The sequence below is a fragment of the Rhinichthys klamathensis genome, unplaced genomic scaffold, assembly GCF_029890125.1.
Source record: "Rhinichthys klamathensis goyatoka isolate OS25496 unplaced genomic scaffold, OSU_Roscu_1.1 h1tg000104l_1, whole genome shotgun sequence".
NCBI lineage: Eukaryota > Metazoa > Chordata > Actinopteri > Cypriniformes > Leuciscidae > Rhinichthys > Rhinichthys klamathensis.
Window position 1 is genome coordinate 3,181,111 of NW_026606643.1, and position 263,154 is coordinate 3,444,264.

At 39.9% G+C, this 263,154-nt stretch overlaps 9 protein-coding genes across 9 annotated transcripts; 5 read left to right on the plus strand and 4 right to left on the minus strand.

The window, feature by feature from the left end:
- Positions 1 to 24,336: 24,336 nt before the first annotated feature.
- Positions 24,337 to 85,202, plus strand: itga1 (integrin, alpha 1). The gene is made up of 50 exons (XM_056253246.1): positions 24,337 to 24,597; positions 39,734 to 39,854; positions 42,037 to 42,149; positions 46,801 to 46,892; positions 48,012 to 48,126; positions 50,031 to 50,152; positions 50,613 to 50,761; positions 51,140 to 51,290; positions 51,425 to 51,599; positions 52,060 to 52,133; positions 52,882 to 53,026; positions 55,181 to 55,323; positions 59,278 to 59,421; positions 60,073 to 60,333; positions 60,533 to 60,663; positions 61,318 to 61,481; positions 61,563 to 61,699; positions 63,311 to 63,421; positions 65,621 to 65,697; positions 66,065 to 66,191; positions 66,362 to 66,442; positions 66,521 to 66,597; positions 66,724 to 66,813; positions 67,014 to 67,122; positions 69,100 to 69,213; positions 69,295 to 69,399; positions 69,482 to 69,592; positions 69,697 to 69,792; positions 70,793 to 70,906; positions 71,013 to 71,069; positions 75,037 to 75,277; positions 77,624 to 77,750; positions 78,110 to 78,216; positions 78,733 to 78,824; positions 78,937 to 79,051; positions 79,153 to 79,280; positions 79,366 to 79,514; positions 79,743 to 79,893; positions 80,603 to 80,756; positions 80,876 to 80,949; positions 81,035 to 81,173; positions 81,762 to 81,907; positions 81,990 to 82,133; positions 82,230 to 82,433; positions 83,139 to 83,269; positions 83,352 to 83,515; positions 83,603 to 83,751; positions 83,879 to 83,989; positions 84,083 to 84,165; positions 85,016 to 85,202. Exons 1-50 carry the CDS (start codon positions 24,555 to 24,557, stop codon positions 85,185 to 85,187), a joined length of 6,330 nt encoding a protein of 2,109 aa, XP_056109221.1. The 5' UTR covers positions 24,337 to 24,554; the 3' UTR covers positions 85,188 to 85,202.
- LOC130087141 (integrin alpha-2-like) lies at positions 85,191 to 91,957 on the plus strand (the record flags this gene model as incomplete). The annotated part of the gene is made up of 10 exons (XM_056253367.1): positions 85,191 to 85,337; positions 85,478 to 85,554; positions 85,642 to 85,725; positions 85,885 to 85,987; positions 86,097 to 86,207; positions 86,342 to 86,449; positions 89,228 to 89,341; positions 89,428 to 89,517; positions 90,126 to 90,242; positions 91,250 to 91,957. Coding segments are annotated over 10 exons (1,041 nt in total), but the record flags the coding sequence as incomplete, so codon positions are not given.
- A 613-nt stretch (positions 91,958 to 92,570) lies between these two features.
- On the plus strand, positions 92,571 to 141,433 carry itga2.2 (integrin, alpha 2 (CD49B, alpha 2 subunit of VLA-2 receptor), tandem duplicate 2). The gene is made up of 29 exons (XM_056253366.1): positions 92,571 to 93,025; positions 112,251 to 112,374; positions 118,511 to 118,620; positions 118,786 to 118,880; positions 125,477 to 125,591; positions 125,698 to 125,825; positions 125,917 to 126,065; positions 127,090 to 127,240; positions 127,355 to 127,520; positions 127,659 to 127,738; positions 127,825 to 127,963; positions 128,123 to 128,268; positions 128,351 to 128,494; positions 130,806 to 131,003; positions 131,087 to 131,217; positions 131,582 to 131,745; positions 131,843 to 132,102; positions 132,432 to 132,514; positions 132,745 to 132,886; positions 133,670 to 133,762; positions 133,839 to 133,915; positions 134,023 to 134,106; positions 135,155 to 135,257; positions 135,353 to 135,463; positions 135,578 to 135,688; positions 135,960 to 136,073; positions 140,069 to 140,158; positions 140,251 to 140,367; positions 140,458 to 141,433. Exons 1-29 carry the CDS (start codon positions 92,965 to 92,967, stop codon positions 140,551 to 140,553), a joined length of 3,582 nt encoding a protein of 1,193 aa, XP_056109341.1. The 5' UTR covers positions 92,571 to 92,964; the 3' UTR covers positions 140,554 to 141,433.
- Positions 141,434 to 142,348: 915 nt separating this feature from the next.
- LOC130087142 (molybdopterin synthase catalytic subunit) lies at positions 142,349 to 145,692 on the minus strand. The gene is made up of 4 exons (XM_056253368.1): positions 145,578 to 145,692; positions 145,214 to 145,367; positions 144,996 to 145,119; positions 142,349 to 142,806 (listed from the first exon to the last, which is right to left on the minus strand). The coding sequence occupies exons 1-4, from the start codon at positions 145,690 to 145,692 to the stop codon at positions 142,720 to 142,722; spliced, it is 480 nt and encodes a 159-aa protein (XP_056109343.1). The 3' UTR covers positions 142,349 to 142,719.
- Positions 145,693 to 145,812: 120 nt separating this feature from the next.
- On the minus strand, positions 145,813 to 148,917 carry LOC130087143 (molybdopterin synthase sulfur carrier subunit). The gene is made up of 3 exons (XM_056253369.1): positions 148,735 to 148,917; positions 148,421 to 148,542; positions 145,813 to 145,952 (listed from the first exon to the last, which is right to left on the minus strand). The coding sequence occupies exons 1-3, from the start codon at positions 148,900 to 148,902 to the stop codon at positions 145,826 to 145,828; spliced, it is 417 nt and encodes a 138-aa protein (XP_056109344.1). The 5' UTR covers positions 148,903 to 148,917; the 3' UTR covers positions 145,813 to 145,825.
- A 2,981-nt stretch (positions 148,918 to 151,898) lies between these two features.
- Positions 151,899 to 158,349, plus strand: fstb (follistatin b). The gene is made up of 6 exons (XM_056253370.1): positions 151,899 to 152,095; positions 152,863 to 153,054; positions 153,261 to 153,479; positions 154,358 to 154,582; positions 154,856 to 155,089; positions 157,486 to 158,349. The coding sequence occupies exons 1-6, from the start codon at positions 152,011 to 152,013 to the stop codon at positions 157,566 to 157,568; spliced, it is 1,038 nt and encodes a 345-aa protein (XP_056109345.1). The 5' UTR covers positions 151,899 to 152,010; the 3' UTR covers positions 157,569 to 158,349.
- A 9,324-nt stretch (positions 158,350 to 167,673) lies between these two features.
- arl15b (ADP-ribosylation factor-like 15b) lies at positions 167,674 to 221,492 on the minus strand. The gene is made up of 5 exons (XM_056253372.1): positions 221,075 to 221,492; positions 193,449 to 193,593; positions 193,153 to 193,212; positions 186,723 to 186,931; positions 167,674 to 169,332 (listed from the first exon to the last, which is right to left on the minus strand). Exons 1-5 carry the CDS (start codon positions 221,180 to 221,182, stop codon positions 169,180 to 169,182), a joined length of 675 nt encoding a protein of 224 aa, XP_056109347.1. The 5' UTR covers positions 221,183 to 221,492; the 3' UTR covers positions 167,674 to 169,179.
- A 1,359-nt stretch (positions 221,493 to 222,851) lies between these two features.
- snx18b (sorting nexin 18b) lies at positions 222,852 to 227,026 on the plus strand. The gene is made up of 2 exons (XM_056253371.1): positions 222,852 to 224,554; positions 226,275 to 227,026. The coding sequence occupies exons 1-2, from the start codon at positions 223,111 to 223,113 to the stop codon at positions 226,520 to 226,522; spliced, it is 1,692 nt and encodes a 563-aa protein (XP_056109346.1). The 5' UTR covers positions 222,852 to 223,110; the 3' UTR covers positions 226,523 to 227,026.
- Positions 227,027 to 230,996: 3,970 nt separating this feature from the next.
- LOC130087148 (chondroitin sulfate proteoglycan 4) lies at positions 230,997 to 244,237 on the minus strand. Its single transcript, XM_056253373.1, has 10 exons — positions 244,007 to 244,237; positions 242,287 to 242,450; positions 236,539 to 240,057; positions 235,977 to 236,450; positions 235,616 to 235,792; positions 234,889 to 235,087; positions 234,656 to 234,787; positions 234,372 to 234,547; positions 233,331 to 233,508; positions 230,997 to 233,232 (listed from the first exon to the last, which is right to left on the minus strand). The coding sequence occupies exons 1-10, from the start codon at positions 244,089 to 244,091 to the stop codon at positions 231,140 to 231,142; spliced, it is 7,197 nt and encodes a 2,398-aa protein (XP_056109348.1). The 5' UTR covers positions 244,092 to 244,237; the 3' UTR covers positions 230,997 to 231,139.
- Between the last annotated feature and the right edge of the window lie 18,917 nt (positions 244,238 to 263,154).

Here is a 263,154-nt window from a genome sequence, read left to right on the forward strand (position 1 = left end):
TCATAAGGACGATGGGGAGGGAGAGAAGTGGCCCGGGAACGACTGAAAACGTACTCGGTTACTAACGTAACCTCGGTTCTCTCTAGAGAGGGAACGAGTACTGCATAATATCTTACGCTATGGGGAAAACCTCTTTTCCACGAGATATTGAAGCCAAAAATTATCCTTAATTTTTTATTAATGTAAAACGCTTTGCAGCAGCAAGCAGACATAGGCGAAACAGCTCGCACGCCTATTGGCTGCCCTGCGGCAAAAGCAGCAGCCTATCGAGAGAGGCTCTGCGTGACGTAATGACCAATGGGGGCACTTCGCGCCCATATCGTCACGTCCCGCCAGAAAGGGCGTGGTCTCGCCCTATAAATAAGCTCGATAGGCTGGTACAAGCTGGTTTTCATCGCCGAAGCGAACCAGAGCGTATTCCAAGCACGGCAAGATACGCAGTACTCGTTCCCTCTCTAGAGAGAACCGAGGTTACGTTAGTAACAGAGTATGTTCTCTTACGAGAGTATCTCTTGTACTGCGTAATATCTTACGGTATGGGGAACACAGTGTAACACGCCGTGCGTACAGGGATCCAACACCAAAGTCCCAGGGGCCGAAGCCCAGGGAGCATATAGTGCATAATCACCATAAACTCACAGAGAGTGGAGGAAGAGAGGCTAAAAGCGTCATTCCCTATAAAATAGCATCCAGAGGAGCTATCATATGACAATTAAACCACACAGCCAGGGTGAAAACTTCCAGCCTAAAATGGGTGGCCATACATGTGTCAACACTCATGGAGCTGCTGTATCGGTCAGTGAGCGATACGCAGGTCAAACTCAGTGTCCGGGCCGCACAGCGGGGCAGATAGCACTGAATTTCTAGACCGCCAAAAGCTTAGCTTTTAAGGCGGGTACCTCCAGGTTATAGTATTTTATAAATGTAGACGGCGAGGCCCAGCCCGCGGCCGTACAGATATCTTGCAGGGTAACCCCGCTAGACCATGCCCACGAGGAGGCCACGCCTCTCGTGGAGTGCGCTCTGACACCCAAGGGGCACTGCAGGCCCTTAGAAGTGTAAGCCAGCGCTATGGCATCGACTATCCATCTGGATAGGCTCTGTTTTGAAGCGGCAAGTCCCTTGGAACGCCCGCCAAACAAAACGAAAAGCTGCTCAGTCTGTCTGAAACCAGACGAGCGGGACACATAAGCTCTTAGTGCCCTGACGGGGCAAAGGAGGCTCGCGTCCTTCTCCTCATTGAGAACTGGAAGGGCAGACAGGGAAATTACCTGGGCCCTAAACGGTGTATTGAGGGATTTCGGCACGTACCCGTGCTTAGGTTTGAGAATGACTTTCGCGTCATTAGGCCCAAAATCCATACATGACGCGCTTACTGAAAGCGCCTGCAAGTCCCCTATGCGCTTCACTGAAGCGAGAGCCGTGAGAAACACTGTTTTGAAAGACAGGTGTTTCATGTCCGACAACTGGATTGGCTCGAACGGGGCGCCTTTCATGGCCTCCAAGACCGTGGAAAGGTCCCACGTCGGGACTGAAGGGGGCCTGGGGGGGTTTAGCCTCCGAGCTCCCCTAAGGAAACGCACGACTAAGTCGTTCTACCCCAGCGACTGGCCAGACACCGGTTTTGCAAACGTTGCTATGGCCGCCACATATACTTTGAGCGTGGATGGGGTCCTGCCCTTATCCAGCAGATTTTGAAGGAAAGAAAGCACTTCCGAAACCCCGCAGTCTACGGGTGAAAAGCTCTGGGCTTGACACTACGCAGAGAACACAGACCATTTCGAGGAGTAGAGCCGTCTAGTAGACTGAGCTCTAGCCTGCGCGATCGTGTTTAACACTCCCTCTGGGAGGCTAGCGGGTACCCGTTGATGGCCCATGCGTGCAGGGACCACAGTTCTGGGCGAGGATGCCAAATCGAGCCCTCTGCCTGAGTGAAGAGGTTTCTCCTCAACGGTAAAGGCCATGGGGCAGTGCTGGTCAGCTGCATCAGGGCAGGGAACCACGTCTGGTTTGTCCAGAGCGGAGCCACGAGCAGCACTGGGCATCCGTTTTCCCTGATTCGTTCCAACACTTGAGGCAGGAGCGAGACAGGGGGAAAAGCATATAGGGGACAACAGGGCCAAACATGGGCCAGCGCGTCTTTGCTTTTCGAGAAAAACTTCGGGCAATGAGCGTTTTCGTGGGACGCGAATAGGTCCACTTGCGCTCTGCCGAACGTTTCCCACAGCAGCTGGACCGCCTGCGGATGCAGCGACCATTCCCCTGCTGGGACATTGTTTCTGGACAGTCTGTCTGGTCCCACATTTAGGTGACCAGGCACATGCGCTGCTCTCAGCGAGAGCAGGTTGTGCTGACCCCAGACCAGGAGGCGTTCCGTCAGCCTGTAAAGGTTTCGGGACCTTATGCCGCCCTGGCGATTTATGTATGCCACCACTGACATGTTGTCCGACCGGACCAAGACGTGGTGGCCTCTTATCTGGGGACAGAAGTGCCGTAGCGCTTTGTCGACTGCTATCATCTCCAAGCAGTTTATGTGAAGGAGATTTTCCCGTTCTGACCACAGGCCAGCTAGCGGTCTGCCCCTGAGCAGTGCTCCCCAGCCCGAGGTGGAGGCGTCCGTAGACACCACCTTACAAAGTTTGGTGTCAAAATAGCATTTTACATCACAAAACTGCATTGAAATCAATGGGAATTTCATGTTTTGTTCCATTATAGCGCCACCAAGAGGCGAAATCCCACAAATTTTTTTATGTGTCCTCGGAGTGAGCCCATACATATGTGTGTCGGTTTTGGTGAAAATATCTCAATTCACTTCGGAGTTATAGACATTTTTGTGAAAAAACACGTCAAAAATGACTGACACGTGACTTTGATTGAATTTTATGACCCCTTACTATCAATATTTGGGCATTTGGGCATTTGTTTAATATATAGACCTATGTTTCCAAACTTCTGACGGTGGTTTCGTCTCGATTGGACTAGCGGTTTCGAAGATATCGGCAACTGTTTTTTAAGTGCTAAATCACAACGCTACACAAACTAAGTCGAAACCTAGCATGTTTGGTATCTGTGGACTCGGCAAGGATTCAGGACCTCAACGAGATGACTCCCGTGAAAATAAGTCAACCGCAGCCAGAGTTATAACTCATTAGGTGGCGCTGTTTCGAAACTTCTCAGGCTCCTTCAGGGCATCGTACTGATGACCCATACCGAGTTTCGTAACAATTCGTTCATGCGTTCCAAAAATACAGCATTTTAGCACGTATTTCAAAATGGCCGACAGTCAAAATGGCCGATCTGGGAAAATTGGATATCAGCCGACTCGGCATGACGCCCTGAATCTAACGAGACCACATTCATGATTTTTGGACAAACTGTTCAGAAGTTATGAGCAAAAATAGCAATTTTTCATATCTCAAGACCAGTAGGTGGCGCTGCGCCGAAACGCAGGATGTAGCCTCAGGTTATGCTTGTGATGACATAGGAGTTAGAAACACCAAAATTGGTGTATTTGATGTTGGGTCTGTCCTCTATCAGAATGTCAAACCAAAACAACTTTCCCGGACACGGTTCTATGGGCTGCCATAGACACCTGGTTGGAATAATAATAATAATAATAATAAGAAGAAGAACCGGAACAGATACAATAGGTGCCGCCGCACCTTCGGTGCTTGGCCCCTAATAAGAACCGGAACAGATAGAATAGGTGCCTCTGCACCTTCAGTGCTTGGCCCCTAATAATAAAATATTAATCATATTTTAGTAAGTATTGTGAGTATAAAAAGCCTACATGGGCTACGTTCTTTCTTTTAGATATAAACCCGCGGCGTCTATGATTATGTTTACACCATGGCATACGCATGTCACATGTGGCCTAGACACGTTCGCTTCGTTTCATTCACTGTCAGTGGTTCGCGCTTGGTAATGATGGCTGACAGACATCACGACGATCATCTAAGCTAATACAGTGAGTGAGGTTACAGCACAACAGACTTTGCGTGTACAAATGCATGTGTTACAGCATGTTTGTGTGTTTTTCAGAGTTCCTCAGCCAGTCCAGCCTCCTCTTCCAACAAGTCATGACCCCATCCTGCCAAGGGGAAATTACGACAAGGTTCAGCGAGCTAACTACGCCCGCTGCGCTGTGCCTTCCAGTTTGCCCATCTAAGCTAAAACAGTGAGTGATGTTACACAGCACAACAGACTTTGTGTGTACAAAATGCATGTGTTACAGCATGTTTGTGTGTTTTTCAGAGTTCCTCAGCCTCCACGTCTCATGACCTGACTGCATCATCTAGGCCTCAAGATAGCAAAAAATGACTGCACATACAATATGAATCACTTCAAATTACAGATTTGACTTTACATACAGCAAAAGACACTGCATCTATTTGAGTCTAGTTGGTTAATCCAGGATGGACCTAAAAAAATAAACCTTTCTCTCAAAATATTTAACCTTACAGTTAATTCCACATTGTTCACACAGCTATGAAGATATTTTCCTTCAGATCTTCACACTGTATAGCCAGAAGGACTATCACAAAAGTATTTGGGAAATGAAAGTTTCCCACAGTATCTCTGTTTAAAGCTGTTCTGTATTGTTGTGTATTTTAAAAAGCTCTATAAATGTCCATGTAAATGTTCATTTTGCTTGTAGTTCTGTGTTAATAAAAATATAATGCATTACATCTCGTAATTCAGTTGAAATCATTTAGTATTGTATTGTGTAATTTAATCAGATTTTATTATAATAGCCTGTAAGTTTTGGATCACCAATTTCATTGCATTGCATGCTATTGTATTGTTTGATGTACTGTTTTAAGAAATAATTATGACAAATCATATGAATTATGCATGTAATAATAAAAAAAAGTATTATGCCTTATTGTTTAATAACAAAGAACTTAACGTTGCAAAACATACCTGAAAATGCTATTACTTTCATTAATCAGGATAAAAAATAAAAATATGATATGAATTAAGTTTGAAAATGATTACATTACAATTTGTGATTCCGTCATTTTTATTACACTGTCCTGTAATCAAGGTTAGACAAACAATTCATATTAACAACATATCGCACTGATTATTAAGACAAAAACAATGACAAAAGGCAGTATAAGCTGCGGTAAATCTCAGCTAGCACGAATCATCGGATAAATGCTATGCTACTATTTAAGCTAACTAAAAAACACTAAGAACGAGAAATGTTTAAATTTACAATCTACAGCTTCGGTTATATACTAGTATATGAAACATATAAGTTAAAATACATTAATGACTCGTTATAACGTACTTCAAACGTCTCTTATAATAAAGTGATTTTCTCTAATTTGTAAGCAGGCACTAGTGTGTGACAGTTGAAGTTATTGACTGTTTTCGTAGCAGTGCTTTTCGGGGTTTGCACTTTGAAGAGGGTCCCTTAGTTCGGATCGGTCTCTCGGCCGCCTGCGCATTTAGATCAATGTATTTTATCCACTTCGAAGGAAAGCTCGTTTCGCGGAAAAATAGGTTGTAGCTGCTTGTCTACGTTACTACGATTAAAAAGATGTGGCATTTGTGTATTAACGAGTTAGATGAGGATAACGCTGGGGAGTGCAGTGGCATAGCCATAGACTGTGCAGTCGATATCCTCGGAGTTCATGGGAGAGAATGTCGCTACCGCCACCTGCTGGTGTGGCTAATTAACTGCTCTCACACACACGGCTTACAAATCTCTTTTTTGCAGATCGCAGCGGGACAAAGTGGACAAAAATCCACAAATGTGTAAAAGGGAGTTGCAAATGTCACGTGACCTGCAAATTGCCAGGAAGCAATTTGCAAATGTGTAAAAACAGTTTTGTGTGTAGAAATGGATCCACAAATGCGTAAATCACAATTAGTATGTGAAATAAAAAGATATTTGTACAGATTGAATTGTGTGTATTTGCAAATCGTGAGATATTTGTGTATATGTTTATTTACAGATCTGCGCAGTACACACTGGACAAAATTCCACAAATGTGTAAAAAAAACTTACAAATGTAACGTGACCCACAAATTCACAGGAACTGATCTGCAAATGCGTAAAAAATGTTTTGTGTTGTACACATCACCCTCTATTTTTGTGGATATGATTTTACACATCACAAATGTAAAAATACACATTTGCAGATAGAGAAATATTTGCGCATCATTGTACACATTTGTAGATTGTCTTCTGTGGGTTACAAATATTAAAGTCCATTTAATTCTTCCATAGGCATCCCCCCTTCAATCGACACAGTTTCGTTCCCTGTTCTCAGGGAAAAGAGGTTACAGTCGTAACCTAGGTTTCAGTCGCTTTTCAGGTTTCATCATGAATGTTTGTCCAATAAATCGCAATAAGCTTTGTGCTTTGTTACTTTTGATATGAAACAAAGTCTAAGCTTTCAAGTTCTGTCCATTTTATCACAAAATTCAAACAATAAATACAATTGAATGTGGTTCAAGATATCACTGTGATTTGAGTGAACGTGATCATCTCTTTCTCTTTACTATGTTACAGAACGAAATAAACTTGAATGAACATCAGAAAATATGTTGAAAGGTACAGTCCAACTTATCGCAATCTGTATCATGCCTCTCATGTAATCGCTCGATCAGTGTTTCAACCTCTGAAAGACATCAATAAAACAGCTTGTAACACAAGTAACGTTAGCCTAACTCAGAAAAGCCATTCGCTGGCCATTAAAGTCCCCGTGAACCGGAAGTTGCAAACGACTTTTCTCCAGTGTTGTGACGTATTTCCGAGAGAAACGGAATACTAAATGAGGCAAAATAGTGGGCGTGGCTTTTTTTTCAACTAGCACCTGATTGGATCTAGAAAAGTAGGTGTTTTCATTCAGCCTGTCTACTGTCAGTTGGAGGGGCGTGGTTATGGATGTTAAGCAGACACCCAAACCGTAAAGCCTACGTCATCGGGCAAGATCCTCCAATGCAGAGGGGAGGGGCATTTTCAAAATTTGATTAAAGATTATGAAGCCAAAAAATTTTTTTGTGTGGATTGACTTGCATGGATGAATTGTTCACCACAAAATGATCAATTTAGGCAAACAAAGTAAGTAAGTATGGTCAATTTTGATTTCATGGGGACTTTAACTTGATATTCAGCTAGAGCAAACTCGCCAGTGGAAAGGGGTAAGAATTGCAGTTTACAAGTTAAAATACCCCACCCTCAGTGTAATATCTGTCAGATTTCAATGTCACTGATAAAAAAAAAAGTCAATAACAGAGAATTTTCGGTTAAAGCGACCTCTGTTTGTGACTCGTAAACTATATGCTACTCCCAACGCGTCAACGTAACTGGAGAATCATATCCAGAAAAGTTTCTCCAGTTACTTTGACGCGTTGGGAGTAGCATATAGTTGACATGCACGGCATGATCTGCCCGTTCTAATCTATGGTTCTAATATAATCACGTAGGCTTACCACGTACAGTGAATCAGTATAAGACAAAACATGTTTTGTAACAAATTTTTAAAAATTTGTTAATTTTTTTTTACAAAAAAAGTTACATAGTAGCCTACCCTCAAGTTGGCCTATATGTTTTTGAGCTATTAAAACAACATCTGAGACCCCAGCCAGAACACGAGGTTCAGGCCAGTATATTTTATGTTATAAAATAAACAAAGAAAACATACTGTGCCAACAAATGTAGACTGTTAACATTAGTTTAAGCTGCTTGTCCTTGTCCTGTGGTTAAGCAGCTGGATTTGCTCGAAATGAAGCAGACATTAAACCAATATTATCTGCCTGCAGTGTAGAAACATTAGCGGCCACTAGATGGCAGACTAAACACTTGCTATTTTAAAACTGAACTCCACAGATAGAACACGCCTGTTGCATCACATACAACTTTGCTGCTGAATAAAATAATAAAATAAAATAAATGTTACCCTAATGTAATTAGCTGTTCTCCCAGCTCGATTTAGTTGTTTTAGAGGGCCACCAGCTAAACTGTAGCTTGGCCAGAATGGGACAACAGCACAACCAACTTAAACTAGACCAGCAGAATCAGTCTGTTTTTTTTTTTTTTTTTTTTTTTTTTTTTACTCAGAATTGAAGAAAAAAAAAGAGACAGGAAGAGGAAGGACAAATAAGAAGCAATGCACATCTCACACATGTGTTCCCACAGTGGGCAGAAAGCTCGGCCTTTGCCCCTCGTGGCTGACAGTGTAACTGATATCTACAGCAGTTGTGTGAGAACTACAGATATTTATACTATTAAACTATTCCACTTCCAGCTGCACTCATTATTGATGATGATAGTTTTGATGATTGCCGACTGTTCAGAGGAAGGACGGGCCTTTCAGGGACGTTTGTTCTGCAGTAATGGGACAGCATGATTCCTGTGCGCTGCAGACTGCTCTGATGAGGGGTTTTACAGCCTAATCTGATTTGGCCAAAGTCTGTAAGCGAGAGACAGAAACTGAGAGGAAAGGAGAGGTTGGATGATCCAGAGGTTGCATCTCTACAATCCCCTTGAGGAACTATCCCCAAAAGGTATTGAAATATGTCCTGTGTAAACTCAGTCTTGAATAAACAGTCACATCCAAATGCCTTGCCTCCCTGACCATTTTGGTAACATATTTGTGTGTTATCCAAGAAGACGAAGCATGAAGACCTTTAAGATGATAATGCTCTATGTTTCCTATATGCTGACTCTGAGCTATCATACTAGACAGATTAACATTAAAAAACTAACATTAGTGCATTAAAACGACATTTAAAAAAAAAATTATAATTTCAAAATCATGTATTTTTCCTTCATTTCAAAATCATTCATGTAAATTGTATTATTTGTCTTATGAAAAATATAAAAATATGAATTATTAATGTATTAAACTTTAATAATCAAACAAAGTAAAATAAATATAACTAATTTCAATATAACAACAGTAATTTCCACCACAAAATACTGTTAATACTGTAAAATATGTTATTTCGCATGTGATGGAAATTACACTGTGGTGGAAATGACTTCTAGGAAAAATGACAGATGCATGTATACACTGTTGGACAGATTAAATAAACTAGTAGAGTGCAAAATGTATTTTAAGGGAGATTAGTCTATCTATAAACGTGCACAAGCCAATGCCAAACAGCTGAAGAAACACCCATATTGACTAGAACATAAACGGATCATCTAAAACATCAGTATTTCATTCACTATGCTCATTACAGAGTAATGAGAGTATCGTAACTGGTGATGAGCCTACGGATACTTGAAACGCAAATGCAGACAAGTAAATCAATGATAATTGCTGTAATAACTCTCAATGAAAAGTTTACGTTTTTGTTTATTTGGTTTCTAGCTCCTGCTGCTCACATCAAAGAAAACACAGATAGTTTCAATAATGGAAGTATAGAAACCAATTAACAGGCCTTAAAAAGAGAAATAAACATTCACTTGCTGGATTTTCACACATCGAACAGCTTGAGCTGTGCTGACGGCAGCTTTAAATCATTCCAGGAAGGTCAGCTGTGAAGACCTCCACTCCAGCCCATGTTGGAGCCATTTCCTGGCTCATGGGTTAGCCATAAAGATCCTCATGTGAGCCTTCAGCCAGCGCCACTCTTTAAGACAACACACCCACATGCTGAGAGATTCTCTTACCCCAAACACTGCTGCCCACTGCATGGCGAGCCGCTTTAGCTCAACCCTTAACTGCATGATGTTTCGCCAATTATTTTCACATATTCAGGTCTTTAGCGACCCGGATCTTTATCTAACACGGATGGATCTTTACCTGACGCAATAATATAAAACTCTCCTGATATTAGAGTAATAGTTACAGAAGAATAAAATAAAGCATATTTTGTTATCTTTTAGAGCTTGGCGGATAGTTTGAGCAGATGTTTTATACCATCATCACAGTCCTCGTCAGAGCTCATTTCCCAGTACATTCAGCATCTGGCTCATATTCGCGATCTCAAACATATTCTCAAAACTATCATTTTCAACATCTTCAAAATATTTCTTCAAAATATTTCAAAATAACTCAAAAATATTTTGATCGCTTACAGCTTATTCACCAGATCCACCATCAAGTTTGCTGATGATATTTCCTATTCTTTTGTTTTCTGCCTGTGGTAACTATAAGTGAAAAGTCACTTCATCATTGTGGAATAAAGGTGAATTGACCTTTTTCAGTCATCAAAGATTCAATTATTGTAGTGCCGAAAAAATATACGTACACTGTTACACGCCTCGGGTCGTTAGCGACCTGTACAATTTTTTACAAAAAAATGTATGGGAAAACAGGCATTCTTTTATAATTTATTTTTCTTGTTATATTGTTTATAATCAATTGATTGAGGAATACTAAGAAGGTTGATGTCTAACTTTAAAAAATGAATGAGGAGGAGGGTAGTGAATGATGTCCCGGGTCACTAAAGACCCGAAGTATGCGTATTAGGGTTCAAATGTTCCCAGGGTACCTCGTTGTAATTTCATTTTTAAATTAGAGAGCTCTACAATTCAGTTCTTACCTTCGGATGAGACGTTAAACCGAGGTCCTGACTCTATGTGGTCAGTAAAAATCCCAGGATGTCCTTTGGAAAAAGAGTAGGGGTGTAACCCCATCTTCCTGGCTAAATTTGCCCATTGGCCTCTGTCCATCATCATGACCCCCTAATCATCCCCATACACTGATTGGCTCGATCACTCTGTCTCCTCTCCACCAGTAAGCTGGTGTGTGGTGAGCGTTCTGGCACAATATGGCTGCCGTCGCATCATCCAGGTGATGCTGCACATTGGTGGTGGGTGAGGAGATTCCCCCTTCCATGTAAAGCACTTTGAGTACCTAGAAAGGCGCTATAAAAATGTAACGAATTATTATTATTATTATTATTATTATTATTATTACTAGTAACCAATACAAGGTCTCTAATTCAATTCTTACTAGTAACAGTTGAATTTGAGAGCTCTTTAATAATAATTGTTGACCTAGACAGCTCTTTAATTCTTACAATTGCAATTATGACGAGTAACACTGGGAATATTTTAAGCTAAAACGGCTTGCCATACACCGCGGCTCATTCCCTGACTGTGCACATCAGATACAACAGCAGCTTAGGTAAGTGTTCAGTGGCCCATAATGGCATGCTATGTCGCTCCATGCTACAAAAACTCTTGTGGATTAGTTATGAGCGGAGGGGACAGCAAATGCAGATGATGGGCAGCTTTTTAAAAAGCTTTTTCCTTGCTCTACATCATAAGTGAGCTGCATGTTACCTAATCTCATTTAGAAGATCTATGAAGAGGTTGAAAGACAACATTACCATCGGTGCAAATATCCTATAACATGTTTAGCAATGGGCCCTTTTTTTGTTTGGTCCAGATCTAATAATTTATTCAGAAATACATTAAAAATGTAATTCAGTCTTACAATTAAATGTAGCGTTAGTTCTATACCAGAAAGACTCGGGAGGCAAAATACCGTAACAAGTATACATTTATTAACAGCCCAGCAAGCAAATATTATGATATAAAGTTCTTTGGCGTAGGCCCGTCCGTAGCTCGCAAGCCGAGGGTCCGGACTCTGCATTTCCTGCCTGAAGACGAAGGGGCGCAGCCGACCCCCTGGGAGGTATGGGAAGGGACCATCCTGGTGGTGGTGGGGAGGATGGAGGTGAATGAAAGCATCAGCATCTGCGGACTCAATAAGTGACGTAACAATTGAGTCTTCCCGGCAGAACTTATGCTAAAGCTTTCATTTTTTGGCAGGTCACGTTAGTCAAGCTCGCATCAGCTGACTCTCAGCTGATCCACGTCTACCTATAGGAATACAAAGCCTATCACTGTGTACATATATAAGCTCCTTCAGTTTTATCAGCAGCTAACGCGTTTCTCAGGAGCCAATCACCCTCCTCCATCCCCAGCTCCTCCTCTCGTCAGTCAGGATTTGGCCTTCTGAGTGCCCTTTGAATCAGAATGAATTCTCAAATTATGTTGTACTTTAAAATATTGAATTAATGATATCTGCAATGCATTCATGTTGGTTCTGTTCTGTTTTCCCTAAGGGGGGTTATTGCTCTTATCCATGCTAGGCTGCATGGATGCGCAGGGAGTTCTCGCCCAGAACAGAACCATATTACCGCCAATCCAAACTGTATGCTAATGGTCAATCGTATTTGATGATAGTGGTCCTAACAGAAATGACTAATATGCTACTCTTATGTGATTAGCATGTTTTTATTTTCTGACTTGAAATCATTTTGACAGTTTTTTGAGGGGCATAAAGTCCAAAGCCCAGAGTGATACAACTATCCTGACATAATAATGAAGAATAATAATTCACTGCTTAAATAATAATAAATAAATAAAAACATTGTTTGCAAAATCAAAGTTATAGACCTATATGGTGCAAACAACATGCAAAATCATGCAGGAAAAAAAAAACTTAAACCACAAATTAACAGTGTTTACAATCACCTTATTATAGAAAGCCAAGGACACATTCCTCGAAGTTCACAAACAAAACCAAGGCTAAATATCTAGCCAATGCCAAGTGCTCCCAAAAGCTCATTATATGTGTAAAATGAGACCAAGCATAGCAGGCTTGCATTTTTTTTAAAGCATTTCATATGTCATCTGTTCAAGTTGAGACAATTAGAGGAAGCTCTGTCTTATTGCTTTAGTTTTCGAAAACATGCGAGAACAATCATCGAGGCTTGATGAAAGAAAAATAGCACTGATGTAATCTGAAGAGCTTGAATCAGTAGTCAGTGTTTGTGAGGACGAGGGAATCAGACAGTGAGTGATATAGCTATTTGCAGTGTGAGGCATTGAAACTTGCAATCTCACTCTCAAGCTTTGACCTCTGCAGTCGCTGTGTCATAACAAATAGCACAAAAGTCGAAATAAATGCTAAGAGAAACATTCATTTTGTGCGTTTGATATTTAATAAGATTGCAATATTGGGCCTTTAGGGATGAAACATTCTACGGAAGTACGCAAACAGAGACGTGAGCGTTTTGTCCGATTGAATATTCTTGCTCTTTGGTCTGGAGGTAACAAGTCTTCCTTACACAAGGAGACGAGAGTTATTCTGATCAGTCATTCAGAAGTCTCTGACATTAAAGTCACCATGAAATCAAAATTGACCATTCATACCTTTAAGGAATATTGCAGTATTACAAATGATTTATTATTCCCCTTCAGTGACATCTCTTGATGACGTGTTTACGGGCGGAACAACCTGTCACTCACATGTGATCGACCAATTGCAAAACACAAACATCCAACCGTCAATTCCCGACCATTCAAGTCCCTTTCTACATTTTATCACAACTTTGAAGTGTGCATGATGGACACCTTACCATTCAATGAGGCCACAGGAGAGAATTTGTGATATAATTGATATACAGTATAGATGGTGCTGGTGTCGGGTGACAATGCCAACATGATGCAGTAGATATAGTAAGTCAGAATACCGTTCAAACTTCACACCTTCTTACTATATATAAGTGTTATTTTAACTGTGGCAAAGCAAGTTTCAATCCAAATGTAGTACCTACTAGTACTAAACAGAAAGCCTATGCGGTTTCAGATGCAGCTCAAGATACACTGCAAACTGATGCTCAGAGAAAACTGACTAGAAGAAGACTTTTATGCCATTTCCATCACACTGTGGAGAAAATTGACCAACCAGTAAGACTCATGCTTATGGTCATAAACATTGTTTTTTAGATAAACATAACAACATTAATAAAAAAATACAAAAAGGGCATATCAGCATCGTGATGAACAAATACACCTGCATTTCTGCTTTTCCATAAGTGCCACCTGCTAGAAAGTTAAACTGCACTTTCATTCTGTCCTTCAGTTGAACGATTTTTCATGCCGAACATTTCAGTTGGTGTTAACAGGTCCCAAAAATAGTTTTATTTTATTATAATTTTTTTCCATTATGATATCAGGACAGCTTTATCACTCTGACATTTCTGATTGCATGTCCTAAATCACAATTGTATATAACCAAAATATACAAATTAAAAACATGCTCATCATAGAAGACATGTGAGTTGCATTTTTAATGTACTTTTGAATAAATAAATGGGGAAATGAATGTCATGTCTTTGGCCTTAATATTGTATGTGTTGAGCACAGTTTAACCAATGCAGTTCCTTTAGCATGGAAATGACACAACTTGCTTGCAGAAATTTCAATGTGCTGATGAAATACGCCCAGATTAATTCCATTGATATGTTCTTGCGAAGGGCTGCCAAACCCCGCAGTAACCTCCCTTTCCTCTTCCCTCCACAGAAGACGTGCAGGAAGTCAATAACAATAGGACCCCCTCTGCTCAAGACTTGCACAGCCTCAGCTTTGAGAAAAGACCCGCAGAGGGGAGACTAACTAACCCAGGTCTCTGTTTACCATTAATCTAGACCAGGTGATGTGCAACCGAGGTCAAGAGAGAGCAGAAGTCATTGCCTGGTGGTCTGGCTCCAACCTGACCCAGTGATAGGTTCTGTCAAGTGAGTAAGTGGGGCCACATGGTCTCCCAGATGTGATGTAACAACATGTTGAATGGTGTGTCAAAGTGGGGGTGAAAGAACATGAGACGCCCCACTGTGACTGATTTTTATCGCAGTTCAGGGCACTGATCAGACGCAATGGGTTCACACATAACAGACCCTCCACAAAGACGCTGTGGTCACGGATGAAGACCAAAGTGAGCATTAGATTACAGCAATAAGGGTGACCCGAGTGTTAGAATCTCAATGAGAATATCGCCATGTCATTCCAGTTTCTCTCTGATGGCTATAGACATTCAACATTTGAACTCAAGTGTCCTGGTGGACTAGGTAGCTGGTTTCTTCTCTCCTCTTGTTACATTACCCCCATTGCCCTCTTTCCTAAATCATACCAGACTCATGGAACTCTCAAACTCCTAAACATGATCATTGAGGGGCCTCTGAACTCTTACGATTGGTGTTGATAGCTTGGCTACCTGCTGAGACCTGTCAAACAAGCCCATCAGAAAAGAAATATTCTGTTTCTGCCAATCAGTGAACATGACAATATAAATTAAAGTTCAGAATCAAATGTAATTAAACTGACATGTTTTTGTATTTGGGCTCATCTCAGACTAACAGATTACGTTTGACTATATAATATAATATCCTATACAATATTTTGTTGAATAAAGAAAATTAAGCTTATTTTTTAGGCATTATTAATTTAACATTATTCATTGTGACATTATTTTACTTAGTAATTCTGTGACGATGTTCGGCTGGATTGCCCTCGAGTGTCTCTAGAGGGCGCTCCACCCCTGCACTGCCTTCCCTGGGACTGATCACGCTAGAGGTCTGCACGGGCTTTAATCTGAAGCCCGAACCCGGCCCGTACCCGCGATCATTTAACCCGACCCGACCCGCCCCGACAATTACATTTACATATTAAGCCCGAACCCGACCCGAACCCGAGGTCCATTCTGTTTCTCACAGCAATACCATGTTTGCAATATGCTATGTTGTATTTAATGATTGCTTGACATATTAAACAAATACATGTAGGCGCAGCGGCCCTATCAGCAGGCAGCACCGCAGTAAGAGAAAAAACTTACCAAGTAATTTTTTGCTTTATCAGACTCATGGTTTGCTTGTTGTCGTCGGCTGTCTGTCTGTATTGTGACTGAAATAGCGCGCGAGAGCGGTAGCACATGCGCAAAACAGTTTTGTGATATAAATGATATGATAAAATAAAACAAATAATTTAAAAATATATATTTATATATCATTATATTTGAGAGAGAGAGAGCCTGTATGCACATATTGCACATCTGCGCACGTAGCCTATACTTTCTCTCTCTCGCGTGCCGGTCACCACAACACAGCAAGCAGGCAAAGCACACGGCACGCAAACTATATATAGCCTATTTAGTTTTTCTTAGTTAAACCCGAACCCGACCCGAACCCGAGGCTGTTCATTAACATTAACCCGAACCCGACCCGAAAACCGCACATTTTTCGGGACCTGTCGGGCTCGGGTCGGGTAGCAGACCTCTAGATCACGCACACACTCTGAACTGATTTCGCACAGAAGACTTAGCCATAACCAGATCCAGCAGCATGTCAGCCTCGTATGCCTCCCAGTCAACTAATGCGGGCCGGAGCGCCGTACACCGGGATCAACTGGACCAACTCACTGTGTCGTTGGAGAGGTTGGCCAAGATGGTTCGCGGCCTTCATGTTTCCCCACCTGGACCATCGCAGATTCAACCCGTCTCCTCAGTTGTTAGCCCAGAACCGATCCCGATATCACGACGAGCTCACACAGCGATTCCGAGCACGGATACGGGAGCTGTGATAATGCAACTTCGTCAGGAGGATCGATCTCTCGAGTGGTATGTGGCGGAGTTCTATGAACTTTCTCAGTACACATCAATGAGCGACGTTTTTCTAACGTTCTTGTTCCGCGGAGGGTTATCTGAACCGCTCCGGTCATTGATGCCCGACCCTGATCATTACGGTACTTTAGAGCAGTATATTGACATTGCCCTGCAACTGAGTGGTTCAGCTTTTACTGTGGGTAAGGTGGACGAGGAGCCCCGCAACTCCACAGTATTCGCCAAACAAGGTCGTCACTTTTGACGAGCTGGAGAATCTTCATGTCACGCCTACCATCAAAGCTGCCATTGGATCAGTCTATTGCTGCCCAGGACTGGTTTCCAGCAAGGCTGATCCTCCACTGATCTCAACGCGGAAGTCCATAAAGGTCGCCGTTCCAGGGTTCCTTTCTGCCAAGCCTGCGCTTCACGTCTGCCCAGCCGGGCCCGCGCTACACGTCAGCCCCAACGAGCCCGCGCTTCACTTCAGCCCTGACGAGCCTGCGCACCACGTGAGCCTCGACGAACCAGCACCTCAGGCCAGTCCTGACAAGCCAGCACTTCTGGTCCTGCCCGCTGCACAAGAGACTATTCGTCGCTCGTCCACCGAACATTAGCAGGCTCCACGAAGAGACCATGAAGGCCGCACCGCCATGGTCTCCTGAAAGGGCTTCTCCGCCATGGCCACCCGAGGAGGCTTCACCACCATGGCTGCCATCACGTCCTGCTCCGCCCTGGCCTTCGCCTCAACCTGCTCCGCCAGCTGAGGCATAACAAAAGGAATAACAAAAAATTATTTTTGTCACTGGTCACTGCATTATAAAACTTCACATTGATTTATCACAGTCTGTGTTGTCTCTTCAGTTTAGGAACTTCGTAAAGAACCTGACATGCTCCCAATCACTCTAAATGCTGGAAATCTCCAGGATTTGTGGCCACAAATTGCAAACAGTGTGACGGCAGGAGGAAGGAAAAAAATATCGGCATACATGGAATTCCATTAAGAAAGTTCACACAGATCCATGCCAAGCCAACACAGTTGCACAAAAACAAGCAGGCGTGACACTGGGGTGAAGGGCACTTTAGATCTTCATTCATGATCACTATATCACTTTGTCCAACAACTACAGAATTATTACTTTGTCAAACAACAACAAGTGCTTGCTTTTTCAAGTGTAATGCAGTGATTCTGTAATTTCCAAATTAACTGTCATTAAATTAAATGGAAAGCCCCTGCTCAGTTTTAAAAGCACATATGATTGTGTTTAAGTATTCATCATACTGTTTACCAAAATGTTGCAAAATGTAGCACCATTTTTAAAGTGCTGCTGATGTTGCCAAATGACTGAGTGTGTGTGTATGTATGGGGTAAACCACAGAGACATACAACACCAGTTCCCACATAATCATTAGTGATCCAAATGGGCAGAAGGTGAAATTACGTTGATTTGAACTATGTGTGCCATGAGGCCACATATCACGCGGAAAGGTGGCCCTCATGTTTGTTCGTTTCCCAGCATTTGTCATGTTCCTCTTGTGAGCAGTCATGGATGTTGACTTTCACAAATATGCTACTGTTGATGAAATACGATGAGTCATGATGAGTGATCTGGAATTGGTTATTTTTTAGTTCAATTACAACTATTTATCCAGAAAAGAATACAGAAAATGGGAGTTAAAAGAACAGAACAGAACATAGGCTTAAAAACAGACATCTGACTGTCCTGGACACGACAAATCCGATTATGTTGTTGTAAGAGGACTCATTGTGCTCCATCAAACATCTTTTCCCCCACATTAAGACGACTTTATTATTTTAAACCAATCTGACAGGCATCTTCTGCAATAATGGCTCTTGTACGGCTGTCTGCTGAAAAGCAAATGGCATCTTGAAAGCTTTCCTGTTGTACCGAGATAACTAATGAAGATCATGCTGTGTCCAGAATAAACAGACTAGCCACAAAAGAAATTATGAAAGTTGTTTGTGTGTGGAAGGAAATTAATCATGTGGTTGCAAAGAAATTAACCCTTTTGTCAATAATGCATGCACAATGACATGCGGGTGTCACGCTCAGTTGCAGGAAGGAACAAGAAGATGATGATCAGGTAAAATGGCTTTAATAATCCACACTCGAAAAACTCACTTGAAATAACAACAGGCAGACAAACTCAACGCAACATTAAAGACTGAACAACTGAGGAGTGAACAGGCAGCAACTTAAGTACAAGGCAAATTAAAGAAATAATAATAAACACCTGTGCAGATCAAATGAATCACTATGACAAGTAAAGAGTGGCAGGAAACTAGTGAAAACAAACCAAAAATCCATGATAATGAAACTAAGAATGAATGTTTGTAACATAACGCCCCCTCGCAGAAGGCGTGACCTTGCGCCGTAATCAAAACAAAAAAACAAACGATGATGAGGGAGGGTGAGGGCTTTGGAGGAGGTCAAGGAGTAGGTGAAGGGCTGGTGAAGAGAAGTAAGCGAAGGGCTGGCAATAACAGGCAGGCAGACAGGCAGAGACCCCACGGAGGAAAAGATGGTGGGAGCATCCATGGGGGCGATGACGGGAGGAGTGGCCAGATGGTACAGACCCAGCCCAGTTAGGACGACAGCCCATGGCACAGTCGATAGGGGTAGGAGCCAAGGTTGATGTGGCCGAAGATATTCGCGGGACGGTCGACGGAGACAAAGCCGATGTCAGGGGATCCCAGGGCGACAACGGAGAGCCGGGAACCTAGCAACACCCCTGGCACTGGAGACCTAGGCGGAGCCGCGGCGACGAGTGTCCAAGGTGGAACTAGAGCGCCCGAGGACCCAGGTGGAGCCGGTGTGACTGAGGACCAAGGCGAAGCCGGGGGAAGGAGGTGTCCGCTGAAGCCGTAGGGGTGGAGAGACAGAACGTAGCGGAAGGCTCACAGGTCTGTGGTGCCGGTAGGGTGACGACTAACTAAGGTGGAGCTGGTGGGACAAGGGAACCCAGGGGAGCCAGTGGGACGAGGGAACCTGGTGGAGCTGTAAGGGTGAGGGTCTCTGGTGGAGCCGAGGGTGGGAGGAGCCATGGTGGAGTCGACAGGTCGACGGGGCGAGGGGGAGCAAGGGGATCAGAGGCCGGAGACGGAGCCCCAGGATCCTCTCACCTAGGCGAGGCTGGTGAGTGCATGACCTGAGGCTTATCCATAGGACGGGACTCTGATGACTTAAGTGGTCTATCACCAGCAGTGACCCACGAGGTGGGACTATGCTTTGAAGTGGAGTCTGTTCGATAACTGGTGTGCTTTCTGAGGGATGCGCACAGAGACCCACAGAGATGCGCTGTCAGGTCAGTGGATTCCTTCCTGCAGGAGAGGTTGGAGGCCTGGCTGTCCACTTCCACCTTGAAAGTGTATGTGGCTGCCATAGCGGAACATCATGACACACTGGAAGGTTGAGTCTTAAGGGAACCATGACCTGATCATCAAGTTCCTCAGAGGAGCCAGGTTGTTAAATATCCTAGGTCATGCCTTATTCTGTGATGGGATCTCTATGTAGTCTTGCTGGGCCTACAGAGAGCTCCTACATACCCAAAGTTCCTTTAGCGAGATGAGGCAGACTAAGCCTTATCGTTGCTGTGTCCAGTACATGCCTTAAGCATTTTCTTGGACTGCACGCAGATCTTTAGAAGCTCTGAGCAGCTCTTTGTCTGTTTTAGGGAGTGTTTGTCTGTCCATAAGGAGTGTTGCATCCTCCTGGGTTTTAGCCAACTCTCTAACAGAATTCTGCAGAGTGGTTGCTGGGCCACAATATCCGGGTTGAGCTAGTTTCGTCTTGTGTTGTCAGGTACGAGCAGGTAAGCTGCGAGCCTCCCTAGGCAATAACGTGTGCTTTTTTTTTTTGTCAATTTGAGTTCCCCAGACTGGCGAATCCTGGACATATCTTACCTTCAGCACCCTGCGGCAGTTGAATTCAGCAGAGGAATTCAGTGGTCTCCGTAGTGTGCAAATTCCACTCGCCAATTCTAATTGGCCTTTTCTGAAGTATCAGAGGTGTTTAGGTCTCCCAAGTACAACCCCTAGTGTCAGTCTTGACACAACATCTCTTTCCCTCCGTTAGAGAGTGGAGGTTACGAGAGTAACCAAGACTATATCACTCTATGCAGACAATGTCCTTATATCTTAAATATCCTGAGACCTCAACTGACATGATTCAAGAAAATATAGAATTTTTTTCTGGAAAAAGATTAATTTGAATAAATGACCTGCCTAACTCAACCCAAGCTGATGAGTCTGAGCCATTTTCAAGAATTGACTGAAGACGCATATTTTTCATCAACACTTGACCTATTAATACTAACACTCACTATTCTATATATCAGTTTTTTTAAACTACACTACGTGTACTGTGCTGGACTAATGGTATCTGTCACAGCATTTGTATATTGTTGCCCTATTGTTGGTTTGATTGCTTCTATTGTTCTCCTCATTTGTAAGTCACTTTGGATAAAAGCCTCAGCTAAATGATGATTAAATGTAAAATGTAAATTTATATCTGTTTGTGCATGGGTTTCCGCCAAGGATGCTTCAATCTCAGCCTATGAACAAAATTTTAAATGTATTTTTCCACAGGATACATTTAGATAAACACCGGTTCACCTTCACAGAATATTCCCCAATACTTCACAATTATGATTCAATTATTATTATTATTGTTATTATTTCTTTTGGGCCATTTTCCCCCCAAGAATTTCAAGCTCTTAATGAGTCTTATTTGGTATTATCTTCAAGTTATATCAGTTGTCTTGAAGTCATGATTTGTATTGAATTTTTAATAATAATAAATAATAATTAGTAATTGCATTTTCTTTACAAATCATTAATTATGTTTTGCTCTGAAATGCCCCATACTAATTATTATCTGACCTTTTGGCAAAATATTTGTCAGTCAAACCCGCCTCATTTCCTTCAGTCAGGGGGATTTGTGTGGAATACTGTACCTATAAGCTGTTTGTGGGATATGTCCATGCGTAGGATGTGTAAGATCTCTTCTGTGACAGGCTGTGTCTGCTCCTTCAGAGGAGGCCTTCCAGACGGGTGTGGTGTAGGAAATTGATTAAAGAAAGACACAGACAAAAAAAATAAAAACGCTAATCAGTGTTTTCCTGAAACGTTACTCTGGGAGACCAGAGGAAGCTGGAATAACGTAAACTGTCCTTTTCTCCAGAGATTCTTGAGATTCAATTTTTGATTAGTTTTTTCATTTTGTATGTGACCGCTTTCCATCTGAAAATGTCATTATTGCAGGAAGATTTCTCCAGAATCTCCTTGGTGCTGCTTTAGTTTTTGATGAAATAAGAAGTGTATATCTTTGGTGTATAACTAATGGTGTATAACTAATGACTAAGATTTCGGTAAATCTTCATTATGAGTACTAATCATTTACAGTGCATGTCCTAACTTCTAATCTCAGATTAGCGAATTCGCTTTCATTGTCTTTCACAAAATCAGGAATCTTTGGCTGGGGGGCAGCATGCAAAGGGCGGTAAGGCACCAAGTATTCTGGTCGCTTCAGTGGCTGGCTCAATGGCTGTAGAGAAGTGCCTGCAAGAGCAGGAATCATGGCAGTAACTGAAGCACTGTGCAGGGTTTGAGGCCCTGACGCTACTGGAGGCATTGTAGTATAGTGAGGAACTGAAAAACTGGATGCAGGTAGAGCCGCGACAGGTTGTCGTGGAGAAGGTGCCACTGTTGTATAGATGTAAGGCACTCTGTTATGCTGGTAGGTTGGCATAGGAGCTACTAGCTGTGGCTGCACCCGAGACTGAAAGGCAGTCCCAGCATTGTTATAGTGTATTAAGCAGTAGTGGCACAGTCTCTGCTCTTGTAGCATGTTGATGTTGGCGCACGGTGGCAGGTAACATACCAGACGAAATTGGAGAGTACAAAGGGAGTGAAGTGATGGGCTGTATTGGTATGAAACCAGGGTTAAAGTGCTCTGCCTCTGCAGTAGGTGTGCTTACATTTATTTGTGTGGCACTCACATGTCCTTGTCCTTTGGTATGTAACTCAATTTCAGTTGACTGATGAATAGGAAGAATGACTTAATGGATGAGGTGAGTTTTTTGGAGGTGATCTCGTCGGTGGTGTGGCAGTCTTTACACTTTGAGCCTCCGCCTCATCCCCTTCTTCCCTCAGGAATGATGTGATATGTTCCATAAGCTCCTGACGCCGAAGCTGTCGTTTTTGAGTTTGCTCTGAAGCGCAGCCATATCAGCAGCCTCATCTCTTTCCTTCTCGGAGATAGACTTCATTAATTCCCTCAGTGAACTCATACTTAATAAGTCTGTGGAGCTTGTGGCTGGATGCTCATCTGGAGGCTGGTCGTGATTGACTAGCAATTACGCTGAGTCCGTACGTGCTGAGAACGCTGCACTACGTTATTTGCGTACAACGCAACTTAAAACGTCACACGCGTAGCCAAATTTTTGGCTTTCGGGCGCACGTACACTTTTAGTAAGGATCCTACGCACAGTTTTATAAACGAGACCCCAGGTTAAACCATGCAGCTAGTGACCAATTTAAACCAGCCAATGACCAGCTTAAACCAACTAATGACTAGTTTAGACTGCCTAATGAATAGTTTAGACCAGCTGTTGACTGACAGCTATCTGAAAATGTTATTATTGAAGGAAGAATTCTCCGGAATCCACTCAGTGAGCAATTGATGTTAAAAAGACATCAAATTGATGTCAAAATCAACGTCAAAAAACAGGTCAAATATGCCAATCAAATTGATGTCAAAACCAATCCATGACTTGATGTAAACTGAATGTCAAACATATTGACCTGCATAATACATAATTTCAGTGTGGGTATTAACTTTCTCTTTTCACCTAATTACCACTGGAAGACATTGCCTTTCAAATGACCTTAAAATGATATGCAGTATCTTGATCAAGTCTTGACTAACTTTTGACGTCAAATTGATATCAAGGTGCCCGCTGGTGCTAGTACTTTAGTCTTTGATGAAGAGCGAGGTAATGTATATGAAGCACACTAGTGTCAGAATAACTAATGACTAGTGAGCTTTAATGGGAAGTGTTTGGTATCTAGCACTAATGGCATTGTAGCAACATAATAACAGCATTTCTGAGTACAGAAATGACTAAGCAAGATTGCGAGAACAAGGAACAGACACAACAACGTTTGTGTTTTTTAGCGTAACGACGTTGTCAACGTTGTCAAAAACATCCTCATTCACATGGATCCGCGGAAAAAACTAAAAACGCTGTCCCCAGTGGTTGGCGATGTCTCTTTGTAAAGAAACACTATAGACTGAACACATAATAAACATGTGCATGACATCACAGTTTTTGTGATTTTTGTGGTTTACACAGAGACAATAACGGTATAATTTTAAAACACATTCACTTTGAAAGACACTTTCAAAACTATGCCTTGTCAGGCCCCCAAGACATAATTGACGTGTAAATGAACGACAAAAAAGTATTATAAGTTGTTTTGGTTTTAGTTGAAAACAGAGTCAACGGCCCCTAAACAGACCAACCAGCTAATAAACTGGCTAATGACCAGCGAATTATCAGGTTGGATCAGCTACTGACCAGCTTAGACCAGCTAATGGCTAGTTCAGGCTGCCTAATGACTAGTTTAGACCAGCTTAAACCAGATAATAACTATTTTAAACCAGCTAATGACCAGTTTAGACCAGTCAAATATACACAGTTGTAACTATAATAATAAGTATAAATCATTGTTTTTATTATTATTTATTGATATTTTTTAATTGTGTATACGTTTGTAAAAATGCACATAGGTTAGCTATATAATATTACTAATGCATAAAACTTTTTTCATTCAGCTTGAATCTGAATAAGGAAGAATCCTCCCCTCGAATGCCCAGCTAACCCCCCCCCCCCCCCCCCCCCCAACCCCCCCCCCCCCCCACCGTCTGTCACCCCTCATGCTCTCAAATACGCATTGTAAACTCAAACAAGAAGTTAAGACATAAGGTGTGACATCTGTAGACTTGCACTGGGACATTAACTTTGCAGCAGAGGAAATGCCCTCTAGCTCAGCCTGAGAGTAACTGAATCGAGACTTTGCCTCCAGAGAGTCGGTCTGCTGCTCAGTTGAGTGTTTGCGCTTCCAAGGGAAGGAGCCTCGTATCCAGGCTCTGACAGGGAACCGGGAAGATGCTTTCTGGAGTCTATCATTTCACACTTGCGGCGCTTCTGGGTAAGTTTTTCTTTTATTGTGTCCTATTTGGTGTGGTTTCTGTTACATGTGTGGTATTATGTAAAAAAAAAAAACCGAGAGCGAAACTGTGCGCATTATTTATTCGGTGCATCATTCCATATTCTGAGGACCATAGGCTACATACATCATCTATTATTGACGATCTGGCTTAAGGCTATATGCACTTTTCCCTAATGCGGTCTGTTAAGATATTCTGAACATAATTCATTGTTATTTATTTTGTAGACGTAGATAACATTACTTAAACGCTTATTTACGCGGCGTTTTTGCGCTTCACACCACGTCCATGCTTGTACAGTGTGTATAAAATGTTTCCCTCACAATGCAATTACAGTCTCACGTTAAGAGCAAGTGGACATTTCTTTTGGTTACTGACATTTTGATACTGCTTTCATATATTATTATCAAGGTGCACTCTGTAATGTTTTGCTAATTGAAAAAATCACACTAAGAACTATCATTTTTGTGAAAAATAACTGAACTAGACAAGGACTCCAGTTACATCAGTCTTCTAGAATAAGCAGTTGTATTCTGTAAAGCGGGTTTATACCAGCTACCCTGTTGGGATTACATGACCTGCTGCCTTGTGCAATTAAATAAGTTATTAATTATTATATTATAACAACAACATAATTATGTTTAATTTATATGGCACTTTCAGCCAGAGTGTAAACAAACTTCATACATCCAAGTCAATAGGTGTCAGTATCAAGTCCATTCAACTATTGGAATGAATTAAAGCCATCTAAACAAAAAATAAAAACGTACTGAGGGGACCTTTAAATATAAATTTGTCCGTGAAGCTGCATATTGACAACTTTTTAATCACCTTTCATGTAAAATTTAATTAATGTTATTAAATGGCAACTTTTTATGAGGAATAGCAATCAATGTACCCTTACTGTTTAACCAAATGAAGAGAGCTCAGATGTGTCCTTGGGTTCAGAGTCGTAGGAATGCATGTGATGCAGGCGCGTGACGTGGGTTAAGGAATTAAGTTGTGGATGCGGCTGCAGATAGAGGTTCACATTGACTCACATTAGGTGCAGGCTCATCACACCGTTGCTTCATTCATACACTTAACTCTAGTCAAGTTCCTATTGGCTAGCACACTTGGTGGTCCCTACCTGTATAAATATCATTGAATAGTCTTATATGGTACTGTGAAGCATTCAGTAATACACCATGACCTTTTGGTGGTTTTATGTTAGTGTAGGTCTTGTCCTTCACCTGCGCTTAGATCCTGCTAGTTTACAGATCCGTACCCTTGTGGACAACAGGGAAAATCCATGTTTGGCTATGAGAGAGAGTCTCCTCCAGAGACCCAAAGACCCAGATGTGGTTATTGCAGTGGCGACATTTAAGCCGTGTGAATTCCTAATGGAGATGAACGTGCAAGTGTGTTTGGTTTGAGACCAGAATATTCATCTGTTTTCAGTCAGCAGTGTATATGGATGTGTGGGACATCACAGACATACATATCACACACATGTCTAAAAGGTGTGGAACATGGTATAAGAAGCTGTATTGTGTATATAGATTGGGTCATTTCCTTATAAATAATTTTTTCAGAATAGCTTTAGGGCTGTTAAATGCCGAGTCAGAGGAGATGTGAATTTTTTATTATAATTTTTATAATTATCTTGCTTTTGTTTTCTAAATTGGATAAGTACGTAAAATTTAATAAACAAAAAAGCGTAAAACCTTAAATTTTAGATCATGACTTTTCTGTATTATTATGTTGATAAACGGTGCCCACAATGACTTAAATCTCCCTTAAAATTCTAAAATAAATGTTTTCTAATATTTATTACAGTAGACTACTGTGTATATACCTATATTTTACAATTGTACTAATGTTTGTATACTTCACTTATATTACTAATATTTACTATATTGTAGACTAATGCATACATTAAAGTTCATTTTGTGAATGTTGAGATTTTTTTCCATGGATTAGCAGTGTGTCCGGTTTATCTCCAGGCTTTGATAGGAATGCATTCCTTCTGCGTGTGCTTTATGTACAAAATGCCTGCACTGTCTAATTTCATTCTTCCGTGTAACACAAAATAAGATATTTTGAAAAATTTGAAACTTTGTTTTGCACCCCTTTGCCCTTTACTGTAAGGACAAGAACATTTATCAAAATATATTATTTTATGTTTCACAGAATAAAGAAATGAGGGTGAGTAAATGATGGCAGAATTGTATAATTTTTGGATCAACTATCCCTTAACACATCTTCAACACAGACTCATAAACCTTGCTTCACTTCGTCGAGTGATTTGTTTTTTTAGCCAGCGCATCTAATATGACTAACTGTAGATTCATTTCAACCCTTTTCGTCTAATTTAATAATGTGCACCAAAAATAGAGTCATTAGGAGATGAATGGTCAAGTGTAGAGTGAGGCGGGCTGAAGTTAGCCATCTACCACTCCTCTCGCTGGCATTAAGAAGATCTCCACAGTTATAAATCTAGAGCACTTACTGGCAAGGGCTTCAAATCTCCCAGAAGACCTTGCTTTGAACTGTCTTCTTCCATACTTGGAAACTTCGAAATGGCATTCCATTACATGCAGACAAGCCCCAGTCCTCTCAAAGGAAACACTCGGACTCATAATTATAGCAGAAGATGGCTGTTGACAGTAGACATGGTTCATGTACTGTACTGCTCCTGAGAGAAATAATCTCCAGAACTGGCAAATTTGGAATTGATGGTACCCAAAGAAGAGTTCATGAGCCGGATGTCCATGGAAAATATCCCAGTGGCATCAATAAAGTTTGGCAAACCACTTAGTTTTTCTGAGAACTGGCACAGAATGGGCAGTTCAGTTTAAATGATAATAATAGATATAATTATTGCTTTGGTGAGCCTCCAACTTAAACAACTATTCAAACAGCTACTGTGAAAACATTCACATTGAACATGATACATGACTATGCGATCTGGAACGTTTCTTATTAATTGTTGTGATAAGACTCGTTTTCCTGCTATTATGACATGATCACAGGAAGTATTCCGAGTTTGTTCCAGGGTATTTTAAACATTTTTGCTTGCTGGGAAAAGTGCTCCTGTCATCTGCTTTGTGCCAGTAGTCTGTCAAGAGCTGGAAAAGTACTGGTTGTTTGGGCGAGTGAACCGGAGGCTGGCACATCTCTCTCTGCTGCTCCATTCCTCTGATCCATCATCAGATATGCCAGTGACTGAAGTTTCTAATGCCATCTGCACATACTTAGCTTCTAGAGCTTCAAAACCATCTCCAAATTTGATCTTCAAGTGACTTTGAAAGGAAAATCATGTCTTTCGTTTCTAGTTGTGCAAAAACAAATGCGCTTATAGAATGACATAAGGTTTATACAGTAGATATCTACAATTAGGGGTAGTTCACCAAAAAATATAAAGTCATGAAACTCTAGATGGCACAGTGGGCTGATAGGTCCTTAACTCAATCTGTTTGCAATCACATCATTCTCTATAGGGCACAGCTGATTGGTTCCTGCTGTATCAGTAGCCAATGAGCTGCTCAACCTTCAAGTACTTGGTCAGCATTTGCTGTAGCAGTTGCAGTGTGCTTTCAGAAACCCCCCACCTTCCCCAGCTCCACCTGTATAGATCTGCTACTGGTAATTCATGTATGCTATTGTTAACAACAGCGTGCCATGTGTGTATTAGCAGTAGCAAGTCCCGTACTTGATCTGCAGCAATAACCAACAGCAGCAGAAGCGTAGCAGATCAAACATATCAATATTGTCATATCCATTACCATGCCAAACACTCTAAGAGTTGTCAAGACAAAAATACAAATTGTGTCATAATTTACTCACCCTTATGTCGTTTCAAACCTGTATGACTTTCTTTCAAAACAAATGTATTTTGAAGAATGTTTTATGTGATTTTGTCCGTACAATGAAAGTCAATGGGGTCCACAACAACATTGGACTCCATTGATGTTAATTGTCTGAACAGTTTTTTTTTTTCAACAGAAGAAAGTCCTAATGGTTTGGAACGACATGACATCCTCACCCTGGTGCACTAGAACTGAACTTTTGTTATGAATATTGCATTTGACTTCAGAGCTTATTTTTACTCAGTTTCTTATCTAACTGTTTCTTGCATGTCTGAAACACACCCCTGTGATCTCATACACTTACTTTAACTTCAAAAAAGATACATAGGAAGTAACACTTCTGAGACCGGAAGACTATTATTGTTAGCGTTTAAAGATCCTTGCACCACTTTGTAAGAACTATGAAGGGAAACTTGCAGAAGATCTCATTTTCCTGTCCTGCGTTCTGCTAGTGCAAAATGTATTCACAGTTTTTTTTTTTCCTCAATTGCTTAGACACATTTTATTGAAACCTATATAGTTTCTCAAAACTGTAACCACAAAATCAAAAGTACAAACTCGAAATGTTTTTGGAAAAAATCAGACAGTTTAAAAGTTAGTTAACTTAATTTAAGTCAGACTCTGCCTTCATAAACATCATAAAAGAACACTCGTTACACGCTGTCAGATTTAATAAAAATAATATGACTATGGCCTCTTGCTACAGCAAATGAGATTTTACAGAGCAGCCTCAAGATATGTTAAGCCTGGCAACATAATACTACCGTAATCTACATAAATTATATTTATGCTAAATAGAAGACTATCAAATTTTAAACAATTCTTTAAAATAGTTTTTAGCTTACATTACTGGGTAAATTAAGCATAATTTAAGGAAAAGTATCTTTGCAACTATCAGTATGTATGTTTGTAACATTTTTTTAAACAAAATACTGTAAATTATATTTCTTAGATATTCAACCATAGTATGAGACAGAGTTTATACGACACATATGCAATTACGTTTATTCTGAATCAGCATATTGTCTCCTGCCAGGAGACAAGAAGTTACTGTTCTGCATCTCTCTTGTTTCTGTCATATACCTTCTAGCTTTCCATAGAAAAGGTCAACTACAGTAGCACAGATCACATCAGACACAAATGTTTGGGTGTTACATACCAGGAGGGAGCCAGGCGGTTAGAGGGCTGGGCGTGAGAAGGAAGAGGGATTTGTGATGTCAGATTTGTGATGCCGTTTCAGAAGCGCTTGTTCTTATCTTTTTAAAGCGGCATTCCTCAAAATGAGTACTGTAGTAATGAAACATTACCCTGTTCTCCCATTAAATGTTCAACATAACCAGCCAGACATTTTGAAGCATCTTAAAAACATAACCCCAGGGACACAACCTGGTGCCCTCTCTCTCAAAGGCCATAAACCTCACAGTCACAGCACAAAAATAATGAGAGGGAACTGATTCTATACAGGTGCTATTTCACCCATGTGTCGCTGTTTATGAGCTGGCTGGGAAACTGTGAACATCATAGTATACGAGTATCAGATTCAGGACAGTCGACAGAACTGTCAAATTCCATGCTGGGTGTTTTTGCTGTCACCACGACTTACATGTTTTTATGCAAATGTAAACTTTTGTTTTTCTGTTATGTTATGGACACCATTATTTAATGATTGATTTTTTTTTGTTTGTTTTTTCAATGTAAATGTAACCAGGGAAACATTATTTAGCTGATATAGTGTGTGGGATTTTTCAGCGTCTCTTTCTGCAGGGTAGTTCGTTATGCCAGTAGGTGGCGACAAGTTACTATAAGTGAGTCATTGAATCATTCATTTAACCGATTCGTTAAAAACTGCTGATTCATTCAGGGAGGAAACAAGTGGTTGGCTGCATCCCAATGCGCATACAATAAAAAACAGTAATTAATAGAATTCATAAAACAGTTTGTGAAAAGTAAATGACCTATTACTTCCGGAGAAATTCTGAAGTGCGTATGATAGACACTTTACTATCCTATGAGGCCACGGGAGAAGAGATGACAGTGACAACATTCATACCTACACACCTTTATACTACATAGAATATATTTTTTTAATGTTCATGAAGGAATGACTTTTATTAATTATATAAAAGAAGTACATACTTCAAAGCAATGTGATTTCAGATGCAGTTTTTAAGAATAATTCATTTATTGAATCATTCATTCAACCAGTTTGTTCAAAACCACTGATTCATTCTGTATTAATTCACTACTGTGTCACGCTTTCGCTAAAGCTGCTGTTTGGATGTTTTTGTTTTTGTTGGCAGGCAAAGTAACTCTTAATATTGTGTCTAAACTATACTTTCCCTAATAATTCACGTGTATTTCCCCTTTAAATAACGTGACAACATTTTTGTTTATACCTTTATATATATATATATATGTATTTATTTGTATATAAAATCTTATAAAGATATGTTACTAAAATAAAATATAGTGGGCTGTATTTATGAGGACAGTGCAAGAGAAAGCTAAACACTGTTCATCTTTATGAGCCTTTTTTATCTGTCATGTGATTGAACTTCACAGGGTGTTTGCGAAGAAAAGGCAAGAATGCCCCTATTATGATCGCATTATCTCCACTTAAGCGCTACAACAAATAGCATATCTCTTCTAGACGCACAAAAGTAAATCTTTCAGCCTATTAATAATGTTGACGTGCTGCACGACAACACAGAGCTCTTGTTTTATCAAGCCTCTAAGGCACACTAAATAGAAACATCATCATTTCTCTTACCATATCAATGTTTTTTTGCTACTGTACCTGTATAATGATATCTGAAATGTGTGCTTATACCATATATTTGCATTTGCTGCCAGTCTATAAAATACTTCCGTTTTTTTCCCATCTCGCCATAATATTTAGCTTGAACTTTGCCCTCTACAGAGACTTCGTCCCCATACTCACATGAATCAAGTACCATCCGGGACAACTAGGCAAGCTTTGAGGTAAACGCCCACTCCAGCTGTGAGACATAAGTCAGTGCATGTACATGATGTAGGACTGCTAATTTCAGCAGCATGTAAAACGGCAGTGTCAGGGAATGTTGGCATTCAGCACAGCTCCAGGAAGTGAACTGGATAATGTCTGCTGCAGTGAATCGAACTCCCCTCCAGCGGGACAGCAGAACAAGCTAACTGTTTCCAGAGCCGCGCTATAGCACATGTGACGGTCTGTGATTAGCCACGGGGGATGTTTCGATTTATTCTCATGCTGCAGATAGACAGACTAACCTTTTCCTTTTGGAAGGAGGGGAGCGCTATTTATTTGACCTGATTTGCAATAATTGCTAAAACTATCTATTTTGTCGCTAATTTTGCTTTCTGATTGGAGGGGATCTCAGAATCTGAATATGTCAATGTCCTGGATAATCAAACACAGAATTTTTTTTTTATGGTCAGAAAATATATTTATATAGCTGTTCAGTCTAGAAAAGAGGGCGCAGGGCAGGCTAATAGGTCCTTTACATGCCATCTGCACGAAATGGACTTCAGAGGCACAAGCTGATTGGCCAGCCTGCAGCCAATGAGATTGCTTCCTCAACATTTAAATTGTCTGGCACATTGTTTGCTGTTAGCTAGCGCTGCAGCGCTCAGAGGTCCTCTGACACCTTCCACCTCCCCCAGCTCCACCTGTCTAGATCTGCTATGGGGTTTACAGTATGTATGTCTATTTATGCAGCAGCAGCATATCTTACATGATCACAGAAGTGTGTCTGTGTATCTATTAGCAGAAGCAAGTCCATATTTGTTTTGCAGCAGCAGCAGTGTAGCAGATATAGGCCACCAAGAGCAAATACATTAACATTGCCATATACAATAAAATGCTAAAACTATTCAGAAAGTTGTCATGATTGAATAAACTAATAAATTAATGCAAATATATTTTTAAATTAGCAATACATTTTATATTTGATACATTTTATGTTAGCAATATATTTGCCCATTATTTGTATATTATATAGGCCTATATATTGTCATATGGGATGTCATAACATCAATAGGTTAGCTTAAATTGTTTCCTGACTGTATGTGATAGTGATTCTCTGGCCATATTTTTTTTTGGTTGATTTGCAGGAAGTGACCCGCTTCGCCCCGTGGTGTGTATTTTTAGTCTCGAAACATTTCTGTGTGATGTTTGAGCAATCCTGGGTTCCTGGCCCATCTGTGCCCCGTGTGGCTGGACTGTGTGGGAACCACAGTTTTCGGGGAGTGTCTGGGTGTGTTTGTGTGTGAGTGTTTGCACAGGGTGGGCGTTTGACAGAGCATGATCAGGGGTCTCTCTCCCTGCTAGTGCGGGGGAAACTGGAATAAAAGCTTCTGTAATCAGCAGGGAGCATTATGTCATTCTGTGGGCGTACTTTTTCATGGCCAATAAAACGCTGGTCCTCCAGAGGACACATCTGAAGGCAGAGTATTCAGGAACAGTATATTGGGCCTGCATGTGTGGTGAATTCACTAAAGAGTTCTGCCACTTTCACATGTGACTTTCAGGCTTATTTACTAATCCCCCGCAATACAACTTAGCAAGGTTCTACATGTGCTTAAATAAAATTATTTTCTTTTTATTAATTAATTGGGTAAAAAAACATTTAATTTTCTGTATTTTATGTTATTCCACCTTTCACCCAATGTTGTCCTTCAAACAATGTGCAAAAAACAAAGATAGTAAATGTATCCATGTAGGCTGATACATTTACAACAGTTTTTTTTTTCCAATCATAGTAACACATTAAAGATGCATTGTGTAATATTTAGGAGGATCTGTTGACAGAAATGCAATATCATATACATAACTATGTTTTCAGTGGTGTTTAAAGGCCTTACTTAATGAACCGTTATGTTTTTATTACCTTAGAATGAGCCATTTCTATCTACATACACCGCGGGTCCGCTTACATTGAAATGCGCAGACAAGTTTCTACAGGAGCCCTAAACGGACAAACGCGTTTCGTCACTATGTTGTTCTTCATGCAAAGAAGTTAGCCAAAGTCAGCGAATAAAACAATGGCAAAATGATAAACAAGTAACAATAATAATCGCAATAACATATCATTTTACTGAATAATTAAGTAAACATAATTTCTTAGTTTATCTTTGTAAAGAAACCTCATTGCTTAACTGGCTACTCTCTGCTGACGACGACATCTTTTCCTGTCAGCCACCGTAACTTCTGTTGGTTGCAATTCGCAACCTCACCACTACATGCCGCTAAAATTACACAGTGCACCTTTAATGTCATATGTTTATCTATTGAATGTACTTTTTTCGACTGTGCTTTAGTTATTGATCTATCAACTATAGCACGAATACCCTCAAACCATCCAGAATACCCTCGAAACCGCATAGCAACACCCTAGCAACTAGCCCGAGTACCACAGAAACCACATAGCAACACCCTATACCACACGAAAAACCCTAGCAACCGCATATGACAATTTGTCTGAGAGACTTAAAACCTTCAAACTTAAAACTACTTCAAATCATTTAAATTTCAAGCTTCTAAAACTGCATCAGCCTGAAAACCTTCAAGCTTTTTAAACTCTCTCTCTCTAAACTATTTCACACTTCAAGCTTTTACAATTAGGCTTTCTCAAGCCAACATCAAAGTTTGTTCACAAACTTTACTCATCTAGTTACTGTTATATTATTACTGTAACTCTATAAAAACGAAGAAATACAAATTACTGTTGTAAATTACAATATTGTCTATTTAAAAAAAAGGATATTCGATAATTTTAGACCTAATAACTATGTTATTTTACACTGAAAGTTACAATGCTAATATTTATGTCTTAAAATTCTTCACCAGGGGTTTACAAACACACGCCTGGGAAACCCTAATTTAAACAAAATATACAATTAATTAATTAATTAATAATTTTGTTTGGACATATTATAATACATACTGCTTATAATATAAATAGTTATTAATGACTTTTTATTATTGTCATTTTAGTGAACTTAATAAACCAAGGAAGTTTATCCTACATTGTGTGCATGTCTATCAGCCCTTTTGGCCAGGAAAGAAAGCGACAGGAGAGCGTGTGCATGAGGACACATTTACTTGATTATCTTGAGATCTGCTTTGTCATGAAGATTATGTGTGAGCCAGACAAGGCCTCGACCCAGGCCTCGTTTCTCAATCACACTGCTCTCCTGCTGCCAGATGGGCTGGTTTAAAAGTCTTATCACAGATCAATCCGACACATTGCCGGCATTGGATGACTAAATCTTACAGCTTTATACAATTAATCACATTTTGGTACTAAACATATGACACATGATCAAACCTGAAAGGAGAAGACAGCGTCATTTAACGTGCTTTGACCTTGTCTGCAATATAAGCTTGGAGCTTTACCACTTTAAAGAGCTTGTAGAGATCAAAAATGTGTTCCCAGTTTTCTTGCCACATCTCCACGGATACCAAGGCATGCGCCATAAACATTTGGGCGTGATGATAATATTGTCATGATGTCACTATGATGTCATTGTGAAGTGTCATCCAGCTATGTTAGTTATAATAGTTTGGCAAAGTTTTCAGAAATGAAAGCATAAAAGGTCAAACTTTGGAAGAATAGAAAGATCAACACATGCCTACGATTCTTTAGTATTGTCTGCATATTGTTTTCGCCCATTTGTGGATGTGTGTAGGCTAAAAAAAAAATGTCATACTTTAGCCCTGCATGTGTTTGCAAAGGATGTCCTGTTAAATAGAAATGAACTTTCAAATGAAACATTTAGCAGATGCTCAATTATGACTTGCAGGAAGTGCTTTTGATCCATGTGTGAGACTTTTGATATTTGATACAGAAGCATAACAGAAGAGTTGCTGTCTGTATTGAATATGAATAATGAAAAGACTGTGTATGGAAAGAATGACAGGAAATGTGTTTCTGTTGAGTTGTCCTTACAAGCTGCATGCAGAAACATTCAATGCAGCCGATTCACAAACAAATGAATATTCTTAGCAAGTTATTTTTTTATGAAATCAAACATATACAGCACAATAAGTGTAGTTTTTGGGGTCTACTAGAATAGGTTTTCATGGTTAAATGTTAAAAAACACATGATTCTTCACATATTTGTCATTGTTGCAGCTCCTCTCTTCTCAGTCTGTCAGTAACGCTCCGTTTAGTTAATGTTTCTATGAAGCCCCTCCTTTTGAAAAGCTCAATGTGCTCTGATTGGTTGGCTGGACCAGTGTGTTATGATTGGTAAACAGCTTTACGTGTTTGGGAAATATCACGCCCCTTACCATAACCGCTAGTTTCAACACACTACTAACTAACTCAATTTTTGCATATATGCCTTGGGCAGGAATTATTCAAATGAGGAATATTGTGTTGTGTTCATTCCTGGAAGAAAACTCAAGACTACAATGGAGGCGTTTCAGGGAGTTCAGAAACAATGCGCACTGACTTTGTGCTTTGTAACTTTACAGACCTTTTTATTGCTAAAACAGCAACATTACACACTATAAAGAAAGTTAAAAATGTAAAAACTGCAATATAGGTCCTCTTTAAGAGTGAGACGGCTGAATCTTGACTGTAAATATTGCTTTTGTAGAGCCGTGATCGATGCGTCTGGGCATCTCTCCTCCATTTGTGATCAATGCAGATGGCCTCTTTGGCTGGTGGCCATCTTGAATCACCTAATTGACTTAGTATTTTCTCTATACTGTAGCGGGTTGAAATCAATCAAGTCCAATTGAGAGAATGGATGAAACTTTTCCATTCACCATTATCATGAATCCAGCAAAAATGACTGAAATCTAATGCAAGAGTGTTTTTAAGGGTGTATTCCCAAGGTTTCAGAGATTTGTGTGTCGTTGTGTTTGCATAAGCGCAGTGTGTGTATGATTTGTAGCGTGTTTGCAAAGCACTAGCTCACTGTGTGCTGCGAGCGCGCCCTGTATTAAACCTCAGCAGGAAGTCTTGCCTTTTTTTCTCTCGTTACACATTACAAACACCCACTTCATTAAGAGCGAAGTCTATATCCTCCTGGTTTAGAGGATGGTGTGTTCGTCTGTGAGGAGATAGACGTAGTCGAGGAGGAAACCAGCTGTCCGGTTGCCTTTGGCTCTCGATGTCTTTGTTTACAGAGTCAGTGGATTGCAGAGGAAACTCATTCTGTTTATCTAACTTGCAAATCCGACCCAAAACAAAACAGCTGCCCCTCAGGATGAGAAAGGCTCATGTGTTGGCACATATCTTCTTATTCTTCTTCCTGTTCTGCTGCTTCTTCAGTGTCGTCTCTGTCTGTCTGTCTTATTCTGTCTCTTTGTCATATTTTCGTTGCTCTTCTTGCTTTTCCAAAACATCCAAAACATGCTTGAGGACTTTTGTTGTTTATCTAACTTGCGAATGTTCTTCATTGTGTTTTTCTTTAGATTGTCCATTGAGGCTTTTGCAGCTTCTTCTTTTTTCATCATCATCAACACCATCATCTTCTTTCAACTTATTATTCTTCTTCATTCAACTTCTTTCTCTTATTATTATTTGTCTTAATGCTCATTGATTTAGAATCATAATCTTCTTTTTCTCCTTATTCATTCAACTTCTTCCTCTTATTATTCTTTATATTCGTCATCTTTTTCATGTTTCATTGTCTTCATCTACTTCAGCTTCCTCTTTACCTTCTTCTTTCTGTTCTTCTTTTCCCAAACGCATTGATTAATGTGCAAAAGAAATTTGTTCTGTTGCACATTTTTAAATTATATTCTTCAGATTCTTCAGTGTTTCTTATGTTCTCCTTCTGTATCTTATTTGTCATTATCTTTACGTTTTCCAGATTCTTCTTGGCCTACTTGAGCTTCAACGGCTTCTTTTAAGACTTCCTTTTCAAATTCTTCTTCGTTCTTTTCATTTTACATCATTTTCATCAGCTTTGTCTTCATATTCAGATTGTTCTTAGTCTTCAGCTTCATCATGTTCATCAGCTCTTTTTCTACACCTTCATATTCTTTAGCATCTTCATGTTTATGTTCAGCTTTTACAAAACACATTAGGTCTAGATTGCGGAGGAAATTCATTCGGCTTATCTAACTTGCAAATCTCACTAAAAACAAAGCAGCTGCCCCTCAGGCCAAGACAGGGTCAGCACGTCTCTGATGGACATGTTTCTTCTTCTACAGCTTATTTTTATTCTGCTTGCTTTTCCAAAACACTCTGGTTTTGTCTTGCTCATCATGCTTGGTCAATATGGTCTTTGGTCTGGTTTTTCAGATGTTCACCCATCATGCACATCCTCCTCAGAAGGCAGACTCAATGGAAACCGGGTTTGGAGGCATAGCTGGAAATCTTAATTCCTGTTGAGTGGACATTGACATGAGGCGTGCCCATGGGCACACACTGCCTCTCTGTTCCCTCACTGAGTCATGACATTAGCAGTGAGCCCAAAGTACCAAAGCCCTACATATTATTCTACATTCATTAGCTCAGAACATGACTGTTATCAACAACAGACATTAGGGAAGACGTACAACTGGCTTTCTGTCTCTCTGTCTCTTCGTGTTCTCACCCAGATTCAGGAACATACTCAACACCACAGTGATTTGTTAATTTTCACAATTCCTTTCCAAATCCAGGAATTGAATAAATCATGACAGGAATTCCATGTCACACAACATGTGAAAAGGCTCTCTGTGGCACTGCACAATGAAGCATTTAAACACTATATTTAGCTCTCCTTTTATATACAGTACTAAAAGACAGATTTTGGTTGTCTTCATGAAGAGGACATTGTCCAAGAGGTCAGGCCGGCTGCTCCACATTGCTCTGTGAAATTCCTCTGCCTACTGTGCGTGTATTGCTCCCTGTAGAATTCGCATGTTTCATTCCCACACAACTGGGCATGCACAACTGGGACCATTTTCTCTCTCTCTCAAAACAAAAAAAGGGAAATGGAAAGTTTTTGTGTTTATTTTATTGATGTAAATTATTAATAATTATTAATATTTAGCAATGAATAAACGGCTGAATAATTGCATTAACTTGCTGTGTTCCATTCGTCTTGTTTTGGCAACAGAACAAATTAGGAATTGGAGTTAGACTTCCAAACAGAGATTGCGTTAGTTATCAAACAAACACTATCATTATTATGGCTTTTATCTGCTCATTGGAAATACTTCTTTAAAGCTCCAGTAGGGAGTTTCTAGAAAACGTTGACTTAGCCTGAAAATTTGAACAAGCACAACTTACAGGTCCCACCCCCTTGCTCTCTGCTGCGCTACAGCCCTCCTTCCACAGCTCGTCCTCCACAGCGGAGCCTGTCGTGAACGCGCAGGCTAGTAAACAGGGCCACCGATAACAGCGGATAAAAAGTTATATGGCACATTCACTAATAGGGACTAAACGTCAATAACATGCTTTACATTGACTATGGCCTGCCCATACTTAGACTACAAACTTGGTCCTCAAATCATTATGTATTTTGCAAAAGCCTACATGTAACTTTATAACGTTGCACTCTTTCTATAAGTTATAAATAGCTAGTAAGATAACGTTAATATAACGGTAACTTACGTTACAGTATGTAAGTAATTATTCTAGCGATATATAATGCTAGATAAGGTGTGCTAGTACATTATTTCAGCAACATGACAAGCCAGTGAATTAGCAGGTTTCAATTGTTGCTTAGCAGAGTGCGTGACATTTTATCTACATGTTATGCGGCTAGAGTTTTGACACCGAGTCAATGGGCTCTGTGTAATTCTTTCTTTTTCGCTTGTTTATCATCATCAGTCTTTTTCCTTTTACCTCTTTGTTTTATGAGCAGGTGTCACTTGAGAATTGGCAGTTTAGGTTGTTTCTCCGTCATAAGCACAGCTGCGGCACACCGGCAATCTTGAGTTTGAACGACGGCTCGCGCTCCGGCGCTCGCGCTGTGCAAGAGAGGGGTGTGATCAGCGCGTACACGAGCGTGATTGACACTGCTAAGACATTCCTCCTGGCTCTGATTGGTTGTTTCTGACCGGGAGCGTGTATTTCTTGCAAATGGCAATAGGACCACTGGGAGGAGCCAGAGGAGCTTGATTTTTACACAGATTATCTGTCTCATATTCTACTGTCAGGACATAATGACAGTTTTAGCAAATATATTTTTTCAAAAGTTACCTACAGCAGCTTTAAATGGACAAACTCGTCTTATGAGATAATATGTAGAAGATAAAGTGAGATACATTAATGTGTTATATGTTGTCTTGTATGTTTATTGTGTCTTTTCTTGATAGTTCTCCTGCCGTGGTTGTCATGTTTCAACGTGGACGAGAAGAACAAGATGTCATTCAGTGGACCAGTGGAGGACTTGTTCGGATACACCATCCAACAATTCGAGAACAGTGAGGGAAAGTGGTAAGCTACATATTTTTTCTATAAAAGCTTACACCGTGTCTACACCGGACGTGACTGTTGATGTGTCGCATTGTGCCGCGCTGCAACAGGTAGAAGCTGTCTACATTTGTCCTTCCTATGAGAAGTATCGCGAGTGCTTGAAATGCATCAATAATAGTACGAAGCATCGGTGTCTGGGATTTGTCATGTCGTTTGACCCGCATCCAATGTCAATATCACTGATTATAATTGGGTCTATTGTCTTTTGTCGCACCGCTCATGTCTGATGTAGAAACATTCTTCGGTTTGCTATTTGTTTTGGAATTTATATAAATGTAATATATTTTTAAGAACCTTTTGATATGAAAGTTTGAAAAACTGCCCTTTATGTAAGTAAGCAGTTAGAATATTCACCATTCAAAATCGAACTGACAGCAATGTCATTGTATGTATTTTATTTACATTCTGAATTATGATTGGTCTTTGATTTCTTGCCACTGTTTACCATTGTGCACACTCAACAAAAGCAATACACAGTGTAGACGCTGGCAAGATGGTTTTGATGCAGAATTTTATTTACATCATATTAAAAATATACTCTGAACAATTCCATAATAGTGCTAGAATTGTCATGGTAAACCTATGAGCTCCACTGATGTAGTCTGCTTTTGTAATGGCTCTTGTTTTATTTCTAATAAAGACATCAAACTAATGCACTGAGGCCTGCTAACTCCATTAAGCATATAAATAAATGGAAAGGATTCCCTATTGTAGGAAAGAGTTCCACTCAGTAAAACCTTAGTGAATTCAGACATCTGTAGCCTCTTAAAAACTGGTCCAGCAGCAGGTTTTAGCTCTGCTTGTAAAGGTTAACCTTCTACCTCCAGAGAAACACCTCAGCTGGTGTGAAAACCCCAAGACAGCTTTACATAAACCTCTCACAGGTGGCCTTGACTGAGGTGGAAACCTTGCCAATAATCTGTTCACGGTCGTTAGATTATTTGACAAGATTGATTTGGATAGATTTTACAGAATACAAGAGGTTTTTTGATTATCAAAATAACAGCAAAGTTACGGAAAAATTTGATTAATGGAAAGCTTGAAAATAAATCCATCCATCCATCCATCCATCCATCCATCCATCCATCCATCCATCCATACATACATACATACATACATACATACATACAGTGACTTTTGTTTGTTTCTCACACAAAGCTGTCATAGGACATCAGAAGACTTGGAATAGTTGTGAGTCCATGGTGCTTTTTTGGTGCCATTTTGGCTTTTTTTTTTACTTTACAGCCTCTGTTGCCATTCACTTTCATTGAATGGAAAAGAGCAGCCAGGATTTACGCAAAATTTCTCCTTTTGTGTTCTACGGACGCAAGCCACCACAGAACTTTTTTTCTCTCTCGCATTAGCAAGCTTCTATTTCACAATTCGGACTTTATAACTTGAAATAGCAAATGTATCTCTTTTTTCAGAATTGTGAGAGAAAATGTTGCAATTACCTTTTTAATTTTTTACTCCATAGCGGCAACAAGCTTCCATAGATTTTGGATATTAAAGGATATTAAAAATGTAAAATATCCCTCAAATATATTGTTGTAAACTATAAGGTGACCGGTGCCTGTTGTAACCAGGGAAGATTGTGTTGTATCCACTGCTGTGTCAAGGCCCATTTGTGCACAGGAATGTTAATGACTTGACTTGTTTACATGCTTACACAAGGATGTCTACTTTTAGCACTGTTGTCAAAAGCCACCATTAGAAATCTGAGGAACACGGCGAATGTTCTTCATTTAGCTAAGTGCACTCAGATGTACCACAGAACATAATGAAACGTAAACAGCCTTACGTTATCTCACGGTAAAGCACATAAATCACAGTGGGGTTCAAGGGTAAACCATCACATATCCGTCAATATAGTAGTCAAACTCTCTCTAACTGTTTTTGTGACGAAAAAAGAAACTCTTTCCTCCCCATCGTACTGACATTTCACATATGTTCCATTTGACTGTAATATTTAAAAATAAGCATGTGCATATTTATGTTATGCTTTTCTTTCCCACTGGAAAACTGGCGAATCAATCAACTGCACTTTGGCTCAGCGGGCTTCCACTTTCTCACAAATCCCAAAGGTTTTTTTGTGGTCAGGGATTAATGACCCCATTCTCTACTTCCTGATTTTTTTCTGAAGGGTTCTGATTGGTTCTCCTCTTAACGGACAGCCGGCTAACCGGTCCGGAGACGTCTACAGGTGCCCCGTGGGACAAAACAAAAGCACTGGATGTGAAAAATTCAGTTTGTCAGGTGAGAGGTGTCCTTCCTGTAAGCGGTAATGCAATCGCGTTTTTCCATGGACTATTTTTGTTCATTACTGTGTACTCTTTGTTTGTATTCACTGTGTTTATACCAGAAAAAACGTTTACAGGAAGGGGTAACAGACATTACCTCAGTTGCTCTGAAATTGTCATAGTTTCTAAATTGGCACTTTGACTGTCTGTCTCAAACATTACTGCATGACTCAAGGGTACTAGTGGATATGCCATGCACCAACATGGCACTTTGGTTCATGAGTTTATAGCAGGGTGTACAAAATCCTCCAGATTTGAAAAACAGGTTGTGAAATCATCTTCCCTTTTCTTCAATTTCCAAAATAACACACTTCCTCAGTGCATTTCCTACAGTCAACATGAAACACTGTTTATTTTCTGAATGCACGTACTTGGTCGTATTCCACATCTTTACATCTTTTTGATCAATCCTTTAAATTTAGTCTATTTTCCTGTCATATTGATTCATTTTTAGTCAGTTTTACTTTTTATTAATCTTTACTTTTTAACAATCCTAAAAAAAAAATGTATTGCAGTTTCCACAAGAATATTAAAGGTTCTCTAAGCGATCCTGGGTGACGTCACTTCTTGTTGACGTTCGAACTATTGTCAAACAAAACGGAGGCTAGCTAGACCCTCCCTCCTCCTCATCCGCACACTAACCCCCCAAACCACACCCCCAAACCCTTCTTGTCGGTCATTGGCTGGAACAGTTTGTTATGTTTTGGGGAGCGGGTCGCTGCAGTTTGTTTTTGGTGCTGTTTGTGAAGCATGGGCTGTCTACAGAGATCGCGTTTCTTTACAGTGTGTTCAGGGGACAGGCAGCCAGCGGATAGTGAGGAGATGTTTGCTGTATGTGACAAAAAATGTTTTGGCCTAAAAAACACATGACATCGCTTAGAGCACCTTTAAGCAGCACAACTTTCTACACTGATAATAAGAAATGTTTCTTGATCATCAAATCATCATATTAGAATGATTTCTGAAGGATCATAATATGACACTGAAGACTGGAGTAATGATGCTGAAAAATCAGCTTTGATCACAGGAATAAATTACAATTAACATTAATATTGTGAAATATTATAATTTAAAATAACTGTTATATATATATATATATATACACTCACCTAAAGGATTATTAGGAACACCTGTTCAATTTCTCATTAATGCAATTATCTAATCAACCAATCACATGGCAGTTGCTTCAATGCATTTAGGGGTGTGGTCCTGGGCCGGGTTTCCCGATAACGATGAATCTTAGCTCTTAAGAGCGCTCTCTACGTGCAATGTTACGAACGCTCGCCGCAATTCCACACGCGTTTCCCAAAAATGCACTTAACATGAACGCGCGAGAACGCGTTCTACGTGCTACTTAAGCGTCGCTGTCCATTCGCGAAGTGCTGAAATATAACCTTATATGGAATCGTATTCTGAACGTTTAACCTAATAATCGTCATTTGTTGTGGATTAGAAATCAAGACAAGTCTATATGGATATAAAACACCCGACAAAATGGCTTAACAAAAAAACAAAAAAACAAGAGAAGAGACCTTTCAAAAAGATAAAATGAATGTCCTTTTAGAGGAGATATAGGGAAACAAAGATTTTATTTTTAACAGATTTAAAGGAAACCATACAAATAAGAAAAAACAAAACATCTGGAAGGACATTGTCACATTGCAAACTATCTGCAACCGTGTTCAAAGATCAGGGAAGGAGGTCCGCAAGAAATGCCCAATACATGGCTGGTTTTCGTGCACGCAAGTCATTGACAGCTTTTTTTGAATTCATCCCTATTTTGCCCCGTCTTTAAAGCGTGCAGATTACTTATTTTATGATTTTTTGTTTTTTTGTTCATTCGTTTAATTTAGATGTGTATTTCTATTTTTTCTTCCCTTTTTAATTATTTCATTTTCATTTAAACAAAACACGAGTACAATAAAGTGTACAATAAAGTAGGCTACAATCAAAACCTTATATAGGCTACTTACAATGCAGTGTAATCTGTTAAATCTAGATAAAAATCTGTTAAATCTGCCGGTTGTCCTGCAGGTGAGCTCATATAACTCTGTCTTCTTACGACGCACTTGGGGATTTACGATTACTCCAGAGCACTCGTAGTTCTACGAAGATTTTCAAGTGCTACTTAAGTTACGATGCTTTTGGAAAACAGACCATAATATTAAGATCAGTCGTACGATCGTTTTTACGATCAACTTAGGCTGACGATGCTTTTGGGAAACGCAGCCCTGGTCAAGACAATCTCCTGAACTCCAAACTGAATGTCAGAATGGGAAAGAAAGGTGATTTAAGCAATTTTGAGCGTGGCATGGTTGTTGGTGCCAGACGGGCCGGTCTGGGTATTTCACAATCTGCTCAGTTACTGGGATTTTCACGCTCAACCATTTCTAGGGTTTACAAAGAATGGTGTGAAAAGGGAAAACATCCAGTATGCAGCAGTCCTGTGGGCGAAAATGCCTTGTTGATGCTAGAGGTCAGAGGAGAATGGGCCGACTGATTCAAGCTGATAGAAGAGCAACTTTGACTGAAATAACCACTCGTTACAACCGAGGTATGCAGCAAAGCATTTGTGAAGCCACAACACGCACAACCTTGAGGCGGATGGGCTACAACAACAGAAGACCCCACCGGGTACCACTCATCTCCACTACAAATAGGAAAAAGAGGCTACAATTTGCAAGAGCTCACCAAAATTGAACAGTTGAAGACTGAAAAAATGTTGCCTGGTCTGATGAGTCTCGATTTCTGTTGAGACATTCAGATGTTAGAGTCAGAATTTGGCGTAAACAGAATGAGAACATGGATCCATCATGCCTTGTTACCACTGTGCAGGCTGGTGGTGGTGGTGTAATGGTGTGGGGGATGTTTTCTTGGCACACTTTAGGCCCCTTAGTGCCAATTAGGCATCGTTTAAATGCCACCGCCTACCTGAGCATTGTTTCTGACCATGTCCATCCCTTTATGGCCACCATGTACCCATCCTCTGATGGCTACTTCCAGCAGGATAATGCACCTGGATAATGTCACAAAGCTCGAATCATTTCAAATTGGTTTCTTGAACATGACAATGAGTTCACTGTACTAAAATGGCCCCCACAGTCACCAGATCTCAACCCAATAGAGCATCTTTGGGATGTGGTGGAACGGGAGCTTCGTGCCCTGGATGTGGATCCCACAAATCTCCATCAACTGCAAGATGCTTTCAGCACCTTGTTGAATCAATGCCACGTAGAATTAAGGCAGTTCTGAAGGCGAAAGGGGGTCAAACACAGTATTAGTATGGTGTTCCTAATAATCCTTTAGGTGAGTGTATTTACTTGCTTTGAGGAAAGCAAAGGAATTAAGTCCCATCGTTCTAATTGATGAACTAGTATGATCATTTCGTTTAGGAAGCCTTGACTTGAGCTCCAATGACTTGACAGTGACACTTAAAACCACGTGATTGTATCCTTTAACAGATGCACTGAGATAACCGCTCAACTGAAACATCTTCAGTTTCCCCTTTCTAGAGGTGTTATTCTGAGAATAGAAGAGGAAAAGAACAGTTCATACTGATGGCCAGAGAGACTTTGACCGGGACTCATGCGTCATTTACATTACATTTACATTTATTACATTTATTTAGCAGATGCTTTTATCTGAAGCTTCTTACAAATGAGGAATGATACATTTCAAGCCATTCACTACAAGTGAGAATAACAAGCTAGTACAAAGGACCTGGACAAATTTTCATTATTGAGTTAGTAAATAATAAAAATGAGTAAATGAGACTCAGTGTGCTCAACCCATTTGCAAAATTCCAAAAAACATGCACCAAATATCAAAAGATAGGTTAAATGTGGTCATTTTTTGGGATTGACAACCGTATTTACCTACACAGGTGTGAGTCTCGAAATGTCCCGTTCACACAGCATCTTACTATAGCGTCTTGAATACCGAATGTGCAATGGGAGTCAAGCACAATTCTCTAAGAGATGCTTATTTTAAGAGAGTATTTTTGCATCACTGCACATTTTGATCGATGATATAATGTGTGTGTTGTTTGTAAGAGTCATTAGCCTGTAGTGTTGCTCTGTTTGTGTGTTTGAATGCTAACCTCTTCCTGAATGTCTGACTCTCAGAAGAGGCCTAGACAGGAAGTGATCCAAAAAAACATTTTAATGTCTAAACTGAACATAATTACACAATCTTTCACCAGATAACTCAATGTTGCATGTCTTCTGGGATCTACCTTAATATGAGACACTTCTAAGAGGAACTCTGATGTCAGAACCGATGGCACTTGAATCCCTCAGTCATTTCACTTTTTAAAAAAAATCTTAAATATGGACAATGATGATTTTATGGGTTGACAGTAAGGTCTTTTTTCTTTTCATGACAGACCCTGTGGCTTACTGTACATTGTTTTCACATGATTTGTTTAAGCAGGAAAGGACAAAAACACTGTAAAAATGTTCTTTCCCCCATTAAGCCCCACGTAAAGGACACCAGCAATGAATTTAGTTTTGTCCGATCTGCCTATGGGAAAATGCAGTGTTTTTGTTTAGATATTCTTTTCATAGGACTTAACACTGAGAGTGCATATTTGTCTATTTTTCTTACAGAAAACACAACTATTCCGAACATAAATGAAGTCAAGGAAAACATGACTATGGGGACGACGCTGGTGGTTAACCCGGACGGCAGTGGGTTTCTGGTAGGGAACATCTACAGATGTGTCTTACACTGTTACTTTAGCCACGGCTAATTAATAGTGCCTGATCACAGACTTCTTCAATCATTACATTAGAAAAAAACTGTATGGAAACACTCTTTTTTTTCAGTTAATGTTTATAATTATAGAACAGCCAATGACACGCGTCTGCGTATGTCTGCGTTTGGTTTTTTTTTTTATGACTGAACAAATTGTCTGACATTGCAGTTCACAACAAAATTCTGCTTTTCTAGTGGTCAAACAATCCTAGAAAAAGGTATAATTTGGACTCAAACCTAATGGGATCAAACCGGAATCCTCCACGAATCAAATGTAATCTGATTAAGTAAACTGACATTCTGAAAAAAAAAAACAATGGAAAAGTAGGAATTTCATTTTATCCTGTAGGATCTTTTTTTAACCCATTAGGATTGGGTTAATTATGATACACATTCCAGGAGCATTCTTTCAGGATTTTTGGATGAAGTATAACTTCAGTAGTTAAGAAATAGACATCAACTTCATGCACATTTTCACCATCAAGATTTTGTATAAGGGAAAGTACGTTTTTAGTACGTTTTTATCGCCTTTTTTTATTTTACTTGTTTATTTAAATGGTCCTGCAGTGTGACAAATTAAGTTTTAAAAGTAAAAATGAAGTGGAGTTCAGCTTGTCACACCAAAACATGTAGTGTTAAGCTTTTTGACACATTGTTTATAACAGTTTCCAAATGCAGTTTCAACCTCCATGTGCTGCAAAGGACTGAAACAGAAATAGTTTCAGATAAACATCACAAGTTAAATAATTAATTCTGCTACGTAAAGCTATCAATTCTCAACAATTAAAACCCGAAATGGAGTCACGCCACAAAACTATATGTGTGTATATATAATATTTATATATGAGAAGAGTTACATGTCATGTCAGCTACTCATGCTCCTCAGTGGTCCAATCTCTCTCTCTCTCTCTCTCTCTCTCTCTCTCTCTCTCTCTCTCTCTCTCTCTCTCTCTCTCTCTCTCTCTCTCTCTCTCTCTCTCTCTCTCTCTCTCTCTCTCTCTCTCTCTCTCTCTCTCTCTCTCTCTCTCTCTCTCTCTCTCTCTCTCTCGTTCCCTCTGGACAGGCCTGTGGTCCTCAGTATGGGTACATGTGTGGAAAGCAGCAGTACATCACTGGGATCTGCGCGAACGTCAGCTCCTCCTTCAAAGTCCTCAACTCCATCGCTCCAACTGTGCAAGGTACGACACACACGTGTTGTGAGTGTACATTAGCGCATTCCAGCCATGTAAACCACAGCCGGTCGCCCTTGCCTCGCATGTCCTTGTTAGGACAGAGTTTAGGAAAGCTGACATCTACCAACGCAACGTGGAGCCAGTGACTCATCATAAACACACACATACATACTGTATGAAGTATCATAGCAACAAGGAACTTCTCGCTCCTCTCCAAGCACGGGAAAGACAGTTGCATCATTTCATTTGAATTATTCTTCATTAAATTCAAATTTGAATTCTCAATTTGATTCTGAGGCAAATAGCTCTGGTTAGCATTCAGGCGTGCAGGCTAAGTCTGTATTTGCATGGTATAGATATATGGGCCTTTCTACAGAATTTGTTGGAAGTTGGAAGCGTCTTGAATTTTTTGTCTTTTCCCACAAATTTTGTATACGCAAATTGTATAATATCCAAGGTACACATTTCTAGTAATTGTGCAGTTTATTATCATATTGTATTTTCAGACAGGAATATTTTTCATCTCCCCAAATTTGTCACTACAGAAACACAATAATACATAATTTAATAAGAAGGCTTATATTGACCTATTAATGTTTTGTTTACATCTACCTTCTAATTATTTTTTTGCTATTTAAAAAAAAAGTTTTCACAGGTAAATCAATAACAATTACAATTTTAACAATATTTCAAGTGTAATTTCAAGATTTGTCGTATTTTGAATCGAATCTTTCTTTGTAAAAGGCATTAAGTTAATCATACTGATTTAAAAGTTAAGGATTCATTAGTTTGAATATACATTGAACTAAAATTGTTTATTTCCCCCAAATAAATGATTGTGTGTTCCTTTTTGTCACTACCAAAACAATGATGACATGTTTCGGTCATGACTGTTTCGGTAGTGACAATTTAAGGTACTTTTGAGCCTAACTCAAAGATGATAACCAGCACATGGTTAACTAGCACAGTTCTGAACAGTTGTACACACAAAAAAAACTCAATTTTGTCGAATAACACTCAAAAAAACATGATGTCACAACCGAAACTTCACCACATGTTTCGGTAGTGACTGTTTCGGTAGTGACATTTTAAGATACTATTGAGCCTAGTTCAAAGATGAAAACCAGCACATGGTTACCTAGCACAGTTCTGAACAGTTGTAAAAACTATTATTTATGGAATAATACCCAAAAAAAGTTTGCCTAATTGCAGAAAAAAAGGTGTTTGGTAGACACAGATTTTCAGACTTTTGAACACATTTCCCACAAAATGATGGTACCTGTCTACAATGAAAGAGAGGCCATGAGAGAGAGGGACATCAAAAGAAAAAGGACATAAAAGAAATCAAAAAGATATTGGAATGGAAAAAATATCAATATCATTTTCACAAGTTGAAATTTAGGGGTTAGGGTTCGGGACAGCCACATCCCAATTGAAAGTAGGCTTACCCAATAAATGATGATTTTATATTTATTAAGCTTAATGATATTTTTCAATAGATAATAGAAGGATATTTGTAAACATCTAAGATTTGAATACTTAAATGCTTTTTTAATGTGTTTTTTGGTTGTTGGACAGCAGTTTGGCCCAATTCTGTAGAATGGCCCATATACAAACTATATTGAGTTTCTGATGAAAGGTCACATAAAGCTGTGGTTAATCACCACTTTCTTATTTCACAACGAGGTCACTGTCACGTCCAATTTCATCAATTTCACGCTCAATGTGTTTTATAAAAAAATTGTATGTACTGTAAGTGTGCTATGTAATGTGTTTCCTATGTAAACCCACCAGTGGCTGTTGGCCTTCAGCCTTTCTGTAATTTAAACGAAAGCAATGTGATATTTATTTCTCTTTCTCACTGGTATAATTATAATAAGGTCCTCATTACGTTGGTTTGCTTGTTTCAGAGTGCAAGCAGGACATGGACATTGTCATAGTGTTGGACGGTTCCAACAGCATCTACCCCTGGCTTCCCATCACTGACTTCCTGAAAAAGTTCCTCCAGAACATTGAAATCGGACCAGCCCGGGTGAGATTTTTTGGATCATAGTGCTTTGTCGAACAACCTTGTACTCTTGCTTTGAAATACCTTAGAAATCACACCAGTTTATTTTTGTCAAAGTTGTGTTCATCTAGTCTCATCTAGTGTCATCATCTTATATTAACATCATTTCAAGAACTATTATATAAAGACTTTCCATGGAGAAGCTACTGGGTGGTTTGATTCTAGGGAAGTAAAGGCTTTCTTGAGCACGCCGCTGGAAAATACGGCCCCAGAACGCTGAGCTGGGGGAAGACCACATATTCCATGGCTAAATAAATGGTCAGAGTTTTTTTTTGAGAGGATGACATCACATTTGAGTCAGCACAGACACAGACATTTAGCAGAGAGTGTCTGGGGGCCACCCAAACTGTCCATGTTTGGTAGCACCACCTGAACTTTATGTGTGTGTGTGTGTGTGTGTGTGTGTGTGTTTTTGCTTCTCCAGGTGGGCATCGTGTCGTACGGGGATGATGTCGGCCATGTCTTCAATCTCAGCCAGTTCAGTAACACAGAAGACCTTGTTACTGAAGCTGGCAGGATACCTCAAAGAACCGGCCACAAAACCATGACAGCTCTCGGCATTGATATAGCAAGGTGCTGCATACCGTTCAGTCCCAAAGTCTGAGGCCACAGTGAAAATATCATTCAAAATCTACTTTAAAGTTGGAATTTAGCTAAAAATTTAAAACCGAAGTTTTTAACTGTGTGCTGAATAACAAAAGGGGAACTAAGAAATAGAAATTCGTTCATTTTTTATACAAGTTACGCTGATAATATAATTTGTAATGAAAACAGTTGTATTACATCATGTTAATTAAAAGTCATTTTCACTGGTTAGTCTCAGACTTTTGGACCCTGATGTATTTTAGAAAAATCATCTAATAATAATAATCATTTTCAAAGCGTCTATTCAGACAAAGGAAGTCGTAAACATTGTGCAGAATCTTGACCTGATGTTGATGTTTTCTAAAGGAAAGAGGCCTTTACAGTGGAGCGAGGAGCAAGACCAGGGGTCAAAAAAGTCATGGTGATCGTCACAGATGGGGAGTCGCATGACCACTACGACTTGAAACGTGTCATAAAGGACTGTGAGAACGATGGTATTGAGAGGTTTGCCATTGCTGTAAGTACATGCATCCATGTGTAATTATAAAAAACAAATAACCAATACTGTGCTGCATGAATTCAGTGGTTTCAGTAGGAAAAAATAGAACCGATAGACTGTTTAATATGGCACATGTCATTTTTCTTTCATAGGTCCTTGGCGACTATAATCGGCAGAATAAAACCACTGAAGAGTTGCAGAAGTTTATTGATGAAATTGAATCCCTTGCTAGCGATCTCAAAAGCGATCATTTCTTCAATGTGTCAGATGAACTTGCTTTAGTGACCATCGTCGATGCCTTGGGAAGCAAGATCTTTGCCTTGGAGGGTAATGTTTCTAATGGATCACGATAATTTTTTTTTTTTTTTAGATCCCTAACCTTAAGTACTGTAACATATGACTGGACATACGATTTTCACATGGCAGATGATGAATCTGGCAAAAAGAAAAAGAGACTGGACTGGACCCGAGTCATATTTAACAGTGGCCGGTTGCATAAACTGCTAAGACTAGTCTTAAAGTTTAGTCATCTCATTTTTTTCTTCAAGACTGGTTAATCTTTTTAAAGTCAGTTTCATAAAAATGATTCTGTTTTGAATCTGAAAAGTAAGAATGATTAGCCCTAACTAACTGCTAGTTTTTTTTTCTCAAAAATAGTAAAATTCTAGTTATATAGTCTAATTATGAATATGAAAATGTTTTTTTTTAATGTCAAATGTTGTAGTAACCACAACTTTCTTCATTAAATCTGTGTAAAAAATTTAAAAATGGTCTTTATATCTAACAGCCACATCGGGGAAGCACACCTCCTCCTTTGAGATGGAAATGTCTCAGTCCGGATTCAGCGCTCACACGTCTAAAGTAAGTGTTCGATCAGTCTGCTCTCGTGAATATGGTGAAATAGATCAGATTACATCAGATGCAGTTCTTTAATTTACCTCATTCTGACATCCTGCTGCTAAGGTCTCGCATGTGTAGCGACAGAGGAAACACGCACACGGCTCAGTGGTTGGCTATGAATCAGAGAAGGAAGAGCTCTCTGAGTGTGTCAGTGTGTCACATCCTTTCTCAGTTTTACTGAGACGACAGTGTTACTTTAGTAACACATTTTAAAATGCATTGCTGGAAAATCTCTAAGCACATTTGGCCTCAGTCATAAAATGTGAACGGAACAAATTTTGTGTAAATTGTTTGTAGAAACATTTTTAGATAAGTTATCTCATCCATTGTTGCATATTGAATAGTAAAGGTTATTTCTTTAAAAATGCAAAAATAGAGGTTGGGGTGAGGCAATTACAATGTGAATGGGGCGAAATGTTTGAAGTTTTAAAAGCAGAAATGTAAAGCTGATCATTTTATAAAAGCACTTAGGCCTAAATGAATTCTTCAGTTTAAACGTCTATATTATTTGAGCTGTAAAGCTGTTTAAATCATAATTTTTACAGTCGGTTTAGGCAGTGCATTGCCATGAAATTTTAATATTTATGAATTGGCTTAATTCACTTCCATTGATGATCAAATACAAATATCGTAAGCTGAAGCTCAAACATGCTTTCTTGACTTACATATTGATCTTGTCATATTCCTGTAATATATGTCTTTCTGACAGGCAGGTGTTATGCTGGGAGCCGTGGGTGCTTTCGACTGGAATGGGACTGTAGTGATGCAAACTGGGAACGAGTTTGTCGTTCCAAAAAAAAACACCTTCCACGACCCTGAGGTGCAGAGGTACGAAGGCATGGCGGGATACGTAGGTAAGAAATCAACATTTAAAGGGATAGTTCACTTTGAAATTAATTTTCGATATGTTTTAGCTTACCTCAAGGGCATCCAAGATGTAGGTGTCTTTGTTTCCGCAGTAGTTTAAATTTTGATATTTTTAGGTCAAACCGTTCTTGTCTGTCAGTCATATAATGCAGGTCTATGGTCACCACCTCAAAGAGCATGCACAGAGAAGTCCAAATTATACATGATTTAATGACTCGTAAATGTAAGTACACATTGATGGCCTAAGATTTGTGTGAGAAAACGAACAGTATTTATATCGTTTTTACCTCTTGTAACGCACAGACCGAAGCGCCCGCGCCCTCAGATCACTTGGACGTGGCTGAGGTTACAAGAGGTAAAAACGATATAAATACTGTTCGTTTTCTCACACAAACCGCTCGTTTCGTGTCTTAGGCCATCAATGTGTACTTACATTTACGAGTCAGTAAATCATGTTTAATTTGGACTTCTCTGTGCATGCTCTTTGAGGTGGTGACCATTGACCTGCATTATATGACTGACAGACAAGAACGGTTTGACCTAAAAATATCAAAATTTAAACTACTGCGGAAACAAAGTCACCTACATCTTGGATGCCCTTGAGGTAAGCTAAAACATATCAAAAATGTATTTCAAAGTGAACTATCCCTTTAACCAATTCTTTTGGGTTTGCCACTCTTATTGATAGTAAGAGTAGAGAGTGGAGAGAAAATGATGCAGGGAGGGAGAATTGTAGCAAATGTCGTCACAATCGTCATATTTTGAACTAATGTCACCCGTATGAGTACCACAGATCAGTGTGTTTGAGATTGTGTCCCATCCCTGGAAATAAGCTTAGACTTGGCTTTGTCACAGCATTGGTAACTAGCTACACCTCTGAACTTCATACCTAGTTAAGGCATGTTAAAGGATTAGTTCACCCAAAAATGAAAATTATGTCATTAATGACTCACCCTCATGTCGTTCCAAGCCCGTAAGACTTCCGTTCATCTTCGGAACACAGTTTAAGATATTTTAGATTTAGTCCGAGAGTTTTCTGTCCCTCCATTGGAAATGTATGTACGGTATACTGTCCTTGTCCAGAAAGGAAACAAAAGACATCATCAAAGTAGTCCATGTGACATCAGTGGGTTAGTTAGAATGTTTTGAAGCATCGAAAATACATTTTGGTCCAAAATAACAAAAACTACGCCTTTTAAACATTGTATTCTCTTCCGGTTCTGCGTTCACGAGTCCGCAGTGACGCTGGTGACGTAAGATCTTTTACTGCGGACAGAACCGGAAGACAATACAATGTTTAATAAAGTCATAGTTTTTGTTATTTTTGGACCAAAATTTATTTTCGAGGCTTCAAAACATTCTAACTAACCCACTGATGTCACATGGACTACTTTGATGATGTCTGTATTTCCTTTCTGGACAAGGACAGAATACCGTACATACATTTTCAATGGAGGGACAGAAAACTCTCGGACTAAATCTAAAATATCTTAAACTGTGTTCCGAAGATGAACGGAGGTCTTACGGGCTTGGAACGACATGAGGGTGAGTCATTAATGACATAATTTTCATTTTTGGGTGAACTAACCCTTTAAGTGTTAGGCCAAGGCCATGAATGATTATACTTCTTGGGTACCAATAGTCAACAATAAAAATGCTGTATGTGCATATCAGAATGTTACATGCTTCATAAAATTTGTCTCAGAGAGGCAGGGAAGCTTATTATAGAAGACAGTATTGTGGTAGTAGTCTAAACACATTGTCACAATCTTCTGCCATCCCATAAACACTCACACGGTAAGTGCAAATGCTCACACTCTCTGCACATCCCCTTTTAAGGATGTCGCTCCAGAGTGAAACAAAGGGAGTGACTTGAAATTACTCTGCCTGATAAACATGTTTGGAGAACGAGCTGCGCAGAAGCGCCGTTTCGCAAATGCTGATTTGAAGAAAAAGATTTACAATCAGTCAAGTTGGTTTATTCTAACATTACTCCCAACGATGTCTGTGTCCTCGATAATGAAACCGTTTATGATTTCAGCCCCAGCTGTTTCATATTAAGCGTGTAGACTACTGTAAATTGTTTTAGAGATTGGGTTAGCTGTGTGGTAGTAAAGATTGCAGTCTGGTTTTGCTTGCAGGTTATGATGTGCAGTCAGCGTACACACCCAATGGAGTGCTGTACATCACAGGAGCACCACGGTTTAACCACAGCGGGCGTGTCATGGTGTACCGCTTCGACGGAGAAAATTTCACCATAATACAGACGTTGAAAGGAGAGCAGGTATATATTTATAATCACAATCTCTGAGCAATTTTTTTGGTGGATCTCTCAAAAATAGATGACATTTCACCCCTAAATAAAAAATAAATAAAAAAATTCAATATTATAAATAAATAAATTCAAAATTAATTGTAAAATCCCAATATCAAAAGAAAATAGACATTTAAAAAGAAGAACTGGGGGATCTGGTGTGTGGCAAGCACAGCGGGGTCAAGAGCAGTGAGAACAGAGCGAGACTGGTGGCGCGAGTGCTAATGAACATCACCTACGAGCCCCACGGAGGAGATCTAGAAGCATAAAAGGAGGAGTGACAACAGTGAAGGATGAGAGAGGACCAGGCCTGGACTTTCTGTTGTTGTGTTTTAGTTTAACGTAGCTGGTTCTCACCTCCTCCTTCCCTTATTAATGAACTTTGTTACATGGTGGTACTTTGGTTAGACCTGGACAACATTTATGGCTCGATGCCCCACAAGCTGGTGCAGGAAACACTAGAGAGGCACCAAGTTTCAACCTCAGTTGAAAGATACCTCATCCTGGATTACTACAGTGACTTCAGCCTGAATCTCTTCAGGATCAACAACATCAGAGTGGCACCGACTGCATGTGGGAATCATCATGCACTGTACCATCTCAGTGATCCTGTTTATTCTGGTGATGAACATGCTGGTGAAATCTTCAGAACTAGAGTGCAGAGGCCCCAAGTCTAAGTCTGGGATCCACCAACCACCAATTTGCATGAATGACTTAACAGTGACCACTGAGTCGAGCCTGGATGCAGCCGGGTCTTGAAGGAGCCAGAGAGGCTAAAGAGATGGGCCAGAATGTCATTTAAAGCCTGAAAAATCACGATCCATCATGTCAAAGAAAGGTAGAGTTGTGAATATGTTTCCTGTTCTCGATCTCAAAAGTACCTGTCACGGGAGAGAAACACAAGATCCTGTTGCGAATGAAAAGGCAGTTTATTAAGTAAACAGAGAAATATCAAGGCAGGATGAACTGATGCAGAGGTGCAGGTCGGAGTTCAGGTCTTGGCAGCAAGGAGACTGCAATGTGCTGAAGTCCGATGATCCCCGTAGAAATCAACCAATCGTGAACAGAGCAGATAGTCCAAAACTAGAGCAGGCAGGTAACATGGGAACTGGAGACAGAGAACCACTGACAGGGCAAGGAGACAAAACGTGAACCTCAGAATGATCTGACAATGAACACGACTGAACACAAGACTACTTATAGGACACATTAACGAGCCGCACCTGCAGCTGATCTGATAGCTCATCAGCGCAGTTGGTATCTAAGCGACGCTGATAGGCAATTAGACCAGGACAGTACATACAAACATAAACAGGCAAACCTGCGAACTGTGACAGTACCATTCTCTACTCTCTCATACCCCTTTTCCACCAGAATGTTTCGCATACCGGAGCCAGAGCCTGTTCTCGCCCAGGCAAACTGTAGCCTATCGCGAACCGGCTGCGTGTTTCCACAGACTTGAAGAACGTTGACTTGACGTAAGGCTACTATGTGTTGTTAACCTGTCTATAACCAGTCTAAAAAAACATTGCACATCCTGGTGTTTGTGCAGGAAGTGTGGCACTTCTGTTTTGCTGTACACAGTTCCGGGAGTGATTCTGCCGGTACTCTCATCTGTCCTTTTCGTAGAAAAACTGAAACGTTGATTCACTCGCTCTCTCGCACACTGGGTTCGAGACCGGTATGTTTTTAGGGCTGGAGTTGAACCGATCCATCTGTCCTGGGAACCCCCTTCTCTGCGGTAGAAATGCTTGGAACTGTTCGAGAATGGACAAAGGCCGGGAAACCGCACCGGAACCGTGTCGTTGCAAAAGGGGTATCAGAGAAGCTTGTAAAAAGTTGGGGGAGATCTTTGACTGTAACATTAAGGATACAGCATCCTTTAAGAACACCTGTGAGGAGGTGGAGGCATAGCTGAAAGAAGGTGATCAGTCAGGTTTCCCCAGAAGATTTAAGACGTGGATTTCCCAACATAGGATTCTACCAAGGATCCCATGTTGGCCAACACCCCATTATGGCCAATGCCTCTCTATGAGTTCCTGATCTCCACCATTTCAGATCTGGAGAGGAGAATTAGTTGCGACTTGAGTGGATGGAACAGTTGCTGAGGAGGAGTGGTCCAGCAGAACAATGGGAATGATACAGCAAGATGCCTGGACTAGTTGGGAACAAGCTTTGGAGAGAAAGATCTCATGGACAGACCTGTAGCGGCCAGAGCCACACCGCATCAGGTTCCTGGGCTAGGCGGTCTATGATGTTCTTCCAAGCCCATCCAACCTGCACCACTGGAGCCTATCAGTCACACCAGCCTGCTCCTTTTGCCAGAGAAAGGGGACACTAGAGCATATCCTCAGCTGCTGCTGCTCAAAGGCCCTGGTGGATGGCCAGTTCCACTGACAGCATGACCAAGTGTTCAAGACCATTGCAGAAAGCCTCAGTAGCACCATCATCAGCTCCCAGAGGCCAAATCTCTCAAAGAAAACCATCAGCTTCATTAGAGCTGGAGAAAATCCAAGGACAACACCTAAAGTAGCTGCAGGGCTTCTTAATACAGCGCAGGGCTGGCAGCTGACAGTGGACTTGGGTCAGAACTCAGGTTCCCTCAGCATGTTGTCAAGACCACCCTTAGACCTGACATCCTTCTGGTGTCAGAAGCAATGAAGAATATTGTCCTGCTGAAGCTTACAGTGCAACATGGAGGATGTGACTGACACACACAAGGATGGGGAGCAAGGTGCTACCTGTGGAGGTAGGGTGCGAGGCTTGGAAGGACAGTCCTTCTTTAGGGCTTATACTGCACACGGCATAACAGGCGAAAGGAAGAGGAGGGTCATCTATAACTGTACAGAGGCCGCAAAATAAAAACCTTCAGGTGGCTCTGGATCAAGAGAGCAGATCCATGGGAGAGTGGGAAGACCTTGGGAAACATCACTGATGATGTGCCCTAGCATAGCATCAGAAGATGTTTCATTACAACTCACCCTAAAATAAAATAAAATAAAAATTAATGAAATACATTTTAAAACAAGCTTAGATCACATTTCAACCCTAAATTAAAAATAAATGATATAAAGAAATTGTATTTTATTTCATTTTATTTTACGAAAAAAAATCAATAGAAAAAAATCTGAAATTAAAATTACTCTTTTGAGTGTTTTGTCATTACCATTGTAGATGGACATTGTACCTCAGTAGATTTTCATTACTGCAATTTAGTAATAGTGTTACAGTAAAAAAAAATCTTTTGATTTTTGTTTAAATTATTTTATATATACAAAGTTCTGTCATGAAACTTTAGATGGGGGAAACTTTAGAACTCTGTCATGAGACTTTAGATATATACAAAGTTCTGTCATGAAACTTTAGATGGGGTCCTGTTCTCTGTTCGGGCCTCTGTACTCTGTACAGATCTCATCGTTGTCTATAGGGCACAGCTGATTGGTTCCTGCTGCATTAGTAGCCAATGAGCTCGCTGCTCAACTTTCAAATAATTGGGTAGCATTTGCCTTAGCAGTGCAGCGTGCTTTCAGAAACCCTCCACCTTCCCCAGCTCCACCTGTACTGATCTGCTACGGGTAATTCATGTACGCTATATTGTACAGCAGCAGCATGTCTTACTTGCTCACATCAGCATGTTGTGTATGTAATGGCAGTAGCAAGTCCCGTATTTGCTCTGCAGCAACAGCAATAACCTACAGCACAGCAGCAATAAAGCAGCAGCAGCAGCGAAGCAGATCTATCCGCCAAGACCAAATATATCAACATGGTCATACCCATTACCATGCCAATGCACTTCGAGAGTTGTCATGACAGAACTATATATATAAAGCATATTTCTGTTTCATATTGTAATTTATCATTTTGTGTTTAAATTGCAGTTTCATTCTCAATGGTATATATTTTTTTTTGTCATGCTTTTCTTAGATCGGCTCGTATTTCGGCAGCGTCCTCCAGACACATGACATTGACCGTGACAATTACACTGACATCCTTCTGGTCGGATCTCCCATGTATATGGGTCCAGAGAGAGACGAACAAGGTCAAGTCTACGTCTACAAACTCAATGAGGTGTGTGTCTTTAATCTGTGTGTGATATGCCTCATTCCACATACTGAAAACACGTGTAGGGGAGTGTAGTACCTTCATTCCAGCCCGGGAGCATGTGGTAGCAGTAAATTTGGATCTGTCTTCAGGGAGTGTGTGTTGCGTTGGTGTTCAGCCTGAGATAAGTGGTCCCAGAGCAAGGGAAGGGTTGGAATGAGAGCTTGGCATCATGGGAGTGGAAATCGAATGAAACTGTAATATCTCCAGCAAAATACCAGCCTCTGTGGAGCACCTGCTCTCAAGAGCTTCCAAATAATGGTGTAAATGGAGCAATTTCTATCGGTTTTGCCTGTTGGTCAGTGTTTCTTTGTGAAGCATTTTAGTACACTTTATAGAGCCTACATATTATTTGTTTTGTTTTGTTTTTTCTCCAAGATTTTCAAATCACTGAATATACAGACTTCTTGTTTATTTGCATATTGAATTGTCATTTGTCTTTTCTTGCCTGTTTAACTCCATCTGTTTAATCATCTTTGCAACAATTTTATATTTTCTTGAAATTTCCATTGGAACCTACATTTCTTTTTACCTATATCTTCAACCACGAGACTGTAGGCCACGCTGAGAGCTGCAGTATCTCAGGCATTTACTCTGTGTCAAAATTGTTACCCTCAGGATGGGCTGTTTGAGCATGAGATGACGCTGAAGCCGGTCAATCAGACCTGTTGTACTGCTAACTCTCAGAGCAACTGTAAAAGCTTCAGTAAGAACGAGCCCTGCGGCTCACGCTTCGGCACTGCAATCGCTGCCGTTCCTGACCTCAACCTGGACGGCTTTAATGACATAGTGATCGGATCGCCTTTGGAGAACGACCACAGAGGGGCGGTGTATATTTACCACGGTTCTCAGAAATCAATAAAGGAGAAGTATGTTCAGGTAAGGAATCTTGACAGCATATCATCAAGTGGTCTTTAACATTGTGGTGGTTAGAAAGACAGACCCCCTGTATAAACATATTGCTTTTTAACATGTGTACAGTAAGATTAATATTTAATGTTTACATTGTATTTGTGATAAACTGCAGAGCTATTCAAATATGAATTATTGATGTACAGAGTCACTTGTTTGTGTTTAGCGAATTGCTGCTGGAGGAGATGGAGAGAGCATGAAGTTCTTTGGCCAATCAATTCACGGCATCATGGATTTGAATGGTGATGGCATCATTGACGTCACTATCGGAGGAATAGGAGGGGCCGCACTTTATTGGTGAGTGTGTTTGACTTAAAGTGTCATTTTTATGTGAGTGAATCTATTCTGTAGTGCAACATTTTAAATTCCCACTACTGTCTGGATCTAAAAAAGCCATGGGTATGAAACATGAACTCGCTACCCTCTGGATGTCTGTCTTCCTGGTTCCCACCCACAGCAGCTGTCTCAAATCTGGACCTGAGCCTAAACATCCCACATTGTAGAGGCTTGTCCGTCAGGGGTTATGTCCCTCCGCTACGACCCATTTCTGCTGGGCTCCGAATCTGTGTGAGAGTGCCTCCAAGCACGAAATAAACTCTTGGCAAGCGTTTCCTTTCTTAGATTCCCCTGTAGAGATCAGAGATTCCAGAGTGGCCACAAAATGACCCCAAATGCTGAGACTCTGCGACTGTAGAGCAAAGCCATGGATTCTAGTGACCTCTGCCATCTTCACTCCCCAAGCTGCAACACCAGCCTTTTAGGAGCTCTCCATTCGCCTCTAATTGACCACATATTACATTTTTTGGAGACCATCTGAAGTGTTTAGTTGGACTGAAATCAGTCTATGATCTACGAACCAGCTGTTGTTGTACGGAATGAAATGACACACCTAGTAATCCTCCAAATGCTGCTCCATTCACACAAACATCTTGTTGAATTCGTTTAATCCAGGTCTCGGGATGTTGCAGAGCTTCGTGCCGATATGACCTTCGACCCAAGCAAGATCAATCTGCAGCAGACCTGTCAGGTCCACGGGAGGACCACAGTATGTGTGAAGACCAAAGTGTGTTTCAAATATCGAATGAAGTCTGACAAAGACACAATCACAGGAACTCGTGAGTCACTGATGCTCTTTCTTTATGTTTTGCCAATCAAGTCTTTAATGTTCTGTGTTTTTAAATGCCGTTTCCCTTCAGTCATCAGGTATAATTTAACGGTGGACTCGCTGAGAGCGATTGCCAGAGGACGGTTTAACGAAACAGAGGACAGGAGATTGCAGAAGATCGAGTTGATCGTCAACGAGCTTTGCAGAGAGCACATCTTCTACACGTCGGCAAGTAAATCAGTTTTTCATATATAGTATAGACCTTAGTTATGTTAGACACCATATTGAATTGAACTCTTACAGTCTTTACAATGCAATGCACTGTATAAGGGTTCTGGATCTGTTCTAAAACTGTTTCATGGAGTTTCACGCACTGTATTCTGTCCCTCACAGCCTCGTTTTCATTCCTGTCAAAACTTAAATATGGCGCTACCCTGACTGAGGTCTGTCAGGGCTGCACAAACTTCTGTCTTGTGATTTTAGCTTTTCTTTGTGTACAGTATATGGTGTTTGTGTGAATGTATTTTTATAAAGAAGCGGCGCTACTAACTTAACTACAATTTTCAGTAGCATGACAGTAGGGCTGCTCGAGTATGTCAAAAACCATTAGGGTAAAATCGAAATCCAAAATCAATTACGATGAATCGCACAGCCCTACATGACAGTAACTTAGTAGTGTAGCTTTTCCAGTAACAAGTTACTTTTTCAAACAAGTAACAATGTAGCGCATAAAAAAGTCAAGCAAATAAGGCGATAATCAAAATAGATGTTTGTAGATGTAAAGATGTTTATAGTTATTAGTTGTTTATTTATTTAAAATGATATTAATGCGTACAATTACTTGAATAGACATATTCTGTGATGAATTTTTGAATTAAAATGAATTTTGATATTTTTCAGGGGTGTGAAGTGAAAAATGTCAGGTTGGTACAACCGTCCTGATGTCATAATGAAGAAAAATACCTCATTATCACAATCTTTAATTATTATTATTATTATTATTATTATTTATTTTTGGCATAATCTTTAATTATTATTTATTTGAAAAGAAAAAGCAATGATTAATTGTTGTTAAAATATTATAAACTTTTTAAAAACGTCGTCCGTCATGCGGTGCTACCAACAGGGAAAAAAAACACAAAACAGGAAATGGTATCATTGGTCAATAAGCCTCTTACAGTACCAGATAATTCGACATTTTCAGAGCATAAGATGTATTAAATATGTTCAAATGTCTTCTTGAATGTAATGTGTTTGGCTTTGAATAAACGTATCTGCCAAATCTATAAATGTAAAGCAGTGGTAGCTTGCGACGCAGACTGTACACTCCCTCCCTGTTTGTGCAGACTGGCTTCTTATAAAACCAGCCCCCGTTCTTCTCTGAAACCATTAACTGTGTATCTGTTTGCCTCTGATCTAGCTCATGTTACGTTTAACGTCTCTCAGTAGATAAAGAGCATAAAACTAAGCGTTTAAAAGTAGACGACTTGAGTTTAATAAAAGCCAGAGTTTCTCTGATCAAAGGCCCGAGGCCGTAAAGTCACTCCCAGCCTCCGTTGAGAGACTACAGCACGTCCCGCTTCAGTGCATGCTTGTCCTCTGAGCTCTAGAGGAAGTAAGCTATCCGAAAAGAACGTGCTGTAAGAGGCGACGCCCCCTTGTGTTAATGATGGACGACTGCAATACTGCATGATCAATATCAGAATATGACCTACAAACCAATAATACAGAGTTGATAATAGGCTGCTATAGCGACAGAATGAATTTGATACCATTTCTGAGTTGTCTGACTGACGTTAAGCTGAAAAAATTTGCAACATCCTTTATTATCCCCCACAGGATAAACTGGATTTCAGAGACCCCATTATGGTCACGCTGGAATTCGGTTTAGTGGATGAAGACAAGGGTCCAGTCCTAGACGGGGAATTACCGACGTCACTCAACAAGACTGTAAGATCTCATTCTCGTTCCTGTTGCCGAATCTGATCTGAGGTTTATACGTGTAGGTCAGAGTGTAACATTCACTGCTCCAGTAACCGCTCCACTTATAACGCTCATTAAAAGAAGGAGTAAATGTGGGTGGCAGCTGTAAGTTAGTCTAATGAAGTCTCTCTAATTTTACAAGCGCTGAGAGATTTTCTCCATGTTTGCTCTCTCACGCGCAGTTATAATGAGATTTTGATTAGCAGAAACTGTAATGGGCTGGCATAGGGAATGCCAAGACTTTTCACAATGGCCAAATTAATTTGTTTATTTTATAACCAATTTTGGATGTGCATATAATAGTGATGGGAGATACTAGGCTTTTCAAAACTTTGAATCAATTGAACCAATTGCTTCGTAAAATGATTCTGTTTCAAAGAGCTCAAAATGCCACACGCTATGTCTTATTTTATTAAAGCTGATTAAAAATGATCCAAAATAAATCTTTGAGCAAGTACATAACCAGCCAGTGTTCAAAACTATCTGCTTGCCTTAGCTCGATTCAAAACGGTAAGCTTGTAATAATGTTTTTAATTCCAGTGGTACTGGTGGATTTCCGCGGGAGATTCGAGCATGTCTTTGCGTCATTACATCACATCTGTACACATAAAGAAGGAGTCCCGGCTTGTATAGCCTTTTCTCACAGCACTTGAGATAATTAAACTTATCAATTTGATGGCGGATCCAGAAAGGTTCAAACGACAATCACCAGTGACAACAGACTCACCCGCTGTAAAATGCAAAAGACTTCGTTCGGACTTCGGAGTGGCTACAGAAAAAAAGAGACTGAAACCGCCCATGCGAAAACAAGGATAATATCGGAGGGGCATTACATGTAGTCACGCAATGCCGACGTTGTTAACATTAACAATTTGAGAACAAAGTATAATTCGCACGGTTTGACGTGATATGACAAGCGATCGTTAGATTTAATCAGCGCGATTTACAGCAATGCCTTTTTTTCCCTTAGTTGGTCAGAACATAAGCTGATGTTACTTACTTGTTCAGATGACATTTTCCGGTGAAAATTCTTATGTTGGTCATACTTCCAAAAAGTAGAATCTGTGATTCCGAATGACAGTATCCACAGCGGCGCGGCGACTGACAGCCGCACACTCTCCTCAAAACATTGTGTTCATCCGCGCTGTGTCGTGTCGAGGCACAACTCACGTAAAGCTGATAATTCCGTGAATAACTGTAATTGCAGATTTCGAACAGAGATGGCGACAAAGAGGAAAAACTACAGACTGCAGCTTTAAATTTCTAGGACTTGTTTTGTTTGTTTTATAGAGAGCTTGGTCAATCTAACCAATAACTAACTCTTCCTTTTTATTATACAAATGTGTCATTAAATGTCAACAAATTTATAAAATTAATCAGAGATCAGGAAAAGGTCATATAGACACTGGCTCACGTGTTCACAGAGATTGCCACTGAAATTCGAACCATTGAAATTTAGAAACTTTTCGAAGCAGTTATGACGTAAAGAAGCCTTGTTTAACGAAATCACATGACTTCGGGTGTGTTTGACTTGAAGCGGCGCTGAGCAGACCGATCGGTGTATGACATCAAAGTACAGCGAGAGCAGACCTATAGCTGCATTTCCACCGCAGGAACTTTCCCCAGGATCTAGGGACTTTGGGAATTTTGGGACTTTGGGAACAGGCAACATTGGTATTATATGCATAGGCCTACAGTATAGTGGGGGATTAAACACGTTGGGTTGTGATAGGCTGGAATGGAACTGGAGGTTTCTTAACTCAATGTTTTATTCCCAAGCAGACAGCTTTGCCAGCTCACGAGATAAGGTTATCAGGAGGAAGAGCCGGTTTTCCTGGAGACATCCCTGAGCAGTGTTTGCCAGTGCTACTCCCTGACGTTCTGTTGTTCTTGTCCTCCCTTCAGAAAAAGCACTCAAACAAGAAAACAATTCCTGACACAAATATTTGCGGGAAACTGTTGGCTTAATGCTTGTAATTAAATGGCATCGTTGGAAAAGGGAGTGAAACGAAATCTGGCAGGAAAATTATTTAGAAATGTTTTGCCAAACATTGTTTAGCAAACTTAAAGGGATGAAGATGTTTTGAAGTGTGTTTTTACAACCATTCAAGCACGTCAGAATAATTCTTCCTTTATTACTTTACTTTGTATTTTCTTTCGCTCTAGATCGCATTAGTAGACTGCGGGAATGATGACAAGTGTGTTGCTAATCTACACCTTAAAGCCACTGCAAACATCTCAAGGTATTAATAGTAACTTTTAAAATGTATTCGGTCTTCATGTTATTTTCCTAAAATGTCTTTCTGATTCTTCTGTCTTTAATATAATTATTGTTGTAGATTGACAAAATTATGACAGGACTATGTCATTGTGGCTGTTTTATTCATATTGTAAATGTTTTCTGGTGTATTCCAATGTATTTAGTCAATTCTTGTCGTCTGCTGCCCCCTTCTGTTGACTTTAGAAAGAATAAATATTCCCTGTTGGGTTGTCCTGTTATTTTCATCAGACTCAGATTTGTCCACAAGGCATGGAACAGGATAACAGAAGCAAACTAGAGCACTGGATGCAAACTGACTTTGTCTATCTCTTATTTCTGTATATTTATAGTCTTCTCATAAAAAGCAACCAAGAGAAGTTTTATGTCAACATCAACGTCCGCAACAGTGGAGACAATGCTTATAATACCAGGGTTACACTGAGCCACACGGAAAATATCAACTATGTGAAAGTTGAGGTAAGTCAACTGTAATGGCATCATGTAAATAACAGTGGGTTTTAGATACTGTAGATCAGTCAGTGCCGGTTGGTCTAACAAATCAGTGAATGTTTAAGTCATTTATTACATCTAAAATTTAAAAAAAAATTGGTGACAAAAACAGTTTCTATTTTATTTTATTTTTGCAGCCTAAAGAGAAGGACTGTGAAACAAATAATACCAGAATACTATGTGCAGTTGGATATCCTTTCCTTAAAACTGATAAAACGGTGAGATTTGCCTCTGCAATCAAATTAGCATTGTTATATTTCATTCTGCTTACACTGTTTATCATTTCAATCCAACAGGAAAGCTTCAAAATCCAATTTGAGCCCAATCCCTCTCATATTCGTAAGGACATTGTGATTAATGTTACTGCAACAACGTAAGAATTACGTTCATGACTACTCCTTTGAAAGTTACCAATGAAATCTTCTTTTTAGTGTTTGACTCACTTGATCAAATAGAGAATAAGGATATTTTGATGTATATAATTAATTTTTCACCACAGTGATAGTGAGGGGTCAGACTCAGCACTGAAAGACTACTTTGTGAGCATCGTCATCCCTGTGAAGCATGAAGCCAACCTGCGATTCATTGCGTAAGTGCCTTAGTTAAACCATCCAATCAGCTTTGCCAAAACCAAAAGAATTGAACTCAACTGAAGTTAACTCTAGATTTAACAAAAGCAGTTTGCACTATTTGTATGGGGTTTTTTTTATGTTAAAAATCATATTTTGTAAAAAAAATTATATAAACCAGAAGTACTGGTCAGATTGTCATTTCATGTTTTTATTGTAGTAACAAGTACATGAAGGAGGACCACATCATATTGAAAGAGAAGGAGACAATACCCAATTTTTTCAACCACACTAGTGTGATCGGAGACGAGGTGAAAATCAGCTACACGGTAAGACTCAAAACCTCAACCTGGAGTTTGAATTACTTCCATCATTTGGTCAAGAGAAAAAAACAAATGAGGAACTGTGAAGGAGAACAATGTCTATGCCATACTGTAGTAGTTCATATAAAACATTGCGTAAACTACAGTATGTCACCATACTGTACATATGAGCGACATACTCTTGGAGTCAAATGGAGTCTGATGCAAATGTGAAATTGACTTGTTTTGGGTGTGGACATGATCCAGATTCATTTAAACTGGTTTAAGTGTGAATGATTTGTTGATCCAGAAATGTAGTTCTGACAAACCGATTTGGCTCAGTGCAACTATGAAATCACAAAGGCTGCGATTATTTTTTTTATGCACGGCTTGTCAGTAAAGCACGGCTCTGTGATTAGTAGTAAACGCTGCTCCAACTGAAACCACTGTGAGTTTGAGTCGCTTATAACCAGTGTTTGGAATAACGCCGTTTAAAAGAATGGCGTTAGGTAACGACGTTATTTTTTCAGTAACGGGGTAATCTAACTAATTACTTTTCCCGTCGTTACAACGCCGTTAACGTTACTGGACGTTAAATGCGATGCGTTACCACGGGCGTCAGTTTGGTTTGAAATGTGCTGGGGACAGATGCATTCGGAAGTGCATTTTCAGAAAAGCTGGGTAGCCTACAAACTGTGCAGTCTCTCTGCTCAACCCGTAAATAAATCATCGATCCACAATTATTGTGTGAGTTCTTGAATGGTCTAGTGGTAGAACTTTCGCCAAGCGTGTCAGAGGTTACTCCTCGCTCCAATAGGTTTTTTTTTTCTCTCATCAAAACTGAATATGTTCATCAGTGGTTACATTCTATATCAAGCAGGGACACGGGACGGTTGAGTGCATTTTATTTTTGTGATTTCACCGGAATGAATAGTCTCCACAACGGCGATAGATTGAAGAGCGCGTCCGAATGAAGACTGCGCGCGCGCCGCCACAAGAGAACAAATGCAGCCGCGGCAACGAGCGCTCAGCTTGAGTTCAAAACCAAAACAATTTAACGCTAGATCTCTTATTTAATAGCGAACTAAATGAATGCTCTGCTAGTTAACTGGAGATGTTTTATTTATTCGTTTCTAAAACTGGTGGGTACAAAATGACTCGTGACAAAATCACGAGTGCGTTTTTGTGCGTTACTATGTATTGATTGAATAAACTGTGTAATCTGAACGCACCCCTGGCTCACACAGCTAGTGAGGAGGTGGGTTAATAAGTGCAGTGAAGTGAAGTGAAGTGAAGTGCAGGATAAACCTCTTGCTGTCTGTCGACATAGCAACTTTTTTTTAACAGTAACGCAAATAGTTACTTTCCCTGGTAACGAGTTACTTTTATTATAGAGTAATTCAGTTACTAACTCAGTTACTTTTTGGAACAAGTAGTGAGTAACTATAACTAATTACTTTTTTAAAGTAACGTTCCCAACACTGCTTATAACGTGCATTTGAAAAAGCAACACGCGTCAAACATCTTTCCAAACATGAGAAGCATTTATGAACCTCTTGTCAAACTAAAGACAACATTTAATACAAAATGTTGTACCGGTACTTAACTCACTTCATTATGACAGTGGAGCATCCTTCTGTGAGATGATGTGGCTCCTTACACAGAATAAGGCACAGAACATATTATTTCATAGTACTCTTTACAATGATAAAGGCTATGTCGATTAGCATTGAAGTATAAATATACTTTATTATCATGAAAGAAGGCTTGTGGAATTACCCGAGAAGGCTTGTGGAACTCCATTTATTGTCGTAGTCGTGTTTATTAGTCATGTTTAATCAAAGCGTTTCAATCTTCTGTTTATTCAGCAACAGCGATAGTATGATGCCCACGGGTATTTCCTGGACGTGCGTTATCGTACTTCTGCGGGGCATATTTGGAGTGTCTGCGCGAGAGCGGCCTCTGGCTTTCAGATTCTGACTGATTTCTGATTGTGTTCAACAGATTGAGAGAGAACCTGAAATGCCGAGTCCTCCACTGCTGCTCACGATAGTGTTCCCGTATCAAACGTCTGCGAAAAACTTGCTGCTGTACCTCACAGATCTCACGCACACAGCGGTAGGTGCTCAGATTCCTCAAGTGGCCCCATTTACATGACTGGCTCAGAAACATCTCAACTGCCTCATTTTGTTCTTATAGAACATCAGCTGCGATGCCAAAAAATGGATGAACCCTTTACTCATCAAGCCTGACAACCCTCATGCAGTGAATCCTAAAAAAGAGTCCTTGAGCGTCTATCTTTTGGTGAGTAAGCATCGCTTTTCTTATGAATATGTGAGTTGGAAATGGGTATCTGATCGCATCTCAATTTTTTTCCGTCTCCCAGAGTTGTAAAGAAGAAAGAAATCCCTGCGTGTCCTTTAGCTGCTCCATCCCTCCTGGAGACTTCAACCAGATCAACAGCACTTTCAGAGTGTGGCGACCCACCTTCATCAAAGTACGCTCTTCCGCTTGAACGTTCACTTTCACGTTCTGCTATGTATGATCTGTCAGTATGCTGTAGTAATATACTTTGCCGTCTGAAAAATGAATCATTTATAGGGAGAATTTGCCAGCATTTACATGGGTGTCGATGCCAAGCTGGAGAACAAGAACACGGACCTGTTTGTGTTAAATGATAACATCAAGGCCAGAGAGGTATGAAAGCAAGCCAGCCCTGGATTCTGCACTGATATCAATATGAGTATAATTTTACATTAAATTCATGACCATTAAGATTACAAATTGCATCAGGCTCAGTCTATATTTAAAAGTGCTGTAAGGGATTTTTTTTTAAACCGCACATAAATTGTTCCTGGTACCAGCCAATTACCTGATCTATATATATGCTTTTTTTTTTAGCAAAAGACATCAAAAACACACATTTTGCCCCAGTTTATGAAACCCTTGGCACTCACTTCTCAGCATGTCTTCTCAGTTCATCATAGGATCATATACTCATGGTGACTGTCAGGCATGTCAGAAAGTGAGTTTGAGTAACTTGTAGATCTGTGCTGACTCGATCCTAAGACTGTTTCGGAGAGTTCAGTACAATTTAGTAGAAGTGGTTTAAAAAAGAACCGGTTCAAAAGAACGATTCATTGGACATCTTTACATTACAACCGATGGATTGAACCAAGTCCAGCCCTACATCGTTTTCTTTTTTGATAATCCATTTCACTCAGATCTACTTCAAAATTTGTAAGATCTATCACTACTTTTGTTTCATCGCTACTTTAAGGGTGTGTTCACACTTGGCATGTTTGGTGCAACCAAACAAGCAGACCGAGACGCTGAAAAGAAGAGTCTCGCTCCGCTTCCAAACAAACTCTGGTGCGGTTCGACTGAAATATGATGTCACAAGATGCGACCCTAAAAAAGGACAGAATGCTCAAGCATACCGTTTTTTTTCTCGTCATGTTGCACATCACAGTTTGGTACAGGCATCAGAACCGTGTCTCCTCACTCTAGATTGTTTGTGTGTGTGACGGAGGGATTCCTGACGCTGTTCCCTGATCTTATAAGCTCTTCATGAGTTCTTAGCTGGTCAAAATACCATCATATGTAGGCTATGCACATATAACGAGAGCATTAGCATTAGCAATTAGTACTCCATGTTAGCTTTTAAAATGTGACCAGTGTTACATCTTTACTGCAGGTGAAGATTCAAGTCACCAAAGACATACGAAGCGGAATCCCACTATGGATTATTATCCTCAGTATTCTTATAGGACTTTTAATACTGGCCCTTGTTATCTTCGCTTTATGGAAGGTAAGCATCACTATTTTGCTTATGTTATCTCAGCTCTGCACATCTTCAGTGCAAACGTGCTATGCCTCAGTTATGTTGAATGTTGACTCTGTTTGTTCTCCTCCAGGCTGGATTCTTCAAGAGAAAATCAGTTAAAGACATGAAGGAAGATATGAAGGACTCTGATTGAAGCCTGCGGTTCTGTAGCCTCCATCCCTCAGGTCAACTCATACTTCACCTCTAGCCAAGAGGTCACATAGCAGGACCATCTCTAGGAACATTCAGAAATATGAAGATCAGAGTCTGGGTTCACCAAAGAGAACCCAGCGCTTTGCTTGACACTTTGATTCATCTTCATGTGTTCACTGCAAAATTCGACTGAATGTGAACTCAAGTGAACCTCTGAGACGCCACAAGATTGGTGGACATTTTGCCAAACCACGAGAGTCAAGCTTTGTACAGCAAAGCATCAAAGGTTCATCTATAGCCTGAACTCAACATCCCACCAGCCACGGACCCTCATCTGTAAGCCCCCTACGGCATTCATCATCAGCATAGCAAGGCTCAGGAACCTGTCCTGGAAACGTCTAGAGTTATCTACAGTCCTGTAATCAGAACCATACACTCTTATTGGCAGCCGGTTTATATATGGAGGTCTATTCCAATAACTCACTTTTAGAGCTTGTTTCGACGAATCACTGTACAGTTTTCAGTTCAAAGCATTTGTTTTGATTAGTGTTATGGGCTATGAATATTGGCACATTCCTTTTTGTTCACGAAGCAACTTTTTGGCACTGATGTTTTTCACGCTTTTTGTCTTCAGGAATGAAGAGGAAAAGGCCTGTACTGTAAATGTAAAGCTTAAAGTGTATATAAAGTTATGTTTGCAATATCGCTTTAATAATGAAATAATGGCTTTATCAAAATAATTGCATCATCTGTATTCAGTCTGATACCTGCCATGTTTTCTGAGGTAGAAAGCGTCTTGATGCCCGCAGTGTTTCTCAGGTATTCCAGATGGTTTGCAGACTCAGTGAATGTCTGGGTCATAAAATTGGACTGCCATCAACTTTTTTTGTTTTTCTTTTGTTTTTGCCATATGTAAATATTAGAAAAACAATTACTTGACTAAATGTTAAAGCTAAAGTGTGTAATTTATGCATCACTAGCACCACCAAACTGAACAATGACTGTTTTCAAACAGGATTTCCAGACGGTCTCCTATTGGACGACAGCCCCGCCTTAAACTCACACCATTGGTTGAGTAAATTTTGCTGTTGTCGGCTGGCTGGGAAGGTCCAGGAAACAGAGCAATGTTTTGAGATCATTGAATTCACTGACTTACAGATGCCTGTTCATATTAAGCCAGACCAGAAGAAATATTTTAACAAAAAAGTGTGTGTGTGTGTGTGTGTGTGTGTGTGTGTGTGTGTGTGTGTGTGTGTGTGTGTGTGTGTGTGTGTGTGTGTGTGTGTGTGTGTGTGTGTGTGTGTGTGTGTGTGTGTGTGTGTGTGTGTGTGTGTGTGTGTGGGCCTGGTAAACCCTACGTTATGGGGACAAAATGTCCCCACAAAGATGGCAATATCCGAAATCCTTGTTCGTGTGGGGACATTTTTTGGTCCCCATGAGGAAATCAGCTTATAAATCATACTAAGTGATGTTGTTTGAAAATGTAAAAATGCAGAATGTTTCCTGTGATGGGTAGGTTTAGGGATAGGGGCAGTGTAAGGGAATAGAATATACAGTCTGTACAGTATAAAAATCATTATGTCTATGGAAAGTCCCCATAAAACATGAAAACACAATGTGTGTGTGTGTGTGTGTGTGTGTGTGTGTGTGTGTGTGTGTGTGTGTGGCGATCCCTAAGAGGAAATAGTTTCTGAGAAACAGCAGAAATAGTTAAACCCATAGTGCACACCACTTGACATATAGTGCAGTTAAATTAGCCTATGCAAAACATGAGACTTAATTACATATTGCAAAGGGTGAAATCAAACATGGTGTAGGCTACATATTATGCAGTGCCTTAATTTGCAATGCACTGACTCTCTGAATGGAAAGAAGAAATCTTTCTTTGCTTTTTTACATTTGTAATAATTTTGCATTAAGCCAATGACTGTTTTAATATATATATATATATATATATGCAATATTATTTTTGCAACAGCTAACCAGAGTCTGCCACAAACTCAAAGTATAAAAACCTCAAAACCAGTTATTTTCTTCCCATTTTCATTTTTCTTTGTAAAAACCATGTGCAACATGTGAAACTTACATTGCAAGCTTTTACTGTACGCATGTTGCCATTGTTTGCCATCAGTGAAAATATATTTTCTTTTCAATATATTTTGTTTTTAATGCTCCCGTTGTTGCCACAAACATGTAAGTGCAGAATGCTAGATGTGGCAGAGATGCTGGAAATTTTGCTCGACCCTCAAGTGTGAATATTTATCACATTCAGCGAGAATGAGCAGTTTTCTCAACTCTGTTTTAGAATATGAGTACTAAATATAATTCAAATATTTTAATTTAATTAAATTTAATTAGTGGTTTGATTGAAAAGTCATTCATTGGTAAATATGGTGTTAAGGAAGTTTCAGAACAAGGGCTTTCTTTAGTATTCCTGTGGTAGCCCTACTGACTTATGATCTGTAGTACAGCTTATCATACAATTGTCATTTCAACACACAATTTTTGTTCTTTTAAGTTGGCATGAAAAGAGTTATTGCTGTGTGGTTCAAAAGGTTGTTCACAGGCTCCATTTCATATTTGCCACTGTAACTTTAACATCAACTGTCATATATTTGTATCATAGTCACGTTTTTTCTTGTACATTGAATGAGATGCCAACCATTATTCTATTGTATATAATATCACAATCTACAGTATTCATGTTTCAAACACATAAAAAGTGTTTAAATATAAGTTGTTTAAAACATGCAGGATAATCGAGCCTCACTCTCAGATGGAGACCATCGGTCTTGGGCACATGTGAGACACTGCTGTGAAGTTTCTATGTAATGCACTGGTTTGTCATATTATTGTACATACTTTTCAGCACGGATTTAAAAAGCCTTGCACATGCTGTCACGAAAATGTGCGGGGGGGGGGGAATAAATTTGTAATTTAGACACTTCAAGAGACATATTTGTGTGTTTTTATTTACCGTAATGACGTAGCAGAAAATGAGCATATGCATAATTACATATGCATCCTTCACGTTCAATAGTTCCAAGTGAAGAAAAGGCAGAATCGCCTCTTCGCAGATAAAGTTGTTGTGTTCTGTTAGTGAACGAATCACTCATAAAAACTGTCACCTGTCGCCGCCAACCGGCGCAAGGATGTAACGATCAATTAAACAAATTTGACGACTGGACCCAATTGTTGTACGAGTCGAGACGAGTATAGCTTAAGTTAATTATTGGTAAGTGTTCCTTGATCATATCAATGTCTAGTGAAGTCAATAACCATTTATCATGTTTATAGATTTTAGATGCATTGATAAGTTTGTAAAAAATTTGCCTTTGAAATAACATCTGAAACCAAGTTTTGCACACATATTTCATAAGCCATATGTCAAGGTTGTGGCTTATGAGTCTTACTTGCTTCAGCGGAATTGCAGAATTCAACAGAAATGTCAGTGGGAAACATTTCCTGTTTGCTTTGAAACTATGCCAGTGAGGTAAACTCCTCAATTACATCCCAGTCTGAGAGATTAAATCCCGTACGGAGACTTGGGTTAATCATTGTTTGTGTGTGTGTGTGTGTGTGTGTGTGAGTCATGGTCTGCAGTGGGATCACTCATGTTGAGCATGACTATTACTATTACAGTGCTGTGCTTCACCTTCCTCAGCCGCTTGACTCCGCCCCTCCGCCCACCTGTCCACGCCCAGCCTAGTCCAGTTCAGCCAATAGGAACGCAGGAAAAGACCGAAGACGAGGCGCACCTGCGCATAATGTCTCAACTTGTTGCAAATCTCTTTTTTATTACATAATTACATGAGTAAATTGTGTTTTTTTGGTCCTTTATTGGTTTCCATAGTCTATCCCTGTTTTTTTTATCTGTCTTTTCTTCACTTTTCCATTTGGATTCTTATAAAGTGTGAAAAAAGGTGTGTTTTTCATATGTACTGTTCTTAAGATAGCTGTGAGTTTCCTTATTTGGTCAGTTGTTTGCATTTTGTCGGCTAATGTCAACATCAAAGGAAGATCCCAATCTGGCCAGAGCTGCACTGATGACATCATATCCTGTCATAGTAATTTTTACCCTGAGCCTGAGTTCAGGTTGTTTCATTATGCTTGGAGGCAACACTATCTGCTCCTTCTCCCTAACAATTTCTCCAGCAATGGACAAAATGAAAAAAGTTGTGATACTACTGATATTACTGCAGAGTGAGTACTTTATGTTTATCAAATTATGTTTACTAGTTATTAATCTCCATAGTTTGTACTTTTTTATACATTTGAGGAGACTGACATTTACATTTGGATTTTCAGATTTTGTGTTAATGATCTGATAATGAAAATGTTCCTACTGAATATCTAAACCTCTTTAAAACAAAAGAAAAAAAGATAAACTTAAATTGTACAAGATAAGACAATAAACTGACAATAAAATGTATCTTGAATTAAGTTTATTTCCCCTTGATGAAACGTTTTACTTGATAATGCATGGAGGAGATCCAGTCACATGATTAAATCAAATGTTATTTCTTAACAGCAGACAATCAAATAATAAACGAAGAGCAAAACTAATTCATCCATAATCCGGATTAATAGTTTAATAAAGAAACATAAAATTAACAGTTAAAAGGACTTATGATATTTCTGAGTAAAATAGTTCCTCTTTTCATAGTATGTCGAAGCAGACACACAAGTCATTACATATCTATAAAACATTTCCACATTTCCTGAGTTGTTAGCCCGTAGCCTAGACTGCAAGGTGTTTAACATCCGTTTACCACTTTATTTTGAGACATTCGAGCATTTGTGGTCTGTCTATCGGACACAAATAGACTCTTGCCGTCATCTAAACACTAAGTGTCCTATTTTACGCAAGTGTCAAGCGCGAAGCGCAAGTAGCTTTGTGGGCGGGTCTTGGGCGCTGTTGCTATTTTACCGGCGGGATAAATGACTCTTGCGCCCGACGCAAGTTTAAAAGGGGTTGGTCTGAAATAGCTTCATTATTCATAGGTGTGGTTTGGGCGTAACATGAAATAAACCAATCAGGGTTGCGTTTCCCAAAGCCAACTATGGTCGCAAGTTCCGTCGTTACCAATGGAGTTCAATGGAAATTGCGATCATAGTTGGATAACGATGCTTTCGGGAAACGCACTCCAGAGCGTCATCCAACATACCCTTTAAGAGCAGGTGCGCATGTTGCATGGCGGACTGTTATTATTATGGCGTATTTACCAGGCGCGCACCAGGAGCGGTTCACAGCCGAGGAGACCGACGTTCTTGTCAGGGCAGTGAAAGACAGAGAAGTGACGTTGTATGGGGATGGTCAGATGTCCTTATATAAATATGTGTCTTGCCACAATTGGGCAAACAGGTCTGATCCGTCATTACTACATTTGGGTATGTGTAAGCTAGATTTAGGCCTACATTTTTTTACATCTTCATGGACACCACAATGATTTCCCTCATGTGTTAATATTTTTCCTTGTTATAATGTATGATTTGCAAAAATAAAAGCGGGCATCTGTGTTGATGAGAGAATCAAAGTGTATGCTCGTTGTTCACCCGCTACATTATGGCCAAGCATGCGCGCTTAAAATAGCATTATGAACAACGCACAACGCGCCACTGACTTTAGACTAGGTTTTTTCTGGTCAGTGGCGCAATTTTTTTCTGGAACAGCAAAATAGCACTAGGGAATGTTTGCGCCGAAACACGCCTCCTTTTTGCGCCGACCCGCCCAGGGAGCGCAAGTTCATTCCCTAGTTTGCCGACGTGCGTCTGTGGAGGGAAAAGCCCGCTTTGCGCGGGTGCAAAATAGGAATGATACATGCGTCAGTGTACAAAGTCATTTGCGCCGGGTGCAAGATAGGGCCCTAAGTCAAACAGCTACATTTGAGGCATAAAGATTAATAAAATAAAAGTATTAAACCTACACTTCAAATGATAATAATGGTAAACACATCAAAATGATAGTAATGAGAAACACATCAACATGATTATAATGATTTCTTAAAATATGATGATGACATTTGATTAAATGGTATTTAAGGTCTAAATGATTAAATGACATAAGCAAACGATAAAAAATAAGCAAGAAATATCATTTTTCTTTTTCTGATTCATCCTTTAATTTAAGAATAAATATTAATAAATGTAAAATAATTGGCAATTGGGAAAGAACATTTTTAGATAAATTGAGATAATTTATTAATTCAAGCAATTTTGCTTTTCAAGTAAATTGAGGCTATTTTAGTTATGTTCTAATATTTTATTTTACTTTTTTATTTCTTTTGATGTCCATCCATGCTCTTGGAAAATAAATATATTTTTGTGCATGATAAATCAGTGTCAGTCCCATATTGTTGTGAGGGTGCAAAGTCTATAAGGGTTGAGTTCTCTCTTTGACTAGTATTGTTTGAAATATGCCGACACACTGCTGGTCAATAGAACGTTTTACCAATGTCAGATGTCCCATATTGATGTGTTTGTAGAACAAGCAAACATGCTCAAATGACATTAGTCTAAATTCACTGAGAATGTGAACTTTTCCTGCAGGTTTCTGTATTACTCGCACTCAGGGTTTTAATGTAGGAACTGCAGGTGCCAAAATCTTCTCATCAGGTTCTGCGGTGGAAGAGTTTGGCTTCACTGTACGACAGTTGAGCAATAATCAAGGAAAATGGTAAGATCTGTCACACACACCGGGTATTTTCTCCACAACATATTTGAAATGTAGAAAAATACACTGAAGTCTATTTGTGGAAGTGTCAGACTAATGCATTGAGACATAGTCACAGATTACAGTGGAAAAAAGGAGACTTTTTTAATGACTAATGCCTGTCAGGAACAGGAATTGTCATCTTTTTTTCTTTTTTTTCTTTTTTTTTGTCTTATTCTTAGAAGGGAGATTTTGTGTCATTGTTTTAGTAGAGGAAAATCTCTGCCAGGTTTAATATCATAATCGCTGGCAAAAGTCTGCATGCACAGTTTGTTTGCATAATCTGTTTGATTGCATAGAGAAAGTGTGTTATTTGTCCTCAGGCTACTGGTAGGTTCTCCCTGGAGCGGATACCCTCAGGATAGAAAAGGAGACCTCTATAAGTGTGACACTGGTGGTCCAACCAGATGCCAGAAACTAAACCTTCAAGGTAAATTTCTCTTTATTTTAAAATAATAATGCACTTACAAATAAGTATTGTGGTATTACCATGGGCTTTGGGCATGGTCGATGATAATACCATGGAGTACCATGCAAATGCATAATGAATATGATAGCCTATCATTCAGCACCATTGTATTGCTATCTGAAACAACAGTTCTTTTTTGTAAAGAAAAGTCGGAATGAAACGGAAGTTGCGATAGTCTTTTCTTCTCTACTGTGAAGTATTGAAACGGCTTTTCAAACAAGAACAAATGTAGGGCTGGACTTGATTTTGTCCATGGGGAAGTGATTGGATGGTTGTGGTTTGCTATTGGTCAATCTCATGTGAGTGACAGGTTGCCCCGCCCTCACGCCAGTAAACATAAGAGAAGAGATGACGCTGCAAGAGGAAGTTGTATAATATTCCATAAAAACATGAATTGTCTATTTTGATTTCCTGCCGACTTTAAAATATAACCAATAGGATTTAGATTTTTCCCAAAACACATGTGTGTCTTCGCAGACTCTGTCAGCATAGATGGTGTGCAGAGCATCAACATCAACATGAGTCTGGGTCTGACTCTCACTCCGACAGCTAAACCTAACGGATTTATGGTATGATGTGATAGCATTGTGTCACCAGAATCTTCTTTAAAAGCATTCATTCAATCCTTGTCATATTGAAGACACTCTGTTATGGATTATAGAATAAATGCTTGTGTTTCAGACCTGTGGTCCTCTGTGGGCTCAGCGCTGTGGCAGTCAGTACTTCTACCCAGGAGTCTGTGCTGAACTGAGCCCTCAGTTTACACTCCAGCCGGCCTTCTCTCCTGCCCTTCAAAGTAGCCCACAGCTTAGTTTTTACTGTCAGAAAGTTACCAAATACATGTTTCTTGGGTAAATTAGTCATTCTTAATCTTCTAAATCTGAATTTCTCATTCAGCTTGTGGAGGGCCAATGGATGTTGCCATTGTTTTGGATGGATCAAACAGCATATATCCGTGGCATGACGTTATACGCTTTCTCTCCCACCTTTTGGAAAATCTGGATATCGGACCAGATAATACTCGAGTAAGAACTGTTATGCAGGTTATCCTGATTCAATTTTGTCTTTGATTTATATGATATGACTTAATTTGGATTTTGTTTTTTTTAGGTCAGTATTATGCAGTATTCAGAGGACTTGTCCTTTCTTTATAATTTTAGTTCTGACCCGAATAAAGAAAAAGTTCTTTCAGCGGCTTTGGCTATTACCCAAAAAACTGGAATAGAAACCAACACTTTTGCGGCACTTGACAATGCCAGGTACCATTTTTTAATTTAATTTAATTTAATTTAATTTAATTTAATTTAATTTAATTTAATTTTATTTTATTTTATTTTATTTTATTTTATTTTATTTTATTTTATTTTATTTTATTTTATTTTATTATTATTTTTATTCTTTTTATTCTTTTTATTCTTTTTGTTTTATTTAGTTATTTATTTTATTTAAAAAAAAAAAAACAACGTTTGTGATGGTTTGTGCTTCAGACAAAAAGCTTTCCTACCAGAAAACGGTGGGCGTCCAGGTGCCACTAAGGTGTTGGTAGTGGTGACGGATGGAGAATCTGCTGATGGTTATAAAGGTCAAGAGGTCATTGAGAGGTTTGACCGAGAAGGCATCATTCGCTTTGGCATTGCTGTAAGTGAGAGATCAGCATGAAAAAAAGCTTTACATTCATAAAACAGAAACTTTATTTGGTAACACTTTATTTTACAGTCTCCTTGTTACATTATGTTACATAATTATACTTACCATAGTAATAATAGTAAATTATGCATGATTACATGCAACTAACCCTCAACCAAATCCTAATCCTACCCTAACCCTGTAAGGACATTGTTAATTAATATTAATATTAAAAGCGTAACCCTTTATTTTAATGTGATGTTGTTACAATGTAATTAATCAGTAATAAGTATATAACTAAATGTACTGGGTTAAGGTTAGGTTTTAGTTAAGGGTTAGTCACTTATGCATAATTTACTGTTATTACTTTAGTTTTACACCTTAAAATAAAGTGTTATCAAACGTTTTTAATGTTGACGATTATATTTTTATCTATGGTACTATATGAAATCTGTTCAAATGAAGAACATTCGGTAAAATGAGTATGAGATTCATTACCAAAAATTAAATCATATTGATGTAAATAAGCTCCAGCATGGTTGCAAATTTCATAATAAAGTGTATCTAATTTTATACAATGCAGTTTTAATTTTTATAATATGTTTTCAATTAAATGTATTTCATATTGTTTTAAGGTTGTTTACATATTTTTTTTACTGGACAACAAAAACAAAATAATGAATGAATTTGGTGTAAAAGTCTCATTAATGAATTCTCACAGATCCTCAAGGAAGGTGCCAATATTCAAAAGTTCATCGAGGAGATTGAATTGATCGCTAGCACCCCAACAGAGAACTACATGTTCAATGTGTCATCAGAGGAAGCTCTAATCAATATCGCGGGAACTCTGGGGGAAAGGATCTTTAACATTGAAGGTAAATCTTGCATTCACAAACTTGAATGCAAGATCCAGTGAAAACAGGTCGCACATTTACCTAAAGTACAGCTTTAAATCAGGATAAGCATATGAATATTTTGTCTTGTTTCATTTAAGGCACCAGTCAAGGTCAAGAATTTCAAATGGAAATGTCCCAAGTTGGATTCAGCGCACATCAGACCAATAAAAAGGTGGCAATAATCGTTCAACACATCATGTATCTGATGGAGCAGTCTAACACATCTCTAATGTACCAGAAAATGTGTTATTCCACAGGATGAGATCATGCTGGGTGCTGTCGGAGCGTATGGATGGACCGGGACCGTCGTCCATCAAACAGCTGGAAAATCAAACGTTTTCCTGAAAAATGCTTTTGAGAAAACCCTGGATGACAGAAACCACAGCTCATTACTCGGTGAGACTCGGAAAGTCAATTGTAATGATTTTTTTCATTACCAAAAGCTAATCTACATGTCATGTTTGTTTATAATCACATCAACGCTATTGGATTATAAAAAAGAAAAAGGAAATGTATACTTTTATTCAGCAAGGACACATTAAATTGATACAAATGGTAAAGATATGTGTAATGCTACAAAAGATTTAAAATAAAAGTTCTTTTGAACTTTCTATTCATTAAAGAATCCTGAAAAAATTTATCACAGTTTCCACATAAAAATATTGCACATCACAACTGTTTTCTACATGTGACACTGAAGACTGGAGTAATGATGCTGTAGATTCAGTTTTGATCACAGGAATAAATTTAATTTTAACATATTACAGTAGAAACAGTTATTTTAAATAGTAATATTATTTCACAATATTACTGTAATTCTACTGTATTTTTGATCAAATAAATGCAGTCTTTGCAGAAGAGACTTCTTTTAAAAATATTTTAAACTACCCCATACAGTAGTGTACTGTACACACCATGTAAAAAATATCGAGTATTTTATAGATTCTTCTCATTTTTTTGTTTATTTCCCCGTCATATATCCAGGCTACTCTGTGAGCTCTGTGACTGACGGCTCCTCTGAGTTTTATGTGGCCGGTGCTCCTCGTGCCGTTCATAGAGGACAGGTTATAGTTTACATCATTGACAGCCAGAGACAACCTGTGGTCATAGATTCACAAAGAGGAGATCAGGTACATTTGACCCTTAATGACCTTGAGTTTCATAAGAAAGTAAAGTCCTGTAATGTGTAATTTTGGTGTGTGTGGTTTGCAGATCGGGTCTTATTTTGGCAGCGTTCTCTGTCCCGTTGATGTGAACGCTGATGGAGTGACTGATCTGCTGCTGGTTGGAGCTCCGATGTACATGAGCGACGAGAAGTTTGAGACAGGACGAGTCTACCTGTTCACCATTACCAAGGTGACAAAGATTTGCCGTCCATGCTCAGATAATCATCATCTTCACTCAAAGCATATCCTAAAAAGACTGTCCATTTCTTGCCTTGTGTATTCTTAGGGCATCTTAAGCAACCAGGGCAGTTTAGAGGGACCCTCCGCATTTGAGAATGCTCGGTTTGGGACGGCCATCACTGTCGTCCCAGATCTGAACCTGGACGGCTTCAGTGACGTGGTGGTTGGTGCCCCATTGGAAGGCAATGGCCATGGTGCCATTTACATCTACTATGGAGACAGAAAGACCATCAGAAAGCAGAGCTCACAGGTAGGACGCACTAATTTTTCTTTTAATATTCCTGCTGAAATTACCAGTATGAATTCAAGGAAGTGCGGCTGGTTAAGTTGTTGACCAGCCATGAAAACCTCATCCTTAAAAGTATCATCGGCACAACAGTGGAAACTAATTCCATGTTTACTTATAAAGTTATCAAGTCGCAGCATATATATTGAAAATAGCAGGGGGCCTAACACAGATCCTTGCAGTACTCCATAGTTTACTGATGAAAACCTCATTAAGTAGTTAATATTCTTTTGTTAGAATTTCTTAGTAAAATAATATTTCAAAATTATAATATAATTGCAACTATATAATAATATTAATAAAATATTATAATTTAATTTAATAATATTTTAAAATCCCACTTTAGTCAATCATTTTATTCCTAAAACTCACCAAAATTACATATTTAAACCTTTTCTTTAGCTTGAATGTAACTCTACACCCTTGCCTCATTTAGTATGTGGTTCAATGAATATGCAAAGTCTAGTGTGCTGTGATTGGTCAGTCACCCAGTCTATTGTGATTGGTCTACTCTGCGCTTATGCAAATACAAAGATGACACTTATAAGAACTATTTACTGTATATAAATATTTAAAGATCCTCTTTTTTCCTTAATTTGTTTTTTATCATGAGCATTTTTATTTGTCATTGACCTTTATACAAAAAAAAAGTCTTCTTATTTTGTGCAGAAAATTCTTGCATCCAAACTGGACCTGGCGCTTCGGTTCTTCGGACGCTCTTTAGATGGCCGTGAAGATATGAACAGTGACTCAATCCCTGATATTTCGGTCGGAGGAGATGGGAATGTAGTGCAGCTCTGGTGAGGGTCTCAGTGTAGTTGTTAAAGATCTAGTAAATCATTTACTGAAATTGTGATGTTTATAGAGTATTTCTGATCTCAGGTCAAGGGGAGTTGCAGTTATCACAACAACAGTCTCCTTCAACCCGGAGAAGATCAGCATTCTGAGTAAAACTTGCATGTTCGGTGGAAGGATAGTGCCGTGTGTTACTGCCAAAGTCTGTTTCAGGTCAACATTCAGACCCACCACATTAGTGGATCAAGTAGGTAAGGTCGTCTCATGTATTTTGTATCACATGTATGTTCATTTCTCTAAAAATCTCCATGAAAGTGAATGAAATCACTGTTCTTTAGATATCAAGTACAACCTGACCCTTGACGCTGACCTGCAGTCATCAAGAGCCACTTCAAGAGCCCAGTTTGACAACTCAGAGCGTGTCCTCCAGAAAGCTGTCAGCGTCTCTGAAACACAAACCTGTGTCGATCATAAAGTCTATGTCCAGGTGAGTTTTTGCCAGTTACCACAGGCCTCATGCTGTTCATAATAACAGTGCTCACTGTACTACAGCTTTGTTTTATTTATAAGTGCTTGAATGATAATTTTACATGGTTGTTTTCATGGTGTAACAGGAGACCCCTGATTTTGCTAGTCCAGTTGCTTTGCGAGTCGACATCAGTCCACAGAATCCAGAAAACGGCCCTGCCATAGATGCATTTCAGCCCAAAGCATGGGATTTTTTTGTAAGATTCCCTCCTGAATTTAATTAAGTACGTCCAACGTCAATTGTTTCAAAGGTTTTAAACTTTGACAAAAATGCATTTCTTTTTGCTCAGGTCCCTTTTGAAAAGGATTGTGGCGCTGATGATAAATGTACTTGTGACCTGAAGCTGACTGTGAAAGCTGTTGATGTACCAAGGTAACCTATAATATATTTTAAAGGGCCAGTGTCTATAAACTGCTAAAAAAGGATAGTTCACCTAAAAACGGAAATTCATTATACAATCACCTTGTCGTAGATGATATAATCATGTCAATGATTCAATCCCTGTTTACATAATATATGGTACAAATATACAAATTCTAATATGGGCCTGTGTTTTTATAATTATTAAAGTAAAACTAATCAAAATTGTTTTTGTTAATTGAATTAAAATAAAAAATGTAATAATAACTGAAAAACTTAAACTTAATAAACTTAAATGAAAATTAGAAATGGCAACTAACTGAAATAAACAAATTTAAGTTGAAGTCCTAAAATTACCACTAAAACTGAAAGCATATTTTAAAATAATAAAAATTATAAAAGCAACTACATTACTAAAACTTAAACTAAAATTCAAAAAAGCTAAATCAAAATATTGATATAATAAATACTAAAATAGTATATAAATAAGAACACCAGACTGAAATTTTGTTCATATTTCATTCAATATATATTCATATTTAATTCATATTTCCACTGGAGTTTGTGAGTTGATAAAAAGCTAATACTTAAGTAATAAAATAAATAATTTAAGAATAAAAACAATCAAAATAAAACTTGTACTATAGATATTTGAAACATATTTTCAGGGGGTACTTCAAGGAAATATTTAAGTTCAAATGGGTTCGGCTGCAAAAATGTTTGGGAATCTCTGCCTTAGAAGATGATAGTTAAAGTGATCTTTCCAGGAGTTAAGTAAAAATAATCAATTTCTATCCCCATGGCTATGTGTAATATGTTATCAAAGAACCTGAATCCTGACAGACTTTGTTGTGTTTTGCAGCTCATCTTCATTTGTTGTCAGCCCTGACAGAAGAAGACTCTCCTTCATTGTGACAGTAATGAACAGGAAGGAAAATGCATACAACACAAGAGTGTCAGCTAACTTCTCCGGCAACCTGTTCTACGCCTCTGTTACACCCCCTGTATGGGCACCATTTTATGATTTGACATAATAAATCGTCTCTGCTTTGTGTACGAGATATCGCATTTGTGAACTTTCCTGCTCGTGTTTGCAGGGTGATAACACTGAGGTGAAATGCACTTCAAAAACTGGCTCACTCGACTGCAGAGTTGGGTACCCATACCTGGCGCCTGACCAGACGGTAGGAGAAATGTGTGTGTGTGTGTGTGTGTGTGTGTGTGTGTGTACTGTATAAAAATCATTATGTCTATGGAAAGTGCCCATATAACATGAAAACATAACATTTTTGTTTTCTTTAATAATTCCATTTTGTCTCATTAGGCAACATACGAGATCAACTTTGATTTCAACCTGAATCAACTAAAGAAAAATGCTGTTGTGAACTTTGAAGTGCAAAGGTAAAGACGCTATTTTAAGACAGTTCTGTTTTAACTTTTGTGCATCTGTTTGTTTGGCCTGTGAATAACCCTGCATAATATTTTCAGTGACAGTACGGAGGAAGTGACATCTGATAACAAGGTCTCTCTATCCATCCCAGTCCAGTATGATGCCGAAATCATCCTCACCAGGTCAGGACTTATGTTATGATGCTTTGACAACCTTAATCAGATCATAATATATATAGCCATGTATATATGTAACCCCTCATGTTTTATACATATATATATAATATATAATCTTTTTTTCTTGTATTTTAATTTTTTTTTTTTTTCAAATGATTTTTCTAGAGACATAAGCTTGGATTATTGCCTCATTGGTGCTGAGGATCAAGTCAAATACACAGTCTCAGATTTCAATGACATCGGCCCAGAATTCCACATAACATTACGAGTGAGTCAAAACAATTAAAAATGAAATATTATACTAATATGTCCCGAGTTCCCCCTAGTGTTTGCCATGTGAAATATGCGATAGCTATTTTTAGCATGTCTTTCTGCAGGTTTCGACTGGAACCTTCCCAATCAATCAGGCTCATCTGACAGTCTCGCTGCCCACCAGCACAAAGGCTGGAAACCATTTACTTTATGTGACTTCAGTCGAAACAGCACCTGTAAGTTTAACACTCGATTCAAAAGTGTAGCTTCTATAGTTTTGCTGAGCACTTCCTATACAACTAAAGTGTTTCATTGCACATTATGCTGAATCAAAATGAAAATGATCATTTAAGCTGTTTCTGATGTGCAGGTTGTAAATGTGCGGTGTGACAGCGCTCTCATTGACCCGTTAAACATCCGAGAGAAACCCTACACTGCCAGCTTCACAAAACTGAGCTTTAGAGGGACAACAGAACTGGTCAGTATGTGTGTGTGTGTGTGTGTGTGTGTGTGTGTGTTAATGTGACATTTACAGAGTGCAACATAGGCCTTCTTGCACAATCAGCACATACAATACAGTTTAAAAGTTTGGTGTCAGCATATCTGACTGATTTCTGAAGGATCATGTGACACTGAACACTGGAGTAATGATGCTGAAAATACAGCTTTGATCACGGGAATAAATTACATTTTAATATATACTCACCTAAAGGATTATTAGGAACACCTGTTCAATTTCTCATTAATGCAATTATCTAATCAACCAATCACATGGCAGTTGCTTCAATGCATTTAGGGGTGTGGTCCTGGTCAAGACAATCTCCTGAACTCCAAACTGAATGTCAGAATGGGAAAGAAAGGCGATTTAAGCAATTTTGAGCGTGGCATGGTTGTTGGTGCCAGACGGGCCGGTCTGAGTATTTCACAATCTGCTCAGTTACTGGGATTTTCACACACAACCATTTCTAGGGTTTACAAAGAATGGTGTGAAAAGGGAAAAACATCCAGTGTGCGGCAGTCCTGTGGGCGAAAATGCCTTGTTGATGCTAGAGGTCAGAGGAGAATGAGCCGACTGATTCAAGCTGAAAGAAGAGCAACTTTGACTGAAATAAACACTCGTTACAACCGAGGTATGCAGCAAAGCATTTGTGAAGCCACAACACGCACAACCTTGAGGCGGATGGGCTACAACAGCAGAAGACCCCACCGGGTACCACTCATCTCCACTACAAATAGGAAAAAGAGGCTACAATTTGCAAGAGCTCACCAAAATTGGACAGTTGAAGACTGGAAAAATGTTGCCTGGTCTGATGAGTCTCGATTTCTGTTGAGACATTCAGATGTTAGAGTCAGAATTTGGCGTAAACAGAATGAGAACATGGATCCATCATGCCTTGTTACCACTGTGCAGGCTGGTGGTGGTGGTGTGATGGTGTGGGGGATGTTTTCTTGGCACACTTTAGGCCCCTTAGTGCCAATTGGGCATCGTTTAAATGCCACGGCCTACCTGAGCATTGTTTCTGACCATGTCCATCCCTTTATGGCCACCATGTACCCATCCTCTGATGGCTACTTCCAGCAGGATAATGCACCATGTCACAAAGCTCGAATCATTTCAAATTGGTTTCTTGAACATGACAATGAGTTCACTGTAGGGTAGACTGGGTACAGTTGAGACATAGGTACAGTTGAGACACCTTAAATAACTTGCGTGCGCAGCCAGCACAAGTTGTGATTTTTGCTGTGCACATGCGTATTAGTGTCCTCTTTGATCGTGGGAAATTTGATCAATGGACGCATCTCCGCTCCGAAGATATCGGCAAAAGTTTTTTTTTTAAGGTAAGACGTTCACTTCACCATGCACACTCCACAATGAATAGCTTATTATCCTTTTGTGACTGTTAAACGTAACTGGTATAATCACAAACGTTATTCTGTGCCCTAAAAACGGGCATATTTCATGGGATTGTTTCAGGCATGGTCATTGCAAAATCTAGAGAAATGCGCGAGGTGGCCATCAGGGTACAGTTGAGACACACTGTCTTAACTGTATCCGCGATAGAGTTCTATTAGGAAACACACTGTTTAGTTGTTCAGTGTTATGATAACAGGTTAAATGTCATAATTAGCCAGCATAAGCTGCAAATGAAATAAAAATTTGGTATTTGTGATAATTAAACTGTGTATTATTAATGAATATATAAAATATATTGTTTCTGTTTTATAAAATTTAACCAGTGCTAATTTAAATAACATTAATGAATTTGAATGGATGAATAAACAAACATGTTGCCCAATTGTTATTTTTTTTATTTGTCTTTATTTATTATATTTTCAATGAACGATTAGTTACCTTTACATCATTAAAAATGGGTGTCTCAACTGTACCATGGTACTGTCTCAACTGTACCACATATGGGTACAGTTGAGACAAAGTTGAGACAAAAAGCACCTTATTTTTATGAGCTAATTGTGGAAAATATAAACTACTTATGAGTAATATTGATTGATAATATCTTAGTCTACAAGCTCATGAAATGTCATGTGGCATATCATGTGGAAATTCACGTCTTTTCAGCATCTATTTTTGTGTGAAAAATCAAAACGCAAAAAGTGTCTCAACTGTACCCAGTCTACCCTACTAAAATGGCCCCCACAGTCACCAGATCTCAACCCAATAGAGCATCTTTGGGATGTGGTGGAATGGGAGCTTTGTGCCCTGGATGTGGATCCCACAAATCTCCATCAACTGCAAGATGCTATCTTCCAAGACGCTATCTGCAAGTGTACCTCCTTGGAATTGTAATTTGATTTGTGTTGATAAGGGGCAGATATTAGAAGTTTATCTTCTTTTTGCTCCTTTTCATTTCTTTTCAAAAGAATGAAATAAAAAATATGAATGAATGAATGAATGAATGAATGAACTGCAAGATGCTATCCTATCAATATGGGCCAACATTTCTAAAGAATGCTTTCAGCACCTTGTTGAATCAATGCCACGTAGAATTAAGGCAGTTCTGAAGGCGAAAGGGGGTCAAACACAGTATTAGTATGGTGTTCCTAATAATCCTTTAGGTGAGTGTATATTCAAATAGAAAACAATTATTTTAAAGTGTCATAAAATTTCACAATATTACTCTTTTTACTGTATTTTTGAATCAAAAGCAACCTCTGTGAGTATAAGAGACTTCTTTCAAAAACGTTGAAATGTCTTACTGAACCCAAACTTGTGTAACATACAGTTGTTCATTTCCAGAATTGTAAGGCGGCAAAATGTGAACCCATGACTTGTGTCCTCGAAGATCTGGAGATGAAAACCAGCTACTTTGTAAACATAACCGCAAGGATCTGGAAGGGCACTTTTGCCTTTGTAAGTGTCTCTTGAACCGTTTGATCATGTCTGATATCCGTCCTGAGCAGATACTTAAGTTCACACTCATGTTTATCTTCTTCTAGGCGGATTTTCAGACTGTTTTAGTGGCTGGAAGCTCTGAAATAGAAACATCTCAGCCTGATCTCATAGTCGTCACACACAAACAACAACAGGTCAGTTCATTACCCTTTCTTTCAGTTGTTTGAGCAATGATCAACACTTCTGAAAAGAGTGTTTGTGGTTGTCTTTAACAAGGCTGGTTTCAGCTGGTATGCATCCTGCTGGTTGACCACCATAGCCACTCTGTTCAACTGCAGAAATAATGGTGAAATTGGTTTACTATATGCTTGTTTTAATCTGCACATTTGTCTTGTTTTTCCATACAAATATCTGAACTTCTTTAAAACATTATACTTCAGAAGCAGAAGTTTTTCAGACATGTTTCAGAGTTTACTTTCACACCCCATTGTGAAATATGTAATGTATGTGTATATGGTTTTTGAGGAAACAGTGATACATTTTTTCAGGATTCTCTGATGAATACAAAGTTAAATAAAAACAGCATTTATTTGAGGCAGAAAAATTATAAATGTCTTTACTGTCCCTTTTTTAGCAATTTAATATACCCTTGCTGAATAAAAGTATTAATTTCTTTAATTAATTACTTTTGAGTGTATATAGTTCCAAGGTTAAAACAACCTTTGCTAGTCTAAACTGTACAGTGGTATTGCGTTATATGTCATTGATATGCTTTATCTAATCTTTCCTGACTCCGCTGCAGATAAAAATTACAGTCAGTAAAGAAGGAGCGATTGGAGATATTCCTATTGGTGTTATCATAGGAAGTGTCATTGGCGGACTCCTCCTGTTTGTCCTAGCCACAGTGATTCTATGGAAGGTATGTGCTCTTTGTTTTAGCATGAACTACAACTACTGTACAACTGCACTGTAATTTTACAAAGTAAAATGCTTTATTCTAAAAATATAATATAATATAATTAGAGCTGTCAAAATTATTTCAGTTTAACTCGTTTATTATTTAATATTTAAAGCAGCATCCTTTGTCAAAATTCCCGTTTTGTCGAGTATTCTCATAAGTCTTAAATTAGTTCAAAAGTGTTAAAGGAACGTAAGGAGTTAAATAGGATGCATGTCAGATCCGGGTCATGTGTGTCAGCTCTTAAAGTGATGGCAGCCTAATAAACCTCCTGCTGTCTGTGTCATTAATGTTAATCAAAGAACAAAAGAAAAAGAGAAAATCACTCACTGCTCTTGACTGAATAACTTTTGTAGCTTTAATAAGGATTAATCTGTATTAAATCTATAATTTATGCAGTGACGACTGTGCAGTGATTGATTATTCAATTTCTGTATATTTACATGTTAGACCTACTGGAAAATCTTAAAGCACTGTTTACAAGGTTATGGGTCAAAAACAATGGAAACAATCACTTTTTTTGTGCATCCTAGCAGGGCAGGTAAAAACCTGAACGACCCCGACTGGGCCAGTAGGAAAAACCTTAGTATTGAGTACTAAGTACTATTGAGTATTTTTGAGTATACATTTTTTAAAGCCTATTAAATGTTAAAATTGATAGCTGTTAATTATACTGTAATGTTGAATAGCTATAATTAAAAGCTAAAATTGAGGGGGAAAATCCATGTAATATAGACATCGGTATTGATATCAGTGATTCATACTAGTGCTTAGTAAAAAAAGATGCCATTAAACAAATATTTAAAATATACTGTTTTTAAGTTGTTTCTACATTATTTTGAAGATATGGCCTATAACAATATAAAAATATAATAAAAACTTTAATGTTAGGTGCGATTAATCACGATTAATTACAGAAAAATGTGTGATTAATTACGTTATATAATATTATCCTGATTTCCCACCAGGTTGGCTTCTTCAAGAGAAAGCGCTTGCCACAGACGGGAAATGAACAGGACCAGGCAGAACAAGAGGGTCTGTGTGAGAATCCAGCATGAACGGGACACATGACAATAATGTCACCTCGAAATGTACAGATAAATAACTGATATTCAGTTAGCTGAAATCCGGGTCCTGCTGGAGGTCTCGGTTATGATAATATTACTGTATTTTAAAGCATCTCACAACTGTTGGACTTAATCGCTCCTTGCTCAGTTGTGCTCCGTTCTAAAGCGTGGACGAATGAGTTTGTACTTGCATGAGAGCTGTGATGTGTCTTCTTAAGGACAGAGGGGGTTGGGTGAGATGCCTCTGTCAGTTCCTGCCTCGTTCTAACTTGCTTCAGTATGTTCATGGTTCTCAGGTAAAGCATATCAGAAACAAGTCTTTACATCGTTTGAAGTTTGTCTATTGTCGCTAACGTCCTATTGTTTTAGTTTCAGACCACTGTTTCTGAGACGTTTAACTCGCTTATGGCACGAACTCACACTACGATGACACGTGTGAAATACTTATTATGAATGACTCTTGCTGTGACTGTTCAAGCCCCAGGGGCAGATTAAATTATGTTCTTGGTTTAATCCTTGTTTTTGTTGGGCATGATCTTCCCTTTTTCTCTTCCTTCTGGCTATTTCGAAATAGTTAGCATATTTTAAAGAGATTGATGCGCATTGTTATGGTTTCTACAGCCTTCCTTCACTTAATAAAACCATAAAGTTGGGGGTTTATTAGTAAACTTTAATTTATGAATGTGAAATTGTGTACCTAATTAAAAAAAGAAAAATATAGCCTATATAAAAAAAAAACATTCGTCTGTGAAATGGGTCGGTTATACAGCCTATAATCACAGCTGTACTTTCTGTTTTTGCACATTTAACAACTTTTTAATTTAAAAACTCCTAGTACCATTTTTACATGGAGCCTTAGGTCAAATTAACTAATATTACTAAATATTTTCTGTGTGGGCCAACAGCTTTCGGAAAAAGCTTACTGATTTTCATCATATTGCCACACACCATGTCGCAATGGATAACCTATTCAGTGTACTTTTACCCTGCTTTTACCATACATGGTTGTGTTTTAATGTGTCGACATGGGTTAAGTTTGTGTGCGTGTAACACATTGTGTGTAATTTTGTGTTGATTGTTAAAAACAAAAAGATAAAGATAAAAAAAAAAGTGCAACAGTGTCTTCTTGACACTCTAGCTCGTGTTATTCGATAGCGTAACATAACAAGTCTTCTTTTTTTTTTCTTTTTTTTTTTGCACTCTTGCAGCTTTGAATAAAACACTTGTTGTCGATGACAGGGAGATCATGCAAGAAGCTCACCCTCACTTGTATGACCTCAAAATAAAATGTAAAATTAAAATGAATAGTGTAACAGAACTTAAGAATGGAATGATTTAATAATGCCAAATGATGTCCAGCTCCAGCTCTCTGGATGTCATGGGTTGAGCTTGACCTATAGTCCAGCTCCACCTCTGTGGATCTAATGGGAGGAGGGATAGAGTTATGGGCGGGGTTAGGGTGTGGTTGAACCCATTATGACCAAATTACATCCAGAGAGGTGGAGCTGGTCTTCACGCTCCACCGGCTCTGCATTGAGCAGCCTCTCATTCCTAGCACTGTTTCACACACACACTCACACTGAACTAGATGCAGATACACTGGAGAGCTCACATTGATGCTGGATATCACTGTGGACTTAAAAATGAACATGCTGCAGGTACTTCTCACTGTTCTGTGTAAGTAGCCAACTTATGCAAACATGCTAGTTTTTTTTTTTATTAATTCGGCCAAAATTGAATGACAACAGTGCTAAATTGTGTTGTAGGTGAAATAAAACTCAGTGTATTTGAGAAAATAGTTTTCTTTTGTTTTCTTGGGTCTGTGAGGAACAGATATTTGTCTATTTTTGATCTGCACAGTATGATGTACATGTAAATATGCAGTTTGGCATTTCATCAAAGATGTTAGTATGACCTTTGAAAAACAAAAGGGTAATTTAGGTGACTTTTCTTTTTCTTATTTTAAAGTTTTTTGTTTTGTTTTTTTCAAAAAAGTGCATTTCTGTATGATTTTAAACATTATATATAAAAAAATGTGTTTTAAGTGGTAATAGCTGAATCATGCCATCTCAGTCTAATGTGTAATTATATTGAGATAGACAGTTTTATAATTATTTTGCTATTAGCCCTGTTCTCCAGGTCTGGAAAGTACTAAATGTTTATTAGAAAGAAAATTAATGCAGTATTGATTATTCAGTTTTTTACTGTACAAAATGAAAAGTTGACTGCTTAAGAAAAAGTAGACATTTAAAGCAACACTATGGAACTTTTCAACCTTCATAGTATATTTCCAAGACCCTTGTGATGGCACATCGACTTACAATAGGTTAAATGACACGTCTGCCATAGCCTGACGTGGTCTGTATCGCTTTTACTCGCACTATGTAACTTCGGGTTTCGGGTAGTAACCCGAGCACAAAAAGAACTACAAAACTCGACTGCTTTACGGCATACGTCACTTCCCCCACCACTTTCTCAAATTGTCTATGGCCATTGCAGACATCCCAACTCTATAGCGTCTCCCTAGTCTCAGCCTCAGACGTCACGCCCACGGAACGTTGGCTAAACGTCTGATGCATATGGTACACTTAACTGGAAACACTTCAGGAATATCGAAGTCGTCATCTGATTGGTTGAATTTTGTCGGATTTACGGGGGGCGCGAGTGTCGCGTTTATTTTCGGTCTGCCGGGAAACAAAGCGCAGACGTGTGATTGCGGAAGAAAAACTGTTGTGTTTACATGAGTGACAATGAGCATTTATCAAGATCAGCTAAACGTAGGATTCTCAAAAGTATGCGAGGTTCACGGGAAAGACTCTTGAAGTTTTCTTCTCCTTCTTTGATTTTCTATGCTATGTCTGTTGTTGTGGGGACATTTCCACGCCCCGAAACGTGACGCTGAACGAAACGATCTGTAATTGGTTGTTTGACATGTCGGTCAAACGGCCTTATGGGCGGGCCTTGGCCAAAGAAAGCTGCTATGAATTCCAGACCTTCAGCCGTCAGTCTGAAGATCTGGCTACGCGAGACTAGCGTCTCCCTGATGCCCGCAAATTAGTTCAAATCTGCCGGAATCTAGAGCGCGCATGCGAGACAGAACATACTGCGCGCATAACATACAGCGCGAGCACGGCAGAGAGGGAGAGAGCGAGAGACCTTGCGAGTGTGCCTCACGAAGGCTAGTCAACCCGCCAAGTACCGTGTCTAATGGGTAAAGCTACAGTAACGTCTTCAGTCAGCTTGAGATCCTTTCCATCTAAACTGGTTTTTCCTCTTAAAGGGATAGTTCACCCAAAAATGAAAACTCAGTCATCATTAACTCATCATCAAGTTGTTCCAAATCTGTACAAGTTTCTTCTGGTGAACAAAATTTTGAAGAATGTTGGTAACCTGAGAGTTGATGGTTGAAATTGACTTTCATAGTAGGAAAAAAAATACTATGGAAGTCAATGGCCACCGTCAACTGGTTACCGACATTCTTCTTTTGTGTTTAACAAAAAAACTCGGTAAACACTTTATGTTGATAGTCCACTTTAGACATTCTACTAAGTAACTTTGGGTTACACTTTATTTCGATAGTCCACTTTAGACATTCTACTAACTATAAGTAACTTTTCAACTACATGTCAACTAACTCTCATTAGAGTATTAGTAGACTGTAGTAGACGTTAGGTGTTAGGGTTCGGGTTAGGAGAATAAGTTGACTTGTAGTTGCCAAGTTACTTCTAGTCAGTAGAATGTCTGTTGGGGGACCAACAAAACAAAGTGTTAGCAAATATTAAGCAAACAGTCTACTAATCCTCTAATGCCAGTTGGTTGACATGTAGCTGCAAAGTTAGGTTACACTTTATTTCGATAGTCCACTTTAGACATTCTACTAACTATAAGTAACTTTTCAACTACATGTCAACTAACGCTCATTAGAGTATTAGTAGACTGTAGTAGACGTTAGGTGTTAGGGTTCGGGTTAGGAGAATAAGTTGACTTGTAGTTGCCAAGTTACTTCTAGTCAGTAGAATCTCTGTTGGGGGACCAACAAAATAAAGTGTTAGCAAATATTAAAACAACACTAAGTAAGATTTTTTACCTTAAAATAATGTTTCCAAAATCGTTTCAGTGGTTCATTAAGTCGTAACAGGGTGAAAGGCACTTCTGGATTCGCTTTGCGGTCCTATATCTGCTAGAACCACGCTATGTAAGATTGCCAGATCGGGTTGCGTTTCTGTAGTTCTAATGAGACATAAGAAAACTACAAATTTGACTTGCATTACGTCAAGCGTTACAATAGTAATTTCTTCGTTTCTGATGTCGCAATACATCATACTTTCATGAAATCATGCAACATACTCTAGCTTGTCTGTGGACATCGTTCATTCCAAAGCCGGTGCTGGATAAACAGCGAGCGTGCGTGCGACAGTAGGCTGCGGTAGGCTAAATTATTTACGACAGCGGTAATGGACAATTCCGCTTCCAACCTGTAGGGCAACCTGTTGTACGTCACACGCATCACACACATTACCAGCGTCGGCCATTAGTGAGCCTACATGTGACGTGCAACACAGAAGCTTTGCGCAGTTACACTACGTGAAATCTCACGGCCCACAGAGAAGGAAATGATAGTTGAATAAAGTCGTTATTTTTGTTTGTTTTTTGCGCACAAAAAGTATTCTCGTCGCTTGATAAACTTAGGATTGAGCCACTTTCACTTGGACTATTTTAACGATGTCTTTAACTTTTATGGGCCGGCCAGTTTCGATCCCTTTAGTATGGAGGAGTGATCCAGCTCTCAGATTTAATAAAAAAATATCTTAATTTCTGAAGATGAACGAAAGTCTTACGGGGTTGGAACAACATGAGGGTGAGTAATTAGGGTGGTAGCTTAATATTTCATTCAATCAGCAATAGCTGTGCCAATGTAAATGCAAGTTAGTTTTAATAGTTTTTTTTGCATTTGCATGCTAAATAACGTCATATTTCATATGCAAACATGCTGTGCTAACTAGTATTAATTTGAACTGAAGCAGGTAATTAATCGGTGCTTCCTACACAGGAGTGGACACTGCTTTAGTCACGATCTCGAATTTACACTAATTATGACATGGCATGATCATACTTACACTCTAAAAAATAAAGGTCCTTTATTGGCATCAGTGGTTCCCTATCGAGTCTTTAACATCCATGGAACCTTTCCATAACACCATTCCACTTACTGGTACAGAGCATTTTTTTAAATGGTTCTTTTTATGGGATCGTTGTAATTATGTTTTTTTTTTAAATCCAGATTATTATTAGTAATCATCCCACATGAACCCACACAATGGTCAAAATATCATGGTTAAAATAGGAACAGGATGCTTGTCGAAGTCATTGTCTGAATGGTGTCAAAGATCAGTGTCTAAACAGGCACTGGACTGGAAACACATTCTCTCTCTCTCTCTCTCTCTCTCTCTCTCTCTCTCTCTCTCTCTCTCTCTCTCTCTCTCTCTCTCTCTCTCTCTCTCTCTCTCTCTCTCTCTCTCTCTCTCTCTCTCTCTCTCTCTCTAACCCCACCGTCTGACCTCTCTGTTTTTGTCTCCGCCCATGTTCATGCTTAATTCATCCTCTGTCTCGTTTCATGTGTCCACACACTGTTTAAAGGCTCTCTTTGTGTGATGACTGTCTCTATAAGTAATGAATGGAGAACTCTGTAAGAGGAGATACTATATGTTCCTTCATTCATGGTGTTATGGATTGTGTCGCTCAGACATATTTTTAGCACTTTATCTCTTTTTACTGAACTGCAGATTAAAATGATAATATAAAGATAAACTGAGATGGCCAGGCTAGATTAAGATGCAGATCAACATAAGTTGAGTCATCAGAGATAAACCCTGCTCAGGCATGTTTCTACATTTCATGAAGCTCTAAATCAACTTGAAGTCAATATCTATCTTTTTCTTTATAGGTTTTTATTCAACACAGTCTCAATTAGGTGCAAAGGAATGAAAATGTCTACATTATCAAAGACGTCTCACAATTTTTCAACAATGGGAACTGCAAATAACACACAATAACAATTGAAATGTCAATTAGAAAAGGAGTAAGGGTCAATGACATGATGCTCTTTTCTTCTTATCTTTAAAATGCAATTCACACATACAAAAACTTCATTTTGGTTAAAATTCATTTTCATATTTTCTTGGACATAGAGTAAAACATTAAGCAAATAAAGCCACATTAAAATAAATTCTTGAAAAGAAAGCTTTATTAAAAAGATTTGATACTCTTATTTCCAATAATAATATAAAAATATCAGATAATTTGAATGTTTTTGTACAAAAACATATGAATGATTAAGTCATCATGTTTATATAAAAAAAAAACTTTTATTTGAAAAAATTGCAACCTAAAAATGATAACATCTAAATTAACTGATTTATTGATTGGTAAGTGACCACACTCATGTTACTGGCCCATAAAGCGCTTGCAAAACACAGAGAGGGTTATCTGTGTTTATGACTAAATATTGTTTACTATCTCTAAGAATCCCTACATCAAAGTTGTCCTGCACAGTCACTCATGGGTTCACATTCATGCTGTGGCATGTCTACTAGGGGTGGAACGGTACACAGAAGTCACGGTTCGGTTCATACCTCGGTTCAGACATCACGGTTCGGTACGATTTCGGTACAATGGAGTGAAAAGCAAAGCAAAAATGCAGAAGGCATTTTTATAAATGTCTTAAGCCTTGTATTTTTTAAAATAAGTTTTATTAATAAAGGCATAGAACCAGTTTATTTGTAGTGCACTGACAGTAGTTTTATATAATTAGTTTATTAATTAAATTATTAAAAAGACGAAAAGACCTTGAGATATGTTTGGTAATTGTACCTGAATGAATTTAAAATTAATTTGCTATTTCAGATCAAGATATTTGTTTTCCTTCATTTTAATTAACTAACTTTATTCTCATCTGAATTATAAATAATTGATTTCCGTATAAAATAATACTACCATAAAAACTTTTGTTAACAGTTGTAGGTTACAGTTTGATGAGAGTTTAGAGTGTGACAAAAGCACAATGTTGTGTTTTATTGCGAGTGTACACAAATATAAGTAAACAATTTGCAGTTTTAATGATGTCCTGTATGAAAAAAATGACGGAGTATGTTTTTACGTTTCCACTGTTCGATCGCCCGTGCCTCTCACACACACACACACACACTGTTCATCGCGCGATTCGCGCCCGCGCCTCTCTCTCTCTCTCGCGCGCGCGCACACACACACACACACACACACTGTTCATCGCGCCCGCGCTTCTCTCTCTCTCGCACGCGCACACACACACACACACACACACACTGTTCGATCGCGCCTCTCTCTCTCGCACACACACACACTGTTCATCGCGCCTCTCTCTCTCTCTCTCTCTCTCTCTCTCTCTCTCTCTCTCTCTCTCTCTCTCTCTCTCTCTCTCTCTCTCTCTCTCGCGCGCACACAGACACACACACACACTCCTGCATTGCAATCTTGATCGCAGCCTGTTCATTGCTGCGTTCACAGTCACACCAAAAGCGAATAGAGCGAAATTTATCGCTATTTAAGAGGGTTTTTTTATTTGTACCGTGTATTCTGCGTGCAAATTCGTGCACCGAACCGTGACGCCCGTACCGTTTCGGTTCAATACGAATACATGTACCGTTCCACCCCTAATGTCTACATATCACTAAAAAAATACAACTCCGTTTCAGAGGATATTTGTCAGGTTTTGGGTAGGTGAAAGGACCGAGGACTCAAGTGCAGGACAATGGATATTTAATGATAATAAAAAATAAAAAACAGACAACAAAAACTACCCCAAGGTGGATGACTTGACTACACAGCAGGGTAACACGTGGTGTACATACGACGAACCAGCACAGGACTGCAAACACAGGGAGACTAAGGCCCTGTTTACACGAAAACGATTCCGGGTGAAAACGTAATAATATTTTATCGGATGTGCCTTTCGTTTACACGGCGACGGCGTTTTTGGGGCTTAAAAACGCAAAAAAGTGAAACCACCCTCCAAAGTGGAAATCTTAAAAACGCTCCACCGTCGCGTTTCCGTCTAAACGGGTAAAAACGCAAATCTGCTCATGGCGGCTCTCGTCGCGTACGCATTTACGTCACAGGCATGCGCCAGTACAGGAAAATAACAACCAACATGTTGGATTATTTCCATACGTCGGACCTTCAAGTTGCCCTAGCAGCTCTGATAAACGTCCAAGAGTCTTTTCAATTTCGCGCTACTAGGGAGAGAAGTAGAAGGAAGGTTGTACGCAGGCGGACGGACTTGTTGTTGTGTGGCAGTGCTTCACATTGCCACCTAGCCGCCTGGAGTGCATACTACATCGCATTTCTAACACTTTTGCGTCTCCATATGCACGCAGATTTCCCCCCCCCCCATAACGCTCGTCTAAAAGCAGAATAAAAAGTGAAAACGAAACGCCACTTTTGCGTTTTCTCTTCAGATCATTTCTGTGTAAACATGGCCTAAATAGGGAGAGCAAACAAAGCAGGTTAAGATTGAGGACAGGTGGGGCAAATGAATCAATAATCAGGTGACAAGATGGGCGGGGTTAGACAATGGACAGGAGAGAACATGGCACAAGGAAACATGCATCACAACACAGTGACAAAGAGGGGAGGGAGGGAAGCCAAGACAGGGCCATCATGACAGTCCAGGAAGTCTTTAGCAGAGACCAGGGAGGCACGGGAGGGTTGAGCCAGGGAGGCTCAGGCAGGGCCAGAGTCCTGGCAGAAGGGCAGGGCGGTGGTGGAGGGACAGACCAGGGAGACTCAGTCGGGTCTGGAGTCTTGGCTGAGGGCCAGGGTGGTGCAGGGAGTTTAGGAAAGGCAGGCAGGGTAAGACACTCGGGCGGCTCTGGCAGGGCCGTATTAAGACAGTGTGGTGCCCCTGGGCACTATTCCTCAAAAGGCCCCCTATATTCAAATATCTCAATTTAAAATGTACATCAATTAATTGACAGCGTCAATTCACGTTTGCCCAAAAAATAATAATAAATCTATCAGGTTTCTTACCTTTACAGGCATGAAAACGGGTCAGGGGTGAAAAAGGTGAGAAGGTTATTACCCCTCTAGGGGGGTCCGGGGGCATGCCCCCCCGTAAGAAAATTTAAAATATTCCATATTTTAAAGCATTAATCTGATGCATTTTGAGATGCATTTTTTGCCAACCTGGGGAGAGTTGGAGAAACTTAACTTCAGCCATGAGTCAAAAATATTATGGCCTCCGTAGCGTTAGCTAATAATTTTCCACCAGAGCTTTAGCTAGCTGGCTAATGTTGCGTTCTCTCCTGCTGTGTTCAACTCAATTCATCAAGCTGTAGCTAACGTTAGCTAAGCCTATGTCAACAGAGCTCCTGGGTAACTTAGATATAGCCTACCAGAAAATATTAGGGATGTCCCGATACCATTTTCTCTGAACCGATCCGATACCAAAAATTCTGAGTATTGACCGATACCATCCGATACCAGCGCAGTTTTTTTTTTAAATCAAGTAGAATTTCTATAACTATGTGTGTTGAACTGATAATCACTATTTTGTGTCTGTAAACACAATCTACTTAATACAGACAACTTCATTATAAAGAAAAACAACAAATCAAAAAAATTATCATATAACCTATGAAAAAAATTAAATTCTATTATAAACTAGATTAGTGGGTAACTCAGCAGTAATATTTAGTCTAGAAAACTCACAAGTGCACAATAATTGTATAAAATCTGAACATTTAGTGAAAAAAAAAAAACATTATTTAGTGGGGAACAAATAAGAGACAATAAGTGTAGCACTAAATCTGGTAAAACGTTTTCATGTATTAAGTTTAGCAGAACTGCTTCTTCCTTGATTTTTGCGCAAGCAAAGGTGTCAACTACATCCCCGAAGTCCATTTCTTTGTTCCAGTCTCCACAGTTCGCTCCGGCTTCGTCAGACTCAGCTGTGCTAGTGATCGCAATTCCTGTGATGTTCTCACAAAAAAAACTTTCGATACCTGGAACATTTTGAATTGTAGCTAAACGTCTAGCGTCCTTGTCTTTCTTTAACTTTCTTTTTGCAAAACCACTCAATTGACGTCAGTCCATTTTTCATTTAGATTCATTTTCTGTAGCCGTTAAAAAAATGACACATTTGCGCATACTTGTTGTGGACCAACTCAACTCTGACAGATTCGGGAGGGGGGAGTGATAATGGTCATGTAATCTTTATTTATTTATAATTTATTATTATTATTATTGTTAAATTAGTGTTCATAAACGAGTTATGTATGGTCTTTCAAGAATTAATAATATAACAATTTACGAAAAATATTTTTAAAGCTTGTGTCATGTGGTGCCCCCCTAGTGGTTGTGAATGGTTGGTGCCCCTGGGCACTGGCCCAAGTGCCCTTATGGATAATCCGGCTCTGGGCTCTGGAACGGTCTCCTTGGCCGTTTCTGTGAGAGGGAAAGACTCTGGAACGACAGCGGACCGCTCTGGGACGACCTCCAGGAGCTTGAGCCGAGCCAGCATGACAGGCAGCATGGGCGGCGCCGGCAGGGCAAGGAGCTTGGGCAGAGTCAGCTTGACAGGCAGCAAGGGTGGCGCTGGCAGGGCAAGGAGCCTGGGAACGGCCTCTGGGCTGACAGCAGGCTTTGGGACACAAACCCTCCTCCGTTTCCGAGAGTGAAGCAGCCTCTTTGGCCACCACTGGGGGTGCGAGAGGGAGAGTGGACGGCTCTGGGACCACCGGGCTTGGGACCACTGAAGTCAGGTCCTCTTGGACTACCGGACAAAGGGAAGCACCAGGAGCCCTCCTCTTCCTGTGCTTGCGAGGGCGAGGCGGTGTGGGAACCGCCTCTGGGGGAGCTGCAGCCTCCTTAGCAGGAGTATTCCTATGGCGAGTGAGGAAATCCACAAAACCCCCCAAAATGTAGGTGATCCAGGCCTCTCATTCTCCACCAGCTGAGGGGCTCATCAGGGGCAGAGTTAAAAAGATCCTTGAGAGCCGCATTGTTTAACCCCGGCCCTCTCCAGCGTCACTGAACACAAGTGAAAACTTCCTCAGATCAGTCCCCCGTTGACGGAGGGAACTCAAGGCCTTGAATTGGAGAATGCATTCATAGAGGGGGCTGGAGAGAGTGGAGGGTGCAAGCACTTCCGCTGAGTCCTCATTATGGCTGGTTCGTTCTGTCAGGGTTTGGATAGGTGAAAGGAGCGAGGACTCAAGTGCAGGAGACTTGACTTGACTTGACTTGACTTGACTCTGGACCTGGACATGAATCAATAATCAGGTAACAAGTCAAGATGAGTGGGGCTAGACAATCAACAGGACAGCACATGGCACAAGGAAACATACATGACAAGCCATGTGCTCACACCAAACATGACAGAAACATGCACAAGTAAAACAAATAAGCCATGTGCTAACCCAAAACAAGACATGAACACCCAGCTAATGAGAACACTCATAAGCCATGTGTTCACACAAAACATGACAACATGAAAGCACATACCAGTCTGTTTACACCTGGCCACTTCATGCGTTTTCTCAGATCGGATAGCTATCTGATTTATCAAAACGATTCCATTTACACCTGGTCACATAAATGTGTTTTTGCAAAAACGGATATAAATCCGATCTTCAATTCCCGCGCTATATGCAGATTTAATGGAGTGCACGTCACCGAAAGCAACAAATATGAGCTGCATTTTATTGATCATCAGCTAATTTCAAAATCAAAGACGGCAATTATAGAAAGCGTCAACAGCACTGGTAAGATCATTTTGTTATTTTCTTTTTTTTATTAAGATGATTGTGTGTTAAGCGTCTGCGACTTACTTTCACTTTGATTTGCGATAGTTTGCACGTTATTGATAAGTATTAACGCATAATGTACATTGCTTACGTTTTTGCCACTAAAATGACTTGCATACAATAGCTTTTTTTTCTGGGGAGTAGCCTAGCAGAAACACTGCATTAATACGTTTTTGTGTTTAATTTTGGAGGGAAATGGGCTGCTCCCATAACATAGAATATATATATACTGTATATGTGTGTGTGTGTGTGTGTGCGCGCGCGTGTGTGTGAATATATGTGTGTGTGTGTACAGTATATGTGTGTGTGTATATGTGTATACACACACACACATATATATATATATATATATATATATATATATATATATATATATATATATTTAATGGCATTGTGCAGGTTTATGTGAATGTCATAACATTAAGATAACACTTAGTGACATTAGTCTTCACTTAGACTGAGTTAAGCAAGAGTCTTGTGACAAATTATAATAGGACATTATAGCCATAAAAAAATCAAAGTACTTGGATACTTAAGTACATTTGAAGGCAAATACTTTTGTACTTTTACTCAAGTGAATGTTTAAAGGCAGCACTTCTACTTTTACTTGAGTAATATTTTACCTTTAGTATCTTTACTTTTACTCAAGTATACATGGTATGTGTACTTCGTTCACCACTGATTGATGAAGAGATGCTCAGATGCGGCCGGTAATTAGGGCCGTTTGAAGGAATTTGGGGGCCCCAAGCAAAATGGACATGGAGGCCCCCCAAGCCCAAGCTTGGGGGGCCTCCATGTCCATTTTGCTTGGGGCCCCCAAATTCCTCTGCCTTTTTCAGGTTAAATAATGTTTATAGATGGGTAAGGTTACAAATTATTTATTAAGTAAAAAGACTGTTTGCTAACAGTTAAATGACAATTAACTAAATATTAAATAACTAACAATTTACCATCTATTAATGATTGTTATTATAAAGTGTTACAGAAAACGTAAAGATATGTTACCATTTCCATATTTTGATTTTAGAAGGGAAGGGATGCTGCTTTCACTACCAATGCTTAAAAACATCCCAAGCTAATGTTTGATGCACGGAATTTATTGTGTGGTTTTCCTAACCCCCATTGGTAAATAGATTACCACGGTGGAATAGTTATGCTATGCCACTTTCATCAAAACCTATTAGCTATAGCAATGTCATGTCATTAAATACGATAAACAGTGATTCTGGAACTCCTTAAACCGTTAAAAAACATATTACAGTATGTAACGTTAACCATATTCCGTCCGTTTGGAATACCGTTCTGTTCGTTAAAAAGCAGCATTTGCCGTCAGGCAGGTAGCTAACATAAACGACCCGGTTACTAACGTAACCTCGGTTCCCTGAGAGGAGGGAACGAGTATTGCGTAATAGCTTTACGCTATGGGAAAACTCCTTTTCTCGAGAAATATTTAAGTCTTTATGTAAAACGCATTGCAGCTGCACAGCATACAGCAATGAGCGAGGCAGCTCGGTCATTGGCTGTGCTGCGGCAACTTGCACCAACCAATGACGGGGCGACTCTGAACCCGCTTCCAATGAGCGTGCTTCGCGCCCACGCGCGTCAGAGCCCGCCAAGATGGGCGTGGCCAAGGGCTATATATTGGGCGCCCCGTCGTCTGAGTTCTTTAGGTTCAATCGACTGAAGCAAACTGACCAAGCACAAGCACGGCAGATTACGCAATACTCGTTCCCTCCTCTCAGGGAACCGAGGTTACGTTAGTAACCGAGTCGTTCCCTTTCGAGAGGTTCCTCCTATTGCGTAATAGCTTTACGCTATGGGAACGCCATGTAAAACGCCGTGCGTGCTGACTTCGCTTCTATTAAGCCGGAGGCCGGAGCCTGAGCCTTTGAGCGAAGTAATTATCCAACGAGCCAGCCGAAGGCGGGTTTTATAAAGGACAACGTGGAACGGCCCGATGGGCGTCCAGAGACACACACAAGCACATTTTCATGTACTGTCATGTATGAAAAATCCTCCACATCAGTTTCAAAGATGTGATTCTATGAGGGAGGAGACAATGCTCAGCATGTACACACCCCAGCCTATGATAGTTAGACCGACAGTATGTTAGAATGCAATGAGGGGACCTGTAGGTTATAAAACCTGATAAATGTGGACGGTGAGGCCCAGCCTGCAGCCGCACAAATATCTTGAATGGGTATCCCACTCGACCACGCCCACGAGGAGGCCATGCCTCTCGTAGAGTGAGCTCTGATGCCCAAGGGGCACTGAAGGCCCTTGGCTTCATAAGCCAGCGCTATAGCATCAACTATCCAGCGCGATATTCTTTGCTTTGACACAGCCAGACCTTTAGTGCGGCCGCCAAAGCATACGAACAACTGCTCTGTCCGTCTGAACAGGGCAGAGCGTTCCAAATATACACTGAGTGCCCTGACCGGGCAGAGTAAATTAGCGTCACTTTCGTCTGCTGGGGACGATAGCGCGGCCAAAGATATCACCTGTGCTCTGAAAGGAGTAGAGAGCACCTTAGGAATATACCCGTGTTTTGGCCTGAGGACAACCCTGCTGTCGTTAGGTCCAAACTCCAGGCAGTTAGCGCTTGATGACAGCGCGTGCAGGTCGCCCACTCTCTTGACCGAGGCGAGAGCCAGCAAGAGAGCAGTTTTGAGCGAGAGCTGTTTAAGGTGCACAGTTCGGAGGGGTTCGAACGGGGCACGCTTAAGTGCGTCCAGGACCGTGGCCAGGTCCCAAATCGGCACCGAGGGGGGGCGTGGGGGATTCATCCTCCTGGCGCCCCTCAGGAAACGAACAACTAGGCAGTTTTTCCCTAGTGTGCGTCCTTCGACCGGTTCATGTGATGCCGCTATGGCAGCCACATATACTTTGAGCGTGGAGGGGGTGCGGCCTGCCTCCAACAGCTCTTGTAAGAAAACGAGCACACTCGGCACTTCGCATGTCTCAGGATTCAGGTTCCTGGATTTACACCAGTCACTGAACACCTTCCATTTCTGGGCATATAAGCGCCTCGTAGAGGGCGCTCGTGCCTCAGTGATGGTTCTCAACACTCCACTGGGGAGGTTCCCGGGAATCCGTTGAGGGGCCACGCATGGAGGGCCCACAGATCGGGGCGGGGATGGAGGATCATCCCGTTGGCCTGCCTGAGGAGATCTAGCCTCAGTGGAATCGGCCATGGGGCAGATTGCGTCATCTGCATCAGTTCTGGAAACCACGTCTGGTTCTTCCAGAGTGGGGCTACCAGGAGCACTGCACATTTTTCCTCCCTGATCCGACTGATGACCTGAGGTAGCATCGCGACCGGAGGGAAGGCATACAGCGGTCGGCTCGGCCAGACTTGGGCGAGCGCGTCTGTGCTCTTTGAAAAGAAGAGAGGGCAGTGCGCATTTTCCTTGGAGGCAAAGAGGTCGACCTCTGCTCTGCCAAAGGTTTGCCATAACCACTGAATCGTCAGGGGGTGGAGAGACCATTCTCCTGGGAGAACTTTGTCTCTGGACAGCATGTCCGCTCCCTGGTTCAGAACACCTGGCACATGCGCCGCTCTCAGCGAGCGCAGGTTGCGCTGGGACCATAGTAGGAGCTCCCTGGCCATCGAGTGCAGGGAGCTCGATCTGAGTCCACCCTGACGATTTATATGCGAGACTACCGTCATGTTGTCCGTTCGGACTAGGACGTGCTCGTCCTTCAGGTACGGGAGCAGGGCTCTGAGAGCCAAAGCGACCGCTTTCAATTCCAGACAGTTTATATGTAGGCGCTTCTCCGGGTTTGACCACAAGCCGGAGACAGGCCTGCCCTCGTAAAGGGCCCCCCAACCTATTTTGGAGGCATCTGTCGTGATCATTTTTCTCCTTGTGTTCACGCCCAAACTCACGCCGGACTGATACCAGTCGACAGCTTTCCAGGGCGTCAGGGCTTTTATGCAGCCGTGATTTGCTCTGATTAAAAAGTGGCCCGAGCGCCATGCGTGAGTGGGGACACGGCTCTTGAGCCAGCGTTGGAGAGGACGCATGTGCAACAATCCTAGCTGGAGTACAGCTGATGCTGAGGCCATGAGACCGAGCATCCTCTGAAATCGCTTGACGGGGGCGCGCGCACCCGCTCTGAACGATGTTGCAAGGCGCCGAATAGTGAGCGCGCGCTCTGATGAGAGGCGTGCTGTCATCTGCACCGAGTCTAGCACTATTCCCAAAAAAGAAAGATTCTGGCTGGGGGATAGCATGCTCTTTGCAAAATTGATTTTTAGACCTAGGCACTCTAGATGACTGATAATTCAAGACCTGTGTGTCACTAACTGGCTCTCAGATTGTGCTAGTATTAGCCAATCGTCGAGATAATTTAGTATTTGCACTCCCCGCTGTCTCAGGGGGGAAAGTGCTGCATCCATACATTTCGTAAATGTACGGGGTGCCAGTGACAGGCCGAATGGTAGTACTGTGTACTGGTATGACTGTCCCTCGAAAGCGAATTTCAGAAATGGCCTGTGATGAGGCGCTATTGGAATGTGAAAGTAAGCGTCTTTCAGATCCACTGACAGAAACCAATCCCCCGGGCGAACTTGCGCGAGGATATGCTTGGTTGTTAACATTCTGAACGAGCGAATCATTAAAGCTTTGTTCAGATGTCTGAGATCTAGGATGGGGCAGAGACCGCCATCCTTTTTCGGGACGAGAAAATAGCGGCTGTAAAAACCTGCCTCGCTCATAGAGGGGGGCACTGTTTCTATAGCGCCTTTCTCTATCAGTTTGAGCATCTCGGTGCGTAGAACATGTGAAACATCTTTTCTCACTTTCGTCTCTACCACTGCTGTGAAGCGGGGCGGTCTGCGAGCGAATTGGAGCGAGTAACCGTGTTTTATTATGTTCAAAACCCATTTCGGCATGTCGGGGATATTTTCCCAAGCTTTCGCTCGCACAGATATGGGCTGAATGCTGGCCGGGGGCGTGTCGCAGTGACGTATGGCCCCCGCCAGCGAATCGTTCTGTGTAAATACCGAGCTCACAGCTGTCAGCGGCGCGGGCGCGCGCTGAGCAGCTTTGTTGAATGACGAGTGCAGGGGTGCGTGTGAGATTACAGGCACGCTCGCTGTAATGCTCACAGAGTGAGATGGGGAAATGTTTAACACTGTGTGTATAGTGCTTATGGGTGGGGGTGCATAGACTGTGGTAGGCACGCGCGCCACTTTCATAAAACTTCCCGCTCGTGGCGGGAGGTTTTTGGCCATATAAACAGTGTTTGTGAGATGAGGTGCGTGCATAACAGCGGGCACACGCGCTACTCTTATACAACTTCCCGCTTTTACTGGGGAAGTGTTTATAACTGTGGGAACAGTGCTTGTGTGTAGTGGTGCATACGTAACAGTTGGCACACAATCTACATTTATGGGGCGTCCAGCCTGAGCTGGGAAAACATTTGGCACTGAGTTTACAGTTTTGATATGTGGGAATGCGCACTTTGGTGTGGACACGTGACCCTTTAATTACACAGGCAGAAAATAGCTCTTTATGTGATTTCTGTGTGTCGCCGTAAAAACGGCGTTTGTTTGCAGGTGGGCGAGCTGTGTGGCTGGCACATTGGCTGCTGTCTAGACATTCCCATCCGCCTGTGAGGGGACTGGGTAATGCTTTAAACGTTTTGGAGAGAACGGTCCGGCTCTTGCGAGACACGCACTCTCCCTTTTCCTCCCTGTAGCTAGGAGGACTTACGAGGCTCTGGGTTCAGCACAATCCTGGGCCGAGGTCCCCGTCGCTCGGGCGGCTGTTTCCTGTTGGCGGAGCGCGAGCGGCGTCGAAAATCCGTTTCAGGTTTGGGCTGAGAAACGGGGGGCGCCGTCTTAGCTCGCTGCTGCTGAGGCGGCCGTTGGCGGCTCTGCGATGAGCTAGATCGCTTGGGCAGGAAGTGACGCATAGCCTGTGAGTCCTTACGGGCTTCGGTGAAGCGCTCGGCGAACTCCTTCACCGCTGGTCCAAACAGGCCGCTTTGGGAGATAGGCGCGTCGAGAAATGACGCCTTATCTGCATCCTTCATTTCTGTTAGCGTCAGCCACAGATGGCGCTCAAGGACAGTCAGGTTAGCCATAGCACGGCCGATGGATTGGGCGGTGGCTTTTGTAGCTCGCAGCGCTATGTCAGTGGCGCTGCGTAGGTCCTTAAATGCCTCAGGATCGGGTCCAGACTCGTCCATACTGCGGAGAAGTTTGGCTTGAAAAACCTGGAGGACAGCCATAGAGTGAAGCGCTGATGCAGCTTGGCCGGCGGCGGCGTATGCGCGACCGGCGAGAGCTGAAGTAGATCGGCAAGGCTTCGAGGGATGAGAAGCTTTAGCTTTCCATCCAGCGTTGGAGGGTGGACACAGATGATTGGCCACAGCTTCCTCGAGGGGCGGAGTCCCCTCATAGCCTCTTTCTTTCGCGCCGTCCACAGAGGAGAGCGACAAAGAAAAAGAAGGCTTCAGGCGAGCGGAGTGCGGGGCTTTCCACGACTTAGTGAGTTCGTCGTGAACTTCCGGGAAGAAGGGGGAGGGTCTTTGTCGAGGGGCCTGTCGGCGCCCCTGCAGGAACCACTCGTCCAGTCGGCTGCGGGCGGGTTCTTCCGGGGAAGACCAATCGAGCCCGAGGTCTTCCACGGCCTTAGAGAGAATGCGGACGATCTCAGAGTCCATGCTGGAGCCCGCGCTCGTGCCCGCTAATGTCGATGGCGCGGGGTCGAAGGACGAGCCCGGCCAATAGTCGGATGCAGCATCACAGGAAAAACTGTCATCCTTATCATCGTCATCCCCTGACGCGCCAAACGAGACGAGCCCCATCGCTCCGCTGGAGGGGTGCTGGTCCGCCTGTGTGAACTGGACTGGCGGCGGGGAGTCTTCGGGTGGTGGTGAAGCACGCGGGGATTGGCCCGGCGTGACATCACTGCAAACCGCGTGCTCCGGCGGCCTCTGTGAGCGGCGTTTTTTCTTTCGCGGCTCGACTAGAGGAGATGGCAGCACGGAAGAGGTGGGCTCTTTCGCGGTGAAAACGGCGAAGCGAGCGCGCAGCTCGGTGAGGCCCAGGGCGTCACACTCGCGACATCCGCCTCGAGTAAGGGCAGCCTCTGCGTGGTCCGGTCCCAAGCAGCGGGCGCAGATGATGTGACGATCCCCGTCCTGAAGAGGGCCTCGACACGAGGCGCAGGAAGGCATTTGAAACAACGCCTTGGAAATTTGACTCTTTTAGAAAAAGTGTCGCTGGGGGCGAACACTGATAGCTTTGTAAAAGGATATAGATGGTGCGCGCCGGATGGCTTAGCAGAAGGGTGATCGAAGGCGGCTGAAGGCGCCGGCGTCCTCGAAGCAGTCCTGCTGTAGGCTTGTCGACGGCGGCGGCGAAAAGACTCCAACAAATCCGGAGGATCCAGCGAAGAGAAGGTTCTTTGCTGAAGGAGATTAAATCTAAAGAACTCAGACGACGGGGCGCCCAATATATAGCCCTTGGCCACGCCCATCTTGGCGGGCTCTGACGCGCGTGGGCGCGAAGCACGCTCATTGGAAGCGGGTTCAGAGTCGCCCCGTCATTGGTTCGTGCAAGTTGCCGCAGCACAGCCAATGACCGAGCTGCCTCGCTCATTGCTGTATGCTGTGCAGCTGCAATGCGTTTTACATAAAGACTTCAATATTTCTCGAGAAAAGGAGTTTTCCCATAGCGTAAAGCTATTACGCAATAGGAGGAACCTCTCGAAAGGGAACATATTTTTGCTAGCCTAATGTTACCTGCTGCAAAATTACACCATTTGTACAAGACAAGTAGAGCTATTTTTATGCAGTGTAATTTATTACTTTACCACTATCTGGTAATTTTCTTAACCTTCTCTTCCTTTCTCTTCTTTCTTTTCTGGCTTCCTGAAGCATAATTCCGCTTCATGATAACTCCCGAGGAGGTTTGTATTATGCCGGCAGCAGAGATCGCGTGGTTGGCTGGCTGTTGTCAGCGACTACTGAGGGGGCCCCCTTGAGGGGGATTCCGATAACAGTATCATTGCACTTTACTGCATTGACTATCAAAGGGGCGCTCACAGTTTGTCGTTGCATTTTATTCTTAAACAGTCGTTGTCTTGGGGCCCCAGTCCAGCTCGGGGCCCCAAGCAATTGCTTGGTTTGCTTGTCCTGTTCCGACGGGCCTACCGGTAATGCGTGTTGCAGTAGCGTCGTCATATCTGACTGCAACATGACATATAGCCTATATAACACGCTCTCACACGTTCATTTTTTAGCATTTTTGGGAGGAGTAAAATTTACATATGTGGTTTCAACAACCAGATGCATTTACACTTGTCCAGTTTCATCTGGAATGCGGCCCAGATCACCTCCTGTTGTGGTGTGAGCGATCGGATTCAAATCCGTCTCGAGTGCGTTTCGGAGGGCATTTACACCTGGTCTTTTCACGATCGGATAGCTATCCGATCACAGAAAACGCATGAAGTGGCAGGTGTAAACAGCCCAAACTGTGTAGCAGTACAAGTATTTTTTTGTCTTACTGCTACACAGTCAGTAGCCTACACAACAAAAAATGACATGAAGGCACATGAAACAAGGCACACAGACAAGACAAAACAGGATGTTAATGCTAAAGTAGAAGTTTTCTTGATAATCTTATCATGTTTACTGTGCCTAGATAGCAACTTCATTTTTGGGTTTATATGATAAACAGGTTTGAAAGTGCAAAATACCCTATGTTTTCCCCTTTTTTCAAAATGGGCACCCTTAGCATCATTTTTCTCAAAAACTGCAAGGTTGTGTGCGGAGAACTTTTTTCTAAGAAATCTCTATATATTTCTGATGTTAAATATAAAAAAATTGGGTAGTGCCCCACATGGTGGAACGAAACCCTATTTCTAGGCCTCTTTTAGGCTACCGACAGCGGCCTATGTCAGGGCTCTGTCACGAAACCAAGAAATAGACTAGACAGAAGTGACAGAACCCTGACAATATTATGCAGTATTATGCATATCAGACCAGATATGTGTATGTTAGTGCACTTGTTAAGACAAAAGACTGATTTGTGCATGTCTCAACAGGTTTCAGCATCGACAACTCTCATGGTTTTAATGTGGGGACTTCTGGAGCTAAGATCTTCTCAGGGTCGGCAGAAGAACAGTTTGGTTACTCTGTACAACAGTTCAGCAACGGTCAAGGAAAATGGTAAGATTTGTAAAATATAATGGGAATTGCATGCTATTTGTTTTATTTAATTATCGTGAGAATTGTGTTTGTCCCTATGGTGGATTTAGTTGTATTTGAGAATCGAGCTCTTTATTTTCCAAACACATACTCTAAGGAACGTTTTACTACTAACATGAAAAACTATATCCCATTTCTCAAGTTTTCTTGGATTTTAAGGGGAGTCACATGACCGCAACAGGCCTGTGACATGCTTAGGGCCCTATGAAATCCGTTTAATCTTTTCTCAAATCCCCCTTTTATTTATTTATTTTCCAAATTCCATTTTTCTTCTTCTTCTGGAATCAGGTTTTTTTTTTTTTTTACTTAAATGGAATTTTTGTAATCAAAAAGCATGTTTAATTAATTTATATCGTGAAACTTAAACAATTCATCAACATTTTCACAAAAAAATCTAAATATTCAGTTCTATTTTTTTATTATTATTATTTATTTCTGGATTCAGTTTTTTTCTGGACTTCAATTTTAGTAATAAAAAAACCGTGTAATTAATTTAAATATTGAAACCTTTTTTCAACAATTTATGGATTTGGGGGGGGGGGTTCCATTAAAAATTTTCTGGATTAAATTTTTATTGGTTTAATTACATTTTAATAATCAAAATTCATGTCTAATCAATTGAATTCTTAAAAATGTAACAATAAAATAACTTATTGAACTTTTACAATAATAGAGCCCTGAAATGTTTTATTTTTTCAGAAATTCTTGTGTTGTGTGTTTGAAATCTGGATTCAGGATTTAATTATCAACTGTGGTAATTAAATGAAGGCATAACGCATTAACAATTTAAATAATCTTTTAAAATATAATCAAATGAAAAATAAACAATTCCTTTGGCAAGCACAGGAGAGGTTTACTTCAAAAGCCCTACTTTTGAATTTATTCATCCAAAAGTTTCATCCAAATAGATTCCGCATTTTTCACATTGCGGAAAACACAGGGCCATTTCTGCTGCACTGATGTATGTATACTTGCACACACACACTCTGATAGCTGATGGCTCTTTTCCCCTGCAGTTTCACTCCACTCAATATACAGCACACACACACACTTCCTGTGCTCATTAAATTTGCCTGCATCCGGGAGATCGCAATAATACTTTAGAATCGGCAGGGAAATGAAGGGTTTCCTCATTCCCAGATAATAGCTACTAACACATGATCTAAAACAACGGCAATAAGTCACACAATTGTTGGTACTATACACAACTTTTCATCTAAAACACAAAGAAAAGTTTCATCCAAACTGTGCACAACCTCCCTAACACTATATTGACTGCTGGGTCACTGTATAATTTGTTGTGGCCATGTTATAGTTCGCTTATGGTCACCTTCACCGTCTAGACAAGCTTTATGAGAGTATTTCTTAACGCTCCCCGTGTTGTGCAACAGGTCAGATGAGGCACTTCCTGCTCAAGTGTGGGCTGCAGCTGCATTGGGAGGTTTTGGTGACATCATGTTTGTTAGATGGTTCATGCTTTTGTGAATGCTGCTGATGTCATCATTCTCACTGTGAGTCCAGCATTAGCTCCGTCTGACTGATCTGGGTTGGCCTCCCAAACACATTAGAGACCCCTAAAAGACATTTCCATAGACAATGAGTCATTATTACCCAGAGTCCGTTATTCGGATGTACTTACTTTGAATATAATACGTCAGTTTCTAAAAACCCCTGAACTTTCCTTATTTAGAATCCTATTACTTTTCTCATTAGAAGCACAAATTCATTTTTTTGTTGTTGTTGTTGTGAGAACTATTAATTGTGGTAGATAAACTATGATCCTAGCATAAGTAGGTGGTCAGCTGCTTCAAATGTCTCTTAAAATGCAGATTTTTGGCCTGTCCAACATTACCACCTAACTGCATACAATAACAGTTACAATCTTACAACAATGTTCAACTTTTGATATAATCTCCTGAGTTGATATTCATAAAACTATTAATAATTATTAACTCTTTTTTTTAACCAAAAACATATTTAGCTAAAAACTTAAATCGCAACACTCATTAAGGAACATGGCTTGACCAAAAGTAAGTGGCATTCCATTTTTTTGTATAATTTATCAAACATTTATCAATAACTAAAAAATAATTACTATTCTCAAATTAGCTATCCCCTACTGAGTAATAGCATAATTTAGTCTAAATTTACAATTCTGTTATCTTTTTTTTATTTATAAATGTTGTGTTTCATTTTAATGTTTAATTGAAAAAAATAACATGTATATTATGTGTTATTTTAGTATATTTTTGTATTGTCCGTTTTATTTTCATTTTAAAGTTTAGAAATGTTGTTGTGTTTTTGTAATTAGTTTTAGTTATTTTAGTAGTGCAAGGCAACTAGCTGAAAAAAAAAAAGTTTAAGTGTATTTATATTTTATTTTTTAAATACACTTAAACTTGGGGTGGTTTACACAACAATGATGTACTAAAAACGGAAAGGTTTTTCCTTTGCGTTTTTCTTGTACAGACCACAACATTGTCAAAACGTTGCCCGTTCACACAGATCCACGAAAACAACTAAAAATGCTGTGTTATTCATGCCAGGCCAGTAGATGGCGATATCACTTCGTAAACACGTCATACGCGTTCTCATGATATCACCAAGGGGGTAATCCATCGACCGGAAGTTGAAGCCGGCCGGGTGCCGCCATGTTGTAGCAGAACTTCACTTGCGTTAGCATTTCCATTGACTCCCATTCATTTTGGCGTCACTTTGACAGCGAATAACTTTACATCTGAGGCGTTTAAAGACTCCATTTGTCCATTATTTATTTCTAAAGAAACACGACAATGTATAAAAGGCTCCATTACCTTCTATGTTACATTATGGCCCCGTAGAAACAGATATTGTAAGGCTAACGATTGCGTCATAACCACTCGACTCTCTGTCGCGCTGTACAGAAATTACCGCACAGACAGTAGGAGAAGCTCGCAGGCAATCGGGGGGACGTCCCGTCAAGGGAGAAGCCCATAGATAATGAGTCCATAAAGGCAACGGAATACTTACTCCTGCTCACTCGCGATAAAGGACTCTTTGCTCAAGTTCCCCGTCTCTGCAAGATTAACGTTGGCAATTTTCACGCACAGCTACTAGAAGATTTACGTCTGTCAGACAGGTTGCTCACGTCATCAAGCTTAGTTTGAGTCGGTTTGAGTCTGCGCGTCAGGAACGGAAGTGCTCAAAAATCGCTAGAAATGGGCTTCAACTGTCTCAACTGAGTTCCAATGAGATGGCTCTGTCCACTTCTTATACTGTCTATGGATATCACAGTTTTCACAAATTTGTGGTTTACACCAGAGAATGTCTAATAGTTTACACGCTAACAATAACGGTATTCTTTTCAAAAACTTCCAAGTTGAAACACATTTTTGTTTTTGTGTTTTCAGGCCACCAAAACGCCGTTGTTGTGTAAATGAACGGCCAAAAGACATAAAAAGTTTTAGTTTATTAAACGGCCTTACTTTATTTTAGCTAGTTGCCAGATCAACATTTCTCGGTCTCATTTAGTTTAACTTGATGTAATTTTGTTTAAATTTATTTTATTTTAGGTATTGCGGAATTGTTTTTCAATGGTATATTTGTTGAATTGTTTATATATATAAATATATATATATATATATATATATATATATATATATATTTTTTTTTTTTTAATATATTTTTTATTATTAATTTTTTTTTTTTTTTTTTTTTTTTACAGTCAAACATACATACAAACCAACATAGTGCAGCAGTGAGCAATCTTGTAAATCCATAATTCCAGAAGTGACTTAAAAGTGATTTAAGTGTTTGATCTAAGTGTGTATGTGAGCGGGTGTGCGTGTGGGTATGTGTGTGTATGCGTAAACAAAGTAACCATTTATTATCTATTACCATTGTCATTACCATCACCACCCCACTCCCCACTACCACCATACTGCCAATATTGTGTTTAGGGATGGGACGATTACCGGTTTCACGATAAACCACGATAAAATGGCCTGGCGGTTAGTATTATCGTTTAAAATTTAATTATCATAAAAACCGTGTTTGATTATCGTGATTTTGAAAACTCGCGGTAAATCCTGTCCAGCCAGAATCAGTCTGACTCAGGCGCGACGCGAGCAGGCGCGCAGATGCAATGTTGTTTTTTTGCGCGAGAAGACATGGCGGAAGGCAGTGACAGCGCACGGGAGATTTTTCAGCCATCCAAGAGGACAAAATCGGAGGTATGGTCGTATTTTGGCTATTACAAGAGTCCCGAGGGCAATTTAATCGAGGATGGGCAGCCTGTCTGCAAATCTTGCAAGAGGAAAGTCGCTGCAAAAGGGGGAAACACGTCAAATCTGCTAAGTCATCTAACGTTACGTGACAACCACCCACTGAGTTAATTTTTTACCTTAATAGCACAACTAACTTGGGCAAATAATTAGACAAAAAATGTATTGGAGATGAATTATTTCATTATCTCACTTGTAATTATTGCAAAGCTTCCGCGAAGAGAAAAGTTTTACAGCAAGTGGATTTGAGCCAAGACGAACGAACATATTCAAACTATTAAGGGTGACATTTAAGGGATAATGTATTGTATTCATTCATAGTAAACTTATTACAGTTTTATTTTTTACCACAGAAATAATTTCAGGGACATGAAATATTGAATTGTGATTAACTTAATGTTTTTAAATCTTGCCGGTTTATAAATCCATTATACAAGTTACAGTGTCCAAATCAATCGTAAAGTAAATGTGATCACTTCAACAATATTGTAGTAGTATTAATACTAAATTACTCTGATTTAATTTTCAATACAATCAAAACTGAGACGCAAGACATACACATTTGAATGAAACCAGAGATTGCGTCCACGGTGATCCGAGACATGGATGTGCGCTGTGTAGTGCGTTGCTATTTACAACAGTCATTATAAGTATTCCAGTAGTTTAGTCACCCTGACCCAACCAACATATTTTGTTCATTTTAAGTGTGTGTGCGTGCGTGCGTGTGAGTGTGTGTGAGAGAGAGAAAGCGATTTATTATTTATTAATAATAATAATATTCAGTCATACACACATCCATAAGTATTATTATCATTATTAATGATAGGGTTTAATGACGGGTTCATTAAAACCTGCACTAGGAAAACTTATACCTCTCACTCTCAGGGCTCCATGTTAATGTTAATATAATGTTTATGCTTAAAAAAGTGCATATAGCTGCTAGCCTGCTAATTGTATTTTTTTGTTTGTTGATTTTCAAATGTTTTCAGGGTGAGCATCAGTTCTTTTTGAACATTTCCATCTCATTTTAACAAAACCGTGATAATATTGATAATCGTGATAACTTTGGTCACTATAATCGTGATATGAAATTTTCATACCGTCCCATCCCTAATTGTGTTGGTCGATTTTTATTTCCATCCTTCCTCCTATGTAACAATTGCCATTGTCAATCCTGCACAAAGTAAAAGATGATATAAGATAACCTTCCCCCACATCTCATCAGTCCCTATCTTTTCCTAATTATTATTGTTATTATTTTTATTTTTTTGTGTTATGTGCAATGTCTAAGGTGCATTAAAAGAGGGAGTACAGTGCGAGAGTGTCTCAAATTGGGACAGAGATGCTGTCCCGTTGAAACCACTTCTCGCCTGTCTTGCCTGCCTTGGTGTTTGTTAGGTTTTCCATACATATTCCTTTTTTTTTCTTTTTTTTTTATTCCATGTTGTGTTTTTTTTTTTGCTGTTGTGCAATGTGTCTGTTTAACGAGGACTGTTTTTTCTGTCTCAGGATGGGAAGTGAGTGAGTTTGTGTGTCAGTGTTTGAGGAATGCTGTGTATAGTCTAGAGCACCTTATCACATGATGACCTTGCAGCGAAATTCTGTGTAATTTAGTGGGTGTGTTTAGATTATATATGGGATGTTCAGTGCACCTACACATGTAATCTTGGAACCGCTTTCAGAAACACACCCTACTGGGCTACTGTTCATTAAATCTGTTTCTGCGATCATGTCTTGTAGAATATCCTTAATAACTGCTATGTGCTCCTGCAAACTCACCTGAACCTGTACTTCAGGACAGCAGAACTAAACTAACACCTAAAACTGTTCCTCAGGCTCCTCGTGGGTTCTCCATGGAAGGGATACAATCAAAATCGGAAGGGAGAAATCTATAAGTGTGAGCTTAACAAACCTGGAACCAGCTGTCAGGCACTTAACCTTCAGGGTAAGCTAACATTTCCCATCATTCCCAGTGAGATACAGCAAAAAGGGTTATCTGAGCAATTTCTTATGCTGTGAAGCTCAAAAGCAAATTCTTGGATTTTGATAAGTATTCAAGAAATATTATGAAGTAAAGCTGAAGATGTCACCATGTTTAATATGCCCTCAGATTCAGTCGATACGCCAAAAATCACCAACAGCAACAACATCAACATGAGTCTAGGTCTTACTCTAACTCCAACGACCAAAAACAGCGGCTTTATGGTAAGACTGATGCATCGCAGGCTCATTGGAAAAGCGTGCCTCTACATACATTTATGCAAAAATCCAAAAACGTACCTATATACAATGCAATGCATTTTCTAGCTGAAATGAACACTAGAGGCAGTAAAACACCAACAACTTTTTACACAAATTATGATTACAGGGGCAGATTATCAATTAATAAAGACGTCTTTTTCTGCAATGCTTTGTACAGTACTATGTTATGATCTCAAAAGTGCATGATTTGTAAACTAATAGATTTCGACTTTTGCGTCACATAGTCATCTCCATATGTGGCTTTTCTGATGTGGTAACTTGCCCGGTAGCTCACCTGGTACATTACACTTGAGATACGTCAAACAGGACTCACGATAAGAAAGCTCAAAGATAAGCTAAAATGTCATTGTTGCTTCAGCAAATGTGTTCTAATCTCACGTTTGCTTTAGTTGACACTATGTGTATGTGGTATGTTATTTTCAAACTCAATAGAGCATTAACCTTGTAGCGCCACTCACCGGAAATTTCATTTCCGAACTGCCGCCATACGTACAACAACCAACATAATAAAGCGTTGTCAGATTCACGTTCATCTGTTTTGGATAAAACTGAATGCGCTTTTACCGCCAATCCCTGGGCCTTTCACTTTGAAATTTCCGTGAATTGTGTAAGAAGCCATGTAATGTCATTTTGCAGAAATGTCGCTAAAGGTTTGTAACATACATTTTACATAGATTTTCTATTATTTTGGGAACTGCACTAAGAGAAGTTCCCTGTTTGTTTGTAATAAGAATTAGAGATTCTGTATTAATTGAGAATCACACTTTTTCTTTTTTTTTCTTTCTTTATTTAAATAGAGATCACAAATTATTCTCCCACGATTCTGAATAGACAACTAAACAAAATAACAAGCAATTTACTAGAGGTTCTGACTTGATTGAATGATTTAATTACAAATGTCACTTGTCGCCACCTGCTGGTGTAACCGTATAACTGATAAAGTTATTCTGTTAAAGTTTCTTTGAAGTATCAAGTTACTCAAGTAACTGTTGCCAATTGCCATTTAGTAATTAGATCGTGTGGGTGTTTGTATCGAGATCGCAATCTTTTAACGATTAATCTTGTGGCTCTAATAATAAAAACTGCTTCTTTGAAAAATAGGTTCCCTTTCGGAGTCACTTCAAGTTACGTCGAAATGACGACGAAATGGGGTTCGCTTAGAAGCCTCTCATCTTCGAAAGAAATAAAACGAGCCAATGGCATGGAAATGCCATGGGTCTGCGGAATTTGCATGGTGTAACTCCGCCCCACTGCGTGGGTATACAAGGAAGAACGCCGCAATATGCAGATATGTTTTCGCTTCAGAGCCAAGAAGTTCTTTTTACTCCTGCAGCCTATTCTATGACTTTGAGAATCTTCTAGACGAGCAGCTTCCAGTCGGTGTTGGTGTGATGGCGAGTTCCAGCGAGTTTCACATTCCTGCCTGCTGAACTGAACAGCATGTGTGTTTCTCCCTGGGCGCTTCAGCACTGCTGCGAGCTTTTCTCTCACAAAAAGAGCGCGCATGCGGCACGTCTTTTTACTGACGATCTGCCCGTATATTTCTGAGTGCGGTATTCTGATAGATTTAGCTGATGGACACGAGCACTGTTTTGGCGTGTTTGGGCTTCGATCACGTTCAGACAGCGTTCGTGGATGCGTCACGTTCTCCCAGCGGGAAAATGACCATCGCAATGTAACGGTCGAGACTCTATGAGCTCAATAGAGTGAGAGTCCCCTCATCCACACCCGGATCTATTTTCTCCATGCGAGATAATACTTCGGCTGGTGGCCAGGGTGACCTAAGATGGCAGGTCTGGAACTAAACCGACGAAACATCCTCGGTCTACACCCCGTCTTTCACATTGCAACCCGTGCGGTTCCAAATGAGTTCGCTGACCAGAGCCGCGGCAGAGGACATCGGCAGAGGACGGCGGCAGGCCCGCGATCTCATTCGGTCCCCCGGCTGATGAAATCATGTATATCGCCGCATTACAAGGTGAGCTGGAGTCCTCTGGAGATGATGGCTTGTCTGTGCTGCCATCCTCGGGTGAGCTTGCATAACAAGTCTGATCCAGAGTTGACAGCTATGCTTTCCCGGGCCGCCGCGAGTATCGGGCTTGTGTGGAACCATTCGCCATGTCCCGAGCACTTAAGGCTGATGATTGGTTTTTGGGGGAGGCAAACCCAAATCCTTTCTACCCGGACGTGCATCAAGAGGTCATGAGAAAAATCTCCTTTGATTTTTCGCGACTGCTCAGCGGCCTCTTCCGCCTCTGACATCCCATCTCTAAGTCCCAAGAGGGCGCGGATGGCAGTACGCGCCGCTTACGAGCCTCGCCACTCTCATCCCCCTCTGTTTCCAGACCCCTGACAGAGCAGGCCCCCGTGGAACACTGGTCCTTCCCTGGCCTTCCTCTGTCAGGATGCGGCATATGACCGTGCCCCTACATCGGGACGCTCCACCTCCAACGTCTGGGCCGGTCATTCCGCTTCACTGCCCCATCGTGGGTATATTCGTGGTTCACATGACCCCACTGGTTCAGTTTTGGAGCTTCCAATCTGTCCTACTGGCTCACGAGAATCATCAGGATCGGCTTTGCGATTCAGTTCGCACGGTCTCCTCCCCGCTCCGGGGAATCCGCTATACCGGAGGTCGTCAGCCTACTGGCGAAGGGTACGATCGAGACCACCCCTCCAGCCGAAAAGAAGGCCGGCTTCTTCAGCCTCGACCTCATTTTACCCAAGAAAACCGGTGGGTTCGACCAATCCTGGACCTGCGCGTCTTGAACGTTCCCTTCTAAAAAGGCTTCCGTTCAAGATGCTCACGGCCAAACGCATTTTCGTATGTGTGTGGCCACAGGATTGGTTTGCAGCGATCGACCTGAAGGACGCCTACTTCCATGTCTCCTTTCTTCCTCGACACAGACCGTTCCCTCGGTTTGTTTTCGAGAGGTGGGCATACAAGTATGTGGTTCTCCCATTCGGGCTAGCCCTGTCTCCTCGCACCTTCACGAAGGTCGTCGAGGCAGCCCTTGTGCCGCTCGGCAACACGGGGTTCGCATCCTGAACTATCTCGACAACTGGCTGTTCCTAGCTCACTCTCGAGACCAGGTTTACGAACATAGGGACCTAGTGCTCTGACACCAGCGCCTTTTTTGTTATGTTGATTGCCTCGAGTTGCTGGCAGTAGGTCTCGCTCTCCACCGCTTCCATGTGTTGCTCAAGAACCAGCATGTACTAGTCCGATCAGACAATACCGCGACAGTAGCGTACATCTACCAACAAGGTAGTCTACGCTCCCGCCGTATGTCGCAACTCGCCCGCCACCTCCTCTTATGGAGTCAGAATCATCTGAGGTCGCTTCGAGCCATTATATTCCGGGAACCCTGAATTGTGTAGCCGTCGAGCTTCACGTCTCAGCCTCTTCCTGGAGAATGGTGACTGCATCCCCAGTCAGTTCAGCTGATTTGGGATCAGTTCGTGGACGCACAGGTAGACCTGTTTGCCTTCCACGACTCGTCCCATTGCGACCTGTTTTACACCCTGACCTAGGGCACGCTCGGCACGGACTCATTGGCTCACAGCTAGCCGCAGGGCCTCCGCAAGTATGCGTTTCCCCCAGTGAGCCTTCTTGCACAGATCCTGTGCAAGATCAGGGAGGACGAGGAGCAGGTCATGTTGGTTGCGCCTCGTTGGCCAGCCGGACCTAGTTCTCCGAACTTGTACTCCTCGCGACAGCACCTCCCTTGCCAATCCCTCTGAGGAAGGACCCTTTCTCAGAGACGGGGCACCCTATGGCACCCTCGTCCCGATCTTTGGAACCTCCACATGTGACTAGGCAGGTTTGAGTACCCTACCACCAGCGGTGGTGGCTACCATCACTTCCGCTAGACTAGAGCATCGTCCACATGACATGCCTACGCGTTGGAGTGGAACCCCAGAAAATGCCCGATCAGTGTCGTGCTTTCCTTCCTGCAAGATGGGTTGGAGCAAAGGCTGTCTTCCTCCACCCTGAAAGTCTATGTTGCCGCTATCGCCACACATCACGACGCAGTTGAGGGTAAGTCGGTGGGAAAGCACGACCTGATCATCAGGTTCCTGAGAGGAGCGAGGAGACTGAATCGTCCTCGCCCTCCTCTCGTTCCCTCTTGGGACCTCTCAGTGGTTCTAACTGCCCTGCAGAGTGCTCCCTTGAGCCTCTGCAATCAGTGGAGCTAAGTTCCTGTCAGTTAAAACAGCGCTTCTGGTTGCATTGGCCTCCATTAACAGGGTAGGGGACCTGCACGCGTTTTCCATTGACAAAGCGTGCCTGGAATTCTGGCCGGCCTATTCTCACGTGATCCTGAGTTCCCGGCCTGGATGTGTGCCCAAGGTTCCCACCACTCCCTTTCTGGATCAGGCGCTGAACCTGCAAGCGCTGCCCACTCCGGTACGCGCTAGAGGTCTTCACGGGTCCACTTGGATCCGAAAACCCGAGGTCCGACCCGAGACCCCAGCGGGTTCGGGTCCAAAACTCTGACGAGTGTCTCGGACACAGGTCGAGTTCGGTATTAGTGGCCTCGGGTCTCGGGTAATTTAAACTAAATATGTCTTTTCCAAATGGACCCGAGAAGACCCGAATTCTTTTAAACTATCTAAGTGAGAGAGCGAATCCGCGCTTTTACGTGCAAATGGGCTATAAGCATAAGTACGGTTGCCTCCGCATTTATTTACTCAGTTGCTCGCTCCACATAAACCAACCCCTCTCTTTGCCAAGAAGAACTAGTGCGCCATCATGTGGATGGATGTTTGACTAAATGCAAGCATTTGAATTGTCGTTTAGCCAGGCCTGTCAATCAATTTAAAAAATACGCGACACTGTCAGAAAAGCATGGAGGCGATAACAGAAATTGCGAAAAATGTCAGGGAAAACGAATGGTGGTTCTAATCATCGTATGGTCCGGTAAATAACATTATGCCAAATTTTATAGGACGTAATGGGTTACAGTGATGTGTGATTGACATTTTAGCACTTCAGCACGCTTACACTTGCGCGTCTATGTTAAGTGCATTTTTGAGAAACGCAGGGCTGCAGGCTGTGCACAATGTAAATGCCGTTTACGTTCGGCTCCAGTCGACACTTTCTAAAGGAAATGGCGTCAGGTCGGGTCGGACTCGGGTCTAATTTTATCGGGTCTGTCTCGGGTCGGGTTTTTCTTTAAAAAAAATAATTTATGCACGTCGGGTTCGGGTAAGTAGTGATTCGGGTCGATTCGGGTCGGGTACAGTTTTTAGGACCCGAGAAGACCTCTAGTACGCGCCCTCCGTGCTTACGTAGACAGAACGCAGTGTTTCAGGACCTCAGACCAGCTCTTTGTCTGTTATGGTGGGAAGCTGAAGGGAAAGGCTCTCGCCAAGCAGAGGCTGTCTCACTGGATAGTGGACGCAATTGCTTTGCATACCAGCAGCAAGGTCGACTGTGTCCACTTGGTTCGAAAGCCCACTCCACCCGGAGTGTGACTTCCTCCTGGGCTGTAGCGCATGGTGCCTCGCTAACAGACATCTGCAGAGCTGCAGGCTGTGTGACACCCAACACATTCGCCAGATTCCAAAGACAATCTCCCAGTGGAGCCAGTGTCCTTCCGTGTACTCGCTTCAACCAGCCGGTACTAGGACCCGCTCAGGTGTCTTCGCTTGCTCGCCATTCCACTTCAAGGACTGGATCCGTGCGATATTCTCCTCAGGTGAGCCTCACAAGCCGTGAGTTCCTCCAGCGCTGTTGACGTCAACGCCAGAGTTATGCCTCCGGCAGCTTTCGGGATTGGCTGGGTGTCGCCATGTGCATGGTTCCCCCTCTGGGTGACTCCCACATGTGTATTTCCACTGTAAGCCTCTCTGAGCATGTGTCTTTCCCTTGGCAAGCCACTCTGCCTCCCCTGGGGTTGAAATATTCTGTATGCACCCCCTCTGGGTCAAATGTGTATTCTGTAAGCCCCCCCCTTTGGGCAGACACTGATTGCATATTTCCTCTGAGATATGCTTCCCAGTGTACCTTGGTATTCCTGTGTTAAGTAGGAGTCCTTTGTCCATGCTAGTCTCACGACAGGGAGCACAGACTTACGCAGGCCACTGGAAGACAGCCGAGGGGGCGTGATTGGACTGGGAACCCCATTTCGTCGTCATTTCGACGTAACTCGGAAGTGACTACGAAAGGGAACGTTACGTCTCCCTGCCACTTCCGCTGTACCGCTGGAACAGCCGAGTTCAGTCTTGGCTCCTCAGCGGAGAAACATATCTGCATATTGCGGCGTCCTTCCTTTTATACCCACGCGGTGGGGCGGAGTTACGCCATGCAAATTCCGCAGACCCATGGCATTTCCTTGCCATTGGCTCGTTTTATTTCTTTCGAAGATGAGAGGCTTCTAAGCGAACCCCATTTCAACCTCGTTCCCTACTCAGGGAACGAGGGTTACATCCGTAACCGGGACGTTCTTCTACTTGTGGTTTCAGTTAGTTTATCTGGGATGTCATGTACTCAGTTATTATTATATTAAGTTATATTTGTGTTTGTGTTTCAGACATGTGGTCCTCTGTGGGCTCAGCTCTGTGGAAGTCTGTATTTCTACCCAGGAATCTGTGCTGAAGTGAGCCCACAGTTTACACTCCAGTCGGTCTTTTCCCCTGCCATTCAAAGTACAAACACACTTCCATGTCCTGTCTCGTAAAGTTAGGTTAATCTCCATTGTGAATCCCCAGCAGAATATTAACATTTATGTTGTTTTGTTTCTCTTTCAAACAGCTTGTGGCAGTTTTATGGACATTGCCATTGTTTTGGATGGATCCAACAGTATATACCCATGGGAACCAATCGTCGCTTTTCTCAAGAAACTTTTGGAAAACTTAGACATTGGACCTCAAAGCACTCAGGCCAGTCAGACCGCTTGTGTGCAATTTGTTTAACCTGGTTTTCTTGTCTGTATCGACTGTTTACATATATTTCTGATTTCGTTTGTGACAGGTCAGTGTGATGCAGTATGCCGTTGACACCTCGTTCGAGTTCTACCTGAATTCCTATCAGACAAAAGAGTCCATGATTAAAGCAGCTTCAAAAATTCTGCAGAAACAAGGATTAGAGACTAACACTTTCAAAGCCATTGATTTTGCCAGGTATGCATGATTCTTTCTGATCAACTTCACCTGAACTACTGTTACTGAAATATAGTAAAGGACATAGCCTCATTCAACTGCATATGCAGTAATTTATGACTTTTATATAAAATCTTTTAAAACACACTTTTTACATGTACGGTAGTCTTCTAACAAAGTCCAACAGTGGAAATACGTAGATCGTAGCAGATTGTTTTCATCTTATATCTCATTTTTCATTTTTTATGTCTCAAAGATGAACATTTCCTCTATACCATTTTCTCCTTATCACATAAAGATATTGTGTTTACTATTCTGTGATGAAAATGGCAGTGGTGCAAACGTTTTTTTTTTGGGGGGGGGGGGGTTAATGGTTGATGTTTTGTCCAACTAAGGCTAATTTATTAGTAGTAGTAGCAGGAATAGAAGTAGTGTAACACTTTTTGCACAATAATTTGACAATTACAAATGAGACTTGCACTGTAAAAAAGTTTCTGCCTTAAAATTTTCAGTACAATCAACTTTGATGTTTAAGTCATTTCAACTTAAATTACATTAACTTAAAAATGTGTTAATCCTGTATAACTTATTGCCTAACTTATTTTGATGTTAAAGCAATGTAAAAACATAAGTTGTGAGAACTTATTGATCATATCATTTTTTACAGTGTACATATTCTGCTCACAAGTGATAGTTACAGTTCTTTGATTTTTCTTTGTTTCCTTCACAGATCACTTATATATCAAATATCTCAAGCAAAAAAATGATAATTTTACATAAAAGCATTTGAAAAGCATTTGAAAAGACATGATAAAAAAAGTTTACTTTCTTTTGTTTAATATAATATAATGGGGGAAAAAGTGAAACAAATTGCTCCTGGAACAAAAAAAGTGCCCAAAGTTATATACAGTAGTATATACAAAACCACTATAACTGTGATTATAAAGTAGTTTTTACACTTTAGCTTTACAGAGATTTCACACTAAATGCTTTCTTTTCCCTTGGTGGGTTCGTGTGGATTTCTGCGGGTGATTGGATCTCACAGAAAGGAGGCATTCCTGGCCAAATACGGAGGTCGTCCTGGGGCCACTAAAGTGATGGTGGTGGTAACTGATGGAGAGTCACATGATGCAAATCTGAGGAAAACCGTTATTCCGGCATGCGAGAGCCAAAATATTACTCGCTTTGGCATTGCGGTTAGTGAAAATAAAAAGATATACAGTCCTAGGTGAAGGCATGAATTCATATATGGGTTTTAATATTCAGTATTTATGAATGTTGTGAAGAGGTGAATTTTTGCACTTTTTTAGGTGCTTGGATATTATATAAGGAATGACATCGACACAAGCAAACTCATCGCTGAGATTAAGTCAATAGCCAGTAATCCAACCGAGAAATACTTTTTCAATGTGTCTGAGGAGGCGACGCTTATAGAGATTGTCGGGACTCTTGGAGATCGAATCTTCAACATTGAAGGTCCATGATAATGCTGATTTTACTGTGTGTTACATATAAATGAAAGCCTTTTTAGAGTAATGTAACATACATGCGTTTCTTTACAAACATATATTGTCAATAAATATTGCCTTTGTTTTTGTTCATTGACATCTTTAGGTGTTGGAAAAGGTAGTGGGGATAATTTCAAACTGGAAATGTCTCAAGTGGGGTTCAGTGCATACCAGACCAGAAATAAGGTGCTGGCTTTATATGTCTGTGTATTTCCATCAGTGTTTCTAGATGTTTTTTTCTCCTGGTGGTTTACTTTGAGTCTTGGTTCTAGGATGTGATCCTACTGGGAGCAGCTGGAGCATATAATTGGATCGGGACCATTGTTCACCAAACTGCTCAGAAATCAGACATTTTGCCCAAAGCTGCGTTTGAGAAAATTTTGGAAGATAGAAATCACAGTTCATTACTTGGTAAGCATTGCACCAGTATAGATAAGTTTGTTTTGTTGCATCTAATGAACTGAAATATCATAATTTTTACATTAACACTGGAATGTTTTTTCCAAAAGGTAGCATATTAGATTAATTCACTTATTTTTGTGTATAAATATTCCCCTGACATATATCCAGGCTACTCTGTGAGCTCTGTGACTGACGGCTCGTCTGAGTTTTATGTGGCCGGTGCTCCTCGTGCCGTTCATAGAGGACAGGTTATAGTTTACATCATTGACAGCCAGAGACAACCTGTGGTCATAGATTCACAAAGAGGAGATCAGGTACATTTGACCCTTAATGACCTTGAGTTTCATAAGAAAGTAAAGTCCTGTAATGTGTAATTTTGGTGTGTGTGGTTTGCAGATCGGGTCTTATTTTGGCAGCGTTCTCTGTCCCGTTGATGTGAACGCTGATGGAGTGACTGATCTGCTGCTGGTTGGAGCTCCGATGTACATGAGCGACGAGAAGTTTGAGACAGGACGAGTCTACCTGTTCACCATTACCAAGGTGATTTTGTATATTGTGCTTATTTCCTTCTCTTTTTTCTGTAGTTAACTACAGTATATTATATAACCTACTAATAAAGCGAAGGTTGTAAAAGATTTTTATACACTAATGCTGCATTCACACCATGTTGTAAATTACCATAATTATGAGATGTCAACATGTGACGTTCGACTCGCACTGCATCCGAAATCGAATACTTCCCTACTATATGGTAGGAGAAAAACAGTATGGCAACAGAGTAGTGTGTCCCTAATACACAGTATTAAAAAAACAGTAGGCGAAAAGTTCCAGGATGACCTACTTCTTCTGCCGAGTTTCTGAAGTGCGCATTCGATGGACACTTTACTATCCCATGAAAGGATTGAAAGGCCACAGGAAAGGATTTGTGAATGGAGCGAAAGCAACTGTCACATGACAGTGACAACATGGCAGATGTAATATGTCAGAATTTCATTCAAACTACACACGTTCATACTATATAGAACATACATTTTTAGTGGTCGCGAAGTAAGTTTCAAACCAAATGTAGTACTAAGTATGGATATCGGACGCAGCGTCAGAGCTCTTCATGTTTCTGTGGCAACACTATCAACGGCAAAATGAATCTGCGGTGGTGGTCAGGTGGTACAGCGGTCACGTGGTAAGAGCTCTCAAAAAATGCAGTTTACAAGTTGTAATTATGAGTTTTATGAGGACGTTTTTACATGTCTGCCGTAATTGACCGTTCGCAAAGGCCCGCCCCCTTTTAGTTACTGTACATTCACACCACCGCCGACTTGAGCGTCAAAGAAGCTCTGGCCGCCCTGTCAAGGACGCTTGTCAAAAAGTACGGGGAAGCTTGTTGACGCTTTGGACGCTTTGAACGCTCTGACGTTGCAGGGAGAATAGAAGTGTCACAACATGAAATGTAATAAACAGAAAAAAACAAGCAATACATTGAAGAAACCTTTTATAATGACAGCATTTTTATAACCGTTTTGGTCACATTTGGTCGGGAAAAAAAGAATAGTTAGCTATTACTATTATAATTTGCATTAGGCTATAAATGCAATTGGTCAAATCGGTGTCACCGTGAGCAAATGAATTGCATTCCCGCTTTAAAACGAGCATTCATAAATATTTCAAATAAAAGTTGCGCTCATGCGGTCCCTATAAGCAAACAACGTCATTTCATAAATAATAGGAAACCTGTAGGAATCCCAGCAACGGCGATTATTGGCTTCTCTTCCATTTTCTCGGAACTAATGTTTTGGTAGGAACGAAAGATTACATCGTATGTTTCTCCGGAATCAGCTAGCGCGAAGGACGTCTATATTCCGTTTGGTTGCTGGCGTTTTGCCGCTGCTTGCCGCTGAACCGCGTCACAGCTCATTACCATAAAGTTGAGCTTCTTTCAACTTTCTGATTGACGCTCAAAACGCCTAAAACGCGACGCCGATGGATTTGACGCTCCTTGCAGCTGAGAAAAACCAGCTTCCATTGAAAATGAACGACTTCCGGCCGCTTTGGAAGCTCAAGTCGGCGGCGGTGTGAACGTACAGTTACTGTTGCTATGTCCGACAAGCCACTGCGCTCTCACGCCACATGTTCTCACGCAGTGAAAAATACATTGCGGAGCAAAGAGGACACTGACAACACGCCGACAGACTGGACAGACCAGTTTACTTTTGATTTGAAACAAAGTCTGAACTTTCAAGTTAATTACAAAGAAATGTTTTGGCTCTTTAATGTGTTGTGACAGATCGCTGTAGAGGCTCAGTTAGAGCTGCTCGTGAACCGATCATTTCTTCCTTTTAGGGAAGATGTCAGTAAACACTGTTTTTCAAGTTCAAGTCCACCGACGTTGATCTACTAACTCTCCTGACTGCTTTGTCGGACAAAATGGTGGATTTGGCAGATGGCGGATTATGATTGGTCAGATCGCCTGTCAATCAAACTCCCTGCGAAGGGTGAATTATGATAATTCCAACATGGCACGAATGCACCTTAAATACCACCAAATTCAAAATGTTTGGTGTTGGTAAGATTTGTTTGATGTTTTTGAAAGATGTCTCTAATGCTCACCAAGGCTGCATTTAATTGACACTCAAAGTTAACAATTTCAGACGGATGGACATTTAAGGGATAATATAGTCATATATCACTTATTACACAGCTTTTCACCACATAAATAATGACGGGGACATGATATTGATTTGAGATAATACTCATTAATACTGATTGACCGACCTCGAAATGTTGCAATGCAACAATCCTCGAAATGCTGCGTAATTTATGAGAGCCCTTTATTATTCATTTCATTTTTTAATAGGGTATCTTAAGTAACCAGGGTTTTTTGGAGGGTTCTCAAAAGAATGCTCGGTTTGGGACGGCCATCACTGTCGTCCCAGATCTGAACCTGGACGGCTTCAGTGACGTGGTGGTTGGTGCCCCGTTGGAAGGCAATGGCCATGGTGCCATTTACATCTACTATGGAGACAGAAAGACCATCAGAAAGCAGAGCTCACAGGTAGAACGAAACACTTCATTGAGTTCTCAGCACATAAAATGTAATTGCAAGTGCCAAAATTCAGAATATTCTCACCAATTTAGAAAATTATTGGAACGAAACTGGACCCAGTGCTGAAGTACTTTGGCCGTTCTCTAGACGCCAGCGGAGATATGAATGGAGACTCGATCCCAGATGTCACAGTGGGGGCTTTTGGGAAAGTCGTCCAACTCTGGTGAGAATTTGAACCAATTGATTTTTTTACAACTTTGCGGGGGTGTAAAACAGCTCGATTAGATCGTTCCATGCAACAGGAGACCATGCTAATTTGTAATACTTCATTAACGGCCCACCTTCAACAACTGAGTGAAGTGTGTAACAGCTGCATCGACGGCCTCTGTCATGGTGGGATATCTGGATATGTTTGTGGCCAGGGAAATGATCGCTCCAGCTGTCCTCTGGAATCCCATTTTTCACCTCAGCAATTCTCTAAGCATCGACTTTCTGTGGGACTCTCCTGTTTGTTCCAAAACCCATAAATCAATTGAACGGTTGAGTTTTAATTGATGCATTCTTGAACTCTTTCATTGTGGGTTTAGGGGTAGCGCAGTTGCAGTGGTCACAGCCAAGGTTTCCTTCACCCCTGATAAGATCAGTATCCTGAGTAAACCGTGTCGCTACAGTGGGAGGCAGGTGTCCTGCTTCAAGGCTAAAGTGTGTTTCAGCGCAACATTTAAACCAACGAATCCACTGGGCCCAGTGGGTAAGGATACTGATTCTGGTCTGGTTTAATATTTTTAGGAGATGGACACATTTGGTCAGAGGAAGTAATGCATATACACATCCTTTTATAAAAACAGGTATCAAGTACAACCTGACCCTGGATGCTGACCTGCAGTCTTCTCGGGTCAGCCCTAGAGGTTATTTCAGCAACTTGGATCGGGTCCTCCAGAAAGACATCAGCGTCTCTGCGCAGGACATGTGTGAAGAGCATGATGTGTATGTGCAGGAGACCCCTGACCTCGTCAACTCAATTGCTTTGCGTGTGGACGTAGTTCTCAGCTATCCAGACGCAAACCCGGTTTTAGACGTCTTCAGTCCCAATGCGTGGGAGTTTTTTGTGAGTGTTGCGAGAACCAAAATTGAAGTGCCTGTGGTTTACTGTGATGGGCATGTGTTAAGAAAAAGGGCAATTAATAAACAAATGAATCAACTATGTCAGGGGATTTCTAACCTTTCGATCAGGGGCGTCAATTGGGGATGGAAGGGTATGGCAGTAGCAATACCTTGGCTACAATAGTACAATCAATCCAATTTTCCATGGAACCCCCTGGACCCCAGTTTAAAATCCTCTGACTTAGGCTATTAAGAATAGAAGAATGCATCATCTTTGTTCAGGAAAATCTTCCTAAATCCTTGTGTTTATCTCTGGGGTTTGGTTTGGTCCAGATCCCATTCTCAAAGGACTGTGGCCAAGATGAAGTTTGCTTCAGTGACTTGGTACTGAGTGTGGAGAGTGAAGAGAAACGTGGGTAAGATTCCTTCAACCATATGACTTAAACAAGTCATCAATGTTAATCTCATGCTAATCTCTTAATAATAAATGATCTCTTATAAGGAAATTTGAAATGATCTAATTAACTAGCACCCAATTTCTTTTGTGAAAAGTTTCCATATAAATCTCTTACACCCTTAAAAATAAAGGTTCTTTATTAGCATTGAAGTATTTATAAGTGTTTTGTTTATTTATTATTATTTCTAGCAAAACTCCACTGGTTGTCAGCCAGAACAAGAGAAGACTCTCCTTCACTGTGACAGTGATGAACAGGAAGGAAAATGCATACAATGCACGGGTGACAGTCAGCCACTCCAGTAACCTGTTCTACGCTTCTTTTACACCACTGGTACTTTACAACCAATCCAGACAATTCATTAATTATATTCTACTTGACATCAGCAGTACAATATATGATTGTGAAAAGAACTTGAATAAAACTGGGCTGGATTCAGGTGGTGCTGTGGCAGGCTATTTGTTTCACCCACACATTTATCTGACCAGAAGATTCTACCCGTAATTTAAAGGGACAGTTCTACCAAAAATGAAAATTCTGTCATTAATTACTCACCCTCATGTTGTGCCACACCCATAAGATGAACTTTCGTTCATCTTCGAAACACAAATGAAGATATTTTTGATAAAATCCGAGAGTTTTTGGTCGCTCTATTATGAGAAACGCAATTTACACATTCAAGGTCCAAAACGGTAATACATCATTAAAGTAGTCCACATGACTCCAGTGGTTTAACCTCAATTTTATGACGCGACGCAAGTGCTTTGTTTGCGAAAAAACAACAACATAATTTACCTCTATATTTGCATAGAGGTAAATACTGGATTGCACTTTAATTATGTATTTATCTTTCTGGGGCTTGAATGTGTAAATTGCTTTGCTCCCAGTGGGTGGGACTGCTCTCGGATTTCATCAAAAATATCTTCATTTGTGTTCTGAAGATGAATGAAGGTCTTACGGGTGTGGAAGGACATGAGGGTGAGTGATTAATGACCGAATTTTGGGTGAACTATCCCTTTAAGTGCAATATACTGTGTACTGTATTTGTGTTTTACTTAAACAGCACAGGCATGTTCTTGTGTTCAAAACAGCTGTTTTTGCTTTCTGATATTTCAGATTGATGGAACAGAAGTGAAGTGCACTCTGATGAAAGATTCAGACAAACTCATCTGCCAATTGAGTTATCCAGCCCTGAGGACAGACCAATCGGTGAGTCAGACATCTGCGAGCATTCGTCTTCAGATCTGACTGATAGGATTTTAACGATTTTGTTACTTTTCCTCAGGTTACGTTCGTGGTAAACTTTGACTTTAACTTGAATCGGCTTGAAAAAGATGCCAAAGTTGTCTTTGAGGCTTTAAGGTAAATATAGAAATTAAGAAAAGTAAAAAAATGTGACAGTTCATAGCTCTAAGATCCACAGATGAATTAATGTTCATCAATGTTTGATTGGTTTATTTGCACTGCAGTGACAGCACAGAGGAAACTCCCGCTGATAATTTTTTCCATGAATCCATTCCTGTCCAATACAACTCTGAGATCATCCTCAGCAGGTCAGACAACACACCCCTTTTATAACATTACAACATTTCCTTTATTAAACACCTATCAGGAATGTCTGATTCTGATTGGTCAGCTGTTGCATTCTGCAGTCTACTAGCTGTGCTAGTTTCATTTTTCTCGTACAGGGTTCCCACATTTCAGGAAAGCATTAAATGATATTGGAGCATTTCAAATGTGTGATTTCCACACTTGGAAAAATCATGGAAATTGATAAAGTTTCAGAAATTAAAACTGTCAGTGTAAATTTTTCTACCTGTCTTCTGATAAAAAGTGCTCTTTGTGACTGATCTCGATTAAAGTTTTTTTTTTTTAAATCCTCTAGTAATCATACGGTAGGCCTACCGGGCATTTAAAAAAAAAAAAAAAAAACTTTTACTCTGCAAAGATGCTTTAAAGTGATCGAAAGTGCCATGCAGTTAAAACATCTACATGTTACAAACGATTTCTATTTCAGATAAATGCTGTTATTTTTAACTTATATATTAATGGGGAAAAATTCAGTTTTTACAAAATTATTAAGCTGCACAACTCTTCTCAACATTGATAATAATAAGAAATGTTTCTTATTAGAATGATTTCTGAAGGATCATGTGACACTGAAGACAGAAAATTGCTGAAAATCCAGCTTTGATCACAGGAATAAATTACATTTTAAAATATATTACAATAGAAAACAGTTACTGTATTTTAAAATATAATACTATATTTTTGATCAAATTAATGGTGAGTATAGGATACTTAAAAAATTAAAACCCATTAAAATACATTTCTGATCCCAAACTTTGGAAAAGTCATGGAAAAAATCATGAAAGTGAATTGGTTATAAAGTGTGGGAACCCGTCTGGAGAAAAATCCTGAGTAACTTAGTAATTTATATAAACATTATATTTCTGTTCTGTTTTAAAACCTCTTTTAAAATAATGTTGAGTAGTTCCTCTATTTCTGCTTGAAATCAGTTAAATAAAACATTTTAACCCCATCATAATATTTATTTCTTAATGTTTAAATGTTTTTTTATTATATTCACATTTTTTTCAGAGAATCAAACTTAGATGTTTATTTACTGGAAAAAGAGGAAAATTTTGCAACCACAGTAAGGGGATACAAGGACATCGGCCCAGATTTTAACTTTAATTTAAAGGTGAGTTCATGTTGTAGTGAAATGGATAAATCCTTCAGGCTGTTCACTCATGGTAGTGATTCAGCCTGCTAATGTTAGTGTATTTATTTCAACAGGTTTCTACAGGAACTGTCCCAGTCAGCCTGGTTTACCTCAATGTGTCGCTGCCAAACAGCACTAGAGCAGGAAATCCCCTTCTGTACATAACCAGCATTAAAACTTCACCTGTGAGGAGCAATAACAGTTTCTTTTACACCCAATGTATTTAGCCATCCATATATGACTGAAAGCAGTGTCTGTGCATGTGGAAATGATTTGACGACGATATTTCCTGCAAACAGGCTGAAAAATTCCATTGTACCGACAGCAATCTGATCGACCCATTTAAGATCAGTCAGAAACCTTATCCAGCCCGATTCACTGAGGAGAGTTTTAGAGGAACAGAGGAACTGGTAGGTGCTTGATCTAATATTTTCCGGAAATCCAAGAAAGAGAAAAAAGCATTTACTGTTGTCATTGTTATTGATTGCGACACACAAAGGAAGTAATAACGAATGAAGAATGAAACCCAGTAATAATTATTTGTGTAATAATGTTTTCAATTAGATCTAGATGTTGATTTGCAAGTCAAGATGACTAATTCTGTCTCAGGATTACAAATAACAGGATGTCTTGAAATTTCCGTCCGCAAAGCCGTAACCGTATTGATCATCTGTTCACCAGAACTGCAAAACGGCCACATGTCAGTTTATGCGATGCGTCCTGAAGGACCTGGAGGAGAAGAATGATTATTACCTGAATGTTACTACAAACATTTGGAATGGCACCTTTGCAATGGTAAGTGAAATCATCTCATTACTTTTCTCATACAAGTGTTGGGGTAAAAGTCCCCCTGTAGTCAATCATTTTATCCTTTGAAACTCATCTTTGATCACCAAAATGACATATTTAAATTAGTGCTGTCAAACGATTAAAATGTTTAATTGTGATTAATCGCATTAATGTCATAGTTAACTCGCGATTAATCGCAATTAATCGGACATTTTTATCTATTCTTAATGTCTCTTGATTTCTTTTTGTCTAATTTTTTTATCAACATGGAAAAGTGGATCGGCTTGCTTTGTGCAAATGTTTTTTATTGAAAACAACATTGGCATATACTGTGTTCAATTTCACACTAACATTCTCACTTGGAGCAAATAATCTCTCACACAATGTAACACTGTCCATCAATAAAAGGGTGAAAGAAATACTGACGAGGTCCTGATATTAACGAGGGGGCGGAGAATTCGCATCAGCTGTGTGTGTGTGTGTGTGTGTGTGTGTGTGTGTGTGTGTGTGTGTGTGTGTGTGCTTGGCGATCATCAAGTGGTATTTCAGACTGGACGTGCTGCGATGATGATAGCTCAGTTCACAACGACAAAACACACAGATCACTTTGGTCTCGTCAATGGAACCATTTGGCAACTTTTTAAAAGTAAACTTTCCATTCAGAATCTTATTGGCATCCATTTCGGCGTCTCGCGCTCGTCATCCAATCAAATTGTAACGCTAACCAACTATTTGGCCGGCTTGCAAGCCCAAACGAGTGTGTGCGGCGTGCCTGTTGTTTTGTTTCCGGTCTAGCTAGATCCGCTTGCGCTTTGATCGACGAAGCAACAAAACGTCCTTGCGCGGCGCAAGCCATTGAAATGAATGGGTTTCATAGCGCATACCGCGTCCTGTTGCAAAAGCATGTGAAAAAAAAACGACAAAGTTTGCCAAAAAGACCATTAATCACGCGATAAAAAAATTGACGCCGTTAAAATGGGTTTGCGTTAACGCCGTTAATAACGCGTTTAACTGACAGCCCTAATTTAAATGCTTTTTCCTTGAAAAAAAATATCCATGCCTTAAAATAGCTTGAATGTAACTCTACACCCTTCCCTCATTTAGTATACGCTGTTCTATGAATATGCAAATTAGCCCCGCCTCCACTCACTCACACCAGCTCAGAGATTCACTCGTTGACGATCACACGTTGACCTGATTGGTTACAAGGTAGTAGGGATGGGACGGTATGAAAATTTCATATCACGATTATAGTGACCAAAGTTATCACGATTATCAATATTATCACGGTTTTGTTAAAATGAGATGGAAATGTTCAAAAAGAACTGATGCTCACCCTGAAAACATTTGAAAATCAACAAACAAAAAATACAATTAGCAGGCTAGCAGCTATATGCACTTTTTTAAGCATAAACATTATATTAACATTAACATGGAGCCCTGAGAGTGAGAGGTATAAGTTTTCCTAGTGCAGGTTTTAATGAACCCGTCATTAAACCCTATCATTAATAATGATAATAACACTTATGGATGTGTGTATGACTGAATATTATTATTATTAATAAATAATAAATCGCTTTCTCTCTCTCACACACACTCACACGCACGCACGCACACACACTTTAAATGAACAAAATATGTTGGTTGGGTCAGGGTGACTAAACTACTGGAATACTTATAATGTCTGTTGTAAATAGCAACGCACTACACAGCGCACATCCATGTCTCGGATCACCGTGGACGCGGTGTGTGTCTTGCGTCTCAGTTTTGATTGTATTGAAAATTAAATCAGAGTAATTTAGTATTAATACTACTACAATATTGTTGAAGTGATCACATTTACTTTACGATTGATTTGGACACTGTAACTTGTATAATGGATTTATAAACCGGCAAGATTTAAAAACATTAAGTTAATCACAATTCAATATTTCATGTCCCTGAAATTATTTCTGTGGTAAAAAATTAAAAATAAAACTGTAATAAGTTTACTATGAATTAGGGGTGTAACGATACACAAACCTGACGGTTCGGTTCGTCCCACGGTTTTGAGGTCTCGGTTCGGTTCGGTTCGGTTCATTTCGGTGGGGTGGGGGGGGGTTAGAAAGCTAAAATTGCTTTTATTTTTTATTAAACAGTGCTTTAATGAGCAAATTGAGTCCTTGTCTTTAAATTAATTCAATTACAAGTAAACGTTTCTCAAGGACAACAAAATTATCTGCTAATGCTGTAAACTACAGCCCTTACTTGCACATGATTACTATAACATTAAAGCTTAACAACAGAGCCTAGACTTTTAACCTAAATTATATAATAATAATCAACACTCAAATAACAAATTGTATGAAAACATGTAAACTGCACATAAGGCAATTTTTGCATTAACATGTTTTTACTCTAATTTGTTATTGTCATATAATAATTTACACAGTTGCTGTTATTTTCATGACAACTATTTTAAACATACATTAAATAATCAAGACATCATAAACAGGTTAAGTAAAATATAATATATAGGCTAATATATATCATTTATTTAGTGAAAGAGTTAGCAAACCAGCAAGCTGTGGACACTGAATGACTTGCCTGAGGTAAATATAAAGCTATGTGAAAAACTAAGCGTTTTATTGACGTATTTCCGCTGTTGAAACACTGATTGAGTGTTTACACGAGTTATGATGCCTTTCAGTAAGTATACTGTATCTTTCAACATACCTTCGGGTGTCCATTCATGTTTATTCTGTAACTGAGGAAGAGATGATCGCGCTCCGCGCTGCCGCATGCATACAGTGATATCTGTCACGCCACATCTAAGAGCGCCAAAACGGCATTTATTGTTTGCATTTCGTGATCAAATAGACATAATTTGAAAGATTACACCTGGCTTATTATCAAAAGTAACAAAACACTGAGCTTATTGCGATTATATGTGGTTAATGGTGGTTAGGCAACAGCCCTGTATTCGTTGTGTACACATAACACATGAGGTGCAATGAGCCGGGGCTGGGCGGGGCCGCAGGGGGCGGGGCGCGTTCGGTTCACCATGAGAGTATCGCGATACGTATCGTGGGTGGTGTATCGCGGTTTTTCGGTTCGGTTCAAATATCGTTACACCCCTACTATGAATGAATACAATACATTATCCCTTAAATGTCACCCTTAATAGTTTGAATATGTTCGTTCGTCTTGGCTCAAATCCACTTGCTGTAAAACTTTTCTCTTCGCGGAAGCTTTGCAATAATTACAAGTGAGATAATGAAATAATTCATCTCCAATACATTTTTTGTCTAATTATTTGCCCAAGTTAGTTGTGCTATTAAGGTAAAAAATTAACTCAGTGGGTGGTTGTCACGTAACGTTAGATGACTTAGCAGATTTGACGTGTTTCCCCCTTTTGCAGCGACTTTCCTCTTGCAAGATTTGCAGACAGGCTGCCCATCCTCGATTAAATTGCCCTCGGGACTCTTGTAATAGCCAAAATACGACCATACCTCCGATTTTGTCCTCTTGGATGGCTGAAAAATCTCCCGTGCGCTGTCACTGCCTTCCGCCATGTCTTCTCGCGCAAAAAAAACAACATTGCATCTGCGCGCCTGCTCGCGTAGCGCCTGAGTCAGACTGATTCTGGCTGGACAGGATTTACCGCGAGTTTTCAAAATCACGATAATCAAACACGGTTTTTATGATAATTAAATTTTAAACGATAATACTAACCGCCAGGCCATTTTATCGTGGTTTATCGTGAAACCGGTAATCGTCCCATCCCTACAAGGTAGTTTGTGACGTCAGAAAAAACAACGATTTCAAACCGCGTTTTTGAGACTCTCTTTGGTTCACTGCAGTTTTAAGGAGAAAATACTCAGCAATGGTGTTGAGTTATGAATTTGCACATGGTTTGTCTTAAAACATAATAAAAACACCACACAGTCATATAAACAACATTAAAAGCTTGATTTTCACCACAGGGGGACTTTAACCATGTGTTTGTTTGCCCATTCAAGGCTGATTTCCTGTACGTCGTGCTCTCTGTGAGAGCTGATATAGAGACTTCTCAACCGGACCTACTGTTCATCGAGCAGAAACAGCTGAAGGTATTGTCATCATTTGAACACTGCCTCAAACGTCTTCCGACACGTCGACAGTCATTACCCATGTCGAGACAACTGACTTGAGTTCATTGCAGGTTGAAGTCAAAGTGAGCCAACCTGGAGCTAAAGGGGACGTCCCGGTGGGCGTCATTGCAGGGAGTGTTATCGGCGGTCTGTTATTATTGGCTCTTGCCGTCGCATTGCTTTGGAAGGTGCTTAATTTAGCTTTCTCCTCACAATGTCTTTTCAGCGTACATCTTGTGCCATTGTCTTCCTTTAAAAACCAATGTGTTTATGTTCAGCTTGGATTCTTCAAGAGGAAGTATCAAAAGCTGATGAAGAACGAGGAGAATGAAGGGGAAGATCAGGATCTGAAGGAAAACAGTGAGGCGCCCTGAAAGATCGGCCGAGACTCATTTGGAGATGTCACAGGTTTCTTCCCTGACACAAATGTCCAGAACGGGGTTAGAAAGAGTGAACTGAATGAACTGGAAAATGCCGGTTTGATTACAATGCATTAACTTACAACTGGTATTCCAATCCCATTCATTTTTCTCATATGCTTTTTCTCTGCTAGCGGGTGTATCTTTTGGCTCAGTCTTACCACTTCCTCTGAGTAGAGTATTTAACTAGATCTTTTTGACTATTGTGACTTTTGATTATTGGTGTCATATGCTGGCATATGAGAAAACATGGACCTTTCAGTTCTTATTTGATCATTTGTTTTATAGTTGAGTACGAAAATTACCAAACACATAAGGCTCCGATATATTTCAAGCAAAATCGTAAGTTCGAAACAGCTTGCTGCTATAGCGAACTTTCTGGAAAAGTTTGTTCTGACTGGTAAACAACTTCCATTGGCCCGTGGCGTTTATGTAATAGCTGTGGCTCCGCCGTCTTTGACGTGGAAATCCTTCCCGTTTATTTCTTCTGTTGTTCAGTCCTTGGAGGTCAGACGCGAGTAAAAACATGAACACACTGGAGAGTTGTAATTCTAATTAAAAGAGACACATAGTATTTTCACGTTTAATACTGTAAAGCTGCTTTCTTTAAAGCAAACTATTGTATAAAGTGCTATATAAATAACATGACTGGAGTGCTGAATTGCAGAGCTTGTGCGAAAATCCACATCACTATTATCAGATGCTTTAAGTCTTGTTTTCTCACCGCTGTCATTTTTGTTGTTGAAAGGAAAGCTTGCAGCACATATTTACATAATCATCTAAATGTGGGCGGCGTCTGGATGGTCGCTTTTTTATCCCCCTAAGCCAAGAATGAGTATATCTGGGCCTTTGTTATGTGCTTTATTATATCAGTCATAGTGAAACCATTTCAGCAATAACATAAAATAAATACAATAAAATGTAAATGTGTTATGGCCAAAGCAACACCCTGTAAAACTCTTTCTGTAAATTCTACAGCTGCCACTTTTGTCCGTACTATGCAAGAATCATGAGCAAATAACTAAAGTAATAAGCAGTGCTACTCTGCATAAAACATCTGGGAAATGTACTGATACTAAACGAGAAAAAGTTAGTGTCTATTAGTCGTAAATACTACTAACGAATTAATCAAGTTAGTAATAAGAAACAATGCAGGCAACACTTTTTAAAACCGTATTATATTTTACATTATATACTACCCGGACAAAAAAAAAAAGTCACTGTTTGGATTTAAATAAGCAAGATATTACAAGATCTTAACCAGAAATTGATGCACCTCTCAATGGAAATAAATGTTGTGATGTTATTTTCATCAAGAGGTGCATCACTTTTTGGTCAAGATCTTGTATTGACAATGCAAGAGTCCAGCACTCTGTAAAGTCTCCTCCAGCACATCCCAAAGACTTTCAATGAGTTTAAGATCTGGACTCAGAGGAGACGATTCATGTGTGAAAATGATTCTTCATGCTCCTCACAACCATTCTTTCACAGTTTGATCCTGATGAATCTTGACATTGTCCTCCTGGAGTATTGCCATGATGCGTCTTCCTACGTGGTTGTTAAAGAAATGAAAATCTATACACTCCATCAATTAGGGTTAGAAGAACTGTTGCCAGACATATAACATGCTAGAAACATTGCATTTATGATTCAATCATAAACTCTTAAGCATTTGCCTATTTAAATCCAAACAGCGAGGCCGGGCAGTGTATAATGCTTTTGTTAATAAACACTCGAATACTTTGAAATGTCTAGGAATTACTGATAATGTTAACTTTTATTTAATGTTTTGAAATGACAGTTGATATAAATAAGTAGGTATGATTTTGTATTAATTCAGGGTTTAACTTCTACTGATGGTGTGACAGGAAAAGAGGCCTGTCTAATCAAAGGCAACATAAGCAACAAAGATTTTCCTTAATGTTTACATGATGTTTTTGCACTGGTACCTTTGTAAAACGTTCTATTCTTTACACACACAAAAAAGAGCAGAATATACTCGTTTGATGAAAATCTGTATTTGTGTTTCATCAGGTGTTACAGGAGAACTTGAGCTTTGTATTTTTTTCAATAAAAAAGTGCTTGATGCTTCACGAGATTTACTGTAGCTCATTTAACAGTTCAACTTTCCTTAGAATCTTTTCCATCATCCGCCCACAAACACTCCTTGTTCTCTTTCCAGCAAGGCTGCCCAGACTCATATATTTCCTGAAAAGAACAAAATAATTACAAACATGTTGTAAACAATTGCACAAGAGAAATGATTACACTTTGATGGCAATAATTAACACGTTACAAGTTGTTATTATATAACTATAATTTCGGTATCACTAAATTTCAGGGTGACAGTTTCGCATTACTACATGTACTTAATTACAAGTAACCATTACCGTAGCTCTAAAGTTAATTAACATTACTCTGTACTTACTCAAATAAGTACTATGTTACTGTCACCTTAAAATAAAGTGTAACCATCATTTCTTATAAAGAAACAAAAAGTCAGTGTTCTACAAACAGGGTATACTGTCAAGTCTTAAAACTTTATCACTTTAATACTTAATAAAGTTAATTATACTTAATAGAGGCACAAATAACCTTTTTTTTTTTTTTTTTTTTTTTGAAAACTATTTGCTTATATACCACCATATATACCAACCTAGCATGGAAACTAGCTGGACAAATGGCTGTTTTCTGAGTTTTTGACCTTCTCAACTGTATCCAATAATTATAACCATAAGTCATGATACACACTTTATAATTCTAATGATTAAATTTGTAATATTTGCCCTGTTAAAAATTCCTTAACCCTTTATGACCTGCCATAGAACAATTCCACCAGAGTATATCTTTGTATTTTTACATGCTGTGCTGTCATTCTTTTGAGCATTTTCATATGCCATACATCAAAATAATCCTTACTCTCCCAATTTGAAGGCTATGTTTGTAAAAAATCAATAGTAACTAGATAAATATCTCAAAAGTGCAATAAACAAAAAGAAAAACAATTTTAATTATTTATTTTTTACATATTTTATTCAATACAAAAAATGGATAAATGTCAACCTCAAACTTGTCAATGTGAAAAACGTGCATAAAACAATTTAAAACTATACAGAATTGATTTGAACTGTTTACATAAATTAGTTAAGATACACTCATTTTTACACTCATTCAAAAAAAGGGAGGGGAAATGCCATGTAAAATATTCAATTACATTTGTGGTCAAACAGATAACATTTTGCTTTTGAATATTGATTGGACATTGAATTGGTTAAAATATAAAATAAATAGATGAGCAGACGTATAGTTCATCGGACGCAATTAGTATTTTCAAAACCTCCGCGTCCGTGTACTTTCGTTTAGACATAACGTTGCGTGCGCGCACGCACGTGTGTGTGTGTGTGTGTGAATGTGCTTGTATTTGTGAGTGTCTAAAGGAGAAAGAAATGATCAAATAAAGCAATGGTAAAAAGACAATAACGATAAGGAGGAACATATAGCAAATGGGAGTCAAACGTGCGATTTTTTTTTTTTTTTTTTTTAAACCACTTTAGCGGAAATCCCGCCCTGCAGCCGATTTCATTGGTTTAGGTTACAGTGATGACGGGTAGGTTTAGGGATCAGTGTTTGGTGTAGGCAATCTGTACAGTGATTGACATGAGCAATGAAAACTTTAGAATCGGCTACAGGGGGGGATTTCCGCTGAAGTGGTTTGGGAAAAAAAAAATCACGCGAGTCAAACGCATGGTCAAATGACGCAGCTTGTGACGTCACAACATGCGACACACCCAGGGGTCATAGTGCACAGAACGTGATGCGTCAATGAGCCATCGGAAGACGTAACTATCAATCGCAGATCTACAGAACATGTGTGCAAAGACGTGCAATGCATTTTTGTGTTTTTTTTTTTTGTAAACGCATATTACGCAGTTTGTACAGACTGATTAGAGGGTGAAAACAACGCAACATGGGCATGTTGGAGGCTTGATCTGAACATGTTACATCTCTGGTTTTGTATGCAAAAAGAATGATTGAGCTAGCAATTTGGTTTCAGTTTCTATAGGCTTTTAAACAGACACACGCGTCGGTCTTAAAGGGTTAAAGTAACATTTCATGTTGTACTATCACTTAAAATACAACATGGCAGGAAGACAAAACTCATTATTATTTACACAAATTGTGTCAACTGCATTTGTCAACCTTATTACTACGTTTGCAAGGAAAAGTGATTCATTAAATATTGTCCAAAACTTACTGTAAACTTAAGTTTATTAATAACTACCAAAAAGCATTTGGAAAAAGCATCTCCTCCTTTTAATGACCATTTGTTAAAAAAATAAATATGTGTACCTATCTAGGGTAACACAGAAGTCATGCACTACTAGGTCTATTCATACCTTTTTCCAGATTGGTACAGTGGCTTTGAGTGTGTCGATGCCGTACTTCACCGCCTCCAAGGACTCACTTCTGTGCGGTGATGAGATCCCTATTATAACGCTTGCTTCTGTTATAGGAACCACACTGTGGACAGAGCAGGGAAAGAACAAACATATTCTTTACATGTAAAAATATCAAGCAATGAACTCTCGTTATCTAAACAAACTGTGAGACTCACCCAAGTCTGTGTTGTATGCTGATATGTCTGACGCTGGGCCACTTTGTCCTGATGTCACTGCAGATCTTCCTCAGTTCTGACTCTGCCATCGGAATGTATGCCTCATATTCAAGACGTATTACTTTCTTTCCCTCAAAATGATCTCTGGTAGTCCCTGAAAAAGGAGATTACATTCGAATCCTTCATTTCACCCTTCTGCTCTGGAAGGTGCATGTGCTTGTTGGAGGGACCAGGGTCTGCTGATGAATTGTAATGAATTTGTGTTTCTAAAATGTTTAAATTAATCATAAACAAAAACAATTATATGTATCTGTAAGAAAGCCAACTCTAAACAGAAGCAATGATCCAACTACAAAAGACTGACCAATAAACAGAGATATAGCGCCACAGGAGGGACACGTCACAGATTCAGAGACGCCATCAGCAGAAAGCTTGTCCGTCGTGAGTGTAATTAGATCTTGACCCTGATCTGCTGCCATACCTTTAAAAAAACAGAAAACATTCATTTAAACAAAAGAAATGTATGTATGTACAAAAAACATGTTAATATAGATGCATACATACAGAGAGACAGGTAGGCTATCAGATTTGATGCTAACCTTGGTAATTCGTTTACCCTCCACTAAGGGGTGGTATGATGGCCACCTCGTCTCCCTCTCTGAGGGTCAAGGGCTGAGCACCCAGAGGCACGTACTCCTGCCGCACTGCCAGGACCACCTGATCCCGTAACACAGACAGTCTGGCAAACAGGACAAAATCTCAGTAAAATCTCATCAGATTCAGAACATAATGAATAAAACATTTTTAAAAAAAATGTAACATGCTCAATCAGAAAATAATAGGTTACAACAGATCATTTGTTATTCTAAGCATTATTTATATGATTTATAGCATGTATAGTACAATACAATTTAAACAAGTCTTCAGAAGGCAAAGAAAGACACTTGTCCATATGCATTAAATATTTTACACTGGAAATACCCAATATTATTACATGAAACACACACACACACACATATATATATACAGGTCCTTCTAAAAAAATTAGCATATTGTGATAAAGTTCATTATTTTCCATAATGTAATGATAAAAATTAAACTTTCATATATTTTAGATTCATTGCACACCAACTGAAATATTTCAGGTCTTTTATTGTTTTAATACTGATGATTTTGGCATACAGCTCATGAAAACCCCAAATTCCTGTCTCAAAAAATTAGCATATCATGAAAAGGGTCTCTAAACAAGCTATTAACCTAATCATCTGAATCAACTAATTAACTCTAAACACCTGCAAAAGATTCCTGAGGCTTTTAAAAACTCCCAGCCTGTTTCATTACTCAAAACCGCAATCATGGGTAAGACTGCCGACCTGACTGCTGTCCAGAAGGCCATCATTGACAACCTCAAGCAAGAGGGTAAGACAGAAAGAAATTTCTGAACAAATAGGCTGTTCCCAGAGTGCTGTATCAAGGCACCTCAGTGGGAAGTCTGTGGGAAGGAAAAAGTGTGGCAAAAAACGCTGCACAATGAGAAGAGGTGACCGGACCCTGAGGAAGATTGTGGAGAAGGACCGATTCCAGACCTTGGGGGACCTGCGGAAGCAGTGGACTGAGTCTGGAGTAGAAACATCCAGAGCCACCGTGCACAGGCGTGTGCAGGAAATGGGCTACAGGTGCCGCATTCCCCAGGTCAAGCCACTTTTGAACCAGAAACAGCGGCAAAAGCGCCTGACCTGGGCTACAGAGAAGCAGCACTGGACTGTTGCTCAGTTTTGCATGTCATTCGGAAATCAAGGTGCCAGAGTCTGGAGGAAGACTGGGGAGAAGGAAATGCTAAAATGCCTGAAGTCCAGTGTCAAGTACCCACAGTCAGTGATGGTCTGGGGTGCCATGTCAGCTGCTGGTGTTGGTGCACTGTGCTTTATCAAGGGCAGGGTCAATGCAGCTAGCTATCAGGAGATTTTGGAGCACTTCATGCTTCCATCTGCTGAAAAGCTTTATGGAGATGAAGATTTCATTTTTCAGCACGACCTGGCACCTGCTCACAGTGCCAAAACCACTGGTAAATGGTTTACTGACCATGGTATTACTGTGCTCAATTGGCCTGCCAACTCTCCTGAACTGAACCCCATAGAGAATCTGTGGGATATTGTGAAGAGAAAGTTGAGAGACGCAAGACCCAACACTCTGGATGAGCTTAAGGCCGCTATTGAAGCATCCTGGGCCTCCATAACACCTCAGCAGTGCCACAGGCTGATTGCCTCCATGCCACGCCGCATTGAAGCAGTCATTTATGCAAAAGGATTCCCGACCAAGTATTGATTATTGAGTGCATAACTGAACATAATTATTTGAAGGTTGACTTCTTTTTTTTGTATTAAAAACACTTCTTTTATTGGTCGGATGAAATATGCTAGTTTTTTGAGACAGGAATTTTGGGTTTTCATGAGCTGTATGCCAAAATCATCAGTATTAAAACAATAAAAGACCTGAAATATTTCAGTTGGTGTGCAATGAATCTAAAATATATGAAAGTTTAATTTTTATCATTACATTATGGAAAATAATGAACTTTATCACAATATGCTAATTTTTTTTAGAGGGACCTGTATATATATGAAGACTTCAGATGCAAAGGCCTCTAAGTCCGTTTAAAGTTTTTGTTTAATACTGACATTTTTATCGGGCTCCTATGTATAGGTTTCTACCCAAGTACCGAGATTTCTGAGGCTGGGATTTAGTGAGTTTGAAGTGAAAGTATTTGATGAACGGAGAGCATTCACTCAATATTATTATCTCATTTTTGACAGAGGTGGCTTTTAGAGGCTTTTGCATCGGAGGTCTTCATATATATGACATGATAAAATTAGTTAACATTTATGCCAGAAAGTAACATTATAAATATGTATTACTTTATTATGAATAATAATACACACATAATAACAATTATTGCGTCATATAATTAATATTATAAGTAAAAATATATATTATATAACAAAAATAATTACCATATGTAATACTGATATAACATTTATAACAATGTGAAGTTGTACACTGCACAGGAGCGCAACGCATAAACAAAGTCTCTCTGGTTGTTGGACTGACGGCATCTGTTTGATTATAATGCGTCGATCACTTGCAGTGCAAATAGCACTGATTTAAAAATTCTACAAAAGTATTAATATAGTTGTGATAATAATTCACCTCGGATGTCTGGTCTCCAAATCCTGCCACAGCTGTAGAGATGTTATGTTTGACGGAACAGTGATGTTCTCCGCCTTAAGTCCCGTTAATTCGGCACTTTTTGCAAAGTACAGAACCGACACCTGCATAACGTGTAGATATATGGGCTATTATGACAATTTCGAAACTGTTGCCAAAACATTGAAGTTTATTGAATGCCATTACGTGATCTAAATCTGATTCGTTTTTTTTATTTTTACTTGCAGGTGACTGATCAGATAATGTAATATTATGTGATATAATTTAATAATGTAATATTTCAAAAGCAGACTTACCTCGGTATTCATGTATGTACATTGGCCAGACACACGTGTAAAGTTCAAACACTCGCAGCGCGTGCTTCTGCTGTCAGCTCGAGGCTCCAGCTCGTCTTCCTCAAAGCCCGAATCCCATTGGTTCTGCTTCAGGTCAGCTGACTCATGGCCAGGAAACAGACAGATCATGCAATTGTTTATTCAGGAATTCAGTCAACCTTATAAAGGCTTAAAATTTAATTTGATAAATTCGCACTTTTACTCCTCTATTATGTATTCTATAAGATTGTATCATTGTATCCTATCCTGGCTTTATCCTATTTAACCCGTTCCTGAAATTAGCTCCGCATTTCCATCATTCACCGGCAGATGTCTCCAAATCCAAATTCACATGTCCAACTGGGCCATTCACCAACCCCAAATATAATGTATAAAGCACTTTCTTAACGGTTTACTATATTTAGAGACTCGTGTAAAAAACTACATACATATATAACATTTCTAAGCTTCAAGTATACAAGAAAAATAAAATAAAAACAACGGATCAAACGCACGCCTCGCCATTATTAAACAGCCGATGGCTGTTGTTGTTCAGTAAGACGATTCTGTGTGGCATTCGATCAATCCAGTGACATCTCTAACCACAGACCACAGCTGTGCAACGTATGTCCCCGTTTCACAGTGATATTTATTAGCAACGTGTGGGACACACTTGCAGAGTCTTGCTTGCATTTCTCCCAATTTTCCGACAGAGGGACAGCAAGGCAGCGGCTACCTCAGACATATCTGGCAAGCCGCTTCAACATTTATTTCTTAAAACTAGTATCTATTTTATGTTACCAGTAGGCCTACTAAGTCACCATGAAATCAAAATTGACCATTCTTTTTTTTTATGGAATATTGCCGTGTTTAGTATAAATGATTTATCTGTGCATATCATTTTTTAAAATCCATGTACCATTGTAATCTTTATTCAAAATAACTTCCCCTCCCTCTTGCAGCTCATTTCTCCCCTGATGACGTGTTTACTGGCAGGAGGGCAGGGTAACCTGTAACCTCTCACTCACATGAGATCCAGCAAACCACAATCCAATCAATTCTGGACAAAATCAAGTAATGCCCTACATTTGTTCTTGTTCGAGAAGCCGTTTAAATCGGCTTAACATTCCTGAGCCACAATCCTTATTCTGAATTCAATGCCGAAAAATGTCCTACTAGTTGAAGTCACTTGTCAGTATTGAGTAATTAGAAGCAAATAAGGAATAAGTACGACACGTTAAAATAAAGGTTCCAAAAGGGTGTTTTCGGATAGCGATCCAACAGAAGAACTATTTTCAGTTCCTCAAAGAACCTTTCAGTGAACAGTTTTTAAAAGAATATTTTCTTCTTAGGGCTTTTATGAGATTCCGTGGATGTTAACGGTTCTTCATGGAACCACAGAAGCCAGTAAAGAACTTTTATTTTTAAGAGTGTAGTATCTGATAAGAACTTATTTGCATGGACGTAACAGCTCATCTAAACACCTGGTCTACACTGCAAGTTCACGACGTCAGCAGCATCACAGGAGTTTGTCGTGTCGCGTCACTAGTTGTGTAGACGGGGTGTAACTCAACACCCTGATTGCTTCCTTTTGAAGGAGGATTTGTTGTGCTATATTTACAGGTTTGACCCTGGGGAGGACCAAACAACTGTCTCAACTATTCTTAGAATGACCGTATCCTTGAGTCTATTAATACCCATCAGAATTCACAGTAATAGACCACTTTAAAAGATTAACGCTTATCGTCCAAACTGAAATGGATGGAAAACTTTGTGGATCAAAGCAGAGGACTCAAATTAGTTCATATGAATCCCACGGCATGGAGATGCTGTTGCATTGATGGACATATTGTCCATTCATATTGTCTGGTTTGCTGTACAAACAGCTATATTCACTGATAAAGAGTGAACTATTTTATTTTTAAGTGACAGTTTATAGTAATCCAGTAGTTCATTATGTTAGATCATAATTTTGTGTTCAGCATTTACGTGTAAAAACTGACTTTAACTTCTACTATTTGATATTCTAGGCTTTTTTTTTAACAAATCAGCAAAAATCCAGTAATTTCTGAAACATTTTTATGTATTAGGCTATATTATGTATTTTGATAGACATTTTTTAATAAATAATACATAAAATTCCAAGTTAGGCATCAGCCCTGTTAACTATAACTTACCTTATCTGTATAATACTGTACAATTTCATAACTAAAAAATATCTCATAATAACAGTCTCATCCCATTGTGAACTCTCTTTCATCATCTTATGTTGGTCGGCTGGTGTGATATTAAATAGTCAACCCTGCTACCAAGTTGCCATGATTTTACAGTTAAATTTGCAGGAATATCCATAAATTTAAACCTAATTTCCCTTTCTTGTAGACACCTTTCAAGACCTCGAGCACAGGGCTAGTAATGACAATAGAAATATAAAACTGTCAGCCCTGTTACTTTGGGCACAGCTCTATTCCAACGTATATTACATTTGGTTACATATATTACATTAATTATGCATTTAAGTAAAGTGTAATAATAATTAACCATGTGTACTTATAGGGTTAGGGTTGGGATTGGGGTGTGGTTTAGGGTTAGTTGCATGTAATTATGCGTGATTTGTAACCACATGTAACTTATGTAACAAGGACACTGTAAAATAAAGTGTTACCTTACATTTTATTTATTCTCAGATGGCACTTCCCAATGTATTAACACTGAGCACTTGAATTTTCTGAGAATATTTACAATCCTACAATCAAAGTTTTTTTTTTAAATCTTTTTTTAATCACGTCAAAAATAAACTATTTATTCTGTAATTTAGCATAACCGGGTTCTGTTTGAGATACAGTTCAAACACAAAGTTTGGCATATGTTGAGAGAAACTATTTGTATCAAATAACTGTTGTAATAATCAGCCTGTTATCCACAATAAATGCAAACAGACCCCCAAATCACTTTGCTGCTGTTATCCAACTCTTTGAACCCTATTAAAAACATAGCCCCAAATCATAATGTTGCTCTTGAGAGGAGAAAGTTTCTAGACTTACAAATGTCACCTGATAAATGTCGGTGGGCAAACTATTACAATGCTCTCCCCACCCCCTATGAAGTATGAAGACCGCCCACCACAGGCATCCAACTCGAGACCCCTTATAGATTTAAAAAGCGAGACGGATTCAGTGTGTATGACAGTCACTGAGTGCGAAGCATCGGGAGAACATCTGTCTGTCTGTAGTCCGTCTGTCTCCACTTTTTCTGAGGATGCTACAGTTACCGCGGCTCCGCCAGGGCGTGATCGCGCTTCTCATATGGTTCGCGCACTTGATGGAACAGCAGAAAGTACAAGGTAAAGTGACATTTATGCTTTGCGAGCTGTCTTAATAGTCTGAATGAGGAATATTATGCAGTGTTAAAACCATTAATGCATTGACTTGGACTTGAGAAGGTTGAATGGTGCGTTTGCGCGCTGGCGCCTCTCATGCGTAAAAACTAAAAACATATAAGTGAACTTGTTTTCAAGACACCTAGCTGTTATAATTTATAGTCGAAACTCATTAGAAAAGGAACCATGTCTTTGCAGGCACCTTACTGATCTTTAAGTGATTGATATTTTTAGATGATGTTAAACTTTGTGCAGTAAGTGGGGTATTTTTTTTTCTCTCCATTTATTATGTTTATAATGGCATTATGTCTAAACGGTTGAGCATGTTTCCGTGCAAGGCACAAAACGCTTGCACAACCTCAATATATTGTTTCTGAAGAGTTTGAGTGGATTCAGATGGCAGAAGGACTCTCTGAACATTTGGAATTTCAACCCAAGTAAAAAAAAAAAAATCATTTTCAAATGTTTGTTTGATCTTTTACCTGGATCCAGCAAAAATCTATGGGTATTTTATAGTCTTACAGCAACCTGGCACTAAAGATGCAACCAGATATTCAATATTGAGGTGACCCAAGGTGAAAAATTAAGAATCGGTCATTGACTGTATTGATTGTCCGACGTGGTTATGAGCACTAACTGTCTCCAATTAGCTACATTCTATTATATTGAGTGATAAATGAGCAGAATAGTATTCAGCCTGTATGAGGGGGTAATAAAGTGACTCTTTCCAGCTGGCAACTGCTGGCTTCAGCAGGGCAAGAACGGGAGATGCCAGGTTCTGTACATGTCTGGGATGAGCCGGGAAGACTGTTGTAGAAGTGGTCGTCTGGGCACGGCGTGGACCGAGGAGGATGTACCCAATAACACACTCTTCCGGTGGCTGATCTTCAATGGCGGCGCACCAAACTGCATACCTTGCAAAGGTACTGCACAAGAGTGTTTTCATCATTTGGATGACTGGAAGTAATCTGGAAGAAGCTAAACATTTCAAATTTGATTTCGATGGTATATAGCATATACATAGTGCAACCCTTTGTCAGTCAGAAAGTACATGACCACGTTTAAAACACAAATATTTATACAGAACTGATATGTCAGTTATTTATAACCTTCTTTATTGATTCTACAGAGACTTGTGATAATGTGGACTGTGGTCCTGGAAAGAGGTGCAAAATGAACAAGCGGAATAAGCCACGCTGCGTGTGCGCTCCAGACTGCTCCAATGTCACCTTTAAAGGGCCCGTGTGTGGCTCCGATGGGAAAACGTACCGGAACGAGTGTGCACTCCTTAGGGCCAAGTGCAAGAGACACCCTGACCTGACTGCGCAGTACCAGGGAAAATGCAAAAGTACGGTCACTCAAGAGAAAAAGAAAACAAAATGTACTTGACTGATTAGTTTTGTTGCGCACAAATCATAGGCGTACATTCTTCCAAAGAAAAAAGAATGTCTTTGTAATCTTCAATCCATAAAATAATAACCTGCTCTGCCTCTGAAACAACTTTTTTACCGGTGACACCACATGCGTTTATTGGATAATATAGGATTTACAATTTTTAACATTAGTTAACTGACTTAGTTAGCATGAACTAAGAATGAACAATACTTCTTCAGCATTTATAAATCTTAGTTAATATTAATTTCAACATTTACTAATACATTATTAAAATCAAAGGTTGTATTTGTTAACATTAGTTAATGCACTGTGAACTAACATGAACAAAGATGAATAAAAACAGTTACATATGTATTGTTCGTTGTTAGTTCATGTTAGTTAGGCTAATACATGAACTAATGTTAACTATTTAACCTTATTGTAAGTGTTAGCGGAGCAATTTTCAGTTACATTCTTTTAATTAACACCCACTTTTAATCCAATGAATATGGAAAATTGAAGTCCCAAACTAAATTTTTCACAGAATATCCTTTTTCTCCTAGAAATACGTCACATTACAGAAGTTAAATGGTGGCGAATGTCACTAAGCAAGGCTTAAATCTCGAACTAAAATGTGCATTAAAATGAACAGAATGATAACTTGCTAGTAATTGACCTTCATGTCTGATAACTTCATGTCTTTCTAATAAAAATATTATGCCCAGCAAAATATATATATAGAGAGAATAAATAAAAGATATTATTTTATGCATAAGCTAGGTTTAAATCAGTGTGTAAAAGCTTGTTAGCTGCAGAAGCTGCCAATTTTGACAGGTTTTTATTTTTCGACAGAGTCTTGCTATGACGTGCGTTGTCCTGGAAGCTCGACATGTGTACTGGACCAGACCAACAACGCCTACTGCGTGACCTGCAACCGGCTTTGCCCTGAGGTGACCTCGCCGGAGCAGTACCTGTGCGGGAATGACGGGATCGTGTATGCCAACACCTGCCATCTCCGAAGGGCCACGTGCATCATGGGACGCTCCATCGGAGTAGCCTATGAGGGGAAATGCATAGGTGAGAATAAGACAAAAATCTTGCGCTTGCACAATCCTCCTTAAACATGTGGTTCTCATTACTCTGTTTTCTGTTGCAATAACACATTCATGTTTCACATGGGTAGAAGTGACTGTTGCTGCTTTTCTGCGTTATTTAATACCTCCTCAAACCACACTGAGTGAAACAAGACTAAAATTAACATTCAATGTGGCCCAAAGAAGTGGTTTTACACAAAGTGAAATCATATTTTTTGGGATAACTTCCTCATTTGGTTCGTCTACTATGCTTCAGACGCCAGGTCCTGTGAAGACATCAAATGCCGTGAGGGACGGAAGTGTCTGTGGAATAAGCGTACGGGACGGGGACTGTGTGCGGCGTGCGAGGAGGACACCTGTCCCGAGAGTCGACCGGGCGACAGCGTGTGCGCCAGCGACAACGTCACCTACCCGAGCGAGTGCGCCATGAGGCAGGCCGCCTGCTCTTTGGGCCTCGTCCTGGAGGTCAAACACTCGGGCTCCTGCAACTGTAAGTAGAGGATGCTAAGCCTGGCCGCACCCTTGTCCCGCATTCCCACCCCCTGCCAGATAAACACCCCTCTTTCTTACCCCTCCCACTCCCAAAAAGGAACACATGGACTGTCAGAGAGCATGTATTCGGCTTCCTCTCGCAAAGACATTCTGTGTTTTAACTCAGAGGCAATGAGACGTCCTGATGCATTAGAAGTGTCCAGGACGGTGCAGATGTTCTCTTGCTCATCTATTGATGTCTTAAATGAAGTTAAGCCGAAATCTTTGAGGGTCAAGCCTGGAAGGATTTCTGTTTGGGATGCGAGACAGTTCTGAACATGCCGCCGCTCCTCCGCAATGGTTACACTATCTGTGCGTCAGAGACAGAAACGTGACGAGTTTCATGTGGAAATTACATAGGGACGTAAACTCACTTAGCGTGCTCTGTTTTGTGTTGTCTCTGCCTGTGGCTGACCGGCTCAGCGATGATCGCGTGATACAGATGGGCATGTGTGTTATGGACAAAGAAAAGCAAACCTGTTGCCGTTATGGTGCACGCTCAGAAATATACCAGTGTTTGGGGCAAAAATACCACTGAAAGTGACAAAAATGCCCTATAAATGTAAAATACGGGGGCAAAAAAAGGTTTTTAACATGTATTTTAATACATAGATATATTTCTGACATATATTTGAATTGAAGTTCTTGAAATGGTTGGTATGCTGTGTGTGTGTGTGTGTGTGTGTGTGTTTTATATGGTTTAGAAATACATGCCCAGAAAATCAATTCCAAGAGGCAAATATTGTCCGCGGAATTTAATTTCTGACCCCAGCTAACATCTTTGTCTATCATCTTTATGTAATAAAGGGAAACTCAACCATTTTTTTTCACTGTAGATTTGTTATGTCCATTTTGCGCAATGTGAAAATATTATTTCACTTACCGTACTCTTTGTTTTCTAAGTATTCTTTAATGAAAAAAGCCACTTGAGGGCCGTTCACACCAAGAAGGACGATAACTATAAAGATAACGATAAGGATTTTTTTAGGCACAGAAATGATATTCCCTTACGCAAAGAAAATATATTTCCATATATTTATGATCTATATATTAAATGGTTTAAATAAATTGGAAAATATATGGAATAATAAAATCCATTAATATACTACAATATATTGAATAATGTTGATTAATGTGCATGTCGAAAACATGTAAAGTCTAATTGGTCAAACACAAATTAGTTGAGTTCAAAATACTGAGTTCTAAATTCTCATGCAAATAGTTGCCTCAATTCTTTTGAGTTACACCAATGCAATATTTTTTACAGTGTGTGGAAACTGATTGCCTTAAATTTCGCAAACATAATGCATTCTCAAACAAAATATTGCCTTGGTTTAACTAAAAAAATAATTGAGGCAACTATTTGCATGAGAATTGAGTATTTTGAACTCAACTAATTTGTGTTTGACCAATTAGACTTTACATGTTTTCAACACGCACCCTTAAGTAATACCAACACAACTTTTCTAGCAGAAACATAACTCAATTGACTGAAAGTAACTCACGTAAAGAGTAAATATATTGTCACATATTTTTCAACATATGAAAAGCAGCACTTCCTTATGTATTATTCAATGTAATGTAATATATTGTTCTGTATATTTTTCAGTATATTTACATTTTTTCCGTAAAGGTCGCTGGAATCGCTTTCATAACGATTTTATCCAGCTGAACGATAAAAACATTGACAGCCAATCAGAATCCATCCCGTAACAAGCTCAAGCATTTAAAGTGACAGACAAGCGAGCACCTAGAATAAACAGAACGATGTCGTCCGCTGCTGTGGACGCTAATATAGTTATCGCTATCGTTCTTGGTGTGAACATACCTTTACTCTTCACGTAAAATGTTTCTAGACAAGGTCACTTCTTTTGTTCTAACCTTATACTGGTTCAAATGTGGGACATAACAAATCTCATGTGGAAAAAATGTGATTTTATGTTTTGTATGAACATGTTCAGATGGTTCAGTGATAAGTTAGAACATTTGTTAACCTTAAAGTAGAACCATCTTTAACCAGCCCGAGTCTGTGTGTGGTATTCGTCATCTTCCACAAAAGCAATATCTTTGTTTATAAGAAGGGATCACGTAATGTCTCTTTGCTTGATTTTATTCGATTCTGTACAATGACTTGACAAATACAAGAAATTGCCTCCGCTAATAAAAGACAGAGGTAAGGCCCCATTCCACAGAGAAATTCAATCCCAGGCTCTCCTTCAACCCTCAGCTGTGATCCCGCAAAGCATTGTTAGAGATGCTTTGGGAGAAAGATGCAAGAAGTCATGCAGTAAAGACTCTGTGCCTGAATGCTGTTGTGTTTTATACTAATGCAACAGTTGCTATATTCCTCCGCAGCGCTCTCAGAAGAGACGGACGAAGAGGAGGATGATGAAGATTACGCGGATTATAGCCATGTGTCTCTGTTACTGACTGGATAAATCACATTCAACAGCAGGACTCCATTTAAGCACAGAGTCATGTTCATATTGTACATACATGTACTCTTATTTATTTTCCGCAGACATGTGGAAGATGCTTATTGTTCTAGATGTTTATTTATACATTTTTGTCTTCTTATTTATACATTTATAGTCCGAATAAATGAACTGTCTACCGTCTTTTCTTTGTCGTCTTTGGAAGAATATTATTTATTATAATGTGCAATGTAACTCTGTATGTGTTTTGAAAAGTTTGTGAAGAAAAAAAAGCTTAAACAGTTTTTGTCATCCTCCCAAATGGAATATCTGCAGCAAAACTTGCATGTGTTTTATTTATTTGCAATCTAATGTTCACTAATAATGTATTAAGCGTAGATCTGCTTCGGTTTACAATCAAAGCTGACAAAAGCAGCCTTTTCAGTAAAGTCTATGTATGATTTTGACACATACACCAAAAACAGTGGTTTTATTTGACAGAAAAAACGTTGGAATCAATGCATTGTGTTTTATAAAATCGAAATATACCCTTGATGTTATTTTCTTGCCTATACGTTGCCTGTTTTTACGTGGGTTCTCAGACAAAGGAATCGTTTATCATATAGTGTATATAATTAACAATATCGATCTTAGCATTGTTTTCTTGCCATTTATTGTCTTTTTTATTTTAGAGATCCAGCTATAAATTTATAGTTTTGTATTTGTTTGTAAATGTTTAATGTATATAAAGTTAATGATGCCATTTGTAAAGATGCAGTATAAAGAGTAAAATCTGAAAAATCTACTTCAGTTACTGAGAGTATTATTCCGAAATGTGTGAAGTGTAAATCTTGTCATTTTAAATCTATGATCCAATGTTGGGATTTTGAAAATTCTTTCAGAACGTAATTGGCCCTGACCTTGAATCCTTAAAGTGGGAATTTGTTATTCCATGCTAGTCACAAACAGATTGATCTGAACACACACACACACACACACACACACGCACACACACACACACACACACACACACACCAATCAAGTTCTGCAGAAGCCACCGGAACTGTCTGAGCTGCAGTGGAGAAACTAATTTGCCAGGAAGTTTCACAGACGGCTAATTGTAAAGGAGAGCGTCACCACCTCTTTTGCTTTGCAAGGCTTCATTAGACGCTTATCGTTAATTCAAACCCACAGAGATGTTTTTCAGACAGTGTGGGAAAACTATACAGACGCCTTTGTATATCAGCATTTCTTTCTAGACTCTAAAGAACAGTTCACACCAAGGACGACATCTATAAAGTTAACGATAAAGATATACTGTAGGTTTTCCTTACATTTTCTACATATAAAAGAATAGCAGAGTTCACACCACAATCATAACAACAACGGATATTGTATAAGTCAATTTCAAAGCGATTTTTCCGGCTGATGAACAACAGCCAATCAGAGTACAGCTGATTTAAGAGCGCGAGCATTTAAACTGGCAGACGACATTTTAGGATACCGTTGACGCTAATATTATCATTATAATTAGCCTTCTTGGTGTGAATGGGCTTTAAAGGTTTAGTTCACCCAAAAATCACCCTCAAGTCATCCCAGGTGTTTATGAATTTCTTCTTTCAGCCAAACACAATAGGAGTTATATATTTTTTAAAAACAGGCTCTTCCAAGCTTTATAATGGGAATGAATGGTACCTTAGATTTTGAAGCCAAAAAAGTGCATCCATCCATCATAAGAGTAATCCATACGGCTCCAGGGGGTTAATAAAGGCCTTCTGAAGCGAAGCGATGCGTTTTTGTAAGATAAAATATCCTTATTTAAAACTTTATAAAATATAATCACTGGCCTCCGGAAACGGCCGTACGCGCGATCACAAGAGAGTCGAGTTCTGACCTCTGACCCGACGTATGACGTGGGACGTAGCGTAAGCTTGAATTGACAAAGGAGGAAGCGCATAGGACACAGCAAAACAAAATGGTGATCACGAATAAGAAGTCTAAACCAAGAAGTTAAAAAAAAAACAAATGTCAAAGGATTTCGCTATAAAAGAAGAGGAGGTCCTTTATAAGTCGGGTCAGAGGTCACTCTTCCGCCAGAACTCGTCTCGGACGTTTCCGGAAGCTAGTGTTTATAGTTTATAAAGTTTTAAATATGGATATTTTTCTTACAAAAACGAATCGCTTCGCTTCAGAAAACCTTTATTAACCCCCTGGAGCCGTATGGATTACTTTTATAATGGATGGATGTGCTTTTTGGACCTTAAAAAAACTCAAGACACCATTCACTCCCATTACAAAGCTTTGAAGAGCCAGGATATTATTTAATATAACTCAGATTGTGTTCGGCTGAAAGAATTAAGTCATATACACCTAGGATAGCTTGAGGGCGAGTAAATTATGGGATAATATTCATTTTGGGGTGAACTAAATGAAGCTATTCACAAACAGCCCCAGTGATAATTTACTTTGGCTTCACTGAAACTAAAGTAAGTGTAAGGTGAGGTCTGTCTGTGCTGGCAGGGATGATCTCTCTTCTCTCGCGGGACAGCTGAATCAGCAGTGGGCAGGGGGAATACGGGCGCCCGGTCCCGCTGATACCTGCTGAGCAGCATCTGTGATAGCGCAGAGACAGCGAAGAGTAATCATATCTGAAATGACTGCAACGAGGAAGATGGTAATCAGGAGTGAACACGGTGTCACTGTCTCAAGCTTGTTTTGGAAAAATAGCAGGCTGCCACTGTAACGATGTTAAGAAACAGCTGACATTACATGAGAGAGGAGAGACTTTTTCCCATTGTTATGCTGATAGAGTTGAAATCCCTTGACATTAATAAGGATTTATATTTGAGTTATTTTGTGGAATATTAGATCATTTGGAAAGAAATCCCTTCCTATGTAGTATTTTTGTCCAGTTAAAAAAAAAAACTTAAAAAAACGTGCAAGATCTATCCTAATGTGTGCCAAAGTGAATTGTTATGCAACTCTTCAACAGAATTTAATTCTGGCTGTCAAGCTCCAAAAAGAAAGAAAAAAATATTTTTAAAAGCCCATACAACGTGCGCCATGTTTCATACAACAATAAAAAACGCATTTGAGTTTGGAAGGGTTTCATGCACATAATCAAGCTTTCGCTGCTGAATTGTCAGCAAAAGAAAACACATCTTACCCAAGTTGTGAATGTGTTTGTATACTGAATTGAATGTGAAGACAAAAAACATTGTTTACCGCAAAATTATCACCTTCATACTGAGCTGTCTTCATGTCTCTTATTAACTTACCAGCTCTTTTAATGAATCACAGACTCATGAACTTACAAGCAGGCTATACTGGTTTAAATCATTTTTATGAATCATTCATTGAATGAACTCACTGAATCAGTCAGAGTAAATTAACCGACATCTGACTCACATATTTTCAGTGATGTTCGACTGTAAATGAAGCATTGGCAAGTTTTTCAAATTAAAGGTAATTTCGGAGGGGCTAGCAATAGCGAGCTAGCTTTGAAAGCATGAGATCCCGCCCTCCCTTCAGAGCGCCGCTTCCTTCAAAACAATGAACGCAGATTCAGCAAAGCTTCACAAGAGATGTCTTAAGCACATAACAGTACAATAAAAATGAACGTAAACAACTTACAGAGCTATTACTTGTAGCACCTGTCTGCTGTGGGTTCATTTTGCCAGTGTTGACAGGCATACATCCGAGTCTGAGGACGTGAACAGCTCTGGGTAGAATCTCACGGGTTGCCCTCTTGTACTTACGATTACAACATGGCGTGAACGCAGCAAAATCTTGTTGTTTTGGTTCAAGAGGAACTGTAAAAGGCGGCTGCTGTTTGTTTGCGGCGCTCGCTCAGTGACTGTTTATAACCCAGATAGCACTCTAAAAGTCTATTTGATGTGATGTTTACATCTGGAAGACGTATTTTTAAGAGTGTTTGGTCATCTGCAATACGTCTATAGGACGTTTCCTGTCAGACATCAAATAGACGTTTAGAAGATGTCAGTTTAACATGCATTCTAAAGCATTACATCTTAAAGACATCTTCTAAACGTCTATTTGACATCTGACAGGAAACGTCCTATAGACGTATATTGCAGATGAGCAAACACTCTTAAAAATACGTCTTCCAGATGTAAACAACAGATCAAATAGACTTGTGCTATCTGGGTACTGAACACGCTGATGATGTGTGACGTCTGCACGAGCAGGTGTGTATGGAAATACATATGTTGACAGGCAGGTAGGACATCCAATAATTGCATTCGGACCGAATGCAATGAATGTGGAGTCCAATCATTGGACGAATATTTTTTGGTACTGAGACTTCCACAGAAGATATATTTTTGAATATTTAGACCACTAATATTGCTTGCAGTTGTTTTTTGTTGCAAAGAGAATTGTCTCTAGTTCACAGTGGATTAACTGATGTTAACAACTTTTTATTTTAATAATGTATCGGTATGAGATTAACATTAACAATGAACAACACATCATTTATTGATCTTAGTTAGTTCACGTTAACTAATGAAGTTAACAAATAAAACCTTATAAAGTGTTACAAAAAATAATAATGGAAAATGTATATGTAGAAAACGAAATTCTAACTAGAAAATGTATTTTTTTGCAGTGCAGTACAAACATTGATTTGAAAGGTCTATGATTTTCTGCCAAGTTCATGCAAAGACATCCTTGTTCTCTCTAGGTATAAATCGGTACTAAAAAAAAAGCATAAAGTGTTGTGTGGCACAAACAAACCGTTCGGAGAGAACCAGTCTGGAGAGCACAGAGCTCTGTGGGTCATTTCCTGACGGTTCATTGGGGTCTCTCTAGCAACCAGTCCACCGGATCCCCGCTGGGTCTCTCATTGAAGTTCAATACAAACGTGCGAGTCAGTCGATGTCTGCGAGACAGCCACTGGTCATCTGAGGTTTAGCTCAATCTGTGTACGACTGATGCCTGGAAATAGCATGAGAAATGTACTTGAGGGTGTAATCGAATAGTTCTGCTGCTCTGGACAGCAGTCAAAACAGTCTCTTCTGCCAGTCTCTGTCCACTTGTGACTAAGGCAAACCAGAGTGTTTCTGTTGCAGCTCATGCACGCAGTATACAGACCTTAATCTTGATTTAAACACTCAGTCTGTTGTCTTAAGTGTTTATGGCGCGTTATTAAAACCAGAGAGGCCTGTAGAGTCAGTGACTGATGGCCCTATATGGAAAATCCACGCTTATTAATGTGCTGTTGACTGTTTTTGCCATTTCAGAAATGTTCTCCCTTAGCAGTCATATAAATTTGGTTTTAATTTGAGCAAGGAAAAGGAATGCGCGGCGCCATCAAAACAAGCGTCCGCTTCCTCAAAGCTCTTCAACGAGCCGACAGCGAATCGCATTCGAATCTGAGGGAACCGAATCTGCCGTTAAAAACAATCAGCAATTAAAGCCTGGCATGAGGCTTTGAAACAAGATCACAGACAGCCGCTATAAGAGACTATCATTGTGTTCTAACATTACTAAGAGTTTTCCTCACTCGCTAATGGAGAAAGTTTCCTAAATGAGCCCGCATGCCTCGTTACCCCAGACGGGCCGGTTTTGATGTTCCAGTTTTGAAAAGAGGAGAATGTACATTTTGTCCTTACATTTGAACTTTGTGTCGCAATACAATGCAAAATGGCATGTGCGCTACATTCACTAATGGAGGCAACTCCAGTCACAGGCCTAACTCATTATAATCATTCATGGGAACATGCTTGTGGAGGTACGGCGGCAGTAGGAACTGCACATTTCTCCTCTGCATGAAGGAAAAAAGCACTGCAAACGGGTCGTTGCGTAAATATGGCCTAGTTAAGTACATTTCCATTGGCATTCTTGAGTTTCATTGTGGCCGATTAGGCAAAAACAATTCTGGTCAATTTTGAGATTTTGGGCTGCATGGCTTTTCACAACTTGTCGTTTCAGACTAGTGGAAAGAAACCTCTGAAATACACTTTGTATTTATTTTATTGCACTTTGTTTCCATCAATTACAATACATATCTTTAAAGTTAGTTTCTCAAAATGTGTTTTTTTTTTCATGGCCTTCCCATGGTATCGGAAATGTCCTACTTCCCACTTCTGAAGTCGGGATTACGAGCTCGTCGCATTCAAGCGCTTTGTTGTCCGAAAGAGAAGGCATCATGGAGGACACCAGGTTTATTTGTGCCTATTTATTGGGAAAATCTTATTAAAGCCAAAATATTTAGCATCCCATTCATTGGCAACCATGTAAACATTGACCATATTATCTATAGATTGCCGACAATTCTGGAATTTCGGTCAATATACAGGCTATTACTTTAAAGATGGATGCGGATGAGCTTTTTTGGGCTTCAAAATCTCAGCTACCATTCACTCCCATTATAATGGAAAAGCCAGGATATTTTTTAAGTCATAGAAAGTCATATACACCTATGGCTTGAGGGTGAGTAAATTATGGGATCATTTTCATTTTTGGGTGAACTAACCCTTTAACGACTGGACGAGGCGATGTAGCCATTGTGGAAAAAACTAATAAAGCATACCAGTCAGAGCAGTGTTCTGCCCTCCACCATGTTTAAAGTTTATGGCCCGCACAACTTGGGAACTTGGGTATCAGAATTATCCCTGAGCTTGCCAGAGGTAATACGACTTGAGAGGGTGATCATGTCCAATTTTTAACTAGGAAACTCATATTTACGATCATTCCATTCACGAAGGCAGCATTAAATACACCAAACATTTATTCCTGACTATAATCTGAAGGTTTTTAAAGAGGCTTTGTTCATATAGTGCATCATTTGCCTAGTTTTATACAATTGTATTCCAGCTGTTGACAGTATTTTCTGATTTATGGAGTGATAAAAAAAGAAATATCTAAAATCCCCACTCTGTAAAAATCTTTTGACTCGAAGAATTGCAAACATTTTGTTGACTTATTAATGTAATCAAAGTATGATAATATCTATTAGTTAAATGTTTTACCCTTTCTACCTGGGGTGTCTTGCCTCAAAGGGATAGTTCAACCAAAGATTTAAATTCTGTTATCATTTACTCAAAGTCAAAGTCAAAGTGTGGGGTGGGGTGGGGTCCAGTGCGGTTGTTTTGGCCCCGTATTGACTTTCATTGACACGAGGGTGAGTAAATGGACAAAAACTGTTGAAATATTCCTCAGAATATCTTCTTTTGTGTTCCAAAAACAAAAGTTTGATAGTTTGAACTATCATTTTAAGAGTTGCAAAAGAAACTCATAATAACTATATAAAAATAATAATAAGACACTTTCTGAAACTCTCCCATTGCACAAGATAGAGAGCATTTTAAGAAGATTACTGTAAGGCTGTCAGACAGACTGACACTGGGGGAAAGGAAGAAGATATTGAAAGTTGGTCTTGCAGACAGCTTTGTGAGGTTCTTCAGACATGGTTAAAGTTTAAAGATTAATAAAGTGTTCATCTGTCTGCATACTAATATTCGTCTGGGATATAGCGTGAGTGAGCAATTTCAAATGCTCTCAGGTTGAGAATGTCTCTTCTCCAGACACAATACCATTACCAAAAGATGAATCTTTCAGAAGTTCTTTCTTTTACAACGTCATTCTGTCTAAACAGTCAGATGTGTCAGTCAGATCTCAAAATCAGAGGAATAATTTTCTGTCTGCTCCCAGAAAGCAAAGTCACAGACAATTGTAATGTTGTATTGAGAGATTATTAACTGAATTACAGACAGAAGAACTGAGTGTCAAGAGGAAATGAGACAGAGGTCAAACTCTCTAAAAGAAGTTATATTTCAGGATGTCTGCTGTCAGCTAGAAGAAAGTTTCTTTAACATGCAGTCATACACTGTAAAATCCCTGTAAAACTCCTGTTAAACTGGCAGCTGTGGTTGCCATAAATTCACAGTAAAAAATAGTGACAATGTTTCCATTTTACAACTTATAACTGTATATTTCATTAAGTGATATAATGTTAATATACCAATATACTAACAAAATCTGACTTTTTACCTTAATATGTACCGATAACCACCACAATAGTACAGGTGGCACAGTAGAAAACCGCATGATGAATCAGAGCTCATCGTAAGCAGCCTCTTCATTAAACATTAATGTTACATTAACTAAATAACATAACACTAATGTGCATTACCGATAACAAAAATAAGAAGAAACAAAATTATTGTACAAATTTTAATCATTTGTGATGTGTAATGCGGTGTAATTTACTTGCAAAAATCATAAATTTTACAGTATTTTACAGTTAAATTACATGTGTTAAACCATCACCATATATATACGGTAACTTACAGTTAACTAATTAACATGTTTCTACTGTATTTTACTCTTCTTTTTTTCAAATAAAATAAAAATATAATAAAAAATGTTTTAGTGTACAATAAACACTGGTCTAGTGATTGTGGTCCCACTTACCCTAAGGAAGGAAAGCGAAGAATATTTGAACGATTTGCATTTGAAATAAAAATATGAACTTAAATAATAAATACTGCACATTATTCATATTTACATAAACCAGCCAATATTTGAATATAGCAAGCGAAACAATTTTAAACATTTTGTAAAAATATTCGTATAAATAATGCAATTAGCACTTTCTGCATTTGGAGGTAAAGTTGAGCCACAGGTACAGCATAACATTCATAAAATGAATTTTACTTTTCAGTTTTGGCATACGTTTTAGAATCCAAAAAACCCCCAACAACAACACTAATTTTCCTCATTTACATCTGTCAAATACAGTCAGGTGCACATGATGATCCCTTTATATACTGAATGTATATTATTTATATAATGTAAACATAATTTGATGGATGAAGGGGCTGACGCATCTTACCCCACTCTCACCTAAAAAAAAAAAAACCTTTCACTTAAATTGTAAGTTCGCCGATTGTAAGTTTTGTATTGCTTCAATATCAGTAGTTTATGTAAAGGAATGTCTACTCTTTCTCTGTTACCTGGACCGAGAAATTCACATTTATTTGTCAGCAAAAGTTTTTGCGCCATCTGACTTTTGGCCAAGCTCCAGGGCTTTCATGAAAACGACAGATTGTACTTCCACGTTTTTGTATCTCTGGACACGGAGAGTCTGATCGACAAAGGGTTATTAACAAAACTGTATTGTAAGACTAGTGTTATCATGGAAAACCGCATCATACCTTGTCTACGCTTTAAACAGCGTTCTACATACTATGGCAGCAGCTTTCTTACCTGTACGCGTTGGCGTTTTGCTTTGGGAAGTTGGGCAGAACTGACAGATCAGATGGACAACTTACAATTGTTTCCCCTCTCATTGGGCTAAAACTGTGCTCGTCGTCATCCGGTTTGAAATATTGACTACAAACACAGAGGTTTTTTCAGATTTTTTTCAACCGTGGTGTTCTCTCAATATTCTTTGCAGCCTTACCTTTTTGTTCCCACTGTTTTGTTTTTACATTCCCAGCATCTATAAATGTGTCGTCTGTCAATTTAGCTCTAGATCTTGTTTTGAGTCAGGTTTATTGGAAATCCCTACAAGCCAATGAAAAGCAACAGCCTCCATCTAGTAGTTTTGTGGGTTATGAGGACAGCTGGAAATCACTGTAGATGACTAATCCATAGACAGGGAAACACTATGACTAATCACTATTGAGCAGATGAGCCATAGAGATGCCGGCGTTCCTTACGCTTTAGTCAGAAGACAGCTCAAAGCCTTCCAGATGACTAAAACAAGGGGGAAAAAATTGCTTTAATTGCTGTTAAATGGGTCAATGACACAATAATTGGAAATGTTTTTAATTTGAGAATTAAAATTAGCTTAATAATTTTTTGGGGCAAAAATATCAGGATGGTATCTAGGTATCACAAAGCAAAAAGCCCCTTTGAAAGAATGAAATTCTTGAAAACAAAACCTTATTCCCTATTATTTCTATTTTTTCAAAAAAGCATTTTTGTTAAAATATTATAAATATTTGCAATTTTTTGTCTGCCAAAAAACACCATAAGACAGGAAATGATCTCATATAGAGAGAGCCCCTGAAAACCCCGATTACAGTGTCAAGGTCAGTAAGTCTAGATAATGTTCCCGTCCATTATTCACGAGACAAAAAAGTGAAACACGATACCATCCTACACGCAAATGACGAAAGACAACACATTTGTCCTTCTTCTGCCTTTATTTTCCATGTTGCTCAGTGGAAATGATGCATAAACACACATAAACACTGTCAAACATGTGAATGACTTGATGCCACCTTGGTAAACTGCTAAAAGTCCACCTAGACTTTTTTTTTTTCTCTTTCTTTCCAGTACAAAGATGTCCTTTCCAGAGACTAATCTGTAACAAATGTACAAATATTTGAATTACAAAAAGGCAGCTGAACTGGTTCGGAGGGTATAAAATTGTAGTAGATATAAATAAAACACAAGGTGATGGCCGAGTTTGACGATGACTATGCATTCGAGGTGTTTTTCAAAGGATACCTGCTTTTGGAAGTGTGGCTGATGTGGCACATGACTGGTTTGGTGGCTCTTGCATTAGTTTCCTCTGTTCACGTGTCTGGGAACTCATCTAAACGGGAGAACTTGGAGACTAGAGGAGGCGTGCTTATGCACAGAGAGTGTTTTACATTCAGGGCCAACAGAAATACAAAAAGAATCACAAACAAATAATGCGATATCCAAACAAGCACATGGTCAATACATCATGCATACAAAATCGAAGGCTCTGTCATTGTTCACCTACAGGGACTGATTGTGATTTTAGTGTCTATGGTGAAAAGTCAAACCGGCGTTATATTTTTCAGTAGGGCTTTGTCAACCATTACCATCCAAGATAAAGAGATAGATGAGCAAAACCCTGGATATGTTCAGCTTTGAAATAATACTAGACCAAGTTATAAAAACACCTTCGTGTCCTCAATGATCTTAAATCAAAAATGTGCGTTCATCTAAATCTCCAATCGAGTGCGGCTCCATGCTGTTTAGAGATATTACATGACAGGAGAAGATTTTATTATGTTTTTCTAAGACTCAGCAATCACTCATAACTCCACTTTTCACTTCACAGCCACAAATATTTAAGACGGCAAATTTGAATTACATCTAAAGACTGTCATTTGTGAGAACACACACTGAAACGTTTGTTTTAAAAATACATTATCACTCACATTAAGGCTTTTAAGTACAAACTGGCAACTCTCACTCTCTCAAACACGCATTCACGCAATCACTCAAGAACAAACTACGGACATGACTTCCAGTTGCCCTATGTGACCAAGCATATGATTAAATCATCTATTTAGGAGCAATGTGCAACTAGGTCTGTATTAAAAAGAACTGATATAACCATTTTACTGACAATGGTAATCGTGTGTTCTGGGTTAATACGTGTGGTTTGAGAGAAGGTATCAAACTTCAGGGCTGAAGTACCTTCTTTTTCTGCAGATATGCATCCTTACGTGAGGATTTACCAAAGTCCATTTTTCCATGGCTCAATTAGTTTCACCACAGTAACAAAGTTAAAGTAACTACGTAGTTTACACAACGGCGGCCATGGTGACTGGAGATGTGCTGGCCTGTGGTGAGTTGGCGATGGGTAGTGTCTGAGGGATGCTGGGATGTCGTCCCTGCCTGGTCATATCCTGTCTGCGTCCTGGTCCTTCTCCTCCAGCAGATGAATGAGCTGACCAAAGCTCTCCTTTACCACGTCCATGTTGTCCACCGTGCTTCCCTCCAGAATCCAGCTCTTGCCTCGTGCCAGAGGTTCCAGCTCAAAATATTTCTTTATCTGTGCGTGAAATGAAGAGTTGGAGAAAGAAATGAGGCTCAATTAGTTGGAGACTTATACTATCAACCTTGTTTTTGGCGGCCATTTGTAAGTTGTGCCATTTGCTTCCACTTATTTTAGCTGTACAAAAACAGTCTTTTGTGCTGCTTGATATTCGAAACTGGTCTTTGCTAACATACTATTTTAATGAATGATCATAATCATAAACAGACTGTTTTGTAGTGCAAATAGCTTCATCGTTTACTGCACTTTGTTATTCTTCAAGTTATTTCCCTATAGCAGCTAATGAATCGAAAGTCTGGCACAGTCACAGAAAAAAAGCTTACTTCCGCATTGCAAAAAAGGTGGATAAACTTGGAGTAAAAAAGTTGAATTAATAAAAGTGTTCTGATGGACCGAGAACAACAAAAACAAAAAACTAAAGTGCAAAAGAAGCTTATGCACTTTTAATGGTAGATAAAAAAATTGCTTCCCAAATATATTGATGGTGTATCTAATCAAACTTGTCGCAAATTCATTGGTCACTTAGTAGAAGCTATAGTCAAAAGCTGTTTCCATCCAAATTTGCGAATTTAACTTATGCACAAAATTGGAACATAAACCATTTGAGAATAAAGCAGGGTTTCCACTTCCTGGGTAATTGGCGCAAAATTTTTGTAATAAAAATGGAATCGGGGAAAGCCACTGTGGCTCTTTTATCCTACATCATAAATGACTTGCGTCTCAGAGACGAAACGCAATAATAAACGCTGTCATGTTATCTTGCGTTCGGATGCCTGGTGTTTGGGAACGCAATCGCATGAGACGCTTCTGGGAGTTCATTATACCAAAACATTTCAATGATAGACTTTGGCTCAGGCATTCCAGATTGACCAAATCAACAATTGAGAAGCTGTGCAATGAAATTGGTCCACTGGTTATCCAATCGCATCCACTGTTGAGGCAAAGTGCTTTTGTTCCACATCAAGGGATATGCATATTTTTAAAATGTATGCACATCTTTGTGTTTCCATCCATCCAGTTGTTTTTTTGTTATTTTGGCGAAAACCCAAAACTTGCTTAAAAATAGGTGGATGGAAACATAGCTGTAGAGAGATGGCAACATGGACAAGTTGCATAAACTGCGTAGACTTGTTTTACAGGTTATTGTTTCTTTAAAAGTGGTCATACTGGGTTTTTTTTTTTTTGTTAAGTTACTTAAACAGTTTGCATAACTTTTAACAACATTGCTAGGATAAGTTTTTTCTGGGTATACTATTTATATCTATCTATACTATATCTAACTGATAAACTAGCACTGTAACAAATCAACCCTGAGATCAGACTGTTAGTCTGTAGATTTAAACAAGATTTTTCAACAAACTTTTGGCTGTGTTTGTTATTTTGGAACAAGTTTCCCCTACTGACCAATAAGAACGCAGGCTGAATTGTATCTGTAAATAATTCATCTGTAAATGAGTTCCAAAATAAAACAACAAGATCTTTATTCTACTGAAGTTAGAAAGTATGTGGTATCGGCCAAGAAATTCCAATGTATTAGCCAGGGGAATATGAGGACAAACTTGTAGTACTAGCGCCAGTCCTTTTCAACGGGGCAGAAATGGGAGGGGAGACAGGAATGCGATCAGTGTTCGCTATGGTAGATGATTTGGAGGAAAACTTTAGGTAACAGGAGAGAAAAATTACATTTTGATGAGCACTTGACTTGACAGTGCTTGACTGAACACAGCATATATGAGATAGAGGATGTTTCTTCTGATTATAAGCAGCTCTGTGTTTTCAGAATTTCCAAGGCAACAATAGAAAGCAACAAACAGAAAAATTCAACAAGAGTTATTTCCAAGCCCTTCAGGAAAGATCATCTCATTGTGAATAAAAAACAGCCATGTGCCATGTACAATGGTCTCAAAAGGTATTTTTGGATGCAACGTGATACTTCAAAAAATTACAAAAAAGTTTTGAGTCCAATCAGAGTAACCACAGGTGTAGTTCTTTACGTTAACATTTGAATATCTAAATAGTCAAAATATTCAAAAAAAGGAATTTTGCTTAGCTATTTTCTCTTAACATAAATAACACTTTGTATACATAATAACATTTTTGTTAGGCTATATCTTCAAATAAATCCATGAATGTGGCTCACATTTAGGCTCACTGTACGCTTTGCTAAATATTCATCAGTAAGACCTTAAAGGGTTAGTTCACCCAATAATGAAAATTATCCCATAATTTAATCATTTTAAATACCATCCCAGGTGTATATGACTTTCTTCTTTCAGCCGAACACAATTGGAGTTATAATACAAAATATCCTGGCTTTTCCAAGTTTTATAATGGGAGTGAATGGTACCCTAGCCCAAAAAAAGTCGGATAGGTTGGGTCAGAGGTCACTCTTCCGCCGGAACTCGACGTGTGTTAGGCTGTTGCCGGAAGCCAGAGATTGTAGTTTATCAAGTTATAAAACTCATCACTATGCTTCAGAAGGCTTTATTAGCCCCTGGAGCCGTATGGATTACTTTTATGATGGATGGATAGATGGATGGCTGGATGCACTTTTTTGGGCTTAAAAATCTAAGATACGATACCATTCATTCACATTATAAAGCTTGAAAGAGCCAGGATATTTGTAATATAACTCAGATTGTGTTTGGCTGAAAGACCAAAGTCATAAACACCTAGGATGGCTTGAGGGTGAGTAAATTATTGGATCATTGGATCAAATAATCATTGAGACAAATTTCCAAAATGTCTTATTTTGTGTCCACAAAAGTAAGTCACACAGGTTACAAAAGTCATGAGGTTAAAAAAAAGCTGACTAGGTTGAACCCTCTAAAGATCTGAAAGAATAGCATGATGCCAGAAAAACCTTGACCTTCACTTGAACAACAGCACTTAAAATTTCCAAAAATGTCCCTGTCAAAGTGATTCCTCCCCTCCTGCTCCTAATTTATGTTTCCACCCAAATCGTTGACCTCTAACCTTTGGGGACTTAAAGAAGCCCAGAATAAATGCAGAGTAAGCCACTAGCACAGGTGTGAAAAGTGAAGGCTGAGAGGCTAAATCATTTCAAATGCAGCACTCACATTATTTATTCCTGACACAAAAGAATCACACTATATTTTCCTCTTGTTTTGGCGGTGTTTCTGGAAGCCGGCCCGTCTCGTCACCTGATTGGCTCAGTCCCAAACCTCCCTGCTGTGGAGAGAGACCACCCTACTGGGAGCACTTCTTCAAGCCTGGCCTCTGATTCCACATTTAAACTCACTCACAGCACTGAAATATATGGCATCAGTGTCACATCTAGGCAAACACTGAGCTTAACTGACAGCCAGCAGGAACGTGCCAAAAAAGCCGTTGGAATTTCTTACTTCCCTTTGAGAGTGCAATGAAAGGAAAAAAAATAATGAAAAATCAAACAAAACATCCTTTGAGCCAACGCTTTCCTATTATGCCAAGAATGTTGATTAAGATTTCCCTGTCTGGGACTTCATTGCTACAAAATTACCCAATCCTGCTGCTTCGAAGAGCAAGAACAAACTTGGAACGCGAAGCCATATTTGTCTATTGTTTCACAGTGAAACATATCCAGGCCTAAAAAAGCAAGTGTAACATTTACAAAAGACAGGAGGTTTAGGACGGACTCTGCCAGTGACGTTCATGAAAAGTACTTCAAAAAGATGATACAGGCTGATACAGAGTGCTGGTATGTCTGACGACAGCTGATACAGCAGAATATGTATCATCTCTACCCTGAACAATTGCTAAAAATACAAGACAGAAGAGATGGGTCAGAATGGTCAACTTTCAGCAGTGCTTTATACTTTGTTTACATCATGTATACAGATATTCCTGAAAAAAAAATCACAAAAACACTTTAAATGCTGCCACACAGCCATGCCAGACCAGTAGTTGGCGATATTGTGCTATAAAGATTTTATGTAAAAAACCACTGAAGAATGTTTAAGGAATGCGTACTACTTAACTGACGCAGTATATGCATACTCCTCCATATAGTTGTATGATCATTTAAACGATTGTAGGCTGACTTGTAAACTTGGTGACAGATAGCAACTCACGCGGTGAAGAAAATATCTCTTGTGTGGCTTAGGTGAAAAAGAAATTGTGATTTTCAGGAGGAAAAACAAAACAGTCAAATTATGAATAAATGAAGAGAAAAAAAGCAATAAAATCATTTATTTTTGAAGTTGCCAATTTAATTATACTAGGTGTGAAACAAGGTGTAAGTAAAAAATAAAAAGCAGAATCACCAAGGGGTATTGGCGGATGTTGTTTTAAGAAATCAGATATTGGTATCAGCACACAAATACGATTACACAAATTTTAGAGTGCATCCCAACTGAGAAACATTGAGTAAGCCCAAGATGAATCTAACCTCAGGTCACGTGCAAGGCTCACATGGCGCCAACTAAATCTGCAAGTTCTCCAAGCCCGATTGGCTTTTACACCTGGTTTACTGCAGATCTTTTTATTTATGACATGTTTGGATATGAAGTCTTTCCGGTGTCAGTGGGATAAACCCTTACTGGAGACAAGCCGTGACTAAATCACTTTGTAAGCGACCTGACTACCGATGCCTCTGCACAAAGTCAGAAGCTCATAGGTTCCAGGTCAGGGGCAGTGAACAAGCCTCTTGGCCTATGTGCTTTCATAGTGTGTTTGCCAGGCCATAGAGCAGATTTACAGTAACTCAATTTGCGTAAAGCTTGACGGTTCACATCTGGAATTGCAACACGATAAAAAGGAGCTGGGATTGAGCTAATTAACTGCAGCATTGCAGGATGCAAGGTCTCTTATTGGTGCAACTACCAACCTCCAATCAGTTGTCCTCTTGCCCTGTACGTTTGTGTGGACTGACCTTCACTTGAGGAACTCACCCACAAAGAAAGAATATAGACCCACAGACGAACCCCCTAAGGCACTGACAGGTGACCTGCTGGCAAACCCACGTCAACAAAGCTGCTCAAACTATAATCAACAAATCCATCTGATATCCATCAGACTCTGAACTTTGTACACTTCACCACACACACGCAGACCCACCTGCAGATCTGCTCCCCAAAAAGGGAGAAATTCCCCAATTACAGTGCTCATTTCTTCAGCATACTGCAAACATTACGATTGGGAGATTCATTTCAAGGATCATATCACAACGAGTTTCTAAAGATAGGAATGTGTAAGCATTGTGATATTCATCAATTTCGAAGATAAAAACATAAAAAGGTTTTCAGTCCAAAGATGGAGCTGAAGCAAACGATGGAGAGCACACCTCCTCCCCCAATAGCTGAGACTCTGTCCAGTTGTTTTGCAGAGCTCTAGTTTCTGTTATTCATGTGTTAAATCAGGCTCATTCCACAGCAAACCACAGCAGTTCCATGGGCCCCCTCTATTCACATGCTGGAGGCTGCACTCCCTCCCTTTCTGAAGAGATTTCCTCATATTAATAAATGGAACAGTATTTCATGCAGGGCAACGAAGGCCCTGTCGCTGGGGATTCCTCAGTGAAGAAACATTCCTGACAAAGTAGCTCAGAAGAAGAGCTTTAGCCAAAATCGTGTTCAAGTTTCAAAACAAAAAGTGCTGGCCAAGCAATACGGGTATACATGTGCATGTATCAGAGGTGTATACATGTGCGTTATATTGCTCAATCTCTCTTGACAGGAACGTCTTTGCAAATCTAGAACATGAACAAAGAGACAAAGCTGCAACAGACAGATAGTTTATGCTGTCAAATGTGGACAGAACTAAATTAATTGAGATCACTGGATGTCTCCATACACCTGAGATGAAAAAGACCATCTGCTCCGATGCCATGACCCCACCCCAACCCAAACAAGCATAACTTCCCGTTGTCATGACTAGTGTTAGTTGGCTCTTATGTAAGCATGTGTTTGAGTTACGGTGATGACTGAAGTCGAGTTCAGAGATCTCATAACTCACCGAGTCTGGCTCCAGAACATTGGGAACACATTAAAAGGAGCTGAACCTGCCTCCCTGGATACCTTCAACAACACTTTACCTAAACTTAATCCCAACCGGGAGCCCCACGCCATATCAGCAGTGATTCATAGACAAAAATTAAAACTTTGATACTATCCCAGAAGACATACATATGCTATTTCACTTTCCTTTACACTTGTTCACACCCGTCTGAGTAACACGCTCAAAAGCAAATGTTAGGCAAGGCTTGCCGCTCAGACTCACAGGACTGCAAATCAAATTGGTTAAAAACACCTTATTGTAACAGTTGCTCATGGGAGAAGTAATTCAATTAGAGCCCATGGTCTGCAATGGTATAAATAGTCTATTACAAGATGAGCAATCTGGTGCCCCTTTCTCCACATAATGCTGGTTCCTGGACAGGTGCCTATTCTTAAATCAGTGAAGATCAGAAAAACTGGTTGAGTTTTTCTGAGGGTCTGGAACCAGGATCAGGATCAGGATTGAAAACCAATGTTCTAAAGAGTTTAAAGAGAAATAAGACTCCCAGTTTGCACCTTCTTGGAGAAAAAGCAGTATGGGTTAACACAAGGACACTGGATTCTGCTTAAAAGATGGTCTGCAGTACTACTGTAGCTAGAATCTAAAACGTGTCACACATCCCCTGAAGCTCTTCTGTCAATGCTTGGATTTGACCTATTGCAAAATTGTCCTGCTTGTACAGTCTGTTCTGTACAGACGGTGGGCATCAACTCCCAGACAGTAAGTGACGCATCTGCTCAGAGTGCAGAGGAAACAACACTAATTGCCATCATGAAACCATAAAGGATGTTCTAGTATAATGATGTCTCCCTGTTATATGCTTTGTACAGCACGATAAATAATCGTGATTTCGATGAAAACATGTTCTTTGGTTTGCGTGCTTGCGTGTATCTCGATACAGCACATTGTCAAAAACGCACATTTGGACTTCAAGAATTTGGATTCTTCAACTGCATCGTCTATCCAGGATCCATGACCATATGGTACACAACCAGACGGCTGCTGCTTGTTCAGAAACTGGGCACTGCCACCAGACAGAAGTGTGGCAGCACCATTGACCTCTCTCAGCAGAATGCCCTGAGTCAGGCTGCCAGCCGAGCCACATAATAAAGTCTGGCCAGCATGTTTTTTTTTTCCGAGACCAGACAGAATACAGAGTCCAACCAGCCAGACAGATCTTCCACAGTTCAACCTCCTTCAGGCACACAAGATGGCCTTTGTCTTCGTGTCTCAAACACATTTTTCAGGACAAGGAAAAATTCCTCCCCCCAAAAAACATTCAATGCATGGCGCCTGATGTCAATGAGGACTTCTCTAAGATATTCCTCGCCCCTTTTCTCCCATGTATTTTAGGGATGCACAACAAACTACTCAGGACCACTTACATAAAGTGCCGTAAGGTATGTTGTACATCTTATTGCTCAATGTTGGTCAACACGCTGAGATTCAATTCTATTGTATAGCTAAATTAATTTAGCGAGAAAGCAATATCCGGGAATGAGAGTCCTCTTAAGCAAGCACGAGTATTGAAAAGGTCAGTGAGGACATGAAGAGGGCAGATAAGCCAAAGACCAAATACATTTGCTTTCCAGCTCTCTCTGTATGGAAAGCGATGTAAAAACGGTACCTGCATGGATTAGTCGAGAGGGTTCAAAGACATCTGTCATCTGAAACAGGTCCAGTTCTGGAGCTTGAGGGTCTGTGTGTCTCCCACTCATGTTGGTTCTGTGTGCATCCATCTCTATCAGTCATAACTTTATTAGAGCCAGATGTTACGGGTGCCCTGTCTACTTCCAGAGCCGTGGTAATTTTATTATTACTCTAAATCACAACCCAGTGAGATCAGCCACAGTAGAAGGGGAGGGGGTGTGGGTCATGCAGGGGAAAACCGGGCAATTCTTTTAAAGGTAAGACATTGACCCCTTCCATTACCGCATGGGGGGAAGCTGCTTCCAAAGAGCAGATGGGGAGACGGGGGCAGTAAATTACACCGGTGACTGTGACTCTGCTGGGTAGAGTTTCAACTGCAGAGCCCTTAGAATTGAGGACCATAGAGCTCCAGGGGTACCATATATCAAAGATACAAGAGTCTTTCTCGTAAGCATGAGGAAGGGATTTAAAAATTAAACACACGCACACACCTGTAATGGTCAACACTAGTATGGTGGTTTGAAACAAAGTCAAACGCATTACCTTAGAATTGTAAGACTGGTTTAGAAAAGCACCTTCATTCTATCTAAGTCCGTTAGATTTTGGTGGTAGAAGACAAATTAGACAGATGGCAATATGGACAGGTTATGCGACATTCCCTGATTCTCCAAAACCATGAGCAAAACTGAAGAAGAAAGAAACCAGACAATATTAAATATAGTTTGCCTTGCAACAAGGATCAAACATTTATAGTTACATTAGAACATAAAATATTAAAAGTTGTCACGAAAGAGAAATTCACCGTATGTATTTTCTAATGCATGTTAAAGATCTTAATGTAAAAGATTCATCCATGCATATGTTTAATATTTTTACCTTGTAACTTCAACCATTACATAGTGACATTTACATTTGTTGCTCATGAATATTAATTACATGACATGCTGTTTACCTTGAGCAGTCACTAGTTATAGTAGGATTACTAATTACTGCTTCTACATTTGCTCAGTCCACGGCCAACGTAAAAAAATGTGAGGTTCACAGTCGTCATTTTACACTGTTAGCTACATTTTGTTTTTCTTCGCACTGTGGCCAAGCAAAACAGAACTCTTAAAATATAATGATAATCTCCCTAAATGTGGAGTGAATGGATTCTTTTCCAGCTCAAAGTATAAAGAGAAGCTTGTTCGAGTTTTTCTTGGTAATATTAATCAATTTTCATTTAAAAATATAGTAACACGTTGAAAAGTTTGATTTTATGGCCATCTTAGTTTACTTTTACATAATAAACTATTTTGGTAGTGTGCTGGATTGCCATTTCATGTCCAATATCAAACTGTGTCCTGAAGCAAAACCAATGAAGAGCTTCTGGTCTGAATCATGGGGTTCATTAGGCACGAGCATCTTTGCATGATCAAAATGAGAGAGAGAGGGGGGGAGCAAAAATGGACAGCACTGATCTTTCCCACAGCAAGTAACATGAGAGACGGGCGAAGGGGTATAAAGCCAGACAGACACCCAGACAGTGGAGTGAGTGTGTGCGTGTGGTATGAGGGAGAATGGTGTTTCTCCTGCTGATCTGACACTGGCCTTGGCATCCAGCACTGAAAACCATGCCAATGTCGGCTGAGCAAATTCCGAGCCCCCGAGGAAAACAACAAACGGGTCTGTTGTTCGGACCCAGATTACTGTGTGACCACGAAGGACACAGATTCCAGTTTTGCACTGCCTGAACTGAGCTGGTCTCTCACATCACTTCTTGGATCTACTGTAGTCTTGTGTTAACGTATTAACTGAATGGTACTAACTGCCTAACTGGCTTTTCTCTTCTAGATCTTCATCAATTTTGTCTTGTCACAACTTTTTCCCAACAGTCCAATGATATGATGACAGATTTCCATATCTGCAAGTAAAGAAATTCGCCGTTCCCTATTCTGACCTCAATCATCAAAATACGCTTTGCATGGCTACATTTATCCCCTTAAGCAACCTTAATTGTACCCCCTTGTCAACTTGGCACAAGTTTGCACACAAGGAGGAGAGAATTATACGTTATTTTTCATGTGGTTGTTAAGATAGTTGCGCATTGGTTTATTTAATTTCAATACAGTAAGTCCCCACTGCCACATTTTCAATCACTTGTATTATTCTCACATTCAAACATCTCAACAGTTCCTAAATTTACTTTTTCGTCTCATCTTCACAAAGCACAGAGGAAAACATAATCATAAATCTGGTAGTCAACGCAAATGGGTTCGCTTGAAATTCTCATTTTTCAGACATACAAATCACATCCCTTCCTGCGTCATATTTCATTTGGAAGACTGAATTTTTACACTTGAAAAATTCCAATCCAAACACAGTTGGGCAAAACTGAGTCTCAAGCTAAGTGCTCTCAACCAGTAGCGGCCTTTGCCATGTTTCACCCATTTCACTAGAAACAGGTCTCGCAGGAGAAGGGGCCTCTGCCTGAGCTCGAAAAAGAGCCCCGCCATCACGCCACACACACCGAGGGGGGCTTGAAGCAAAAATGTGTATAATTAACAAAACTTCCCCCAAAATCCAAGATATGGGGCAAAACATGTCTTTATTTGTATATGTTCTTGTTTTTAATATTTATAAGCAATACCACAAGAGCAAGAGTGCTGTTTTCCCGAACATAAGAATGTTTACAAAAGTGATTTTGATTTTAAACAACAGTTCAATAAACAATAAGTTAATATTAGGTGACTTACATTTTAGACAAAATACTGTAAATTTTGCCAACGAAAAAAAGTTACATGTAGTTGAGCCATTGCAAGTCTCAGAGCAAAACAGATTCAGTTTTGTCACTAAATGAATCCATGAATCTGTCTAGAATGACTCGACAACTCACTCTCACTTGCTTTGGTCCTGAATGAATCAGCCATTTTAAACAAAATTTGACTGAATGATTCAATGACTCCCTCATTAAGACCATAGCTGTGACCGAAATACTAACTGTGACTAAAGTGACAACTGACATGTGAAGGCCAAGTGTTGTTGGCCTCTGCATTTAACTCATCCAAGTTGATGCACTCACATTAAGAGTAGCGAAAACACATAGGCCCTGTCCCAAATGACACCCTAAGCACTCGGGGTCTTCCTACGAGTCCGCACTTTCGTGACGTCACACCGCTTTAACTGTCGGGAAGAAGTCTGCAGCGGAGTTCGCTTCAGTGCGTGCAAAAGTGCACTTCAAGGGCGCATATCGACCGCAAAGGGGGCGCTCGCGAGCACTCTTCTGACACCTAAAATGACAAATGGGACACCCTAAGGTCTCATGGACTTAACGGACACGAGCACGCAGCAGCCATTATAAGTCCACAAGACCGAAAGTGCATATGAAGTGTGCCATTTGGGACAGGGCCATCCACTGCAAACCATGGACACACACACCCTGAGCATTGGGCAGCCATTTTGCTGTGAGTACCAGGGAGTGATTGGGGGTTAGGAGCCTCAGTCACCTCAGTCATTTCCTGCCGGTATTGAGAATCAAACAATCTTCGGGTTACCAGTCTGACTCTCTATAGTATAAATGAAATACGGACATACTACATCAGCCATGTTGTTACTGTCATGCGACCTACCAGCGTTAGTTGCATCGTTTTACTTCCATTCATAAATCATGGGATAGTAAAGTGTCCATCGAATGCACACTTCAGAAACTCGGCTGAAGTAGTAGGTCATCCGAGGTATTTTCGCCTACTGTTTTTCGAATACTATGTATTCGGACATACTACTCTTTTGGCATTTTAACATTTTCCTTGTTGTAAATGTTGGAGGTATTGTTGTCGTAACTTTCTAGAGCTGTCAGCTTTGAAATGAGATTAATCAATATTGCTGAACAAGTGTTATGTTTCAATTTAAATATTTTCCATATAACATTTCAAAAAAAGAAAACCTAATCATTCATTTTTGCAAACAATGCACTGTCTTTATAAATAGCAAGACACTTGCTGTTTTTCAACACAGTTTAAATGAGTTTGCATACATGAAAATATACAGCTGCCTGCATATTTTATGAAGAGGGTCCTTCGCAGGGGGATCCTAAAATTTGAGGGTCCCTGTCAATTAATTATATGTGAAAACTCTTGACATAGGTGGATTTCTTGGTTTACTGGAATGAAATGGCCATCCAGGGGCAAGACAGATGATCCATTACAGTTCACACCCTGAAATATAAAACAAAACAGTTTGATGCTGGCGTATAGGCCACTTCCATGCAAACCAGAATGCGAAGCAGACCACCATTTGATACGTTTAGCAATTTATATCTGGCAAAAATGAAAAACGACCTGAAATATCTCCACAGACTAGCGTGTGCAGATGAAGTAGTATAGAGGGAAGATTGTATTTCAAGACAACTTTTAACAGCAAGACTGCTTTGCAGTTTCTTATTGGCTATGTAGACTTATAGACCATATGGCAAATGCAGCGTTGTCCCAAGTACACAATACACTGCTCGTTAGCACGAATATCTAATCAGCCAATCGCATGGCAGCAACTCAATGCATTAAGGCATGTAGACATGGTCAAGCGATCTGCTAAAGTTCAAACTGAGCATCAGAATAGGGAAGAAAGGAGATGTAAGTGACTTTGAACGTGGTTGGTCTGAGTATTTCAGAGAGTGCCTATCTGCTGGGATTTTCATGCAAAACCATCTCTATGGATTAAATAGCATGGTCCGAAAAAGAGACACAGTGAACGGCAGTACAGTAGGCGAAAATGCCTTATTATTGCCGGAGTTCAGTGGAGAATGGCCAGACTGGTTCAAGCTTAAAGAAAGGCAACAGTAACTCAAATAACCACTCGTTACAACCAAGGTCAGCAGAAGAGCATCTCTGAACGCTCAACACGTTGAACCTTGAAGCAGATGAGCTACAGCAGCAGAAGACACACCGGTGACACTCCTGTCAGCTGAGAACAGGAAACTGAGGCTACCATTCACACTGGCTCACCAAAATTGGACAAATAAAGATTGGAAAACCGTTTCCTGATCCTTCGATTTCTGCTGCGACATTCAGATGGCCGGGTAAACAACATGAAAGCATGGATCCATCCTGCCTTGTGTCAACGGTTCAGGCTGCTGGTGTTGTAATGGTGTGGAGGATATTTTCTTCGCACACTTTGGGCCCTTTAGTACCAATTGAGCATTGTTTAAATGCCACAGCCTACTTGAGGATTGTTGCTGACCATGTCCATACTTGTATGACCACAGTGTATCATCTTCTGATGGCTACTTCCAGCAGGATAACATGCCACGTCACAAAGTTCAAATCATCTCAAACTGGTCTCTTGAACATGACGATGAGTTCACTAAACTCAAATGACCTCCACAGTCACCAAAACTCAATCCAATAGAGAAGCTTTGGGATGTGCCGGAACTGGAGATTCACATCATGGATGTGCAGGCGACAAATCTGCAGCAACTGCGTGATGCTATCATGTCAATATGGAACAAAATCTCTGAGGAAATTTTCCAGCACCATGTTGAATCTATGCCACGAAGAATAGCAGTGACCAATTAACATAAAAAAAAAATGGGATTAGAAAATGAGATGTCACATATAAAAAAAGGGAAATGTAATTTAATTTAAACACCAGATTTGTTTTTTATAAAGCTGGCAGACACTTTATCCCTTATAATGACCAAAAATATTTGACCAGTTCCTTTTCTGTTTTCTGCACTCAGGATCTTTTCTTCTTTGAAAAAAAAAATGCCCATAGGAGGTCCAAGAGATCTGATCCAGTTTGAAATCAATTGAGAGCAATTAAATGGAAAACAAGCTGGTCAGGTCCGATCTTGTGTAACCCAAGTTGCATCTCCAGCAAGGAAAGCGAGTGTCGCTGCCAACTGAAAAGCCCCGTTTTGACACACATCAGTGAACAGGGATGTGTTATTCTCCAAAGGCAGATATTTACTGCTCACTCAGGACCACTTCTCAGCCAGTTAATTAGTGCTCTGTGCATTGGGTGATACCCTGCAGCCCGCGGACTGATTTCTACACTCGGAGCAGATGTGCACGCATGCACACTCACACACAAACCAACGCGCATGGTATCAGCCAAATAACACACAGACACCAAATCATTCAGGAAAAGACGTAACACAATCGTCGCATGCACACTCACACACAAACCAACGCGCATGGTATCAGCCAAATAACACACAGACACCAAATCATTCAGGAAAAGACGTAACACAATCCTCCAAACATAAAAGTGACAAGGGGACCATTAAAATAGAAATGTGACAGCAGAGACATGCCACGCATTCCAACTCTTTGCTATTACTAACAGCAGTCAGCAATTCATCTTAATTTTGATGCCACTTGCTTTTGAAACAATGTTTGACAGAATCTTAAATAGAGCAATTGGTAAAATGAATACACTCTTATGAGATGGGACAACAGCTGTAGTGTTTCGCCACACCACCAGTATTTTGGGCTCCCAACAATACAAAGACTTATTGTCAGGAAAGCCTGAGAAAGTGGGTAAGCTGGGTGCTGCAGATCTGTGGGAGAATGTCTTGTGGCCTGTCAGTGTTTGCAAACAACAAGCGAATCCTGCGAAAATAAAACTGCAGCAGCGTAACGCCACCTCCCTAAGCGGAGCAATGCCTAATGCCATTATCGTTTAAAATCTACAACAAATATCTTAAAAGTCATACAAAGTTTTTGTATCTCACCAAAGGTATAAAGGTGAGGTCACATTTACCGTTGTTGTGGGCGAAATCCAGTCATTTTAATAGAAATCCGTGTGATCGGGAGTTTCGCACGAGGGTGAAAAGTTCCTCACGCAGATTTCGCAAATTGGCCATGTGAAATTGCTGTGTTGACCAGCACAAAGCTGCTTGGTTTGAAAGTGACATTCATTTGAGCTGTGCTTTATGCATCGCTACAAGAGATGCACCGATTGCAATTTTCTTGGCCGATTTCGATTTCCGATTTTTTTTTTGTAAGTGTGACCTGCCAATAGCTTGTTTTCATATGACGTCACGCCACTGCGTTGCCATGGCGCGAAATGCAAATGGAGGGCAGGAAGTGATTTGCTGTATTTAGAAAGCACTATAACAAACTCAAAATGCCTATGTTTTGCGTCGTTTATGGTTACTTAAATCGATCAAACCACGAGGAGTTTTTATCGTGTACCAAAAGTTGTTGTTCATAAAGGGGGAAAATGCAAGAAATTGACCGAAAAACTCCGGAAAAACGGCTAGCAAACCTACGTCTGCGGTCGGGAGGAGCCGAATGGGAAAATGCCCGTTTGTGCAGTGATCACTTCGTCAATGGTGAGTTAATACAACTTAAGTGGCTATGTTTGTGTAACGTGTAACATTTACGAACTTTGTAAAGTCCAAGTATGTCTGTAAGACGAGGTAGTTGCTGATATCTACCACCTCGATGGCAGGAAAATCTTTCAATTCAGTTGAAAATCGCTCCTCTTCATAACGTAAGGATCACGTCCAACATATGTTTGATTTTTTGTTTACATCTTTCTCTTGTAATAGCGTGTAAAGTAGTACAGTGCGGACTTTCCTCCATCTCGTCCATTGCGCTCTTCACTCCCCTGCCCTCCATCTGAATTCCGCGCGTCATCATAATCACGTGACTGAAACCCAGCTATACCAATTTTTGCAGATTCCGATTTTCTTTCAAAGAACTATAATTGACCGTTCGCAGGCTCCTACCACAAAACGGCCATTGTCCAATCACACATCATAGCAACCGTTACTATGTGAGCATGTCCGTCAAACATTGCCTCCAAGCAAGATGGTGAAGCAGTGCGCCTACGGCGTTTATAAATCGGACACTAGGTATCCCGAGAGATTGTCTGGAGGAGTTGTGTTCTTTCCGTTTCCAAAGCCGAAAACACAACGTGAGCGGTGCCTACAATGGATCAAACAGTGTGGACGGCCCCACTCCCAGTTAAATGTGTCGAAGATGGTTAACTCGCGTGCAGCGTGCGTGAGCGTGAGACTGAGACACTGAGATTAGTCAAAGTAACATACAGAAACCAGATCAAGAGGATCCACAAAGGAATTACGTTTTCTGAAAGGTTGTTGTTAACATCATATTCTCGGGGGGAAATGAGCAGCAGTCAACTAGCAGTGCAGCACCCGTAGACTACAGTTTAGAGGAGTGCACGCTCGCAACGGGAAGCATGAAGCTTACTTGACAACATCAGTTCATATATCAATATCGTAACGAATAGAAATAACCTTAAATAATGTATGGTTATCTGCATCTTTCCGTCTATTATGTATAGTTACTTTTTAAACACGAAAATCGCATTCAGCATGACACGCAAGCGGTTGGCGTGGTAATGAACAACCTGCTTGTTAAAGCGAACGTATAATCCTGTATCTGAGGCAAAATTACTAAATATGCAGCACGAGTTATATATTTCTAACTCCAAACAATTAGCCACTGAACCAGCTTATAAAATCTTCTTTAAGGCTGTGCTGGTTGAATTTGAGGTACAGGTCATGGGGTTTCTCAGATTTCGCTTGAAACCGGTAAAGCATTAGCCTCGATAGTAGTCGTGTCTCCTTCATTGCGTATTTTTATATTTTGAATATATCCCTCCACTGCATACTGTAACCCCTTTTGCCTCGATCTGGAGGATATCGCTGAGGTATTGCTCCAAAAAAGGTCACTGACACGCACGGGTACACCTCTTTCCGTCATGGCAATCTGTCGCGCTGGTCGTGTTTGACCATTTGTTTGACGGGCGTAGTAACAATAACTAAGGGGCGTGGCTTTTGCGAACGGTCAATTGACAGCATATACAAATTTTATTTTCATAAAAAAACAAGTAAAATATCATTAATAAAATAAGAACAAATAAACTAATTGCAAACAACAGCACAAATAAATGCAATAGGATAAAGAGATTAAATAAACGCGGCTTTAAGATTTTCCGGTAGGTCTAACAGTATTTATGTAAGAAATACTACAGAAATAAAAGTAATCAAATGTAAAATAACACTGGACAGTCTTCACTGTAAAAAATAAATACAGATTAATGCATACAATTAAAGTTATAAAAGTTAGTCAAGAGCAGAGAGTGATTTTCTTTGTCTGTTGTTCTTTGATTAACATGACAGACAGCAGCAGGAATATTAGACTGCTGTTACTTTAAGAGTTTATGCACGGATCCAATATACTGTTACACAACATGCGTTATCTTTCTCAACTATTTATTCACATTCCAAAACTGACTCTGTTTAACTGAATACTTGCCCAGATGGGCATTTTCACATAATTTTGTGAGTATTTGACTGTGTAAGCCACTCATTTTGTTACTTGCGACGCACAACCTGTTGAGAATGAATGTTTGGGACCCCACCGACTGTCCTTGTATAACTGACAAAACATCTTCTAACTTGTTCCACCGATAGTCCAACAGATTTGGAGTGACATGAGGGTGAATAAATGATGACTCAGTGTTCATTTTAGGAGAAAAATCCCTTGAGATAACCTCTTGTATGGAGTTTATGATCATGATTATGATAGGAGGTATAAAGAGTATTAGGTTAGCTCTTGTACAAAGCGGGCGGCAGGCTTGTCCCCGTGGTAATGGCCAGTACGATGATGGGAATTATTAGACGAGTATTAAACGAGTGTAAAGTTACGGCTTGTACAGAGCGGACGGTAGGTTTGTTCTGGCGGTTAGCCAGGGTGAGGAAGGGAAGTGTTAAGCATGTATCGTGTTACCTCTTGTACAGAGCGGGCAGCGGGTTTGTCCTGGTGGTTGGCCAGAATGAGGAAGGGAAGCGTGCAGAGCTGCGGATGCTGCAGGGCCGAGTGAAGCTCCGTACGCGCCACCTCCAGATCCTCCTCCGACGAAGCGCTGTCCAAAACAAACACCACCCCCTGAGAGCCCTGGTAGTACCGGCTCCAGTACTTTTTAATTGAGTCCGCTCCTGCAACACAAAACATAAATTCACACCGTCAGGAACGCAGCAAGGAAGTCATAACATTTAATGCACACATTAACCCCTTCACAGAAAAAAAAAGTGGTTTTCCTGTCAGACATAAATCAGATGGTGCCCAAGGCGAAAACAACGTAAAGCTTTAAAAAAACAAACCAAAAAAAAAAAAAGCACAACGAGAAGCTCTGGAAAACGTATTGGCGACGCAGAGGGGAAACGGAATACAGCGTGTTTCGACACAGTATCAGTTCGAACATTGCTGGAATGCATTTTGGTGAGGACCCCGACCTCCTTTCAAAAATCACTGCGGATATTGCATTATGTATTTTTATGACTTAAAGAACGCATGCCAACTCGCACTCCCGCTCGGAGAGGCCTGTGGGAAAAGCCGTGTCCAAATGAAGAGCGCTCAACGCAACAGTGTTTCTTTAAAGTCGACCCTGAGAGCATATTAAAATGGTTTCTTCTGATGGCCAGTCTACAGCACAGTTCAAATGGGCCCACTTTTACAGTGAACATATGGTTTCTCTTGTGCACAGCAATTTGGGGGTACAAAAATGTGGCCACCAAGACACACAAGCGCAGCATGGCTTTGGTTAAAGTGAGTCACGGCGGGGCCTGTACCCTAACCATGAAAAAACAGAGACCAGTTTGTCTATACCTCTTGTTCTTGTGAGTTTTCTGATTGGAATGCGCCGTATTAATTACTAGCATGCCTCGTGTGCATCTTCTCCTGCGATAACGGACCCGAAAAAGAAGCTTTATTCCTCCGTTTTCATCTTAAAGTATGAAACAATAAACAGAATGCTATTTGAAAAGGTGGCGTTTTAAATCAATGCCAGACAGTAATCGACAGCTTTATTCAAAGCTCTTGAAGTTCGGCCAAGACGTATAAGCTGTTTGCTTGACACTAAGCAGCTGCGCAATCCTTTTTTTCCCCTCGCTAAACACACTGGACGCGAGTTTAATGGTTCCACTTCCAAACTTCTGAGCCTTTGTCACACCACAAATTGAGCTCTTAGTCATGCCTCGCCAAATTATCAGCTCTAAAACTGTTCATAGAGGTCTTGGTTCATGTTTGGAAACAGACTCCACCTATCAGATTGAGTTTCAGAGCTCGACTTCCCGATATCGTCGCTGCGTATGATGTACAATGTAATACTTCCAGTTCTCATTAGGTATTATCCACTGCGGTATTCAGCAACAGCTTTCCAGCCGCTGAAATGCAAGCCTGACAGCAATAGCAAACACACTTTGCGATAGCTGGCCAAAGGAATAATAATGTTTTCTGCAGATGTTTAGACAATTTGTGACTCGCAATAAATATTTGGGATCCTCACAGACAGGCCATGTCCGAGGCTGACTCATCTAATTAAGAAGCGTTTGATCTGCTGTTGCAATTTTAGCAAGCACTATTAAATATTAATGCACAATTACTTAGCATATACAGCCTGATATTTCTTTCCTATAAGGCCTGCTTTTTCCAAAACACAATGTCCCATCAGTCACAAATGTGCATCAACAGTCTCTTTGTGGTTCAATTTTACTCAAAGTCTCCATCTACTGGCTGTGAAAGTAAAATCAAAACACTGGGAGGTCTTGTGGAGTCTTGGGCTTTGAAAAGCAGAGGTTTACTTTCATTTCAAATGCATAAACATGTGCATTAAGAAGAGAACGATGTGACGGAACAAAACAGCATTTATCAGTAACGGGCCGGTGCATTACAATCTCATGTGATAATGCAACTAAAGCACATTTTCGCAGAAATCATTACATCATGGCTGGGGTCCAGAGAAACAAAGAGAGAGAGAGCCTGCTAAGTGCTTTCAGATGGTAAATGTGAGCATGTGGGTCTCCCTTCTCTGTCAGCCCGGCAGATCGCACAGGGTGTCATCGTGACACTGATGGGAAATGCGCACAGACAGCGCGGCACTTTGAACGTCTCCCGGCTTCCTGACATCACTCACGCAAACCCAAAACACGGGCCAGACGGGCAGACCAACCAATAACACGAGAATCCGGTAAACCGTCTCGATGGCCGTGGCGGAAACGACGGGAGAGCCAGCGTGTCAAGCCGGCACACAACCTCCATCAATAAAGTGTGACATGAGCCTTCCGCGTCAGGTTCAAGGTTAATGTCCCAGCCGTAACCCTACACTGATGTTTTTGGGGGAAAAGAGGTCGCGCTCCGCAGGCCCCTGACACTGAGCTGAACTCGTTGGAGGTCTGGAGGAAAGGTTTCCAAAGTGCTTAAAAGGAAAATAGGACATACATAATTATACCGCTTTTCAAGGAGAATTCAGAGGTTCGTCAATTTAAAGATGACTTCCCAATGTGGCTTGTTTCTCACCAAAAATTCTCCTTTAATAATAATAATTCACTTTTAAAGGATTATTTCACTCAAAAATCGTTTACTTTCTTCTGAGGAACGTAAAAGGAAGAATGAGCCGGTCGCTTACTTCCATGCAGTTAAAACAAATGGGGACTTAAAGGAATGGTTCACCCAAATATTTTTATTCTGTCATCACTTACCCACCCTCAAGTTGTTACAAAACTGTACGAGTTTGTTTGTTCTGGTGAACACAAAATAATATATTTTGATGAAGAATGCTGGTAATCAAACAGTTGACGGTAGCCACTCACTTTCATAGTAGAAAAAAAATACTAAGGAAGTCAATGGCTAGCATCAACTGTCTGCTTACCAACATTCTTCAAAATATCTTCTTTTGTGTTCACCAGAACAAAGAAACTCGTACAGGTTTGTAACAACTTGAGGGTGAGTAAGTGATGACAGAATACAAAAATTTGGGTGAACCATCCCTTAAAGCCTTTAAACTCCAAAACAGACACAACAGCACTATAAAAGAATCATAAATGTGGTAAATGTAACTTATATGCTCTTAAGATTTATGTTAGGAGCTGGCGTCAGATCTTTTCTGCTATATTGTGACGTACATCTGAGTGCAACAGATTATCGGAAAAAAAAATGTAGGATGGGGTTCATCCATTGGTTGGTGATTGGATTTTGACATTTGGGCATTGCACTGAATAATTAATGTGAAGTTGATTGGGAAGAGGCGGTTTTAAGTGGACTAAATGATTGGAAAGTCCTGTATACGTCATCAGAGATAAGTCTAATTTTCACCAAAGATCGAGTCTTGACATTTTGATAAATGAAACATAAATGGGTGAATCATTCACAATAAGATCTTCAACATACATTTACAAAAAAGATAGGATGAATGTACTTTTAATGTCGACTTTATTCTTTATATCCACCCTGGCTTTTCAACTACCGGTACATTAAAAAATATCCTTTTGTGTTTGATGAAAGTACATAAAAGTTCGGAATGACATGAAGGTGAGTAAATCATGTTAGCATTTAAATTTTTGGGTGAACTTTTCCTTTGAACTAGTGACATTTCCTTTTCTCTAACTCTACAGGCTTCATGACCCAGATGGAAACGCCCCCCTCCCTTTAGGAATCTCAGTTCCAGCAGTTATGTATCCAGCCTTTTTTCTCCTCACCTATCTGTCCCTCCTTTCCCCAAGGGTTCCCTGCATCCACAACACCCTCTTATTCTTATCATCACTCACTCATTTTAGAGACAGATTCAAAGCTGCAGCTCATCACTCTTACGAAAAAAGGAAATGCGGGCCAAGATGGCTCTGGGTTCAGTGAGCGAGTGACATCTGAAACATTTCCTTTGCGTGCCGCATCCAAGCACTGGCGTTTCCTGGGGTTCAATTTACCTTGAAGAGAAAACTATTAGTCATCAAAGAAATGTGTTTGTATCCTTACTGGTCGGGTCCTCATGTCACATCTGTGTCAAATAACATTCATATTCCTCAAGCTGTGTCAGATGATGTGTTCCCAAAGATTACTTTTCAAAAGATCATATGTGAAATAATGGTTTCAATGTTTCCGTAGATATTCACTAAATTGTTTGTATGGATCTATTAATTTATTAATACTTACAATGACTTGAATGTACTTCATACACTACCAATTACAGGTTTAGGGCAAGTAAGACTTTTCAGCAAGGACACATTAAGGTCACAGTAATAATAATAATAATAATAAGTGCTGTTCTTTTGAACTTTTTATTCACCAAAGAATCTTGTTTTTGACGCTGATAATAATAAGAAATGTTTCATAAGTATCAAATGATCATATTAGAATGATTTCTGAAGGATCATGTGACACTGAAGACTGGAGTAATGATGCTGAAGATTCAGCTTTGATCACGGGAATTACATTTTAATATATATTAAAATAGAAAATAGAGCCTTTAAATTGCAATAATATTTCACAGTATAACTGCTTTTACTGTATTTTTGATCAAATCAATGCAGCCTTGGTGAGAATAACACAGTGTCTACATTGGATGCAAGCAGAGTGACGCGGCGCAACAAAAGACAATACCCATTATAAACACTGATACTGTCTACACTGATGCGGCACGACACGGCACGGCAAATCCCCAGCAGTAAACTGATGTCCCGTTCTATTTCTGATGTAATGCCTGTGCTATTTCTGACATGAAGGACAAACAGATTTGCAATGGTCGCAACAGCTTGCGATGCTTCTGGTGTAGACATGGTGTGAGAGACCTCTTAAATAATCTTACTGACAGCTCAATTTTCAACGGTAGTGATCATGATGACTGCTTCACTGCTTGTTAACTTATTAAACTTCCACCAACTTATTCCAAACATGTATGATATGATAATCATAGAGAGACAACATATGATAGAGAGGAGCCCGTGCAGACCCTCGTGACTGTGTGTTAAATCAACGAGTCTCTTAAGGCCCTGATATACTCTTTGCTTCGAGGTAAAAAGAAGTTCGAAATACGTTGAGAAGCCGTTTACTGTTAGCAAACATTCGGCGCTGGTTACACCGCTGAGAGCGACGGTTAGATGAATATGTTAATATGTGCTGCCAGCTTTCCTTTCCTTCCACAACAACACCTTTCCTTTCCACAACAAAAATGACAGCGGTGAGAAAACAAAAGTTAAGAAAGCATCTGATCATAAGCGATATGGATGTTTGTTTGCACAAGCTCTGCAATTCGGCAATCTAGTAAAGTCATGTCACGTATATACAGGGGTGCACATAAAAGATGCGCATGCGTGGTAAAAATAAACGATGCGCAGCAGAAAACGTGGAGGGAAGCGCTTTTGAGTACTAACATTTGTGGGGACAGGGACATGTTCACTTACTGGAGTAGGATTTTTCTCCATCTCTGGTAAGATAGCAATCATGATGATAAGTGTGTTCATAAATTATTAGTTGTTAATAGGGGCGCAACGGATTTAGTTGCACACAACTGCACACGCTTGAAGCGCGCACAAACAGAGAGAGAGAGAGAGAGAGAGAGAGAGAGAGAGAGAGAGAGGCGTGTTTCAGACACCGCTCGAACACCGAATGGATTCCTCTTTCGCGTTTACTTGCGCTTGAAGGGACACATACAGACAAAATATGTCAAAATACGCGTTTCGGCAAGTATTCTCTCGGTTATGTCATAAGTGAACAGTTGAGAAAGAAACCGGATGTGTGTCAGTATATTCGGTCCGTGCATTCGGTCTTAAAGTGACAGCAGCCTAATATTCCTGCTGTTGTCTGTGTCATTAATGTTAATAAAATAAAATAAAAATACAGCTTTAACCAAGATGAACCTATATTTAATTTCTACAAAGAACAAATAGTGTTATAGTGAAGAGAGCAGTCAGGAGGAAAGTGATGACGACAGCTTGCAGGATAAGTGTGTCGCGTAAAGTGTGAGTACCAAGCTTTTTCTACTATAAAGCGGCTCTCCACTGTGTTCATGGTTTTACTCGCGATTGTCCAACTTCGAGGGACTGAACAGAAGAAGTGAGCCGGAGAAGATTTCCATGTTAAAGAAGGCGGAGTCTCAGAGCCACACCCTCCTATTACATAATCACCACATACCAATGGTAGTTCAGAGGTGTTAACCAGCCAGAGTGAACTTTTACTGAAAGTGTGTTATTCAAAACCATGTGGAACAGAATAAATAAAAAATATACATTTTCTAAGAACTTAGCATCTGTGTTTTAAACATTTTAAAACCATTTTTTCCTTCTCTATATCGTGGATACTCTTATTTGTCATTGGCCCATATATTAATTGTGATTTAAAAAAAATAAAAATAAAAGTAGTATTCTCATGAAAAACAGAGAACATTTACCTCCGAGTTCCTTGACATTTAAAATGGCATTCTGGAACGGGACAGCTTTAATGCTAAAACCTGTAAATAAAAGTTGAACAAGGTTAACAACCGCGGCCATGAGGATTTCACAAAAACACCTCCATTGCTACACTGACCGAGATTTAATCAAGTACTCTTTAGAAGACAATCACAAGGTAAAATCTGAATACAAAGGGGGGGGGGGGGGTTTAAAGTGTTTGGCAAAGAGGAAGTGCAAAGATCTGTGTTTGTGTTTGCAGGACGTGTCTGGTATTGCTCTATGATGGTGGGCTGACCTGTGGTGGGGACGATGTTGTCTGTTGCCTCACTGCAAAGTCTGGAGAGCAGGCTGGTCTTCCCAGAACCCGTCAGACCGATGCAAACCACGTCATATTCTGGTCGGGGAGGGGGAGGTCCTTTACAGCAGAACGTCCTGAAACACTGAAGACGGGACAAAGACGGCAAGACAGGGGAAAGGAAGGAATGTTAGAAAGGTTACAACAATTTAGATAAAAAACTTCCCACTCTTCTTGGTGTTTATGCGATTTTGGCGACTTGTGATTCTCCGAGAGAAATGCTGTGGGTGTATGCGTGTGTCAATCTAGAAACAGAAACACATCTCAAAGCCATCTGACATCTGTTGACACCATCTGGTTGAGAAAAAGTTACTGCAAAAGAAAAAAACAAGTCTACCGCACAGTGCCTCCATTGAAAACATAAGGGCCGAAAGTCACCACAGCGTTCTGGGACAAGTAAGCACCCCAATATATTTCCACCAAAAAAACAGCCCTGTTTTCTGTAAGCTGCTGTCAGAGCCATGCGGTTGACGTCATGACACTGAGTGATAAAGCAAATAAAAAATTGGCCAATAAATTTCAACAGAGCCAAAACACACACACATAAAGAAGAAAGCCAGTAACACTGCTTAAAGCGATCACATAACTTCTACTACAGTCTACGCAAGGAAGATCAAAGCATGTTTGACATTTACATTGCACAAGGAGGCGTTGTGTTATGTTCCGATGGTATGGGTAATATGGCCCCTTTTGAGTAAAAACAAAGCTATTTACAGTGAGTGCAATATATTGTATTACATTTGTCTCTCTTGTCTGCCATATTTTTGAGTTACAAAGTACATTTCACATCTGAAGGTCTTTATCTGGTTGGCTCAGTGTAGCTCTATCTCTTAAAAGAGACTCAAAGCCTCTGTTGCAAAACCCTTCCACTACCTACACAGCATCCTGACCCAGATGGACCCTCAAAAGTGACTGATTTAGAGAGCTCTACAAAGGCCGCAACATAGCAAGACTTGATTTTAAGGGAGTTTGGTGTTAGCATGTTGCTAAGCTAACAGAGTGATAGTCTAATAAGCATAAATTAGACAGAACAGGAAACAATCAATTAAATTAGATTTGTTCGGCAGTGCTTTTTCACGTTTAATATTTACAATCAACATTTCTCTCAATTTGTTTTCCCACTGAGCTTGTTGCAGTGCATTCTGGGGTTGCCTGAAGGAAAAATGCCTACCTTTTTGGAACAGGTTTTTCATCACGAATGCACCAATGATGCCTAAAATTGCTGTCCAGAAAGGTAAACAACTAGGTTTTTTTAAAAGGGATGCATCCGATACTCAAGGGGGCGATACTTATTTTCAAATGTCTTTATCAGGAAGCTGGTGAAACAAGTGCCCACCCACTTTTCAAGCAGACCGAAATCGTAATACTCTCTTGAGTAGGTACTTATTTTGAATTTGAGTAAATACTTCAGGGCTGCTAAAAAAGTATGTTCTATAATCTATATAGTTTCACATGCACACCAGAATCTCGCTGGAAGTAGAAGGTCATCCAGGTACTTTTTTGCCTACTCTTTTATCAGTACTGTGAATTTGGACATACTGTTTTTCGTCTACTATATAGTAGGGAAGTATGCGATTTTGGTTGGAGCCACTGTTCTAGAATTCTTTTTCCCATAGGGAATTTAAAAAGTGTTACAAGGCATCAACCAAGCCAACCAGCTATGAGGTGAATCAGCATTACAAACTTTTTGATTTGAAGCATTAAAGTGTTTGAAAATCGGACAAATAGCAAAAGTACAAAAATGTGTACTATACACACACACACACACACAGTTTGCGAGTGTAGGGAGCTGTCACGTCATCCATGGTGCTTCATGGGAGTGGGCAGGTTTGCTTGTTTTGATTCTCTGATTGGTGGAAATTTCTCGCCAGAATCATGGTTAATGTACTTTTATACCAGGAATTCATGCTGATAAACACAATTTTTTGTTAAAAATAAGATAAAATGATACAGGCCGACAGGATCAACAAAAGCACATACCATCGATTAATAACCTTGTAGCTCACAGTAGGTCTGTCTCTAATGGTTTATAGGTTGTTAAAAATCTATTTCCCTATGGAGAAAATGAATGGAACTTTCACTTTGGGAACCAGACTGGTGCACACTATAATCATGACAGTTCATCTAACTCCAGCCAACTTGCTGAGAATTAAATCTTATACGTGCACTGCATTATGAATTGAACTCTGACAGATAATAGGACTCAATGTGTGAAATTAAGCCTGCAAGACGTTTCTTAGATGCTACTAACAACAACAAAAATCCGGCTTAGAGATAAATGAGCGTGAGAAATCGCTTAATGAGAGAGTGAGGAGTGCCATTGGAATAGTGGTTTCCTTTATCACAGGCTGTGAATATCTGTGCTAAATGCATTAAGTTGCCATGTGACACTCGGTCAGGCTGAGCACAGATAACTTGAAAGAGGGTAAACTGTGACAAATACAGTGAGAAATCACAACAGCGCATGCATTAGTTCTTTCATTCATACATCATATAGCCTAAACATGTGACTTTGAGGAAAACGGGAGGGGTGTGGTGGGGGTTCACTCTAAATTGAATACAGACTGAATTTGGGTGTATGGTTAGCAAATGCTGCCCTCTAGTGAAGACACTGGGATTTACATCAACCAAAGCCAGTGACTTTCCAAACATTGTAGCCTAGTCGAGGTTTTGCTTGCTTTTAATATTATGGGGTGAAAAAGCATCGATCTCCACTGATGGTGACTGAAAAGTAGCCATGTATTATAATTAAACAATATATTTAGGCCTAAGTATTATAAATGTGGTTTCATTGGGCACATTATCCCAAAGAACAAAAATGTTTTTCAGTTAAATGAATGTACAGATGATGACTGGTGTCACCCATCCTGTTTTTCACAACTTTTCCAACCACCTGATGTACAGAGACCAGTATTCACAATCCAATCAATTCCTAGAGGATCAAATCCAGTCTCGCCCTACATTGTTTTCCCAATGAATATCCTGCTGCATTCGGAAATACTTCTCTGTTGACAAAACCAAAGCAAGGACAATAATATTACTAGATTGTTACATGTCCTGAAGGAAAAGTGAGTCTCAAAGTGAGATTCAGAACTCATCACCATGATCCAAGTATGTTTTGGGCATTGCTTTATTTCAATGGATTTCAAATGACAATGTAAATGTTAAAAAAAAAAAAATGCTAGAAAAGTTTACTTTTTACTTCAATACTAGTTCATTTAAATCTGCAGCTCTCTTAGAGCAAAACGAACTAGGCACTGTCAAGCTCCAAAAAAGACAACAACATAAAAAGCACAATAAACATAATGACCTATACGCTCTTCCGTGAGTGTTCTGAAGCCATTGTTTTACGTGAGCTATTTATGTAATACTATTATTTGTCACCTTGAGTACAACAACTACTGGCCCACTTTCTCTCAGAGAGAGACAAAAACAAAATATATCCTGCAGGGTTCCATGAAAACATACCTTCAAAACCGATATGCTTATTGTAACAGGAAGCTCCTTAGTAAGTAAATTCACTTCAAGTAAAAGCACTTCAACATCCACAAGATGGCAGCATAAACAGTGTTCAAATGAGTGTTCTTCAATCTTCTGATGTATCAAAATATAACAAATATGAAAATGACTTAGTCAATGCTACTACAGCAGAAAGAACCTGTGTATGAATACACATGCAGAAATGTTCTATCACCAGACCATCATAGGAAGGAGAAAGAGTAATGAACTTTTATGTAAAATAGGCCATGAGACGGGACCCCAAATTTGGGCTACCGGTACCATTTTGAGGGATTCAATTTCTTTTTGATTTTCATGAAGGTACACATCTCTAGTGTTGGAAAATGTGTGATAGCATCCGATCCATGGTAGCTTTCATTAGAAATCAACACTTATATCATCCTACCTCAAGGTAAGGTGTTCAGTGACTACAAGAGAGAAAAATGTATCCTTTTATAATTTTAAAAATTTATTTTAAAAAATTATAATTTTTTTATTATAAAGATTTATAAAATTGTATACATTTTTTTTTAAATTTTTTTAAATTTTTTATAAAATTTAAAATTTATTTAAAGATAAATTCATTTATACTTTTTCTTGACATATGTTTGAAAATCGTCCTCAACCAAAAACTACCTTGAATCTAATGCTATCACACATTTTTCATATACCTATACACAAAAATCACCATGCGGTTTAATCCCTCAAAATAGTACCAATCAACCCTCTGTCTCACGGCCTAAAACAGGTTGGACCTGTAATTGATGATATAAGTTTCTAAACAAAGTCAGTAGGTCATACAGTGGCGTGTTTTGAAGTCTTAATGTTCCATAATAGTGGAAAGCTCTCTGATTGGACAAGCTTGTCAGCATGCATGACTATGACATCGCAGGTGCTTTAAAGGGTTAGTTCACCCAAAAATGAAAATTCTGTCAGTAATTACTCACCCTCACGTTGTTCCAACCCTGTAAGACTTCGTTCATCTTCGGAACACAAATTAAGATATTTTTTATGAAATCTGAGAGTTGTCTCACTCCTCCATAGGCTTCTAGATAATTGAAACTTGCCGGCCCAGAAAAGTTAGTAAAAACATCGTTAAAATAGTCCGAGTGACTACAGTGGCTCAACCATAAGTTTATCAAGAGACGAGAATACTTTTTGTGCGCAAAAAAACTAACAAAAATAACAACTTTATTAAACTATTTATTTCTTCTCTGTGGGCCTCGAGTTAGTTCACGCTTCTGTGTTGTACGTCAGAACGTAGGCTCACTATTGGCCGACGCTGGTCATGTGTGTGATCAGATGCATCTGACATACAACCCAGAAGCGCTGCGCTGTTACACTACGTGAACTCACTCAGAGGCCCACAGAGAAGAAAATGAATAGTTGAATAAAGTTGTTTTTTTTTTGTGTGTTTTTTTGCGCAAAAAAAAAATTCTCGTCTCTTGATAAACTTATGGTTGAGCCACTGTAGTCACTTGGACTATTTTAACAATGTTTTTACTTACTTTTCTGGGCCGGTAAGTTTCAATTACATAGAAGCCTATGGAGGAGTGAGACAGCTCTCAGATTTAATCAAAAATATCTTAATTTGTGTTCTGAAGATGAACGAAAGTCTTACGGGGTTGGAAAAACATGAGGGTGAGTAATTACTGACAGAATTTTTGGGTGAACTAACCCTTTAAATATATTTTAAAAATAAATAAACTGTAATTAAATTGAACATGCAGTATGAAATGCATTTAAGTATTATTTACTTATGAACCAATTAATAAATCTGCTCAAAAATGGGCATCGATCATGCCACTGACCCACAAAATAAGAAGAAAAAACAAAAAAAGTGGAAGTTGAACTTCAATGTTCAATGGCATGTTGTAGTCTCAAGTATTACAAGCATATAAACACACTCCCTTCACCCAGTTAATCATGCATAGAGCAAATTACACAACAACAGCAATCTTTACACTCTGGTGACTGGCTGATACATCACTGATAATCACCATCATATAGGCTTCAACAACAGTACAAAGTAGGGATGTCAATTTTCATAACTTCCCAAAATCGATCGTTGTTTCAATTAACAATCGATTAATCAGTAACCTTAACCTCTTAAATATGAAGTAGGGGGAGGGGCTACTAAGTTATATCAAGTTACTTAACCACTTGCTTAACCCACAAAATGTTAAAGCTTAGGAGCCTGGATTTACAGTGAATATAGGGAATATGACCATCACTTAACAAGTGCTTTAAATTTGCTGACATATTAGAAGTGCTCTATTTTCATAGCGTAAATAATAACTGTAAAATCATTGTACATAATAACAGATAGACTTGTGTCATGTATCATTGAAAATGTCTCAACTAGCAGAAAACAACAAGCATATTTGTTTCAGTTGAGTCCAAACTAGGCCTATACCAAGTACTTGCATGAAAGAGTGCCGCCAACACACGTGTAAACAGTAAACACATGATGCTTTTGTGCCATGTTTTTGTTAGTATAACTTCGCGAAACATTAGTAAACCATAGTAGATCACATATCTTAATTTAGAGCAGGTGGTCTTGAACGAGCCCAAACACAACATAAGATAATATGTAGATCACACATGACATGCTGCTTTGACTAAAGCTTTGGGACTTCTGGGATCTGATCGTGTCGCGATCCTGACGCAGTGTTTGCCAACATCATTTGAAAGTTCAACCATTGGAAACTGGATCTCAGGTGTGGTGAGTGGGTATAGTGGGGACGATGTGTAGAGGCCAATCGGACACTGTTTTACAGCCGGAGCGCGCTTGGATTGGATCGACGGCTCAGATTGACAGGTCTTGATTTACTGTGCACCACAGAATAGGATCTAAAGCTGAAACAGATTTGATTCAAATGTCGATTAATCATTAGCACCATGCACCACAATAAGCATATTCCTACAAAGGGCTAAATCCGGAAGGCAAAATGTGGACTAATTCGCCTTTGGCTAAGCCCCGCCCGCCCCCCTTAGTTACTGTTGCTACGTCCGACAAACAAACTTCATCTGGGCTCTGGTATCAACATGGCTTATGCTGTGACAGCTCTTCCTGCTGAAATTCTATCAAACTTTTATAAAGCAGCAAATAAAGTGTCCGATAGAAGTAGGCAAAAGGGGCTGCAATATACGTTCGAACGCTATATTCACGACATACAGGTGAAACGCAAGGAACAACAAGGCATCCAAATATAGAGGCAAAAGGATACCGGTCACAGTCAAAAAATGAACCACCGCATATCCTACTAATCGAGACTGAGGCTGGGACAAACAATATCAAGGAGCAACACTGTTCATGCTAAGCTGGGTAGGTCTCTATTCACTTCTATAATCGTTATTACAAAGCAAACGGACTACGCGAGCATAACGTTGTATTTATTAGAAGCGTGTGCTAGACGACACTTGTCAGGATTTGACTTCGGTTTTGGGAAGGGAAAAAAAACGGACACCCCCCTCCAACCTCTCTGGGAAACGCGTATCTGTGTTACAAATGCCCCAGGCACAACGTTGAACCATATTTGTGATAAAACTACGACGGTAATAGCCTGCCGAGACCAAAAATATGAGACGCCTGTGTTAAAGTCAATGGAGCGCTGTGAAAAAGTGTCGGACCACTGTGGGAGCTCGTTCTTGGCTGCGCTGTGATTGGTCATCTACATTCTAGGGTGTGGCTTAACCAAAGGCGAATTCTGGAGTTTATCACAATGGGCTGGGTGTTTTCACAAGTTCCACAGGGCCCTAGAGGCATTTTCATCTATAAGGAAACGGTCACCAATGCCACTGATGCCCATCATCCTCCACATTGCTGTTATGATGGTGCTTCCAGGTAAATACAGGCTGGGCACACTCCCAGCTGGAAAGGGCCAACAACAGGAAATAGGAAGGGCCCAAACTATGATTGATGCCACAATCGGACGACTGGGAGGAAGAGGTAGTCCCATGCCTGAAATGCACTAGAGACATGCTGGCGCACAATGAAAGCAAACGGCACCTTTTTGGTCTAGGATAAAGGTAAGGGGAAGTGGAAAATTATATCATAGATGTAAGGTCTTAAATATACAAGCAACTTCAAGTTGTTGCCGTGCTTGGCTTTTTTTTTTTTTTACATTTACATTTAATCATTTAGCACATGCTTTTATCCTAAGCGACTTACAAATGAGAAGCAATCAAACCAACAATATGTAAGTGTTGTGAATAGTCCCAGTTAGTCTAGCACAGTACACATATACGTTTTGTATATATATTATATATAAAAATAGAAAAAAAAACAATTGACAAAATAGAAATAGAATAGTAAGTGTTAGTATTAATAGGTCAAGTGTTTCTTGAAAATGGCTAAAGTCTCGGGTTGAGTAGGCAGGTCATTCCACCAGTAGGGAACAGTCCAGGAAAAGGTCAGTGAAAGTGATTTTGTGCCTCTTTGAGATGGCACCACAAGGTGCCTTTCACTTGCAGAACGGACGCTTCTGGAGGGCACATGAGTCGGAAGCACTGAGTTTAGGTATAGGGGAGCAGAGCCAGTGGTTGTTCTGCAGGCAAACATCAGTGCCTTGAATTTGATGCGCGCGGCAACTGGCAACCCGTGCAATTTTATTAGGAGAGGTGTGACGTGTGCTCTCTCTTCGGCTAGTTAAAGACCAGTCTCGCTGCTGCATTCTGGATGCTGGATGGCCTGCAAAGAGAGCATTACAATAGTCCGGTCTGGATAGATCAAGAGCTTGGACAAGGAGATGCGCAGCATGCTCCGATAGGAAGGGCCTAATCTTTCTAATGTTGTACAAGGCATATCTGCAGGACCAGGCAAATATAGCAATATGGTCTGTGAAGTTTAACTGATAATTGATCACAATTCCAAGGTTCCTGGCTGTCCTGGAAGAAGTTATGGTTGACGAGCCTAGCTGGAAGGAGAAGTTGTGATGAAGTGTTGGGTTGACCAAAACCACAAGCAGCTCTATCATTGCAAGATTGAAGGTGGCCAAACATGTTTAATATCTAGAACTCAAAAAACACTTAAGGGGTCTAAAAGTTGGAGATTCGCTGTGGAAATGCAGATTCCCTGTAACCTAACAACATTTTCAGCCATTATATAGTTGAAGTTGACATGAAACTGAAGTTGCAATTGTCTTTCCTTCCCTATTGTGACATAACAGAAAAGGCTTCTGGGACAAGAAATAATGTAGGGTAGAACTTGACTTCGTGCATGGGGAATTGATTGGATGGTTGTGGTTTGCTATTGCTGTGATATCATGTGAGTTTTTGTTTTTATTATTCCTTTAAGTAAGAATTAAAAGCTGTTGCTCAACGGTAAACTGAGAACTTTCAGAACTATCTCTAACATCACTGCAGTGGAGTTCTGAGTCAACAGAGCACATGGGGATTTTCACAGTATTAAAACTGCTGCAGGATAAAACGAAGGGGCAGAACAATGCCCAGCAAAGCTGTAGCTCCTCCACTGATGGTATTGGGATATAAATCTCCACCGTTACCCCTCCTTCAACATTTAAACATGTTGAATAACAAGCTCTAATCTCCAAACATCAGATAGAACACTTCAGGTAATAATGCTATTCTCGGCCCTTAGGAACAATCACACAATCACATCATCTACAAGGTCAAGCTGTGCTCTAAATAACCGATGAATGTGGATTTTATTTAATCTTTTTCAGCAGTGAGTGACTGGCCATTGAGCGATGGCTTGAGTTATGGTGCCAGAATCTGGAGTCCCAGTGCACTGGGATCTCATTCAGGAAGTTTCTTTTTGTTTTCCTATTCCGTGCTGATTTACACCCAGTTCCCACCTTTGATGGGCTGTATTTTGAGTGGTATCCTGTTTGGTCTGACAAGGATTCCAATTCCCAGCAGTTCATGGGTCACAATAGTCAAACTGGACTGTGGGATATTCCCCCGCTCGAGAGGAACTATGCGACCTAACTGCCACATCCTGACTTATCAAAGCACGGAAGTGAAGCATGCAGAATACATGGTTAGCGTCTCCATTCCAACACCAGCCAGTCTCCAATGTGGGCCGCCGTCTGCCAGAAATGTCGTCCACCCTCCTACTCTAACACTCGTGCACCTAATGATTCGTTTCCACCGAGCGGTACGGTACAGTGCGATTCGGGGCGGTAAACCCTGATCCGGCATGCACTTCCACCACCAACAGTACCCTAACTTGATAGGGGTCATCCAACATCTGACTAGTTGATGTTTTAGCATGCTGTTTAATTACCATGATGTTAAGACCTTCTGTTTTTGAACGCAAGGAGACATCTTATTTTAATTAGCTCTATTATGCTGTTTTAAACTGAGGTCTCCTACAATAGCCTACATGTGTTTAAATGTAATGTAAATACCTGCATTCAAGGTAAAAAAAAAAAAAATAATCATTATACATTGCAGCATCACCTCTTTTCTCACAGTGCCTAAAACAGTTCAATAAAGGATTCTGTCTCCCTAAACACCTCCTTTCAGAGAGCTTGTTCTGCTCTGGTTGGTCAGATGGTCCAGATTGTTGTGATTGGTCTACCGCTTATAGTTTTGGAAACTAAACGTCTAATACCATATCTGAATTTTAGCTCCAGAGGCTTCCTCAGAACTCAGAGTGATACAGACAGTAACGTAAAGTGGATTTGTTTTCGCAGTGCTTTAAAACCATTAAACCATTTGCGAAAAGAAACAAAACAGAACGCAGTGCCTTACTGGCGCACGTCTGTGAATCTCCTATCTGTGTGACAGACACACGACTCGTGCGCACAGAAAGCCGCTTCAGACAGCGCTTGAACGGACATAAACATACAATAATGTCAAAAATGCCTGTTTTGTCAAGTATCCTCGTAAGCATAGTCTTAAATGAGTTAAATGAAGTCTTAAATGAATCTAAAGAGTTGTAAGAAAATGGGATGCGTGTCAGATCTGCGTCATGTTCGTCGGTCTTAAAATCGGATGCAAAATTCACTTTTATATGTTTGCGTATAAATGTGTCTTTGCAGAGTGTGGACACAACCACCATACATTGAAAAAAATCCATTCACCCCTTTTTTTTATCCTCAAAAAGCCTAAACACTCTCAATAATCAAGCCATTTGGATTTTCTGAGCAATATGATGCTCCGCCCACGACCACTGACGGACTGTCCCGTATAGAGCTTCACAGTCCCGCCCACAGCCGGTGCCGGAAGTAAGAATTCAATATAATTTCTCCATTGACAGTTGGGGTATAAGCCATAAAAACGTAACCATACATGGTAGACTTAAAACCAGCTACGGCTGTACTAAGCGATTGTATATGCTCATATAAACGCCAAAAGTTCATGGGGCACTAACCTTGTTTTAAGATAAATGCCTTTTATTCGCGATGTCTTGGATAAGTACTTCATTACCCACAATCCTGAACAATCCCACAATCCCACAGTGATGCATCTGATTGGTGGAAGTCATGTAACTGTCTGGTTAAACCCCGCGAAGGTCCGTGAAGACTGAAGATCGTGTAATGACGTAGGGCTAGCTCATTGGTCGCACGTCAGAGGCTCCCGCGCCATTGGATGTGCAGTTGCCGCAGTACAGCCTATGAGCGAGCCAGATGCTCAATGTGTTAGCTGTGCAGCTGCAAATGCGTTTTACATATAAGCTTCAGTAAATCGAGGAAAATGAGTTTCCCTGCACATTCACTATATAAAATTCACTGGAGGAAAAAGTTCACGTGGCCGCCGTCAGATTTGGAAGTCGCTCAAAAGGCTCTTTTGCGGTTGCAAGTCGACTTCAGTGAGGCGGGTCTTGTACCTTTGACTTTTTTTGGATTTTCTCTTCGTTTTTCACTCGAAATGATATGTTGTATGCTTATGAGTTTATTTTATAAATGCTTATGAGTCACATTCAATTACCACCTTATGTATGCTTATGAGTCACATTCAATTACCATCACTAGTCCTATAAAAATCCATTTTGTAGTTGTATATCGCCCCCCAGGTCAACTTGGCAGTTTCTTGGAGGAGCTTGATGTGCTACTCTCATCCTTCCCTGAAGATGGTACTCCTCTTGTAATTCTTGGAGGCTTCAACATCCACCTAGAAAAACCTCAGGCTGCCGATTTCCACACCCTGCTTGCATCATTCGACTTCAAACGAGTATCTACTGTGGCTACTCACAAATCAGGTAACCAATTGGACCTTATCTACACACGCTACTGCTCTACGGACAATACACTGGTCACTCCACTGCACACCTCAGATCACTTCCTCCTCACTCTCAACCTCAACCTGCCTCAGAACACAACACACACTCCGCCACACCCTCTGCCCCCTGGTTAACTGATATTCTTCGCGAACATCGTACTAAACTCAGGGGTGCAGAGAGGAAGTGGCGCAAATCGAAAGATCCAACAGACCTGGGTCTTTATCAATCCCTCCTCTCTTCCTTCTCTGCTAATATCTCTACTGCTAAAATGGCTTACTATCACAACAAAATTTACAATTATTCTGACTCTCGCATGCTTTTCAAAACCTTCTCCTCTCTTCTTAACCCTCCTCCTCCTCCTCCTTCATTAACCCTAACAGCTGACGATTTTGCCACATTCTTCATAGAAAAAACAACCACCATCAGCGGCCAATTTACCAATCCACAAACTGACACACACATTTTACCAACAAACGCACACATTCTACCCTCCTTCTCTCTACTTTCAGAGGCGGAAGTCTCTAAACTCCTCCTTTCCAATCGCCCTACTACCTGTCTGCTTGATCCTATCCCCACTAATCTACTTCAAGCCATTTCTTCCTCAGTTGTACCCACACTCACGCACATCATAAACACCTCTCTTCACACTGGTACCTTTCCCACAGCTTTTAAGCAGGCTCGAGTAACCCCACTGCTTAAGAAACCCAATCTAAACCCAGCACATCTAACAAGTTACAGACCGGTATCTCTTCTTCCATTTGTCGCGAAAACACTTAAACGAGTTGTTTTCAAACAGATCTCCTCCTTTCTTACACAGAACAACCTCTTGGACGACAATCAGTCTGGTTTCAAAAGCAGACACTCAACTGAGACTGCCCTGCTCTCGGTAATTGAAGCTCTGAGACTGGCAAGAGCAGCTTCCAAATCCTCAGTCCTCATCCTGCTGGATCTGTCTGCTGCTTTTGACACAGTTAACCACCAGATCCTCCTGTCAATCCTAAAGATGAAGGGCATCTTGGGAACCGCACTCCAATGGTTTGAGTCTTACCTCTCAGGTAGGTCCTTTAGGGTGTCGTGGAGAGGTGTGGCATCTAAGACCCAACATCTAGCTACTGGGGTGCCTCAGGGCTCAGTGCTTGGACCACTCCTCTTCTCCATCTACATGACATCACTAGGATCTGTGATTCAGAAACATGGCTTTTTCTATCATTGCTACGCTGATGACACGCAACTCTACCTCTCATTCCAGCCTGACGATCCGACGGTAGCTGCTTGTATCTCAGCCTGCCTGACAGACATTTCTGGCTGGATGAAGGACCACCACCTTCAACTAAACCTTGCGAAGACAGAGCTACTTGTGGTCCCGGCCAACCCAACACTTCATCACAACTTCTCCATTCAGCTAGGCTCGTCATCCATAACTCCATCAAGGTCAGCTAGGAACCTTGGGGTTGTAATTGATGATCAGTTGAAATTCACAGACCACATTGCTAGAACTGCCCGGTCCTGCAGATTTGCCTTGCACAACATTAGGAGGATCAGGCCCTTCCTTACAGAGCATGCTACACAACTCCTTGTCCAAGCACTTGTTTTATCCAGACTGGACTATTGTAATGCTCTCCTGGCTGGTCTTCCAGCTTGCTCTGTCAAACCTCTACAAATGATCCAGAATGCTGCAGCCAGAGTAGTCTTTAATGAGCCGAAGAGAGCACACGTCACTCCTCTGCTCACAAAATTGCACTGGTTGCCAGTTGCCGCTCGCATTAAATTCAAGGCACTGACGTTTGCCTACAGAACAACCACTGGCACTGCTCCCTCTTACCTAAACTCATTACTTCAGACTTATGTGCCATCCAGAAACCTGCACTCTGCTAGCGAATGTCGTCTTGTGGTACCATCTCAAAGAGGCACAAAATCTCTTTCTCGGACCTTTACCATGGCTGTTCCCTGTTGGTGGAATAATCTGCCTAACTCAACCAGAGCTTCTGAGTCAGTAGCCACTTTCAAGAAACTGCTGAAGACGTATCTTTTTCGGCAGCACTTGATTCAGTAGAATTAACACTTTCTCTTCTTTTCTATTCTATAAAAAAAAAAAAAACTGCACTAAAATTAAACTGAGAGGGGTTATAGCACTTACGTATTGTTGTCCTACTGTTAGTTTAACTGCTTCTATTGTTCTCATTTGTAAGTCGCTTTGGATAAAAGCGTCTGCTAAATGAATAAATGTAAATGTAAATGTAATGTAATGAGTTCAGCCGTAGCTGGTTATCCTCAGACATGCTCTAAAACTCTTTAGATATGGATTTTCCAAAACGTCAATGGGAGAAATTAATGGGAAATTTACTTCCGGCACCAATGCTCTATTAGCATAATTCCGCCCTCAGCCATTTGTACAGTTGTCTTTTGTCGACACGCCCAACAGAAGAGAGGGGTGGGGTGAGCAGTTGCTCATTATCATTTAAAGAGACATGCACCGAAAGGGGTCGCTGTGAACAGAGCTGTTTCTGAGGAGGTAAAGGGGGTGTTGTTTTACACAACCATTGAGGAATTTTAACCAAAGTATGTTACAAACTTTACACGAAGACCCTAAAGAATCATACCAACTTGTGGAAAATGGACATCCGATGACCCCTTTAAAGTGACAGTAACCTAATGAACCTGCTGCTGTGATGTCAGTCATTAATATTAATCAAAGGACAAAAGAAAAAGAGAAAATCACTCACTGCTCTTGACTGAATAACTTTTGTAGCTTTAATAAAGATTGATGTTTATTTAATTTATAATTTATGGAGTGAAGACTGAAGTGTTTGATAACTTTGTTCAATTTATGTATTTCCTACCTGAGTTAGACCTACCTGAAAATCTTAAAGCACTGTTTACAAGGTTACATGGGTCAAAACTCAAAAACAACGAAAACAATAACTTTTTGTGAATTTTGACAGGCCAAGTAAAAATCTGAACTGGTCTGACTGGGCCAATAGAAAAAATTGAGGCCCTGATATATTGATATAATATTTATATAAGGGGTTTATGTGAAGATTGTTTTAAGTTCACTTAAATGAAATGTTGTTATGTTTTTTAAAGCCTAATAAATGTTAAAATTGATAGCTTTCAATTATACTGTAATGTTGAATGGCTTTAATTAATGGCTAAATTGAGAAAAAAATCATTTTCATAGGGACATCAGTAGCAGTATACACAAATCCGGCGAAACACGGAAGTAAAGCAGCGCCGCCATTACTGCGGGCCTTTGCTGCTAAGGAAGTAGCGGAAGTAGCGTTGGTCCCATAGGCGGCTGTAGCAGATGTTAGCTGTACGAAATGTAGTTTTTTTGAATACGTATGCTGTCCAATGATGCCGGGAAGAGCGTGTTGTGTGGTTGGCTGTTTTAACAACAAATAAAACCGTTTGTGAAATTCACAAACCTTTGTTGCGCATTGACTGCCCATGTTTACGGCCATACGGATTAGACAGAGTTCCTGGTGCGGGTGGTAATGCACTCACTCTGTGTGTGAATTCTGTATGCTGGCAAATCCTCTAATTATAACAAACAAAGTGTATATATTATGAAAGATTCATTGTGCAGTCAGCTTCATTGATAATAACAGAGATGTGTGAGATCGCGATGAACTGTCAGCTTTTTAGGAATTACTAAGGGAGCGCACTTTGCGCGCATTCAGTCATGCCAAACCTGCTTGCTTTTATGTTATAACAGTGTGGTTTGTGTGTTAATGCTTTAATAACAAATAATTTATCAGGAGCATTTATGCTGATGTGTATGGTGGCGACACGTAGGCTAACTTGAAACTATTTGGAGGTACAGAAAAAAAATTCTATTTGCGGGTCTATTTAAGTAACATATAAAGTAGTTGCAGGGCTCTCGTCTCAAGTGTCACGCATTGAGGTCTTTTGTCACGCTCTCCTGCCACACATTGTATTTCTCACGCTGAAAAACTATTTATAACGTAATATGCCGCAGCGCCTAACAGTTCTCTGGCCGCGTCGCTCTCACTATGGAACTGGCAGGAATCAAGCGCGTCTCGAGGAAGTTCATGCAGTCGTGTCCTCATGTAGGCAAATAAACAGCTCGAGCGTCACACGTGCTTCAGCATGTGTGTGTGTGTTAAATGAAACTGCGCGTCGACTGAACCATTCATTCACACAGAACACGTAGGATTCGTATTTAAATAGTATTATTGCAGGCAGGGGCGTCACTAGGATCTTCATTTTAGGGGGGCTAAGCCCCCAATATGTTTTTTTTTTTTTTAATAAAAAAATGTAACACTTTAGTTTAGGATCTAAAGATCACTATTAACCATTTTCATTACGATGCAAAGGCAGGGTTTTATAAGAACTGTGGTCCCTAATGTGAGGTAGGGCAAATAAGGGGGTTCGGGGTCTCCCCGAGAAAATTTTGATTTCTCTGATCTACATATGTGCATTTTAAGATGTTTTGAAGGCCAAAAAACTTGGATAGTGGGCAGCTGATTATTTTTCTCTCCTCATCAGCATCACACTCTTTTTCTCTTTGTTTTTATCTTGCCCTGTCTCTTCCCCTCCTAAAGCTGAGCTTTGACTGATATAGGCTTTTCATTTTTGTCTGTCAGTGAAGAAAGTAAACATAGGGTCAATTGATAGGTTGATTTTGCCTATGAATCATTTTCTCAGACGCGTTTATTTACTGAAAGCTACTAAAGGTAATTAAGTTTATTAAATGCATTCACAATATGTAGGCTACACATTTATTATTGATCTTATGCCTAATACAGGGCCGTAGACAGGGCTTTATAATCACAGAGGTCCTAAATTTGAGGTTGGTAGGGGGTTCAAATTTTTTATTTCTCTGATATGTGCATTTCAAGACGTTTGAAGACCAAAAAAGGATAAGAAATAGCTTTAAAACCATGTCAGTGGGCAGATTATTTGTCAATACCTGCTCTCTTCTCATCTCCATCACTCTTTCTTTTTTTCTCAGTCTCTTCGTCCCTTTCTCTTCCCCTCCTAAAGCTGAGCTTTTTTAATTTACTAAAGGCTACAATTTGTATTATATCCTCAATATGTACACATTCATTATTAATCTTGTGCCTAACATGATGAAAACGGCTTTGTTAATGTTTCTTGTAAACTAATTATTACATTACATGAGTCACGTTACAGCCTATTTTCAGTTCAAAATGGCGAAATTAGACAAAACTATATTAGTTTGCCTGATTATTTTTTGTCATTCGTTTAACATTTATGACCTAAAAAAAGTAAAATATGAAATGTTAAGTTTAGCTACTTACATCTTATCTCGCACTTGACCGTACGCGTCGAGTCGCACTGTTAAAATTCGCGCTCAGCGTCTGTGAACATAAAGCCTGCCTACTTTGATTTGATTGGTCATCTCAAATATTCTGACATTGAGCAGTGACAGACCAATGAGGCTCAGATGAACACACATGAACACACACACACACACACACACCCTGTCCTCTGTTTCTGACGTGCTCTCTGTCGGCGCCGCTGCGGATTGAAGATGAAGAACGCGCTGAATCTGATTATAACAAGACTGAAGCGAACACGAATTTGTGTAGCCTACATTAATCTAACATTTTTAGGGGGGCTAGGTAGAAGTAGAAGGGCTGAAGGTAGAAGGTAGAAGGGCTGAAGCCCCCCTAAAAAGGGCCTAGTGACGCCCCTGATTGCAGGGTAATAGTATTATTACAAAACAGGTAGGGGAAACACTGAGTTATTTGCAACTTTTGAAGCTTGTGAACATATTAGCAACAGAGCTAGTAATGACAGCGCTCGGTTTTATTGTTGTCATCAATTAATACACGTCTTAATTACATTACATTTGGCTGACGCATTTTTACATTAATACATTATATTGTCAATAAATTACCTTTATCGGTAAGTTTTGGCCACTACCTGACATCACCTACCCAATGTTCCATTTCACCAGACATTTTCTTTCATGAGCAGGATCCGCTTTCATAGAAATGTCATTAGAGGGCACCGGCAAGTGTCACACCGTCACCCTTAGCAGGCCCGCAGTAATGGCGGCAGGTGCCCATAGAGTTTGCGGCGGATTTGTGTATTGGTATCAGTGATACAGGCCTTCATTCATAAAAAAAAGATGCCATTAAACAAATATTTTAAATATAATGCCTTTATGTTGTTTCTACATTTATTCACTCAATGTGAAATTATTTCAAAATAAAAATATATAAAAAAATGTTAGGTGTGATTAATCGTGATTAATTAGATAAAAATTTGCAATTAATTAGTTAATTTTTAATATATGCAAACACTAATTTGAATATATGTAGTTTACACATTCCTAATTCTGTAAACATGCACTTAAAAAGGGAAGAACATTCAAGAGGGTCGAGTCAGAGTCAAGACCGAGTTGCAATACTCTGAAGTCCAAGACCATGGAAATAGACCATGATTCTCGAGATGTTCTCGATCTTGTCAGAATTAAGGACCAAGACCATAACCATATTTTCATGGTCTTGGACTTGATAGAATATGGACTCGGTCTTGACACTGACTTGAATGAGCTGGTCTCGACTACAACACTGTGTATTAGTCTACATTTATATTAGTCTATTTATACATCAGCCGTTTCTGAGACATTCAAATAACTCTGGGTGCATCCAGCACTTCACAGTCAGTCACTTTTGATCACATTTCACATTTCTGGCCCGTTTTGATGTTTGAATGTTTGAACAACTGACCTGCTTATCTGCATATTTCTGGTTTGCATGCATGCTTTCGGAAATATAAACCACCGTAACCTAGCCAATAAACTAAGGTCATTTAGTGTGCAAAATGACACTGAAAACACCACCCAACTGGTTTCACAAAGTAAACCACAGATAAACAAAGAGAAATCTAGCCTAAGGGTGGGTTCTCTACAAGGCTGCTTACATTCACCATCTTAGCAACATCAACTCAAACTTCCTAATTACCAGTAATTTGTCAATTATCTGACCATTTTTCTCCCTGGAGCGAGAGACTTGCTCAAGGACACAATGATGATAGTATGTCGTTTGAACCTACACAATTTTATTTTTTTCTGGCCCAGATCATAAAGAACTATAAAATAACCTGGGGTGCAATTCCCAAAGCCAATTATGGTCACAAGATCTGTCATTACCAAAAGAGTTCAGAGGAACTTGCGACCCTGGTTATCTCCCTCGAAGGAAGTCATTGTATTAATCCGGGATCTTGCAAGCTAAACTTTAATTTGAAAAAACATCCCCTTACTCCTGGATGTTGCAAAGCCAGCCAATCAAACTGAAAGTGTTTTGATTTTTGCCAGCCCTGACCATTTTTATGTGCAATGATCAGTGAACGGACTGTGGGTGGTCAGTTGCCTTCTGTGGGTGAGACAAGAACAGGTGCAAAGCCTTTGGGCTTCTCGGGTCTGACTGAATGCTCCACTTTTCAAGCAGTGAGGCTTGTCATGGCCTTTAAATCAAACAGAGCCTTTTGAATAAACATGAGAGTCACTGTGACTAGTGACCTCAGAGCATCCATTAAAAGATCATTCTGATAAACCGACAATTTAACACACCATTAGCACTAGATCACACAGGGCACAAATAACCCACTTTACAAAGGCTTAAAGACCTCTTTTAGGAGTTTTGTGGCCTTTAGTCCAAGTCTCTGTGCTTTGAGGCCAACTCTACCCGAAAAAATGGACAAAATAGAATTCAATTAGAAGATATTTACTTTCTCTTGTGGAAAAAAAGACATCATGGACGCGTGGGTGTATCCATATTTTTGTCCAAACAAAAGGTTATTTAGCAAAGAAGATTAGCTTTTCGAGCGTTTCCATAAAAATATATTAACACGCAAAAGAAAACTGCACTCACCAACCATTTCATGTGGTGTTTAATAGATCTGGGTGTAGACCACCTAACCAGAATCTAAAATTTAACTTTTTCTTCACATTAATAAGACCATTACCATAGCTAACCATATAATCATTTCAAATTGAGAATATAAAATACAATTAGAAAATTAAAAGAGAGAACATCAATAATTCTTGACTAAGGAGCGAGATGTTCTTCATGTTGACTTTATCAGTGGGAGATATGGGGTCAGATCTTTGCAGGTCACCTCCTGACAAAACATAAAAGACAAAAGCTGTCACTATTAACAAATTGATTTATAAAAATAAAAATAAAAAAAAAGATCTATTGGAGACACAATGCACTGATGCTTTCTCCAGACTATAGGTTTCTGTAAACTACCTAAGGTTGTAGAGCAGAGATGGAGTTCCAGACTCCTGTCAGCTACAAATGCACCAATGAGGGGGAACGGAGTACCTCCCACTGTGGGAAGAGCCCAGAGGAACTGAACACTAAGGAAAGGACCTATATGTAACATGATAGAGCATGCCATGAGGTTTCTAAGCCCTACTAGGAAATCCAAAGACATATAGAGACGAGGTGACTTGTGTTAAACTGCCCCAATGACATACTGTGAGCAAAAGCCACAAGGCAGAACCCTAGGCAGATAATCGATCAGGGCGAGTCCGGGCTTTGCCGCCCGAGAGCGTAAACAGAGCTCAAGACCTTCTGTGTCAAACCTCTCAATTTTACCCAAGCTGTGATAGTTTGAAAACACACCAGGGAAAAGGCTGCTCTAATTTTGGAGTGCCTGAGAGTTTTGGAAACCTAATACATTGGAGCTAATTATAAAGCAATTAGGAAGAGCAGAAATTGGTCTCTGGTGTTAAACATTTGGAGTTAAATTGTCAAGGAAGCACTGAAATGAGTGAGATGCATGTGCTCAGATGGTCTCCAATGGTTTAGCAATCAAGATACGGATGCAGAGATGATTGTTTAATGGCATCAGAGCATAATCCAGTACAAAAGCACAGGGCAACAAGTTCAGGTGTAAGGTTAAGCCTACAAAAAAAGTAAACATACTTCCAATCTTTTTTTTTTTCAAGAGAAATTTGAACTTAAAAACCATTTTTGGGGACATTAGCACACAGGATCCCATTGAAAACCCAATAGTGACCAGCTTTGCTAATCTATCACATTTAAAGGGGACCTATTATGCTCTTTTCACAAGATGTAAAATAAGTCTCTGATGTCCCCAGAGTGTGTATGTGAAGTTTTAGCTCAAAATACCCAACAGATTATTTTTTACAGCATGTTTAAATTGTCACTTTTTGGGGCTGAGAAAAACGTCCCGTTTTAGTGTGTGCCCTATAAATGCAAATGAGCTGCTGCTGCACGGCACAGGGGGCGGAGCCTCACGAGCTCGCGCTCAGTGTCAGAACCAAGGGGGTAATCCATCGACCGGAAGTTGAAGCCGGCCGGGTACCGCCATCTTGTAGCAGAACTTCACTTGAGTTAGCATTTCCATTGACTCCCATTCATTTTGGCGTCACTTTGACAGCGAATAACTTTACATCTGAGGCGTTTAAAGACTCCATTTGTCCAGTATTTATTTCTAAAGAAACACGACAATGTATAAAAGGCTCCATTACTTTGTATCTTACGTTATGACCCCGTAGAAGCCGTTTTTGTAAAAATAGGCTAACGATTGCGTCATAACACGCGACTCTCTGGCGCACACTAGAGAACATTACCGTATAGACAGAAGTAGAAACTCGCGCGCAATCGGGGGGACGTGGAGGCATAAAGTCAAGGGAGAAGCCCATAAAGAGTTGTAAAGTTGCTCCTGCTGCGAGCTCATGGACAGCTAATACTCACGATCTCCGGCTCTGCAAGTTTCGGAAGGGAATGATTCAGATTCCTCTTGGCACCGCTACTAGAAGATTTGCGTCTGTCAGACAGGTTGCTCACGTCATCAAGCTTAGTTTGAGTCGGTTTGAGTCTGCCCGTCAGGAACGGAAGTGCTCAAAAATCGCTAGAAATGGGCTTCAACTGTCTCAACTGAGTTCCAATGAGATGGCTCTGTCCATTTCTTTTACTGTCTATGGTCAGAACAATCTCATCTCACGAATGATGATAATATCAAAACAGAAACTCTCAGTAACGGTGTTCATTTCGACCCGGAGTCAGACAATAATGCCTACAGAGTCAGAGAATATATGCTGTATGGAGATGGAACAGGTATAGTTTAGTTTAGTTTAATTACGGTTATAACGTATTTGTCATCTGCTTGTATCCACTATTAATTAGTGCTGTCAAACGATTAAAATATTTAATCGCGATTAATCGCATTAATGTCATAGTTAACTCGTGATTAATCGCACATTTTTATCTATTCTAAATGTCTCTTGATTTCTTTTTGTCCCATTATTTTTTCTCATTTTAATGCTCTTATCAACATGGAAAAGTGGATCGGCTTGCTTTGTGCAAATGTTTTTTATTGAAAACAACATTGGCATATACTGTGTTCAATTTCACACTAACATTCTCACTTGGAGCAAATAATCTCTCACACAATGTAGCACTGTCCATCAATAAAAGGGTGAAAGAAATACTGACGAGGTCCTGATATTAACGAGGGGTCGGAGAATTCGCATCAGCTGTGTGTGTGTGTGTGTGTGTGTGTGTGTGTGTGTGTGTGTGTGTGTGTGTGTGTGTGTGTGTGTGTGTGTGTGTGTGTGTGTGTGTGTGTGTGTGTGTGTGTGTGTGTGTGTGTGTGCGCGCTTGGCCATCATCAAGTGGTATTTCAGACTGGACGTGCTGCGATGATGATAGCTCAGTTAACAACGACAAAACACACAGATCACTTTGGTCTCGTCAATGGAACCATTTGGCAACTTTTTAAAAGTAAACTTTCCATTCAGAATCTTATTGGCATCCATTTCGGCGTCTCGCGCTCGTCATCCAATCAAAACGTAACGTTAACCTACTATTTGGTCGGCTCGCAAGCCCAAACGAGTGTGTGCGGCGTGCCTGTTGTTTTGTTTCCGTTCTAGCTAGATCCACTTGCGCTTTGGTCGACGAAGCAACAAAATGTCCTCGCGCGGCGCAAGCCATTGAAATGAATGGGTTTCATAGCGCATACCGCGTCCTGTTGCAAAAGCATGTGAAAAAAAAACTACAAAGTTTGCTAGGCCAAAAAGACCGTTAATCGCGCGATAAAAAAATTAATAACGCCGTTAAAATGGGGTTGCCTTAACGTCGTTAATAACGCGTTTAACTGACGGCCCTACTATTAATACAAGCCTGCTGTCTGTTTTACTCCAGAAAATCACCGTAAGAGCTGAGTAAACACAGTATAAGAAGTGCGCAAGTACATTTCGGACATACGAATTTCGGTAGAGATGAGGGAGCATCTTCTTTCATAACAAAATTAATCCACCTGGTCTTCAGCGGCTGGCTCAGATTTCGGGAGTAAATAGAGAGAGCAATGTGGATTAATACATCCAGCCACACAACACTTACAACACTTGGGAGACATTCTCGTCAGTGCAGCATTTGGCAGATGTGTACAACTCGCTTGAACTCGATCAGGGCGGTTCTATGTTAAAACGGCAGTGTCTGTCAACATTCGTGGGCGGGGCCTGTGGCTGTTGTGACGTCACCAGCCCCATGGCTGAAAACAGGTCGTTGGGAGACACTGCTTATGATTTATGGGGATTTAAAAAAAAGGAGTGAGTGGATTTTTATCACTATAGGGTGGTTGTGTACACACACTGCTAACACACATTCCAAACACCATGCAAAAGTGAATTTTGCATAACATGTCCCCTTTAAAGGATTCAATCACGGGAAATCAAATACATTTGAGTACTTGCAACAGTCAATAAATGTATTTATAATAGTAAATCATTGTATCTTTACCTCTAGTCTTTGACTTCCTCATTGCCTGACTTGCTCTCTCGCTTGAACAGACAGCCGAGCTCACAACTACTGCTGTTGCTTTTGGCAGTTAAACGCAAACCAAAGCTTTAATGCTCACCAGGGTGAAAGTTAAACAAACAATTTAAACACAATGTTCCAGGACACATATTTTTCCATGAGCTAATATAATTTTTCACAGAACAATACAGCCATCAACAATGAAACGTAAAAAAAAAAAATCATTCTAATTTTTTAGCTTAATAGCTTTAACAAGAAGAGCGAATAGTCATTGCCTTCAGTCATAAAATGCAACAGCACAGCACTAACCATTAAAATAAAATCCATTTGCCATTGATCCAGTTTCACTCACAATATCTATGTCCACGAGATACGATAATAAAAGTCCATTAGTAAAACCAGAAGCTGCATTACTCTTTAGGATACTAAAGATACTGTATTTCAAATACTCTTTGAGAGGTGGGCGGTACGATGGGTGGTTGAAACGTGCCTGGTAGAGATTAGAGCTGCAACTATTGAATATGTTAAATACAATATATATGAATGTTCAAAAGTTTGGGTTCAGTAATATTTTTTTAATGTCTCTAATGCTCACCAAGGCTGCATTTATTAGTAAAAAACAGTAATATTGTGAAATATTACTGCAATATAAAGAAAACTGTTTACTACTTCATATATTTTAAAATGTAATTTATTAATTATCGTATATGCTGATTTGGTGCTTAAAATAAGAAGCTGCTTTATTTTTGTGGAAACACTGATACATTTTTCAGAAGTCTTTGATAAATAGATATATTTATATAATATTTAATATTTCAGCATTTATTTTTATGTTTTGCAACAATGTGAAAGTCTTTACTACTGTCAATACAGACCAATTTAACACATCCTTGCTGAATAATATAATTTTTTTTTTATCTTACTTTTGAATGGTAGTATATATAAAAAATATAAAGCATCAGATGATGGTAAAGGTAATCTAAATGTAAATAAAATATAGGGCAAATGAGCATGAAATAAAAATAAACCTCTAATAAGGCCTATTTTCAGGACTGTTACATTATTTTACAAATAAAAACTGTGTCAATTAAAATAAAATAGAAATTTGTGCTTAACTGCCAAGAAATTAGTAACATACTTCCTCCTCATGCCTTACCTTAGTTCCGCAGTTAACCAAAAAGATTTGGCAGTAAATTAGCTTGGTTGCCTGTAAAATGAATAACATTCGAAGGGATTAAATTAATGTATGCGATGGGATCCGGCTTTATTTCATCAAAGAGCCACCAAAACGGCTGTTGGACAAACGCTAAAATGCATTGAGATTCCTCGCACAAATTAACCATACAGAGTGAGGAAACAAAATAAAATACAACACAATAGGATCATTGTTGCTCCCATTCATTTCAAAATAAGCAGACCACGGACCAAATGAGGCCAGATCCATAATTAAACCGAGCTAAGATTCTGCACTGAATGCACTGTGTCCTTTAATAATGGAAAACCATGGGGACACCAACAAGAATGAACTGAAACCTGAACTCAGAACAAACACTAAAACCATTGGCCCCGGACGGCCAGCACATAAAAAGCGTGAAGGAAACACGCTGCACTGGAAAAAACATACCAGAAACGTAGATACAATGATGTGGTTTCCATGCCAACTACAAAGGCAAAAGGTTTAAGCTCCACCCATTTCGGGGAGAGGGAAGCCAACTATGCATGCCATGAGACCCAGGAGCTGACATTGATAAAGCTTTCACTGAGCTCGCTAAAACCTTGTTCTATGCCCACTGTTGATGAAAACAGCATAAAATCTGTTTACAGTTGTGCACGACCTGTTAACTATATGAAGATATGCTTGTATTGGAGCGCACATGTTTTAGTCCAACCTACTTTTCACATTCTAGTGAAATATAAATAGGTATTACACTCAAGAAGGACAAGTTCGGGAGCCAACTTCTATTTTATGCTCCATCAAACATGAACCTAATGAGAAAAGGGGTCTGACAACATCCTCTTGTCCTCACTGACCCAAAGTCAAGAGTGTCAGGACAAAAATACATAATCAAGCTTGTTCCTAATCCACACGCCGCCGCCAGCCTTTTCAGCTCTGTTTCTTCAGGAAATGGTTCTATTCTGAGAATCCTGACCGGAAAATCCCAAAGGAAGCACCCCTGTGACCTCGCTGCATATGTCCAAGTCAAGTATCAAAGCACCGAATGTGCGAGAAGTTTACTGGCACCGGATGCTGTGGAGCAGCACCAACATGACAGTACAGTATAGCCTACTCATTAAACTGTTATTATCAGACATTGATTATTGTAGGCAAATTATATGACACGAATGGTGCAAAAAAAAAGGACTTTGAAAGAAGTCACGCCGAGGCCAAATAAGCTGATAATAAACATAATGTTATAAAAAAAGATTAGATGTGATCTGTAACAACATATGCATCATCCTATGTAAATGCATTAATGGAGTTGTGATAATCACGAGACATGTGACTGTTGGTGTCACTATGATGAGATGACAATAAATCTCAAATGTATTGAACTGAATACTAGCCCACTCTTTCAGCGGTGTTGGTTCCGGAAGTATTATTTCCATTAGTTTTTTCCATAGGGATTTTTAAAAAGTCTTTGTTAAAGCGTTATAAGCCATGAACCAAGCCAACCAGCTACAAGGTGAATCAAAAAAGAAAAAAGTTTTGAAAATCGGACAAAAAGACAAAGGTGTAAGACTGTGTAGTAACGGCGTAAGTGAGGGAAAGAACTACAATCCCATGAAGCATTGCGAACAGCATAATCGATTTAAAAACGATGGAGAAATATAAAACTACTCATTTAAAAAGTTGCAAAAAAACAATCATTCACAGTGCTTCATGGGAGTGGGTGGAGCTAAAGATGCATTTTGCTCTTTTCGACTCTGATTGGTGGAATTTGCTGCACAGCATCATGGGTAATGTAGTTTTTCACCACGAATTGTGCTGTTAAACATGATTATTTTAAAAGTAAGCTCTAAAATAATGCAGGCTGACAGCTTCAAGCAATTAGCATTGATTAACAACTTCGTAGCTAACAGTAGGGCTGTCTTTAAACTAAGGTTTTTATGTTGTCGTTAAAAATCAATTTCCCTATGGAGAAAATGAATTGAAAAAATACTTCTGGAACCAGACTGTCACACTCTATAGTCTTTTCTTCTCTATTGTGATGTATATCAGAGTGAAACGGCTTCTCGGATAAGATAAAATGTAGGGCGGGACTTGATTTTGTCCATGAAGAATTGATTGGATGGTTGTGGTTTGCTATTGGTGGATCTCATTTGAGTGACAGGTTTCCCCGCCCTCCCGGCAGTAAACACCTCATCAGAGAGGAGATGCAAGGAGGAGAAGCTTATTTTGATTAAAGATTATGAGGGCACATGACCTTTAAAAAAAATTACGCACAAAGAAAAATTAGTCATAATAAATACTGAAATATTCCATTAAAAAAAAATTGTTCATTTTGATTTTAAGGTGGCATAGTTTTAAGGGAGCATAGTTCACCCAAAAATTATGTTTATGTCAACATTTACTCACCCTCATGTGAGTTTTCTTTAATACATGCATTTGTTTTGTTACCTTCAGAGCAGCAAATTAAATTAAATTTGTAGACTAAATAAATGATATAATACCTTGCAGCAAACTACTTAACATCTAAAGTGAAAACTGTAGAGGCTACTTATCCAAATACGTATACTTTTTTTCTTTTTTTCTTTTCAAAAAGCAGGACAAAACGAGATATAAAGCGTATCAGAGATGGACAAAAATTGGTGATATTACAGGAAAGCTCTTCATTTAACAGTGCTCAGAACTGCTATCCTTTCTGGATACCCTCTTCTATTGGCTAAGATTTGTTTGTAAGTAAAACAAACAAGAAACTGTAAGTGAATTTACCAATATACTGAGAAAGAATATTTGTTATAGTTACAAACATAACATAATAACTGTTCAGAAAGGTATTTGAATTCGTGGGAGCAGCGATGAAAAAAAAACACCTGATCCTACAGGCTCTGGCCATCTTCAAAAAGAAATAAAAAGAATACTCTACCAGGTAATCCATGTATTTCCCCGATAGCTTCTTGCTGTTGTCTACGGAAAATAGAAGTCCTGAGTTAGGGCGACTATGAAATGAAACGCTGGTGTTAATTGAATGCATCCAAAAGTCGATTTTTTGACGGCTTTGGAATCCCCGCCTCTCAGATATGAAAAATAATATACTAATAAAGCGGCTAGCAGCGTTAGCTGTGCACTCCTCTTCCTCTGTAAGTCCCACACACGGTTATGTGAATAAAACAAGTCCTGATGAGAAAAAAAAGGATTCAGGCTTTTAATACATTCAAAAACATTACTATATCTATTTTTAAGTCGAAATAATTCCGACTCAGACGTGATACAGCGAGTGTAATACAGCTTAATGATGTGGGCGGAGAAAGGCGCTGTTTGTTGTGTGTTCGCGCGAGCCACTGAGGCAAAAGCATCACGACTTCGACGTGACGTCACTGTCACGCTGAGTATATTACGTTCATTCATCCAAAAGGGATTGAAATTCTTTCTGTTTCTTACTTCATTTGAGCGTTTAAACCGATATGATATTATAGTATTGACTGCCCTTACGACGCTCTTTCACGTAACGAAGCAGTTTGTTACATTTTAAGAATGTAAGTATTGTGAACGTCTACGCGATCACGTGATAGGAGATCGTAGGCTACAGGTTCTTTTACATCACGTGACAAGGAAATAACGGTGCCAGATATTTGGTTTGATAGTGACCTCTACTGGTTAAAGTTACACACTATTCTTCAAGGAGAGCGACCATGAGAGCGACAGGAGGATAGCCGTGTTGTGTAATCTGATCATATGTAGCCTACATGGAAACGCGTCGTGCTCGGGACTTTTTGCTTATAATGTTATAACATAGGCCAATTGCATCATGTTTATGTATAACACGTTTTGAAGAAATTGAAACAATAATAGCCTACTAATTTGGATAAACAGGCCATGAAACAATGAAACGACTGTGTCTGTGTGGCACAATGTATGAAGTTCACAGGTTAATTTGCTTCCTGTTATAAACACTATACCTACTCACCACACAGTTCTGTAAAAGTGAATAAAATATCATAAACTACATAGGCCGACGTTTATATGACATGCATGTTAGGTAAGTTTGAAAAGTGTTTTTCATCTTTCACTTTTCATCTGTTTAAGATTATATTACATTTCGCTGATAATTGGACACAACGACTTGTATTCTATTATAATTTATGACTGTTCAGCAAGTAAAGTCTGCATGAGAATCTTTCTAATAAACACATTGTTAACACCCAAACCTGCCCAAATGAACTTCATTTTTTACAAAAAAAAAATAAAAAAAAATGATACATTCACATTAAATTTATACATCAATTTGTATGTACAATATATATATATATATGTGTGTGTGTGTGTGTGTGTGTGTGACTGATGGAATGTTCTAACTAATGGAATGTGTAACTAGTCTATTGGAATGTCTTAACTATTGGAATTTATAACTATTGGAATGTTCTAACTAGTTTTTTTAATCATTATATCTATCTATACATATAGCCTATATATTTATATATAATGATTCTTACTGATGTAATTACTGATAATGATCTGTTATACGCGCTAAGCCAAAAAAGAGAGAGAGAGACTAACAAAGAAATTATAAGATCTTTTGAAACGATGAGGTAATTGGAAGACAACATGTTTTGAAAAAGACAATGATGGTGACAGTCAGTCACAGTGCAGTGCTGCACGCAGGGGCATTTGGGTTTATTCTCTGCCCCAGGCTGATTATTCTGATTGGCTCCACCCTCGATTATTCTGCCCTGGACCGCATTCAGCGAAGAGAGGCAGCAGGCGGACACAAACCCCACTTTTTCAATACCCTTCTGAGAGGAATTTTAAACTGTTTGCAACAGGATAATGTCTTCAAAAGTCTTCGACGTGTTTTGGTAGAAAGCAGAGACCGTAAATTCCTGAAGAGGTTAATTTAACGGAACGGCGCGGAGAGTGTATAACTTTGGAAACTGAGTTTACAAAGCGTTCCCACACACAACTATGGCGCTGAGAGCGAGAGCTTTATACGACTTTATCTCTGAAAATCCCGGCGAGATCTCTGTGATAGAGAATGAACTCCTAACTTTGAGTAGTGAAGAGGTTGTCGATGGTTGGTTGGAGGGCACGAACACCAGAGGTGAGACGGGACTCTTCCCTGCATCATACGTGGAGATTATTAGGACTGACACATCACTACAGGATAACGGCACATCCGCTAGTCAGGACTATTACTACCAAAATAGTCCTCAGAGGAGGGACACCTCAAACGAGTCAACACCCACGCATTCCGCTGTTTACCAGGGACATATTAAACAACGGCGACTCAGTATTCAGACGAGCCAAGGAAGCGATGAGGATTGGGACGATGACTGGGATGACAGCGTGACGTCGGAGGAACGCGGAGGAACACCTGAAAAACGCGGGAATACTCAACCGACCAGCACAAACACCTCGGTGTCTCGACGTGGTAGTAGTACGCAACAGTCCAAAAGCACAGGAACAGTTGGAAAAAATCTCAATAGGTTTTCAACCTTCGTAAAGTCAGGCGGCGAGGCTTTTGTTTTGGGTGAAGCTTCAGGTTTGGTCAGAGATGGAGACAAAATATTCGTGGATATGGGTCAATACGGTCCGGAATGGCAAGATAACCCAAATCCATTCACTTGCACTATCGATGACCCTACAAAACAGACCAAATTCAAAGGCATGAAGAGCTATATGTCCTATGGACTCACACCTAGTCATACTCAAAGCCAGGTGAATAGAAGATACAAGCACTTTGACTGGCTTTATGCGCGACTTGTGGAAAAGTTCCCTGTCATTTCGGTCCCTCACTTGCCAGAAAAACAAGCCACAGGTCGATTTGAAGAGGATTTCATTTCTAAGAGGAGGAAAGGTTTAATATGGTGGATGAATCACATGACGAGTCATCCTATTTTATCCAAGTGTGACGTTTTCCAGCATTTCCTCACCTGCAGCAGCAATGACGAAAAAGCCTGGAAGCAAGGCAAGCGAAAAGCCGAGAAGGACCACTTAGTCGGCGCTAACTTCTTCCTCACTATCTGTCCTCCAGCTTTACCGCTCGACTTACAAGAGGTGGAAAGCAACATAGATGGTTTCAAAACGTTCACCAAAAAAATGGATGAAAACCTCATACAGGTCAATGTCACAATTAACGAATTTGCCAGAAAGCAGATCACTGGTTTTAAAAAGGAATATCAGAGAGTTGGACAAGCTTTCAGACTTTTAAGTCAGGCCTTTGAGTTCGACCAGCAAGTATACTCCGTTCCGTTAAACAAGGCCATGGTACACACTGGAGAAGTCTACGAGACCATTGGGGATTACTTTGCAGAGCAGCCCCGTCAGGATTTGGATCCAATTTCCGATCTTTTAGCGATTTACCAGGGACACCTTGCAAACTTTCCAGACATTATCCATGTTCAGAAAGGTTTGCAATTTTTCTCATGTGTTTGCTCAAATACCACTTGTCAGAATGGCATGCAATAAAATGTGGATATAGGTCAGTAGGTCAGTAGTTGATCTGCTTGCCATCAGCTTAAAGAAATGACACACTATCCAGTGTCAGGTTAATATTTGAGTGGAAACCTAAATCAGTATGGTACATTCAAATAGCTATTTCATAAAACTAAAAAAAGCATTGCATTAATTCTGAAATGGATGTATGCTGTTTTAGTAAAGGAAAGCTGCTGATGTAAAATAGATTCATTAACTTTTTATAGCTAATAGAAAATGGCACAGAGCAACAGGCTCTCGGCAGTACGTCAAATGGCATGTCCTGATTTTTCCCTGGTGCAAGAGAGAGAGCATATGGGTTCTGCTAGTTCTTGCAGCTTGAGATGTGTGTTGGTATGGTGAAATGAAGCCAACCCTGTTGTAATCCTCACTTCCCTTTAGTGGGGGAAGTTTATACCTCTGACTAATCTATTTTTTCTTTACTGTGAAATTAGATTGACGGGTGTCATTCTTATGAAACATATCTCTGGGTTTTCATGACGCAAATTGGTAATGCCGTTTTGTATGAGAAATTGCTTGTCTCTTTAAAACAACTGATACTGGAAAAGCTTTTGTGTTGAAGGCTCTAATCCTAAGCTTAGGGCTCCAGCACAGGGAAGCATTGAATGCTTACACCACAGTTTAACTCACAGATAGTTTTTCTGAATCCTTGGATGTAGAAACTATGGAAGCTTGTTTCCACCACAGAAAAACAAACAAAACAAAAAGCCTGCGACTTTTTATCTCAGAATTGCGTGGTATAAACCCGCAATTGCGAGTTATAAAGTCCAATTCTGCGTTTTATATCTCACAATTCTGATTATAACTCACAATACCGAGTTTATATCTAGCAAAGTAGCAATATTGACTTTAGAACTTGCAATTGCGAGTTTATATCTCTCAATTCTGAGAAACAAAAGTCAGAATTGAGAGTTATAAAGTCAGAATTGTGAGATAAAATTCACAATGAACTTTTTTTTAAATTCTGTGGTGGAAACAAGCTTCCATAAGAACCACATCCCATAACTAAACTTTTTGATGTAATATACGTGATTGTATACGTAAAGTCAATGTGAAACGACATTCGCAACTTATTCTACTTTTTCGTATTTGCTTCGGAGTGAAACAGGATATTCAGCTCGAAAAAAAACCCGTAGGTCAGGATTTTATCCATCTGGAATTGAGTGGATTGTGAAAAGTAGGCGTTACATTCCAAAATGAAGCCAAGTTAGAGGGGAGGGGGTTAAAAAGTAAATGAAGCTGAAAAAGGAAAATTGTTTTGGAGAAAGACTAAGAGCAAGTTACTACATTTTGATTCAAGATTCCAATTTTTTATTTGGAATACCAATGCACTGATGAATCATGTGCAATAAGACCAGGAAAGTGAATTTCGAAAGTGAAGTAAGAGTTAATTTCAGAATTGACTTATAGTGCACAGGGAATATTGATTTCTCCTTGAGAAATTCCAAAGAGAGCTGTTAGCCATAAATCAGAAGCCATGACTGGTCTGAGCTTGCATTTTAATGTGTTCAAAATGGAAAACTCAAAGAGTGCATGCGTGTGTTTTTGCAGATGTGATTGTGTGTTATAGACTTTTAAGCGAACCATTGTTCTTTTCCCTTTTCTGTTCACTTCCATCCTCTGTCTTTCTCCAGGAGCCCTCACTAAGGCCAAGGAGAGCCAGAAACACGGGGAGGAGAAAGATGGCACTGCAGGTGGAGGCATCAATGACCGCTGCAACATCATCTCCTGCGCTACGCTAGCTGAGATCCAACACTTTCATCGCATACGTGTGCGGGATTTCAAGGCACAGATGCAATATTTCTTACAGCAGCAGATCAGCTTCTTTCAGAAAATCACAGGCAAGTTGGAGGAAGCCCTGGACATGTATGATCAGGCTTAAGAAGTCAAATGGCCAGAACTGAAATGAAACACAAATAAGCAGCCTTTTTACTATAGATTCATGAAAATACAGTTACTGTGTTGTAGGAGTGTTTGGGGTGGCTTTGCGTTACAAACAAAAAATAATGATGAAAACTTACCAGAAATTTGACAATGGTCCTTAGAATGTTGACTACGTTGTTATTAAGTAAAATCATATAATCTGATTATACATAACAGTCCTAATTGGTTTCAGTTGTCCTGAAACCCTTGAAACATAACCACAATTTGAAGTTTACATGGCTTAGTAGCTACAGTTGATATAAACAACATAGATCTCTTACTTGTAATTGTGTGCCTGTACTGAAATGCTCTCTGTACTGGTATGGACTCATTCCTTGGACTCACTATGAACTCTGGTGATGCTAAATACGAGTAGATTTGAAGGCATTTGTGTCTTTTGAACAGTCTTCTGATTCTGCTGAATTCTATTACAGATATAAAGACACATTATGCATTTAAATGACTTATTATGTTGGTCTGTCAGTTACGGTTGCTTATGATCCTTCTCAGTCTGTGCAAGTTTTACTCTCACTTCGTTATTAACCTTTATCTAATCTGCTCCGAGTGAGGCCTGTGTCTGTTTTACATTAAGAGCTTGCGAGAGAAAGACGAGACAGTTTCTCAGCCCTGGAGGAGAAGTGCAAAGGAACAATGACCTAGAAAACATGGGCTGAAACCCTCTTTATCTACAAGACATTCCAGACGAGGCTGAAAGGATCACTCACGGTACTAGTTTACCAGCACTTCCATTATTCAGTGTATACATTTTTTCGCCCATGTTTCAACATGAGTATTTTTAGCTAGTTTAATTACTTACTGTAAATGAGAGCTTAGTGGATGTATTTTGGGAGCTCAAATTGTTATCAAGACCGTTTAACCAGCTGGATGAGTAAGAAAAATTGAAGTGAAACTTAAAAAATTTAGATGTGGTTCTCAAACTCTGGACCACTGGTGGTCTGTGAAAAGTGTATTTATAAGAACAAAAAGCAAACTGGCTCAAGACAGGATTGGTTAAACAGATGGAGAGTCTCATGAAAATCTCACATGAGTTTTGGGTTATTATAGGTGTTCCACAATTTTGGTTTTACTCTTTAAGTGGTCCATCCCCTAAAAAAGTTTAAAGTCGCCCTGTGGTGAAAATCAAGGTTTTAATAGTGTTTATATGTCTGTGATGTTTTTAATGTGCTTTAAGACAAACCATGTGTAAATTCATAAGTCAACACCATTGCTGAGTATTTTCTCCTTAAAACTGCAGTTTCGCTGGTGTTTCTGACGTCACAAACTACCTACAATCAGGTCAACGTGTGATCATCAACGAGTGGACCTCTGAGCTGGTGAGAGTGAGTGGAGGCGGGGCTAATTTGCATATTAATAGAACTGCAAATACCAAATGAGACAAGGGTGTAGAGTTACATTCAAGCTTTTTTAAGGCATTACAGATGTTTTTTCAAGAAAAAAAACTTTTAATTATGTCATTTTGTTGATAAAAGGTGAGTTTTAAGGGATAAAAGGATTGACTACAGGGAGACTTTTAAGAACCACTGAAAAAGAATGAAAGAAAAGTGGAAAAATAAACAATTGTAAACAAAGAGGATTAGCATTCTCAGGTCTCAGAGCACCAATCAATTGACCTATTGAAAGAGATCGTACTACTATTAGTTTCTGTGCTTACTATGGTAAAAAAACCGAGCTGCCCCGGAGCAGTCAATCTCTCACTGCATTTGAATTATTTATAAGAGCTAAAGTTAGGCTTCTCTTTCCACTCACTGCCTGCGTCTGTTTTCACATACTCGGGTCCTTAATCATGAAGAATTTATTTCCACACCCCGATCACTAACAACCACATATATTGCCCTTAAAACAACACTAAGGAGAAAAGGAAGGACTACACTCATTTCTGTTTTTATGAAGCATTTGTTTTCTAAATAATTGGAGCTATAAAGAATAAAGAATTAGTAATCCACTAATATGTGTTATATTTGTGAATCATAAAAGTTAAAAACTTCCAAAGTATTTGAGAAAAAGCAATGATTTTATTAGAATATACATTTATACAATAAGAACAATCATTTTTACATTAGTGTATCTAACTCAGTGATACTTTCTCTCAGTCATACAGACATAAATACACGCATACATAAACATTCATAAACCTGAAGCCCATAGTAAGTTCTAGGCATTACAAGATAAACACAAATGGTCATCTTTCACTTCAAAACAATAAAAAAAAAATAGACAGAGATGTGGGTTAGAAGAATATTAGTCTTTGAAGCACACTAGGCATTATGGAGCGTCAAGGTAACTATTCCCCTTCTTTCAATAGCATCAGGGTTGAATATCCCGCTAATGCCATCTGGCTTATTAGGAGTGTGAAATTTGTGGTGCGATATTTTTGAGGGTGGATCTGTTTTTGTGGTCAGCATACTATTTTCATATTTAGACACTTCTCTAAAATGTACCTTTGAGTAGTTTCAGTTCTCTCATTTCATGCCAATCTGACAGACTTTGCCTACAGCAAATATGAATAAACATAAGGCATTAAGGTACAGCGTAATGCTATGGTTCTATAGTGTTTTTTGAAAACCATTTAGGAAGGAAATGTAAAAAAAAAATTTTTTAAAAATTGACATTTGGTTATTAGAGTATGCAGTAATAAAGTATTCCTTTATAGTTAATTCTTAGTTTATATATGTGTAGTCTCTACATTGTTAATATATTTATAGCCTATATACAAGTAGTGAGTTCTTCATGCATTGTTTCTGTAATCAAACGCTTTCAAATCCCTTCAAATAAGCTCTCGCCATCTCTGAAAACCTATGCCACTCCCACACTATACATGCATCAAAGTAGCCAGAGCAACTTTTCTCTATTTACGGATATGACAAGAGACACACGGGCAAGTGACGTATCTATGCAATTTCCCGCGAAAACTATTTATTTAAAATCATTTAAATTTTGTTAATTTTGAGGGGGGAAAAAAGAACTGAAGAACTCGCTATTTGTATATAGGTTATTATTATATTAACAATATAGAGACTATAATATATAAACAATAAATTAACTATAATAGTTTGCAAATGATTTGTTAGCACTTTATTACTGATTAAAATGTTACCGAAAATTTACATTCCCTCTTCTACTTACCGGTAGGCCTAAATAATAACAATACTGTATTTGGTAATGACATAAGAAATAAACTATTAGGGGCTTTCACACTAGAGGAACATTTTCATAGTTCCTATAACTATTGGTGGAAGTACCTGCTTTTTGTCGTGTTTGCACCGCAGGAAATGGGAACAATTTTACAACCCAGCACAATAGGAACTAGACAGTGACGCAAGTGTACGTAAGTTGATGGGCTGAACACAATGCCATTCGAAACACCGGCACCCTCCATTTTTAAAAGCTACAAAAGCGCCATTTTTAACAAATACTTACTCCACGATCTAGCATACATAATGGAACATAAACATACAGAAAGTTAATCTCAACGGCATTTACCTGTCGCCTTTGTTTGCGGTACTGTATTCTATTCTCAGCCTCAATGATATCCAGCACTGCAAATTGTCGTAGATTTAGTCTTTTAGCTCTCCTTTTTGCTCTTTTAATCGCATAACTTAAAAATCTACATTCCATCTCCATTTCACGTCACTTCACAGTTCCTACTAGCGAATGCAACCAGGAAAATGGCCCTAGGGGAACATTTAGTTCTCAGGGTCAGCCATGATGTCTAGTTCCTATAACTGAGTTCCTATAACTACCTGGTGCGAAAGCCCTTATTTTTACTACATGAAGGCCTAAGTAGAATAGTTAAATGTCCGTATTTAATAAAAGCAAGAACACTGGATGTAAAAACTTGGGTTATGTGTCCTCTAAAATGTGACAAAGGATCTAAATTTATAACATTCAATTCATACTGCAGTCTGTGAACTGAATTAACCATGTTCATTAATTCTGTCTGTAGCACAAAAATATGCAAAAACCCATAGCTCGTCACTGGGGTTGCATCCTCAAAGGTGCACGATTGTATCTTATGTACCCCTAAAGGATGCATATAGTACCTCAATGTGCTAACTGCTAATAGTGTTAGAGAAGGTACAAAAGTGTACCTTTTGAGGGTACTGCCCCAGTGACAAGCTAAAGGTACAATTTTTGCAAAAAAAATTCAGACTTTGCATAAAGGTAAATATTACTGCAAAACATTCTGACCTTGTAATAACAAAGGATTGGTGACTATTCTTTGTTTTGTAAGTAACAAAACATCAAAACTACAAAAAGATCTAAGCTGTGGCAGGACAGAAATTGGACTAACATCAAAAATGAATGTGTTACAATTATTTGGCGATCTTTCCCTTGACACTAAGCCAAGAGACCCTTCAGTCTATAAGGTTAAAATCCAAATGCCAACAATAGTATAAATAGACATTTTCTCAGTTTCTCAGTGTATGGTATGAAACTTAAAAACATACTTTCTTCTGCCAGTAACGCTAAGAGTTGGCTCTGATGATGGTCATGCACAATGATAGTCCACAAAAATTGGATCAAGCAACATCTGGATGTGATAAAAGGAGTTGAATCAAACCCAGAACTGGTTTTGTTTAAGGGGTGGTGTTGCTGGTGTACACCGCTGGGCCGAATCAGGGTCAAGTGGACTCCATGTGCAAAGGACAAATGGAGACACAGCTCTTTCAATCGCTGGCACCAAGGCTGCATCATGTACTTCCTCTAAAACGGGGCTGTCAGGGCAGCTTGGAGTGAGTGGGGTTACTATAACCGAAGGAACAGTGAGACTTCTCTCAGGTTGACCCAGATATGGGCATCTGGCTAAAATATCTTCATCAGGGTTCCCAGTCAAAGCCTGTATGATTGCGGGGTGGGCCCGCTTTTCCCTCCGGTGCCGGAAGACAAGAATAAGAACCACAAGAATGACAATCAGGAGGAGGCAGGCCAGAAGTGGCAGGATGATGAGCAGGGGATCAGATGCAGGTCTTGGTAAAGACTCCATCCTCACTAATGTATTTTTTGGGGAGGGGTCCAACTTGCCCATCGTGGTACGGGGCACATGAGGAACCGGTGATCTGCTTCGTGTGTGGTTCCCCCAGCGGTTTCGGGGTTTCAGCTTTGAAGCAGTCCTGTGTGGTCTTGTTGTTGGATCTAAGTGAGATGGAGGGTACATGGGGGACAAAGCATTTGTTGTTCTGTTGAAAGTCGGCAACTTGGTCGGCTCTAAAAGTATATGCTTCCCGGTAATGGGGTCATAAGGTATTACTAAATACACAAATTCGCCCATGGCAGGCTGAACATTGGCTGCCTTCAAAAGGAAAACAAATGAGTCATTAAGTGGATGGACTGCTGTGACATTGTACCTGGCCGCTGTTGTGTTGCCATAAATGGTTTGGAAATTGATGTTTTCCTCTATGGCAACTCTGCCCTGTTCCACATCCCTGAATGTGAAGGACTCCAGCGAGTGAGAGGCTCCTCCAAGTTCAAATGTCACTTTGACTAGCTTGCCATGTTTCGGCGGCTTAAGGATTTCAAAGATGGGATCGCTAGCACTAAGGGAGGCCAATTCTGTTGCATCAAGGACGTCCTTTCTTAGCTTCACTGGGATACCATCTGGGATCCTAACATGCTCTCCAAGGTGGATCAGTGGCCTGACTGTGATGTTTACCACCTGGTTGGTCAGGTTACTCTCAGATGTGAAGACTGTGAACTCAAAGCTGTCTTGAGAGGACGACAGGTCAGTCATGTTATAAAATAATCTGCCAGTGTGAAGGTCCTCTTGGTCAAAGTGTGTGACCGGCTCTTCCATAACCATGACACACCCATGACTTGGTGGGCCTGTAACTAAATACTTAATGGATGCATCTTTCTCATTGGTCACTGCAGCCAGATGTTCGAATGTCAGAGTCACTGTGGTCTGACCTTGCAACAGGGTCAGTCCGGTGTTGTTGACCACACTGATGGTGATATTCTCTACCTCTACACTAAAGAGCTTGTAGAGTGGTCTGTGGAATCCATCAGTTATACTGAAGTAGATGACCCCTGATGAGGGTTCCCCATTTTGTACAAAGTGCACCCTTCCTTGATTTACATCAGCCTGGGTAAAAGTGATAGCAGACTTATTGAGTTGACCTTCCAAAGCAAGGAAGCCATTTTTGGGCTTGCTGATTACCGTATAATAAAGCTCCTCAGGTGGAGTGTCTTGGTCCTCAACATAAAGGTTCTCAGTGTCCAAGGTCACAGTGTCCCCTTTGACCACTTTGAGTCTAGGGGATCCCGTCTTGAGCACAGGAGGCCGGTCATTAACAGGGGTCACAGTAATATTAAATATTCCTGATACTATATGGTCTGCATTCTGGGGTCGTTGAGCAAGCTTTCCTTTGGGGTTTAGCCACACGTCAAAAGTGAAGTTATCATGAGTGGTCTCAGAGTCATCGTGTACATAAATAACTCCATGCTTGTGGAGGTTGAATTGGGAGAACTTTAGTCTTTCATGTGTCAGGTTCTTTTCACCTACAACAATTGTACCGTGGAGGGGTGGAGAGGTGATTTCGTACCAGACCTCATAGAAATTACGTTCCTCTTCTTCTAACTTTCCCAAAAGGTTGGAGGCATCCAATTTTGATTTATCTACGAGAACACTACTACCCTCAGCGACAACAGCCCCTGAATAATGAATATGAAGTTGTTAGTGTAGAGATACTATATTAATTGCGTTCAATTTGTTTATCAAATAAACATCACGAGAAGTCAGAAAGCATTACCAGTATTTGTAAAGAGTGCACTCCTATGCTCCGGACCAATATTTTCATAAGAGATGTGGATATTAAAGGTGTGAGCATGGAGGGATGCTGGGGGGCATGATGCAGTGAAGGTGAGGGAATCTGTAGCGGTCCAGGCAACAGGTTTAGTCTGTGCATACAGCACAGCACGTTCTTTCACCTAAAATAATAGAGGTAATTAAGCTTATTTATAAGTTAGAATGATCGGTAACACTTTAGTTTAGGGTCCAATTCTCACTATTAACGAGTTGCTAATTATCCTGCCCATTACTAAGATATTGGCTGTTTATTACTACTTATAACGCACATATTAATGCCTTATTCTGCATGACAATATTCTACATCCCTTAACCCTGCCCAATACCTAAACTTAACAACTACCTTACTAACTATTAATTAGCAGTAATTAGGGGTTTATTGAGGCAAAAGTCGTAGTTTATAGTTAGTTAATAGTGAGAATTGGACCCTAATCTAAAGTGTGACCGAATGATCACATAATGCTATTTAATATCACATTTCACATATTTGTTATCACATATTTGCATTATTTTCTTCTTGAGTATGTTAATATTTACATTTTAAATATTGAGATAGGCTAATTATGTTGAAGAGCAATATTTTAAATAAATGTTTTGAATTTCACTTGAATGGTTGGCTCGGCTAACATGCACAAGAGTGAAATTAACTTCTAAATTTCTTACAGCCCATACAAACATTGTGATGACAAAAAAAAAAATGCCCATGTTGCAATACCACAATATAATTTTTGTCTGAATTTTATATCATGCTTAAATAGTGTTACATGAAATTAACATGCTTGGAGTAAGTATTTGTTACATGCTTAAAACCATACATATCTTCAAAATATATATGGAGGATGATATCTGTAGTAGAGCATTTGCTTATCCCTGAAATGTCCAACCTTAGCAGAATACACTTGCCCAAGGCTTAGTGATGCGCCTATCATATTTTTAAAAAGGCGTACACATTTTAACAAAACTCAGAAACAGATTTAATAAATACCATGTTTTGGGTGAAAGAGGAGATTTCTTGTGTGGAATTTTCTGCTCGTTTCCACATTAGGCTTCCAAATTTTGGAGGTGAGGTCACGGTGTAGGTGATGGTGCGATTCCCATAAATATCATCATAGTCATTTGTGATTATCAGCAGCTCATCTTCAGAAATTAACTTTGAAGAACCTGTGGAAAGGATACATGGAATAAATGGCACTTGAGTTTAAGTTGAAGAAAGCGACAAGAAAGAAGAAATGCAGATATTGGTTTCTTTAAAGCACTATAAAATTGAACCTGGGAAAACTTTAAGTTCTTGATTTTTCATTAAGCTGATGACCAGAGATTGGGCTGTGACACTGAAGATTTTCCTTGGAGCAAAGTTCACTCCATCATTGACTTGAAAGTGAAATCCTCCTGACAAGGCACCTGTTGAAACATAAATACCACATACCTACTGAGAGATCAAGTAAAATGGCTTATCAAATCTTTCTGGCAGTTTTGAAAGGCCCTTTAAATTGTAAACTAACCACTATGTACAAAGACCAGCTGGCCATGATTGATATGCTCTTGGGTGAAGTTCAGAACAGGCCTGGAGGGGGCGCTCTTCAGGGCTAGATGCCCATTACTAGGTGGAGTGATGATGAAGTCTAGGCTCTCAGGAGGAGAATCTGGATCCTCAGCACTGAGGTCCTCAGTGGTTATCTCTGTCACAGAACCGTCCCACACCTAATAACATAAACATGATGCTGTCAGTTTTGATCATGTTTTGTCAGGTGAGGTTTAACATTTTTTTACTAGAAACAGTATTTATTTATTTATTTGTTTGTTTTACAGCAGAAGCCGTTTTAGAATGTGTTTACTGAGCCTCCTGCTGGTGAAAGTGGGAGTCTGAAGATTAGTTCTCCACACAGTTTATGCTGTTTTAACCAATGGTCTTTAAATAATCTTTCCATTAATGGAAATAGAAAAAGATGCCAAAATTTAGTCAGATATTAGATATTAGTAAAATTTTTGTGATAATGCACAAATTTGTCGGGTCTGTGAGAAGGAGATCACCCAGGTTAAAGTCATGGTTTACTTTGTGTGTGTGTGTATGCGTTTTATTTTTGTTTAATATAATTTAATAAAACCATTTAAGTAAACAATTGAAGTTCACAAATACTGTATAAATAGATGAGAAATGATTAGTAAGTACAGTAAAGATATCTTTGTAGTGTAGAATTAGTACAAATTAGTTTCAGGGGGAAAACTCACCTTGAGGATCCTGTTGACAGTTACAACTGGAGGTTCATCATTTATGGGAGTTACATTGACATAAATCACAAAGGGCAAGCTTTGCTTCCGGATATCTGTCTCATTGGCCACGACTGTAAAATTATCTGCCAACGTCTCACTTCCGTCATGGACATAGAATATGAACCCCTGTTCAGCCTGTGGCAAAGAAAAAAAAGTATACAATGCCGTTCTTTAACAATAACAGTACATGTACAAAATCTTTACATTTGAAAGATATATTTTCTTAAACAGTGCTGTTTACAACAGATTTTATAAACGATTGCCTTATGGGAGTGAAGAGAAACAAAGTAAACAAGTGGAGAGAGTGAAAAGAACTCACTTGAGCCCTTGTGAAAGAAGGAATGGGAACACCAGGGATCCTTGAGTGTTCAATCCGGCCATGATGAGGCCCCTCGGTTACAAGATAGAAGATTTGGAGTCCATGAAAGTGTTGGTTAACAACTTTGATGATGTCCTGACTGAGAGCTTTAGAAGAACCCTCGATCAGGGTCATATTAGACACCTCTAGAGGGATGTGCAAGGGGATAATATCCACAACGACTACAAGATCATGGATTGTTAGAACGCCATTGGTTACGTCAAGTGAGAAAGAGTCATTAATATATCCATGGTCTGTTTGAACATACTGAATATGCCCTTTATTGATATCATCCTGTGAAAAGCTTTGGATGGGATTCTCCTTACTGCCATGGTAATGATCTTCTTCTACCTTAGATATCCGCAGAAAACCATGAGTGGGTGCCAACTTCACAGTATACACAATCTCGTAAGGTTTGTTATCCTCATGAATAACCTGAAACAGACCAAATGAGAATATCAAATAGATAGTCTGTATTTATAACCAAGTTGTCTGAAAATGACTTTAATAAAGCAAAACTAACCTGGAGAACGTCTTTGTTTATTTTGACAGGTTTTACTTCCTCCACCAAGATTGGGTTATTGTGAATGACCTTTGGGGGCTGCTGATGACTCTCAAGGTACACCCTAACTGACACACTCACATCCAGATGCAGGCTTTTCACCTTACTGGTGAAGTTAAAAAAGTCCTCCTGTGTTTCGCTGTCATCATGGTGATACATTACATGACCCATCTTCAAGTCATGTTGTGTGAAAGTATCTGCCTTAATACCATTGCATTGAAGAGTCCCATGGCTTGGTGGTAGAAAAACCTCAAAGACCACTTCTTCATCATGCCTGACATCCATATTAGTGGAAATACTGAAATTAGCAACTTTTAAAATGGCCACCTGGCCTTTCTGGACCAAAATACCTGTGTTGTTGGCCACCTTAACATATGGATCCTGGGCCGACACTTCAAGTAGTGTTGATGTATAGTGCTTGCCATCTGATATGAAGAGGACACAGCGGCCTAAACTCACCCCTTTGTGAATGAACAGCACTCTCTTCTCTTCTAAGTCCTTCTGATGGAATTGATAAAGCTTGTGTGTGGTGTCATTTACCAGGACTAACTCACCCATGGGGATCTTTCGTCTGGTGTAAAGCAAATCTTCGTCATCAAAGTCTGTGTCAGCATCATGGTAGCACAAGTCTTCCAGTGTAAGTAACCGCTGGCTGTCACGCACCACATGGAAAACTTTATCCACAACACGGACGGGTTTCTCGTCATTGACCAACTGGATGGAAATATTAAATGTGCCCTCCGTGCCTGGGGTTTTACTTTTCAGAGAGCCAAAAGAGGCCAGGAATGTAAATGCATCATGCGTGGTTTCACTATCATCATGGACATACAAGATGCGTTCCTCCAAAATGTCCTGATTGGTGAACTCTATTATGCTGTCGTTGCCGGAAGAGGAATTAGAGAGGTTTATTTTCTTCAATATCCCATGTTTAGGGCTGCTGGTGACAGTGTAGTGTACTGCTCTGGAGCTGGGTGTCTCTGAGAAAAGCATTGTCTTAGTAATGACCTTGCTCTCCCCTTCCAAGAGAGAAAGTCCATGATTTCTTAAAATTATGTAATGAATATCTGCTTTGATGCTGATTCTGAACTCATGAATCCCTGACATGGCAAATTTCGAGAATACTTGAAAGTGAAACATGTCCCTTGTATCATCCTTTGGCCTTTCTAAGAGCTCATATTGCAACTTGCGATTAGTAATGTCATCTTGGCTAAAGGTAGAGTTCTTTTTTACAATCTTATTAACAAGAAGAAGATTTCCTCTCCTTGGTAATGTCAACAAACGAATGTGAAGGTCGTTTTCCGAAAGTCTCGCACCTTTGGTGACAACATTGAATTCTTGAGGTGTCAATGTTACTTTGTGTTCACCTTCTATCGCTACCTTATTTCTGGTTATTCTGTAACGTATCCAGCGTACTCTAATCAAAAACAACAACTCATCTGTAATGACTGAACCAACGGTGACTTTGCATTTTAAACTGTCAGTGACATTACTTTGCTGCGTACCATGGAAAGTGCTGAGATATCGAAGACGCTCCTTTTCCAGAAGTTTCTGCGTGAATGTGCCTGTTTGCTTCCACTGCCCACTTGAATGCAGCCTTTGCAGCTCACCATAGATTGGTGGCACTGTGACGTCATAGCGAATATCCACTGCTTGTTTAGGGACATTCACTTGTACAGCAAGATGTTTGTTACTAATAAAGGTTGCTTCACCTTGGGTTACCTCTACTCCGGTGTTATTGGCAATCTTGTGTTCTAAGGGAACAGCGATGATCCTGAATACCACAGTGTTGCTTACCTTGTCCCCATCACTCACCCTAATAGCCATTCTGGAGTTCTTGACACCTTTGTGGACATAATTCACTTTACGTTGCTCTAGATCGCTTAGGGAAAATGAGGTCACTGCCCGGCCTGGGTGTTCTTCTATTTCTAGAAAACCTGAGTCAGCATTCAGGTTTCCAAGCACTGTGAACATCAGGTCTGTGGAGTTAGTGTCAGGGTCGATGGCCCTGAGAACATCTGTGCTCAAACGACGTCTTGAGTGCTCCAGCAGAATGAAGAGACTGCCCTCAGGAAGGCTAAGTTCAGGAGCATCATTGACAGGTGTGATACTGATGTTAAATCTGTGCAGACGGTTCCCTCTGAGATAGCTAGGCACTTCCTTTTTGCTGCTGGTGAAGATGGAAAACATGAAAAAATCATGTAGGTCCTCAGATCCTCCATGGACATACATTACCCTTCGATGCAAGAGGTCCAGCATATTGAAGGTGTTCTCACCCAGATTAGGGTCAACATCCAGTCGGAGTTGCCCATGTACCGGTTGCTCTTCAATGCGTAACATAACCTGTGAATGTCGGATCCCAAGCTTACGGAACTCTAGGTTAATCTTTATGTGTTTAGACTCAAGTGGTGCTCGTCCACCTTCAAGAACCTCCAAATCCTTGAGTAAAAGGACATTTTTCTTCTCCAGCTCAGGTAGGACATCTGTCAAATTTTCATAATCCATAGTAATAATTGATGGACTTGTGGTACTGGGTCCAAGCCCTTTGTCTGGTTCACAACCAACAGAAATATCCTTGGTGACCAACGCTTTTGGAAGGCCCATCCTTTGGTAATTAACTCTGATATTTCGAAGACAGCCTTTAAACGACCCTCCTCCAATTCGCTTGCCTACCATAGAGAGCAAACCATTTTTGTGGATTTCTGTGTAAGTGCTGATATCAACCCCACCTAAGTACAGAGGCCCAGTAAACTGTAGCGCACTGGCATTTATCCCAAAGCTAGAATTGTGCATCTCCAAACCCAGAGTAAACTGAAGATTCAGAGGAGACAAATAAAGCCGCAAAATGTGCCATGTCCCATCATTGACGACCATCAAGGAACGCAGTACTGTCTTAGTTGCACCTATTTTAAGGATAGCAACAAGGTGACCCTTTTGGATCTCCAGGGCAATATAGTCACTTTGGCCTGCAGAGCTGTATAAAAGGATCCCCTCGGATTTCACTGTATGCAATTCACATTCAAATACACCCTCTTGGGGTACGTCCCATGCTGGCAGCGACATGTATGCTTTGGAGCTGAAAAAACTTATTGAATTGTTGACAGTGGCTGAAAACTCTGGGCTGCAACCAAGTGACACTTCATGAATCATTTTGTATCCAGAGTAAGGCCTAAGGGAGGATAGAAGGTTATGCTCATTGAACAAAACCTCATCGACACACCCCCGAAAGCCAGAAGATGTTTTATCTGCTGAGAGGTAGGGTTTTTCCAGATCCCCAACACCACCTACAAAAAGCCCATCTTGGACTTCCAGTTCAAGATCAGGTCCTGGCATCTTAACAGTTGTTATAGAGTTTTTGTCCACAGTCAGCGTGATGTTGGCATGGTCATGTTGAAGTTCTACTGTATGCCAGGTGAGATCATTCAAGGGGATACCCTTCTCAGAACGAACCGTCCGTTCCCCAGATCCAAGATCAATCCGCACCTGACAGAGATGGACAGAAGATCTTAACAGTAATGTAGGAAATCATCTTTAAAAAGCTAATTATTTCACTCTAAAATTTGCTGGGTTAATTTATTACCCAGACTTCTGGGTTCTGCCTGTTGGGTTATTTTCAGTGTTGGGTAATTTTGTGTCTCCCATCGATGTGTTAAGTTTCAGGGCTCCAGACTGCGACCAAATGGTCGCATTTTGCGACTAAAATTTAAGTGTGCGACCAGTAAATTTGCCTCACGTTAAACGCATGGTTAAGCGTGGAATCCAGAATGAGTGAGTGTGACAAGAATAGAGAGCGCGCGTAAACGTCTGTGGGAAGGAGACGGAGACAAATATCACAAGCTGCTATGTGCGTCTTAGCAATGAGCGATCTATCGACTCGTTACCAAGCAGCGAATGCAAACAAAATGAAAGTGGAACGAAAATAATACGCTACTCATTTATGCTTCACGGACCGGACCAATAATAGACAGAGCAACGCATAGCCTTTCTTATGTATATCAATGGAGCAGCGCCCCGAACTATTGACAGTAAAATAAAGACCCGAACTTGCCAGTCGCGGGCCGATCTCGCTCACGCGACACTGTTACTTGGAGATCCAGTGAAGAAATCCATTGAATTCGCCTCAGAATTAATAACATCATCGCAACGAGATCCAGTGAGAAACATTCCGATTCGGCGCAGAGTTCTGTTATAAACCATAGATATCAGATCAAACAGTGCTGACGTGGAAACCAGGAGAAAAACTTATAGCAGGCTTTCAGTCCACAAATCAGCAACATTCACCATGGATTAAGGCTAATGTAGTAAGTAACTCTAACCATAAATATGATAATGTGACAGAAATAGTCAAACGCAGCCTACACATCTTTTCTAGCACTTCAAAACTATAATATCATATATAAATGCTTTTTGTAATTTATTTTTTATGTGATGACCAACACATTTTTTGTTCATCCTTCAAAGATTGTCCTAAAACTAAAAAATTTAAGATGTTGGATAACATTTAAACACTTATTTAAAAAAAAATACCATTATAAACATGTTTATTGGCTATGTTCACTCCTTAATATAGATTTTTTCACTCCTTTTGTTTTTTAATTAATATTAAGACATTATGAATGATAATAATAACAAAAGTTAATTTCATCTACACCCTAAATTAAGCTTAGTGATTTATTGTCAGCCCCAGTGCTACCAGAACTTTTTTTTTCTTTTTGTAGAACTCAGTCTGAGTTCTCATTTGAGGTGATGCTGCCCTCAAATTTGAGTCTGGAGCCCTGTGAACTTAAAATAAAACTGCATATCGTAATATCTGTACGTTAAGTCTCTTTATTATTAAATAATTTGTCCGTATTACAGTTATTTTGGGGGATATTTGAATAATTGCATTGCAAGCTGATTTAAGGTGTGCCCCTAAATTTTCTGCTTGTGCTCCTAAAATTTTCAGTCAGGGGCAACAGCGCTCCTAGTAAAAAAAGTTAGTCTGGAGCCCTGAGTTTCATTGACTAAAATGATGCACCTCCTCACAAGGTTTGACAAACTGGATTAAACTGGAACAGTAACAGGTCATTTTCTCTCCTGTCCCAAGAGATCTTCCTAAATAACTTTAAGGTTTATATACACTTGTGTATCAAATAATATTCCTAAGAAACTCATATTACATTAACTACAGGTAACAGAGTCACCATGTCAGTATTCCTCAGCATGAAAGGACTTGTCAGCACAGTGATGCAAGTGGAGGTGAATACTTTTTCTGTCTGGAAGCAACAAGAAATCACTTGCCTTTTGTTTTTGCCTGTGGGCAAAATATATCTGTTTTAAGCAGTCCTTTACAACTCGGATAAATGTAACTGCCAAGGATGGGTATAAGTTTAAGCTCATTTAGAAGGATACTAATTTGTAAGATTCCAACATAGTTAAGCTGATTCATTTAATTTGATTGCAATATGTCACTATGTAGCTAATCTCAGTCTCTTACAGCAATTAAAAACACTGATTGTACTGCATTCTTAATATAAAACATTATTTCTGTTTTGCACATTAATCTACATTAGTTAAACTCTATTCTAGCAAATGCATGAGTAACATAAGGGTATTAATATGCAATTAAGAGTAACAAAACTTCAAATTACAGGATTCAATAAAGTGGATATACAGCTTTGTATATGAAGGCCGCTTTTCAGTGACATGAATTTGAGGCATTTAATTAATCACCTGTACTCTGCCAGAATGCAGTCCCATCCAGAGGAAGTCCATCTCTCCAGCTGCCAAAAAGAGCAGGCCACTGGGTCCAGAGGTTCGGAACCGTACATGGAAAGACGTCTGACTGGACAACCCAACTGTTTTCAAATGCACAAAACCATCTCCGTAGAAAGAAGCTGCAAAGTATTTTGAACTCGCATCAATAGGGATTATATAAAAAAGTTATTTGTGTGTGCTTAATACAGCATATACATAAACATTACACGGTTTTCACATTCTGCACTTTACAACAGTAAGGGCACAGGTCACATTCCTTAAACAAAATGCCAGAGGGTAAGATGTTCTGAAAACAGAGATCAAAATAGCTTATATCTTTCATTGTGAAACATATCTTGCTTTTTGAGAGATATAACGCATTAATTAGTATCACACAATTGCTTCCCCCTAACTCCATCCACTTTTGTCTGTCCTCATATGTGTGTGAATTATTCCTACATACTGTATCTGAGTTAGACGCTGCTCCCGAGTAAATTAAGAGTTTTATCGGCCTGAACAGCTCTGTGACAGCTGTGCCTAAAGCAGTTTAGACTAAGTGCTGTTGTGTCTGCTGCCCTCTAATGCGTTATCAGAATTCAATTAATGCATTTAATGTGCTGAATGCCTTTTAAGAGCTTAATTTCTAGAGCACTGTGTCAAAGGGGTCGAAAGGAGTCAATAAGCACAGCGACTGGAGATGAATATGCTTTTCAAAATGCTAACCATAGTAAGTTAGTAGGGGCGGGGAATTAAACGTAATTATTTGATTTTTTTTCCACACGTGAGGGACAGATTGCAAAAGTATGTCCAAGTTACTGCATAAACTAGTCGAGAAACAAACAGCAGCAGCGAACAATAAACACCTATTTTAGAAAAAGAGTCTGTGGCATCCATCCTAATGCATTGTTTGCTTAAAAACACTGGGTCAACGTAACATCACAGAAAATGTGTGCTTGTTACATAACTAAATTCAGTTCAGTTACACTTTATTTGAAGGTGTCAGTGTTACAGTGTAATTATACATTTGATGACTGAGTAATAACAATTAATCACATGTAATTTCTTTAGGTTTAGTTGCATGTAATTATGCATAATTTATAGTACTACTACAGTAATAAATGACATGTAACAAGGACACTGTAAAATAGTATTACCAAATATTCATTAGAGAAGAAATACACCCATGAAGTCACGAATATAAGAGTATCGTATATTTATAAACGCTTAAAACATCATCTTATCCTTCTATCAATGTTGTTAAGATGTTTAAAAAATGCGTTTCATTGCAGATTACTATCTCTATTTGGCTTTGGACTGGGAGAGGTCGCTTCCCACATGCTGCAGGCAAACAAAATGAACTTGAACAGATCGGATTATATCTAATCCCATTTCAGACATGTGTAGAAGCCACTTTGTGTGAGGTATTAATTTCTGCTTATGTGTCACTACCTCCAATTGTGCCGTTTATAACTGGTTGTTTACATTTTCTGTAGTTTGCATAAATAAAAATCGTTCCATTTGAACAGTATTAATAACAGTAAATAAATTAAATTAAGTTCTACTGAGATAAAACTACAAATGAATTCATGAACTACTGAAAACCACAACAAACTTCGATAAAAGTGTTGTTTTAAAGATGAATGACTTATATTATATTGGATTATATTATAAATTTAATGAGTATGCTGACACTCACCTCCGAAAGCTTGTCCACCAGTCAAAGACAGCAGCACAAAAACGCGCCACAAACACCTCTGCTCAAAGGCAATGTGAATCCACATGTTTCATAGCACTTCGGTTCAAATGTGATGTCTTATTGATTTAATATTGCCCAAAGTACGTCCATTGAGCGACCTTAAATCATGGTTAACTTTAAATCACTGTACCTGCAAGTCTGTCCATTAAACAACGTCACGGGCGTGTGACGGGTTACTCCTCCCTTTATGCATATGCATATAGCTACTTGTGCCACAGGGATAACTCAGAAATTACCCAGACTCCTCAAACAAATTATTCAGTATGTAATGAAACGAAGTGAAATCTTAAAACTGCCTAATCTGTTTAGGTTAGTTTTTGGCATAGGCTATTGATCTATTAATATAGGATAGCTCAAATGACGGTGAACAATCGATCATGTTAAAGCCATTTTTCGAGTCGCATTTTGTCATTCTGTTTTTATTATGTTTTACTTGTTTATTTTAATGTTTTATAATCAATGCATACATTTATAAACATCAGCATTTATAATCATACCTTTATAAATGCCTATGAATAAATAGGAATTAGCCTATAGGCTATACTTTTATAAGTTTAGAACAGAAAATAGAGATAAATTCAACACATGCGTTTATTGGCGTGTTTGATTTTAGTTTGGTCATAGCACTATGCAGAAGTCAAAATCGTCTAATAATTTTGACAATGACCACTAGAGGGAGCAATCACACAACATAACCAGAGCCGTTAAACACAATTACAGTAGCCTATCAAAACATCACACTGTTTTATTATGATGGGAGATAAGACTATAATAACATCGCTTCCTAAGCATGTGTCTTTGTGGAGGTAATAATGAACTAAGCATTCATTATTTTACTGTTTTCTTAATCCATTTGAAATCAATGATTATCCCCTGTTGCTGTTTACCCTTTACATATCACATCTAAGGTTAGATTATAATATCTCCCTCACAGGATTATGGTATTTTTTTCTTTAGGCCTGTTTTAGGGTTGCCTTGCCTTGCCTTGTTTTATGTTCAGATCAGTGTGGGAAAACAACGTTTTACTTTGTGTTTTTTTATTTGCCCCTGGAATTAATATATAAACGTTATTTCAGACCCAGGGGGATCCATAACACAATAAAAACACACAGTAAAACATAAAAATACAAAGCCTTCCACAATGTTCAGTGTCTAACATACAGACATGTTCGCCAATGGTTCCACAGTCTGGAAGACTGACTTTTACCAATACATTTTTACTTTATTTTTAACTTAATTTTAACAGAAATTTAAAATTCTGTCAGTAATTACTCACCCTCATGTTGTTCCAACCCCGTAAGACTTTCGTTCATCTTCGGAACACAAATTAAGATATTTTGCCGACCAAGAAAGTTAGTAAAGACATCGTTAAAATAGTCCAAGTGACTACAGTCGCTCAACCTTAAGTTTATCAGGCGACGAGAATACTTTTTGTGCGCAAAAAAAAAAAAAAAAAAAGACTTTATTCAACTATTCATTTTCTTCTGTGTGGTGCCTCTGAGTGAGTTCACGTAGTGTAACAGCGGAGCGCTTCTGGGTTGTATGTCAGAACGTATGGGAATGCTGGTCATGCGTGTGAGCCTACGTTCTGACGTACAACCCAGAAGCGCTGCGCTGTTACACTAGGTGAACTCACTCAGAGGCCCACACAGAAGAAAATCGCTAGTTTTTGCATACTGTGATCTCGAGTGGACATCTAAAAATATCCTTAAAAAATGTGTACAAAAAAAAAGTTAAGATCTTGTTTTTCATGCCCTAAGAGCAGTAAAAGCACATAAGAAAAAAAAAATCCTGACTGAGGTTGTCATAATTCATGCATGAAAGGGTTAAATGCATAGGATAAAACGTTATTACATTTCCATGAGTAAAAAGTTGTGAAAGCGTTTTTCGAAATTAGCTGTGCTGCTCTTCCTTATGTACTTCAGAATAGTTCCACTGCATATGACTATCATATCACTCAGTAGCTTGGTATATGAAAGGACCATGATATTACCATCTGATACGGTTTCATTTTTGTAAGGCAACACAGACAGTGAATACAGATTGTGTAGCTGTAGCGGGCAATAAACCCATAATAAACCCAGCCATATGCAGATACGCCAAGAAAAGCAAATGTTAGATAACACATTAAAAAGGATGAGCATTTTTCTCCCACATCTTGGGGAAATATTTCCTCATTCCCTGGTTGATTTCTGACTCTCATCCAACTGTTGCCTTACACTTCTAATAACCAATAATGGCTCTCTGTTTCCCACTGTCTTTTAATATGACTGGGTTCTGCCTTGTTCTTTAACATGAAAAACATAAAAGTTCTGTTGTTTCTGTTGCACTACTGAATCATCTTAACACTCTTATAAATAGCATAGAGGGAAACATGTTTGTTATTGCCAAAGCTTTAAAAACCTGTTGTTTTTGTGCGCCAGTGACGTGGCCCGGATCCAAATGAAGGGGAAGAGAACGATAGGTCAGCACTGAAGCAGTTTGGAGAAACTGTTGACTGATTCACTTAATTTTAAACGTCCGTAATAGTTCTGAACGAACACAAGCCAGGTCTGTATCCTGTGATATAGAGCAGTGTGTTCTGGCCATGTGTTTACTGCCATTAATATGGCTGTGGTGGGCGGAGAACAGCTGCTATACGTCAGGAAAAAAAACCTGTATGTGTCCAGTGAAACATTCTCAACTACACAAGTTTTACAAATAACAAACTATAAGATTAGTTAAAGGGGTCATGACAAGAGAAATCAAACTCTCCTTGATCTTTTTGACATTTAAGAGGTCTTTGTACCATTAAAACATCTACGAAGTTTCATAGCTAAAACATAATTATTATAAACAAATCATTTATTTAATCAAGCTCAAAAATGGCTCATTTTGATATTACGGGATCTGTGACGTCACACGGGGAAATGTATTTGCATATGACCGCCTCCAGAGCAAGACATCGACGAATAGTTCAGATACTGAAATCACATCTGTATGCTGAATTACAGCATACATCAAAAGCAATTAGAAGCCATTATAATAACTGACGCAGAATACAGTATAAAGATGTGTGTTCAGTTTCTGATGAACTTCACGCACGTGAGTCTGCCGACAACAGGACAAATGGAAGAGTGAAAGAACAATTGCTTTGACGCGTCCAGTTTAAACAGCTTGTTTGTGTCTCTGTACAGACTCGAGAAGGATCCCAGAGTCAGAGACAAGTGTATTGTTTATTTTGAGGGCGTTCCGGATCGTGTCGAAGGATTATATGTTTGTTCAGAGCATTTTCTTTTTGTAAACGAGGGACAGTGTAATGGAGAGTTCGCAAAGAAGCTTTAGTTGAAAGATGAATCAGCAACTTTATTGAATCTGATAGCAGCTGCATCACAAACCATAAGCAGATGATTTCATAATGCTTTGTCTGGAAATGACGGTTATATATGGATAATGTTTTCAAAAAACCTACTCGCGTTCAATAGCGAGTGTGCTGGTACTCAATGACGTTAGCCAAGCATAACAGTAGCCGTTTACTGACAAGCCTTAAAGAAGCCGTCCCTTAAAAACAGATCATTTCAGACTGAGGTTCAGAATGAAGGTTGAAAAAGATATTTTTTCCGCATATTTTAGCTAAAAACTTAATTAGCATTATAAGTGAACCTCAGGAAACATTTTAAAATGATTTTTCTTTTAAAAAAAACTCATGACACCATTAATGTAATGAGATCTAAATATTTACACTAAGTAACACTAAGACTTAAAGGAGCTGTATGTAAGATTGTGGCCAAAACTAGTACTGCAATCACTGTCAAATTACTGTAGAATGGTGTATCCCCTCCCCCTCCTCCCTGACTCGAGGTTGCCAGATTGGCTGCAGGATCCAGCAGGAACGTGACGAGCTGCAGCTGTGGTAACTAGAGCAGAGCTGGCAACCCGGATGCCGCAACACTACTGACTTCGTGATTGGTAGATAGGTGGAGGGTGGAGCATCAGACCAAAACACAACATGACAACATCAACATCAGTTGAGGGCTGCAACTGCACTTTTTAAATGACAATATCCTGGCCAGACTACTGTTGTCAGTGATATAAGTATTTGAAATGTACATGATTTCTTAATGTCTAGTGACATTTCAGGGCCATTTTATGATTAATTGAAATAAATTTCTTACATACAGCTCCTTTAAAGGCAGGGTAGGTAAGTTTGAGAAACTAGCAGAAAACTGCTGGATTTTGAAACTATCCAACAGAGAAACTCCCACCCCCTCCCTTCTGGGCTCCTTCCAAAGCCACGCCCCCAAAACACATGAACGCGTGATGCCGGCCGCTCAGCTGGAGGACGCGTTTACCAGCGCCGAGCGGAGAGGAGCGCAGTGCATGGAGTGACATCACCTTTTTTTGCCTTGTTTGCCTGCGCTGACTGTATATGCAGGTACAGGTGGTACTGGGAATTTTGACTGCTCTTTCTCCGCCATAATTGTGAGACTTCCTAGCTTCCGGCCGGTACGTGCCTCTCCTCTTTCGAAATGAGCGAGTCAACCGGGCGCGCGCATGTGGGCGGCTCCTGTAGCAGCAGGGGTGGTAGCCATGGTAACGAGGGAGAGTGACAGTCGCCCAGCCAATCATTCCATTCGTTCCGAATGGAAAGAGTAGCTGTGTTTATTGCAGCCCTGAGAGGACTACAGACACTCGATTTTTATACTCTCCTTTTCAGAGTACTTACATTTTAGATATTTATTGGTATATGAAGACAGTTTAAACTAATTAGGGAAAAAGTGTTTTAGAAACAAACTGCCTACTCTGCCTTTAAGAGCAAATATGGTAGTTTCAAACACATTATTGAGCCTGAAATGGTTGCATAACGAGAAGGAAGAGTACATTATATTAAGTAGTTCAATGCAAATTTTTCTTCCCAAGAAGCTTTTTCAGCGATTATCAAAGATGCAGTATCCCTGAGACTGCTCCAAAACCCACAAGTTTTGATTTGACAGATCAGTGTCGGCCCTCCAAACACTCCTAATTATTCCAATATGTAGCGGATGGAAAAAGCCAGCGTTGGACCGAGTAACTGGGCTACATGCATACTTCATTCGTGGATCATGGTGTAGGCTGACACCAGATTGCATAACAATCCACTTTTTTCTAGCTCTGACTGCCATGAGACAGGCCGTATCCGGAGTGTACGTAGACAGCAGGACTCTGGAAAAAGTCTGGGACTGTGCAATGGCAAAACAATTGAAACCAGACAGAAATGCTCTTGCTAATACTGATATGTTTTCTTTGATGTACATTTAAAGAGGAAATTGAAACATTTATGAACACAGAGTTGTCACCTAATATACGGTTTCCCTAAAGCTGTCACATTAAAATTCCTTAATAAACACCTTGCAAAAATATTTTTGAGACATTGACTGAAAAGTTTAAAAATTATGAATTAGTGTTTTAAATGCAACAGCAGAAGTGTGATTTACAGTTTTTTATAATACTTTATTGTCAGGATGTTTTCTTGCATAACAGTCTCTATGTTTACAACAACCAACATACAGTACATTAAACATCGACATACACTTAAACCTCCCACATGCATCATACATTCAATACTACACTTATACAACTACAACACATTCAATTGTTTGAAAAACTAAACAGGCTTGTTGAGTTGAGTATTTCTTGCATTTCAATGGTTTCATGCTCTTGGCATCCAATAATTCACAGAATAAAATGCTTTGTGGTTGACAAACTATCCTTGTTGCAAGGGAAGCTTTTTTTTTTAAATAAATAAATACTTTTATTCAGCAAGGACACATACATTGATCAAAAAGTGTAAAGATTTTTTACATTGTTACAAAAGAAATCTATTTCAAATAAATGCTGAAAAAATACCACAGTTTCTACAAAACAATATTAAGCAGCACAACCGTTTTCACCATTAATAATAATCTGTTTCTTAAGTATCAAATAATCATAGAATGATTTCTGAAGGATCATGTGACACTGAAGACTGGAGTAATGATGCTGAAAATTCAGCTTTGCATCACAGGAATAAATTACATTTTAATATATATTACAATAGAAAACAGTTATTTAAAATGTATACATATTTTACAAATATTTTCTGTTTTTACTGTATTTTTGATCAAATAAATGCTGTCTTGGTGAGCATAAGAGACGAAAGCATTAAACAAATCGTACTGACTTTTCATTTGAAGAAGTATTATAATGCTCAGCATTCTGGGTTTATGGTTAGAAAATGGCTTCATAAATGCCCCTGAAATGTATTTATATTGCAGACTTGCTGTCTGCGACCCAATCAGAACAGACCTGCAATCCATTTATGAGAACCACTGCCCTAAAGCATCTAGCAAAGGTATGTGTATACACACAAACAAGCATGTACACAATCTGACTGATATTCTAGATTGTGGATCTGCATGCCTGCAAGACACCGCAGATGCGGCTCTCCACTGTTAGACAGAGGCCTCAGCGCTCAGGGGAATTCCTCTGACATCTGATCTTCTGAATCTAGACGCTTGATGGAGGGGAGGGACAGCTGGTGGCTCAAACACTGCTGAGGATGAACAACTGCATTGTGCATCCATCACACACTTGGAAGACACACTTATACACATACTGAAGAGAGAGAGAGAGGCACTTGTGGAAGAGGGCAACGACAAAAAGCACTATAAGCACAACTTACTTAGTAAAAGTAAAATAGTATAGTAAAATGTTACTATAAGCACAACTTACATACATCGACTTCTATTAACAACATTATCTGAGAGATTGGATATTTAGTGGTGTGGAATATCAAACAAGTCCCCCATGGATTGGGCTGTTTTTTTGTTTTTTCTTTTGTCGTCTGAGTAGAATGGATATGTCTGTGACTGAGAAGGGAAAAGCTGATCTCTGTGCAGATACTAAAGGGATCTGATGTAAAGAAGATTAATGAAAGCCCCCACACCCGCCCACAAGGTGAGTCTCCCCCAACAAGCTAGTGGAGGATTACGAGTTTTAATCCCAGGGGCAGAGGCAATTACACTGTTTAGACTGAAAGAAACGAAGGCAATAACAGGTTTTCGGTCCTGAGGCATATTCATGGCGCAGAGGCGGTATTACTATTGCTATTATCATTACTACAAGTATTAAACTTCAGCTCATAATTTGCCCCAGCATGTAAAGAAGTGGGCTACTACTTTTCTAAGCTATCTGATTTACAATTTTCATCTTAAAAAATATAAAGTAGACTTACCTACATTAAAGGGATAGTTCACTTTGAAATGAATTTTTGATATGTTTTAGCGTACCTCAAGGGCATCCAAGATGTAGGTGTCTTTGTTTCCGCAGTAGTTTCAATTTTGATATTTTTATGTCAAACCGTTCTTGTCTGTCAGTCATATAATGCAGGTCTATGGTCACCACCTCAAAGAGCATGCACAGAGAAGTCCAAATTAAACATGATTTAATGACTCGTAAATGTAAGTACACATTGATGGCCTAAGACATGAAACGGGCGGTTTGTGTGAGAAAACGAACAGTATTTATATCGTTTTTACCTCTTGTAAACACAGCCACGTCCAAGTGATCTGAGGGCGCGGGCGCTTCGGTCTGCGCAAGCGCCGGAAAGCTCCGGAAGTGATCTCTGAATGATGGCCGGAAGTGATCTCTGAATGATGGCCAAAACTTTACTGATGAGTTTTATGAAGTTTATTGTACATCACACAAAAGATGAAGCGTCAGGTTTACTCCAGAAAATCACTGTATAAGAGATTTATAAAACACAGTACAAGTAGTGCGCATTAAAGTCGTGTCCATAAACTCTCTCTCCCTTCCACTATCATCAACATACACAGCGAATTACACAAAAACACTCGTTACAACTAACAGTAAAGTGTTAGTCTATGCTAATACGGCAGAGTCCGTTAGCAGTCGTGGGCGGGGCCTGTACAAAGTGATGTCGCTTTGCCCAGAATCTGCAAACTGCTTGTTCTGAGACACTGCTTATGATTTATGGGGATAAAAAAAAAAAGGAGTGGATGGATTTTTATTATTATAGGGTGGTTGTGTACACACACTGCCAACACACGTTTATGTTCAAACACCATGTAAATTTTGCATAATAGGTCCCCTTTAAATTTTGATTTCATGGGGACTTTAACATATAACTCAACTCTTGAACCCTACATTTTGTGGTAGCAAACTGTAGACAGCGCAATAGGTTAATGCCAAAACACCATATATTATAGAATACTAACAATATAAATGATTTGCTGATATTATAAGCAGTTTAGCCATGCTGCGAGGATGGGGAGGGATATTTAGTGAGCATAATCTGTGCTGTGCTGATTTTGGTCTTGGACATAGACACACAGCAAAACAGTCTGTCTGGAACATTTAGATGATCCAAGCTCTTTATCTCATCAAATGTGTGTGTGTGTGTGTGTGTGTGCTTTTGTCATCCAAAATCAGGTCATACACTGATTGATGCCCGGGGTCTTCCTAGATCGAGAACCAGGCAGACTTTAGTGAAGCAGAAAACAGAAAGGGAAGACAGGAAGGGAGTGTTTGACAACCGTACGGCCATATTGTGATAACCACCACCTGGAAACTGCACTTCCTGAAACAAGTTCAACATCCTTTTTTTCTAGAAACTTTGCAATCAAAAAACCGTAACTAGTATTATCTTGCATTACAATGACACTCCGGTTTGCGTTTTCTTTTTTCCGTGCTTCTTGTGAAGCCCTGTATGAGTAGCTGATACAATAGAGGTCTGTCACAGCTGTGTTTACCACTTTGGCCCCATTTCCACCTCTCAAGGCGGGCTTCTTTTAACAAGCCTTTTCAAAAACATTCAGAGCCTCTAACGCACACAGAGGACATCAGAATAAGCTAACATACCTTTATCAGCACAACCTTTATTAATGAAGTAGCACATTGCTATAACAAAGCCATTAGCATTGCTTTATGTTACAGTGGACATCCAAGTGCTTTGGCTGAATAAGCGAAAAGGGAAAAGCCATTCTCTGCCATGTGAGGTCATCTGCTGTTTTTCTTCTGTGTAAGGTTGAGGCCATCTCAGGAGATTGTTTGTTTTTCTGGTGACTTGGCTGGCAGGAGCGCTCTACGGTAGACACTCTCACAGCTTCTGTGATTGCACTGCTGAGGCCCACATAAGGCGACCAGACTGTTTGTCTTGATGAGAGGACGAGATTTCAAAGTCTATGCGAAAAGCTAAGAGCTCACTATAGACATCTTGATTAACATATAATAAAATAATGCAAGTTTTATCTTTTTTTCAAATGAGACAATTTCATAAAAATATGTTAATCTTCACGCTAAAATAACATTATATAGATAGATATGTGTGCATGTGTGTTTCATAAAGAAAATGACTATTTAAGAAAAACATTCTTATAACAGCACTGAGAAGCTGCTTTTAAAGGCGCTTTATAAAATAAAGTTTATTATTAACTTAACATAAGTTTTTCTCAATGACTCTCATTGCTTTAGTAAAGTATTTTTACTGTAAAAGTACTGTAAAAGTATTTCTATTTTATTTTAATTAATATTAATCAAACGCCGCATAGAGAAACTAGCCTACAACGATTTACAAATTATTAACAATTTAAAGCTGAAGTTACATTTTACATTTTAGTACCTCACCAAATTGAATGGCAAATTCTCACAAACACTGCCTCTGTTTGCCATAGGTCAACAAACAGATTGTCCCGCCCCAAACTCACGCTATTGGTTGAGCAAATGTTGTCATGTCAGGCTGGTTCGGGATGCTTAAACCGAATAATATTTTTTATAATGCCACAGGCAAAGTGTTACACTTTTATTGAGAATCAATGAATGGCTAATTTATAATATAAATATTAAATTAAATCTTTTTGGCACATTAAGAAGGAATAATTACACATTTCAATTCAATCGTTTCAATATTTACATATTTAAAACAATAATAATGACTTATTTCCATTAAAGTAAAAAGTATTGGATACTTAGTAATAGTAATAGTCAAAATAGTATTGACTACTGTAAACAAACATCTCAAGAACAGCGATAGTGTATTCGGTGACTGTTCACTGTGACGTGGTGTGACACTTTTTTGCATGCTGTGATGCAGGGACGCTGTAATGTTTTCTTACTTTTATCACTTTGGATAGGAAAAAGAGAGAGAAAGAGACACACACACACACACACAGAGAGAGAGAGAGAGAGAGAGAGAGAGAGAGAGAGAGAGAGAGAGAGAGAGAGAGAGAGAGAGAGAGAGAGAGAGAGAGAGAGAGAGAGAGAGAGAGAGAGAGAGAGAGAGAGAGCAAACTGTGGGAATGAGATCCTGTCTGGTTGAGGTTGTTCTCCTTCAGTTTCCCTCTCTTCCTGAAAGTCCCTCCCTCTCCCCTGTTGTTTTTCCTGGCCAGCTGTACTTACTGTTCCCAATTTGTGTGCGTGTGCATGTATGTGAGTTTGAAGAGTTGCACCCTTATCCACTCCCTATCCCTTGAGTTTGAACACACACACACACACACACAATGAACAGATCTGTCCACATGGCTGCACAACGAGGCGCTGTTGGAATGTTACTACACTCGAACTATGCGTTCTTCAAAGTAAGTGGTAAACAAATTTGTATCATGAAGCAGATGGAGGAGATTCTCCAGGACACAGCCATGTTGCAGCACATCCTGTTTGTAACATTTTTTAGCTTCCCCTCGAAGGACTCTTCCAAGCACCTGCAGCTCTGAATATAAATAATAAACAAACACCAAGTTCAAAATAATATCTATTAATTTTAATCTAATAACATTACAATTTAATACATTAAAAAATGTATAAAATAGCCTATATATTTTCTCATCATATCCATACAACATTCTTGTTGTTTTAAAGATCATCAGTTATGAAATTAGTAAATTTCATCTATAAAGCAGCTCTGCAGAATACAGTGATGTCATCATCCAGCTGAGTTGAGTTCTCATCCAATAGCGTCAGTGAAGTCAAATCAATAATATTGCTGAATATTAAGTGTCCACAACTAAGCAAGCCAGAGACGACAGTGACAAGGAACCCAAACTCCATCAGGTGACTGAAATGGAGAAAAAAACCCTTGGGAGAATCCAGGCTCAGTCGGCAAACTACAACAAATGAACACGGTGTTTGTGATTCAGGCAGCATCACAAGTCAGATCAGATTTTAGATCGATAGCATTCAAATATTTCATCTAGTTCCTTTTGCTTGAAGATCAGATTCATCACCCCAGTATGGAGACGAAGCTGGTCATAGATCTGTGCAGAGGACCTGTCTGGTTTTTGTGGTCTTTGCTGAAGCTATGTGCCGATGGCTGACGATTTCGAACAACAAAGGGTGCGTTGCGTTCACACTTGTAGTTCGGTTTGCTTGGTTCGACCCCCAAAAAAACCAAAAAAACATTAAGTCCTGGTCCGCTTAGTGTTTACATTGGCATTTTAACATGAACCTAAAGGCATAGGGATATGTTCACACAACCTGATTGGTCAGCTTTTATTATGTATATTTCGCGACGGAACTTACCGAAACAATGCTGTGTTCTGGGCTAAATGTGCTTGTTCTAAACGTGTAGCTACATATGATGGCATTTTGAGCAGCTGAGAACTCGTGAAGAGCTTATAAAATGTGTAAAGGAGTCAAAACAGCGTCAGGAATCCCTCCGTCACACAAATGAAGATCTGCTGTGAAGAGACGTGGTTCTGACGCCTATATCGAACTGTGATGAGCAACATCGTGATTATGACGAGAAAAAACAGGTATTCTTAAGCTTTCTGTCTTTTCAGGGTCTCATCTTCTGACCTCATGTCCTGTTTTTAGTTTGTTTACATGTATTTGGTATGTGTTGCATTTATATTATATCTATTTTTCTGATATATTATATCAGTCGAACCACATCAGAGTTTGTTTGGAAGTGGAGCGAGATCCATATTTTCAGCGTCTCGGTCCTCTTGTTTGGTGCACCAGCGTTCAGATGGCAGAGTTCACACTTATTCAAATGAACCGCACTAACAGACCAGTCGCACCAGGTTTTATTTTAATCGTACCAAACATGTTAAGTGTGAACACACCCAAAGGGGCGCTGTTCAGGGCCGGATTAAGAATTCAGAGGGCCCTGGGCACAATGTCTTGTAGGCCCCCCCTTAGGCAGGCCAAATGTAGTTTGTCCAAGGACATTTTTTATTACTGACTTAAAAGGGAACTTTGTTGTACATATTACTTCATAAATGATCTGTGTTTCCCATAGGATTTTATAAAACTATGTTGGGTGGAACTCTATCCCTCTAGGGGGGTTCGGGGGCATGCTCCCCCGCAAGAAAATTTTGTACATTTTAAGGTTAAATGCATCAATCTGGTGCACTTTGAGAGCTCACAATTAAGAGCTTCAACCGGCTTTAACCCATGAACTGTGCACATTGAACAAAGAAAAAGCATTGACTTGTACCTGGACATTAAAGAGGGCTCAAACATCTTTTTAGTTATGATATAGAGCAGGGGTCTCCAACACGTCGCTCGCGAGCTACCAGTAGCTCGTGGCCTGATTGGAAGTAGCTCGCCAAGGGGCCGTTCACATATCGCGTCTTTTGCGCGCTCAAGTTCGTTATTTCAAATGTAGGCGCTTGGGCAAGCGCGCTCATAATTGAAGTGACGCGCTCATTTTTTCCAGGCGCAGCGAGATGAAAACACCTCAACTTTTCAGAATGCCGCGAGGGAGGGCACCGCAGTTCATGTGACAAGATCCAACCAATCAGGTTCACCCTTTCCGTAACAACATTGAAAGCTCAGTCAACATGAATTTTACTATTAATAATAAAAGATAAGCTAATGTGCATTGTAAATGTCCGTAATTTATCTTTTTTTTTACTCATTCTTTTTATAAAAATGATTTAAAGGCTGAAATATGTGAGGTTTATCTTTTTATAAAACCTTTTTTGTCAAAACTTTATTTGAACTTGTACATGTTAGTAGATAACATGTTGCAAGACACTGCTTTAAAATCTGGCCATCATTTTTAATGTTATTATTTTAATGTTTATTTAAACAAAAAGAGCATATTGATGCTATTTTTTTGTTATTTGCTGGTTTTCGACATATAACTTGGTGAATCGATTTTTTTAACAGGATTCTGTAATAACCGTGATCATTTTGGTCACTATAATCACGAAAGGAAATTTTCATGCCATTTCATCTCTAGTTATGATGCACTATAAAATCAACTATAATTATGTGTTTACAGTATAATATGCAAAGTACAATTTTCTATTAAAAAAATTAATCTCTGATTCTGTTCTTTTCTCTGACATTTAAGGGTGACATATATAGGCCTAAAAAAACTATTTTAGGTCTAAAACAGTTTGGATAGCTGTTAATATGAGTTATGAGACATTATTTAGGAGATTTAAGTATTGTATTACATGAGTAGCTCTCGGCCACTTTCATTTTTAAAAAGTAGCTCTCAAATGAAAAAAGGTTGGAGACCCCTGATATAGAGTCTCAGTCTACATTACATTATCACTGGTGTTTTAAGATGCCAAACAATTATTATAATAATGATTTATATAATTATTCCTATGACGTAAAATCATATATACCTCCTATAAATGTAGCCTAAAAGTATTTTGCATTACATTACACAGTATAGGAAAAGTACAATACTTTTGTCCTAATTTCTTTAATTGCCAGAAATAAACCCTTGAGCTTTCATTTTGGAGAAAACACCAGATCACCATGCTGATCGCGTGAGCAAAGTGCGCACTTCTATTTAAATCACGCAGCACAAACAGAATGCCTATAGGCTACTTAAAGTCTTTTGCTGTTTTATAACGGCACGAAGCAATATCACAGTTTCAATTTGACTTCGTTGGCAAAATATAACGCTAAACAGTCGAGACCTTTATGTTAGGCGACCGTAGGCAACTGCTTCTCCATCACTTCAAATTTCAGAGCGTCAAGTCACGCGACGCGAGTCGACATGATAGCTCGCTCTCGCTCACTGCGCAGGAATACAGACGCTGTTTTTGACGCGATTTAACATTATATTTTGATCGAATGGGTTGCAAAAATATGCATATAATTAGGAAAGTGAGGACTGCGTTTATAACGTGATCTAACATAATATTTGACGGTGCGCAGGGCCCCTTAGATGTCATGTGCCCCTGGGCAAGTGACCAGTTGCCCTAATGGTTAATCCGGCCCTGGCGCTGTTAGGCACGATGTGGAGCAAAAAAAACCTTAGCTGTTCTAAATTCGGTCTATAGAAATATTTATGATATTTAATAATGAGTTCACAGGTGTATGTGTCACAATTATGTTCTGTCTAGTCTGCACCTGTTCTCATTAGTCCCTGATTAGTTTACCTTTCTCCACCTGTGTCTAGTTAATTTCCTAATTTCCTCCGGTGTATTTATACTCCCTGTTCTGTTCAGTACCTTGTCGGTTCTCGTTTATGTTGAACGTGGTTGTGTCTGTTCCTGTCTGAGTTAGTCTTAATAAAGACTGTTGTTACCCTCATCTTCATCTTGTGCCTTCAACTACCACCACACCGTGACAGAAGAATCGACCTCTCAAATACGAGAAAGAAAAAAATGGACTCACCAGCACTGCGACTCCTTCGCCTGCCTGAAAACCGTAAGTGGCTTGGGTACCTGGCCTGGGGGCTCGGGAACGGAACCATCACTCTCACAGCCAGCAAGCCCGAGGCGCCCACTGAGAACATCAAGGCCCCGGAGTTGACACAGGCAGGTCAGTCCACCTCAGAGCCAGGAGCGGACCTGGACCTAATAGACCTGTGGCCCTCCCGAATCCTTTTCCCTCCCAAATCCCCACCCTCGAGACGTCATCCTCCTCGCCAGTCCCGTCCGGAATCCTGCAGCCTGTATCCCTGCCTGACCTCCTAGTCCCGTCTCCATCGCTGGTCACGGTCAGTCCCCTGGATCCGTCGGTACCACTGGTGTGGTCCAGCGCCTTCTCCACCGCTCACTCCGTGCGGCTCATCCTCTGTGCCTCGGGCTTCCCCTCCACCAGCTTGGCGTGAGGCTGAGCCCCCGGCTGCACCTCGGGCCTCCAGGTCCATATCTCCACCTCGGCCTGTCAGCCCGTCACCATCGCCTCTGCTCACCGCTCCCTCATCGCATCTGTGGCTAGTCTGCCCGGAAGCTCCGCTGGGCTCCCTCATCTCTCCAGGTCAGCCTCCTGAGGTCGACGCCCAGGTTCTGCATCGGACTTCCGGGATTCCGGCTACGCCTACACCCTGCACCCCTACAGCATCGTCGCCCCGGTCATCCAAGTCCTTGTCATCGCCTCAGTCCCAGGAGTCAGTGGCTCAGCACCAGCCTTCCAAGCCTGCGATGTCGCCCTGGTCCGTCAGCCTCTCTGCTCCACCGGTTCCTCCGCCACTCACCATGGTTCCTCGTCCGCCTATTGGTCCCAAGGTTCCGTCCGCCCCCTCTGTCAAGACTCCTCCCTGGTTCCTCCCACAGTCAGCTCCACCATGGTCAACAATTCCACCGACGACTCCTCATCACCATCCGTCACCAGCTCCACACCCTCCTCCTAAGCCGCCGCCTTTCTTTCCGTTTTTTTTTCTTCTTTTTTTGCCATCACAGCGCGAGACTTTCCGAGGGGGGCGTTATGACAGAATTATGTTCTGTCTAGTCTGCACCTGTTCTCGTTAGTCCCTGATTAGTTTACCTTTCTCCACCAGTGTCTAGTTAGTTTCCTCATTTGCTCCTGTGTATTTTATACTCCCTGTTCTTTTCAGTCCCTTGTCGGTTCTCTTTTATGTTGAACGTGGTTGTGTCTGCTCCTGCCTGAGTTAGTCTCAATAAAGACTTTTGTTACCCTCATCTTCGTCTTGTGCCTTCAACTACCACCACACCGTGACAGTCTTTTTGTAGAGTCATTTAGCTTTGAACGCTGCTCATCCAATCAAGGGCCGGAACTATCTGTTTTATAATTTCGTTTTTTTTAAAGTGTTTAACAAGAATTGGTGTTATTAATATATTTGTTCTTTCTAAACCTTTAGTTCAGGGAATGTAAATAATCAACATCAGGAATTTAGTTGCAGAGTAGAAGGGGTAGCTAGAAATGTTAAAATCATAAACAACTATCAGTTAGTAGACAAAGCAAGCCGATATAAAAAGGGGCCAGTTGTTCCAACAGAGTGGCACTTGTTGCGAATAAAAGGTTTGGACTGATCACACACATTGTGATTAGTCATCATCAAAATTACCACAGCCCTCAAATCATCATGTCTACTGTAACTGACAAAAATGTATTATTTTTCTCAATAATTCACGCATATGTACATTTACAGGAAAACAGGGGGACCATTTTAGATTGTGTTCCACGTAAAACTATTTCAGCGGCCGACCCAGACATGAATAGTTCACCTTCATAAGCGAGTGCATGTGAAACACGGGTCATTAACACTTGCGGTGATGACGTCATCATGGACATGGGGACAGCTGAGGGAAGAACTAAACTATTCTGTCGCACACAGAGGGCATCATGTTTGAAGGTCAGTGAACCAGGGAGCTGAATCACTTTCTTACTGGAAAGCAGTGAGTCACACTCCCACCCCCATTATTCAAGCTTATCCATTGTCGACCCAACAGATGTTATTGCACTCGTCCTCAATGGCTTGCAGGTTTCATTTCCATTGTCGGATGGAATTTCCCCTTAAGAGAATGTTTAGCATTTTTTCTTGCTTTTGTTTTGGTATAGAAGTACAAGCAGATGACAACAAGGTACCATATTCCTAAGCCTTATTTATTTTACTCTATAAATTACTCACACTACATTAAAAAGTTAAAGAATATCGCCAAAGATAGTCCAGCCAAAATGCTTATTCAACAGGAAACTTAATATGCAGTTAAAAGGTCTCAACATTGCTGTTGCATGTTTTGTAGAAAAAAATAGCAAAGGAAACTTTCTTGTAAAGCGTGTGCTGACGTAGATCTGGTTATGTAACCCCAGTCTATAAAGAACAACATCATCATCACAGCTAGCTTGGAGATATAAAAGACTGGAGTTCCCAAAGGGTTCTGCTCTGCTGGTTGAGTCTTTGTGGGTGTAAGCTGAAGATGTGTGTTTACCATATGTGATAACGCCGTCCTTCTGTAGCTGAAGCCCTGCAGGGGCCAGGAGGTTTCAGGGCTTCAGCGCCGTGGGTGGAATCCAACACAGGCTTTAGCTTGAAGCACTATTACTGAGCTCAAGTCAAACTCTCACCATTAGGTGCCTCTTAACGGTGTGGGCGAAGCACATCATTCAGTGAAGGCCTCGCAGGGGTGAATTATTCTTACAGACACTTTGTTGAGTGGAGCTGGAGAGGCATGGGCTCAAAATGAAATCCACCTACTTATAAAATGAGACTTGCCTACCTCTGCATTGATGTAATTCAAGGTTTATATAACACAAAACACCCACTTAGAGTCGACCACACCCACAGAAATAAAAAATATGCTGTTCTGGAAAATTTGGGATGGCAGTGTTTACCATGGGAATACTGTACACAGCAACATTTGCCTAACCAACTATGTAAATTTTAGGGCGAGACTGAACAATTTTTTGACTGAACAATGGCAGACCAGGAGAGTTTTCTGAGTTTTTGCAAATTATGTTAGCGAAGGGAACATGCGATGGACACTTCAAGGAAGTAATTTAATCATTTATGGTCATGTTCTGCCCTTCGGAGCGAGTAGGGCATAGGGATGCTCACTTCCAATTGGAATTTGCCTGAAACCTGAAACTAATACCTGCACTGAAATAGATAGCCCTATCAAACACCCGGCACTATGCGGCGCCAGTCAAATGTTTTTTGCTAGTTTCAGCCCGACGCAGTTATCATTTTCACGTCCTGCGCCACGTTGTTTAAATTGCAAATGCATTTGCACCTATTTGTTCGCCCATGGGCTGCTGGTCTGAAAACGAGTTGTGTTCAGGCGCAATGTTGGCGCGTTGCTATTTTTAAGCAACTGAAACTGCCTAAAACTGAACAAAAAAATATTGCTCCATTGACTTTAGACCAGGTTTCAGTTGGTCAATGGCACAATGTTTTTTTGTTATTTAAAGAGCACGTAAATAATATGCGCCTATAGGCGGGTCCGCAAGGCGCATACACTTTGTCCCGTAGATGGTCTGCTTGCGCGCTTTAACCTCGCGCACGGGCAGATCAGTTTACTCGCTAGAGAAGCGTTCAGTTTTTTAGCTTGCAAATTCCATCATGTAAATAGGGAATCCGCCATGGTTTGAGCACAAGTGGGTTTTAATGGGAATGGGAGATGAGACTCTGATTGGTTTATTGCACATTACACCAAAACACACCCATTACTCATTAAGAGAATAGGGATAACCCTTTTAGGCCATGTGCCGGGCGCGCCAACCATTTTTCCCGTCGTTAAACTAGCAAAAGTGGTTTAGACCATTCGCTTAGATCGTTAAAATAGGGCCCAGAGTGTTTAGCATTTTAGCACTGCCGGTTCCCTCGTCCTGAAACGGTTTTTTGGTGTAATGCCTTAAATAGGGACTGTGGAAAATGCTAACAACCGGCTAAATTGGCCCACAGAGGTTGTCGAGGACATTAAACATCAGGAAAAAAACCATCTACGCATTAGTTTGCTCTCACAGCCTCATTGTGTTTATGCTCTTACAAACTACTCTTACTTTCAGGGAAAATGTTTTCAATAAAGACAATGAGTTGTCAGAAGCTTAGTGATGGTGATGTTGAAGTCATGTGATGGTGTGGTTCGTTTATAGCCTGCGTTTAGCTTTTTACTTCTGGCGATTGAATTTAGGAATTTGTGACCATTATCATGATGAACAAAACGTGTAAGAATCGTAAACTTTTATTGACTTTTCATGTATTTAAAGCCTGTGGAAAAATTATATGGGTTTGTCAAGGGAAGCAGGGTGAGGGTAATGCTAACTTCTGGGTTGGCCTACAAAAATACCTCTGCCCTGCAGCACTCTATTCTCATAATTTCAATATGCACTAATTTCAAATAAGGACTTAATATAATATAATTTAACATATTATAAATACATTCACAGGCATAGTACATCCACCATGTTGCCTAACA

What these genes read in the sequence shown, in the direction of transcription:
- itga1 (XM_056253246.1), top strand. Translation starts at nt 24,555, where the DNA reads ATGCTTTCTGGAGTCTATCATTTCACACTTGCGGCGCTTCTGG. An exon ending in CGGACGGCAGTGGGTTTCTG is followed by an intron (nt 46,893 to 48,011) that starts GTAGGGAACATC and finishes CCCTCTGGACAG; the next exon opens with GCCTGTGGTCCTCAGTATGG. An exon ending in TCAGAAAGCAGAGCTCACAG is followed by an intron (nt 82,434 to 83,138) that starts GTAGGACGCACT and finishes TATTTTGTGCAG; the next exon opens with AAAATTCTTGCATCCAAACT.
- itga2.2 (XM_056253366.1), top strand. Translation starts at nt 92,965, where the DNA reads ATGCTGGATATCACTGTGGACTTAAAAATGAACATGCTGCAGGTACTT. An exon ending in TCTGAGATCATCCTCAGCAG is followed by an intron (nt 134,107 to 135,154) that starts GTCAGACAACAC and finishes CATTTTTTTCAG; the next exon opens with AGAATCAAACTTAGATGTTT. An exon ending in TTAGAGGAACAGAGGAACTG is followed by an intron (nt 135,689 to 135,959) that starts GTAGGTGCTTGA and finishes TCTGTTCACCAG; the next exon opens with AACTGCAAAACGGCCACATG.
- LOC130087142 (XM_056253368.1), bottom strand. Translation starts at nt 145,692, where the DNA reads ATGGCAGCAGATCAGGGTCAAGATCTAATTACACTCACGACGGACAAG. An exon ending in CGCTATATCTCTGTTTATTG is followed by an intron (nt 145,368 to 145,577) that starts GTCAGTCTTTTG and finishes CTCCTTTTTCAG; the next exon opens with GGACTACCAGAGATCATTTT. An exon ending in CTGTACCAATCTGGAAAAAG is followed by an intron (nt 142,807 to 144,995) that starts GTATGAATAGAC and finishes TGTTCTTTTCAG; the next exon opens with GAAATATATGAGTCTGGGCA.
- LOC130087143 (XM_056253369.1), bottom strand. Translation starts at nt 148,902, where the DNA reads ATGATCTGTCTGTTTCCTGGCCATGAGTCAGCTGACCTGAAGCAGAAC. An exon ending in GTACATACATGAATACCGAG is followed by an intron (nt 148,543 to 148,734) that starts GTAAGTCTGCTT and finishes CACGTTATGCAG; the next exon opens with GTGTCGGTTCTGTACTTTGC. An exon ending in TTGGAGACCAGACATCCGAG is followed by an intron (nt 145,953 to 148,420) that starts GTGAATTATTAT and finishes CCTGTTTGCCAG; the next exon opens with ACTGTCTGTGTTACGGGATC.
- fstb (XM_056253370.1), top strand. Translation starts at nt 152,011, where the DNA reads ATGCTACAGTTACCGCGGCTCCGCCAGGGCGTGATCGCGCTTCTCATA. An exon ending in GGAACAGCAGAAAGTACAAG is followed by an intron (nt 152,096 to 152,862) that starts GTAAAGTGACAT and finishes GACTCTTTCCAG; the next exon opens with CTGGCAACTGCTGGCTTCAG. An exon ending in CTATGAGGGGAAATGCATAG is followed by an intron (nt 154,583 to 154,855) that starts GTGAGAATAAGA and finishes ACTATGCTTCAG; the next exon opens with ACGCCAGGTCCTGTGAAGAC.
- arl15b (XM_056253372.1), bottom strand. Translation starts at nt 221,182, where the DNA reads ATGCATTCAATTAACACCAGCGTTTCATTTCATAGTCGCCCTAACTCA. An exon ending in GGAAATACATGGATTACCTG is followed by an intron (nt 193,594 to 221,074) that starts GTAGAGTATTCT and finishes TCCCGTCTTCAG; the next exon opens with TGTTTCAGGACGTTCTGCTG. An exon ending in CTGCCCGCTCTGTACAAGAG is followed by an intron (nt 169,333 to 186,722) that starts GTAACACGATAC and finishes TTTCACGCACAG; the next exon opens with ATAAAGAAATATTTTGAGCT.
- snx18b (XM_056253371.1), top strand. Translation starts at nt 223,111, where the DNA reads ATGGCGCTGAGAGCGAGAGCTTTATACGACTTTATCTCTGAAAATCCC. An exon ending in CATTATCCATGTTCAGAAAG is followed by an intron (nt 224,555 to 226,274) that starts GTTTGCAATTTT and finishes GTCTTTCTCCAG; the next exon opens with GAGCCCTCACTAAGGCCAAG.
- LOC130087148 (XM_056253373.1), bottom strand. Translation starts at nt 244,091, where the DNA reads ATGTGGATTCACATTGCCTTTGAGCAGAGGTGTTTGTGGCGCGTTTTT. An exon ending in TGCATTCTGGCAGAGTACAG is followed by an intron (nt 240,058 to 242,286) that starts GTGATTAATTAA and finishes CATCTCTGTCAG; the next exon opens with GTGCGGATTGATCTTGGATC. An exon ending in GCTGGTCTTTGTACATAGTG is followed by an intron (nt 234,788 to 234,888) that starts GTTAGTTTACAA and finishes ATGTTTCAACAG; the next exon opens with GTGCCTTGTCAGGAGGATTT.